At 37.2% G+C, this 288,358-nt stretch overlaps 3 protein-coding genes across 9 annotated transcripts in view; 1 reads left to right on the forward strand and 2 right to left on the reverse strand.

Annotated features, from left to right (window-relative positions):
• The window catches only part of LOC111142161 (protein tyrosine phosphatase, receptor type B), a 112,177-nt gene extending 102,428 nt beyond the window's left edge, over window positions 1–9,749 (forward strand). The window contains exons 33-34 of the mRNA XM_022495154.1: window positions 5,890–6,010; window positions 8,262–9,749. Coding sequence (XP_022350862.1) covers window positions 5,890–6,010; window positions 8,262–8,284 — 144 coding nt within the window. The 3' untranslated portion in view covers window positions 8,285–9,749. The remainder of the gene's footprint in view (window positions 1–5,889; window positions 6,011–8,261) is intronic.
• Window positions 9,750–36,169: 26,420 nt separating this feature from the next.
• Window positions 36,170–95,957, reverse strand: LOC111142114 (potassium calcium-activated channel subfamily M regulatory beta subunit 4). The gene is made up of 3 exons (XM_022495083.1): window positions 95,583–95,957; window positions 69,087–69,214; window positions 36,170–36,698 (listed from the first exon to the last, which is right to left on the reverse strand). Exons 1-3 carry the CDS (start codon window positions 95,916–95,918, stop codon window positions 36,530–36,532), a joined length of 633 nt encoding a protein of 210 aa, XP_022350791.1. The 5' UTR covers window positions 95,919–95,957; the 3' UTR covers window positions 36,170–36,529.
• Window positions 95,958–108,660: 12,703 nt separating this feature from the next.
• On the reverse strand, window positions 108,661–229,971 carry LOC111142051 (CCR4-NOT transcription complex subunit 2). Of its 7 annotated transcripts, none has more exons than XM_022494986.1 (16): window positions 229,761–229,971; window positions 181,761–181,833; window positions 154,492–154,614; window positions 143,227–143,251; window positions 132,910–133,057; window positions 131,986–132,168; window positions 129,559–129,638; window positions 126,601–126,726; window positions 124,689–124,813; window positions 123,636–123,756; window positions 123,388–123,544; window positions 120,509–120,570; window positions 120,370–120,419; window positions 117,944–118,044; window positions 115,998–116,142; window positions 108,661–109,808 (listed from the first exon to the last, which is right to left on the reverse strand). In XM_022494986.1, exons 1-16 carry the CDS (start codon window positions 229,763–229,765, stop codon window positions 109,722–109,724), a joined length of 1,611 nt encoding a protein of 536 aa, XP_022350694.1. In that variant the 5' UTR covers window positions 229,766–229,971; the 3' UTR covers window positions 108,661–109,721. The 7 variants fall into 7 exon arrangements, with proteins under 7 accessions (XP_022350694.1, XP_022350691.1, XP_022350693.1 ...); XM_022494983.1 differs by having other exon boundaries at window positions 143,185–143,251; window positions 229,761–229,969; XM_022494985.1 differs by having other exon boundaries at window positions 143,185–143,251; window positions 181,761–181,903; window positions 229,761–229,969.
• Window positions 229,972–288,358: the final 58,387 nt, after the last annotated feature.

Below are 288,358 nucleotides of genomic sequence, written 5' to 3' on the forward strand. Positions count from 1 at the left end.
AAAAAAAAAAAAAAGGCAGGCTGGTGTGAGCACACTACAGTGCACCTACCTGCGCACCCATCTCTGGAGACCCCAGGCAAGTGCACACAGGTCCCAAAGGATAAATGCTTCATTGGTCCTTTGACATTTGCAGGGCATTTTTAAACATGTTATTTCATTAAATTCGTAAAAACCAAAGAAGAGAGGTAACATTTTCCATTTCCGGGCTACAGAACTGAGGTACAGAGGCTAAAGACCTTTGCACAGCTCTGAAGTGGCCAAGCTGGGGCTTGAACCTGTTTGAGAGAATCCTAAGCCCTTAGCCCCAAAGCCTTAGGGTCGGGTCTGTGCCTCCACACAGGCCAAGCCTGTTGCTCCCCCACATAGTTGCCTTACAAGACTCAAGTTCTCTTACCCTTGTGTTTGCCAAGTAACTCTGCAAAGTCCTCTATGCATTGGGAAAAAAAAAAAAAAAATTCCCATGGTCAAAAGGTGAAAAACCCTACAGAAAAACCCATATCCTCTTACTGATGCAGTACACAGGAAAACTGGGGAGGTGGTGTGTTCCACAAAACAGGGACATCTGGCAGCAAAGGCTCCCTGTGAGCTTTGCTGAACCCACTATTCCCCAAACGACCTTGACCACTGGATTCTTTTCTTGTGCAGCACATATTAATATCCTGCCAATCTCATATTCTCTAATACGTTTGGAAAAATACTGGCATCATGGCTTCCTGTAGGCAGTGGCCACACCTGGGACCCTCCGTCACCACCATTGTCCTGGGCTGGGAGTACTTTCCTTATAACCATGACTACACTATACTTTTCATATTTTACTATGGAATTTTTTTAATACATAAAACTAGGGAAAGTGGTATAGTGAATTTCCATACACCTAAACACCAGCTCCTACAACTATCAGTATTCTGTGTTTTGTTTTGTTTTTTTCATCTAAATCCCATATACACTATTCCCCTACCTCATGACCTTATTGGAAAATTTTAAAGCAAATCCTCCTTATCAAACCATTTAATCCTTCAATGCTGTGTATGCAGAAATTTTACAGATAAGGACCCTTTAAAGATTGTGATCAGAATACCATTATCACACCTAACAGTTTTAACCATAATCCCTTAATATCCTCTCACATCCAGGCAGTGTTTAAATATCCCTAATTATTTCAAAATTACTTTTTACACTTAATTTCCATAGAATCCAAACAAAGTCCACACACTGCATTTGGTCGAAGTCTCTTTTAAATTTCTTTGAAATCTCTAGACACCCTCCCCTGTTTTCCAAGCTAGTTATTTGTTAAAGACACCAACTCATTTGTTCCATAGATTTTCCCACATCCTGGATTTGACTGCTTTTTCATGGTATTAATATCTTCCTCTATTCCCTGCAATTTTTGTCAGTAGGTCATTAGATCTAGAGGTTCCCTTAAACTCAAGTTTCTTTACGGTTCTAAGTACTTCCTGTTGCATCACGTCAGGGGAGCACTTCCTGTCTGTGTCTTTTAGCTGATGAAATTGACAATGACCATCCACTGTAAATTTCTCGTTAGCTTTTCCCTTAAACAGCTTCCCCAGCTGTTGACCCGAAGACAGCTGTCCAGCTCTGTCATTTCATATGGGGATGCAGAGTTATATCACGGTATCATAATTGTTATCCTTCATCATTCTCCACAAGGCTGCCAGTTCCAAGAGGGTGGGAATTTATTTTCCTTCTCTCCATTTGCAGTTTTTTTTCACCTGTTAAGTGAATGAACAAATAGCCTACAATTGTGTTGCTAAAAAGTCAAGATCAGTGTTTCATTATGTATTGTCATATTTACAAACTCAAACCATATTTAATTTGTAATTTGGGGAAGGGGAGATTATCACATTGTGGGTGGTCTTGCGGAATGTGTGCATCTGTGTGTGTGTGTGTGTGTGTGTGTGTGTGTGTGTGTGTGATGGTCGGGGGCATCTTGGGTCATGTGTTATTTGCATACATCTGCCCAGAACTCCGGAGATGCCCTGAAGCAAAGAGCAGGCACTCTTATTATAGATACCTCTGGCAGGTTTCTGGCGCAGGGGTACCCCAATGTGCCATAGCTCTTCCTCCTTCTTGGATATATCTCCTTCTTTCCACCATTCCCTTCTCCTCCTAACCTCTGAAGGATTCTATGCTGTTGTTCCTCAGCTTACGCTTTTAATGTTTGAGTTCCCCAAGGTTCTGTGCTCAAGATGCTACTCTTTCTTCCCTCGACCTTCATTCTTTCTCATGTCCCATGGCTTGAAGAACCACATACGTGCTCCTGTTTCCCAAATCTCATTCTCCTTTTCCAGCAATGACCTATAAGTACCTGCCTACCAAACAGTTGCACCTGGAAGCCTTACAGTTGTCTCAAACTCAAAAAAACTCAAAACTGAACTCATTATCGGTCTTTAAACAAACAATAACAAAGAAAGCCCCCCTCCCCCTCTTGCTCCTTCCAGTTTCAATAATGGGGTTGCCATCACCTTGCCCTCCATCTGTTTGCCCTAACTAGGATTCTGACTTCTCTTCCCAGGCTTCCCACAGTCCTGTCTGTTGTACCCGCCGTCTTTCTCTTCCTTCTAATCTCCCACGCAACCGCCATTGGCCTCGCTCAGCTGTTTGTCAGTTCTCACTGGGGCCTTCTGTGGTAACCTCCCCTGCTCCCAGCCCCTATCCTAACAAGTCTGTCACCACAGCCATCAACAGTGCTTTTGCTGGCTGTGTCAGCTCCTTGCATAAAACCCTTGGCAAGCTCTCCATTGCATTAAAATGAAGTTCAAACTGTCATCCTTGTAAACAGGTCTCTTCATAACCAGGTCCCCAACTTACTTCTCCAGTTTCATATCGTAACACCCACCGCCCATTGTTTTAGGGTCTGCCAAAATTAAGGAAGGTTTCCCTTCAGAGGTCAAAATCAATTTTGATTCTTTTGATCATAATGAAATAAATATTATGGGAAGAGATGTTTGGTCTCTTCTTTTTTTTTTTTTCCCCACTATCAAATGAAATCCCAGATAATATTCAGATATCATCTGTCCTGTTTTAACTCCTTGCCCACGGTGGGCTTCTTCTGGTCTTGGAAGCCCTGGCCCCAGCGCAGATCTGATTTGTTTGGTGCTGGGAGTGAGGGCATAAGGGTATGATCTACCCCTGAACCAAGGGAAGCAAAGAAGGAAAGAGATTCAGACCAACCTGTGTATTACATTTCTGAGTCTATAGGGATAGTCAACTTTAATTTTATTCCACCTTATTTGGGACACAAAGGGTCTTCACAAATTTTAATATATCCAAGAACAAGGATTTCTAAACAAAGAGGCATCAGACATGGGCTTTTGAAATGTGTCCCTCCTTCCTTTAGCCTGCCTTAGGGGAAATTTGCAGTCTGACTCCCAGGGAGACACTCAGATGAAGCAGTAAGATGTTAAAGAACAAGAGTTGACAGTCACAGTCTGTTCATCTCTTCTGCTTTCTGCAGGAGGAAACAGTGGGATGTGGTAGAAATAAGCTTCTTGGTGCCCGTTTGGGAGATTGTCCTTGGGGTTTCCCATGGCCCGTGCATCTTATATTTTAGCTATACTGGACTGCTCACAGTTTCCAGAATAGATGTGCACGTGCATGTTAGTTACATCACTTGGAGTGTCCCACTTCTGGACTCAAATTTTTACCTTTCTCCCTAGTTTGATACTTCTCTCCCCCAAAAATGAAGCTGATGATTTCTTTTTATGTGTGAAGCTTTATACACAATTCTGTCTTACAGTTATCACCTTGTAGATACTTGTTCACATATCTGCTCCTCTGCTAAACTGGGAACTCAGGGACCATGAAAAGCTAGAAGTATAATTTTATAAATACTAGTACTACAAGAGTTGGTGAAATTGAATGGAATTGAGGCTTCACAAGTCAGACAGATAGAGCAAAAAATTATCTTTAATAACCGAAGGTTCATATATAAGACTCTATTTTTCATTAAGAATAAAGTGGGAAGTACATTAACAGTCTGAAAGTTTTAATAGTAATTATTTTCAAAAGGACAGTCTATTGGGAGAAGAAGGATTTATATTTAAGGCTGCTGGAATTAATGAATATTAACTGGCTTCAAAGCCCATAGTGCATCATTGTTGATGAATTTATTAATGAGGCATAGTGTAGATGTAATAGAATTCATTCCCAGTTGAACTTTAAGGTCCCAGAGTAATTTAATGTCCCAGTACAATTGCAGATGTGAATCATGCTTGGGATGGAAGGAACCAGGAAATGTCTGTCTATAATTTGGTAGATTGTTTTCAAGATGGCAAAAAGAAACTGTCTATACTAACAACCATTTTCAGGACAGTATCCTCCTCAAATTTTCAAGATCAAGGTGGCATAAAACACACATTACACTCAGAAATGCATAGAATAGTTAATATTGAAGCAGGCCTCACTTATGATTGATTTATTTCTTAGAAATATCCTAATCTAATGAGTATACCGGGCCTACATTATGAAGTCCGTTTGGTAGATGACCAGACTACCTTCCCATCAGGGGCAATTCCTAGTGTCAACCCATGAAAATAAACACCGGACTACTTCTAAAGTTCATTGGTGAGGGAAGATCTTATAGTCTCACTTTCTATCTCAAACCTTTAAGATACTTTAAGGTAACACATTGATCACCTTGAACACGGGTCCAGGGATGATTTTCGATACCCATCTAACTGATAGCAACACAGAGTCTCATACCCTTTTGTGGTCAAAGGATGTTAGCTCTAGAAAAGACCTCAGATTTTTTTTCTAGATCTTTCTCGATAAGCCTTGGGATTCAGTTTAGACCAGCTGGAGGCAGATGAAGAGCCCAGTGTCTCTTGCATGTTGTTGTGTTTTCTTCCAGCCTCTTCTTTCCCTGGGCTCTGAGCAGTTGCTATGTCACTAAGGGAGGCCAAGCGGTGAGGTCACGTGGACGTTCTTTCCCTTACTAGACAGCTCTGTTGGTAGCAAGGAAGGAAGCTTTTGTCTAAACCTCTATTGTCAAGTGAAGGTTTTTGTGTGTCTTAATGGTCACCAAAACATTGACTCTTCTATCATTGTTTCTGTCTCAAAAGTAGTTAGTTCCCACATAGTTGACAGAGGTGAGTCTGTTCTCACTGCATAACCTTCTGTAGTCCTTTATCCTCAGCCAACCTCTTCGAGATTCTTCCTTGTGCCAGTCTCAGATGCTGAGGGAACCAAGAGAGAGAGACGCTGACCTTGCCCTCAAAAACCTGACAGTCCAGCTGGGTCTATTGTATACACCTTCTTTTTCTCACCATCCCCCCAAAGGAAAGGGAACAAAGCAGCAGAGTATGCAGCAAAATGATTTTCTCATTCAATATGCAATGAAATTAGGATTCATCTAAGAAATCTGGTATAGTGAAAAGAACATGAATATGCACCCTAGCATCAAATGCTAGGGTCCCATTTCTTGGCTATGTAAGAAGTTACTTAACTTCTCTGAGTCTTCGTTTCTATGGATGGTTATATCTACTTTATGAGATTGTCAAAATAATCAAATGAGATAATTTATGTCAAAGGCATAGTACAGAGTTTGGCATTCAGTCATCTATTTAATAAATATTTGTGGAGGAATGACTATGTGCCACATATAACTCTAGGCACTCATGAAATACACTCTATAAATATGCATGCACATAAAAAAGAATAAATAAACACCACCTCTCTCCTCATTACCATTATTCTCCTCTTGGTGCTAACAGAAATCACTCTTCTATGTACTAGAAACTGTTCATGAAATGATCAAGAGATTTGCTAACTATATAGAATCCCACCACTCTTGATGCTTTGTGAGAGTCTCCCATCTTTCTTGTGCTGAAGAATTTGCCTTCCTCTGACATGTTTTCTACTTTTTCATAGTGTCAGTACGTATACCTACATCAGTGCGTAAGAGATGTCCTCAGAGCAAGGAAGCTACGGAGTGAACAAGAAAACCCCCTGTTTCCGATCTACGAAAATGTGAATCCAGAGTATCACAGAGGTAGGAGCTTAGTCCACTGACTTACAAGTTCATGTATCAAGATATGATGCATCTAGAAACCACTGATATCCTAAAGTTCTTCCAAAATGCGCCAGCCCTTCCTTCTTCCACCCAAAGGCCCTTAGAGAGTGGCGATGTGGAGGAGAGGCAGAATGGGAAGGGAGCCCCACCACCAAGTACTGACTGCACGTGGAGGTTCTTCCTATCTGGCTGGGGGTGCCCCCTCTTCAGGATTCTGCTTCACATGTCTTTTCTAAGCAGCAAGGCTGTTTGCTGGGGAAGATGCTTTGAATTCACAACTGGGGATTCAGATTGTAAAATCCCTTTGAGAATTTGGCCATATGCATTGAATTCCTCATTATGTTCTTGTCTTGTCACCCAAGTGCTGAAAAAGCTTTATTCATGACAATTTTTATAGCTAAAAGTTGAAGTGAAAAAAACCCAAATGTTAACAGTGGAGGGCTAAATGTTTAACAGTGGAGGGCTAAAGTATACCATGGTGCATTCATTTAATACAATGCAGTCGTTAAAAATATTTTTGATGATATTATAACAAGGATATTCTTAGAAATATGTTGAGTTAAAAAAAAAAAAAAGCAGGGGCACATGGGTGGCTCAGTCAGTTAAGTGACCAACTCTTGGTTTTGGTTCAAGTTGTGATCCCCGGGGCGGGGAGATCTAGCCCTGCCTCGGGCTCTATGCTCAGTGCAGAGTCTGCTTGAGGTTCTCTCTCCCTCTCCCCCTCCTGCCTGTATTCTTTCTCTCTCTCTAAAATAAATAAATAAATCTTAAAAAAAAATGCTTGCTCACTCTCTCTCTCTCTCTCTGCCCCTCCCCCATCTCTCTCTCTAACAACAACAACAACAACAACAACAACAACAACAAAGAATGTAAAACAAACAGAAAGAACACATGGGGGTGGAGGGAAGGACCAGAGAGAAATAAACCACAATAGTAAAATAAAGTTCTCAGAGCAATGAAATAATACATGATTTTTCTTCTGTGTTATGTACTACATTTTCTAGAACAAGCATGTACCATTTTTTAAACAAAAAATTCAGTGAAATGAATGTATAAACTTTCAAAGGCACTACTTTGATCAGACAATAATTACTTGACAAGTGAAGGTTTTCATGCCTTTTCCCACTCCAAACCATCATTTAGACGTAATTTATCACAAAGGCTAACTGCAAATTTGAAGTTCCCTTGTGTTAGTTATCTATTACCACCCAACAAATTACCCTACAACTTAGCAGTTTAGCTCAGCATTTATTATCTCACAGTTTCTGTAGATCAGGTATTTGGCAGGAGCTTAGCTGGATGGTGTCGGCCAGGGTCACTCATGATGCTGTAGTCAAGATGCTGGCCAGGGCTGCAGTCATCTGAAGGCTTGACTGAGGCTGGGAGGTCCACTTCAAGAAGGCACACCCACACGACTCTTGGTTTAGGTCTCAGTTCCTTGCCACATGGACCCATGTCCATCTAAAAATCAAATAATTCTTGAAACATTATTTCAGTTATTTTATCTCCCTTTCTTTTTTTTTCTAATCTCCTTTTCTAACTGATCCTCGATTTTCTTTAGTTTCTCTGCACCCTCTGTACCTGCCCACCGAGTCAGTATGTTACATAGTTAATAATCTGTGAAGCACATATACATGAGAGAGCTTCCATTTAAAGGAGTCTTTGTCAAGCAATAATTCTCTTGTATTATAAATAATTACCCCCTAATGTATCTGTATAGTAAATTAAGGTTTTTTGCGTGTCACTTTCTTTAAGAAGCTCCAGGATGGAGGAAGCTCTGGGGGATCTGGGAGGTGTCTTTGTCTTGTTATGACTTGTGTGAGAGTTTTTTTTTTTTTTTTTTTTTTTTAGAGTCATCTTGTGTGCTCCCAAAAGAGCCAGCTATGCTATGGTTAGCTTCAGGTATCTAAAAGTTAGGATTCAGGTCCTAGCTCTGGAACTAACTAGCATTACCAAGCTGTATAACTTTAAGTGAGTTATTCTGCCTCTCTGGGCCCATGGGCTCATCTCTATAATCAGAGAAGATGAACTAGAATTACTAGTTCCTTCCAATTATAGGAATCTGTGGTTCTGAATGGAACAACATGGACCCCGCAGCAGTGGTCTCACCCTCAACCATATTGAACATTAGTTATTTCTGCTAGTCTTATCCATTTGTAATCTTCATAAATGGAACAAACAGCTGTGACACACTGAGCTCCATCTCTAACCACAGTGTCCTTCCTTTCAGACCCAGGCTATTCAAGGCATTGAGAATGAGTCTGAAGATCTCTCTCGGATAAAAACTATTCACTGTGTGATTTAAAAAGCAAAACAAAACAAAACAAAACAAAACAAAAAACATGCTTCATGCCCTACAGAGGTGCCAGCTATTTCTGTTGATACTATGTATAATTTATTAATCTGAAGAATTTTAAAGAATTTATGTAATTTAAAGGTAACAGATATTATTGTACATAGTTGTATTTTGTAGTTTATTCTGTAAATATGTATTTTTTCATAATGTTTAATATTAAGCTTTATATAATACTATTTTTCCACACTAAAGTGTTCATGGATTGTTCTACGTAAACTAATTCAACCTGTGTAACAGGACTACTGGTAAAATATATATAGAAGGGGTTACAGAGGCGATCCCATGGGCTGTGGTTTTGAGCTGTTTTGATATTCACCGGTCAGGATAAAGGCAGGGCTGGAGAAAGCATGTCATACAGCTGGCCTTCCTGCATTGCTCTTCTAGGAACCTAGGGATCCAAACATGATCCAAATGCTATTTGGACAAATCTAATTGTCAAGAAAGGATTGGGGGAAGGGGGTTAGGTGGCCCCAAAGCTGAAGTAGGTGGTTATTCCTAAACTACTTCATTTCTTCCCTTTGTCCTGCCAGAGGTTCAAGCCCAACTGGTCAGTTTAGGGACCATGTAACTTGCAGAGAAGTCCAGGCTTCAGGGTTGAGGAGTCTGATAGGGAACAATCCAGACAGAAGTGATGAATTGCTTATATCAAGAAGAATGCCCCCTGTACCCCTGACTGGAAACAAGATCAACGTGCGAAGTGCCATCCACAGGGACTGGAGATTATGTCACTGCTTTCGTAGTGTGGGAACGTGCATACCCACACCATAAGGAGTGTGTTGGTTGACGTACACACCCTCACCTTTGCCTCCTTTCTAGTGGGTTGCATTCCAGGAAAAGTTAAAATGATGTCACTCGTACTTGGTTTTTCCCAGTAAAAGAAGATTGTTGTGGCAGATTATATTTCTGATCAAAGGAGTTGGTATTAACTTCTTTTTAGAAGTGTCCACAAATATCAGATATAGCTCATTAAGCAAGCAAACAACAACAACCACCACCAAAAAAATCTTCATTCATGCTTAATATAGAATTCCCCAAAAGACTTTCTTAGTAAATCACAGAGTTCAAAATATCAGCCTTCCCCTGAAGGTGCCTTTACCATAAAAGCCACCAAGTTTGTCTTCAGTATTTGTGCCTATTTTGACTATAACAAATTGCAGTGGGTTAGAAAGTGGGCTTTGCCCTCCTCAAGCTCCAGTTCTGAGGACAATTTGAAATATGTCTGTAAGAAATCTTCGTGGCTACTTGAGAAATGAGGCAGGGTGTTCACCTTTTTCTCACTTACCATTCTCTCCACAAATAACCCTAAGAATTAGAGATGAAAGTCATTGACCTTACAGTTTCAACTGCAGAGAGAACACATTTCTTTTCAAAGTATGTATTTTTGCTACATACCATAAAGTCTCATAAGTAATATAATGGATGTAAATTAAAATCATTAAATATATCTAAAATAGTTGTCTGAATGGTTATGTAAATTTCCACACACACCAGAAAAATTTCCAGGGCTACTTGAAGTTTATAAAAACACGGGAAAACTTTCTAAGAATAAATGTGAAGGGTAATAAAAGAATTCCAAGTTTTCGCAGTCTCATTGTGCTCAATGCCCTTGTGAAATGGCAGTGGTAGGCTCTGCTTCTGTTTCAGGGAGCCAGGTGGATCTTCTAGAAATGAAACGGAACAATTCATACGTAAGGGTGACAGATGTACCACCAGGAAGAAAACGGAGGTCAGAGATTAATGAGATGTGGCAACCATTAGGAATAACTTCCCCTACGTTGAAAAGGAAAAGCAAGAAAAAAACAACAGATTTTTATTTTATTTTTATTTTTTTAGTTTTATTATGTTAGTCGCCATATAGTACATCATTAGTTTTTGATGTAGTGTTCCATGATTCATTGTTTGCGTATAACACCCAGTGCTCCATGCAATCCGTGCCCTCCTTAATACCCATCACCGGGCTCCCACATCCTCCTACCCCTCTCCCCTCTGAAACCCTCAGTCTAATTCCCGGAATCCATAGTCTCTCATGGTTTGTCTCCCACTCTGATTTCCTCCCCCCCTTCATTTTTCCCTTCCTTCTCCTAATGTCCTCCATGCTATTCCTTCTGTTCCAACAGATTTTTTAAAGTAATGTTGCTTGGCACAAAGCACATTACCATGTGGAAAGAGAAATTCATTTTTGGCTTTTCATTCATTCAGAAAAGTTTTACTCAGTGCCTATAAGCCGCTAGGCACTGTCTTAGAAACGACACGTTTCTACTCAATAAAGAAAGTGCATCCCAATAATAAAGGTAGGGTGGTTGTTACTATTCCAACTAAGTTTGAAAGAGGGCCTCGGGGAGCCAGTGAAAGAAGGAAGCAACCGAAGGCAGTGGTTGCCTTCCTCAGAGCACGCTGCCAGAAGCTGATGCTGCTTTACTGGCGAACCACTGGATCTAGAGGAGGAAGCAATTACTCGCACCAACCAGGAAGGAAAACTGTAAAAAACCTACATGCCTGTAACAGTAAACAGTATTCATGTACCCTAATGTGTCTGGGGTGACATCGTGGTTAGGGAAATGGACACGACAAGGGAAAACTATATGTTCTTTCCATCTAATCCAGGAAATATTTATTCCTACCCTCCACCTGTCTAATTTTAAATCTCCTTAGCAACAAATATTTCACTATCTTCCCTCCTGCCGCCACCAAAGACTAAATACATTATCTAGTTGATCTGTTTATTAAATTTAGGAGGGGGGAAAGTTTCCTTGACATTCCGCTCAATTGGATGTATTTTAATTGAATCCTGTCATGTGCTGTGTCTTGGTAAACACCCCGTTTCCTGTCGTGGGGGGCATCCTGTTTGCACCTGTGCACTCCACTTTAATCATCCAGCCTTCAAAGTGCTTTGGAGCCATCGAATCTTGGGAGAGTCCCATCTTGCATCTTAATCATTATTTATCCAAGTTCTTTATAATTAACTCCTTTAATCTCTACTCATTAAATCGATTTCGTATTATCATTCTGTTGCTCTCTGGATAGCAGCCAGGTTTTCAGCTCTTGGATCAGATTTTTCAAAGGCTCATTTCCCTGCCTGGGCCTGCACATATTTGTCCTAAGTAATTCACCATCCCTTCCTTAACACTTCCGAGTCCCTCTCTCTCCCTACTTGTTCCCTTCTTTTTTGAACATGTTTGCTTTCCCAGTTGAATGTGATTTTATTTTCTGTTCATCTTATCTCCTTAAACCCACTGGCATTTCATAGTCTTTTCAGGCTCCACATTATAGAAGAGATGACCAGAGTTTCACTTTTTAAATACGAAAATGGTCATGGCACACAGACATGTTGGGGGCAGTTTTATTTGGAAGGATCTTTAATTAATTTTGTTATTACCTCTTGGAGGAGAGCCGAAAGTGACATGGGAAAATAATATGAAACCACCAAGCAGATGTCCACCAATACAAAAATAGACCTCACATGCTATACTTCACACTCTGATTCTCTTGCCTTAGTGTCTCAGGATCCAGTTTCTTATATTAAACAGTCTCCTTACTTTTTTGCAAGAGAATTACCGGCCATATACTAAATTCCCAATTACTTACCTCTCTGAGTCTTGGAGGTTGTAATCCGGAAGTCATAAACTGGTAAATGAGAGGACCTGAGCCCCAACCCTGGGAGGTTCTAGAGTTTTAGTTCACCCACGTGAGTCATGCCCAACTTGAGCTGCTATTAAAAAGCAAAGGAAATAGCTGCTTGTTTGAGGTGGTAGTTCAAAGACTTTCCAGGTTCCATGAGGAAATGAAAGTAATTCACCAGCCAAGACAGTGTGGCAAGAAGGAATGGCTGATCCTCCCCCAGGTGGCTGTGAGCAACCTTCAACCCGCCTTCATTCCTAATGAGTTGAGTGAAAAGGCCATTACCCGCCCAAATGCCCTGTTAAGCTTCTGAGTATTCTTAACAGAGATTTCAAATCACATCAAGCATTCAAAAAAAAGTTTCATATCAGAGGAAAATCTGTAAATCATGACTGCAGAAAGCAAGTGAAATGACATAACTAGGAGGGGAAATATCTGAAAAAGGAAATTTAACCAGACGTCATCAGGAAGAGAAAATGGCATCATTTCTGTGTGTTCAGATTGTTCTTTGAAGACGTCATATTTCTATTAGGACATATTACCTTTGTCGGGGGGAGGCTCTCCTTGATGTCATCAGCCAGATGATTTAGCTGATTAAGCAATTGAATTGATTCATTTAGTTTTGTGACTTGACCACGTGTTTGACTAAACTGACTAAGCTTGAAATTCAAACACACTACCTTAGATTCTTGTAGTGGACGATGCCTTTGAAAGTGGCCATTTTAGTTAAAATACAGGGTAACATTTGATACAGCCATGGTAATAGCAAAAATCTGTTCTGTTCTAAAAATGTTTCTAGCAATGGAAATATTTCTGACTAAAAGAATACTCTTGACTTGTAGGGAGGCTCCCTAGGAATAAATGTATGCAACAAAAATAAGACATTTTATTTTTTTAAAGGTTGTCTATATAGATACATTCATGAAACAAGGAAATTGTTGGTGAATGCTCTTAAAAATAGAAGTTTATGTAATGGAAATCAAGAAATCTATTAACAGATTTACCAAAGATTATTTTTATAGCCTATATGCCAATGTACATGATCTTACATAAGTTACCAAAATAAGTTGTTCAACACTGTGAATAATGTCAGACAAATGTAATGTGCCCCTTCTAGTTATGGCTGTCTTCTGCCTTAAGTAATTCCTTTTAGGACATACCTTCTTCATAAGAGCAAGCTTTTGGTTATGTTCGAGATGTTGTATTTTAATTGTTGAGTGAGTGGAGAAGTATCCCAACAAGAAGCAGCCCATACAGATGTGGCTTTAGAGGTTCATAGTACGGTGGGCAGGTGTTCCCTCTGCAAGCTCTGGGGAGAGTTTGCAGCGGCAACTTTGTGAAGGGTCCTACTCTCAGCCACGTTGACGACTGGATGCACCAGAGTCCTGCCTGGAGAGCCCTGGGTCTCTGGTCTTGCAAGTGGGTCCACTGGGCTTACACGTTGTATAAAGGCAAGGATCAAGTCTCTAACATCGTCTCTATTGCCACCTTGCAGAAACTATTTCCCAGCTCATATATGTTCAGCATCTGCATCTTGAGCAGACACTGCTCCTGGCCCAATACTTTGGATGTTAGGTAGCCAGTGTCTAATAACACTGTCATCCACAGACGTGTGCAGCTGGCTATTCCTTGAGTTCTGTGCAGCTTAAATAAACACTGTAAATAAAGCCAGCAAATGAACATATTATGTTCTGTAATAGAGCACTTTAATGTTTTTAGTATCATGTATTCTTTCTCTGCAACTCTGGTTATTTAAAATGGCAGTGGATGATTTTGTTTTTTTCATACTATTGTATCTCCCCGCCATATTGTGTTTCTAACCAACTCTATTTGAACAACGAATTTCATTAGTCTCCCTATTTAAACTATGTATTTGCTTAATATATTTTCACCGTTGTAATGGTGGTCAAAAACGTCTACCTAGTATCTCACGTACCTTTTCCTAGTACAGGAATAAAACTGATGTTTGTCGAGGCAAAGTGTCCTGTCTTCTCTTCACCTGATTCTCATTTGTCAATTTCTGTCATCCTTCTGCTCAGGAGAAAGGTCAGATGTGACTGCTTTTAAATGAGAAAAACCTTCCAGGCCATTATCATAAGAATATGGTTGTCTTAACCTTCACTCCTACAAGTGCTGAGTTGGTTACCTAGGTTATCATGTACATTATAATAGACTTTCTAGTTGACTGTCTCCAATGAAATTCTTGTTTTCATCCTTTAGTTCATTAGTAGCCAAATTGTCCTCTGTTCCCAACAGTGTCAGTGTATTCTCAGAGGCGCTGCCCCAGCTGGCTCTCCGTGAGCCCTTCCGAAGCCATTCACACATTAGCAGGCAGGGTGACATTTGGTAAAGGGCTGCTGTGCCTAGTTCCAGAATTATTATTTTGCCCTTTGCCTTCTCGTATTTCAGTTGAAAGATCAGTGTCCGTCACAGCTCCAGTATTTCATTTTTCTACAACTTACTCACAGAAATCTCTATTTTTCAAAAATGGGCATGAATAGATTTACATATAAAAGCATTCAATCAAAGTAATGTTTATCTTTTAAAACGTTTCTCGATTCCAATAATCAAGTTAACAAAATAACTTGACTTATGAAGCTGGACTTTCTCTTTTTTTCCAAAGTAGCTATTTGTTCGATAGAATTTACTCTTAAAGTATTTGAACTGGGGCACCAGGGTGGGTTAAGTGTCTGCCATGGGCTCGGGTCATGATCCCAAGTTCCGGGGATCGAGTCCCACATTGGGCTCCTTACTCAGTGGGGAGTCAGCCCCTCCCTCTCCCTCTGCCCCTCCCCCGCCCCTGCTCCTGCTCTCTCTTGCTCTCAAATAAATAAATAAAATCTTAAAAAAAAAAAAAAATCTGAACTAGGGGCCCCCAGGTGGGTGGCTCAGTCAATTAAGCTTCCAACTCTTGATTTTGGCTCAGGTCATGATCTCAGGGTTGTGAGATTGGGCCCCACATGGGGCTGGCACTCAGTATGAAGTCTGCTCGAGATTCTCTCCCTTGCCCTCTGCCCCTTCCCACACTTGCACGCATGCATGTGTGCACGTACTCTGTCACTCTCAAATAAATACATTAATAAATAAAAATTTTTAAAAAAGAAGAATTTGAACTAATCACTTAGCAATTTTGTTGTTACGTCTTCCACCATCATAAAATGTTAGAACTGGAAGAGCCATCTTGGGGATGGACGATGAAAGAAACCAAGAGCCAAATTTAAAAGTGATACAGCAAAATCAGACTGTGCTAGAATTGAAGCTTGTCTTCCTCCTACTCTCAGGGGAGGATCCAACCCATCTACATGTAAATATACACAAATAGGAAATCGGCTCTGGGGCCAGTGGATGTGGCAGCCATCTCCCACGCTGAGACAGAAGCTTCAATGGAACTTTCAACATATTGTGTAATTATTCCTCTTATTTTTATATCTCATATGTCTGAAGACATCCATTTGTTAGACAAATCTCAGACCATATTTTAGAATCATGCCTTAGCAAAGCCATCACAACCTTAAAGCTGAAATATTGACTAGAAAAAGAAGAAACAGGATTTTTCCAACATAATACTATTATAAAACAGATTAAATCTAATTAAATCAAACCACCTAAAGCCAGAAGAGTTTCTACAGTTAGATCTTGAAAGGATTTGCAAGGTTTTGATGTTGGTAATAAAAGGAGCGTTCATAATAGAAGGGTAAAAATTAACCAGTAAAATTCAAGTTTGAGTAATAGAGAAAACCATGTAGGGATGGTTCTATAGGGGCGGTAACATTCACCTTCACCTTTTTACCAAAGGAGGTAACCAATCCCAAAGATCATGCTATCTTCTCAACCCAGTATCTCCAAAGGAAAATTGTACTATTACATTAGAAAACTGCTGATCTGAGCAAAGCTTGCCCCTTTTGGGGGAGGGGGGGGTGGTTACTACAATGATGCATGAAACTTTGTGTAAATTATCTTAAATTATTTTTCTCTTTGCTCTGAGTTCTTGACCCCAGGAAGAAATTTGGCATCCATTTTATTCTTTAAGACAGAACTTGCAATGAAATATGTTTCTTGTCTCTACTACCCAGCTGCAAGCCATTGGTGGCCAAGAAGTTTCTGTGTCTTAGGGCTTGCCAAAGAGCTAAGGTTAAAAAAAACAACAATAACAAAAATAAAAAACAAAAAGCTGACAGTACGACTATAAAAACAAAGGACAATCACTCTGGAAAACAGTAGTTAAAAACAGAGCTACCCTATGACCCAGCAACTGCACTACTGGGTATTTACCCCAAAGATACAAAGGTAGTGATCCGAAGGGGCACCTGCACCCCAATATTTATAGCAGCAATGTCCATAATAGCCAACTATGGAAAGAACCCAGATGTCCAAAAATTATATCCTAGGTAAATAGTAAAACAAAAGCTGGTTTAGAGGTAGTTGTGGGGGTGAGTGAAATGGAAGGAGGGGATCAATAGGTCTGAACTTCAAGTCATAGTAAATCATGGGAGTTTGATGTACAGCATGGTAACTATAGTTAATGATATTGTATTACATATTATGTAACTTTAAATGGTGATGCGGAAAACTACACTTATTGTGGTGATCACGTTTCAGTGTTTGCACATATTGGATCATTTTGTTGTACACCTGAAACTAATATGATATTATGTATCTATTATACCTCAATCAAGAAAAAAGGAGATATCCAATTCTTAATTTTACCTTTGAACTGGAGCTGTATGAAATTAAAGTAAAGTAAAGTAAACACTCTCTGCCTGCCTCTCTGCCTGCTTGTGATCTCTGTCTTTCAAATAAATAAATAAAATCTTTTTTAAAAAAACCCAACATATTCTTTAAAAAAAAAAAGAAAGAAAAAAGAAAAACAAAGGGCGTTAAAAGTCGAAAATTTCAGAAGCCAGGGAACATTCCCAAATCTAACCTTACCAAACAATACCATTTGTAAGACACATAAATTAAATTTTTAAGCCATATTCCATTCCTAAAGAACTTTCCAGTGACCCCCGGCCCAGTCTTCACCCAAGCAGATGTTCCTTCCCCACTTACGTCAGATGTTTAGGGAAGAAAACAACTGTCCTCCAGCAAAGAATAACACATGAGCAATAAATAAAGGCAAACAGGACAGAAGAGAAATAAAATGAATGATCCGTTTTGGTGGAAGACTGTAGGAAGAAGGCAACAAGAGAGTGAAATGAAAGGTGGGAGTATCTGAAGGAGCTATTGAGGGTCTCAGACCTTTGCGGTAGCAAAGGATTTTCTAATTTAACCTAAGAGAAAGACATTCCAAGTCCTATTTAAAGTCCTACAGAAGGGGACAGGTTTAATCTCTAGGACGGTCCCTCAAAGCTGTGACATTAAAGTTGTTACCTTACTGAATGCCTTCACCTGCCATATCCGGTAGGTTAGTCCATGTTCCCACTTTACAGATAGGGAAGTAGAGGCACAGAGAAGACCAAGATACTGCTCAAAATTAAGCAGAATAGGAACAATCACTAATGCGTATCATACAGTAACTCTGCTAAATGTTAAGTATGTATCATTCAACTCCTCACGCCCCCTAGCTCCTAGACTTAAACCGGAGACAAGGAATTGGAAGTCTAAAGAGATGAAGTAACTTGCTCAAGGCCGCACAATGCCAAAGCCCAGTTTCCAGTTTGAAACCTCCTGACTTCAAAATGTGATCTCTCCATCTCCACGCCAGCGTATGTCAAAGTTTGGTCCCCAGACCAGCAGCAATGGCACCACTTGAGACCTTGTTAGGAATGCAAATTCTCAGACTGACACCCCCCCAGTCTCATCGAATCTGAAACTGTGGGGGTGGGGCCGGGTAACCTGCGTTGGAATGAGCCCCTGGATGGCGGGGAGGCCCACTGTTCCGCGTGAAGTTTGGGCGGCCCCTCTGTTTTGCAGGTTCTCGTCAGTCAAATCTAGCTCTTTGAGAAGAAACTCATTCAAACCCCGTGTGACAAAGAGGAAGAGTAATGTGCGATATTTTTGAGCCTTAACACTTAGGAAGCACTTAACAAATGTTAGCGACTCTGACCATTATGTGCCAAGTAGAATTTCAAACTGCCCCGCCTGCATTATCTCAATTAAACCCTCTCAAAACTAAACAGGGGAAGGGCTACAAATTTCCCATTCGACACATGAAGAGACTGAGGCACAGAGAAAGTACCTGCGAGCTTCACAGAGCTAGCGAATGTCAGTCACAGAGCTAGCAAATGCCACAGAGCTAGCGCATGCCTTGTTTTAAACATGGACCAAGTAAATTCTGGAGCCTGGAATCTCACCCACTTTCTCCTGTATCAGGGGTTGGAAAAAAGGTTGATTAAGCTCCATAGCTTATATTAAATACCGTTTGAGGCCTCCAGTGTTCAATTCCGTTTTGCAGACTCCCATGCCTGCTCCAGATCTCTTCCCTCCAACCTCACCCTATCGACTCTTGTTAAAAGGCCCATTAGTCCATTAGCACCGATATTGATGTCTCTCCCAGCATTTTAGACTAAATGTGAGAGCAGTTACCTATTCGAAATGCAAACCCTTCTGTTCCCTCTGGGGCCTTGGAACATGTTGCTCAACAATTCTCCGGGTGACAGGAAATTCTTTGTGCAAAGGGACAATGATTGTCCCACGCAGAACCGGGGTGTCAGCTCTGAATGACAGCCATATAAAAAGAGAAGTAACCACAAAGACGAATCCGAAATAAGGCAGAAGAAACAGGCTCCAAAAAGCAGCTCTCAACTCACTGGATTCAAGAGGCCATAAAGGTCAGGCCAAAAGGACTGCTGAGCTGTCCCGGGAAAGGACAGAAACAGGAACACTATTCAGAGTCAGCAAGACAAAGCAAACAAGCGTGCCCTAGGCCCCGAAAAGTGAGACAGACAAAGGACAGGGAGGCCAGGACTTCCAAAGTGCCACTGCTACCATGTCCCCCAAACCCAGGCATGAACCCAAAAGGTGTGATAAAGGGTCCAGTCATGATGTCCATTGGGGAAAGTCAGCACGGACACACAAGTCAGGGGTCCAGCAGGAAACAGGGTGATGAGCAGAGTTCCACGAAGGGACTATTCGCCAAGAAGTAGGCAGTCTTCCCGGCTCCCCTGGGGTTTCCCTGTCTCCCAGTCTTCCCAGTCTCCCCCAGCAGCTTCCCAGGGCCTTGGCACCCAAGGCTGTGTACACTCTGCTGAGCAGTTCGACACAAGGATCGGAGGGAGAGCAGTAGAATCAAAGCTATGTGACTTTCTCGAGGCCGAAGGACCAGTTGTCTTTTCTACCCACACTCTTGGACAGGAAGTCATCAGTCCCTTGAAGTGTTCCTATTTCTACTAACCTAGAGAGCCAGCCCTTCTCTGCATCGCTGTCCTGTTGGAGTTCAGGTCTCCTCTGCTCCAAGCTCAGAAGTTCTGTGTATGGTCACTATACTTCCATCTGGCATGCCAGTCCTCCCTCCACACTGCCTCCAGAGTGATTTACCTAAAATACAGGACCAGAGTCCACCTGCAATTGACCGGTGGTGACTCCCCCCTGTCCATGACATGTAGTCTGGGCCCCTTGGTGGTTCTAGGAGGCCTGCCATGACAGCCTGTGCCTTCCTCCCCAGCTTCAGCGGCAGCCAGTCCTCTCCTGGCCATATATACGGGGTGGTCTCAAACTCTTTGTGCTTTCTAGAGTGCAGACTGCTGTTTTGTGCATTTTTGCTCATGTATTTTTTACTTCTCCCCGATAAAATAGTTCTCACCAATTCTCTGATGCCCGGAGCACATCACAGAGGGGACACAAAGGTCATGAGCTCAGGCACCCTCACAAAAAGGTGCAGACATCATCCTTTGATTTATCTACAAGTAAAGCTAAATGCAGACTCTCAGAGATGCAGGCAGGAGTGAGATGTGAAGACATGCTTCATATCACTTTAAATTCGGGCCCATTATTGGATCAGTCTACCTATAATGCATTGTATAGGCACTTTTAAAATAAATCTTTTCATTATGTGAATTAAACAACTTTCATGTCTCCTTAGACTTTTTTAAAATTTAAAGCTCATTTTTTACTATGCCAGAAACCTTCAAAAATGGCCACGACCTTTCCTTGACCTCTGAGACTGCTGCTGACCCATTCTCTAAACTGTGTCCTCAAACTCTCCTCTTTCCCACATCACTTTTATATCTATAGAGACATCTTTTACTGCCTATTGCACATTTTATGAAAATTATTTGCTCTGTTTTCTCTATTAGATGATTATCTGCTGGAGATCAGATTCTCCTAGGTACCAAGCAAACACATTTGAGACAAATTCCAGATTTTATGATACTAATAACACAATAATACAAAATACTAATATACATATTTCAACAAAGTGTCCTGCAGCATTCATTGGATTCTAACACATTTGAATGGATTCAATCTTCCCAGAAATCCTGAGAAAAGAAACTGAGACCCAAGACTCACAGTAAATAAATGGGAGAGCCAGGACTCAAACCCAGACTATCCAGCTTCAGAGCAAACACATTCAACCCCTCTGCCAGTGGTTCTCAAATTTCGGTGTGTGGTCTGGGTGGCTCAGTCATCAAGCGTCTGCCTTTGGCTCAGGTTATGATCCCAGGGTCCTGAAATCGAGCCCCAAATCGGGCTTCCTTCTTGGTGGGGAGCCTGCTTCTCCCTCTCCTACTCCCCCTGCTTGTGTTCCCTCTTTCACTGTATCTCTCTGTCAAATAAATATATAAAATCTTAAAAAAAAATTTTTTTTGGTGTATATCAGAATAACCTGGATGGCTTGTTCCTAAAACATAGGTTGCTGGGTCCCCCCATCCATCAAGATTTTAAATCAGTAGATTTCCACCATGCTGTTGTGCTTGGAAAAATTAATGAACCAAAATGTTTAAGTTATTTCATTTAAATTCTTCAGTGATGATTTACTCTGATTAAACAGATAAACTGTATTTCAGAAAATAAGTCTGTACCTTTTAAAAAAGGAATCAGCTTTATGGAGGATTTTGTGAAGACTAAGTTCTTAAATGTAATCGTCATTTCTCTGAAAGAGCACAGAATTTTGAGACCAGTAGGTCTGGGTTCAAAAACCCCCTGTGACAAGCTCTGTATCTGCACCTACTTTACGACAAGGGAATGGGTGCAGGAAAAGAAACAACCTGTTCAAGTTGCGAAGCCAACAGGCACCCCTCCGGAACGGCTCCCCTAAGACGAGGCTGAGCTCAAGGCAAAATCTTCCCTGTTGATCGATGATCTGATCAGACCAGCTCAGCCCACTTTCCACACCCTGTTCTTTCTAGCCTTGTTTATTCCTCCTTGTGAAAGTAAAACCCTTCTCTGCCTGACCTCTGAGATGCTTGCAGACCTCATGAATGGAGCCTTCTCCTCGTCAATATTCCTCTTACCCCATTACAATCATTCCTCCCCCATATACCCCCACACCCACTTGCAATAATTCTTGCAAATAAAGTCTCTCTTTACCTAAATCTGGACATATTTTGCTTCTGAGACCAGTTTGCATTTGCCTTGAAATACAAGTGATTTCTCAGCTATTATTCCAGCTCCAGGTAGGACCTGGAGTCCTACCTACCTGCTGAGGTATAATCTCCAAACTGTCTTCAAACAGTAACCGATCCCCCCCAAATTATAATTAACAGGAGCTTCAAAGTGCTCACTTCCAGCACTTCTGACCTACTGATGTGACTGCACCATGGTCTGTCATGAAAATCTGAGGTAAATTTTCCCAAGAATGTTCTAGATCCCCGCGGAGTGAGCTCCTCTGGGGGCGCACAGTAGACACGCTGGTTTAAGGAACTGAGCTCTCATGAAGGTCTGAAAAGTGATGCCATTTTCTGGAGGCAAATTTGCAAGAAGCCCATCCTCTCTGAGTTGAGAGGGCATTTTCAAGCTTTTGTTTTCTCAGCAGTTTTGGGATGCTCGAATCTGCCCTACCACGCCCTTGTCCTCACTAAGTGGTTGACAAATATTAGGAAACTCAGCACCCCATTCCACACTCAGACCTCTCAGGTAGAAAGCACTTCCTTTTCCTGAGGTAAATACACTGTCTACACCTGTCCATTAATTGATTCATAATAACCCACATCCTTCGGTTTGTGTTATCTGTTAAATTGTGTGCCCCCCTCCAAAAAAATTTGCTGCTGTTGTTGTTTTTTAAGATTTTATTTATTTATTTGACAGAGAGAGAAAGAGATCACAAGCAGACAGGCAGAGAGAGAGGGGGAAGCAGGCTCCCTGCCGAGCAGAAAGCCCGATGCAGGGCTCGATCCCAGGACCCTGAGATCATGACCTGAGCCAAAGGCTCTCACCCTCTGAGCCACCCAGGCGCACCGCCCCCCAAATTCTTATGTTGAAATCCTAGCCACCAGCCCCTCAGAACGTGATCTTATTTGGGAACTGGGTTGCTGCCGATGTAATCACTTAAGATGAGGTCATACTGGAGTATCACGGTCCCTAATCCAATATGACTACTGTCCTTATAAAAATGGGTTATTTTGGACAGACACACTCATGGGGAGAATGTCATTGGGAGAAAGACAGATCAGGGCGATGCTTTTACAAGCCAAGGAATCTCAAAGTTTGCTAGCGAACCACCAAAATCTAGGAGAGAGGCATTCTTCCTCACAGCCCTCAAAAGGAACCCACCCTGCCAATACCTTGATCTCAGACTTCTAGCCTCCAAGACTGCACAGCCATAAACTGTTGTGTAAGCCACCCAGTCTGTGGTACTTTGTATAGCAACCTAGCAAAATAATGCAGATTGTTATTAAAGATAATAATAATGATGAAAGATGCTAATATTTATTAAGTCCTTACTCTGTCCAAGAAATCTTCCTCAGTGCAATGCTATGAGGTAGGTACTTTTTAAAATCCTTATATGGTAGACAGAATAATGAGTCCCGAAAGATGTCCACATCCTCATCCTTGGAGCCTGTGAATGTAAATATGATAGATTGCATGGGAAAGGGGAATCAAGTTTGCAGATGGAATTAAGGCTGCTAATCAGCTGACTCTGAGATGGAGAGATTATCCTGGATTATTTGAGTGGGCCCAGTGTGATCATAACAGTTCTTAAATTGAACAGGGAAGAGAAAAGAAAACCGGAGAAATAACAATGTGGGAAGGACTTGGCCCAGCATTTCTGCTTTTGAAGATGGAAGAAAAGGGCCAGAACCTGGTATACAGGTGGCCTGTAGAGGGTAGAAAAAGAGAAAATGGATTTTTTCCTAGAGCTTCCAGAAATAATGCAATCCTATTGATATCTTGATTTTAGCCTGGTAAGACCCAGTTAGAGTCTGATCTCTGACTGTAAGATAATACATTTAGATTGCTTTTAAGCCACTGTATTCACTATAATTTGTTAAAAGAACAGTGAATATACCCCAATTCCACATAAGGGATCCATGGGCCAGAGAGTCTATATAATTGTGTCCAAGGTCATACAGGTAGACATGATGAAGCCAAAGTTGGAACACAAGTCTTTATAATACAGAGTCTCTATTTCTACTCACCATGATAGTTTTTAAGAAGATTTTATTTATTTATTTGAGAGAGAGAGAGAGAGAGAGCATAAGCAGAGGGAGCAGCAGGCAGAGGGAAAAGGAAGAAGCAGGCTCCCTGCTGAGCAGGGAGCTGGATGAGGGGTTCTATTCCAGGACCCTGTGATCAAGACCTGAGCCAAAGGCAGACGCTTAACCGACTGAGCCATCCAGGCGCCTCTACCATGATAATTTGTAAAACAAGTTCTAGTCCCTCTAGACATCTTTTCACATATTTGCAAGTAGATACCATATCCTCCTTTAGCTTTCCCTAGAAAAAGCATAGTTTCATTAGCCAGTCTTCAGATGACAATTTTAAGTCCCGCAACCATCCTGGAAAATATGGCAGCCAAGTTGCACAGTGCTAGTAATGCTCCAACACCACCTTCATGAGTTTCAATCTACCTTTGCCAAAATGGGATTTATAACGCATTAAATTCAAGCAATACTTTTTGAGGTTTTTTTTTAAATGAAGTGATAGTTTTCTTATATTGATAAATTGGCTGTGAACTTAATGTTCCTACAAAATGAGTCATTTGAGTTGGAACATTAATTTCTTTGAGCAGCCGGGTCCTCTTTAGTCTGAGAAAAGTGGCATTGCTCTGTCCCTGCACAGATCATCTCCAGAAAGTGCCTGCACTTGGCTGTAGTAGTGATAGATCAGGCTTCCTTCTTGCCCTCCCATCCCGGCTCTCAGATCCTGGAGGGGATCATGCCACTCAGAAAATGGGTATAGCGTGAGAGACACCCGGCCAGCCTTGCCCCACCTGGAAAGAAGAACACACTCAGCTCTCACAGTGTTTTGGTATTGGCCCTTGGAAGCCAAATGTTAACTTTTCCCAACCAGTTGTTAAAACTCAGCCATTATTATTATATAAACTTACAACTTGACTATTTATATATTTTTTAAAGGTATTAAATACTCAAAACCCATGACTTCCTGATTCTTTCACCACATTGGACTATTATCTCTGTTCTTGAGGTTATCTTTGGCTACTCTATCCGTAGGACTGGAATCCTGTGTAATGGTGCACTGCTGCGCATCTCTTCCCAATGCCAAGTTCAGTGATGTCACATTGATAGCTTGCCATGAGCCGAATGGGTAGAATTACACCCCAGAAATCAGCAAATGCTATGAATGAGAATACTCGCCCCTGGCTGGGTATCAAACATTTACCAGTGCACCACCTCCATCAGGAAACCTTCCCACCTCGAATCCCCAAAACACACACCAACACTCCACCCTGCTCCCCTTGTCTAGGACTGAAGTCACCGGCCTCATCATTTCATCCAATAATTATAAAGGGCAAAGTAAACATCTCTGTAGGGTTGGGTTTTTTTTTTTTCTTTTAAACTTTTTTTTTCCTGGCTTGGAAGATTTTATTCACACATTTATACTTCATCTGTTTCCTCTTTAAATCTCAGAGTAGATTTGAATTTTATAATAACACGGAGTTGGCATTTAGGATATGCTGTCTCAGAAAGGAGAATTTTAAGAACTAATGCAGATACTGCAGTGTTTTTTTGTCTTTTGGTCTCATGGATGGGACATTATGGGAAACCTCCCCGGGCACCACCCTTCCTAAGTGACCTTTTATGTTCATGGTCCTGAAGCTCTGTCCTTTCCAAGGTTTGCTCCAGATTCCTAATTTCATTAACCCTATAACCTAATCAACATTCCCCTCTTTAGCCACAACCCCATCCAAGCTTTTGAGAAGGCTTTTGAGAAGGCTCAACCTCCACAGGTAAGGTATTTTTCACTTTTCATTATTAAAATCAAATGTCACTGAACAGAAGCCCTCCACTCAGTCTGCCCCAAGAAAGAGTCACGTTAAGGGGGGAGGGCAAATGTAAAAAAATTGAATTCCTCCCTCACCTTGCTGCTGGCACAGAAGTGGAATGGAGTCAAGACGATGGAAGGAAGGAGGTGGGTGGTTCCCACTAATCACGCAAGATGAGAAACCTGTGAGGACCCGTGAATAGGAACTCTGAATTCAGAGACAATTAACTTGGAGATTGCAGTCTGCTCAGAGGTCCATATAAGGAAGGATTAGGGAGTTAGGGGGTTATAATGTAGCTAACATTTGTTGAACATCCATTTTGTGCCAGGAACTCTATTAGGCATTGAGCATTTTGCATGTATTATCTTTCCATACATTATCTTACCAATTACCTTCACTAAATGTCCCAGAAGAGTAAATACTCCTCAGAATGTCTTTACACACTTCCAGGAAAGAGATTTAAACAATCTGGCTAATAATGGCAAATAAGCTTTAAGTATTTGGTAATACTGCTTCATGGATCCAATGAGATGAATTTTGTGGAGATCCCAGGAAAAAGCTGTTGAGCAAACAATGTTGAGTTTATTAAACTTACACCAGCAAGGGAGATGACCTTGACAAAGCCTTGGGAGTTACTCCAAAAGAGAAAGGAAGGAAAGAGTATTTATATGATTTTATAATCTGAACCCAAATGGTTTAAGGCAGTTCTTTTAAGGCACAGAACTTATTGGGGCTGAGGCAAGTCCCTAAGGTAACAGTTGAGTATTGGTAAGGCAATGAGGTGAGTGTCATGAGACAAATCTTGATTATTGTCCTTCGCAAGTGAGCTTTTTTCTGATTTTGGAGGGACTCCCTCATTCTGTAGTAAATTCTCTGAACTTCTCAGAAGATTTGGCCCTCTAGGGCATTGTGGAAACAGATTCTTGGAAGGAGTTGCCTTTCTGTCCTAATGACCATGTAGGGCATTTCCATTAACCTTCATGTAACCCCCCCCCACTTTTTTTTTAATGGCATTCCACCTCCTTAAGAAACATTAGAACACTTAGGAGTTTCTTTTAAATTTTATTAACATATAATGTATTATTTGCTTCAGGGGTGCAGGTGTGTGATGCATCAGTCTTACACAATTCACAGGGCTCACCATAGCACATACCCTCCCCCGTGTCCATCCCCCAGGCACCCCATCCCTCCCACCCTTCTTCCCTCCAGAAACCCTCATTTTGTTTCCTGAGATTAAGAGTCTTTTGGGGTGCCTGGGTGGCTCAGTGGGTTAAAACCTCTGCCTTCGGCTCAGGTCATGGTCTCAGGGTCCTGGGATCGAGCCCCGCATCGGGCTCTCTGTTTAGAGGGGAGGCTGCTTCCCCCTCTCTTCCCCCTCTCTGCCTGTCTCTCTGCCTACTTGTGATCTCTGTCTGTCAAATAAATAAATAAAATCTTAAAAAAAAAAAAAGAGACTGTTATGGTTTGTCTCCCTCCCAGGTCCCCTCACTGAAGAGTTTATTAATCATTAGGCCATTTTCCTTTGCTTTTTTTCTTGCAGAGATCTAGATCTTCAGTGACTTCCAAAACATTCCCCACATCTTGCCTTCGGTATTAACCCGCTTTTATCTAGCGAGTTGACAAGTCCTGGTGAATACAGTGCATACTGCCTTATAGCTTACTTTGGCCCCAGTAAAGGGTCATTATTTTAGAAGTGAATCTGTAACCGAACTAATGTGAGTTCACTCCTTGCTGAGTCACAGATACAAACCACATCAGGTAGTGTTGTCGCATAAATAAACTTCATTTGTAGCAAACAAGGAGATTACCAGGAATACCTTCCAAAGCCATGACTCCAGGAGCAAGGGTGAATGGGTTCCTTTCTTCCAGAGTGAGGATGAATATTTAGGTAAGGAAGCGTTGTCACTGTAGGTAGAGGCAGGCATAAGGTTGAGATTGTATCTTAAGGAAACATATCTGTACATACATCATATGTGATGTAAATGAGGCTTTGTGCCCCTCCTTGGCAGAGATTTTAGTATTCTAATGAGGTAAAGCTAACTTGGTCACTCCGTGGTCCCCCTGTGCAGGGGTGAGTCAGGTGTTGAGTTCAAACTAGTCTGGGTGGTCTGGGCCGCTGGAGATATTGCTTGAGATGTAGTTTATGTTTCCACCACAGAACATTATGCCCATTGGGTCTTTTCTCAGAGTCAAGTGATAAACTGCAAAGCAGAGCTTAAGAAAAATGTGGGACGAAGATCAGTGAGCACAAGCAGGTAGGCAATAAAGGTTAGGTCTTGGGGTCTAGATGGTGACAAGTTGAGATTTTTTTTTTTGACATATCCTGCCTGTTAATTCCTTGTTTTTGTCTTTGTATGACCTGTTAACAAACAAGGTTAACTCTAGACTTTCTAGAGGAGTTTCTAATATATTTGTTCAGGACATGGACATTCCTGGACAGAGGTTAGGCAGTCATGAGTTATCCCTTTGCTAAAAAAGGAAGAAAGAAGAAAAGAAAGAAAGAAAGAAAGAAAGAAAGAAAGAAAGAAAGAAAGAAAGGAAGGAAGGAAGGAAGGAGGAAGGAAAGAAGGAGGAAGGAAAGAAGGAAGGAAGGGAGAGAAGGGAAGAAGGGAAGAAAGAAAGAAAAAAAGGAAAGTAGTAGGACTTAAAGTAGTATTACTAGGGAAGAAATGGGTAAGGTAAGGCTACCTGCTAAGAACTAATGTCTTTCTGTGGTGTCTAAATGCAGTGTCTCTCCCAGTCAGATAATGCCCCCAAATGTGGGGCAATGATTGGGTGGAAGCCAGTGGCTCTGGCGGTGACAGGATTCACCCACCTGCGGAGCAAAGGAGATAGAAGTGTGTTGAATACACCTCAAGGGAGCTGTGGGCAGGACGGCAGAGCAGAGGCTGTCCCCCACCAAGGAAGTGGGTGGGGACCTTTTTAAAGGGGGGAAGTGAGGAGGTAGAGTGACGTATGGAATCCTCCCTTTTTTGATAACTGTGCCTGTTTGTAAGCAGCCCGTTCACCAGTGAGGGCCTCTGGATATTCTGAGGTGGGTCGCCTGACGGGCCTGTGTGTCTTCAGTCAGGGGGGCGCTGTGGCCCTTTCTGCATTCCATCCCTCAAGCCTGTGTGTCTAAAAGCAGACTCTACCAATTACACATCACGAGAGTCCAGGAGTCTGAGGAAGACCCTCGTTAGCCGTCGTCTGCACTAATTTAGCTGTGGGCACTGTTACACTGAGACTAGGAAGGGGGGCTTTTGCCACTGGGTGAAAAGAAAAGCCGTAGCAAGCTTTTCTTTGACAAATACTGAAAGAGGACTTTAGCTCCCTCCATTTTGACCTCAGTTTGTACTTTCTAATTGACTAAGTGCTTTCCAGCTTATCTCTTAACTCGGGCAGAAGGTGGGGCAGGCAAACACCTTGTGACGGGAACCGAAAGCACCCCTTCACGCAACAGGGACTGCCCTGACGCCAGCAAGACCCTGCGTGATTGACCGCAAGACAATGACTGACCTGACTTTTATTGCCCGCCTGCATGTACCCACCGACCTCTGTCCCATATTTTCCTTACATGACCCGGAAGTATTTTGAGCGCTCTGGAGACAGTCTTTGAGAAGCTCCTTCGCTGTCTTCCTGGTTTTGGTGAATCCCTTTCTTGTTTCACCAGCCCTTGTCTCTCTGCCTCCGGGTTTTGTCAGAGACAAGAGGCAGAAGCTGGTCTGTTTGGGACCCCCAGGGCCAGGTGCTCTTGAACCTCTGGGCCCCAGTTACAACACCATGAAATGGAGTCAAAACAACAAAGGTTTGTCCAGATGGTTTATTTATGAATATGTAGAAAGGTTTGAGATACTTAAGTTGACACAGGGTAAGACGATGTTAAAAAAGCTAACTTTTAAATTACAAAATGTCAGCTCAAGTTTTAAGTTCCCAGGGAAGAATTTTGATTACCGATCACTTGGTTAAACCACAAAGCGGCATGGAAGTTTTAAAACAGTTGGAAACTAACTGTCTGCAGTGGTTATAAGACCCAGCAGCCTCTCAAACGGACTCTGAATGAAGTCTGAATGACTGGCACAGGAAAGTGTGGAATGCCTTTTAACCTGTCCAAAGTGAGAGATTTACCCGCTTGGGATAACTCTTGTCCTCAGTGATATAATTTGTTTTGACGAAATTATAACATTCCTTCTAACATAAAGTCTTTTCTGAGTTAAAGCTGTTAAGAAGGTAAGACAAGAATTGCAGGGAAACTTAAGGCCCGTAAGGTCTCCCTAAGAGGGGGGCACATGGCTGGCTCAGTCGGTAGAACATGTGACTCTTGATCGCAGGGATGTAAGTTCAAGCCCTGCATTAGGTGTAGAGAGTACTTAAAAATAAAATCTTAGGAAGGAAGTAAGGAAGTTAGGAAGGAAGGGAGGAGAGGAGAAGAAAGAAAGAAAAAATAGGAGGCCACATCATTAAATTACTTGAAGCATAATTGGTAAGGCATATTGTTGATTCCCAGGAAAGATCAAGCAGGTTTAACTATCTCAATCTAACATAAGGAACTACTAAAGAAAACACCAAACAAATGTAGGAGTCTAGAACATGTAACCACACAAAGAAATAGCATTTGGGTTTAGTGTCACGGGGAAGTAAGGGATGGCTATTTTATTTATGACCCTGAGGCCCTGAGCAAATCTAGTCTTCACCCATTGAGTTTCTTTCTTGACAGGGAGGACAGGTACAAATTGTACAAGGACCAGTATAATTTATGATGAGTCTTTTTAGTAGGTTTCAACTCCTTTGTTTACTGTTTTTAGAAGTTTTTACTCAAGCCTGGGTAAGGTTTGAATGTGTCAACATGAATCTTGATGGACTCAACCCTCAAAATTCCACCGATTTAGATATAATTTTTAGTCCACTGGAGTCCAGGATTTCACGAAGACCTTCAGTTTGGGTTTGATTTAGACACAGGGATACTGGTAAGTTAGTTTCCAAATTGGCTTTGGCTTGAGTCTGAATAGGGGAGTGCTGGGAATCCCAAGGAAGAGGTCTTCAAAAGAACACTTAATCCTGAAGACCCTTTTGCCTAATAGATTGTTCCAATTAGATTAGCAGGTTAGTGTTACAAAGGATAAAGGAATATTCCTTGGTTAAAGTCCAAGGGTAAAAATTACCCTCTGGGTAGGTGCCCAGCGAGTGCCCAGGATTATTTGAGCTCCCACTTCTGGAGAAGTTTGTTGATGCTGAGGGAGGGAAGATACAATAATGCCAGGGCTTAAGGTTGGTATTGAAGTACCGTTACAAAAAAAAAAAAAAAAAATTTGCAAAGTTGTCACTTAACATTTAAGTAAATTTCAACTTGTGAATTTGAATAGCTGACTATACGGCTTATCCTCCGAGCCCATTTATGGTTCATTCACTGTATTCTTTTCCCTTCCATTTTTCCACCAGCAACACTGTTATCCCGTGCCTTTTCAAAGCTAACAACATCTACAGTCATCTTTCTCCAGAGTTTCTCTCCCATGATGCTTTTAGTAGTTGTATCTACTAAAGACATTAGTTTATTCTCATTCTTGGGTCTCTAGAGCTCTATCAAAAATTACCCCGAGGTATTAAAGATCTGGCAATGGGACTACTCCCAATTTCGGTCTTTGTTTATATGTTAACATCCCTATTTCTGACTTAAGGTTATTCACAGAAAGTGAGGAAAGAACAAGAGTCACATACACTCCCTGGTCTACTCTTGGAAGTCATCCGCAGGCACTGGCGTATCTATTCCTGAAGTCTCCGATGACTTCTTTTAGAAGCCTCTTCATGTCAGCCGCAAAAATGCAGACAGTTGGACTTTGCTCACTTTTTATTTTAAATTGCCTAGCAAGTGAATAATGGCGTTCTTATCAAAAGTTCTCTACTGTAATTCTGCTGGACTCCCGTTTCTTATGTTTATTCCGTGTAATGCCTCTAACCCATGCACTTTCTAACTGGTAATATTTCACCAAGAATAATTTAGAATTACAGCAAAGCCACTTCCTGATTCCTGACTTTCAGAAACAGTATGACAGAATAAATATTTGCAGTTAACAAGTGTTACTTGGAGGTGATTATTATTGTTGTCATTATGGACAAAAAAAATTAATAAATTTTGTTTCTCGTCTCAAAAGGTGGGGAGGTAAGGAAAAACCAGCGAGTGAGTGTCATACAATACATGATGAAATCTTACAATACAAGCTAGATTTTTAGAACAATAGAGTTATGTACAAACTGCGATGGGATCACAGTGGGGGGAATGATTAATTTCGCAGGTAAGGATGCAGGGACTAGGTTGGGACTTGAAGGTAAGGTAGAATTTCCCCAAGACATATAAGGAACAACATGTACGAAGAACATGATGGATCCTGGGAACATTCATTCATTCATTTATCTATCCAATAAATATTTATTTAGCACCTTATTGTGTCAGGCACTGTGCCAATGATGGAAAAAAAAAATCCCACCACCATTCCACCTTCACGGAGCTTATCATCTAATGGGAGAGATAATAGACAAGAAAATACTTATGTAAGTAGAAGCAGCAATAAGTGCTACAAAGGAAGAAAGCAGGATAAAGAGGAAGAAGATGACAAGAGAAACCTGCTTACACTGGTTGGGTAAGGAGGGTTTCTAGGAAGAGTCAATGGATAGACTCTCAGGTCTCAACGCTCAGACCTAATGGATAAGAAGAAAAAGATATGCAAAAACAGTGAGGAGAGTCATCCATGGCACAGGACTACATACATACAGACCCTGAGAAGAGTGTGATGCATCTGGACTGTAGGGCATGGGATGTGAATGTTGAGCTATTAGGAAAAGGGTTTTATATGATTTGGTGTATTTCAGCTAATTTTTCAAAAGGATTAATTATCTGAGGCAGGTAAATGATTCCCTATCCATGTTGTCTGATCATATTTTGTCCCATTACTTATTCTGCCATCGCATCATCTGCCCGCCACTGAGCTTGAGACAAAGACCTGAGAAGGCATCAGAGCTCTTACAACATACATTCAGAGCATGGAATGGTAAGGGCAGGAGGTACTAGATCTGGGAATCACCAGATGAGACCATTTAGAGAAAGGCTATGTAAATTATCTCTCCATCATGACAAAAATCGAAAATATGACATTGTTGGCATTGTTGCCAAGCAGGTAATAGTGAGAAAACAGAGACTGCTGGATGGAAAACTAGAGACACTCGTTATGCTCTGATCAAACATTGGGCAAACCGGTCACCCACAGCAGCTCCGGAGGCAGGCCCGCAGCACTGGGGAAGGTAATAAGGAAAAAGCAGTGATGAGTGCATTGGCAGCTTCTGGCTGTCTTTTTTGGTAAAGTACCAAGGAAAATAGTTGAGTGAGACAAGAAGAACTAGTCTACGAGGAGGGCAACACAGCATTGTTATAGGAGTTGTGCCTACGTCCTGCAGCCCATGGTTTCTGGACCCCAAACAGCAGGAAATGATCATGCAGAACCTTTCTCAAGGGTCTCCATTAACTAACATTGGCCAGGCAATGGCAGTAGCTCAACAGAAGAGATCAGATACAGGGCGTGGCAGACCCACCTCAACTCATTCCAGAAAGCCTCAATGTGCCTGCCATTAAACTGAGGATTAGAAGTACAACCAGAGACTAAAATGCTGTTGACTTAAGAACTATTGACAAGAGCAGACTTTGCGTGTGGTTATTACACAGAACTAACTGGAAGCAAATAGAACAGAAACCTACTGTATTTGTGATGAAATTTCATCACTTATGTTGTTGGCACCCCTGAGATGGACCTGCTAATCCAAAATTTGGTTTGGATGTCAAGACTAATAATCACACACACATCGAGAGGGTACGAAAAGGTTTATTATTCATGTGTTTGTGGGGAGAGCAGGGCAGTCCCCTCCCAGGTCCAAAAAACGAATTGACTGGTTGGGCTTTTATTGTTCTTAGGGTGTGAGGCTGGAGAAAGGGTTCCTGCTTTCAGGCCAGGCTTGTGTGGTCTGAACTTCCCACTGGGCCAAAGAAGGAGGCCTCCAGCCTTTCTAAGCAGCTTGCCCAGAAGTGGAACATAGAGGGTAGGAGGTATAAGGAGGCACGAGAGCTGTTGGCAGTCACACATTAAAAAATGGAGTCAACCTCTTTATCACAGCCAAATAAATTATAATCCTGGTCAATATAAGCCTACGATTGTTCAATACCTAAGGAACCCTAGTATGCACCAGCAACAGGAGTCTGAAAAAGCTGTGATAAACCCCAAAAGTTTCAGATGTGGATGTGAGTTTGATGAGCAAGAATTTCCTAGAGGTAGAACTGGGACCCCAGAGGACAAAGGACAAGTTTTTCCAAGAGAGCAGATTCAAGGTTTAACCAAGGACCTTACTTCCTGCTAGGGCAAAGGATCTTTGTAAGCCCTGCTCAGGCTTTCATCATGGTGTGGGGCATTGACAACTAACCATCATTCCTGTCCTTTACTTTAGTAGTCTTGGGTGCCTGGGTGGCTCATTCAGTTAAGCATCTGCCTTTGGCTCAGGTCATGATCTCAGGGTCCTGGGATCGAGCCCTGCATCGGCCTCCTTGCTGGGCTGGGGAGTCTGTTTCTCCCTCAGCCCCTCCCCTTGGTTGTAGAATTGCTCTCTCTTTCAAATAAACAAACAAACAAACAAAATGTTTAGAGGTCTTTCTTCCCCTTTCCTTTTAGAAACAGAACTCTTCCCCTGGAGATTTAGTGGAACATATGCCCATCTAGCGCAAGAGAACATGTCCCCGTCTCCCTTGAAGCTAGGTATAGCTATGTGGTAAGTACTCACGAATAACTGAGTGAAAGCGATGGGTGAAATTTCCTTAAAAAGAAATAGCTTGCTCCCAACTTCCTCTCTTTCCCAGGCTGCAAAGTGGGTGTGATTCTTTGAGCCAATTTTGACCGTGGAATGAACACCAGCCTTGGTAATAAAAGAACAGCAAGATAGATGAATCCTGAGGCCCTCCATTACCATCTGAAATGGAGCTGCCCGGCCCACCCTGGACTTCCCTGCCCCCTCTGGACTGCTGTGTGGGGAAGAAAGAACGTCTTCCACGAGCCGCCATATTTTGGGGTTTCTGTGACAGCAGCTTCGACCATTTCCTCACTTGGGCAAAAAAAAGTGAATTAAAGCATTAAGAAGTCAGGATTCTTTACCTTTTTCTGATCTTAAAAATGGCCTTTCCTTATTCCTCTGGATTTTAGCTTTAAGGACAAGTATAAAGAGACTCAAACTTAACTAGCTAGAATCAAGTAAGACCTTAAAGCTACAGGTGACCTCAGGAATTCAGCGTGTTTCTCCTCTTTTCCAAAAGCCAACATACAGGATACAGGATACAGGTATGTATACTCCTTGAGTCAAAAGAGGCCTTCCTTAACATAAACCTATGAGTGTTCACATCGATACATGAAAACTCAGATCAGTAGACATCCATTTCCCTTTTTCCCAACACATCACATATATCCCTGCACTATTTTTATCTATTCTCTGTAATTAATTAATCAGAGGTTATTGGATTAAGATATAATGGCTAGAGTAGACTTCCTCTCCCACCATGTGGTGCAAAGATGATGATATTCTCAGGTTCCCATTCTCAAGTAACAGTGTTTCCTAAGGGCTCACAGTGTTGCTAAGACAACGGGGACGCTGCAAGAGAAAGCTGGCACTGAAGTAGAGGGACCGAAGCCACCTGAAAGGTCGTCATCGACAGCGTGCTCAAGGCCTTTTTCACAGGGCAGCTTGTAACACTAGGTTAGAAAAAAGGATCATACTCGTCCAGCACCCTTCCATAGGAGACTAGGGCGCTCTTAGTGACTTGTGTTCTAAAATTAAGGAAGCAGCAGGATGTGAATGAAAAGTCAGGAGATTGTCATCCCACTAATATGTCTTTCTTAGAGCCCTGAGCAAGTGCTGTCCTTAAGTTGCCTTTATTCTAACAGAAGCATGTTTGAAGACTAAGAGAAGAAATCGGGTTGTCAGTTGTTCCTTCACTAAAAGTGGACCTCTCCTCTAACAGAGGTTTGATTCTACCTGGTGAATACTTGGGTTGGTGTATTCATGGAGACCCGGGACTGATGTTTGGAATCTGAGTTTATGGACAGACAGAAAGCAGTATGGTTTCTTCCATGAACTTCTGAGAAAGGCGCAAGAAGCTCAGGGATGGCAGGGGCGGCCACTGGGGTAAGTCTCCGGGTCCGGCCAAGCCAACTGACCCTACTGCAGCGACGTTCTTGTTTTAATACTGACAACATCAAGGGCGAGAACAAAGAAAATAAAAACAAAATACTTAAACGGATTTTGAATATTTTTTTCTGGCCTCAAAGAAGAAAGGAACAAAAGCAGCAGCTGAAAAGTTAAGTGTCCTTCACATCATGTACATTCAGCTGCGCCGAGAGAAAAATCCATCAAACACAACAGGGACACGGGACTAAAGGGGCACAGAACTAGGGAAGACCTTGTTCACAATCATCTCTCTCTCTCTCTCTCTCTCTTAAGAAATAATCGGGTGACAAATAATGGGGAGCCAAAGGCAAGTGTTGGAGGAGAGGTTTTTCCCTATCTTTGAGGATCCCTTGATGAAGAGTCATGGAAATGACTGAAGACTGAGTTGGCAGTGCACTTCTCATTTTTCAAGCAGGAGTCAAAAGGTAGTCTTTAACAGTGGGAAGTGGGGATCATATTGTGAGGTCAAGACTTGTGCGGGGTTCCTTATCTCTAAGTACAAGCTGAATCTAGCAGAATCAAATGAAGCCCACGAGACCCTTTTTTTAAACCCTGGTGATCCAAGCATAAAAAAAGGAAATAAAAACAAAACAAAACAAAACAAAAAACCAAACCACGGACCACTCTATTTTAATATTTTTAGGCAGCATAAATCATAATGGTTTGTATACTACACTGTACAATTATATACTGTTACTTTTCAAAGAAAATTAACTTCTTATAGAGTTTTCTGAAATGGTTACTCCATTAGGTTAAGAGCTTGACCCCTTAGCCATCGCTACGACACATGGCATACAATCTATGCGGTCCCGAGTCTTCCAGCTGTGCCTGTTTCCGCTGCCATCGAGGCTGGAGCCTCTCGGAGACCTCGCATAGCCCCTTCCATCTCCTGCGCCAGGAAGCAGGCTCTGCAGGGAGATGTGTGCCGATGGGTGCAGCTTCTGGGCTTGGCTTCCCACGAGCCTTCTCCCCTCTATGAGAACTTGCGCTTCTTCATGGCTTCTGCTTTCACTGCCAGGCTCTTGGCACAGATGGTCAGGACCACAATGAGAACACCCACCACAAATGTCACCACGGGCCAGAGGAAGCAATGCAGGAGGACAATCTCATCATGCGTGCGATGCAGGAGCACATCATCTGGTCTGCAAGACAGTGGAGAATGGGAAAGAAAGAAAGAGGGGTCAACTGCCTTGGCACGGCATAACTCTGCAACCTGGAGCCCAACTTTCTTTCTAGCCCAAAGGGAACAATCATCACTGAAAGTGAAGACCTCGCTCTGGCTATAAATACTGTACTTTGAGGTTCAGATCCATGACGGAAAGTTCGGAGGTCTTGAATCAAGCCATGGGTGCAAATTCACATATTATTTTATAAGATAATTTACACGTTGTGAAAGGTCAAAAGTGTAGCAATCTTTTACATTATTATTTTCCTCCATTCTAAGTTGCTGAACATATTCCATTTTCTCACTCACCCTTTAATGTCTGCTGGTCAAAGTGGCGTGAATCAGTTACTTGTGGGTTGACACTCTCAAACCCAAATTAGACCTCGGCAGGACCCAAATGATTATAATTCACAAAAAGAGTCAGTGAAAGTCACTGTTTGAATCTCATCAGAAAGATCTATCGTGTAGCCTTCAGGTCAACTCAACTCCTTCATGGGAAGGTTTTTATTAATGAACAGACAAGTGAATGGTTAGATTTAATGCATTTTTCCATGCTTCTGTGGGGGGCGGGGAGGATTAGCCCTCATTTTAAACCACTGACCACTTTCTTAATAAAGTTTTGCAAAGTCTTAGCAATGTATTTCTATCTTATCAATGCAGGGCTCTATTTTCAATTCCAGCACTGGTCTCCTTCTCAGGAAGTGAAGATGAGATGCATTCCATAAGCCATGATCTCTCATCTTCAGCCATTAGAGAGAGCCTGGGAATTCAGCCTTCATACAAAAGGTTTACTTTTTGCAAGCCATTTCCATGTCATCCCCAGGAAGGTTTGTTCTATTATACCAGAGCAGCAGTGCTTCCTCCAGGCAAGGAAGAAGATGATGCGGAATGATTAGTTCAGTTGCCCTCAAGAACATCAGAAGCTTTAGAGTACAAGGGCAGTGCATTTAGCAAAGAAATGCATTCTTGAGGAGCTCTCACTAATCATCACTGTCATAATGCAAAACCTATTCTTCCAGAAGACTGACAAAGAATGTTGGATATTTCTCTTCTATCTATAATGCAGCCATCACATGGCGCTAACAAAAAGTTTTGCAGATTCACTTTGGAATTACAAAATCCTTGCCTTTTTTGTGCATCATTTCGGATTTTGCCCATATTTTTACTGATATTTTATTTCATATGATTTCTTGGTTTTTTTTTAAGATTTTATTTATTTATTTGACAGAGATCACAAGGAGGCAGAGAGGCAGGCAGAGAGAGGGGGGGTGGAAGCAGGCTCCCTGCTGAGCGGAGAGCCGGATGTGGGGCTCAATCTCAGGACCTGGGGATCATGACCTGAGCTGAAGGCAGAGGCTTTAACCCACTGAGCCACCCAGGCGCCCCTATTTCATATAATTTCAATTAAAATCCGTACTAAACGAATGCAGAGCCATTTTAACAGTTAAACCAAAAGCATCCCAGCTTGCAGAAGTTATTCTTTTTTCTGAATTCCTGTAGCAACCCACTGTCTTCAAGACTTGTACTATCATTCATTTGTGATATATTTTAATACAACTTCATTTTCTCTTGTAAGCCCCTTGACTTCATCATTGCCCATTATTCTACAGAGAGATGTTGCTAAATAACCACTTGCTCTTGATGATGGGAAACTGTCCCTATTGCAGCTTGTTATCTATGCAAAATTTCAAAAAACTTCAAGCTCTAGGTCCAAATATAGTTAGGGTACAATATAGTTGAGGTCATATTTTATAGTCTTTGAAATCCCAACCTCTGACCCTGCTGCAATTCTTTTCCTAGCTACAAGAACTCAAAACTGTCAGCTGCCTTAACCCAAGTGTGCAAAGGAGAGTAAAAGCTGTCTTGGTTTCAGATGTTACATTTGGGTCTTTAATCCATTTTGAGCTTATTTTATTTTTTTTTTAATATTTTTATTTATTCATTTGACAGACAGAGATTACAAGTAGACAGAGAGGCAGACAGAGAGAGAGAGGGAGGGGGAAGCAGGCTCTCTGCTGAGCAGAGAGCCCGATGCGGGGCTCGATCCCAGAACGCCGAGATCATGACCTGAGCCGAAGGCAGAGGCTTTAACCCACTGAGCCACCCAGGCGCCCCGCATTTTGAGTTTATTTTTATGTGTGGTGTAAAAAAAGGGTCCGGTTTCCTTCTTTGGCATGTAGTTGTCCAGGTTTCCCAGCACTATTTATTGAAGAGACTTTTGCTCATTGCATATTTCCTCTTTTGCCATAGATTAATTGACAATAAGATTATTTCTCGCCTCTCTCTTCTCTTTCATTGACCCTTGTGTCTATTATTGAGCCAGTACCATACGGTTTTGATTAGTATAGCTTTGTAGTATAGCACACATCCTGAAATCTGGAATCGCGATACTTCCAGCTTTATTCTGGATTTCTTTTTATTTTTTTTATTTTTAAAATTTTTTTTAAAAATGATTTTATTTGTTTTTGGACAGAGAGAGAATGATCACAAGTAGGCAGAGAGGCAGGCGGTGGTGGGGGTGGGGAGAAGTAGGCCCCTTGCTGAGGAGAGAGCCCAACATGGGGCTCGATCCCAGGACCCTGAGATCATGACCTGAGCTGAAGGCAGAGGCTTAACCCACTGAGCCACCCAGGCGCCCCTACTCTGGATTTATTAAGATTGCTTTGACTACATCAAAATAAAAAGCTTTTTGCAAAGGAAGCCATCAACAAAACAAAAAGGCAAAATACTGAATGGGAGAAGATATTTTTCAAATGGCATATTCACTAGGGCTTACTATACCAAATATATAAAGAACTTATACAAAATATGTGAAGAACTCAACACAATATTTTATATATATGTACACACACACACAAACACACACACACACACACACACAAATATTATACAGCCATAAAATATATGGGATCTTACCACTTGCAACAACGTGGATGGGTTTTATGTTAAGTGAAATAAGTGAAACAAAGACAAATACTCTATGATTTCACTTATATCTGGAATCTATAAAACAAAAAAAAGCATAAACAAAATCAGGCCTACAAACACAGAAAACAAATTGATGGTTGCCAGAGGGGAGGGGCAGGGAGGATGAGGAAAATGGGTAAAGGGGAGTAGGTGGTATAGACTTCCAGTTAGGGAATGAACAAAGGCACGGGAATGAAAGGCATAGCAGGGGGGATATATTCAATGGTATTGTAATAGTGTTGTATGGGGACAGATGGGAGCTACACTTGTGGTAAGCATAGCCTAATGTATAGAGTTTTGAATCACTGTGCTGTACATCTGAAACTAATGTAACAGCATATGTCAGCTATGCTCAAATAGAAAATAAACTGTACTATTACTAATTTTTTTAAAAAGTTGTCTTGGGATGGCCTTCCTGCCTCCCTTCCTGCCTACCCTCCATTCTCCTCCCCTTCATTCTTAAGGGCAACGGTGCACAATAATGTGAACGTACTTAATACAAGAGAACTGTACACTTACAAGTGGTTAAAATGGTAAAAAAAAAAAAAAAAAGAGGGGGGCTTGTATTCTTAACACTATTTTAATTAATTTGCATATAATTTCCATAAGTGTTTTGCAGTTAATTTTCCAGTGAAATACTTCAGTGAGTATCCTCTTTTGTGTTCCTTTTCTAGTGTTGATATTGAATCCTTTACCACAATATCATACAGTTGAGTCAGGAAAATAGATGAGCGTGGATGGATGAGGGTGGTTGAACCACTATGCATATTCTCTGAAACATTTAATTAAAAAAGGAAAGAAGGAGTGAAAATAACGGAAAATGCTGGACCCAGATATTTGTTTTATTTAGAAACTTCTTGGCATTCCACCTGCTTTAAAAGCACTTGAGGCAAAATTTTATTTTAATATTTCAAATGACAAAACATGATTCACTTGAGATAGCTATGTTGAATGTGTAATAGCTTCAAAAGCATTCTTTGAGGCAGAGATATTATATAAAAATGCTCACATTTCTTTCAAAATAATTAATGTCTGTTTCCAGTTCATACAGTTCTAAGATTTCCCCATTTTATCCTTCAATGGGAAGGAAGGGTGGCAGAATGTGCCCCCTGGCCATAAGGAATATTTTGAGCTGAAGGCAACTAAGAAGATACAAGAAAAGCTTTTAGGGCGACTGGACGGCTCACTCAGTTAAGTGGCTAACTCTTGCTTTTGGCTCATGTCATGATCTCACAGTCCTAAAATGGAGCCCTGCATTGGGCTCCGTGCTCAGCCAGGAGTCTGCTTATCTCCCTCTCTCTGCCCCTCCCCCAACTTTCACTCTCTCTCTAAAATAAATCTAAAAAGAAAGAAAGAGAGGAAGAGAAAGAAAAAAAGAAAAGAAAAAAGAAGAGGAAAAGAAAAAAGAAAAGGCAAGGCAAGGCAAGGCAAGGCAAGGCAAAGCTCTCCTATTTGCCTAAAAGCGGGACAGAAATTTTTAAAGGTTGTCCCTCTTCCTCTCTCTTCCAGGAAGGGCAAAAGTTAATCATTGGAGACAATTCTAGGCCTTAATCAGTCCAGGAATAGCATCAGATAAACTATATAACAAACTTTTCTAACTAGCTCTTACCTTCCATTAGTTCCCACCATATGTTTACCTTCCTACGATTTGCTGCCCTAGAAACTCAAAAGTCCTTTTCCTCTATCTTGTCATTTCTCTAGAAATGTACATCTTTTCCTTAAAGATGTTACATAAGCCCAGTTCCTTTTTTTTAAATTAATTTTTTTATTATTATGTTAACCGACAGAGTACATCATTAGTTTTTGATGTAGTGTTCAACAATTCATTAGTTGCATATAACACCCAGGGCTCATAACCACATGTGACCTTCTTAATGCCCATCACCCGAGTTCTAACGACCTCTCTGAGTTTCGCATCACTGAGAGCTTCCACGTGGACCCAAAATGCACTTGTTAATAAATGTCTGTTTTTCTCTTGTTAACCTGTCTTTTATCTGCCTAATTTACAGAGCCCCAGACTATGAATCTGAGAAGGGTGGAGGGAATAGTTTTTCCTCCCTGGCAGGAAAAATGGATTTCTCTGCACAGGAATGCTTCACTTCATTATTCAGCTAATAGGATTTATCGAGATTATCTCTAAATTGATCCTTGTGACACAATTAAAGTCTGGTTCATTCAAACTAGGACTTCAGTGTCTTAATTTAAAGCACTCCCCTACCTAAGTTTCCTCCAATTTGATCAGGCAGCTCTGCTTTTAGAATTCAGTTTTCTATAATTCTATAATGGTAGGACTAAAGGGGAACTTTAAAAAAAATTACTATTTTCAGGGTGTTTGGATGGCTCAGTTGGTTAAGCATCTGACTCCTGATTTCAGCTCAGGTCTTGATCTCAGGGTCTTGATATCGAGCCCTGTGTTGGGCTCCATGCTCAGCATGGAGCCTGCATAAGATTCTCTCTCCCTCTCCTTTTGCCCCTCCTCCAGTCTCTAAAAAAATTACTTTTGCAATATTTGGCAAACTGGATAAATGGCCTGATGAGATCTGCATATCATATGGAGTCTAATCAGGATGGTGATGAGGAGGTAGGCAGTATACAAAAAAAGAGTGTGATCACTCTGTATTTGAGGACTTCAAAAAAGTAAACATGGGATTTATTTTGGGATATGTAGAAACACTAATGGAAAGCACTTTTAAATCAGCGGGGGGTGGGGGGGTATAAGTATCATAAAACAACAGAAAGTGTTGTGAGTATCCTTAGAAATACTTTCCTAAGATTTGGCCCTGCCCTGAGTCGAGGTTTGAAAGTATGTTGTAGGTATATAATTAAATAGTTAACATTTATTAAGTCCTTAACTTAATTTATTAAGTCTTGTGTCTAGGTTATTTTCTTGGCCTCCACATACTTTTGGGAAGTTAAGGACTATCCTCCAGGTGATCTGGTAGGACATTTAATCTCACTTGATCCTTAAAATAACCCAATAATGGAAAAGTTTTAAATTGTCATGTTATAATCAAAGAAACTGAGGCAAAGAAAGATAGAGTTTACTCAAGATTACACAACATAAAATAATAACACAGTGTTTTGAAATCCTATCTGTGTGACTTCTTAAACCTGTACTATTTGCCCCTTGGCCAGCTTTTCTCAACTTTGAACCACTTCTGGTGTTTTTTGAAATGCAACTTCCTGAATTTCAAGTCCTAGTTGACTGCATCAGAAAATGAGGTTGTGGGATCCAGACAACTGCATTTTTGAGAAACTCCTGGGGAATTCCAATACATAATCAGGTTTAGGAGGCACTGTGTAAAGCTTGAATAGTCCAAAAAAAAAAAAAAAAAAAAAAACCCTGGTGTGAAACATAAAAAGCTACTTAGCTGGCTATTTCTGAAACTGTCTGATTAAGTCTTGTGTCCAGGTTATTTTCTTGGCCTTCACATACTTTAGGGAAGAAGATGCAATCATAAAGTTGTCCTGGGTTAAGACAGGAGGAGAGAAGGGGTGGGGAGTAAATAGGGTAGGGTAGGAAGTAGAAGGCACCCCACAGATTAACAGCAATGTACCAGATAAAAAAGACAAAGATTGGGTGTATATCATAATATAAATATAAAAAATACATTCCCTCTGACTTTGTCTCACCAAATAAGATTTCTTCCAACTCTCAATACATGTTCTGTTGGCTGACAGGGAGAGAAAATGGTGACCCCTTTTTTTAATGGGATGGAAAGTTTCTTAAATGTATCTCAAAGTTCATGTTAAAATCTGAACTGCATAATAAGTTACTAGTATCCCATAATGATAACTGTACCAGTGAAGAGAAAAGATGATCTACTTCCAAGTATTTTCTCAATAAGATCCTATAGAAAGTATAAATTTTTTTTTAAAGATTTATTTATTTTAGAGAGAGAGAGAGAGTCCACACACGTGCTGGATCTCATAACCCTAAGACCATGACCTGAGCCAAAACTAGGAGTCAGCCTCTTAACCAACTGAGTCACCAGTGTGTCCCAAAAGTAGAAATCTTTTTAGATTATCACAACAATTTTTTGCTTATTTGAGCAGAGAATTTTCCTTTTTATATAGGCTGCTAGAAAGTTCAAATTTTGGCTTGCCTTACCAAGATTATACAACTTTTTTGTGCTAGCCAGACCCCTTATTTTTTCACATTTCTAATTTATTTTATCTTGCTAAATTCTATCAATCTTTAGAGCACTCCTTAAGACCTTCTCAGAGTAGTAGCAATTATCTACATTTACATATCATGTATTCAATAAACTTCGTAAACTTTTTTAGTGGTCAGCTTCATCCATATTTCTATGAGAAAGAATATACTACATCATTACAGGACTTTGTGCTTGTGTATTTTGTGGAAATCTTAAAGTCTACAAAGGCTTCATCATATCCAGTCATAATACAATTCTGCAGGCATAATGTCAGTCCAACATGCCAGGCCTCTGGTAGAGCAGCATAGTCAGATGACATAAAAAAATGTCATGATTTCATCCTCCAAACCTTTTGAATAGGTCCTCTCTATTCCTGCTCTAAACATCGTCTATTATTTATAACACGACCTACTTTTAAAAAGAATCTTAAATAGATAATAAAAACAAAAGACTTAAGTAAAATAAAACTCTTCAACCAACAGTAAAGAGCTAATACAGTGTAATCAGGATGAGAAAACAAAACAAACCAGAAGTCCAAGGCTAAGAAGAGCTCCTACTTTATGTATAAGTAGAACTCACCTCTGAGCATCCCCGTCCCCAAGGGGAAAAGGACAGTGATGTCTTACACGGCTGCCATTATATAAAAAAAGGGAAGCATGCCAATTCATCAGAACAAACTTTTTACTAGGGCTCCCTTCCTAAATGAGATGGTGTGCATTTTTACATGAAGTAATTTGTGTAACACATCTGAAAGTCTAAGAGCAGCTTTACGAAGTAGGCTAATGAAATCATGTGAGGAGTTTTTATAATACTAATTCCAAAGTCTCGGGTCTACTGAATCAGACTGAGGTGGGGTTTTTTTGCTTTTAAGATTTTATTTATTTATTTGAGTGGGAGAAAACAAGTTGTGAGGTGGAGCAGAGGGAAAGGGACAAGCAGACTGCACACTGAGCATGGAGCCCAACCTGAGGCTTGATCCTAAGACCCTGAGATCACGACCTGAGCGGAAATCAAGAGTCAGTCTGTGCCCAGAGACTGAGATTTTAAACAGTTTTCCAGGCGATGCTAATAATTACTCACATCTGGGAATTGCTGACCTTAATGCTTCTTCTTTTTTTTTTTTTAAGATTTTATTTATTTATTTGACAGAGAGATCACAAGTAGGCAGAGAGGCAGGCAGAGAGAGAGAGAGGAGGAAGCAGGCTCCCCGCCGAGCAGGGAGCCAGATGCAGGGCTTGATCCCAGGACCCTGAGATCATGACCTGAGCTGAAGGCAGAGGCTTAACCCACTGAGCCACCCAGGCGCCCCGACCTTAATGCTTCCTGAATATCAAATGTATCAGCTTGGTTTTTGACTGAAGAGCTGATCGTTCAAGTGAAATCACTGACAAGCATTCGACTTTACTGGTTGAAAGGTTAGTCTATTGTCAGGTTAGATTCCTGACACGGAAGTGACAAAATGGAATTTTATAATGAAAACCAAAAACCTGACATGCACTCATTCCCAGATAATTTTGTCTCCTTGGAGCTAGGTTTCAGACAACCTTTGAAGGTTTTTCTCTGAAGTCTCAAATGTATCTCAACAGATATTTAATTGAAACACCACACGTAAGAGACAACCATGGCATAGAAGGTTTTCAGGCAGGAATTGCTGACACTGACTTCTGAACTAGAAAAACCTTGATGTGGGTATCACTGAATATTTTAATTTTCAGCAAGACTCTGTGGGCTTTCTGGAAGGGGACTGAATTATGACTTCATCTACTGATTGATGATTTTTAAAGGATTTCTACAGTTTCTTTTTTTTTTTTTTTTCCTACCAAAAGACACTAAAGATTGGCTGATAGAAACACTGAATTTTTGGTTTTGGCACAAAGCTAATCCTTATTGAGAGTAATTAGCCAATGTGTTTAGTTGTGTTTGAAGCAATTTTAAAACCTTGGCAAGAGAAAAGTATGCTTGTCTTCTTATATGACCACAGGAAGACTCATGAACAGCTAATCTGAAAGCTGTATCAAGTTATGCTATAAATTATAGTGGGTATACAGAGACCAGAACATAGAGATCCTTTGCAGTATCCTTTGTGATGATTAGTTCTATCATGAGACCATTTTTGCCCACTCGATTTCAGCAATGATATTGTGATAAGGGCTTCTAAAAGCTTGCAAAGTATTATATCAACATCATAGCTTTGCTCCACAGATGGTTCCTATCTATGGATGAAAGGCTGCTCCTAGATCTATAAAGGTTATTAATACCCTTATATTTTCTGAACTCTTTTCTCCAGTTAGGTGAACTTAGAGTTGTAATATTTAATTGTTTGAGTTGTTCCTCAAGCTTGCCTATTCTTCTCGGTGGGAATTAAATCAAGCCTCAGACCTGCAGTTTCTAGAGAGAAAAATGTGCATTTGGCTTTGGCAGGATACAGAGCAAACTGGCAGGTGTGTTATTTTGGAGCAATAAAGGGTTGAATTAATTACAAATAGGACATCTCCCCCCCACCATGCTAAGTCCTGAGTAGCCTTGCAAGTGTAGCGCAGGGTTTCAGAACATGAACTTGAGTTAGACAAACCTGGGTTTAAATATGGGATTTACAATTTGCTAACTGCATGATTTTAGGAAAAATACTTCAACCAAAAAGAAAAAGAGAAATACTTAATCCCATGTCTTAATTTTTTCAACTGTGAAGTGGTGCTAATAACCTCTACCTTACAGGGTGGTCCTGAGGAGTCAATGAGAGAAAGTATGCGGAGGGCTTAGGCAGATGACTGCTTCGTAGCAAGTATTTAATAATTCAGTAAGGGGTGGTAATAACGATTATCATTACAAATTGGGGGCTCATAACTGAGATGGAGCCCCAGGTCGGGCTCTGTGCTCAGTGGGGAGTCTGCTTGAGATTCTCTCTCTGCCTCTTCCCCTGCCCCTCCCCCCACTCATTCCTGTGTGCTCTCTCTCTCTAAAAATTAATAAGTAAATATTTTCCACCTGTCCTTTTCTCAAGAAAGAATATAGTTCCATGAAATTTTCATCACATCATCACTGCTTTCTCAATACAATGAGGTCCCCAGATAGAGATTCACAGGTCCAACAGGGAGCTATGGGCCCCAGAGAGAGCACTGGCTTTGGATTTTCACAAGACAGGCAGAGGGAGTTCTGACTGTCCACTGACTTTGGGCCATTGACTTATTTCACCAAGACTCAGCTTCCTCTTTTGTAAAATGGTTAATAAAACCCTTATTAGAAAGATCAGATGAGGGTATTAATGTGGAAAGCATTTTTCTATAAAACCATACACAACAAAGATGGCCTCTATGAGATAAGACACGTCTATAATTGGTCTCTGGCCCTGGCTCCTGACACAGGACTCCTAAAGCCCTTGAAAATTCTTAGTGATAAGAGCACTAAGAGCATCTTTTGTTCTAATGAAGAAACTCTAGGAAGGCACCTGGAGGGCTCCTGGGTGGGGGATGGTCACCAGAAAAATCAAGCCATGATTTGAAGCTTCAAACTTTCAGCCCCACCACCTCCCTCCACATCCCACTTCTCTAAAGAGGGGCTGGAGATGGAGTTAATAATTGGTCACATTTATGTGAGAAAGCCTCCGTAAAGATCCTAATAGTACAGGGTTCAGTGAGCTGGTGTGGGGAACACACACATCTACAGGTGGGTGACACACACCAACTCCCCAAGGACAGACGCTCCTGGGTCAAGACCCTTCCTATCTCTTTATCTGGCTGTCTATGTGTATCCTTTATCATTATCTTTTGATAAACCAGTAGACGTGTGTGCTTCCTGAGTTCTGTGAGCCCTTTTAGAAAATTAATCGAATGTGAGAAGAAAGTCGTGGGAAGTTCCACCTGGTAGCCATGTCAGACAAAAATCATGGGTAACCTGGGGACCTACTACTTGCAACTGGCATCTGAAGTGGGGGAGAGTTTTGTGAGACTGAACCCTTAACCTGTGGGATCTGGCACTATCCACCAGTGGATGGTGTCAGAATTGAATTACCTTGTAGGACACCAGGCTGGTATTGTGGAGAACCGCTTGGTGTAGGGGGGAAGAACCCCACACCTTCAGTGATGAGAAGTGCCAGAAGTGGAAGTGTTCTATATGAGGGGTAAAAATGCACAGCAGAGACTGAACTGAGTTTTTCATTACCGCCTCAAATCAAGTCCATATCCAAGTTTCCTAACGTTGGAAACTAAAATGAATTTGTCAACCCACAGAACATAACAAGACGGAACCAGAATTTTGGAAAATTTGTGGCATTTTCAAAGCTTAGAGTTGAAGGAAAGCTCACAGACATTCATTGTAAAAGTCAGTTACATTTGGATCTATCTCTAAATTACTACCTGTATGTTTTCACTGCTGCTATAACAAATTTAGTAGCTTAAATCAATGCAAATTTCTTCTCTTACAGTGCTGGAGGTCAGAAGTCTGAAATCTGATTCACTGGGCTAAAATTAAGGTGTTGGCAGGGCTATTCCTTCTGGATGCTCTAGGGGAGAATCTGTTTATTTCCTTGCCTTTTCCAGCTTCCAGAAGTTTCCTACATTCCTTGGTTCATGACGCTATTTGGCATCACTCCAACCTCTAGCTTCCAGAGCCAAATCTACTACTACTCCTGTGAGCCCCTACCTCCCTCTTAGAAAGACCCTGTGATTGAATTTAGGGTGTAACTTTCCATATCAAGATCCTTTATTTAATCTCATCTGCAAAGTCCCTTTTACCATATATGGTAACGTAAGGTAACAAGGTAAGGTGACACAAATCCATGGGGATTAGGATTCCGATATCTTTGGGAACTAGTATTTAGACAACCACACTACCATAAACTGCTATCCCATGTTATAAACAGTTCTTTACTAACACAAGCTTTCTACCACTTGCCCTAATTACTCATTGAGAATAAAGCATCAACAGAAGCATCCAAAACAAAACACTAGATGATGAAACTCCTGTCTAGTATCCCAACCTGAGTTATAAGAAATACTAAAAGGTACAAACTTGCAGTTATAAAATAAATAAGTCACAGGGATACAAAGCACAGCATGAGAAATATAGTCGATACTATTGTAATAGCTTTGCATGGCCACAAATGGTAACTGTACTTACTGCGCTGAGCATCTCATATTGTAAGAATTGTGGAATCACTATGTTGGACACCTGAAATTAACACAATCTTATATGCCAACTACACTTCAATTAAAAATAAAAATAAACGCTAAAAAAATTTTACTTTTTCATTGTTTTCTCAAGATTTGCCCTTTTATTACAACAAAGGCATTTACATACAAAACACACCTGCCCATGGGGCGCCTGGGTGGCTCAGTGGGTTAAAGCCTCTGCCTTCGGCTCAGGTCATGATCTCAGGGTCCTGGGATGGAGCCCCGAATCCGGCTCTCTGCTAAGCAGGGAGCCTGCTTCCACCTCTCTCTCTCTGCCTACTTGTGATTTCTGTCTGTCAAATAAATAAAATCTTAAAAAAAAAAGTTATAAAAAAAAAAGCTCTAAGAAAGAAAACCACACCTGCCCAAAGATGTTAACAACACTTCTCTTTTCTTCATCCACACCATTTTCCTGCCATTGCACCTTTGCCTACTTAGAGCTCCATTGTTTCCCTCACCACCTGCTGTTCCTAACCCCATCATCGAAGGACCTTCTTCACTGAAATTCTCCGTAAGGACACTTCATTTTCTTTCTTTCTTTCTTTCTTTTTTTTTTTTTTAAGATTTTATTTATTTACTTGACAGAGAGAGATCACAAGCAGGCAGAGAGGCAGGCAGAGAGAGAGGAGGAAGCAGGCTCCCTGCTGAGCAGAGAGCCTGATGCGGGGCTCGATCCCAGGACTCTGAGATCACGACCCGAGCCGAAGGCAGCGGCCCAACCCACTGAGCCACCCAGGCGCCCCCTTTCTTTCTTTTTTAAATAATTTTTAAATTTTTTATAAACATATAATGTATTATTAGCCCCAGGGGTACAGGTCTGTGAATCACCAGGTTTACACACTTCACAGCACTCACCATAGCACATACCCTCCCCAATAGAACACCTCATTTTCTATCAGATTTCCTTGTTGTCTTAATAGTACATCTTTACTATTTCCTTTTCAATCTTATTTCTTAGCCAGTGTCCAAAGATTCTTGATTCTTCTTTACTCAGATCTTTCAGGAAACAATATGTCATTAGTAATTCTCCATATTAATTTTAACCACAAACCTAGGCTACATTGTAAGTTTGACCTTCCTAACTTTATCTCCATTAACTATCCTTCAGATCTTTTTTCAAATTCTGAACTTAAAAACTGAGGTAGAATTTTCACATGTGGAAAGAGAGGTAGTAGGTGTACAGTTTCATCAGATCTTCATATCATTTTATTTATTTATTTTTTTAAAGATTTTATTTATTTGACAGACAGAGATCACAAGCAGACAGAGAGGCAGGCAGAGAGAGAGGAGGAAGCAGGCTCCCTGCAGAGCAGACAGCCCAATGCAGGGCCCGATCCCAGGACCCCGAGACCATGACCCAAGCCAAAGGCAGGGGCTTTAACCCACTGAGCCACCCAGGTGCCCCTTCATGTCATTTTAATACCATTGATTTCTGATCCCTATACTTCTATTTTATAAAAACAGTTTTGCAATTTCTGCTGCCTTCGGCTCAAGTCATGACCCCAGGGTCCTGGGATCGAGTCCCACATCAGACTCCTTGCTCGGCAGGGAGCCTGCTTCTCTCTCTGCCTCAGCCTGCCACTCTGCCTGCTTGTGCGCACGCACGCTCTCTCTCTCTAGGACAAATAAATAAATAAATAGATAAATAAATCTTAAAAAAAAAAAAAAACAACTCATCCTGTTCCATACAATTATTTTTCTCATATTTGAAGAAAATCAATAATGTATTAATTAAATCAGATTTTAGCAAGAAGTGGGGAAGTTTAAGGGTAGGCCATTGTGTTTCCCAAAGGAAATCTTTCAGAGCCCATTTTCCATTTCAACAATAACTATTCCTGGAGAAACATCCTCAGAAAATGGAAATGTTGATTTAGGACGTTAATGTTCAAAATACCCTTCTGTTTGTCAATTCCTTATTCAGAGAAACTCATTCTTAATTATCAATGATGCGCATTGTAAGCCAGCATGTTTGAGAATATGATGATACAGAAAGGACTTCCTAAACAAACCAGAGCTGGAAGAGCCTGGAAAAAATTGCACTAATTAAACCAGGACATCCCAATATTCCCCTCACTGATCAAAACAAAACAACAGGGCCTCTCACTCACTTTGGAAGCCAATGCCAAAGAAGAGAAACTCTCGCTATAGAAAAGGCTGCATACGCCGAAGGGAAAGTCTGTGAACAAAGCGATTAGGTGCTTTTTCCTCAATCCTCTAAAACAAGGTAGAGGCTCCCCTTTGAAATGAAATAAGGTGATATCCAAGGGCTTAAAAAGTTGAGCCAGTGTTGTACGTCCATCTAAAACCATGAACCGAAGAGCCTAGTGTTCAAACCAACTCCAGTGTTTAGAAAAAAGGAAGTCACGGGTTGCACTCAGCATAGGCACCACACATAGAAAAGACTTCTGAAAGATCACTTTAACAACCACGTTTTTTATCATTTCCCTAAGCTAAATCATGATCTCAGCCCTTGCTCCATGCACAGAGGACACTGAAAACTAGCAGAGGATATAATCACAGATCACACACTTGCAACGTGGGTGTGAGAAACCATTTCCAGGGAGAAATGACAAACATACTGATGCACCCAAAATACGCACACAAGCAAGGATTCCATTGGGTGTTTGTAAGGTTGGCAAGAGCTTCAGAGTTTGCTTCTCAAGGAAATAAGGCGGGTAAGGAATCCCCCCAAATGTCAACGTGTCTTCTTACCATCTGAACATCGTGTGCAGTTGAAATGTGGCATTTAAAAGGAGGTTGAGGAACATTTTCCCCATGGTTTTTGACATAAAATCAAGATGGCAGGGGGCTCCTTAACTAGTAGAATATCTGTAGGGCCAGAGCAATCAGGACTCATTCACCCACCCGTGACTCAAATGCAAATGCCCTGACAAAGCTTGGTGGTCTCAGTGGCTCTGCCCCATCCACAAAGCCTGGGTTTTTTCCAATGGTTCTCACACCCAGAAGAGCATCATGCTGTGCTAAGCTCAAAGTGAGAACACAGTAAATGTTAAGTGTAATAAGAAGGGAATGAAAATCCAGTGCCACAGAGTTTCAGTTCAGCAAATCGGAGGGGTGAAGGAGCTGGTAGGAAGCAAGATCTTAGACTTCATAGGAATTCTCTCAAAGGCCCGCTTGGATTGGCTTGCAATCCTAAATACCATAGATGGATCTGCATAAATAGTCATGCGTATCTGCCTGTACTTTTACAGACTGCGCCATTTTCAGAAAATTCTAAGAGGAATTGATCATGTTTACTATTCTTTTGTCATTACAGAATTTCTTTTCTTCCTGTTTATTTAAAAATCCATCTCTAGCACATCCAACCAACCCCCATGCTCATAACTACAGTCACTGGTGGTTCTTGCTCCTTCAACTCACTGGCTCCACCCCCACTCAGATGCTTTCCTCCTGCTCAAGAAGACATCCCTCACTCCACTCCTCCCACACAGTGCTGTCCCAGACCCATCATGCTAGCAAGGGGGCCAGCACCGAGTGCAACCAAAACCAAATAGCCCAAGTGGATTGAAGAGACACTATTCTCCCCAAACCTCTGAAGAAGATCCTGTATCTCAGTCCTCAAACTTACTCCTAGGAATCATTAATGTCTGATTCAGAGAAGTCCAATTCCCTGTAATTAGATCCTCAATGAAGAAAAATTCGCCAGCCACAATTGATTTTCTTTTATATACCTCTCCCAACAGCCTGGCTCCAACGGCTCTGAAGAGAAAAAAATGTACGCTGGGTGAAATGCGTATCTTCTTTATGATTATAAAAGTTCAAAGGAAACGGGGTTACCTCCTAGTACAATATTGTCTTTCTAGAAGCTTCCCAACTGTTAAGAACTCATTATACTAACATGTATTTTGCACCAAATTGTTGGGGTTTTTTAATTAGGTAATTAGCAGAGTAGATATACTTTGCTGCTGCATGTAGGAAGATAGAAATAGATTAGCATTTCTATCAAGGCTAGCAATGAAGCCTTTATCCTAACCGCTAAAATATATAGTAAAGAGTACATGAATAATAGCTTCATATTCATTTTTGCTATAATCTGTTAAGCAGTTATTTCTCTTGGAAAAGCGCACTGAACACACACGGAAATACTTCTACACAGTAAAATCAGTTAAATTAATGGCAAAGCTCTTTTCCTGATAAATTGCTATTTGAAAAACAGAAGTTGTAGAGAGAAATATGCATAACAAAGTGATGACTTACAACAGAATTTTTATAAATGTGAGTAATTAAAAAGGTCCTATCAGTCAATCTTAAAGTTTCTCTCGGATATGTCAGTAACTTGAATTTACCCAGGTAACATGTGATATTCAAAACTCAAGAAAACGCATGTAAATGGCCGCCATCATATTGTTGGGACTAAACAAGAGTTTGAAAATCACTAAAAATTATAGGCATGGGTATCCCTGGGGAAATCTGTTTCCTTTTCCTCTGCAATGAGACTGGTATTAGTGTCCCAGATGGGGGCTGATGTCTTCAGCCGGGGTCCAGAAGTGATAACACATGGAGCAAAGTCGTTTATAACCCAAGACAGGTACGGTAAACAGGAAATCATCTCATTGTTATGAGCTACACAGATTTTCAAGTTGTTAGCACAGCACAATTTAGCCTAAGCTGACCAAACACCCACATAAGGGCTGGGGACCCTACAATGCAGCTAAGTAAGCAGCCATGATGGTCAAAATTAGTCCTCTCTTAGTCTCAAGCACAAAAACGGTGTGCAGATGCACACTTGAGCATCTTAAAAGACTTTCTTGGTACTTGATTCTCTTCCAACTAGCCATTCCATAGCACTGGCACAACACCTACAACGGGGCAGGCCCCAGGGCTGGCCTCCATGGTGGCTCCCCCCATCAGTGGGGGGTGGGGGGGGGTGCCGAAGGCAGGAACGCTATCTGCCGGCATCTGTGTCCCCATTACGTGGCGCAATGCCCTCTGTGCCTGCTAGGCGCTCTGTAAATGTTTCTGGTTTGTCTCGCCAAAATACTAGCCAATAGGATTCAACAGTACATTAAAAGGATTATTCACCACGACCAAGTGGGATTTATTCCAGGGCTGCAAGGTTGGTTCAACATCCGCAAATCAATCAATGTGATACAACACATTAATAAAAGAAAGAACAAGAACCATATGATACTCTCCATAGATGCTGAAAAAGCATTTGACAAAGTACAGCATCCCTTCCTGATCAAAACTCTTCAAAGTGTAGGGATAGAGGGCACATACCTCAATATTATCAAAGCCATCTATGAAAAACCCACCGCAAATATCATTCTCAATGGAGAAAAACTGAAAGCTTTTCCGCTAAGGTCAGGAACACGGCAGGGATGTCCGTTATCACCACTGCTATTCAACATAGTACTAGAAGTCCTAGCCTCAGCAGTCAGACAACAAAAGGAAATTAAAGGCATCCAAATTGGCAAAGAAGAAGTCAAACTATCACTCTTCGCAGATGATATGATACTATATGTGGAAAACCCAAAAGACTCCACTCCAAAACTGCTAGAACTTGTACAGGAATTCAGTAAAGTGTCAGGATATAAAATCAATGCACAGAAATCAGTTGCATTTCTCTACACCAACAACAAGACAGAAGAAAGAGAAATTAAGGAGTCCATCCCATTTACAATTGCACCCAAAACTATAAGATACCTAGGAATAAATCTAACCAAAGAGACTAAGAATCTATACACAGAAAACTATAAAGTACTCATGAAAGAAATTGAGGAAGACACAAAGAAATGGAAAAATGTTCCATGCTCCTGGATTGGAAGAATAAATATTGTGAAAATGTCTATGCTACCTAAAGCAATCTACACATTTAATGCAATTCCTATCAAAGTACCATCCATTTTTTTCAAAGAAATGGAACAAATAATCCTCAAATTTATATGGAACCAGAAAAGACCTCGAATAGCCAAAGCAATATTGAAAAAGAAAGCCAAAGTTGGTGGCATCACAATTCCAGACTTCAAGCTCTATTACAAAGCTGTCATCATCAAGACAGCATGGTACTGGCACAAAAACAGACACATAGATCAATGGAACAGAATAGAGAGCCCAGAAATAGACCCTCAACTCTATGGTCAACTAATCTTCGACAAAGCAGGAAAGAATGTCCAATGGAAAAAAGACAGCCTCTTCAACAAATGGTGTTGGGAAAATTGGACAGCCACATGCAGAAAAATGAAATTGGATCATTTCCTTACACCACACACGAAAATAGACTCAAAATGGATGAAGGATCTCAATGTGAGAAAGGAATCCATCAAAATCCTTGAGGAGAACACAGGCAGCAACCTCTTCGACCTCAGCCGCAGCAACATCTTCCTAGGAACATCGCCAAAGGCAAGGGAAGCAAGGGCAAAAATGAACTATTGGGATTTCATCAAGATCAAAAGCTTTTGCACAGCAAAGGAAACAGTTAACAAAACCAAAAGACAACTGACAGAATGGGAGAAGATATTTGCAAATGACATATCAGATAAAGGGCTAGTGTCCAAAATCTATAAAGAACTTAGCAAACTCAACACCCAAAGAACAAAGAATCCAATCAAGAAATGGGCAGAGGACATGAACAGACATTTCTGCAAAGAAGACATCCAGATGGCCAACAGACACATGAAAAAGTGCTCCATATCACTCGGCATCAGGGAAATACAAATCAAAACCACAATGAGATACCACCTCACACCAGTCAGAATGGCTAAAATTAACAAGTCAGGAAATGACAGATGCTGGCGAGGATGCGGAGAAAGGGGAACCCTCCTACACTGTTGGTGGGAATGCAAGCTGGTGCAACCACTCTGGAAAACAGTATGGAGGTTCCTCAAAATGTTGAAAATAGAACTCCCCTATGACCCAGCAATTGCACTGCTGGGTATTTACCCTAAAGATACAAACGTAGTGATCCGAAGGGGCACGTGCACCCGAATGTTTATAGCAGCAATGTCTACAATAGCCAAACTATGGAAAGAACCTAGATGTCCATCAACAGATGAATGGATAAAGAAGATGTGGTATATATACACAATGGAATACTATGCAGCCATCAAAAGAAATGAAATCTTGCCATTTGCGACGACGTGGATGGAACTAGAGGGTATCATGCTTAGCGAAATAAGTCAATCGGAGAAAGACAACTATCATATGATCTCCCTGATATGAGGGGGAGGAGATGCAACACGGGGGGTTAAGGGTGTAGGAGAAGAATAAATGAAACAAGATGGGATTGGGAGGGAGACAAACCATAAGTGACTCTTAATCTCACAAAACAAACTGAGGGTTAATGGGGGGAGGGGGTTGGGGGGGTGGGATTATGGACATTGGGGAGGGTATGTGCTATGGTGAGTGCTGTGAAGTGTGTAAACCTGGCGATTCACAGACCTGTACCCCTGGGGATAAAAAGATATTATATGTTTAAAAAAATAAAATTAAAAAAAAAATGTTTCTGGTTTGTTTGTTGTTGAAATACAGTTCCAAATGCAACGAACATTTGTACAAAATGCAGAGGTAAGAATAGAGGAGGACTGAAGTGTGCCTGGGGAAGTAAAAAGAGGTATCTTTGGAGCAGAAATGAAAGAACAGGAGTTTAGAACCTAAGTTTCTTGGGAGAAGACCGAGCACACACAAAACACAGGTCCTTCGGTCTGGCATTTCATATTATTTTGCCATCAGTGGTACATTTAAAGAATGTTATGGCAGCGATCTCGTTGACCAGATTTCACTGAGGCTGGAATCCTGGCCCATACCAGTGGCAGGACAGCAGAGTTTCAGAACATGGACTCTGGAAGCAGAGAGACTATGGGTTTGAATCTTGCTTCTGCCACTTGGTGGCTGTGTGACTCAGACAAGCTGTTTATCTTCTCTGTGCTTCATTCTCTCATGTATGAAGTGACGATTGTGACAATATCACCTCGTAGGGTGTTCCACAGACTCAATGATATTCAACGTATGGAGCACTTAAACAGTTTCTGGAACAGAATAAACACTATATGAAGGGGCTCTTCATTCCTGGGGAAGGCCAGGCGAAGACCACCAGCTAACCAGTCAGGTGTCTGTGACCCAGTCCTTTCCAGCATTTTTATCGATAACTTAAACAAGGGAATTGAAGTCATTTTGATTTACTATTAGGGGGCATCTGGGTGGTTCAGTTGGTTACGCATCTGCCTTTGGCTCAGGTCATGATTCCAGGGTCTTGGGATCAAGCCCCACATCGGGCTCCCTGCTCAGTGGGGAGTCTGCTCCTCCCTCTCCCTGTGCCTCTCCCCCTGCTTATGCATGTGCTCTCTCTCTCTGTCAAATAAATAAATACATAAATCTAAAAAAAAAAGATTTACAATTAGGATTAACATGTTATGATGAAAGAAATAACAAATATGATGTGTGCCAGAATCAAGATTCAAAATAATCATAAGAGGATGAAAAAATCAGAAAAAGCAATGCCTATTTAAATAGGGATACATTTTAAATTCTTGCATTTAAATCCCAAATACCATCCTCATGGGTTTAGAAATGGGAGGGGGCTGTTGTAAGAGCAGCACGTATAAAGCAGATGTGGGAGGACGCAGTTTGATTAATAACAAGCTCTGTAGGAATCAACAGTGTGCTGTGGCTGCCCACACAAGCAGTGCTATGTCAGGCCCCATTAACTGAGTTTTAGTCTCTAGACTGAACGACAGTGGCAGGAACGTTCTGCCCTCCCCTATAGAGGCCAGCTCCCAGCATAGTGAGAAGAGCGTTACCAACAGTGACAACAGTGATGGCAGTGTGGACCCTAGGACACCTACGGTCTGAGGGTCAAGGTCTCAGGTTCGGATCCTTAGCCGGCTCTTCCATGGCTATGTGACCTGAAAGAGCATTTCCTCTGCTGTAAAACTCGAGATGCTCGACCTTCCCCCTGAAGCCACAGCGTTAACCAAGATGAAATGGCTTTTGATGTGGTGAAATGTGTATAATACAAAAGTGGCCATTTTAAGTACACAACTTAGTAGCATCAATTACATTCATGGTGTTGTGTAACCCTCACCAGTATCAGTATCTTCCAAAACTTCTTCAACAGCCCTGAAGGAAGCTCTGGAGCCATTAGGCAGTAAATCCCATTTCCCTCCTCCCCTGGTCCCTGCCCACCTCTGATCTACCTTCTGTAGCTACGGAGGGGCCTAGGCTAGATACTTCCCAGATGAGTTGCTAACAACTAAAAATGTTTGGAAATATTAATGGGCTTCCTCAGGGAAGGGGATGTGTCCATGGTCACCAGAGCTGTTCAAATAGAGAATGGAAAAATACTTTCCCAAAAAATGGGACTGGCTTTGGGTTGGAGTGAATGTGCTAGAGGCTGGATCTGGCCCTCTCTTATCTGAGACGAAACTGAGGCACGAGCTCCCCAGTAAGTAGCCCAAGGTCACACACCCGGTCGCAAAGAGAGCTATGGTTAGAACGGAAGTCTCCTGAGGCACAGCCCTGCCCTGCATTCCGCCCTCTGACGATGCTGCTGTGACCTACTTGTCCTCTGGTTCTTGTAGCTTTCCTTCCAAATTCCCCCAGAGCTTTGTATCACAAAGCTGCAACCACCATCTTAAATGAAAAGTGATTTAATAACGCCCAGTTCTTAGCTTTATTGCCACATGATCAAAGCTGTCAGATTAATCTGCAAGTGTAAAAACACTTTGAATCACCATCAGAAAACAAGCCCTCAGGTTTGTATCAAAAGCAACATACCACCGTTTGGATGTCAGACTTTGAAAAAACAGTGCAGTGAGTTCCACGCATAGTCCGTGGCCTACTTGGAGAAGCCACGGCAGTCACCACTTTTTTTTTTAAGTATAAATTTTGAGACTAGAGAGAGCTTTCAGTTCTGATGTAATCTCCCTTAATATGTAACCAGACACAAATGTATATGGAAAAGATTCAATTTGGGTAAGATTCCAGATTCACTGTTTTATTCTTTAGGGCTCAAGATTTATCACTGGATTCGATGCCTAAAGAGAAAGCCAATATGTTCTTTTAAAATTTTAGTACAGAACCAGTCTCTTCTTTAATGACACATTATAAGAAATATTTTTTTCAGAGTCAACAGAAACCAAAAGTAAAAAGCTCTATTAAAACTTGCATTTTGGGGGCACCTGGGTGACTCAGTGGGTTAAGCCTCTGCCTTCGGCTCGGGTCATGATCCCGGGGTCCTGGGATCGAGCCCTGCATCGGGCTCTCTGCTCAGCGGGAAGCCTGCTTCCTCCTCTCTCTCTCTCTGCCTGCCTCTCTGCCTACTTGTGATCTCTCTCTCTGTCAAGTAAATAAATAAAATCTTTAAAAAAAAAACAAAAAAAACCTTGTATTTTTATCACAGATCAAGTCTAGTGTTTAGTAATTCATTCAAAACTCAATAAAATTTCCCTGTGGAATTTGTTCAAAATATCAGCTTCTAACTTTATACATACATTTTTCCCCATCTATATCCCAAGAGGTCTGCCTGCAAAGATGAAGCTTTTTCTTTAGTAATTTGTCCTATAAAAAAACCAAAGGAAAACTTAGAAGCCAATGAAACAATTAAATTCACTGTATAAATATATTAAAAGAAATCCAGTTTTAGGGCTTCATAAGACAAAAACAAATGCAAAGACATTGTAAAACTCATCTACAATTGACCAACTGTTCTTCACCATATGGGTTATAAATGTACACAGAGGTATGTGTATGAGCATGTAAGTGGTCTTTGTTTCACATAATGAGAAACCCGGAGGTCGGCAGGCCAGGTGGGGGAGTCACTCAATGATGGTGCTGGGAGGTTGGCTCTTTTTTTTTTTAAAGATTTTATTTATTTATTTGACAGAGAGAGATCACAAGTAGACAGAGAGGCAGGCAGAGAGAGAGAGAGGGAAGCAGGCTCCCTGCTGAGCAGAGAGCCCGATGCGGGACTCGATCCCAGGACCCTGAGATCATGACCTGAGCCGAAGGCAGCGGCTTAACCCACTGAGCCACCCAGGCGCCCCTGGCTCTTTCTTTTTGCTCTACTCTTTTCAATGTATGGATGTCCTTCCTCGTGCATGCCATCTCAAGGCTGCCCAGTGGTTTCTGGACTCCTGGCCTCAAGCCACCTCTCTCCACTTTTCTGCCAGAACAAGGGGGTGAAAACAGGAAGCAGTGGTGCTTACAGCAGGAAAGCAGAAGCTTTCCCAGAACCCCCTGGCGGATGTTGCGTCCAATACACTCATCCAGGACAGAAAGCTAGAATCATCCAATTCCGTCCTCTTCTTAACCTGCCCCATCATGCATCACATGAATCTCCAAGTGGGTGGATTCCACTTCCTGGGAAGTCTCATGTCCATTCCCTCCCTTCCTTCCTCCACTAGTTCTGCCTCGGCCCAAGCTCTTCTCAGCCCTTGGGTAGGCTGCTGCAAAAGTCTATCCTCCACACAGCCACCAGACTGGTATTTCTAAAACATGAACATGACTGTCACTCCTCCGCCACACATAAAGTCTAGAACACTTAGCACGGCATAAGACACAGTAGTATTATCTGATTCAACCTCTTCAGGTTCATCTACGCTTTTCTCCTAAATGCACTTTCCAAGTATATGAAACTCCTTACATTTCTTCCAGTCGCCCATGACACTACAGATCGTACTGTCTGCTAACATTCTATCATTTTCCCTGATATGCCTTTCCCTGGCCTTGTCTGGAGAAGTCCTAGTCACTCTAAAACTCAACCCAAACTTTCCCTATATAGCTATATCTATACCTATACCTACATTCTATATTTATATCATTCTCATTATAGAACTTACTATACTGCATTCCAATTATTTATTTATTTATTTTTAAGATTTTATTTATTTGATATAGAGAGAGAGATCACAAGTAGATAGAGAGGAAGGTAGAGAGAGAGAGGAAGAAGCAGGCTCCCCGCTGAGCAGAGAGCCCGATGCGGGACTCAATCCCAGGACCCTGAGTTCATGACCTGAGCCGAAGGCAGAGGCTTAACCCACTGAGCCACCCAGGCGCCCCTCCAATTATTTATTTACATAAATGCCTTTCACACTAGTCAAAGAGTTCCTGAACATAGAGACAAAGTCTTATTATCTTATTATCTTTGTATCTGCTGCCTGGCACATAGCAGGTGATTAAGAAAGGCCTGTGGAATAAACAAAAGTGAGTGACTGAAATGGTGGTGAGGTTATGAATGAAATCAAGGACAAAGAAAAGGGTAAAACCATGAGAGAAGAGTGATGAACATTTTGTACTGGGAAGACCTTTGTAGCCCCTAAAATAAAAGTTCACTTCTAGAAGAGAAAGTAAATATTCAATAAGTGAATTTTCCAAACAACTGAAGTTTAACCTTTCCAGCTGAATAAAAACGAACATAAATACTAAAATATTATCCGTAAAAATCTTTCCAAAAATGCCTTACACATTCCCTTACCTTTTAAGGAGAGCACATTGAACCAAATTTAACCTTTTTGGATGACTCAGTGTCATCATCATGAAACTCAATTACTGTTGAGGTAGGAAGACTGCTCCCCCCATTAAACGGCTCCAGACCATTAACCACTTAGTGCTTTGCTAATTTTCTTTCTCTTTCACCATTCGGCTTTTATCTGGCATCTTACGCTGTTGCAATTGTGTGTACAAGCCTTCAGAATCACAGAATCACAAAACCATAGAATTCAAGAGCTTAAGGGAATCTTAAGAGATCTTTAATCTATCAGTCCATCAAATTTTATAGATAAGAAAACTAAGCCCAAGAAGGTGAGCAGTCTTCTAATTGGTTGCTTTTAATATTGTATTTTAATAGCTTTCAAGCTGTGTTCTAAAGAGCACTCTACCGTAATTTCAGGTCAGGCCCTAATGTTCACCTTCCTCTAAAATGCTAAGGGTAAATTAAATTTAAAAAGATATACTATTGGACAAACTACTTTTTTTTTAAAAAGATTTTATTTATTTATTTAACAGAGAAAGAGAGATCACAAATAGGCAGAGCAGCAGGCAGAGAGAGAGGGGGAAGCAGGCTCCCTGCTGAGCAGAGAGCCCAATGCGGGGCTTGATCCCAGGACCCTGAGATCGTGACCTGAGCAGAGGCTTAACCTACTGAGCCACCCAGGCGCCCCTGGACAAACATACCTTGAATGAACTTAAAACTCAAGATATATCTGTGCAGTATCACAAGTACAAGATAGTCCTTTTTTTTTTTTTTTTTTTTTTACAACGGAATCTCTTCTTTTTACTTATTTTGTGCTTGTGTTCTGTTTTGCTTTACTCATTTATAAAACCCTTATTGCTTATTCATTCAACACCTCATTCAGCCTCGTCAGTGAGTAACCAGGCTGCTCCCTGAATAGTTGTTTCTACCCTAAGAATTGGCACGGCAAGGGAAGAGACATACATTTACTAAGTACTCCCTGTTGGGCCACTATGATCCTTACCAAAAACAAAATAAAATAAAACCAAACCCTTAGGATGGATAATGTTATCCTCACTTCATAGATAAGGAAACCAAGATCAGAAAGTTGCCCAATCTACCCAAGGTCACAGAGTTAATAACCGGTAGAGGAGAAATGTAAACGCCAGTTGTCTGATGGTAGCTACTTCATTGCTGCCTGTATGGAGTTAATAATCTATAAAGGGGGAAGGGTATATACTCAACTAACTATCATCAGGTGACAAAAGCAACCATAGCAGCATGGAAGCACAGAGGTGGGAGTAATTAATTACACCTGAAAAGGTAAGAGAAGGTTACACAGTGACATTTGAGGAAAACCTTATTGATAACAGTAAAAATAATGAAGCAGGGATGCCTGGGTGGCTCAGTTGGTTAAGCCGCTGCCTTTGGCTCAGGTCATGATCCCAGGGTCCTGGGATTGAGTCCCACGTCAGGCTCCTTGCTCAGCGGGAAGCCTGCTTCTCTCTCTGCCTCTGCCTACTACTCTGCCTGCTTGTGCTCTCTCTCTCTCTATCCCTGGCAAATAAATAAATAAATAAAATCTTTAAAAAAAATAATGAAGCAAACACTTTTATAGGAAATACTCTGGGTAGGCCCATGGCATCTCCTTGATAACCTTGCAGTAACATTATTTCCCCCTTCTACAAAAGAAACTGAGACACGGTTAGGTTAAAGGAACACAGCCAAGATCACACACACTGAAAGAGGCTAGTTCCAGGGCTCCTCCTATAACCATGTGCTCTGCTAATTCCTAGAGGTGGAAAAAGGTGAGGGCATCCCCTGGTGAGGGAAGAGGAAAGGGACTAGGGCATAGGCATCAATGTGCAAGGGACACAAAGAGGACTCTGAGGTGACTGGAACAGTTCAACACAAGTGAAAACCTTTAACTCAGATCATGTCACCACTCCCCTACAAAACCCACCACTGGCTGCTCGATACATTTAAGAGAAACCTACACATACCCTGTCTAACTCTCTCTCCAGGGTCAACACTCACTACCCACCCCCTCACTCAGAGCTTCCCTGCCATGATGCCCTTTTGGGTCCTAAAACTCACCAACCTCTCTCTTCCCTAAGAACCTTTACCCATGGTGATGTCTCCTTCTGAAATATTGTTCCTCTCACTTTTCCCTATCTAACTCTTGGACACCCTCTGGTCTGCACCCAGTCAGGATTTACTCACATAGGCCTTTGAAACTCCCCACCTTGTGACAGTATCTCATAGCAGCACCCCCATTTTTCCTTCACAGCATTTACCCTACTTTGTAATTATCTGTCTGATGGTGTGGTCACAACCTCTATGCTCCATGAAGGCACGCAGTGTGGCTGGCTTCTCCTCCCCCTGCGGCTCTGTTTTTGTTGCCCCATGACTGGCACGTATTTAATGGCCAAGGTTGGAGCTGGAACTGAAAGGCGTGGGCTTTGTCCTCTGGACAACAAGAAGGCAGAAAAATTTAATGGAGGATTGTGACAAGACGGAATAGAGGTTTAAACAAAGTGAAATGAAACTTTGTGTAGTGCAGGACAGGACAAAAGGCCGAGGCTGAAAGACTCGTTGAAGATTACGGCAATAATTTAGATGAGAAATAGTGAGGGCCCGGACCAAGGGAATGAATTCAAGACTTTGCAGGTGGCATGGCTGGACTTGTTGGTTGGATGTGTGTGTGTGTGTGTGTGTGTGTGTGCGCGCCTACTATGTGCACTCTGTGAACTACTATCCACTTAGGAGGACAAAATAGTAAAAAATAGACCAGCATGGGGGAAAAACAAACAAACAAACAAACAAAAACCCATTGTGCTCTCCAGAAAAGGAAAATTCCGAAAAATGACCCATCGTTCCTCCCAGCCCTTTGACCAGGAGGGGATTGAGGAATGAGTAACCATTTTCCAAGGACATGCTCTCTTCAAGGCAAAGCCAGTCAGGCAAAGATGAAGTGGGAGAATTATATGACAAGCCTGGGACTGCAAAGAAATTTTCAGTCAATCGAATAAGGATTTCAAAGCATACTCAGTAAGAGGGCGTGAGGTGCGTTTCACAGAGAAAGGATAAGCCAAGGAAAGGCTAAGAGAAAACAAAATGGTATGAGCAGGGTAAACGTGACCTATAGAAAAAAAAAAAGCGTAAGAAGGAAATCCACACATTGGAGGGAGATTGTGAGCCCCAACACTGAGGGAAGCAAAGAGCTAAAAAATTATATGGGAAGATCACGAATGGAAGCAGCCAGTGTCAGCCACCAAGCATGGCTTCCTCCCTGCCTGCGGGTGGGAAGAGGGGTGAGCGCTGGGGCCTGGCCTCCCATGGCTGGTGGTGAGCATGGTTGTTGGTGGCTGCTCTGGCCACTGTGGATTCTACTCCTCAGTCTAGCTCTCTTTCAGAAAGACTTAAATTGTGAAAGCTGAGATTCCAATAATCTCTGCCTTAGATCTTTAAAATCCTATAACATTCTTTTCTTGAAAATGGAAACTTCTTGGTAACTCTTCTCCCCAATTTCCTGCAGTTGAGTGAAATCTAAAGGTTACTTTAAATATAAAGTTCATCTTACCGAGAGCATCTGGGCGTCTCTACAGTAAGCCTATTTTTATTGCATGTTTAGCAGTAGTAAAAAGTGTACTGAGAGTAGACGGCACCAGGGAGCTGCCATTTTCACACCTCCAACCAGTGATCGTTTCCTCTTGCATATGTCGTGGTACAAGAGCCAGGCTCCAAACTTCTGATTTCCCAGAGTCGTTTAAAATCATGTCTTGAGTGCTTCTGGGTGGTGACAGACTGCCCCCACTTCTACCTACACCTCCCCCCCCAGTTTGGGAGTGGGACAGGGAGATGACGGTAGGGAACGGGCATCATTCCGAAGGAGGTACGAAGGGCTGATCCTTCGTGTCGCTCAAGTGAACCCAAGTAGCATGGAGTGCAGGGCTAGGTCTTTCAGAGAGTTGTCGCTACTCTGCAGGAATAGTCCTTCTCATCGGGGACTTGGAGGTATGCAGAATAATTCATTCCCACAGGACGCATGTGTGTGTTTGGGGGAGGCAGCCTTCAGAGATGCCTGAGCAGGGAGTGAGGGGAAGTTGGTTAAGAGGACCACCAGCTGGTCCGGCTCCCAGTCCACGGCAGGAAGCGTAAAGGATCACTTGATTCATTCGAGTAGTGGCTTCAGAATCACTTGACCTCCGGTGCCTATTCTCCGTTACCGGGCTCCCACTTCACAGAACAAGGACCACGGCTGCTTTTGATTTCATCCGGGCTCATTTTCTTCAGAGCGTGTTTGTTCCACTCCACCTCATTTACTGTCTGTGTTCAACAAGAGAGTATCTCTCTTCCTCAGCAGTTTTAGTCTGTAGTGGGCTCATTTCTCTGAACCCATTCCTGCTTCCCTTGAATTACTTCCTTCCCAAACTCTTTTTCCTGATATGGCAAACTTCCTGAAAGGGTAGTCTGCACTTATTAATGCCTTCACAACCTCCCCTCGAGCTAATATACAATGATTTCTAACCCCATTGCTCTAAGATGGCACCTACATCATTTCCACAAAGACCACTAACATACCTCTGATTGCCAAAACCAATGACTTCCCAATTGTCCATTTTGATTATCCCTTTCTCCCCTTCCAAGACCTTACAAATTCACCACTCCTCATTATATAACCTGATGTATCTTACATGTTAAGCCTTCGTTTCTTTATTGCAGCCGTCCGTCTTCAATGTCTTCCCTCCTTTCATTTCTAGCTGATGAAGTCATACTTCCTTTGCGTAAGCACCTGTTCCTCCTAAAAAGTTCTAATCCCTTGGAAGCAAAGAACCTTCCTTATTAATCTGGCACATTGCTTTCATTTATTCATTCATTCACCAAACTTTTATTGACTAAGAAACAGGCATTGTGCTAAGTCCCAGGAATATAAAGCCAAAGAAGATAGGTCCCATACCAGTAACCCCTATACAGCCTCATGAGGAAGATGGGTACAGAAATTATTCCAGTAGAGAGTGATAAATGGAAGGATAAAGCTGTGGTTCTCACTCTGGTGGTGTATTAGAATCCCTAAAACCAATTTTTAAAAATGCTAATGCCTAGGTTGAATTACCAGAGATGCTAATTTAATTCGTCTGTGGTGCATTTTTTTTTAAAGCTTCTCTGACATAGTCCTGTGAAGTGAGAGTTACAGACCTCTGGGATACAGCTATATAAACAGAACATGGAAGACACATCTTGTAGCTGGCACTTTTGACTATTCTGTAACATCTAAGCCCCTTTCTTCTTCCTTCCTTTCTACTCAGGTGCGCACACTTTCTCCATCCAACTTAGGAGATACTGCCCTATCCCCAACTCAGTGGTATATTCTGATTATTCTTTTTGTGACTGGTTTAGGTGTAGGCAAAGGAACTCATTCTAAACAATACCTAAGAGGAGGTCAGTTATGGGAAGCTGAGAAAATATTCCCTAATTCCAAGAAAAACATACCGAGAAAGATAGTTTTATTTTTTGTAAAGATTTTATTTATTTGAGAGACAGAGAGAAAGAGGGAGAGAGAGAGAGAGAGAGATCAGCGGGGTGGGGGAGGGTAAACAGGGGCAGAGAGAGAAAGAGGGAGAAGAAGAAGAATCCTCTCTGAAAAGGGACCCCAACACAGGACTGGATCCCAGGACCCCAAGATCACAACCTGAGCTGAAGGCAGACGTTTAATCAACTGAGCCACCCGGGCTCCCTGAGAGATAGTTTTCTTTTTGCATTTGGACACTGCAATGCCTGGCTGTGACTTCTGGAGCCACAGCAACTCTACGGTAACCATGAGTGGATCTGAGGCAGAACTGAGATCCAGAAAGGGCCTGGCTTCTTAATGACACTGTTAGGCTACTGCATCAAACAACCCTAATGTTGGTCTACCTGTGCATTTCTTAATGTATGCAATAATAAATGTCCTAATTCCTCGTGATACTTTGAGTCAGTTTTCCGTTTACATGCAACAGATGGCATCCTAAATAATATACAACTAAACCAAACTTGGAGATCAAGAAAAACAGCAAAACAGCCCAGCAAAGGGGATGTCCATGAAGAGTCTTCATCAAGGCAGCCAAGAAGCAGGAGAAGCAAATAAAGAGGCATGGATACAAACACGTAAGATATTATAGAACCGCATATAGTTCAGAGTGGCTACTACAAAGAGTATGGGCATAAAGCTGAGGCTGGAAAAATGGGAGTCGGGGGGTGAGAACCCAAGGAGCCTTGTATGCTGTGGCAGGTTAAATATGGCCACAAGACCTTTGCCACTTCTTCTCTTAAGAAGCAGAGTTGGTTTTCACGCCGCATGAATCTGGCTGGCTTCGTGACTTGCTTTGACCAGGGGAATGTATCTAAAGTGATGTTATGTAAATTCCAGAGCCAAGGCCTGGCTCACTTGAAATGCTGCCCTGCAGCTACCATATTGTAAAGAAGGCGATCTAGCCTAATGAAGGATGAGAGGCTAGTGGAAAAGAACTGAGGCCCTTTGGCCACACTGGTACCAAGTGCTGAGCGGGAGAGGCCATCCTGGCCCACACAGCTAATCCCGCCATCCTCTGACTGCGCGTAAATCTCCAAGCCAACCCACAGAATTATAAGAAATAATGAATCACTGTTGTAGTAAGCCACTTGATTTGGGGTGGTTTGTTATGCAGCAAGAGGCACCTGATGGTTAGGCCATGCCAAGATGTGCGGACTCTACTCTGAAAACTGTGAGGAGTAACCTGATTAAATTCATATTTTAGGAGGATCAACTTGGCAGTAGCGTCAACCATGGGGTTGGCCTGGGGGCAGGTTGGAGGTAGAAGGACTGTTTGGAACACTTGTGTTCAGAGTCGAGAAATCATGTGGATGTGACTTAAGACAGGGGTAGGGGGAAGGCAGAGAAGAGTCATTATGGAGGTAAAATCAGCGTAAAATCAGCGTGATGGCAAATACAAGTTGCAGTGTGTAAAGGAGAAACGTGAACTAGTAGTTACGGTTCTCTGGACTAGGTAAACGAAGGGATGGTAGCGTGCTTCACTAAGAGGGGGCAGGGGAGGAAAAGAAGGTTTAATGGAACTGGAACATCTAAGCGGAGAGTACGGCAAGGAGTTGTGAATACTCAATAAATGCTTAATAAAGAAATTAGTATGAGGAACCTGGATGGGTACTGCAGTGTTCTAGTCCAGTGAGCCGTGGTTATAGGGCCTAACTTGAGCTCTCTCTAAGTCAAGTTAAGTTTTAACACTATGAACTCATTTTCTTGATAAATCATCAGAATAGAAAGGAAAAGGAAAGATAAGATTTCATGCAGTCCCAAATGCTCACAAATCAACACGTTGTTCCGTTTATGTGTATCCAATCTGTAATTCTCAGAGAGCAAGTGCTACTTGTATCTGATGTTCCCCTCTGAAAGCACTTTCTTAATCTCTCCAGAGGGTAGCACCATGATAGACGTTCTCTTTTTGTCCCCCTTATTCTTCACCTGCCTGCCAGCCTGTAAAATGGCTTCACTAACTCCACGCAAAGAAAGAGTTGAGTCTACCCCCATGTCAGATATTTTGTCAAGTGAGCACAATCTACGATTTATTTTGTAATTAACTACAAAGGCTACAAGCAACTTTAATATGCACAAGCAAATACTGGCTTACCTTTGAAATTGATTAAAGTAGCAAGTAAATGGCTGGGAACCAATCTCATCTTTCCAGTACTGTTGCCAATTCATGACACTTTCCAAGTTCTTCTGATTTTCTCTCTTACAGGGAGGAATATAGGAGCACTAGCAAAACAGAACACAGAAAATAAACCTATTATTTTGCAGAATATTGAAATATGGTCCTTTTTTATAGGGAGATGATATTATGCATATAATAAATGTAATTCTGACCTACCTAATCTTTAATAGAGCCAAACTGAAATCATTGAACTATATTTCAAATTTCCAATTTGGAGCAATTATAGAAAATATTCCAATTAAATGCTGCAAAAAATAATCTTTAGTCATTACAATAGGAGGATAGATTATAAACAGTTACAATCTAATGGCAAATTAAAAGCATGATATACTCTCTTTATTGTGGGCCTGTGAATCAATAGAGGGAAGGAAGGAAGGAAAGTAGGGAGGGAAGGAGGGAGGGAAGAAAGAGAGAGGAAGGAAGGAAGGAAAGAAGAAAAAAAAAGTTGGGTTTTATCTGCAGTTGCTAACTATGGACCTTGATATTTTCCTCTTCCAACTCTAACTACCAAATCAAGCACACAGCTCTCCTCAGATACTGCTCGCAACTGCTGAAACTCAAGTTTTCTTTTCTTACATTCTCTTGAACAATAAAATCAGCAGAAAATTTCCTCAGAAGTACATAATCAATGCATTTTGCTAACTGATGCCTTTTCCTGGCTCTGCCTCTAACAAAGTAGTTCTCTCTGAAGGGGTCCAATTACTGTAAGCAATACAGAATCAGGATATTTGGAAAATTATTCTCAACTCTAGATGTTAAATTTAACCCTTAACATTCTAATCCAATTTCTCCGATTCAGGTTTTTTTTTTTTTTAGATTTTTTTTTTTTTTTTTTTAAGTAATCTCCTCACCCAATGTGGGGCTCACACTCATGACCCTGAGATCAAGAGGCAGACACTCCATCAACCGAGCCAGCCAGGCGCCCCTCTGATTCAGTTTTTACAATGATGATCACAATAAAGATGGTGCCAATTTACCGTTATTGAATGTTTACAATATGCCCGACACTACAATAAACGCTTAATGGGCTTTACCTGTGTGCTTCTTACAACAACCTTAAAATGATCTCCAATTTACAGATGAGGAAACTGAGGTTTCTGTCAACTCTCCAACTAGATGCTGGTGATTTTATCCCATTCGACTCCCAGATGTTCTAGGAAAGTTTCCGATGTTAAGGAGTAGGGAAAAAAATAAAAAGAACTTTCACTTCATAGTATAATTTTTTAAAAAAGATTTTATTTGTTTATTTGACACAGAGAGAGAGAGAGAGCACAAGCAGTGGGAGTGGGAGGGAGAGGGAAAAGGAGGGAGCCTCAGCAGGAAGCCTGAGGCAGGATTCCATCCCAGGACCCTGGGACCAACTGAGCCGCCCAGGTGCCCCGTCACAGTATAATTTGATTTGCATTATTTTAGAGCATATAACTTGTCAACACCTTCCTATTATTTTCTGGTAAAACACTAACTTTTTAGTATGATGTACAGTCCTCTTCAGCATCTGCCCTCCCCTGCCTGGGACTTCGCCATTTAGAAGTACATAGTCCCAGGACACCTGGGTGGAACAGTCAGTTAAGCATCTGACTTTGGCTCAGGTCCTGACCCCGGGTCCTGAGATGGAGACTTGCATCTCTCCCTCTGCCTGCCGCTCCCCGTGCTGTGCTGTCTCTCTGATAAACAAACAAATAAAATCTTCAAAAAGAAGAAGTACATAGTTCCCAGATCTGCCACATGCCATCACAACTACTGGCTGGTTCATGCTTCTCTCTCTTCTTTTTTAAATTTTTTTTTTTTAAGATTTTATTTATTTGACAGAGAGAGAGAGAGAGAGCTCACAAGTAGGCAGAGAGGCAGGCAGGAGGCGAGGGGGAAGCAGGCTCCCCGCTGAGCAGAGAGCCCAGTGCAGGGCTCGATCCTAGGACCCTGAGATCATGACCAGAGCCGAAGGCTGAGGCTTAACCCACTGAGCCACCCAGGCACCCGTTCTCTCTCTTCTTTCAATGCATTTTCTTTTAGTTCCCTTTTTTCCAGATGCAGCTCTGGTGCATCTGTTTGGGGAAACCTTCTCTTTCCTTCTCCACAGTTAAGCCCCCCTTCCGTTGTCCAGCCATAGGCATCACACCCCATGCAGGCACAGCTGTAATCCCACTTCCCACTATCACACTGGTTAGTCTGTTTGACATCAGCCTCCTCAATTCATCGGCAAGTTGGAACAAGGTTCTTTCCTCTTTTCTTTTCTTTCTTTTTTCCCCACTGCATCTTCACACTTAGGACTATGTCTGGTAATAGTGAAATTTCAAAAATGTCGGTAGAATTAATAATATCACACTTATATACATTTTTAAATTCAAGATGATGAAGCTATTTTCACAGCAGGTAAACATTTCTCTTAACACAAAAATATTTTAACTTTTAGTAAATTTGGTTGTTTTCTATTATATGTAACAAATTTACAACACCTTACTCAAATCTTAGTTGGATGATTGGATCACTGCCTATTTGCCCTCTGCGTATCTAGTTAATGTTCTATTAATAACACTATAACATATATAAAGCTAAACTTTTCTGGGAGATTCTGAATTCTGAGATCTTCCAAAGCAGCAGCTGGGCTTAGAAGCAATAGAGGCCATTAGATCCAGCTCCAGTCCTACTATTTGTTGGGTGTTTGGACTTGAGTAAATTACTTCCTTTTTCTGGATTTCATTTCTTCTGATCTGTAAACTCTCCAAAATAATTTCTAGCTCTACATTTCTTTGATTCTCTTCTTGGAGGTACACCAAGAAAGGACCCAGCAGAAGGCAGGACTACAAACACTGTTGCAATATTTTTCCCAGAAAAGATCCTGCCCACCGGGGAAGAGGTTGGGCAGCCTGACAGAGCCACCGTTCCAGCCCCCAAAAAGGACAAGTGCGGTAGGCCCTTTCTTAGAGACCTATCCTTGGCATTAGCTTAGCGTTCATAAGGGGCGTCTGATTTTTTTTTCTTGTTTGTGTGCTATAATGTGCTGGACAGTTCCTTTCCTTCTATTAAAACATTCTTCCTCCGGCATCATGGTCAATTAGTTTATAAAGTGAGAGTAGGTACCCCCTGATTGTGTTCTTCGAAGGATGTGTGAAACCTTAAAAGTCCATCGGAGCCTTTTTTTTTTTTTTGCAACGGCTATACCCGACACGAGAGGTACACTGAACATTTGAGGGAATAACAACTGACAATCAAACGGAAGTAAGGCAGATTTTTAAATTTTGAGGTTAGCTCAGTTTGAATTCTTTGCTATTTAGTTTTTCTAAATAAAAGTGGGTTTAAACCCAGGGTATAGGTTTAAAAGAAGTATCTCCACCAAATGACAGCTCTATGATTTCACCAGGAGAGTCACGTCCACGTGTTTCTGGAAAGGTCAGACGAAAACCTTCACTGAGTGAGTAGAGTCTGTATTAAGTACGTTGTGGTTTCACGTGGGCAAAAAAGAAACGTTCCTCGCCTTTAGGATACTATGAGGTAGTGTGGATGGGTTTTTAGAAGCAAAGTCTTTTTACGTTAGGAAAAATTGCCTTTGATCCAAAATTCAACTGTTTTTTTCATGGACTGTATTCTTTCCAAGAGTATTATAGATTAAATGATGAGCTTATGATCCTCTAGTAACTTTTAAAGCTCACATCACCTTAGAAGGAAAATTGTTTAAAGGCTAAACCTTATGTTCTTAGAAATCATTGTTGTTCATTTTCTTGTATCTTGATTCTCCGATTAGTTTGTCTTTAAAATTTCTGTGGAGGCTAACTTAGATTCTCCCAAGATTCCTTCTCAACTCGGCAAAGCAGTATAGATTGTTAAGAATTTTAAAATAAGTAATAAATACCAATTCAAAGTAGTGTTCTAGGAAAAAGAAATGTTTCAGAAATTTAGTCAAAGACTCCTTTCCTCTCTCAGCTGTTCAAACCGGATGGGTTTCCAGGCTCTAGCATAGCATAGCTCTACCATAACTCTTTGGGGGAAGGGCACAAACGATAATATACACCGTATCAGCAGCATCCCGTATTGTCGTCGTGGCTAACATTTACTGATTATATGTGAAGCATCTCATGAATCCAAATCTCATTTAATCCAAATCAGCAAATGGTATAATCACCTATGTTTTACAGATGAGGAAATCGAGGGGCAGAGGTTTAAGAAAACTTTCCCTCCGTTACAATGGCAAATGGAAAAGTTGGGATTCAGACAGCAGGGTCTTCTTAACCACTGCCCCACACAGCCCCCAAGTCTCTATCTTTAGGGCTTCCCAGTTGTCTTTGAAGCTGCCTGCTTTAGGAGTAAGGGAGATGCCCTGATCTCTGCATCCCTCGCTTAGAGAACCAGAGTAATGATTCTTTGGGAATGGAGTTGGTGCAGCCCTCCCAGACGGACGCGCTGAGGCGTTCTGTGGTAATGCTTTGTTTTCCTCAGAGAAATGCATTGTGAGTCTTCATTTGTTCCCTCTTGTCTCAGTTTGGCTCCAGGCTTGGTGTCTGGTGCCATCGATGTAATTTCACTTAGATGAATTTATAGACACAATGTCTTTGGTCACAGAGGACAATGAGTGTTCCCTTGGAGAAACTTCTTAAGATTCTGACCTTTTTTGTTTTTCACTTGCAAAGGCAGCATTTCCCAATTTTTAATATCATTATCACCCAAATAACCTTCGCTACTGTCTGTGTCACTTGCTGCCTAAACTTTCATGAAATCACTTTCTTTAAAAAGTCAAGAGAACAAGAGGAATGTGATAAAAATATTTGCTTTCCTGGTAGAAAAAATTTTTTTGACTTTTGAATTCACGAACCAAGTTGGAAGAATAGAGTGGGCTAAGACTTCTGTGAGTTTCTAAGGGAAGATGCTATCATCGTTTGACGTGGAATATTTGATTATGTACTTATTATGACTTATTTTTCCATTATCTTATTTTAGGAATTATCAGGATTTATAATACCATTCTTTTCAGCCTATCACAATGGATTTATATTTTAATAGTACCCTCTTGAGTGTGTTCTTTTGTGTCTTGAGGATTGTATTTCAATCATGTGGGCAGAGTAGGCAGAAATCACTTTCTTCCTTTACTGAGTCATTTAAAAAACAACTGCACAAAACACGTGGCTCATTTAAACATTGGGGAGCAAGTTCTATGTTAGGCATTATCTAAGAAACAGGAATGGAAAAACTGCTTTTTTCCTCCAGTTTCTTTATTGACTTTATTTGGTTAGGGAGGATAGTATTGAAAGACTTAACACTAGAATGGGTTTAGCTGATTAAATAATTTCCAAAGTAAACTTAGTTAGAAAATGAATTCTTGGTGTGCCTGGCTGGCTTAGTCAGTAGAGCATGCGACTCTTGATCTCGGGATGGTAAGTTTGAGCTCCACATTGGGTGGAGAGATTACTTAAAAAATTTTTTAAAACCCAAAAATAACTAATGAAAACATTATGTATCACAACATAGGTCTAATTGTATTTTATACTATAATCCCCATTTTCTGTAATATCTGTAAGATATGTCAGCTATGATTTGTAACTTTAATGACATTTTTGACAATATAAACATATAATTAGGAAAACACTACAGAATAAAAACTGTAACTGAGCCATTAATAAACTCCATATTGTTTCATAGGCCTCAACTTCATTACTTGTGAATACACACGCACCTTATGAATGTAAGTTAATTTAACAAACACATATGAAATTATATGTCATCTAAAAAAAATTTAATTCTAGGGCGGAGCTCCAGAATGTGTATCTATATCTGAAAACTAAATTAAAATAATCTTGTGAAAGAACTTGAAGATCAAACAAATGGCTTAGAAAATATCAAAAGCAAGGCTAGCTAAGAACAGGAGAAGCTAAAATAAGCTCTTTGGACAGAATCGGCTGGGCATGTCCAGTGTGGTGCCCACCTTAGAACAGTGTTCGTCAAAGTCTGTCCCACTGACCACTTGGGTCGTTCATCAAAAAGATCTACCCTCCTGAGGGTCTGATTCAGTAAGACCAGGAATCTGTATTTTTAACAGCTTTCCTTTCCCTTGGAATAACAACTTTTTAGAACTGATAATTTATGCAACGAGCCATTCTTGATTGCTGAGTACTGGACAGAGTACAAAGATTAGATATTACTCACCCTTTTCTTGTCTCTCCCCTCCCTTCCCAGGAGCATGTAATGTATAGTAGTAGCTTATTCACAAATTGCTTTGTGATTACAGAAGAGGAAGTGAAGATTTGGGGCTTTGGGGGTATGAGAGAAGCTTCCCAGAAGAGATGATTTTTGATTTGTGTCTTTAAGTTTGACCAGGAGTTTGCTTCTCAGAGAATGTCTTGGGAAGGTGACATTCCAAAAAGAAGAAATGGAATGTGCAATGACTTTGTCTGTATAAATGTTCCAGAAAGACTGAGTCATCTAATGTGCTTGGAGGATAAGGGGCATGGGGGATGGTGTTGAAAAATGCCCAATTATCTGAACTACTACTCACTGAAGAATTGTTCCTCTCTCCTTAAATGCTTCAATGAAAAACTGCTCACTACCTTCTGCATAGTATTTCCACCCACCCACCAATGCTCTTTTAGTTAGAATTTATTGTCATGCGTTGATACTATCTGCATTCTGTAATTTAGTAATATTCGTTTAACTTCTGGATTCGAGCAGACTGTTCAGGTTGGTGATTCTATTAAAACTGAGAAAAGTTTCAAAAGACATTCTAATTTCAAGAGAAAATAGTTCATTCAGCATTAGCATTAGAAAATAAAAATACAGTGTCTTTACTAAAAAACAGAGAGCGAATCTAAATAGAAAAAGTTAAACCAAAACAAGAAGTTTAACCTGGAAAAAGCTCAATAGCTTTATTTATAACAAGAATGAAAGTACATGTAAAAATTGGTTCCATGGTGTGTGATCCTAATTCAAAATCTTTGAGGGGAGGACCAATCCTCACAACCATATAGAACACTGAAATAAAAGTTTCTTAAGTGTTCATGCACGCATTCAGATAATGCCTCATTGATGGCATTATTTGCATACTGTATTGTATACTGCACACAAATTTCAATGTGTGTATGTATATTTAATGAAATATTACAGCCATCACTTCTGCATGGAGACCAACAAGCCCTATCCATGCTAAGTCCCTGAGGACCAGGACTGAGAGATGATGGTGATAAAAACGTGATGTTTCCTACTTGTGGCAGGATGTGTTTTCCAAAGATGGCTGCACAAATATTTATCCCATTTCACAGGCTCTTACGATGTGACATTGACACCGTTCTATTCGGGGTGCAGCTTTATCTTTCCTTCCCTAGAACATGGATGAGCCTGTGATCCTGTGTGACAGCCACGGCTAAATCAGAAAAGGTGGCATAGCTTCTGCCTGCAACTGTCTCTTGGGAGTGCTCACCCCTGGAATCTGGACACTATTCCACGAGGAAGCCAAAACTGCCCCATGCAAAGCAATCACACAGAAAGGCCCATGTGGAGAGGATCCCAGACCCCCAGCCAAAAGACAGCATCAACAGGTAAGTAAGTGAGCCTTCAAATGATTCCAGCCTCAGGCCGGGGACCAGACACCATGGAGCAGAGATAAGCTGTCCCCTTTGTGCCCTGTCTGAATTTCTGGCCCACAGAATTTGTGAGCATAATAAAAATATTTAATCCACAGGCGTACTTGGCAGTGGCTAACAGATCATAGGGCACCTGGGACTAAAAAGATGAACACCTTTTAAGGTTCTCCTTGAACTACATACCTGAAAAAACCTGAGGTCTGATGAAATGTAGTCCAATGAGACACTGTGACATAAGAGAGGGCTCCTCATCCAGTCCCCAGGCCAAAAGCTCCTTGAACAAAGAGGAGGCTGGTCATCCTTGGGGACAGACCCCTTAGTAGTGCCTGAAGTAGCACCTACTCAAAATCTTCTAACCTTTCCCCAGAGAACATGCAGACATTTACCAGAGCAGCTGGGTAGGGGCAAAAGGGCAGACATTTATTTCACCTTTTTAAATTTTAACTCCATATAGTTAACATACAGTGTTAGAGGAGTTTCAGGTGTACAATACAGTGATGCAACAATTCTATACGTTACTCGTTCTCTTACTTTTCTTCACCTATTTCATCCACCCCACACTCACCTCTCCTCTGGCAACCATCGTTTGTCCTCTATAGTTAACAGTCTGTTTTTGGCTTGTCTAGAAAGGGCAGACATTTAGAGTATTACTGGACGCTGGCTCTGTGCTAACCTTTAACCCTGAGGGCCCGAGGTATGACTGTGCTCACAAAGGGGGCTCATAGCATCAGGAGAAAAATGGAGCTTTGGCCCAAGCTGGCATTATGATGGGCCCAGAGATTCCATGTGGTTGTTCCTATAGATCCCGAAGGTATAGATGCAACACATGGTACTTAACATCAGTCCTCAGTACCTCCCTTGACCCCCTTACTCACAGACAGAAGCTTTTTCGATGGATGAGTCTGACACTACCTGCTCGTTCCCAAACAGTAAACCAACAGACCAGTATGCCACCCTAGGAAGACACAGAGATTACAGGAGTGGGATTCCTAGCATGTCCCTAGTTAACTTGCCTATTCGGCTCCTGAAGAGGGTTGACAAGTCTTGGAGAATGGCTGTATGGTTAGATAAAACCATGGTGGCCATTTCAGATCGTCTGTTTATTGGAGCAAAGACACTTACCTCTGGAAACTATTCTATGGCAAATTTTTTTCTCTCCATCTTTGTGGAAAAAGTGAATCAGAGGCTGTTTTTACCTGGCTGAGAGGGTGCAAACTCTCCAGTCTTATTCAGGACTGTCTCACTCAGCACTACCTCAACTCTCTCTGGCTGTTACGCTCTACTCCACAGGGACCTAGACTCCCTCTATCCCACAGAACATTACAGTGTACATTGATGATATCATGCTGATTACTGCACCTGGAAGCAGGGAGTACAAAGTGCCCTAGATTCTTTGGTAAACACAGGTATGCCAGTGAGTGGGAAATTTGGGGGAATGGGGGTTACCACCTCAGTGATGCTTCTGGGAGTCTAGTGGTCTAGGGAATTTCTAAATATCTCTTCCAAAGTGAAAGACGAGTTTCTGCATCTTTCACTCCTTAATAATTAGAAAGAGTCACAATGCTTGAACTTCCTTATATTTTAGCAGAATTATAGACCCACTTTTGAGATTGCTACTCTGAGCCTTTATTGAGTGAACCATAACGCCACTGCTTTCCATGGCAGCCAGAGCAGGAAAACCTGCTCCAGCTGCTCCAGGCTCCAGCCCTCTCAATTCACCTCTTTGGCCCAGTGCCTCCAACCGTTATATGAGGTCTGTGCCAGACTGGGGGGGTACATGGAGCCCACCGAGAGCCCTAGTAACATACAGCAAACCCATGCTTTCTTTGGCAAATATTCTCTTTCTAAGAAACCATGGATTTGGTCCTGAGTGCCAGGAGGGTCAGGTTGTATAAGCATGGAACATCAATTTACCATGCCACTATTGTACTCCGGGCTTTTTGACCCACTAAAACAGAAGGGTGCCATTTACAGGACTGAAGCAAGTCATCCTGGGAAGTAAGTGTCACAAGCAAATGGTTCACACTCCCAGTTCACCTTCTCTTTTTATACTACCACCTTTCCCAACCTGTCCGCATAAACGGTTGTTAATCTAGGTCGGTTTTTCTAATACTGGGATATACATGCCCCCAGGAGTACCCTGAGGTGTACTAGTGGGTTCCTGACCAGTTTGGATGGATGGAAAAAATCTGAGCTCAGTGAGCCTCACTTTGAGCAGAACTTCCGGTTGTTTGTTTCTCTCTTAAGGAAAGATGTTGAAGGTACAGAGGTACACTAAGTTATGGATGCTGCCTAATAAAATTGAGTTTTGATTAAAGGGATGAGACAGGGTTAAATTCTCAGAAACAGAACTCTGATCAAAACGTAAAACCTAAAAGCTGTATTTCCCATGCATCCTTTCTCAGGAAGCTACTTGAGGATGTACTCCACCAAAACAAAGGTATAAACCAAGAAATAGGAAGGCACTGGGTCAAGGGAACACAGCACTCAACATGGGGAAGACACAGCAGGCCTAAGTTGTAACCAGTTCAATTCAGGGCAGTAGTGGGCTGAAGGAGTCTAGAAAGGGCATTCCAGGAGATTTCTTTAAAGAGAAAAAAGTGGAGCTAAATGGCTACCTGTTACGAATAGTCATATGAAAAATAGTGTACAAAGTAGTTTTATGACTCTGTGGGAAAATTTTGGAAAAGGAAGAGGAAGGTGCATAGGAAAGTAAGAATATATGAAAAGGGGATGACTTATCAGCTCAAGGAAAATAAACATTTATAGAAATGAACAATAAATTACATAGTTAAAATAAGTTAATGCTCAATACTAGTTTAGCCAAAAATTATGATAGAACCATATTTGAAGGATGAAGGACAGAAAAATGAGGTGGAATGGGATGGTGTAAGAAAGCTAAATCCTCATATTCCCTTATGTGTGGTCAATGATATCTTGAATAAACACATCAGAGAGCCTACTAGTTGGAAATACAGAGATAAATATTAGAGAAAAATAAACTAAAAACATTTACACTGACAATAAAATATTGTCTCTGCATTGCAAAACGGATTGAGACAGAGGAATCTCAATAAAGAAGTACCTCTTCCCAATAAAATTATTGCATTATATGATTTGTTAAACTACATTCATAATAACAATAATGAATATTCATCAAAGGTTTACTACATGTGAGACCGTTATTCAAGGTGTTTCACACATATTACTCTTTTAATCCTGATAACCCAATGAGATAGATACTATTACAATTCATTTTACAGATAAAAAAACTGAGGCAGAGAGGTTAAGTAACTTCCAAGGTCATACTACTACTTTGATTAAAAAATAAAGTAGGAGCACCTGGGTGGCTCAGTCAGTTAAGCGTCTGCCTTCAGCTCAGGTCATGATCTCAGGGTCCTGGTTTTGAGCTGCATCAACCCCCATCCTCCTTCCCTGCTCAGCAGAGAATCTGCTTCTTCCTCCGCATGGTCTTTCCCCTCTGTTTGTGCATGCTCTCTCTGTCACTCTCTAATAAATAAAATCTTTTAAACAAATTGCTAAAATAAAGCATAATAGATACACAAGGTAAAACCCCCAGGCAAACATGCTTAACAGTTATACATTCTTCCAGGTGTTTTCTACATTTGATTTTAACATGAATGTGAGTACACTCTTCTCTTTCTCTTTCATTTAACAATATACCTTGGTACTCTTATAACTGCATAGAAAGATCTAGCTCATCCTTTTTTCAATGCTACTATATGGATATGCAAGAATTATTAATTTGTCCTCTACTAAAAAACATTAAAGGTGTTTTCAGTCTTTTGAAGTTCCAAAGGAGCAACAAAATTCCTTTTACAAGCAACTGTATGTACATATGTGAGAACAGGAAAAATAAAAATATGTATACATTCAAAATTTATGACTATTGTGTCCCAAAGAGACTGTATCAACTGCACTTCTGCTAGAAGTTTACAAGAGTGCCTATCCTCATATCCTTAAAAAAATAAAAAGTAATCTGATAATTAAACTTTCTGATATTTGAAATATGGGACTTCTTGTTTTAATTTGCATTTTTTTTTAAGATTTTTATTTATTTGAGAGAGAGAGTGGGTGCGGGAGAGAGAGAATTAGGGAGTCAGAGGGGCTGAGGGAGGGGGAGAAGCAGACTCCCCACTAGCAGGAAGCCCAACTCCAGGCTCCAACCAAGGACCCTGGGATCATGACCTGAGCCAAAGGTAGATGCTTAACCACCCAGGTGCCCCTAATTTGCATTGTAAAATAGAGGTAATTTTTTTTTTTATATTTGAAAAACTATTTGTATTTCTTTCCTGCAAACTGACTATCCACAAACTCTTCCTGTTATGGTCATTTTCTTGCTAACGTTTAAGAGTCTTTACATAGCAAAAAAGCTAATCTTTATCACATATCACCAATTTTCCTTCTCATTTTGTCTCTTTTGACTTAATTTGTGGTATGTTTGGGATATAGACATATGTAATTTGTATCAACTCAATCTGTGAAAATCTGTGCAATTAGACCCACATCAATGACAGAACCATTATCTATAACCGCAGAAACAAGACCTCATCACTTTTGTGCTGTCTTAGACTTACAAAATAAGGTATGTGACACTGTTCAAAAAAATATTTTAGAAAATATAAATAAGCAAAAATAAAAATTTAAGCCTCTGGTGCTTCCATCATTATGATTACCATTGTTATCTCACTTAGGATTTTGTGTAAATATTAAGTAAAGTCCCATAATTTTCATCTGAACATGTGTTCTATCACAGGTGTTTGTTTCAACGCATTCCTGAATTTATAAAAAAAAATTCAGAAGTTTTCCTTGTTTCTCATGCTCTGGCACACTTTAAAATAGAATTAAAGGGGAGGAGGTAGGGGATGGGGTTACTGGGTGATGGGCATTAAGCAGGTCATGTGATGTAATGAGCACTGGGCATTCTATACAACTGATGAAATCACTGAACTCTACCTCTAAAACTAATCCACTATATGTTAATTAATTGAATTTAAATTAAAAATTTTTAAAAATAAAATAAAATAGGATTAAAGTTATCTATTTTCATAGAATTGACCTGGAAACATTTACAATTGGAGTTTCTTTGCATATTAGTGAGATTATACACATTTTCCATGTGTCTGCTTAGTTGTAATTCTTCACCAAACTGCCTGTTCACGCTCTGACCCTGTGTATCAGTCGGGGTTCCCCAGAAAAATAGAACCAACGGTATACATGTATACATATAAGAGATTGATTATGAGGAATTGGCTCACACAATAAGGGAAATCCTACAATTTGCTGCTCACAGGATGGAGACCCAGAAAAGCGGGTGGTATAATTCAGTTCAATTGTAAAGGCCCCCAGTCAGAGGGACACCAATATTGTGTTCCAGCTCAGCAGAGGGCAAGTTTGCCCTTTCTCTGCCTTTTTGTTCTATTTAATCCCTCAACAATTTGGATCATGTCCACTAGCATTGGTGAGGATGGTTCTTCCTTACTGAGATTACTGATTCAAATCCTAACCTCTTCCAGAAACACCTCACAGATGCACCTAGAAATCATATTTTACTAGTTCTCTGGGCATTTGTTAACCCAGTCAAGTTGGCACACAGAATTAATCATCAAGCCTAGTGTGCTACTGAAGAGATGGCCATTTATGGCTAAGAGCTCTTCATATGTTGGGTTTTGAATCATTTCTCTACCACAGCGCAAGTATTCTCTCAAGTTTGTCATCTTTCTTTAGATTTTAATTTTTTAAACATATATAAGCCTTTCTCATTGTCATTAAACAAATCAGTGCATTCCTTTATGATTTGTGCCTTTGGTGTCATGTTTAGAAAGGCTTGCATACCCCTAAAAATTATGTAAATATTTACCTATATTTTATCTATTACTTCCCCAGTTTATTTTTATACATCAAAATTTTTATTCCATCAAAATTGTAGTTTTATTTTAATTAAATTTGTATCTTATTTTTATCACACCTTTTTTTAAATAATTTCTGAGTATTTTCCATTTGGAAAATTAATATTTTAAAATATATATATTTCCAAATAATAGGGAAGTTTTAACATCATTTACTGAGTAAGACCCGTCTTTATGAATGACTTGAAATGTCAAAATTTGCAAAGCAAATCTCCTTTCAGCGTTTTTTTCTGATAACAGCTTTACTGTAATATAATTCACACACCATTTCATTCATCCATTTAAAATGTACAATTCAGGGGCGCCTGGGTGGCTCAGTGGGTTAAGCCTCTGCTTTCGGCTCGGGTCATGATCTCGGGATCCTGGGATCGAGCCCCGCATCGGGCTCTCTGCTCAGCAGTGAGCCTGCTTCCCCCTCTCTCTGCCTGCCTCTCTGCCTACTTGTGATCTCTCTCTCTCTCAATAAAAAAAAAAAAAAAAAAGTACAATTCAGGGGCACCTGGGTGGCTCAGTAGGTTAAGCATCTGCCTTTGGCTGAAGTCATAGTCACAGTGTCCTGGGATTGAGCCCCGTTCTGGGCTTTCCACTCAGCAGGGAGTCAGCTTCTTCCTCTCCTTCTGCCCCTCCCCACCAACTCATGCTCTCTTTCTCTCTCTCTTGCTCACTTTCTCTCTCTCAAGTAAATAAAACCTTCAAAAATTTGAATTTTACAATTAAAAAATGTAAAAAAATAGAATGTACAATTTAATGGTTTTTAGTAGATTCACAGAAGTGTGCAATCACCGCCACAAGTTTTAGAAGTTTTTCATCACCCCAAGAAGACACCCTGTACACATCTGAACACATTTTTATGTGCTGATTGGCTACTTGTATACCTTCTTTGGAAAAATATCTATTCATATCTTTTGCCTATCTTTCAGTTGGTTTATCCACCTTTTTAATTGCTGAGTTGTAAAAGTTCTTTATTCTGGATATTTAATCTTTATCAGATAAATGATTTGCAAATGTTTTTCCTCATTCTGTGGCTGTCTTTTCACTTTTTTGATGCTATCTTCTGAAACACAAGTTTTTAATTGTATTTAAGTCCAGTCATCAATTTTTCCTTTGGTTGCTTGTGCTTTTCATGCCATAGTTAAGAAACTGCCTAATTCAAAGTCATAAAGATTTATACTTCTGTTTTCCTCTAAGAGCTTTATAGTTTAAGCTGTTACATTTGGGTTTATGATCCATTTTAACTTAATTTTTGTATATGGTGTGAGGTAGGAGTCCAATGTCATTCTTCTGCATGCATACAGTTGTTCCAGCACTATTGGTTGAAAGACAGTTCTTTCTCTTTTGAATGCTTTTGACAGAACTGCCAAAAATCAATTACCCACAAATGTGCTCATTTACTCTGGACTCTCAATTCTGTTTCATAGATTGGTATGCCTTGTACCGCACAGTCTTGATTACTGTAGTTTTCCAGTAAGTTTTAAAATTATAAAGTGTGACACTTCCACCATTGTTCTCTTTTTTCAAGATAATTTTGGCTATCCTGAGTCCCTTAAATCTCCATATGAATTTTAAGATCGGTTTGTCAATTTCCGCAAACAAAAACCCAACTAATAGGGATATTAATGGATCTGCAGACCAATTTGGGAAGTGTGCCATCTTTACAATATTAAGTTTTCCAACACACAAAGGATACATTTTCATTTATTTAGGTCTTCTTTAATTTCTCTTGATAGTGTTTTGTAGCTTTCAGGGCACAAATCTTTTACTCTTTTGTTAAAAATACTCTTTTGTGAAGTACATTCCTAAGTATTTTACTATTTTGATAATAGTATAGAATGTTTATTTCATTTTTTGATTGTTCATTGTTAGTATATAAAAATACAATTGATTTTTGTACCTTGACCTTGTGTTCTGTAGTCTTGCTGAATTTATTATATTTAATAGATAGGTTTTTGTTTTTGGTAGATTCTTTAGGAGTTACTTTATGCAAGATCAAGTGATTTGTAAATAGAGGTAGTTTATTTCTTCCTTTCCAATCTGGCTATCTTTTCATTTCTTGCTTAACTGTCCTGGGTAGAAGCTCCAACATCAAACAGGAGTGGCAAGAGTAAACATCCTTGTCTTATTTCTGATCTTAGGGGGAAAGATTTCAGTCTTTCACCATTAAGTATATTAGCTATTTGTAGTTGCTCTTTATCAGGCTGAGGAAGTTCTCTGTTATTCCTAGTTTTATTGATTTTTTTTAATCATAAGAGGATTTTGTGAAATGTTTTTTCTGCATATACTTATATAATCAGATTTTTGTCCTTTGTTTTATTAATATGGTGTATTACATTGATTGATTTTAGTACATTGAACAAACATTGCATTCTTGGAATAAATCCTGCTTGATCATGTCATATAATCACAAACTCTTCCAAACAATAGAAAAAGGAACACTTCCCAACTAATTCTATTACCACACCAAAATCAGACAAAGACATCACAAAAAAACTACAGACCAATATACCTGATAACTACAGAAGCAAAAATCCTTAAAAAAATGCTAGCAAACCAAATCTAGGAACATAGAAAAAGGTTTATATATCATGACCAAGTTAGGAGAATGGGGAATGAGTTACTAATGTGTATGGGATTCCTTTGGGGAGCGATGACAATATTTTGAAATTAGACAGTGACAATGATTGCATGATTTTGGGACTATACTAAAAATTGTACCTAGTAAAAGGGCAAATATAATTTTATGTGAATTACATGTTATTCTTAAAAAAAAAAAAAAAGCTGCCTGTCCTCTATTTTCTCTTTTCCCCTGTCCTACTGCCTGAAAGGCAGATATGATCATATTAGTAAAAAACATGTTAAGCAATGGTAGAGCAACAAGATGGTAGGAACCTGGGTCTTTGGAAAACCTTCCACATTAAACTGGCACAGCCCCATGAATTGCCTACAAGCTCAGATATTCACAAAAGCAAAAAAACAAAAAACAAAAACCAAAAAACTAGTCCCTGCTTTGTTTAGATCATTGCGATTAGGTTCCTGTTAAAGCATTCCAACCAATATCTTAATTAATTCAATTAGGTTGTTTCTACTTTTCACTACTACACACAATTTTGCAATGAAGTTCCTCATGTATATATAAATATATATATACATATATTTATCATTAAGATAACACATGTCCATATATAAATATATATATACATATATATATATATATAATATGTGTTGTCTTAATGATTTGTAGACATTTTCATTTTTGTTTATTGTTTATTATTTGTTTTGCCATTATTTTCTACTAGAGTTTGGCTTTTATTTACACTTCGTTTATAATAATTTTAGTCATATAGAAATTGTTACTTTAATGTGTTCAAATGTATCAATCTTTTCCTCTTATAATTTGTTTTAGTCTCATTTCAGAAAATATTTCTCAAATGTACATCAAAGATATTTTCCCATGCACCTCCTGACAATTTTAGTTTTCTTCTTCATATTTAGTTTTTCTTCCACTTGAAACTGGTTTTTATGAGTGTGAAGTATGTGTCACATTTTCCTTTTTATGTAGAGCTAATTGTTCAAGCATCATTTATTCATAATTTCATTCTTTCCCTGGTGAACTTGCTACATTTTCTATGTCTTTCAGTAAAACTTAACAATTGCTAGTTTAATTTCACTGAGGATATAATCTTTATTATCTCACTCTTGTTGAGGCTTACTTTATGACCCAGGGTATGATCAGTTTTGATAAATATTACAGGAGCCCTTAAAATAATGTGCACCTTGGGGCACATGGGTGGCTCAGTGGGTTAAAGCCTGCCTTCGGCTGGGGTCATGATCCCGGGGTCCTGGGATCAAGCCCCATGTCAGGCTCTTTGCTCGGAGGGGAACCTGCTTCCTCCTCTCTGCCTGTCTCTCTGACTACTTGTGATCTCTATCTGTCAAATAAATAAATAAAATCTTAAAAAAAATAATGTGCACCTTGCTACAACTGGATACACTACTCTATATGTTAGCCAAGTCTGTTGTTAAACATTATTTAAATCTATTATATATGTATTGATATTACTTTTGCCTGACTGTTTATTAGTCACAAACAGAGATGTGTTATAATCTCTATCATGATAGATTCATGTATTTCTCCTTTGAGTTATTTTATTTTTTTAAAGTATTTTGAGGCTATATTTTTAGGTATATCCCAGTATTTAATTGTTCAATTATGTTGAATTAAAATTTTTTATAATTACAAAAGTCCCTTTTTACCTAGCAACAAATTTTTGCCTCAAAGTCAACTGTATATAATGCAGATACTCCAGCTTTTCTTTCTTTCCTTCCTTCCTTATTTCCTTCCTTCCTTATTTCTTTCTGATTGATGTTTATATGCATATTTCCCCATCTTTTAATTTTCAACTGTTCTGTGTCCTTATACTTTATGTGTGATTCTTAAAAACAGCACATTGGGCACCTGGGTGGCTCAGTTGGTTAAGCGACTGCCTTTGGCTCAGGTCATGATCCTGGAGTCCCGGGATCAAGCCTGGCATGGGGCTCCCACCTCCCTGGGGAGTCTGCTTCTACCTCTGACCTTTCCCTTCTCATGCTCTCTCTCTCTCTCTCTCTCAAAGGGACAATAAAATCTTTAAAATAAATAAATAAAACAGCATATATTTGCGTTTGTTTGCTTTTCTTTTTTCCAGTCTACAGCCTCTTTTAAATGGAAGTCAGTCACTTATATTTAATATAATTACTTATAAATTGGGGTTTAAAGGTACTATCTTATCTTTTGTCCACATTCCTTTCTCTCTTTTTCCTTGCCTTCTTTTGGACTGTTGGCTTTATAGCATTTCCCCCAACTATATACTTTTTCACTGCACAAATTCTTGAATTTCAACCCAGAACTACTAAGTCAGAAACTGGTGTAGCGTTCATCATTCAGTGGACCTATAATGAGACTTGAGAATGTGAGTTTCTAGCAAATTCACAGATGATACTGATGCTACTGGTCTACTGACCGCACTTTGAGAACCTTTGGTTTGCAGGATAAAATGGACCAGCTATACAGAGATCAGCAAAGAGATACTGAAATAATCAAAGCAAATGATCATGGTCTTGACTAGGACACTGGCAGTGAAAATTTTTACGAGTATTAATAACAGAGAATAATGGTACCACTGAAAGAAATAAAGGGTTCCAGAATAGAACCAGGTTTTAGAGTGATAAAGATGAATTTTGCTGACATTTTTACCTTTGAAGTAGAGAAAACAGAAAGCAATTATAATCATCAGAATTGAGGATTTCGTTTTCACAAGTTAATATCATTTTCTGGTTTTCTGTTCTTTAGAACTATTTTAAAATAAAGTTCTCCTAATAAAAATAATTATGTAAATATATTTATCATGAAGGAAAAACTGGGTTAAGCTTATAACATTTAAGATTTTTAAGTTTCTAGGATTTAATTTTCTCTAATGAGATGCATCATCAATGCGTTTTGCTGTGATCTAGTTAGATTACAACTAGCGGACTGGACACTGGGTAAGGTTTGAAAGTGCATTTAGTCTGCTGTATCAACCAGATGAGGGACACAGAAGAATTAGATCAACGGATATTCCTTCACACGTGCTTCAGTATACAGACAGACCTTCCAGTGACCCAATCAGCTGGATTCTGCTACAAAACAAAGCAAATGCATGAAGTAAATTAATTAAATGAGTTCATTTACAAAAAATAGTCACCAATTAAATAATATATCTGACACATGAATTTCAATTTATAACACTAATTATTCTTAAATAAAAGGAGAGGATATGACTACAACTCAAAAGCATACATTTTCCCTTTATTTTTACATGTATACATCCTAGAGAGTATCTAAGTCACAGCATGAGGGACACTGAGAAACATATGTAATATTAAAAACCATTCTATTCAGTATTTTGCTTGTGTAATTATGGTTTATTTATTTACTTAGATTTTATTTATTTATTTGACAGAGAGGTAGAGAGAAGTACAAGTAGGCAGAGCAGCAGGCAGAGGGAGAAGCAGGCTCTCCACTGAGCAGGAAGCCCGAAGTGGGGCTCGATCCCAGGACCCTGGGATCACAACCTGAGCTGAAGGTAGACACTGAGCCACCCAGATGCCCCAGTAATTATTGTAATTTTAATATAAATGTATATACTATTTATCTAGGAACCCAACTGAATATGAAACTCTGCTAGAGACTGAAAAAAAAATTGAACCCACAGTAAATAAAACATGACATCTTCATTCATAGATGAGTGCCCAAAAATGATTTACATAAACAAAATGTGTCAACAACCTGTAGAAAGCTTTATAACTGAGGTAAGCTTGTGATAAAATAAAGGCATGTTTCCCAAAATGTAACCAAAATGTATTGTAACATAACAAATATCTTTTGTAAAAGTAAAAAAGTTTCTGATTAGTGTTTTAGATACATAATTTTAGGGGATCCTAGAAATAATTGAAATCTTCATAAACAGCAAATGGATTTCAGAGATGGATCATGATAAGTAATCTCAAGACAGGAAGATCCTAGTAGTCTGCAGATGAGATTGTTTCTAAAGAGCTGTAATACAGGTGGGTTTTTAGTGTTCTGACCATAGCTTTAAGTATCAAGTCATTATTACTCATCTACTTAAAAACCTTCCTTGGCTTCTGTATTAAGACTCCTATTGTTGCTATAACACAAAATTAGTGGCTTAAACAACACAAATAAATTTATTATCTTAAAATTGTAGTGGTTAGAGTTCTCAAATGGGTTTCCCTGAATTAATATCAAGACGCCAGCAGGGCTGTATTCTTTCCTGGATTCTTTAAGGGAGAATCTATTTTCTTGCCTTTCCCTGCTTCCTTGGAAAGGGAGGCTGCCTACATTCCTTGGCTCCTGGCCCCCTTCCGTATTCAAAGCTAGCAGTGGCTGGTTGAGTCTTTCTCCGATTACATCACTCTGACCTCCTCCTTCCACATTAAAGGACCCTTGTGACTACCGGGATAATCTCCCTATTTTAACATCAACTGATTAGCCACCTTAACTCCATCTGTAACTTTAATTCCCCATTGCCATGGAATGTAAGATATTCACAGGTTCTGGGGATTAGGATGTGTACATCTTGGTAGGGAGGAGCATTATTCTTCCTATCAGGATTTCCCAATGTCACCAAAACCATGCTGGCTGTCAAAGACTTTGACATTATTGATCCCAATTTACTCTCCTGCCTGGGCCATAAGACTCCATTCTTTGAACCCGCTGTTCCAACCACATGGTCTATCTGATGTTCCCCCCCAAACAGCCTGTACTCACACAGCTCTACAGCTTTGCTCTTGGCATTTTCTCTTCCTTGATGTTCTCTTCATTCCTCCCTACGTTTCCTCCCCAGATGAAAATCCCTTTCGTTCTCAAAATTTCATAGCAAATGTTTCATTTGCCATGAAGCTTTTCTCCTAATCTTTCCTCTGTAGACGTATCATGGTGTTTGTACTTCCCTATAGAACTTAACAATGCATTTCCTTCGATAGTTATTCCTGTTCTTTGCTGGAGAATGCTCTCATTAAAGGCAGAATCGCATGGATTCATCCTCACTTTTGTGTCTCTTCTCTACATTACCATCTAGTAAAATCACCCCCCTTCACCCAGTCGTGCTTCACAAACTGGGGAGTCTTCTCTGACCAGGCCGTCGGTGAACTTCACCAGTGCTCCCTCCTGATCGAAGTTACCTTCATCTCTTGCCTTCTCTACTGGACTCCTTGTTTTCAATCTTGCCCCTGTATCTCTCACCTTGCACATGTGAGCCTGTGCGTATGCATGGGTGCGTGCACGCACGTGCACACACACACACACACACATATACACATAAATTCTATTCTCAACTCAGCATCCACAGGGATTATTTACATTGTGTTGAAGTCAAGTCTGATTATAACTTAGTCCTGCTTAATGTCAGACAGCTTCCCAACACATGTAAAATAGAATCCAAAGTCCATATCATGATCTATAAGGCATAACCTCACCTCCCGCTGTCTTCCATCTTGCTTCCTAGAGTCCTGCCTCACTGTCATCCTCCCTGTTCCTCAGGGAGCCTTGCAGCCACTTGCCCCAAAGCCTGTGCACTTGCTGTGTCCCCAGCCTATTTTTCCAGGTAGCCACATGATTGACTCTTTTATGTCCTTTATGCCTCTCCTCAGGCCCTCATGTTCTTTGGGTCTCTGTACAAACGTCACTTAATCGACCATCTCATGCAAAATGTAGTCCTTCATCTCTTCCACCACTGTCTGTATCCTTATGCTGCTTGCATTTTCTTACACCTATCATTACATGACATCACATTATAAATCTACTTCTTGTCTGTCACCGTCCACGAAAATATAAGCTTGATGATGGCATAAACTTGATCTCTCTTCTAGGCTCAGAACCTGCAAGCGTGCATAGCACAGAATAGGCCTTTAACAAAGTTAAATGAATAAACTTAATTTTGTATGTCCTCCTATTTCCTGCTCCATTCTTTGATCACAAATGCTAAGCAAGTATTGCAGAAGTGAATTTTACCCATTTGCCAAAAGTTATTTAATAGACTCACCAGAGGAAAAACCACAGCAAGCCACTTTTATCATAGAGAAATAAAGACAGTAGAGAAATTGTCACCATTCAGCTTAGTCTTTTATTATTTCATTTTCATATGCTGGACCTCCCTTGGTCACAAAGTGTATCACACTGAATATTTATTTCAAGGATGGAGTTCAGAAATTAATCCCAGCAGACCACCTTTCCTACTCAGGATGTGTGGCTGGGGGCAGGGGATGGGGCTTTGGGACACGCTAGTATGGATGTGAAGGACACCAAGAAGATGACTGTAAGCTGCAAAGGCTCAGTTAGGAACATCCAGTCTGGGGGGATACACTCAAAACTTAAAGTGTTTCTTCTCTTCCGTGAATTTCTCTTTCACAACACGGGTTTCTTAGAAACAGACTTTTTTCCCTTTGTGTCTGGGTTTTTCAGACCAGAGAAAGCAATTAAAAAAAAAAAAAAAAAAAACCTCAGAGCAAAAATAAAACACATAGCTTCTAATCACCCACTCCCTTGTTACACATACAAGAGGTAGTTTTAAAAATTCATCTTTTCTTTGTCACCCATTGTCTATATTGATGCAAAATCAAATGTCTGGAACTGTGTAAGTTCATTCCATTTATACTTCACCCATTTTATTTTATCTTTATTTTTAAAGATGTTATTTATTTATCTGAGAGAGAGAAGGCAGGAGAGCACAGATGGAGAGGGAGAAACAGGCTCCCCGCTGAGCAGAGAGCCCTCTATGGGGCTCGATCCTAGGACCCTGAGATCATGACCTGAACTGAAGGAAGGCACTTAACTGACTGAGCCACCCAGGCACCCCTACACTAAATCAATTTTAAATGATCATTTCTACGCTACTGTTAAATGCTTCTCTTCCTTTCCTTCAGAATTTCCTTGAGTCCTTCCTTTTATACCAACTCCCGAAACTCAGTAGCATCAGTCACGTCTTTTAACCTAAAAACACAAGTTTTAATCACAATGAATCCTTTTGGTTCTTATTTTACTTTTCTTGCACAATTGAAGAGTATGTTTTCTAAGCCAATGGTTTTTGACTCTGTGTTCAGATTAGAATCACCTGCAAAACTTAAAAAAAAAAAAAGGAAAAACAAAACACCAAGGCTCAGGACTCTCCCAAGACGTAAGTGGGGGACCCAAGCATCAGAATCTCTTTTTAAAGATACCCAGTGAGTCTAATATGCAGCCATGGTTAAGAACCAAAGCTCTTAGCCCACACAACTGTAAGCCACTCAGAAATAATGCAGTGATGAGAATAGTAGCAAGAGGAAGCTGATCCCACATTTAGACTTCCCTATGGCTAAATCCCAGAGCAGGCCATTGTCCCATGTATAACTAGTTAACTTGTATACTGTATTACATGACTGGATGGATATAGTGATTACCCTTGACAATATGGATATGATTCAAAACCTAAATAAGCTGAATAGTACTTAAAGATATTTTAAAAAGAGTATAGTCAAAGGTCACATTAATTCACACTATCTTCCTTAGTAGTCTGTGGCTTAAGAATTATACATTTGCGGGGTGCCTGGGTGGCTCGGTGGGTTAACCTCTGCTTCCGGCTCAGGTCATGATCCCAGGGTCCTGGGACAGAGCCCCGCATCGCATCGCATCGCATCGGGATCTCTGCTCAGCAGGGAGCCTGCTTCCCTTCCTCTCTCTCTGCCTGCCTCTCTGCCTGCTTGTGATCTCTGTCTGTCAAATAAATAAATAAAATCTAAAAAAAAAAAAAGAATTATACACTTGCAATAGTCTTTCCCTTTCCCTGCCTTTTACTATAATTAATGCAGCAAGCTCAAGGGAGGGGTGGAGGAAAGTCCTTGTTCTCTTTCTTTTCTTTCTTTCTTTTTCCCTAAGAAGTGATTTCCTAAATGGTTTTTCCTGTAGTGGGTCAAGAAAAAGACAAGGCTGAAGGTGATTAGGATCCGTGGCACTGAAGGGAACCCAGACATTCTATAAAGAGCCTTCAATAAATAGGCAACATTAAGGCAAAGAAAAGATCCTGGCACCCAAGAGGCAATAGAAGAGGGTAATGGGTATTGCCTAATTACAAGAGCACTGTGGACACATTCTGCTTCTGTACCAAACTCTGGCACAATATTTTGGTTATATTGAATTTTCCCATCACTAATTGCTTAGAATTTCCAAATTGAGCATTTAATTGTCCAAAGTGGAAAGGTGACTGTGAAAGAACAGACTTATGCTCTATAAATGCTATACTGTAATCATAATTTGGATAAAGAGATTTTTACTGACTGGTTTGGCTCGGGAAACCTTGACTAAATTGACTGGGACATCGTTCATCACTTTTTGGTAGCATAAGTATCTTTCTCCAGCTCTGTCATTTCTTGACTACTTTACTTTGTAAAATGTCATTTTGTTCAGATACTTCTTCAAAACAATTGTTGCCAGGATCTGAACTGGCACTGGAAGAAAACAGGTTGTTTGTAACAAAAAGAGATAAAATTGTAGCATTACATAAAGCATTATGACTGCTTCCAGGTGATTTAAAAATCTATGTCCTAATGATCTCAATTTACTTTTTCTGCCAGATCCTTCAAAATTGCCTGGAAATTACAAAGCAGGCTTTTTGCAGTAAATACTGACTCCTCAATATCTTAATTGGATATTAGCCATTTACTGGTATATGTGTATGTAATATATTATTAGTGTCTGAACTATCTTAAACTAATTAGCAGTGTTTCACCAATTAAAACAATGCCTCTTAAATAATGAACTACCATATAATTTCTAAATCATTACTACTGCTTGGCACCTTCTTTTATATTACTGGCTTAATCCTGAAAAAAATGTGATATTTCTAAAACCTAAGGTTTCTTCTAAAATTTCTGAGTTTTAACAGATTAATTTACAATATTTGTTTTTGAGACATGGCTTCTTCAAGACATTGAACTTTATACCATATCTAAATACGTATTTTTATATTTCCTTCTTATATGTTATTATCATTTTTAAGGTAAAGGAATATTATTTGTCAGCAGGAACACATCTTTTTTTTTTTTTTTAAAGAGGAGTCATATTTTTAAAAAGGAATTCTTTTTTAAAAATTTTCCAAATTCAAGAATTTACTGTTTGCTTAGGAAATAAGACCTAGAGTTCTACTGCAGAGAAATATTAAGTTTAAGTTATCTTAAAATGCTAATATAGAAATGTTTACTTTTGTATTAATACATCTTGTCACATTTAACAGAAAGTTCTCCTGTGTACTCAAGATTCATTCCCTTTTGGATTTTTTTTTTTCTGCTTGATCTCCGAGCAGAGTCCTCAAAAAGAGGGAAAATGACAGTAACTTTAAAGAAGAAACACACCTTTACTCAATAGTTAAACTAGAATAGTAAAAACAGACCAAGAGAAGATAAAAAAAAACAAAGAAAAGGCCTTCTTGCAGAAGCAGGTGCACTACAAAGCTCAATTAGTTCACAGACTGAGGACACTGCTTTTCCTAAGTCCCTCCCCCCACCCCGCACTGGGAACAGTTTTCTGAGTCTCCCTCTCTCGACTCTCCATCCCCCGAGTCCTAACCAGGTTTTTTCTTTTTTGCTTGAGAGAACGAAAAAAAGTTGACAGGGAAGGAATATCCGGTTCATCTCACGAAGGGGTTTCTATTTTCAGTAAGTTTTACTGTTCTCCAGATGGCTCCCGATAGTCCCTAGACACACAGACTCACTAGGCTTCCTCGCGACCCTTTTGAGAATCTATTTCATAAAACCAGGAGCTCTCTATACCCCCCCAAAACAGACCTACCCAGAATTTCGCATGTGATTTCCACGTCGTTTGTCGACCCTCATCTCTGCATCCCAAGTTATAAATGTCTGTTTCGAGTTAAAAGGCAAAGAACCCTCTAACGCCTTCCCAGGGGCCTAAAAGACCCCCTCGACCCAAAGTGAGTGCCTGACGCGGCCAGTGGGAGCTCAGACCGTGACCGCGCGCCCGAGGAGGTGGATCCCTGCTACCCACTGGCTTTAACCTGAGGAAAAGTTAACTTTCGGCTCCTTGCAGGTCTCCAAAGTCCGTCTTGCACGCGCCGGACGGAGCTGGGCCAAGGTCTCGAAATGTGAGACCAGGCAAGAGAGACGTGTGGACAAAGCTTCAGGGCACCACCGGCCGCCGCACGCAAACCCACCCGAAGGACGGGGCCCGGGGATTGCGGGCCGCGCCCGCTGCGGGTCTGAGTTCAGCCTCCAACGCCCCCGTCTCCCCCGAGGAACGAGAGCCTACCGCGAGCCCGCCCCGCGCGGCGTCCGACGCCGAGGCTCCCCCAAACCTCGAGAACCTCGGCTGCAGCCCGGCGTCCCTAGCGGGGCGTCCTTACCTTGGGGTTGGTCAGGAGTTGGTGCTCGTCGTTGTGCAGCAGCGCTCTGGAGTTGGACTCCGAGTTGTTCACGTAGACCTGGACGCAGGGGTACTGCGAGGTGCCCCTGCAGTCGGCGCCACAGGTGAAGGTGCACTCGAAGACCTCGCCGATCTGCTGCACCGACAGCACCGTGCAGTTGGCCGCCGTGGCTTGCAGATCCTGCAGCGCGGGACTGAGCCAGCAGAAGCCGAAGATAAAGAGCGACACGACGCCGGAGATGATGAGAAACAAGCCGAGCCGGATGCTCTTGTCCTCGGCTTCCGTGTACTCGTAAGCCACCCGGAGCTTCGCCATCGCCCCCCACTCCGGGCGGCTGGCGCGCTCCCCCCGCCCCCTCCCGCCCCCGGCGCCGAGCCCGACTGCCTCGGGCGGGAGGAGCCGCCGCCGCCGCCGCGCGACAGCAGGGGAGTGGGCGGCGAGGGGGAGCGCGCGAGAACAAAGGGGCCGAGGCCGGCGACGCCCCCGGCGGCGGCAGCGCCCCCCCCGCCGCCCCCAGCCCCGCCGCCAGCCGGGCCCCGGAGGCTCGCGGTGCGACCGCTGCTTCAGAGCCTCCTGCACCCTCGGGCGCGAGGAGCGCACGGGCGGCTCCTGCCTCCAGCGCCCCCTGCCAGCCTCCGCCCCCGCGCTCTCCCCGCCTCCCTCACCCCGCCTCCTCTCGCCCGGTGTCTCCCCGTCTCCATCGCCCGCCGGCAGCTTCTCCGGCTCTTCGGGCAGCTGCCCCGAGGGCAGGCGCGGCTGAGCTGGGCCGAGCCCGGGGGCTCCCCCGTGCGGGAGGCGGCTCCGCCCGGCCCCACCCGCCGCCGACCCGGGCCTTTCCGCCCCGCCCGCCCCAGGGACGTCTCCCGTGGGCGAGGGGCGGGCGAGCACCGGGGAGAGCGGCGGCTGGCGCTTGAGATCCTCCTTAAATCTCCCTTGGAGAAGCGTCTGAGATGAAAGCTTAGGATGGGTAGAGCCGAACCCGAGTGAAAGTTAAAACAAAAACAGAAAACAGGCAGAGGGCGTAGTGCCAGCGGAGCGGCGGGAATCTTGAACTCTAAACCGGGATTGGTCAGCCAGCCGCGAGAGCGAGCCAGCCGCCAGGCAGCGGGCGCTCGGGGGAGACGGGCTGCCGGGCCGGACCGGGCAGGTGGTGAGGGAGTTCCGGGCGAGCGGCGGGGAGAGTCCGCCACACGTTCTCGGGCCTGGGCGGGCGCGCGGACCTGCACGCCGCGGGGCGGGAGGCGTGACCCGCCGCGCGCCGCCCTTCCACGCCCAGCGAGCGAAGTAACGGTCTGGCGGCGGGGTCCTAGCCCTCCCAACCGCCTTGGCGAGGGCCGCGCTCCCCGACCCCCAGCCCGCCCCGAGGGCGCCAGCATAGGAGTGAAACAGGCTGATTCAGGCGGAGTTTGCTGTGGGAACATCGCGCGTGGGGCAGGAGCCTGCGACTGGCAAGACCAAGGAAACCCGCTGCCTGGGTGCTCGCTGGACCTATGGGAAACTTAGGTCTCCCGCAGCCGGGTGGACCGCAACTCTATTTGCTCCAAGGCTGGGACGGACTGAATAGGGACCGAAGGAAACAGGCGGAGAGGTTTGCAGCCCTGGAAAGAGACACCACTTTCCCCATCAGGATGGTCCCCCCTGGCTCCCTGGACTCCCGAGAACAGAATCATTTCTGTTCTCTTTCCTTCCTTAGGAGCCCTGCCACCCCTGGCCCACCACGGAATTTGTAGATGAGCTTTCCAGGAGCGCTGTGCAAGGCGACAGCGGCGTGCAGACCCACTTTGGGACAGGTATCGTTTCTAGAGCTGCGTCCTGTTCTCTTAATTCTTCCAGTTTCTCCTTCCACCCCCACCTCCTCTGTGCATACCTTCAGCCTCTGTCCTTTTCATGATTTTTTAAAAGATTATCTTTTTCGGAAGCCACCCTTCTATCACAATATCAAAGTTGAGAACTATCTCGACCTACATTTTGAAGAATCAGAATATTCACTTCTTTGCAAAATATGTGAACATATCTTTTTCTTGGCTTGCAAGCCCCAAATGGATATATTCATTTAAGAGTATTTATGAATATGGAAACACCGTGTCATGGAATTCTTGACTTCTTTCTTGGATTTCAAAATGTTACTTAACTGGCACTGAGTATCTTTCAACTGCAGTTCTGATATTTTACTTTGAAGTACTCCATTCCTTTATGTGGAAGGTAACAGTATTTCTAAGGAAGGGGCAAAGCAAGTTTAATTATAGGAAGACCCTAAGTGTTTTTCTGAAAAAAATTAAGATATGGGGTTTGGAAAACTTCCACATCAGGAGGAGACTTTTGTACTCACGTACTTTTCAAGCTTTGACAGAATAGATTTCCTTCTTTCTTAAGAGTTACATTATTTTTTCCCCTTTCTGTTGGCATTTGTTAGTGGTTGTTAGTGTTAGACACTTAGACAATTGTTAGTGATTACATGACGTGAAAGGGAAATGAGTTCAGTAGTTGAGACAGCTTAACCTGAGATCACAGATCTTCAGCCTGAATCTTTTTCCTACTGCAGGTTATAATCATCTTCCTTTTCACGAAGGCTCAAGCCAGTCTAAGATCTGAGGCAGTGGTGAGCAGATAACAAGATCCAATTACTCCTCCTTGGTGTGCTGAGTGACAATCTTGAGGCAGAGCTAACTCCTGTTAGTGCTCAAAAAACACAGGGATGAGGTGCCTAAAGATAATTTAATAAGCATGATTAATTTTCAATGATTCCAGAGCTTCAGGAGTTCTGTGAATGAACCCTCTGCCTCCAAACTGAAGCAAGATGGTCTTCAAGTACCAGAAAATTCTGTTTTAATTTAACCTAAATTCTTGAGGGCTTTTAAATACATTTTCCCTGTAGTTCTGCATTTACTCACTCCCTCCTTATAATTAAAGTATTTGAAGAAACTGTTGCCATCTAGCCTTCTGTTCTTTAAATATTTACTTTTCTCCCTTACTTCCTATTTTTAAATTAGCTTTGCTACTCTTCTGAACCTTTTATCTTCATGTCTTTTTTATTGAAAGTCAAACCTATCAAAAGACTTACCACATTAAATAAATTTCTATTTTATCCTTAATGGAACACTGTGTTTGTTATTAGTTTCGTTTACTTGAGGTGGAGCTGCCATATCCCATTTCTAACATTTAATAAGCCCCTCGGTTTCTGAAAACCAGTCACCATGGACTTTCTAAGTTAGGATAGTGATAGGAACCCTTGGAAATCTCAGAGATGCTAGGCTCTGAAGTCACTTAGCGTCTTGTTTCCTGTGGAGGGCAGAGGCAGTACAGAAATAAAAGCTAGTTCCTTCTTTGCATGTTTGCCACCAATCAGAATTAAGATTAAAAATGTGATACACAGAACCAGACCAACTTATTTGGTGTACATTATTATCTGCAGCAATGTTTTCAGGACAATCATAGCCAAGCCTTGATGTTCTTTTTAAAAGAAGACTAAAACCCATCTAAGCAAGAACATTAAAATCATTGTTATTTATAATTTGTTTTCATGATCAGTATTCTTCAAGAAGCCTTGTGACTAATGCTAAAGTTGCAATATACAGTTTCATATGTATATATACTTCTGTTAAAAGATTCCAAAAAGAATTATCATAAGGTGAGCTTTGGTATCCTAGGAGTAGAGAGGAATTTAGAGTATGTTGGGAAAATGTTTATATACTGTTTTAAAAATTAGTGCATTGTGAAGTTTCTCAACCACTATACATTCAAATAAAATACATAGGAGAGAAAAATTAATATTTTTATCACCTTTTCTCATTAAAATTCACCTTCTGGATAGGTTTTAGACATTTGTAACCAGAATAATTAGATAAAAATAAACATGAATGAAAACATGAGTGACCCAACAAAGAAAACTACATAGAAAATTTTATCTTTTCATTCAGCTTAGGCAATTGACAATTTTGTTGTCATAGAAAACTTTCTACTTTAGTCTTGACTTAAAAATGTTTACAATTGAACTAAATCATTTCCAGCTTGAGGATATAAAAAAACTAACTTTCTTGCCATGCTTCATGGTGAATGTTACATAATAGTTTCAGAATTTCAAATTCAAAAGAAATTTTCTGTGTAGCCACTATTTTTCTATTTTTTTCCTGCATAATCTTTACCTATTATAGTGAGCATATAATTATTACTGAGAACACTACTTTACTTTCTATAATTATATTAAAACAGTAAGGGCTCTTAAGTATCACCTAATTTAACATTAAGCAGGAAAGGAAGCTCTCAAAGACTGCACTTTGTTTGAAATAGTAAAGAATGACTATTAAAAATATTTTTTCAAGTTCAGATTTGTTGGCATGTAGCCTGTGTTTGCAGTTGAGAAAGGGAAGCACAAGGCACTATCAATTCATTATTAGTAATTCATAATATGGTAGTGGAAGTATGGCTAGAGTTCCTAAATTCTTACCACCTGTTATCTCTCATGTTAATGGAAGCGATCTTCTGTGGGAGGTAATACATACACATATGTAGTAAAAGGGAAATCAGCTTTGGAATTAGAAAGCAAGAAGCTAAAAGGTTTTAGTCCCAACATTTAATACTAAATAATTTGACATAAATAATTGGTGTTCTTACATTGTTTCCTCCTCCTCATATGAAAGAGTTGGACTAGATTTTTTTTTAAGATGTATTTATTTTGGAGAGCCCAGAGCATGGAGGGGCAAAGGAGAGGTGACCTGAGGCAGGGCTTGATCTAATGACCCTGAGATCATGACTTGAGCCCAAACCAAGAGTTGGACGCTTAACTGACTGCATCACCCACGCGCCCTTGGACTAAAAGATTCTTGATTCTATGATTTTTATTCCAAGTTGACTTTGTACTTGCCCTGTTCTTCAGAAACTTAGCTACTATTGTCGACTAGTACATAGTCAAAAGATCTTTTAAGGATTCCAAAATATGGAGAGTACCTCCTAGCCCAGTGGGTGAGAGTATGTGTCTTTAGAAAAATGGGCTTACATCTATTGAGCACCTAATATAAACAAATGCCCTAATTTCATCATCTCATGAGATGAAGAGGGAACAAGAGATGAGAGTTACATACATGTTGACAGTGCCAAATTTCAAGGGCCATTTTCCACTATATTGTACCGTCTCTAAGAAATTTCTGTAGTTAGTGAAAAAAAAAGTATAGGTAATACAAATGGATTTAAAATGTGCATACTAAAATTCAGGTAGAGTTAGGCTTGATCAAAATCCCTGCTGTTAAACCTATGAAGGCGGATGTGGGTAGAGGATGAGGATCTAGTGATTTAACCAGTTCCTCCAGTTTAATTTTACACTGAATCACTTGTGTTGAAAAATAGCTCTTTTTTTAGATGCATAGCAAATGTAAGTAGTATGGTTTTATGTGGAAGAGAAAGATTAAGTTTAATATTTAGGTTTCAGATAAGCTTGTTAGAAATTCAAGCTAGATTCAAGGTAGAAGTAAACATAGGAACAAGTGGATGTTGAAACAATAGTTCTAGGGTAGAAGAGCCTATCCTCCTCTTAATGCAGGACGTTCCATAATATTTCTAATAGTTTTCTTGCCTTTGCTTGGACATTTCCAGTGATGAAAAATCCATTGACTCCTAAGACTGGCCATTTGATCTTTGGATTTTTTTTAAAAAAACTCATGAAGTAGTACTTTCTTGTAAATTGAAATCTGCCTTGCCATAATGTCCATGTAAAGGTTTTTAATTTGCACTCTGGTGTTTATGTAGGATAATCTGCTTTACAAAAAATTCCACTTCAGGAGCACCTGGCTGGCTCAGTTGACAGAGTATATGACTCCTGATCTCAGGGTCCTGAATTCAGGCCGCACGTTCGATGTAGAGCTTGCTTAAACAAACAAAAACAAACGATTCCACTTCAGATGTGGGACTACTATCTTGTTCCTTCTGTTCCTTCTAGAATTTCTTCTCATGCTAATCTTCAGTTTCCTCAATATTCCCCCCCCCTTTTTTAAAGATTTTATTTATTTATTTGACAGACAGAGATCACAAGTAGGCAGAGAAAGGAAGGGAAGCAGGCTCCCTGCAGAGAACCTGTCGCAGGGCTTGATCCCAGGACCCTGAGATCATGACCTGAGCCTAAGGCAGAGGTTTTAACCCACTGAGCCACCCAGGCACCCCTAATATTCCCTTTTTTAATGGTTTAGAAAACTATTCTTACCCCAAAATGCTTAAAAAAAAAAAGAAAGGTAATTCAAAGTTGGAAAGGATACCCAGTTTTAATATTCTCTAAAACAAGATTCTACACCTTTCTTTTCCATGCTATCCAACCTACAAACACTTCTAGGATGATGGATTTTGTTGTTCATTAATTAACAGTGTCATTGCCAATGCAGAGAGAACCTGGGGAAATAATTTTGGCTCAAGCAGGCAGAATTTGGATTCCAAATAGTGATGTGCAGCTTAACTAATTTAATATTCAAATATTAAATCATTTAGAGTGAAATGAAAAAAATATATATGTAAGTTTAGATTAAAAAAAGGAAATCTGGAAATAACTTTTTGAGCAGAGTAGTAACATAGGACTTGCATTTTAAAGATTTAATTTATTTGACAGAGAGATCACAAATAGGCAGAGAGGTTGAGGTGGGCGGTGGGAAGCAGGCTCCCTGCTGAGCAGAGAGCCTGATGCGGAACTCGATCCCAGGATCCTGAGACCATGACCTGAGCCGAAGGCAGAGGCTTAACCCACTGAGCCACCCAGGTGCCCCAGGACTTGCACTTTAAAAACAGGTATGTTTTCATTCAACTTGTTTTATATTTGAAGGATATTAACCATTTGAATGAATTACTTAAAACATTACTTAAAACATGTCTGACTCTTCAGAAGGAAAATAGTTAACAGCTCACATTTTCTTTTAAGACAGCCCAGTTTTGGGGTGCCTGGCTGGCTGAGTCAGTAGAGCATGTAACTCTTGATCTTGGGGTTGTATTTGATCCCCACATTGGTGTAGAGATTACTTAAAAATAACATCTTTAAAAAAGACAGCCCAGTTTTCATGCAACTGCTACATATGATAATTAAAGCTGCATCTTAAAATAAATGTTCAGTATGTAACAGATTTAAAGGTAGCTTCCAAACATTCTGGCTGCCCCAAATCTTTATTTTTATATAAAAGATGAAACTATTTATGGCATTCCCACATGTAATTTCTTCTCATTGAGCCGCATATTTTTGAAGGATAATCAGTATTTACTCTTTAAAATATTTTTTTCATTATAAATGAGTATCAATAGGACTAATCCTAAGCAGCAGAATCAACCATTTGTTGACACGCCACCCTTGAAATTTGTACATTTCTTCCAAAACATTTGAAGGAACATGTATTATAACTAAAATTACTTTCGGTACATACCGGAGAATTGATGGCTTGGAAGAAAAACATCACTTCTTCAGTCTTAAAAATTATGTAGTCAAAATATTACAAATGCAAATTCCTGGAATATTACTTTTCAGCAGGACATGCTTATGAAAACTAGAGTGAAAAATTCTGTTTTCTATACCTGGTATTCTCTACTACTGCTTGAAGGAACTACCTCTTTTGGCATAAACAGGGCTAGTTTTATTTCACCTTCCCTAACAATACGTCAAAACATATTTGTAGGTAAATGCCTATCAGGCCTTGGAAGTGAAAATAAAGATAAATCACACGATGACTGAAAAACTAGTTTTGCTACATAGAAGTAGTTTTAGGGATGCCTGGCTGGCTCAGTCCTTACAGCATGTGACTCCTGATCTTGGGGTCATGAGTTCAAGCCCTACGCTGAGCATAAAGATTACTTAAAAACAAAACGTTTTATTAAAAAAGTAGTCTGGGTGGCTCTGTGGATTAAGCCTCTGCCTTCAGCTTAGGTCACGGGTCTCTGGGTCCTGGGATCAAGCAGCATCGGGCTCTCTACTCAGCAGGGAGCCTGCTTCCCACTCTCCCTCTGCCTGCCTCTCTGCCTTCCTGTGATCTCTCTCTGTCAAATAAATAATTTTATTTAAAAAATAAAAATAAAAAAAGTAGTCTAATTAAGCTAAACTATTTTGGCATGTGTCAGTTGGTGAGCACAAGCTATGAGACTTGCAATTTGTGTTTTCAACAGAGAAAGGAAATTATTACAACAAAGACAACTTACTGTGAATTTTATGGCATTTTCAAGAAGTCATTTAAGTGATTGAGGAAAAACTGTACGGCAAACATCTGGAAATAATTAGCTTTTTAAACTGAATACTGAACTCTTACAATAAAGAAATAGATCATTAAATTTTTGTCAGGTCATAGTATTTATACAACGGATGACCGTAGTACGGATGACCGTACTAAAGAAAAAACTTTCAGTTGATGGACACAGAATGGCTAATGCATATAACTGCCCTTAGCAGTTCTCATGCACGCAAACTGAAGCAGAAACTTAAGGTCTGGCATAATGTCCCAGGAAATAGCAAAGATTTAAAAGGAAAAAAAAAAAGAATCCTTGCTTTTTTATAATGAGGAATGAATTTAGCCTTCCTTGTATTCTGCTCTAATAAGTACTACTGTAATAATGTGGTTTCTGCACTAGAACATTGGATGATACAAGAAAAAGCAAATGAATGCCTGCGATAAATAGGAATGCATTATTCCAGTATTAACTTAGTTGGATTTCACCCAAACTTTAAGATTTTATTCTAGTTAGTACTTGCACAGTAGGTATAGTTTAAGTGTAAACTGTAGTTAATTAACTTCATAAATGACCTGCATTTACTAGAGTACTGTATTCCTGGCCTCTCCCTAGACATTTGAGTCAGAATATCTAAATATGAGGCTTTAAACAGGAACTTTTAACATGCTCCTCAGGTGATTCTTATGCACATTAAGTTTGAGAATTACCTAACTAGAGAGTTAACTTTGACTCTCTGAGCTCCTGCAGCTATCTCAACCCAAACTGAGATTTTTATACATCAAATTTAAAGATCAGTTTTCTTTTTACATAAGAAATCAGATTACTGCTTCATCTAGTGTGATCACTACTGCAGCAGAAAACAGGAGACTAAACACTAAGGCAATGCATAATTTCAGGTTAAACATTTACCTTGAAACTTAATCAAAAACAGTCTCTTCCCTCCTTTTAATGTACCACTAGAATACATAAATAAATCTGGTGAATATACACACGACTATTTGTTGTACTTTACTACACTTTCATATTCTTACTCCTAAAGTAACAACAAAAAAGGCTAAATAAAGTTGCCTTTTGTAACTCTTTTTTTTGATTATTTGAATCTCTCCAAAGATGTGGCAGTAATTACAAGTAAACACACCCATGACTCAGGAAGAGCACATTTTAGAAGGGTCAATGCTTTATAAGTATTTAAGTACTGAGCATTTAACTTTCAGCCCTGAGGACATCATATTCCTCAACTTCAGACCAAAAAAAACCAGTATCAACATCTCAGAGCTGAAAAGAGGCCCAAGAGTTAGCAAATCCAACTCTTTACTCAAAAAGGCAGTCCTCTCAATAGCAATTGATAATCATCCAGTTTCTGCTTGAACATTTTTGTTGATGGAATCCTTCCTTATGAAACAGTACTGTGGGACTGCACCTTGATAAAAAGAACCAAAATATGTCTCATCCAACTTCCGCCCGCTGGTTTGAGACTTGCCCTCTTCATTTAAGTCCTTCCTATTATTTGAGACAGCTGTCATGTCTCCCTTTAGTAGTCCATTGTCTCTTCTCCAAGGTCTACATCTCATCAACTCTAATATGCACATTCTTTCCATGCAGGACATCTTGGAAATTGGTATGCATTTCTGTAATTCATGGTTTGTCATAGTTCAGTCGAGCTCTTTTCTTCCTTAGCGGTACAGTGAAGTCGTACCTAATAGTTCACAACTAGGTTTGCTAAAATACAGTAACTACCCTATTTTAGCACTTTTCCAATGAACAGAAACATTCAAGGTCATCCAGTTCAACTCCTTACCTTATGCACAAAACCCTGCCCAGTCGGTCTCTCCTTAGTTATGTTCTGAGGTTGAATGGAATGCCTTACAAAACAACTCATTTCAAAATCTTAACTACCTCAGTTTTAATAGTACACTGAAATCTTTTTCTCTCTTTGGTCCTAGTTCTGTTCTTCAGACCCGCAAATGAATGACAACTCTTGAATTTGATACCTGAAGAAAGATACCATGTTCCTAGAGTTTATTCTCTAACGCTAAACTTTCCTACCACCTGTTGGGTTGTTTGTTGTTGTTTTTGGTATATTTAAAATGTAACGTAAAACGGGGATATTAAAAACCTACCTTAATGATGCTATGCTAAAGACAGGATAAAATAATGCATGTAAAACACTTAGTATATTGCTTGGCAGCTAGAAGGCATGCTACATCCTTTTCTCCTAATGCCTTCCCCAGTCGTAGCAGTTCTTAAAATACAGCAGACTTCCTACCTTGTTCTGAGCACTATACTTTTAATGTAGCTGAAAAATCACCATCAGTATTTTTGGAAATAGTTATAGTTACATTGATCTACATATGAACCACTCTTCAGACAGGTCACATTCCACTATCCTTTATTCTTTTAGCAACTGAAGTGGGAAAGTAATCATCTTGACTCAGCGTATCCTATTTGATGCGGCTCAACACACAAACTACTGGGTTAGATTTAGATCCTGATTTTGACGTGCACTGTGTTTATTTGCCTCCTCTCCTAGATCTAATATGTATTTATGATATGATCTACTTCACTGGCAATGCTAGTGGCAAGGAAAGAGCTTTCTGGCATGCTGTTAGGACCTAGCTTTTAAAAAGGCATTGAGATAAGTCTGGCTTATTATCCAGAGACTGTCTTAATGGAACCAATTAATAGGTATTCCTAGGTCTCTTTTAACTACACAAGCTATGATTAAGAGAACATTAAATATGAACATCCCTCTTATGCATGTGCACATTTAGATTTTTAGTAACTTTCTGCGAAACTGATGCTACTAAGCAAATCTAAGTTAAATAAATGTGCCCTTCTTTGCAGGGATGCTCAGATGACCCATATTTTATAAGCACTGGGTGTTAACAGAATGGAAGATCTGTTTTTGAAGAAGAATTCAGAGGAAGAATCAACTAGGAAGGGTAGAGTTGGAAAAATTTGAAATAATTGAAAATGCCTTAAAAAAGAATTTTGAAAATGAAATTACAGCAAAAAATTGTAAATTATTTCAAAGCCCAATGCTTTAATTTGTACATTTTATTTTCAAATTGAAATATCAATTTATACCATTCAATCAACATGTATTTATCAAGCACCTACGGTGTACCAAGTTCAGTGGCAAAAAGGAAAAGACCAGTTAAGTGGTTGGCTTTATATTATACTGTAAGAATTCAAATAAACTTTTCAGTTCTTAAAAATTTTTTATATCTAAGGAAAACTTTGTGCAGTGAAAAAAATCCCTGAAAATGGAGTTTTATCATATAAATTATAGTATCACCACAAGAAGCATAGAATATATATTTGAAACTGAATAGGTGAAAGGACTTTCTTTTGCAACTGAATAGCTTTTTACCCCTAGAGCCAATTATAGTATAATCACAAAGTTAACAACGTACACATCTATGTCACTAGTTATATAGGGAAAATTTAACAGAATTAAAGCTAAGAAAGAAAATGTGAAATATTAGTTCAGGTCAACTTCTGTACATGTATAACCACAAGTTATAAAACCAAAGAATATAACAGTGTGTTATATTAAAGAGTTTAATATAGTACTTTAAAGATTTCAAATAGACTTTTTAAACTTGGATTTGAAGTCAAGAGCATGGTGATTTCGGATATTAACAAGTTATAAAAAATTGGTTTACATGCAAGAGTTTTCTCATTTTGATGATTCAGGGTAAAAAGAACTTAGAAACTGGAAAAGTGTGCACTTAAAACTTTCTAATGGCCGTTAAAACAAACAATTAGAGTCAAACAACAAACGACTTTGATATGAGCTATCTTGCTTTTCTGAGTCATTCACAAAAGTACCAATCATGATCATGGTGACACTTTATACTGTTAGGTTTGTACTCATAAAAATAAAGATCCCTTCCCTTTTCTAAGTGTTTCTCATGATTATGTTGGAAAAGTTACGCTTTACAAAGTCTATTGTGAAAAAATGTAATGCTTTTTTTTTTTTTAAAGGAAACAATTTCTAGGATTTGATTCTGGTTTATGTCAAATATGTGAGAGGGGTTTGTGCACAACAATTAAAACTATAATTACATAAGTGCCATCTTTCCTACAGAGGAGATGCTTTGGTTTAAATCTGAAAGGTTAAAAAATCCTGATATTTTTATGTCAGTTTCTCCATATCTCAAAATACATAGAAAAAGGTAAATCTTAATTCATTTCATATTCCTGATACACAAACACAGCAATGTCATAAATGTTTCATTTTCAAACATGATTTGGTAAATGTCAACAAACTTTCACTCTTCATAGAAAAATAGGTTAAAAATGAAAATTTAGAAAATCAAAACTCACTGCTTTTTTTACTCTCTATCTCTAGTGTTTGTAGCTTCAGTCTTCAGACATTTTTAAATACAGTATTTGCCTTTAGATGGAAACGAATCCATCAACTTGTAAATGTGAAATATCCAGGCCAGCACACTGAAGGTAAAGTCTCTTATCCCTGCTTTTGGCTTACCTTAATTTGTGTATTAATTCTTAAAGCTAAATATCAAAGGTCTATCAAGAAATGTCTCACCGATTTCTCACGGAAGTATTTTGATTGGGTCCCATAAGTGTTCAGGAAGTTTTATTTCTAATGCAGCCATAATTATTAAAAAAAAAAAAAAATAGTTTGTTTTGACTTGGTTAATAACGAAAAATGCATCTGCATTTTTAACCTACAAGTAAAATGATGTATGGTTCCATCAAATTACTTGTCAAAAGCTGAAAAAAAGACTGCATTTTAAATTGTTTAGTCATACCATTCAGTTAGATATTTGTAAAACTTGAGGGTTTGGAGGGTCTACTTTTCATGTTGAAGAAATAATTTCACAATTTCAAATCAAAGTCAACACTGCAGTGAGGAGAGCTTTTCTACTTTATTACAAAGAGAAGAAGCCTTTATGTGGTCAGAAAATACAAGATTGATCTTTTTTTCTCTTCCTATGAAACGCTGCTGTTCAAACAGCCAGAGTGAATTGTCTCAGTTCACTTCTTTAAGTCCCATCACATTCACTTGGGTATGGATGTCCTTGGCTGCTGAAAATCTGGCCCTTTAGTGCACAGGGCGACAAAGTCCCCTGACCAGCAGTTCCAGAATGTCCCATTTTCATATATTGCATCCATGCACACCTCCTAAAAATGAGGTACAGCAGGGCAAACATTTTCCAAAATAGATGTCATATATATAATATATACACATTCGTACATACATACCTTTATTCATGTGATGTCCAAAAATTTAAAAAAAATGTACACATTTATTACAAAATCGTAACAAAGACTGGACAGTGTTTTGCTCATTCTGGAAAGATGAAGCTCAGTAATAACACAACCCTGGAGACCATCCAGAGATTGTGGCAATATCTTTCTTCTAAACAGTCAGATATTCTTGCGTTAAGCTTGGCGAAACTGCCTTTCAAAAACAGAAGGGGAAGTAAAATGAAGGAAGCAGACCTTGCTCATCTTTCCAAATGAAATACGAGAAGGATCTTCACATAAAAATGCACAAACATTTGTTATTTTATTACCAATAGTGCTACAATGAACAATGCAAATTTTGTGGTCTAATTTTGTTGAGTCTTTTGTGGGTTTTCTTTTTTTACATTTTAGAAACTAAATGGTAAACTTCTGTCAGTGTACTTGCTTGTCTTTACAGACTCAAGTCTGTCTGCTGGCAAAAAGAGAAAATAAATGAAAAAAAATTCAGACCCTGCTCAAACTAGAGAAAAACAAATTACAAATTTAGTTGTTGGGCAGCACATAATTAGTAAGGCAGGACCTCAAATGGTGACCCTTTGCATAAGCCAATTGCCAGATCCTCAAGGAATTAAAACCAGGGTGCCTGAGCCACATCAGTTCTGCAGTTATGTTGAGTATTGTGCTGAGACAGCCATACCCCAAGAAAAGGGAAGTCTTTTTTTAGAAGGCTTGCTGAGCAGGGTTGTAGTTGAAGGTGGATGGCAGGTGAGGCCGTTCTTCTAATTTGTCATATTCCAGATGAAACTCCTATAAAACCAAATTTAAGAATTTAGATGATTTCCTCTCCCTCTGATCTCAGATTTTTGTCAAAATATATTTTACTAGGTAAACAAAATACCTACATGTATGAGAATGAACAGACACAGATGTACCAACTCTTTTTTACCCCTCTAAAATACAGCTTGAAGAAAAGTAATGTGCTGCCATTTCTGCTAAGTGACTTTCTGTGTAGAAGTCAGAGACTACTCATGAACATCTATTTTATAACCACTGAAACCATGCATTTTTTTTGCTCAAAAGTAGAAGTCAGAGCAGCAATTACTGTATCGTCACTAAAAAGTACTGAACATTGCAGGATATTTAAAATAAAGGCAACCTTCAATGATGTAAAAAAAAAAAATTTACTTTTTCCTCAAAAAAAAATTTTTTCCAACTTGTAATTATTACACCTACTTTTATAAAAAAGCAAACACATAAAGTTATTCTAACCTTACAATTCACATATCTCTAGACTTCGCACTTCAAACCCAAACACTGAAAAGATGTAAATGCCACTCAAAACTAAATAGTGGTTTTGTTGTATGCACATCTGAACACAAACTATTTAGCTCATTTTAATTGAACTTTCAAAATACATTAACTTCATGAGAGTTTTAAAGTTTGAGAATGAAGTAATCTCTTTATACTTCCTATGATCAAGACAGAGAAGATAATTTTGTATATGTTAAAAAAACAAAAAAACGTACCTTTGCAAATCCAAAAAGCAAGAGGTTCTAAAATCACTAATTCTACAATATGAATTCAGTAACAGCACAAACTAAATCAATTCCATTTAAAACATTATGAACCTTAATTTATACTATGTATTAAAGAAAGCCAACAAGTAGTTAGCACTATGGGTTAACATATCTTACCATACCTATCTTGTTTCAAATTGATCCTAAAAATGGATGTTCCCATTATTAAATTAAAATGAAAACCTATGTCATAATGATTGAACTTTGAGATATAAAACCAATTATTTAAATTTAAGAATATTACATTAACAACTGAAAACCTAGCATGTGCCCAAACTAGAGAAACAGCTAATTTTAATCTTTCTGATTGTATATTTCTGTAAATATCATTATCTTCATTGTGCACCTGAAGAAATGAGGTTTCCAAGTAACCTGCCCAAATCATACAGTAAGTGGCAGATCTAGGATTAGGATTCAGACCTATGTAGCACCAAAGCCCATAACCACATAGTGTTAACAAGTTATTTTTAATAGTTTTAGCACAAGATCTAAATAAATTTACTTCATTACACACCTTATGCAGAAATGTTGAAAAAATTCAGTTCACTGACAAATGTTCTTAAAGAAGGGACAGTGTAATGTCTTTAATCTACAAAGGGCACATAGGTTATTTGCTTATCATTAAAACTAGCAAACTCCAGAATCACCATCGTTCCCTCCCAACCCCCAATGCATTGTGTAGACACCACTCTCTTTCTCCCTACCCCTAAGTTTTAAGAGCAATTTATTGCCTGGCTTAAGAAGAATATCAATATGAGTAAAGAAAGAATCTTCTTGTTCTATCACTCTTTAGAAATTAAAACTGGCAAGTTAGTTCCAAAAGATGTATAGCTGCAGGGTAAAAAATCTGTAACTGTAACAAATCACAGGCTCCAATAAATTACATAAATCAAATTTTGTTCAGTTATCCTGTCCTTGTCATTGTACAAAGGTGAACTACACAGTATTATTAGAAATTAAACTAGATTAACTTCATCAGTGCACATATTTTTCTCCCTACATATTAAAAGAAAAAGATCAGTTTTAAACCTAGGGAACATAATACATTTTTTAATGTAATTAAAAAACTCATACATCAGAGATTCAGAAATTAAATAAGTCAAAATTCTGTCTTCCTTCTTCTTTTACCTTTGTTTTAGTCTTCTGTTTATTTTTATTTTTCTTAAAATACATAAATTTACAGTATATACTGGTATCTCTGTTCCCTTTGACTGTTGGCAATATCTCTTTTACACATCTGTTTTATGTACACACACAACACACATGCACACCTCTTTATATAACCAGTAGAGACAAAAATAGGCCTGTTTTTGTATGCCACTACATGCTGCCTATAATATAGTGCCATGCCCCTAGCAGGCATGTAATTAATGGCTGATGAATAAACACCAGTTTCTTTCATTTAAGAACAAAACATTAAAATTTAATGATTTAAAAGGTTATAAAGTATTTTAGACACTTTTTATAAACAACTTTTAAAGTTATTTTTCTGTTACTCAAACTAGGCTACATATTCTCAAAAGGTCACTGTAAGCAGAACTAAAATAGATGTACTGGATTCAGATAATCAAATGAAATTACTACAAAAGCATTAATGTAATCACTGATCAAATGACACAGAGAAACATATACTGCAGGAATATTTTCTCTAATTCTCAAAAAATGTCAGCTTTGTCTTACCTAAGATAAATCCTCCAATTTTAGGAAGTTTCAAACTATCTTACATATACTTATTAGAAATAATTTTTTGCTACTTTGACGAAAAGTACGTATTACTGATTTAAGTATAGACATACTAATAGTTATGTGTACCAGTGAAATTAATGAAAAAAATCACATTTATATCAGCCTCTGTTATTATAAAAAATTCTAAGCATTAGAAATCCTAGTCAGTGTTGGATCTACAAGGTGAAGTCAGGCTAAAAGAATTCAATTTTTAAGTCTTTAGTTTGAGAAAGCTATTGATCATATGGCATTCCTCCATCACCTGAAAATTCTATGGATGAAATTATTTTAAAAATTCTACTCATTAAGAATATATACAATCTGGGGGTGCCTGGGTGGCACAGACATTGGGTATCTGTCTGCTTTCAGCTTGGGTCATGATTCTGGGGTCCTGGGACCGAGTCCCACATCAGGCTCTCCGATCAGCAGGAGGCCTGCTTCTCCCTCTCCCACTCCCTTCTGCTTGTTGTGTTCCCTCTCTCACACACTCTCTCTCTGTGAAATAAGTTAAAAAAAAAAAATACACACACACACACACACACACATACAATCTGAATGACCACTATTTTTAAATTAGTGAGATACTGAGTAATTCTAGTTAAAATTACAAAGGCTAGATCACATAGCCTGCTGACAAGTCCAGATTATTTAAAAGGGGAGAAAAAAACAAAGTTCAAAATTTTTATGTATACATTATTGACATACAAAAAATACTTTAATGGGCTGGATCCTAGAACTCAGTTACAGAATTTTCAGGGCTAAAAAATACTTCTGATTTAAATCATCAAATTTCTTAATAACGATTCTTCAAATCTCTGAAAATATTAAGTAATCTGCAAAAAAGAAAGAACCTCATAGAAGACATTGTGAGATGGAGATCTGACAATAGTCTAGATCAGGTCAATACTTTCCGAAGATAACATGATAACATCAAGCTATTACTTGTAATACTAATTCAGACTGCAGGCTTCTTACAATGAGTTGAAGTTATTTAATAATGCATGCTCTTTACCTGTGAGTAAGAAACCACACCCACTTTATAGGTGGGGACATTGAGGTTAACTTGGGACATGGCATTTTTAGGGCTTTTCTGTAGTTTGATCAACTGTTAATACATTTTAAATGGAACTAAAGGTCTTAATTCCTAAACAATTTAAGAAAACACTGAGAACATCTTTAAAACAAACAAAAACCAGAAGCCATTGTGAAAAGTTTATTCTGAGGATACAACTTAAAAGTTTTAAGTTCATGAATCTATTTTAATATAACAAAAGTGAGCTATGTGTAATTCTTAGTAGAAACCAGTAATTCTGCTTGCTTTCATCATTGTGAAAATAATTTTGATGAAAAGTGTCAGTGCCAGTGGCCAGCAATTACCTCAAAAGATATTTCTTAAAGAAACAGTCTAATGATATTTCTCAAATTTTATTTTCCAACTTCAGAGCTAAAAATTATAAAGGTAAAGGTTAAGACAAAGCTCAACTGTACAGGATATCAGATAAATTTGGGTAAAATTACTTTATATATGCACACTACATATTTCTACACACATACACACTTTTCTTTAAAATGACATGTGTGTGAGTGGGAAATTGCTTTTTATGGGAAAGTAAAGGGGCCTATTAATGTTTAAGTTGCTTCTGAATATTTAACTTTGTGGAAAGAAAGTAGTACTGGAAGCTGACTTTTTTCACATAAGAAAATCTGTCATTTATACTGAACTTAACTAAAACGATACATCAATCTACTACAAACATCCATTCTTTTTGCATATAGAAGTTTGGAATAACACAATGATATTGAGCAAAAAGCTTCTAATCGAATGGAGAAAACTTCATTTATTTACTAAAAGACTCTTTTCCCCCTCCAAAGATCATTTTTCTCTCCTGTACAATCAACTGTTCTTAAAGTATGGCTCAAAGACCAGAAAAATCATTGGCATCACTTAGGAAATTGTCAGAAATGCAAACCTTCAGGCCCCATGCATAGACTTCTTAAATCAAAAAATGGAGGTATGGCTCAGCAACTTATGTTTTTAATAAGGCTGCCAGGTAATTCTGGTGCAAGTTAAGTTTGAGAACCACTGACCTGACCTAACAACAGTTATAGTTTTTCCATCTTTAAAGAAGAGTAGTAGTAAGCTGTAAGAATGCGGAAACAGCAACAAACTACAACTACTCCCATGTATCAAATACCCAATATATGAGAAACATTGTACTCAGTGTGTGCGTGTGTGTGTGTGTGTGTGTGTGTAAAATCTCATTTAATCCTCATGACAATCTAAAAGCAAATATGATTTCGATTTAAAAGATAAGGAAGCAGGCATGGAAAAGAAACTTGCACAAGGGCAAAGCATAAATTGCTGAAACAGCAGTTAAATTCAAATCTATGATGTAAGGGCTATCGCTTTCTACCACACTATACTTCTTAACAGGTAATATACACAATGTCTCTTGTACTACTTGAAATGGATGTAATTATTTCTACTTAAAAGGTCAAATCATGGATCTGCCTTCTGAAATTAAGATATGCATATTAATTATAACGGTTATAAAATAACTCAAATACAGTATGGTGGTCTATGGACTTGGTCTGAGAAGTAATGACATTTACCATTGACAAACACCCAAAAGTAATAATAAAAAAAAAGATTTAACCTCTTCTATGTGTCTTGTCTGGTGTTTTTTACTTGGGCACAACTTTTCCTATTTCCTTCTTCAAGTTTTGTATTAAATTTTCTTGTGATGTAAAACATTTTTGTGATAAAGATCTGGTAAGCATTTTACGTTATCTTGTTAAAATGTTTTACCTTCTTATTAATTTGGTAAAGTTGACTCAAAAGGTTAAAAAAGTCCAAACCAACAACTAAAGAATCATCCAATGGACTGTCAAGAAATATTTTTCTTCTGTTTAAATTTTTTGAGAACAAACAAACTCTTTAGTTTTTAATCCTAAGAATCCTCAAGGGAAACAAGAAATTTGGGGAGTTATGAAATCAGATGTTGGTTATACTCTCTAGTAGGTAGACTAAATTTATACATAAGATACTACATACAAATGTGAAATACGCTATGACACTAATGAAAATTTTGCACATGGGACAGTTAAATAGGTGTTTTTGTGAGGAAAAGTTGCAAAACAAGACGTAACGACCAACTTTTTCCACAGCCCTCTTCCGTCCGATATTCAGCATACTAGTCATAGGAACAATCATGGTTAAATGCTTACAATTTTCTTTCTTTGTATCATTCGCAAACAAAAACTCAAGCATCTTTCCTGCAATGAGTGCAAGTGTTTTAAAAAGCCTATTATCTGTTTATATACCAGTTTTAGGAAAATCTTCTACTTGCTTAAAGTAATAAGAATACATGACTGGGATTGCAAGAGGGTGATCTTTATTTTACAACTGAGTAGACATAAAAATATTTCAAATGTTACCAAGGCTTGTGAAAAATTACAAAATTTCTTACCAAGTTCAATCATTTTCCTAACTATGGGTGAAATGAGATGTTTCCGGATACTCTCCCAGAATTTAAATCAAGCCAAGGAGGTGAAGACAAAAAAACTTATTTAGCAAGTATCTGGCACATTATTGGAATGGATGTATTGGTACATATAAACAGATAAAAGAGGATACTTCTTTTTAAAATCTAGATTTATACATTTACACATTTGCACATGGAAAAAAATATACCTTAGCTACTTTCCTCCAGTTAAGACAGTCAAAGAAGTAATATGTTCCCCTCTCATATGTATTGGTTTTCATTGTTGGCTCCATGCCTGGTGCCCTGGTAATCCATACTCGTTCTTCTTTGTGGTATCTCCAATCACGGTTAAAACTTCAATTTTTAAGAGAAAAAGACAATTAATTTTTTCCTGTGGCTCACATCAAACATTTTCTACATTTTGTAAAGATTTTTCTCAGAAAATAATTATACAGAAAATACATAAATATGGATGCTTCTTTACCCTTTGTTATTAAATATAACCTTAGTGAAATAAATATAGGAAAAGAATTCCTTAATTTGTCCAGAAACCACACTCATTAATTAATATATACATCTTTATTTAACTGAAGAGACTTTTTTATGCAAACATTAATGAGATCTTAAAAGCTCTATGAGCAGTGTGTTAAAAACTTAGGCAGACCAAATATACATTGTGTTCCAGAAACTTCACTCCTTTTTCGTTCTTCTTAACATTCAATAGAAATTGAGATATCTATTAAAACAAACAAAAACCCCAGCTATTTGTATTATTTTATAAGGAACAAAATACAGTATTTTTATCTATTTAAATTCACATAATTTTAAAACTATGTTGAAAATAGAATATCCATTTAAAAAATTCTTAATGAATGTATTACTTTTTTAATTCAAATCTCACTGATCTTAAATTTTCAAAAGCCAAAATGATATCCATTAGAATTCATGCAAGAATCAATAAGGATTTAATATCACTTGTAAACTGGGAAAGTAACATCCAAAGGAGGTAAAAGTATACCAGAAAAAACATCTCTGGTAGAACAAACCTCCATGTAAACAAATACCTTCCTACTAATAAGTGAGATAATTTTTAGACATAAGATATGAGACACAACTGCCAGTAATGGATAGATGAATGACTAAATGAATTTATTTACTTATGAATAAATTAAAAAGAACAGGTGACAGTTGCTATGTTACAAAAAATGAGGGGAAAACATGGGAGAAAACAAATTCTCAATAGAGAAATAAAAAGCAATTTATTATCAACATAGTGAATTTTACATTTTTAAGTATCTGATCCAAGGCCATTTATAGAAATGTTATTAGGAGTATTATAAAATACTTACATCTGTAAAAATTAGGTCTCTATATCATAATTTTCTTTTTGTAAGCTCTAGGCCCAACATAGGGCTTAAACTCACAACCCCAAAAGAGTCACATGCTCTACCAACTGAGCCAGCCGGGAGTCCCACAATATTATAAAATTTTAATAACAATTTATTCTAGTAAACATGATTAATAGAATAATCTATTGGTAACAAAATATACTACCAATTATATATGAGAAAGGACACAAAAATTTTTATTCTTAGAGCATCAGGTAAAAACAGAAATGCTCAAGAAAAAACATTCCATGGACCAACTTCTTAACACTAATTTATTTAAGTTGGCCAACAGACTTCTGATAATGAATGTGGACTTCATCAATACTTCAAAACACACAAGATGTATGCAGTGCTTTGCCCATATAATACTCAATAGATGTTCATTAATGATGAAATTCACTAACATTAATATATGTGTTTCCACAAAAAGATGAGCCACAGTTATGAACCATATCTTATACTTCACATATTTATAAAAAATATTCATAAAAATTAGATTCACCAAATTCATGAATCAATTCTGTCTTCTTACAAATTTAGGATTATTTAAATCTGAAATAACTCTTTATACAGTGACCATTAACCATGATAACAAACTTTCAATCTAAATTGATTTTATTAAATGTAAAAACAAATTATTTCTTGATGGAAATATTTTCACTTTAAGAACAAAAGACAGAAACCATAACTATCATTTAAAAGAAAAGCTTTCAGAATAAACAAGATCCACTATAATACAAAAGTGTTTAAAAATACTTTGAACATACAGCTCTACTGCAGCTAAAAGTTGTAATACGTCTCCTCCATTCATGTAATAGAGATAAAAGAGCAGGTCTTCTCCATATCGGCCAAGTTTTATTGCAGCCAGCTGGAAAAGAGAAATCAATTATTCTGAAGTGTAAAATAAGTTTGAAAATCCCAACACATTGCTACCACTGAAGTAAAAATAAAAAGATAAACAGAAACTCTTTTCTTTATAGCAGATAACCGTCATTACATGATTTTGCAGGTAGTTACAATTTTAAGGGAGAGTTTTACCATTTAACTAAAGTAATTTAACAATTATTTCTGGTACATCTACTTCATGTACTAATAGGATAAAAAGCTATATAAAAACTTCTAACCAAGACCAAATGCTGTTTTACTAGAGGGCTTATTAATACCCAACATGGTAATAATAGTGGAAACAGTGCTCAGAAATGTAGGACTTATATTCAAGACCCAGTTCCATTATTTACAAATATAATCATATCCAAGTTATTTAATGCTATGACCTTCCATACAAAATGCAGAAATGAGACCTACAAGATTATTAAGAATGTAAATGAAATGGATAAAGTGTCTATATATGAATGTACCTTAAAGAATGCCTATCACAGAGAAAACTTGTATGAAATGTTAGCTGAATCTACACTGGACAGCAATTCACAAATCAGTAGGTTATGCATTTTTAGCAAATCACAGATGGTAAACACAAAAATCATAAAGGGATTCTCTTTATTTTGTTTAAATGGATGACTAAAAGATGACTGCCTTACGTCCTTCCACAAAGCAGAAACATTAACCACCAATCAAAATAGAAAACATCAAGTTTAACAGTATCGAAATCTTGTATTAGGATAAACCTTTATTTAAAAGCTAATCAAGGGAAGCCTGGGTGGCTCAGTGGGTTAAAGCCTCTGACTTCAGCTCAGGTCATGGTCCCAGGCTCCTGGGATCGAGCCCCACATGGGGCTCTCACTCAGTGGGGAGCCTGCTTCTTCCTCTGTCTCTGCCTGCCTCTCTATCTACTTGTGATCTCTGTCTGTCAGGTGAATGGATAGAATCTTAAAAAAAAAAAAAAAAAAAAAAAAAGGCTAACCAAAATGAACACTTTAATCTCTTCACCTAATTCTGTATCTAAATGTTTATTTAACTGTTACACAATCGTGGAATGTAATTTTTGTCTCCATTCATATCATCCCCATTCAAGCAGCACTTCTGAAGGTGACAAATTCTCCTAAATCAGTATTTCTTAAATTGCCCTAAGAAAAGGTTCTGGAACCCTTAGGTGTTTGGAGCAAAAAAGCCTTATCTATGGTAGAGGTGGCAGAAAAATCACATAGTCCACAAACAGGAAAAATTAGTTCTTTTTTTTTTTTTTTTAAGATTTTATTTATTTATTTGACAGAGATTACAAGTAGGCAGAGAGGCAGGCAGAGAGAGAGGAGGAAGCAGGCTCCCTGCTGAGCAGAGAGCCCAATGTGGGGCTTGATCCCAGGACTCTGAGATCATGACCTGAGCCGAAGGCAGAGGCTTTAACCCACTGAGCCACCCAGGCACCCCGAAAAAATTAGTTCTATATCATACTTCTTGTCTTCCATTTACTCAAGTACCAAAAGACATATTGAGAAGTATCTCTTTAACTTGCCTGTCCAAAAAATCAACATCCATTTGACCATGCAACTTGAAGGCACAGACACAGAACACTGTCATTTTAATATGTATTTTATATATTTATGAAATATTTTAGACTTCTACTTAAATATATAATAAATTAGACACATATGTGTAACATGTAATTTTTAATAAATTATGTCCTTCCTCAAGGCCAAAATCTAGGTACACAATTTCTAACAGAAGTGAACACTTAGTTCTTTCCCCTAAACAAAATATTTACCATTTTCTTCTTTTAAGAGTAAGAAAAAGATTAAAACTGTAATCTGCTAATAGTTACTTTAGAACTAGAATTTTAGGTAAGACGTTTTAAAAAGTCAAATGTCATAGTTTTAAAGTATGTATTTATATACTGTTCCATTGAAAACACTATATAACATTTGTAAAAAGTGTATTTTATTGATAAGAGTGTAAAATGAGAATATCAGAAGGAAATTTATCAAATTTTCTAAGACAGTTTATTCTCATCAACCACGGTTACACCGTTATTAATAATAGCTACAAGAAATATTTTACCAGTCCTACCACTGTTTTTAAAACATACTCTTTAAATGTAACCCAGGATCTCATCAAAACAATAAGATAAACAAAAATAGAAATAAAATTGTTTTACATAATTGAATGGACACACATGAAAGCATACCCCTGAAACCACTGCTAATTATTTCAAAAAATTTTATGCCGTCTGAACTGAATAACAGTACCTGACAAATGGATACATTCATGCTGACTGAGGAGAATAATAAACTACACTCACCTTATCCCTAATGTGAATGTTCGTTAAGTACTCAGATGGAACATGGAAGTCTGGATAATAAAATGAAAAAAGCCTTATTAACTGATTCTCAGTTAAAAAAATATTTTTAAAAGGTCTGAACGCAAATGGATTCTCCTACCTATGTCTTGAGGTCGACAAGGTGAAGATGCCCAGGGTGATGCAAATTTGGGGTAGAGATTTCTGAATAAGAGGGGAAAAAAAACAAACACTCTGAAGTCCGAAGCAGAAAAAGATTTCAGTTTTTATTTCAGAAAAACAGTGACTTCAAAAGTGAGACGAGCATCTTTACTTCTAATTTCTTTTCACGTGTTTACTATGACTTACACAGAAAAATGAAACAAGTTAACTAGGGGTGTGTGTGTGTGTATACATATATATACACAAAGTGTATATATTAAGTTATGTATATATGTGTGTATGTGTATATATATATATATATATATATATATATATATATATATATTCATTCATTCACATTTACACGTTAACTTCAACTCAGAATGCTTTAAACTGATTAACAGCATGCCCCCAAGTAAAATTACTTTCCCCCCAAAAATCAGTAATTATTAAAAGCTAAAGATCAAATTCACCGAATATTTACTGAGTGTCTGCTGTATGCCTGGCACTGTTCTAGGTGATTTGGATACATTAGTGAACAAAAGAAAGGTAACTGACAACATGAAACTTACTTTCTGATTGAGGATGATAGATGAGAGGGAGGCAGACAAAAATAATTTGCATAATAAATAATATTCCATGTTTGTGGAGAGGTAGGGATGGGAGATTAGTTGCATTAAATAAAGCAGTGATGTTAGGTCTCATTTAGAAGATCAGATTTGAACAAGACTTTAAAGACATGAGGGAGTTAGCCCTATTAATTATCTGGCAGAAGACTATTCTAGTCAGAGGGAACTGCTAGAATAACTAAGGTGGGGATATGACTGACATGTCTGAGGTACAGCAAGAAGGCCACGAAAGCTGGGAACAGAGTGAACAAAGGGACAAGCTATTAAGGTGGGGGAAGGAGAAGATGCCTATAAAGATAAATAGCCCTATAAAGATTTTGGTTTTTTGTTTTTGTTTTTTAAGATTTATTTATTTGTCAGAGAGAAAGCACAAGCATGAAAAAGGGGAGCAGCAGGGAGAGGGAGAGAGCAGCAGGGAGAGGGAGAAGCAGGCTGCCAATGGGCTGAGCAGGAAGCCCAATGAGGGACTCAATCCCAGGAATCATAACCTGAGCCAAAGACAGATGCTTAAGAGACTGAGCCACCCAGGCATCCCAAGATTTTAAGTTTTTATTCATAATGAAACCACAAACCCTCACTGAGCAGTGCGCAGAAGATTAACCTATTCAAAAAGGATGGTCCTGGCTCCTAAATAAAGAAGAGACTGCGAGGGACACAGAGAGAATCAGGGATACCTGATGACTGGCTAATGGAGTAATCCAGGCAAGAGAGGAGGGCGATTCAAACCAGGGTGGCAGCAGTTAAAAGCAGTGAGAAACATATAGCAATGAATCTACTATGTCAAACGGTGACAGGTCAAGGAGGATAAATTCCTACAAGCAACCACTGAATTTAATAACATACGCGTCCATTTGATGACCTCCATGAGAGTAGTTTTAGTGAAGTGGTGAGGGAAAACTCTAAATGAAATGGGTTTAACTGAGAATGGGAGAACACAAATGGGAGATGCAAAGATGGCTTTTTGAAGAGTTTTGCTCTCCAAGAAATAAGGGCAGTTAACTCATAGAAGTTAGATAAAAAGAAGGCATTTTATTAACATAAAGAAAGTAATAGAATATTTGTATGCTGATGGAAATGACCCAACGAAAGCACAAAAAATTGTTAGAGCCACGTCTTTTGAGTTTTCAAGAGACATTTTAAGTAGAAAGCATGGATCAACTATATCAACAGGGTGGAAAATAAGAATAAGGTCTTGGGATACAGACAGTAAACAGATTTGGTGGTAGGACTGCTGACATTTTCTTCTGATTATTTCCATCTTTCTTAGTAAAGTAGAAATAAAAAACAAGGTCTTAATTCTACATCTGAAACTAGTATTACGCTGTTTGTTAACTAACTGGAATTTAAATAAAAACTTGGGGCGGGGTGGGGGAAGCAAGGTCTTCATCTGAGAATAAGGACAAGGAAAAAGATAATCAGATGTCTGAAGAGACAAATGTGAAACAGTTGCATAGGAGAACAAAAGAATGAATGGACCAAGCACGCCAGGTATGAATGGCAGAATTAAGCGCCTACTTTTGAAGTTCCTGGCCATGAATGAGAAATGAGACCAGGCACTGAAGCTGTGTGGTTTTCTTTAGCCAGGCTCAGTAGCAGAGGTCAAGAATGGAAAACAGAGTATAACCAGGGTTGTAGTTTCTGCCACACAATCATGACAAAAAGCAAGAGAGGGGCAAAGTAGCCAAGGGTATATATAAACAATTATGAGTGACCACAGAATTTAACTGGGTAAGAAGGAAGTGAGTCCTTCTCAGGGGAAGAGAAGTGTGTTGTGGAACAGTGAAAAGATAAGAGTAATCAATGGATTGAAGATCCCAAGGAGTCAAATGATCATAGGAGCCAGAACCAGAGGGAGAAAGATGGAAAACAGGAAGTGGCATGGGAGCACAGATAAAATTATAGAGAAACTGAAGTTACAGATAATGGCAAAGTCAAAGGGATGACTAAATATGTAAGTAGCTAAGATACGGCAGAGAGTAAGATTTTTGAAGGTGAGAAACTCAATGAGCCAAGATGTCAGGATTTTGGAATGATCATGTATGTGTATTCTGAAACTGCCAAAGAGGAATGATATTATCAAGTGATAGTAATCCAGAAGCTAACATGAGAGGGAATGACCCAAAGAGTCAAGACATAACAGCAACAATGAGTGGCTACAAGTGATACAATCTGATCACATGAAATTAAAACCTAGAAATCTGCAAATAGGTATTACATACAAATGTAGAAGAAAAGAAAAAGGAAAACTTACTCAGGAGAGTTCAGATTGAGGCCTAATGTTGTTAAGTCACTTCCTAATGCAAGATGTACCATTCCTGGGTCCGTCTCTGCTGCCCTGATAAACGTTAACAGGCCGATCATTCCAAATTGATCCGTCACCATCCCTTGAGGAATGTTAGTAACCCGACCTGGACAAGAACAACACAGTAATTTTATCTTTAAGAAAAAAGCAAAGAAATGAATTCTATAATATCTTTGAGGTATTTTATAGAGTCCCACCATCAGGTAACACCTGGATCCCTTTTTTCTGCTGGTTATTATTTTGTGTTGTTGAACTTTTATCTCCAGGGAATTTGGGTCCATCTGTACTTGAAGTTGTCTTGCCAGATGTATTCAAATTCTAACGTGAAAAAAATTAAATGTGACATTAAAATTTGTTAAGTGTAAAAATTTCAAGTTCACATATTAGTTATCTTTCTATTCATTCTTTATTATATTTAAATTGGTAGTAAATTATTACCTGTTTTTCAAGTTCTACATGAAATTTTTTGTTTCCACAACCGTCCCATGGTTTATGAATAAATCCTGTATTTTACACATTTCAGTATTAAAAGGACAAGAAATATATGGAAAATATTCTTATTTAATCTCAGATCTTCGGTCACAGAAAAAAAAAATCTCAGAACTTTGCTTCAAGTTTCCCTCTTCAGTACTTTAATTTAGAAGAGAATACTATAGTATGTTGCCTATAATATCAGCATAAAAACCTCCAGGATAAGTTAGAATATATAAACTTTAAGAATTCATATTTAATTCTTACCCAATAATCTTCTTTATCAATTATTTTAACAATACATACAAACTCCCATCACACACAAAAAAGCTATTTTCAGTGAAATGTGGAAGAAATAAACACATTCGTTAAGTCAGAAAGAGGAAGCTGAGTTGGCTGAATCAACACAGGAATAAAAATGTGTATAAAGATTCTTCAAGGAGAAAACTTACTCAAGAAAAACACAGCTCCTTAGAAGGCTATAATATCAAACTTCATGGGATCCAGCTGACAGGGACTACAATAAAAGTCTAAATTAACTCTGAGAAGTTCAACAGAAATTTGCAAACCTATATGAAATAGGAAAAAAATAGGCTATCTTCTAAGTTATAAAGGTTTTCCACATTCTTCAGAAGTTAGATTATTACAGATATTCAAGATAAACAATTTTGTAATAGTATTTAGTAAGTCCTTAATATAGTCTATAAAACTGTTAATACAAGAGAAATCTGAAGGGAAAAAAACTACATCACTCACATACATAATTCTCAGTTACTTACAGATTTACTGTCATCATTACTTGATGTTGGATCTTTATAGCTGGAACCAGGTAATGCTGGAAAATCTTCGTTGTGTATTGAGAAGTCCTGGGATTGCTCATTTGCTGGTTTTGTTACCATTCCAACTATGTAATGAAAATAATCCAGAGAATTGCAATTCATATTTATGGTATTTTTCTACAAATTATAAAAAATTAACTTTCCTCATGATACTGTACCAAAATGATTTTTTAAAATTACACTATGAAAACACACTTCAAAAAATTAGTATTCAGGATAATAATGAAGAACTAAACTTTTATATACTGATTAATAACTCAATATACAAAGCAGTACAAGGGAAGTTAAGTGGTAATCCTATAATTCTAAATCTAAGGTCATATATAGATGCTTAAAAACATAATTTGATATTGGTAATAGTTATCAAAAGTTTTGGTTTAAAGCTTGATTTAAATATTTGACTAGCTATTATAAATACCAGTTAACTGTCAAATACAAATGAACAAAATAAATTTTAAAAGAACATGTCAGTATTCTACTTGAAAGTGACTTACAGAGTGAGCAAATTGCAATCAATTATAAAACAACTCCATATTATTTCAGATTTTCTTGGACTCCATGTAATAGATGTAAAACATGCAAGAACTGGGAAGTAATCCTCCCACTATACTTGGCATTAGTCAGGCCCTTATTGGAGAACAATATCCAGTTTGGGGCTCCACAATTCAAGAACGATATGGAGAAACTAGAGTTGGTCCAAGGAGAGCAACGGGAATGATTAAAGGGATGAAAAAATGGACCTATGAGGAAAGGTTAAAAACATTAGAGTCTGAACTGAGAATCAAGTAGCTAGGTACTCAACTTCCAGGGCAGATCATTTTTTGGTTATTTTTGGAAGACTAATTTGGAAACTTTAGAATATTAACAATATATTTTTCCCTTCTTCACATATTGTTATTTGTATTCATATTCTGAAAGGCAAAGAAATCCTTCTTGGATGAAAATAGGAAAAACAGTTATCTTAGAAAAGTTATGAACTGATCCCTCTAAGTTCATTGTTGCTAGTACTGTTATCTACCAAATTCTCCCAAAAGGAAACAACTATGTGCAATGCATAAGAAGAATATGGCTGCACTGCAGTTATATATAATTTTCCTGTCTAAATTGTTACTGCACACATTTCACGCCCCCCTCTTTCCATTTAGCCAAATCTCTTATTTATTAGAGACAGTGAGAAAGGGTTTTAATTGTGACCAAGAGTCTACATAAATGATCCATGACCCAGGAGTCAGTGGTTTTCAACAGAAGACAATATTTTCTCCCATTGGACATTTGTCACTGTCTGGAGACACCTACGATTATCACAATGATGGGGAGGGGGTTACTACTGGCAACAAGTAGGCAGAGGCCAGGGAAATTGCTAAACATTCTACATCGCACACAACAGCCCCCTATTTACAAGGACTTATCTGACCCAAATGTCAGTAGTGTGGAGGTTAAGAAACTGGCTTAGAAAAAATCTTCCATGTGTGGTTGGTCATCATTAATCAATAAGAATGCAGGATTTAAATGAGTGACTTAAAAAAACGTGTGATGAATTAAGAAAAGGCAGACCACAAATAATCACTAAGGTGTAGTAAGACAGAAATGTCACAAGAAAATAACCTCTGAGTACCAATTAGGATTTCCTTTTGGGGTTTCTATACAAACTGTTTGCCCATTTAACTTTTCTATCATGGTATTCTGGGAGGAAAATGCACTGTGCATGTATCAGCTCTGACAAAACTATACTACCCTGATTAGAAAACATATATGTGTGTGTGTACACACGTGCACATGCATATAAATGTATAAATGCATGTGTGTGTGCAATGGAAAGTTTCCATTAGCCATCATTAAAAAGTTTAATTACCATAAGGAGCTCTTCCAGCCAAGGGGTTTATTAATGGAGTTGGGTTACCACTTCCTTCCCTTCTGTTTCGATCTGCTAATGCTGGAAAATCTGAAAGGTCCAATCCTGTCACATTTTCACTTCCATCTAAATAATGAGAAAGAACATTAGTTACTGATTCTACAAGCATTTTATTTTAAGTAAGCTCTATGCCCAATATGGGGCTTGAACTCACGACCCAGAGATCAAGCGTCATATGCTCTACTAAGTCAGCCTGGCACCCAGATTCTACAAACATTTTAAAGAGATTACTGAAGACCAACCATAATGTAATTTGAAAAGACAGTATCTTCTTCCTAAATAATACCCAGTACTGTACTAGATATGTGTAGGTGATCAGGTGAACTGATCTCACACAAAAGAATTTCATGAATCATTCAGTAAAGCAGTATGTAGCTAGCATAAAAAAAATCTCAAATCCTAGTGACTTAAGACAGACAATAAGGAGTAAGGTGGGACATTATTTCCCCGAGAAGGGTGGCCTTCTAAAGTTACAGCTTGTCAGCTAACAAAAAAAAGACTGTTGTGATGTAATCGCTCTTTTCATTATATCCAGAGACAGAGGTAGTACCTGGACGCTTGGAGCTTTAGTCATACACAGGTATGATAGTGACAGTGCCTCTTGCAAATGACCAGAATTTTATCTGAAACACAGGCAGTGGAAGCAGAAACTCTAAGGATTTCTGTCCTGTGACCTACCTGTCCCATACACAAATGTGTGTGTGCATGTATATGTGTGTTTTACAGTTGGGAAATATAAGTAGGATTGTATGGACCAGGTTATAAGCAGGGTTCCCATGTCTGGCAGGTGTGTGGAAAGCATGGGAATATGATACAAAGTCCAGAAGTTTATATTACTTATTACATAGTAGGCGCTCAATAAATAGATAGTAAATGAATAAAATTATTGTTCATTTTAATTGAAAAAAATATTGGCTCACTTCCATTTAAAAATTAAAATTTAACCCAACATTTCTACTTTGCCTGTTTTATTTTTTAAAGATTTTATTTTTTAGTAATCTCTACACCCAATGTGGGGCTCAAACTCACAACCCCAAGGTTGAGTCACATGCTCTACCACCTGAGCCAGCCAGGCGGCCCCTCTATTTTGCCTATTTTAATTATCTCCTTGATTTCTTCTCAACTTTTATTATTCTATTATTCTTACAATCTTACATTCTTAATTTTTGAAGAATTTAATTTCCTTAGTTCTAGCCTATATTATAGCTTTTCTTTAATCTTTGTTTTGTCTAATGTTTTAATGTTTTATAGCATTTTCAATTTATTTGGCCTTTCAGTTAATTTTTAACTTTTCTCCAAGTTCCATACTTAGAAGAATCTCAGAAACTAATTATCTCAAGATTACTTTGTTGATAGAAAAACAGAACACTCTATTAACATTCCAAATCAAGTTTCAATTTAAAAATATGAAAAGTAAAATATAAAATCATGCCCACTATTTCTAAACCAATTGTAGTTTATGAACTTTTAAAAAGATACTACTACATAAAAAGACAACAGAAATTTATACAGTGTTTCAAGTTATAAAAGTAATCTTACTTGAATTATTATAGTTACACAGTTATAAATTAACTAGAAACGCTGAATATATATTAACTTTTAACACACATCTTCAGGTCCTGTAAAATGGAATTTAAAATGGTCATATTATCGGAGAATAATTTTAACCTAAAAATTAGTTAGTAAACCCCCAAGTTATATTTTTAGGTAAAGACTTGGAAACAATTTCTCTAAAAATAGTTAAAATTTACTTAAAACTGAATTTTAGAAATAATTTAAAAATTTATGGAAGTGTATGAAACCATAATTCAGAATATAAGATGGCATTGTCAGACACATTGTTACTTTATGATCCATTCAGGAAAAAAAGAATAACTTGTCAATTAAACTATAATACATAGCCTGATTTCAGAGATGATATGAAAAAAGTGCGCATTTCAGAAACAACAGGAACATGGTACTTCATAGCATTTTAACACCTTGAACACAAAACTGTAATTTTTAAATGCTAAAATTTGGAATTTTAAAGTTTCATTTGATCAATCTATGCTGCTAAACATATAATAACACTTAAAAATTAAAAGCTCATAGTCACAAATGACATTTCATTACTAAATCCTGTCTCCTGCTTCCACATATGCTACATTCCACTGATCATTCTTTCCCTTCCATTTCCTTTATGTATAGATCTCTCTGAATGATCACATTCATTATTTTTGCTCCTATGGCCATACAACATCCTTTATATCTTTTCTCAGGAAAGGGTCTGGAGGCAAGGGTGGAAGAGGGTGAAACCTGAAGCAGAATAGAAATAAAGCCTCTTGTTCTCTTTCTCTGAAGCAGTTGATAAAAGAAATAAACCAACAGACCACAGGAATTCAAAATCAGAATTCTATGTAATTAAAATTTACACATAAAACTGGATTAAAAAAACCCCCAAGGGTTAAATGCCAATTATTAAAATTATTAAGAAAAAATTGTTAAGTGCTCCAATATAATTTTAGAGATTTCTTCAGTCTAGGTCTCTATAGCCAGAATACCATACCACTCAATCTAATTTAGACTGCAGTGACAGGACTGAAGCTAGAAAATGCTCTTGAAGCAAAAGATATTCTGAGGCAATAGACTAAATTAATGTTTAGGCTTTCTCTAGGTGTTAAGGAAATAGTCCTAAAGTTATAATATTATGCTATTACCATATCAAGTGAAAAAATATATTTAAATATCTCTCAACTATTCACTGAATTAAATCCTATTCCTGTCAAATCCTCACTAAATTAAATTCTACCAGTTTAACACAAAAATCCTATAATATTTTAAGACCAGTATGTTGAATTGCTTTATATTTCAAAGATCTACCATATTTTTTATAGGTTACTACCTCCAGAATAAGCTTACCTGTTCCATTAAAAATGTTACTTGATAAGGAGTTATTCATTCCAAATGCCTGATTCCTGTTCATTCCAAATCCAGACATACTGGGTACATAGAAAATAATTTTAGATATACAGTAAGAACACTAACTTTTAGATGAAGAAAAACAAAAGTGTATACTTTTGATCTCCTCATATAAAACAACAGTATGTTTTTAAAAACAAATACTAATTTTATTTTTCTGAGTTTAACCTTTATTTAAAAACCCTCCTGAAGTCCTTCCATGAATAACTGAGAACCAAAATGTCTTAAACAGATGATTTTAAAAACAAAACAAAACAAAAAAAAACAAAGAATTTGCACATAAGCCTTGAGGAAAACAGAGATTAATAGTACTATTTTAGGTACTTGGAGAGCCAACTTACTGGATACACTGGCAGACGTAACTAACCTTAAAAACATGCAGTTTAGAGCATAACTATTTTTCCTGAATATTTGTTTTCCTTCCACTACTGGTAAGTATACCATTTACCATTATCACTTTCCATAAAAGATCATCTTTCATACAGAGTTTTCCCCATCTAGAATCTAAACGCCTCATGGACAGGATCTATGTCATGGTCATCTCTGCATCTTCTGCCTTCATTGTTCAGGAGGATAAAACAGGCACTCAATAAATGTTTCATTTACCTGAATTAAATGGTGCTTTTCTTTAACTAAGTTTAGTGTTCTAAAAAAAAAAAAAATGTCATTCTAATCTAAATATAGTTTATCTTTCAGCTACCTAAAAGAAAAAAGCAAATCTCTCCATAGAACCCTCCATTCTAAATTAATGCACAACTGGTACTTGATAAGTTACAAATGCCTCCTTTTTCTGCAAAAGGCTAAACATGAGAGAACAGAAAGAAGTCTGAACTTAAAGCAAAGCCAGAAGTAATTAAGAATGTCAAAAACAGCTATTAATGCAAATTCTACAATGAAAGTATGCAACTTTAACATTAAATAATCTGACAAAAGACAGTGTTATCAGTGTTATGAGTAGGGTTAAACTGTTTGTGGAAATGATGGGGTTTTTTGGTTTTGTTTTTTTGTGTGTGTGTATAACTTTGTAAAACTATGGCCAAACAATATTTTCACAAAACATGGAGCTGGTGAAACAACAATACTCTGGAGAAGAGTAGGAAAGCCATTAGAAACACTTGTTTAATTAATAGCATGTTAGAATTGTTGATATAGGTACCTTCAAACACTGAAGGGATGAAAACATACTATAACAAATACAACTTATCAATAGTAATAAGCAGGGTTATAGAGACCCATGTTTCATTGACAATTTATAAATAACGTGTTTTTTGGAAACAAAATGTGAAAAAATATGGTAAGGCAAAAATTTAAATACACATTCAATAAACAATACTACAAGAAAAGATGTGATAAAGTCCAAGAAGTATATGATTAGGAAGCTATTAAGTAGATAAGAATTTTGATGACCCTTTACAAATAGTAGTTATTTTAAAATTAAGAGTAGTAAATTATTAAGAGAAATACTCATAAATCTAAATAAAAGAACTAGAGCCCATGGGATAAATTTCAAACAGGAAATGTGCTAATAACCTATTTTCAATCCACATTTTACAAGCAGTAGATGAAAGAAAGTGAATTAAATGGGTGAGATGATAGCAAATAGATCAAGATCCTTTATTCTCATACAGTTCCCCATTTTAAAAAAGGAGGTGAAAAAAACTGGCAAAATTAAACACAATTTTTTCAAGATACAAAGCCTTACACTGCATTACTCTCATATAAATTACCCGAACAGCTTAAAAATCCTAATAAAATGGACAACTGGTCTTCGTATTGTCATTATCACTTGCACAGTAAACGTATGCAAATGGAAGTGCAAAAAGGAGTGAAAAAACACAACAGCTTATCTTCTTATTTTAAATCCCAGAACATGACACTATTTTCGAATATTGTAAATGTAGTCTTAAAAAGTCTTTGGTCATTAAGTCTCCAAAGCACAAAACTGAATTTCAGTTGAAAGAGTACTAAACCAAAGCATAAGGAAAGCAAGGCAGTAATAGTCAAACATATCCCCACTACTGTTCATAAGTCTGGAACTCTTACATATAAGTGGCCAGCCTTTTAACCGACAAAAGACATAAGCACAAAAATTTGCCTAGTGGCAACTTAAGAACAATTCTTTTCTAACAATAACAAAAACCTCTAATGTGCTTTCCAAAATCAAACTAACTTTCAAAGGAGTGTCTTTAAGTTTGGGGAGACTGAAGTTGTAACATGTAACAGAAAGAGAATCTTTGGTCATAAAAATATGATGAAACAAACTTATGAGACAGAAGCCAAGACTCAAGAACAGAATGTTGAGTATGAGAAGGCAAATTTGAAAATATCCAGAAAAACAATGACACACAGTATCAATAAACATCTTACCTGTTCACAGTAAAAGGCTGTCGAGAAGGCTGCTGCTTTGGCATACATATTATGCTTGGCGAGCTTCTGTTGGGGCTACCTAACCCTGAACTGCTCATGCTATTTGTCCTGCTAGGAATTCCAATGCCCTGACCAACCTGGGAGTGGTTCATCATATTCCTAGGATTCATAGGCAAAATACCCCTGAAAAAGAAGTCCATTATACTAAATAAGCTCTCTACAATCACTCATTAAAATTCTCTGTAAATAATCAATTGGCCTAACCCCAGAACCTCAAATATACTTTCAAATTACACCACTAATTTTCATTAATTTAATTCTTTTGTCTGGTCATTCTAGCTCTTTGAAAAGTCAAACAAACCAACAAGAAATCGGGTAAATTATAGCAGAACTAGTATAAGGTGATATTTAAGATGAGAAAACTATTGGTGTGACTAGGACATAAAATAATACAAATGTATTTCATGCATTTATTTAAAATAAGTTCATTCCAAATGTATGTCATTCTATCTTCTTCAAACTAATATGCATCATCTCTGTAATCAATCTTGTTTTATTTTACTCACTAGAGCAATGTATGTGTGTTGAGGGAGCAATAATCATAATTATCTGAAGAATGATTTTAAATTGCATATCCTCTTTTGAGGAAGAGCTGACTTCTGAAAAAGCTCCCCAGGTGGTGATTAACCCTTGATACCCACCCCGCTGACAACCAGTATGCTCGAAGCATGATAAAAACATCTTACACTAACCTTATCAATTTGCAGTGAAATAAAATGAGCATAGGGTATTAACTTTCTTTTCCTCAGTGAAAGGCACTGAGCCAGAAAAATGAAATAATTAGTTATCTTATTAAAAAACTAAAATGCTTGCTTACTCTACAAAGATACATTTTGAGAAATATTCTGGTCCATCAATAAATACCTGCTTGGAGATGGAGGCGTGTGAAGTGACATTGTTGGTACCCCTGTTGTTGGCGTGACGTGGCTCGGTAACTGAGTGCCTTGTGATAAGCTGCGATTTAACTGAGGGGTATTGTTGCTCATCCCCCTCATTGGAAGGCCTAGTGCACCTATTAAAAAAATTCAGAAGAAGGAAATTCATTGCCATCAGGAATGAAATTGTTATCCATCTTCTGGAGTTGGCAATTTAAAACATTTTTAAATGACCTAACATGTAATATAGTATGCAAATTTTTAATGGATATATTCAATTCACTCCAAATGGACTCTGATTTTAACAAAAATGTTCTAATCTGAAATTTAATATTATGAGTGGATACTGCCTTCATATTTCTATCTTCTGTTCATATTTCTATTTTACAATAAACTATGTCTGCCATTGGTTTTAACAAATTAGATGACTTGTTTCAATGAAAACATTTTGTACAAATATGGCTTTAAGAAATTTGCAATCTTGTGTTTTTATGTTTTAAAATCATAACTGAGATACACAGATATTTAACCCCACTTTGCTGAAGTAGCTTTAATTTTTATATGATCCTTTTAAAATGCATTTAAGAAATCTCTACTACTATTTATACATACATATTTCTCAACATTATAATTTTTTACAAACCCAACATAAAATGTCAGCAACTGCTAAAAATCTCAAGCTGATACTATGAGAGACAGGAATTTAAAACATTTAAGTTTTCAAAGTATAGCAACCTTCCATTTATCTAGTACTCCTGGGGAGAGATGCAAAAGAATGGATGTGTTCCAATAGGTATATTTTACAGACTATTTAAGTTTCACCATTCAGATATAAAACATAAAAAAAAAATATTGGGATAAATATTTCAAAAATGTATGACATATTTCCTTTTATTAATATGAAATATAAATGACTGATTTCTCAATGATTCAAAAATGCCATGGATATCTAATATTCTAGATCTTTAGATATTGTTCCTACCCCTTTCATCCCTCAGAGTAAGGATGTCCAGCTGTCACCAGTTATCATATCTGCCTATGGATGCCTCCACTTCCTGACCCACCTTTTCAGTGCTTTCTGTTTCTAGTCAGTTGTGAAACAGCCTATCAATCAACAAAACTTACTCCTAACCGGAAGTTAAATAAAAGTGATAAGATGAAAAGCAAATGAATACATAGTTACTTTAGTGCTAGGGATTTAAAGTGACTTTTTTCTTCCGTTTCTGATCTAATTCCAAAAGCAAGAATTTCAAGGACCTGAGTATTTTGAAACTGTGACCTCCAAAGACTGGTGTGTATATATATGTTCTGAATGGTTTACTTCAAGTACTTTTGTAACATTTACCTTTGGCATAACAATGTCATACCTAACCTAAGGACAGCAGTGGGCCACAAAAATTCCACTGGAATCTGCCAGCCACGGTACGCAAATTATAGCCTAACTTTGCTTCTCAACTGAATGAACCCAATAAATCCAACTCAATGTAGCTACTATGTTCTGTGTACTAGGTGTACTCCTTTCAGTCAGGTTCCATTAGGACAAGAGGTGATTTCTACCTTTCTTTCAATGACAGGAAGGGAATGAACTGGCCTACTAGATTATATGCTGGTTTAGTTCATCATATGTATGTCTGGTCCCTATAAGTTTCGTGACCGTGAATGTACCACTATGTGCAAATGCGTTCTCCGAATCTGGGACACAATAAGGAAAAATGAGATGAAAAATTAGCCATATAAGAGTCTTCAGAAGAAATCAGTCTTTCTCTTAAGCCACTCTAGTTTTCCTGATTGCCCTCTAGATGCTCCCACAGTGAACCACCAAAGTGATACTTTTCATATGCATTCAATAAACATTTATTGAGTGCCTACTATGTGCCAAGCACTGTGCTAGCTGCTGGGGATACAGCAGTGAACAAGACAGAAAAGCTCCTACCCTCGGGGAGTTTATATCCTTCTCCCCAAATAATGCTGTCCTAAAATCAGCAACAGCTGCGAATTAACCACAGGAATGTGTTTCACACAATTACTAACCACACCAAGAAATATACAATTTTAGAGCCAGAAGGGACCTTAAAGATCACCTAGTCCAATGTTCGCATTTTACAGATGAGGAATCTGAGCCTCAGATGAGTTAACTGCCTTCTCCAAGGTGACACAAAGAACCAAGACTAGAATTTAGATCTCTTAACTCCTAGTGTTCTTCACAGCAGCCTTATGGGAGCCTCACAGAACACTAAGTGATCACCCTTTGTGTCTACCAATTTGTAACACCTCTTGCCTATTTTATGTTTTCTCTTGCTTTCTTTTTCTTTTTTAAAATATTTACTTCAAATTTTTTTCTAAACCCCCATTTCCTGGTCTCTTCCCTCCATTTTCCTTCTCCCTTTCTTGTTTATACCTGTTCAAGTTTTCTTTCTCCTAATTTTACTTTCCCTTTCCTTTTCACTCTCGTAACTTTATCATTTTAAATAAACATACACTTCCCAAAAATCTAGTACCCTCTGGCTGTTTTCTAATAATCAATGCCTTACAAAACTCACTGAGATCTGTTTACTTTAATCCTTCATATACATATTATTCTATGTTGTATTATGAAAATCTAGAACTTCAGAGTAACTAGAGATTATCCGTAGCAAAAAACTTTTGGAGATGAAAACAAGAATGTATGATTATTTATTTAATCAATTAGGGACTGGCACATGAGCTAATTTATAGTGCTGAGAATGGAGGAAGACAATATGAAATAAACTCAAAGATTAGTGTCTACTTTTATTTTTCCTTCAACACTCGATTTCATAAAACAGCTAATAATAAATTCAAACAGTCTGAACTGCATTTTGTTGAACTAGGGAGGTATGAAAAAAAGGAGTACCTCAATTTCAAATAGGATCATCAAGCTTTAAATACCTTAAAAAGCTAGTTCAAATTCAATTAAAAACCGAATTCTTTTAAAGCGAGAAGAGTATCACTGATAGGAACATACAAAGATTTATTTTTAGGAAACAAAATACCCTAAATCTTTAAATTTGAGTTACTTCAGTCTAACAATTATAACTGGGTAAGGTCAAAGACAGAACTTTACTCTTTTAGTAATATATTTAGAAACAATCACAGAAAATCATCTCCAAAATATTTTACCAAGAAGACGACATGCAAGCCAAAAGAGAATACCAGGGGAAAAAGACTCATTAAAAAATCTGGCATAAAATAATCACAATAGGTAAAAAATATAAATGAGGAATAAATGAACAAAAAAAGCTAAAAAGTAGCTAAAAAGGTTATAGTTCTGAATCAAATTTTTCCTTCAACCTGACAAACGGCTAATGAAGAATAATACAATATTAGGAGAAATATATGAACATACTCAAAGTAGATTCCTACCTCTAATTTGGCAGGGTGCTAAACAGAGAATGAACTGAATTGACCATTTTTCAGAAATCCAAAGGAATATGATCTAAGAAATGCTTCCATGAATTATTCCCACCGTACAAACTGATTAACAGCACATCCCTTAAATATCTTATGCCTCCTTTATTCAATCTTTTGCTAAAAACAAACAATATTAATAAGTTATAAGAAAAAATCCAATCACAGCAACCAAATCCTTGAATACTCATACTTAAATCAAGTCTCCTGAAGGAGAAGGATACAAAGTCCCTAACTGCTGCCCAAGGGCTTAAAGCACACACTCCCCCTTCTATTTATTTCCAAAGCAACTAGTTTATCCTAGGAACCCACTGTCCTGTCCACACTGATGAACAACTAAACCTTCTAACCTCCAACCTGTCCTCACATCTTACTCCAATCTGCCCCATACTCAGCTGCTTAATCTTCTCTGTAACATTAAGTATTTTCCTTCATTAAAATCAAAGGATTTTAGAGATAGAAAAGTCTCCAGAGATCATCCAACTAAGTTACAGATAAAGAACATCAAGAATTAAGTTACTTGCCAAAAATCACAATGAAGAATAAAAGTAACAATCCAATTTCTTAACTCTTATTTTCATCCTTTTTCCGACCAACTACTTTCCACTTCTTATAGTAGTTGCTAACTTTTACATCACCTGTGGAACACTAATGTCTGGGTCCCATGACTAGAAATTGTCACTCAGTCTGAACGCTGGCAATTCATGACTAGAGAGATTAAAAAAAAAAACTCTCCAGGTGTTTTTAGGAGTATAGCCAGAGTTGAGAACCATTGCCCATTAATATTATATTTAATCACAGTTTAGTCTTTTAAATTTCTCTGTCAGGACTGAAAAGATTCTTCTAATCTCTGGGGTTTCTGTTTGTTTGTTTGTTTGGATCCCAGCTTTACTGAGATAGAACTGACATATCTCTTCCTAATTAATATTTTACTCACTCCAATATAAGCTCTTTTTATATACCACATATTTTACTTACTATCTTCCTCCTTTCCCTGGTCCTCTCTCCAAATCTGTCCCTGCACTTTTATTCATATCTGTCTCTTCACCTGGAATACATCCCCTTCTCTCATCCTATAGAAATACAGAAGAGTATCTTTAAAAAAAAAAAAAAAATCATGATGCAGCTGTTTACACACAGCACATGTTTAGTGTGCTCTGATGAATATGGGAGAGACCACTAACTCAGATGTGAAAGTAAAATGGATTCAGAATCAGAAAATGTTTCCTGGAGGACACAGTATATGAATTAAATAATGAAAGAGACCTAGTCAGGTACTTGGTGGTGGTGATGAGGAGGGATCAGGAAGGTAAAAATGTTGAAACAGCTGAGCCTGAAAATGGCAAGATAAAAGAAGAGAAGGACAAGTGATATGCCTGGGGGAGGAGTGGGTTTGCTTTTGAGTACTAAGGGATGTATGTGACAAGATACATGGATGGAGTTAACTGGCTTCAACATCCTCAACTAGGAAAAGCTGATGTTATGGTAGAACTGGGAGAGAGTACCTGCAAACGCTTGGGTAGATCTTTACAGCAACTGGCACTCTACCTATGGAACATCCATGCGAAGCTCCTAAGTATAGTTTGTACTCCTCAACCTAAGTTGCCATTACAGATTCATGTCACCCATTCACCAAGTAATGCAGATCTCAAACCTAAGCAATCCTAAGTCTCTCTCTTTCACATCCTCTACCACCAAATAATATTAGCTCTATCTCTGAAATATCCCAAATCTGACCACTTCTTAACATCTCTACCCGCAGTCCACATCATCCTATTTTCTTGCCTGGACTACTGAAGCATTAGCCTAGTCTTGCTCTCTCTTATTATTTGTCCTAGTCCATTTGCTACAGAGCAAAGTGGTCTTTTTAAAATGAAACTGTATCTTAAAATCCTTCCCGTTAAACTTAGAATAAACCCAAATCATTACAAGACTCCATGATCTGACACCTGGTACTCCATTAACCGTATGCTTTCTTTGTTCACTACACTAGCCTTCTCACTCTTCCTGTTAATACATTCAGTTCTTTCTTGCTTTCTCATGAGTAAGCACTTTCCCATTTGCTGTTGTCTGTACCTAAAAACCTCTCTATCAGATCTTTCCAAAGATTTCCCTTTCTCAACATTGAGGTTTTCATTCAAATACCACCTCCTCAGAAAACAGCCTCTTTGTCTGCTCAATCCCTTAATCTGACTTGATTTTTATAGTATTTACTAGAATCATCTTATTTACTTAGTTGTCTGCATGATTATTCTTTCTTCATTAAAATGTAAGCTCCACGAAAACAAGATCTTTGATATTTGCCATTCTCTGAGCTCTTGGAATAGTATTTCACTCATGGTAGAGGTAGCTAACTAAATACTACCCTAATGCTCTGGTCAGTAGACCCTTGAAATCTGTGGATTTAAACATTTGTTGTTTCTACTATGTGCTAATGGCCCTCTAGGGTCATGACATTCAGTAAGCAGTATAGGATCCAGGTTTCAAAGAAACTTCTGTTCTCATGTTAACACAGTTACACTTACTAGGTAATGTAATCCTGGCTCTACTACTTACTGCCTGTAAAACCTTGTGCAAATCCCTTAACCTCTTTCAGATAGATGTGAAGATTAAATGAACTGATTCACATAAAATATTTAAAATAGCACCTGACACGCAGTAAATACATAATTAATTATTAGTCTTGGGGAAGTGGCTGGGGTGGAATGTGAAACATGCCTATGAAAAAAAAAAAAAAAAAATAGAGTGAGTCAACAGGTGGTCCTAAAGGTGAAGGTGAAGATTACAGTCTAATGAACTAATGGTTTTCACCAGAAAATCATTGTTTTCTGTGGGAAAACTGTATGCTATAGCTCTGTTCTTGACCTTGGAAAGTGGTAAAGATCTTGAGAAATGTCCCACAGTATTGTAAAGACTGTACTTCTTGAATGAAATCAATCAACAGCCTAGTTAAGTTTCCCTTGCCTTAATAAACCAGACCACTCCCAAATCTACCCCATGCTGGGGGTGTTGTTCCCACTACTAGAACAACCTTAACCAGTCTCTTCAAGGCCAACGACAAACATGACTTCATCTGTAAATCCCTTCCTGATTATTCTCCAAGATACATGATTACTCCCACCTCTGAAATGTCCAGAAAACTCTACTACTTCCTTTGCTCTGTAGGAAAATAACTTGTGTACTTATCTACATTACACGTAGGAACCATATCTTGCTCATCATGCATTCAATAAACATTTCTGAGCGCCTGTCATGTACAGAATACTAAGGATACAAAAGCAAAGGAAGACCTGCAATGAACAAATGTGGCAACAGAACAGCAATATGTATTCTGTACAGGGATGGCAGGAAAGAGCCTCTACCACTATGCAGCATAATGCCATTAAATGGTAGGCACTCAGTAAGTATCTATTAAACTCCTTCTTGAAGCTTTTCCTTACCACTGTAGCTCACTGTGCTCTTCTCTCTAAACCCTAAGTCTGTCCAACCAATTCAGTATGATACCTTTCAACCTATGTATCAACACTGTAGGCTGTTATAAACATTTTATATATAAATGTCTTGACCTCCCAAACTAATACCGTGTGCTTGAGAGCAAGAACTCCCAGAATATTAATTCAAGTATCTGTTAAATGTTCCTATAATTTCTTGAAGCTACTAAAATCTGTCACTGGCCTAACCACACTATCAGTAGCATCACTTCTGAATCACCCCACCTGTGCTCTGGTTCTCCACAAAACTCATTTCAGTGTTGTTAAAACAGGAGGCCAAATAAATGTTGCTAAGCATGAGAATATGCCACTGCTCTCAAGCTGGGAGTCCAGATCCCAGAAAGACAAGTTTCTTTCTTTCCCCAGCTAGATGACTGGGTCCTCTGAGAGTTCAGGTACAAGTGCGTTATCATGGATTCATCCTGACGGTTAGTTAACCTATGTGCCTATAAGACAGTAGGCATGCAGGAAGCACTCAGTAAATAATAGTTGCCCTTTTCTCCAAAACTCTAAGGCTCTAAATCTTGTTGGTAAAAAAGTAAAAGTGACCCCAACTTTATTACCACTTAATTTTAATGCACTGAATATCAAGGAGAGATTAAATTCCTGGTTCCCAATTAATTCCGATCTAGTACAAGCTTTGGGGAGCCAAGGGGGTCTTTAAATTTATAAGGTACACCTAAAATCTTATGCACACTTGCAAAGAAAACAAGTAGAAAACATCATGTAACTTGAATATAAGATTTTGTTCAATGGCTTCTATAGTTATCATTTGGTGCACTGTATTCACATGAATGTCTAGATGAAAAATCAGTTACATACTTGGATACAATCGGACTATACGGGGATCTGTAATCATACAAGCCCCTAGTGCAGCACTTTCTAGGCACCCTTATATATCACACAATTACTTCCACCCAAATCTGGCAAAATGTAGGTTTCAGCAGCTCTGTATCCATTCCAAGAGGAACGTCCTCCCTTGTTTAATCTCAAGAACACAAAACAGATAGTAGACCCCTATTTTAATGGTAAAAATTCCTACTGAACTTTGCCAATCTGAATACAGAGTTAATGGTAGTATTCAATACACTCGTGAAGCAAAAGAACATTCAGTTGTATCAAACCTAATGTACAATTACAATTTGTTGCCATAAGAATAACATCACTAACCTCTCCCACCTGCTATTCCTTCTACCTCTCCATCCTTTATGACAGTTAGCTCCTCAAGTTTTATCATTCTGACTAATTTATACTACTGAAACCCAGACCCTCAAGTCCCACAGGGTAGCTGGTGTTCTCTCTGACAAGGTGTATGTTCAGAGTACTCATCAGCTAACAGCTATTTGGCCCTAGGGTGTGTCCTAACAGATAGGAGAGACTGGGAATCCAGCCTCTGTCTTTTTTCATTAGTTGCAGTTTTCTACATCTGAACCCTGGAAAGGAGTAACTGCACCCTGACTTGACACATTTCAGTTCCAACTGACCTAAGGTTCAATTTTTCTGTAGACTAATACCTACACTGTCAGTTAAAAAAGACTAAACTGTACATTGAAAATGCTGATTACAACTGCTACAGGAATACAGTCATTTAATATACTAAATTCCAAAAGGAAATATCTGTTATATGTGATTTCTTTTTAACCTGAATACCTTAAAATACTTTTTCTAATGAAAATAACTTTGCTCATTTACTAATCTTTGTATATCCCTAATAATCAGCACAATCATTTTACACAAATTAAGAAGCTATATCTAATACCAATAAAATAACTATATTTCAAACTTAACCCATTCTGTATCTTAGCCCAATTACAATTTCACATTTGCAGGTTAAAAAATGACATCAGATTCTAGAAGTCCATATGGCTGATTATATTGTAAAATAATTGTCATCCTCCTTCACAAAATAACCTTAGCTTCTCAAATATAATTTTTCTCCATTCCATATCTATTTTCTGTTGCGATAAATTGTGGGCTTTAAAAAGAAAACAAAGGAAGTTCTTTGCAGTTACTCTATAGAAATAAAGGGTAGCTTTAAAATTACTAGGTATTTTCATAATAAGGGTTGCCCAGGAAGGTGAAAGTAGTAGGTTTCGTACTAAAACACAGGCTAAATGAAGCAAATAACTAGCTAATAATATCCCCTCAACAATTAGGAAAAACATTTGTGAATAAATGAAGCAACACCTCTTTAATGCAATATAAAGCTTTTAAAAAATGTTTTCCACTTAATTAGAGGAAAACTGCTAATATTTGTAACCAATTAATGATTTTATTTACTAATGTGTTAACAAAATTGCACACCACAGCAAAATGAGGAGGAAGAAAAAAGTAGATGGAAGCTATATTTGTCTAACATAGTAAGTTTCTTCCCCCTATTAAACTTCAAAATAAATCTAAAGAATAAAGTGGTCTGACAAACTATTCTGATACCTATCAAAACTTTATTTTATTATACTAGAAAAGGGTTCCAAATCAAATAACTTGATTTTTATTTGAAGCTGGTTAAGATACTCAGTCATCAGACTGTTTTTTCCAGTTACTCTATGTCCTATAATCTTGGATGGGAATTTATATCCCTTTAATACTCCCCTTCTGTTAACAGATGAGAGATCAGCAGTCTCTGACATTAACAGAGATAATAAAATCTTATTAATATTTAACAGTTTGGAAAATTAATGGAAAAAACAGGAAGATTTTATAACTTAGTTTTATAAAAATTTTATGTGATAATAATAGCAAACATTTATTGAGCGCTTACTATGCGCCAGGCACTGTGCTAAGCGCTATAAAAGCATTATAGTACTTAAAAAGAAATAAAATCTTATATGTAGAAAAAGCATTAAACTGTGAGTCAAAAACATATATTCTATATCCAGATGAGCGAAACTAAAAGAAATATTTGCTAAACAAAGAGCATTTTGCAGACTGTTAAGTAATGGTCCTTCATTAATAAAAAGGCCAAAACCCACAAACAAAACCACCCATTTAACTGACCAAACAAAAAAGTTTAACTTCCTCTAACTGAAAACATAGAGGAGGTCTATTTTTTTATTTGTTTAGCAAATTCTTCAAAAACATTGTACTGCAAAGGAACATACAGATACAAACGATGTAAAAATAACTTCCAGTCTTTCCTATACCCAAATAATAACAAATTTTGAATTAGAAAAGGTCTGAAATAATGAGGTTTTCCTATATTAAGTGAAATAAGGAAAACTGAAAATTAAAAATCTTTCCTTTTAAATCCTAGAATTGACCCAGAAGGGCAGCACTGGTTGTTCTTTATTTTGTAGCTATTTTTTTTCCTTAAATAAAGCATCCCAGAATAAATACAAAATTCTTACTTTGTTGCCCGTATAAACTTGCCCCAAACTGAGACAGCTGACCTGATGTAGATGGTGATGCCAGCATCTAGAAACAAATTAATTATATTAGAGCATAAAGAAAGTACACAAAGCAATACATTTACACGTTATGAATCTGTACAACACATAGTATGTGAGAGCCAAACCACATTTCCCATTCTTCAAAAAAACATAAAATAAACATTACATAATAAATTCTATGTTTCTTAAGAAAATATTACAATTGGATAAAATAAAAATGTACAAACAAAACTAATTTCTGATTACAAGGTTTCTTCTTTCAAGTTACTCTAAAGGAAACTATAGCAGCATCATTACTTCACTTAAAAAACAAAAAAAACAGGCTAACAAAAACATGAAGACAGTATCTCAAAAAGTTAGCCTCTATAAATTTAAATAAGTCTAATTATTGATCTTTAGATAATATATTAAGCTAAATTCTAAATTCAGTTTATGAAAAGTTGAAAATAAAATTACCTGAACAGACAAGTTTTGTTTTGTAAAAATATTACCCAACATTTATATATGCAAATAGTTTATGTATAAAATGGGTAGAAAAATCTAACAAACATACAATCATATAGTAAATGGAGAGATGACAAAATACCAAAGGACAAGTCAAAATTACTTACAAAAATATATATATATGGTATATAATGTATACTGTTAGTGAGTGATGTGACTTTCATGGACTTTTTAAATAAATGTTTTATTTTATTTTTTATTTTTAAATATTTATTTATTTGACAGACAGAGATCCAAGTAGGCAAAGAGGCAGGCAGGGCGGGGGGGCAGGTTCCCTGCTAAGCGGAGAGCCCAATGCGGGGTTCGACCCAAGGACCCTAAGATCATGACCTGAGCCAAAGGCAGGGGCTTAACCCACTGAGCCACCCAGGTGCCCCTTTCATGGACTTTTTTTTTTTTTTTTTAAAAAGAACGAGAGGAGAGAGCACGAGAGGGGAGAGGTCAAAGGGAGAAGCAGACCCCCTGCCGAGCAGGGAGCCCGATGTGGTACTAGATCCTGGGACTCTAGATCATGACCTCTAGATCATGACTGAAGGCAGCTGCTTAATCAACTGAGCCACCCAGGTGCCCCCCTTTCATGGACTTCTTAACAGTGCCTTTCAATTTATTGCATCAGCACCTTTTTTCCTAATAGAATACATATCTTCTTTGAGGGCATGTTATATTCATGGAACACGTTACCTCTATTTTTTATTTCCTCAAAGAGACTGGCATTGCATGTGCAGTGCTATACACAAAGTAGATACTTAAACTGAGTTAAATTAAAGCACATACATGCAAATACATGTTTAAGTACTCTCTTATATTAAGTAACCACCAAGACAATTTAACTAAAGACTTGGGCCATGTCATCAAAATTTTCATACCCAGTAGAAGAAAAGAATGAATTATGCACCCAATTATACTCTAAGGCACAATGTGGTAAATCATCTGAAGTATCACAAAAGGAAAATAATTCTAAACCAGGGTGAGGTAACTGAAATATTTTACAGAGCAGTAACATCTGATAAGGAATCTTCCAGGCTGAGACTATGCAGTGAGTATAAGTATGATAAAAAGTTAGTGACATGATTGAATACAAACAAAATAAGAAAAATTACTGAGAGGAGATGAGGCATACACCCCTATGCACATGTGGACATAACACAGAAGAATGGGAGAGAAAAAAGAGTATGCTGGGGCCAGATGTAAAGGGCAGATGACTACCAACTATGGCAATAAAAAGAAAAAACCAGTATTAAGGAAAGAAGTGACCTGATCAGGCTGTGCTTTAGGGAGTTAATTCCAAAGCAAAACTGGTTGGAAACGGGAAGATACTAAACCAGAACAGCAGAGGTGGAACTACAAAAGAGGGGCCTTCTGGGGGTAGAAGCAACAGTATTTCAAGACCTGCTGAAATGGCTAAAGTTTAGGGAAAAGGAGGAGGGTAAGAATCACCAGACAGGGAACTCTCAGGGGCCACTTTGGTTTCCAGTGAAGAATTGTGCTGACATTGACCATTGGGAAAACAGAAGGAGAAATATTCAAATGAGAGGTTTTACAATACAAACTTCATGCTGTTTTCATGTCAAAATTCTAAGTTGTTGTTTTAAAAAACAGTGGTTTTAACAAATGATAGAAATCACTCTTCTGAGGTAGGGCCAAGTAACACACTACTTTAAAACTAAGTAACAAACTTTCTAAAGAAGCATCAAACCTTATAAATACTCCTTTTCAAATACAGAGGGTACACAATCTAAACAATTAAACTGAAAGAATACACATTTAATGCCTGATCAAGTTCTTTTGTTAGATACAATCATCATTACTGTTAACCACGTAACTGGAAATATCTCAAGCACCTTAAAGACTCCTTTCCAAATTGCAAAAACAAGATCAAAGAAAATGTACAATATACAGTAAAGCTTTAGTTGGTAACAGAAGGCAAAAGGTTTATATAAAACACTTAAAATCATGATATTCTGTTATCATTGTTAAGTTACAAAGAAAGTAAAAGAGCAGGTTCCAAAAGAGACTAGCAAATGATTGTATGTTTTAGAATGATCCACAATGTGCACATTTTAGAATGGACCACTTAAAATTTTAATTTTCTCAGAAATTTATGTTTACTGAATATGTAAGTCCAAAGAACAGACATTTTAGTCGACTTTCTCACAAAGGTTATATATCCACAAGGAGTTACAGGTGTGCCAAGATAACAACCCTCTCAGCACTAGGAAGCGAAGAGAGGGAGGCACAACATGAGGGTAGAGAGGGCATGGCTCCCTGGGCCAAGTACTGGTGATCAGGAGGAGCAGAGTGACCCATTTACCAGTGTGACATAATAACTACTATCATTTTCTCTATGTGTGAGAGTACATGAGAAGGTTAGTGAACAATACTTTATAGGCGTATGAAAGTAGTTTGTTAAACTTCAGAGTTTATAGCCTTCAAAGCATCCATGTAAAATAAGCATTAATCACTTTTGCAAACAGATGTTAAAATGACTGCCTCAAAACATGTAAAAAATGCAAATATATAATTTATTAAACCAGTTCCTAATGGTATATATTTTTAAACACTGAAAGCATGCTTCATGAAATATGTCAGTGCTAAAAATATATTTAACACACAATGAAGGAATGTGAATGGGATATAAATGCTATTTGAGAGGTCAAAGAAAATGCACAAGAAATGTACCATGGCACAGCAATAACTACAGTGAACAGACAACAGAAAACTTACATATTTACATACTAAAAGTTAATATAAAGATTAATTTCTTAGAGAAATATCAAAGCCTTAGATCAAGAGACACATTACAGTAGGAATGCAATATAAGCTCAGTTTTGGAGTTAAAAAAAAAAAAAAAATCTAGGTCTGAATCCTGGTTCTGATACTTACCTATGGGAGAGCCAGGCCTCTGTTTCTTTCCTGTAAGATGGAAATAATACTACCTACCAAATAGAGTTGAAGTGAAGATTAAATGAGATAAGCTATGGCACATAGTATGTGCTCACTATATGGTAGCAGCTGCACTAATTTTCCTCCCAAAGGAGGACTTCTTTTAACAGCAGTCAAAGGGTCATTCAACCTCTGGGGAATTTACTGCCTAGTACCCTACATTTATACTAATTTTTGTCTAAGAAACTAAAGAAAGAAGTTCATCATCACAAATTTCAGGTAAAATAAGCAGAGCTTGTGATCGTTCGTAGATGGGGGAAATGGCAGAAAAGAATTAAATGTTATATAATTAGTAGAACGCTGAAGCCACCAAGGATACTATGTTCCCAGTCCAAAACCATCATTTCAATTACACTCTTCCTCAGTTCTCAAACAGTCTATAAAATAAACTGCAGTCAGACAACAACAAAAACCAAGAAGCAACTAGAAGAAACAGTAATGTGATTCATGATTCATGAGGATTCCATGATGACCCAACAAAAAGCCCACTTACCCTTGGTTTACTATACAGAATGTTAAGAAAAATTACTAAGTTAGAAACTATTTAAAAAAGTATTTCCACTGTTACTAGATACAACTCTGAAATCCATAACCAAAAAAAGTTTAAAATGTTTTTGTTTTATAAATATATATATATATATTTGAAAACTTAATAAGCAAATCTGGGTCCTGCCCTCAAACCATTAACAACACAAAGGTATCAATTATTCTGTGCTTTCCAATAGTGACCACTTCTCAATTATTCCCTCCAATAAATGTACCTTCAATCCTAAAACAGATTTTGGAAACATTAAAATCAGTCTAGTCAAGAAAGTATTTTCTCAATAACAAATTACTTCAAAATACAAGAAAGTTTGGTTAAATAAAAGTTCCCTGACCACAAAAGCAATTAAAAAATGAAGTTTTTAAATAACCTTTAAACAATTCATTGTATCATATTACTTAAAGGTGTGGTAATAACATAATTCTAAATTCTGTTGTTAATCCAGAACAAAAATAACAAAGTATGACTTTGCTATAACATATATATAAACAGGGAGAAAAAAAAAAGAACCCACAAAGGAAAAGAAGTTCTAAACCTAGGACAGAATCTGAAGAACATTTTAAAATTAAAAACAGTACTGTTTAAAAAATGAAACCACTCATCACAGTGACATCTAACTGACACAAAAAGAAAGACTATAAGAAGACAATACATTAAAAAGAACAAAAGAAGAAAGGAGAAAAGAAGGGCAGGAACAGTCAGAAGAACAGTCAATAAGTCATAGGACCTTGTACCTTATGAATCAGATAAAAATAAATTATGGGTTTAACTCAGTATTTCAAATAATTCTGATTAAAACATTAAGTTTTAAAAAGAGCATTTTAAAAAAGTGTACTACAAGCTGAAATAGTCAATGTAATTAATTCCTATTGGGCATTTAACATTCAAATTCAAAGTATGACAATGAACATCTTTATATTATATTGTCTAAATTTTAGGTTAGAGCCCAATATATAGGAAGGCATATGGCTCAAGAAATGTTCACATTTTTAAAAGGCTTTCAGTACTCATTTCTAAACTGTTTTAGAAAGTCTGCATTAATTATAGTTCCCCAGCAACTGCTTCAATGACCCCTCAGAGAGCGGCTATTCTTCCATGAAAAAAGCGCCTCCTGGGGCACCTGGGTGGCTCAGTGGGTTAAAGCCTCTGCCTTCGGCTCAGGTCATGATCCCAGGATCCTGGGATCAAGCCCCGCATCGGGCTCTCTGCTCGGCAAGGAGCCTGCTTCCCTTCCTCTCTCTCTGCCTGCCTGTCTGCCTACTTGTGATCTCTGTCAAATAAATAAATAAAATCTTAAAAAAAAAAAAAAAAGGCGCCTTTCTAGTATAACAGAATCATTTTCTAACTATGAATTTTTAGTTATTATTGAGATGAAACATTTTATTATTCTTTTTGTACATATATCACAATCTGATAGATCTTTTAAGTATATTGTTTTTTATAAATAGGCTTTTGTCTTTAAAATACTGAGCTTGAAGATTTTGTGAATGTCAATGAATTTCAAAGGTTTTTAGAACATTCCCTTCAAATGATTTGACATTTAATTCCAGTTTCTTTAGAGTATAGTCTGATTTACTTACATTTAACTCTATTAGGTTATCACGGTCATAAAAATCTCCACATTTATATACATTCATTTTTTAAAGAAGATTTATTTATTTGACACAGAGAGAGAGCACAGCAGGTGGAGTGGCAGGCAGAGAGGGAGAGGGAGAAAGAAGCAGGATCCCTCTAAGCAGAGAGCCTAATGCGCGAACCCTGAGCCAAAGGCAGACGCTTAACCAACTGAGCCACCCAAGTGCCCCCATATTTTCTATTTTTAAAGGTGATTTTTGAGTTTTTTAGGGAAATAATATCATCTGCAAATAATCTGAACTATTATATTTCAGAATCAACTCCCTTCCCTCCCTTTAACAGACTCCCTATCTCCTGCACATTATTATATATAGGTTCTAAGAACATATCAGTAAACCAGACAGGCAAAGTCCTTGCCCTTGTTAAACTTAAATTGTAGTGGAGTAGAAAGGATAATAAACAACTGATGAATACATACTTTTAGGTGAAGAGGTGTTATGACTGTAAAAATGCAAGAAAGAATCTAGAAGGATACAGGGGAAGTGGTATTCATAGTATATACGAGGCTACTTAGGAAAAAAGAGGTTTCTTAGGGAAGGTATTTTAGCAGGTACATGGATAAAATGAGAGAGAACCATGTGAAGATCTGAAAAACAAACAGGAAAATTGTGCCAAGGTCTTCATGCAGAAAGGAATGTGAATGCAATGAACTGGAGAGTCAGCCAAGCGTTGACTCCAAAATGCAGTTAAATACTAATCATGCCAATGACAATAATGGTGAAAAAAAGTATCCTTATTTTATAACAGATTTGCATTATAAAATATTGGTTATTAATTGGCCTGCAAGAAATCCTAGCAGTCATAACTGTTATAGGCTAACAAGTACAAAAGCTAGGTATGTGGGGCACCTCAGTGGCTCAGCGAGTTAAACCTCTGCCTTAGGCACAGGTCATGATCTCAGGGTCCTGGGATCAAGCCCCGCATAGGGCTCTCTGCTCAGTGGGGAGCCTGCTCCCTCCCCCCTTTCCTGCCTCTCTGCCTACTTGTGATCTTTGTCAAATTAAAAAAAAAAAAAAAAAAAAAAAGCTAGGTATGCATTCAGAATGTTGCTATTTGTCAAAACAAGGAAGTGGTCTACTCTTACCAGTTTAATGAGTTTTTTTGAACGTAAGGAAAAGGTGTCACATTTTATGCCTTTACAGCATATATAAAAACAAGGGAAAAGTTTGTGCCTTTAAAATGATTACGCCTAAGAATCAAGTGAGTGCACAGACTCACAGGACTTTAAAGTGTTAGCAATTAAAATACAAATATATTTAAAACAACAACTCTACGCTGCTTAAATTATATAATCCCCCCTAAGAGTTGTCTATTAACACCTTATATGAATGCTTTTAATTTTCTATAATGTCCCCCAAAAGAAAGTAATTATGAGAAAAAGGAAATCAAGTCTGTATCTGCCTATGATTTATTTAATCTTGAAAAACATTTAAATAACATATTTGTAGTATTTATAAAACTAACTGTATACTTCAAATAGCAAATTCAGCATTCTATAGAAAGATACAAAGATATACAGTATCTCTTGATATAAAAGGCCTTGGAAAGGGAAGTAGTCCTGAATAACTATTTCATAATTTAATTAATAGAGTCACATAAAGAACAGCTTCCCAAATACTTTTACAACCATGCATATGACAGAGTTATATTTTATACTTTATGGATAAGGTAAATCAGGATTTTGTTTGTAAGTGGCTTAAAGACCGAATCACTGGCCAGTTTTTCTTTATCATAAATTAGAATTTGAAATTATTTTCTCACTGTTCCCAGAGAGAAAAAAATTACAAAATCACCTGTCATTTATGTTTAAAAACTTTCTCTTCAATAGTTTTTATAATAAAATAATAAAATAACTGCTATCTGCAGATGATATATATAACTACGTTAAAAAACACAAAAGAGTCAAATGGAATAATATGATTATTGTTCATATATTAGTAGCAAAATTTACTTAATATTTACTATCTGGTCTTCTAAAAGTTTTGCATACAGTTATAACCAGACATGAGTCATATACTATTATTCCTATTTTATAAATGAAAAAACTGAAACACAGAGACTGAGTAACTTCCCCAAGGACAACTAGCTAGTACATCATGTGAATGAGATATAAAATCAAATAGCAGGCCCTGCTGAGCCCATGTTCCTGTTCCCATTCAACAAAAACTAGTTAAGAGTTTTGTTAGGTAGTTGGTTATAAAATAAACACACACACAAAGTATTCTCTATATCAATAAAAAACAAATCAGAAAAAAGTAACAAAAATAAAACCCTACTTATTAAAAAAGCATAAAGAACAGAAATAGGAGACCTAGACTTCTGAAAAAAGGTAATCAGCAATATAAATGTTTATAAAGGATGTGAAAGACCTTACCTAAGATGCGAACAGTCTATAAAGCAACAGCAATTCAACTATGTTGTAGTTCTGCCATAGAATCAGTATGAGAAACAGAACAAAAGAGTTGAGAAACAGGCCCCAGAATACACCAGACATTAAAATATATTAAGGGAGGATTTCAATTAGCCTTAAATGAATGCTCTAACTCAACGGTGAGCAAATTACTTCCTACAGGCCAAACCTAGCACACTGCTTGTATTTGTAGGTACATGTAGGTCTTTTTTTTTTACTTTTTAAATGGTTATATAAATACCCGCATAATATACTATTATCTGGTCCGTTATGGAAAAGTTTTCTAACCTGTGATCTAAATTATAACTGATGTTGGGACAATTAGATATTGGACATGCTCACCGAGAAACTGGGGGAAGAATACAGGGAAGAGAACTGGGCACCATTATATTCACACCTTAAACCAAAATAACTTTTTTTTTTTTTTTTAAGAGAAGAGAGAGACAGAGAGAGATTGTTGGTGGTGGAGGGGCAGAGGGAGAGAATCTTAAGCAGGTTCCACACCCAAAACAGCCCCACACAGGGCTCAATTTCACAACCCTAAGATCATGACCTAAGCCAAAATCAAGAGTCAGATGCTTAACCGAATGAGCCACCCAGGCACCCCAACCAAAATACTTTACTAAGGCAGCTAAGTTATATCTGAAGAATGAGGCACAAAAATGCTAGAAGAAAGTAGATGGAAAAAGTCTAAGTATGATCTCAAAAACAGAAACCACAAATATAAAAAGACTGATGAGTCAAATTTAGTAAGAAGGATAAATATTTTTATATTAAAGAACCACTCACTAAACTGTAGGCAGAAAAACCTGGGAAAATATTTGTAACAAAGTACAAGAGACCATTAATTTATAGAAAACACTAACAAATAAACAAGACTTACCATATCAAGAGAAAACAAAATGGCACAAAAAATAGGTAATCCACAAAGGAAGAAATACAAATGGCCAGTAACTACATACAAACAAACATACATACAAACTACATACATACAAACTACATACAAAAGATACATTATTGAGTGTGCGTAAATTTAGCAACATCTTTATGTACTTTTTAAGGTGGAGGGGGGCAGAGGGAAAAGGAGAGAGAGACTCTCTAAGCAGGTTCCATGCCTAGCATGGAACCCCATGAAGGGCTCCATCTCATGACCCCAAGATCATGACCTGAGCCAAAATTAAGGATGGATGCTTAACCCACTGACTATCCAGGGACCCGTCTTAATGTATTTTAAAACGATAAGCCTTTTTTTGTATATTGCAAAGACTTAAAGGTAATAGCTGATGAAAGTAGAAACTGGTATAAACTTTCTAGTGGAAAATATGCAGACATGTCCCAGAGATTTACATAACATTTTAAAATAAAAATATTTAAAGTATTAAGTTAAAATTTTAGCAGTAAATTATAAGGGTAATTTTTCTTCTCCTTTCTCATGCATGTTTTCTAAAATTTGCAATACTGTCCCTATACTATTTTGTTACAAAAAAGCTATCAGCAGCATCAGAAATTTTTAAGTAGCTATTATATTATTATTCCCAGCTTAAAGAAGAAAAGGCTGAGGCTTGGAGTTCTTGCCAACAGGCCCAGCGAAGGTCCATACACATAAGGGTAAGGCTTTAGACCCTAAATTCTTAATCTCTATGTCTTACTACCTTCTTAATTTAAAAAGTTTAGTAAAGAAAATCATCCTGTGTTATTTTTGTGACAACTAAACAGAAATGATAACCAACATATATAAGTGTATTTAATCATTCTGATTAAAAACCTCTGATATAGAGTATTTCTGCTCTCTAGAAGACAGACATCTCTGTCATTCTCTGTACATACTTTATTCCAGATTTCAGTTTGAATGCTTTGTATCTTCCTAATCAGAATAAGTACTTTTCACCAATAAGTAATATTCCACTACCATTTTTTCCATCAAACTTAACTTGTATTATACAATCACAGTAATACACGCATGGATTAGCTTTATAGGTTTTACAAGCAACATGACATTCTTTAACTACAATATCAACACGGGAACACATAAACATAGAAATTTCAGTAAAAACAAATTCAATTATAATTTACATCCAAGAACAAATAGCTATATGGTTAGTAAAGCAACAGAAAATTAATTAGATGACATTATTCAAGGAGCTATTAAACTGCACACTAATTATAAAATTGCCACATATTTTGAAAAGAGCCCTAATAACACAACTGATACATCACTGACAAAATGAAATAATTTTCAAATAAAAATAAAGGGGAGCAACAGCACAACAGAAGGAGAAAAAAATTCACCAAAATCCTAAATCTAAATTAAGCCAATCTGTGAATTCTAAGACATAGGAAGTGATTTACTAATGATCAACTTCAATGAAAAATGAGAGCATTTTTTACATATTTTAGAATTTTATAAATGCTTTAAACATAAGTAAGAATCTCAATAGCTTAATAACTAGAATAGATTGTTATATAGGTAGGGAAATTAGGAATAGCAAGTTCATAAAAAGGGTTGAAAGGAGAAAAAAGGTGTGTGGATACAAAGTACAAAAATGTAACTGGTTTGACTACTACAGTATATTATGTATACTGTTTTTAAAAGGTTTACAAGAATTTGAAAATAACAATTTATTTAAAAATATTTTATCAATTTGCTAATTATGACTTGGCTGTGTTAAATCCTTTCATTCCAAATGGGATTACAGAACTACTAGCCTTCCAAGGCACTTAATCCACACCTCTATAATGTAACAGCTTCAATGTTCTGAATATAGTTCTTCAAAAATGTTTCTATAGTAGCATTCCTACAGCTGAACAGGAGATGCTCTTACTAACTAAAGTTTATGATTACAGCTTGAAGGTTCGATAGCAACGGTAAAGTTTCATTTAATTCTGCCATTATATCTTTAAATCTTGCAAATCTGCTTTCTACTCTATGTGCCTACTTAATATAAAAATAACAAGTTAAGAAAAACAACTGATGACCTAGATGTAATACAATGTTTACCTCTTGTCTTTTAGGGCTTCCAGTTTTACCATATCCCAACTTCAGAATCACAGGACATTTTATCTCCCATTAAAATGTAAGCTCATCATTTTTGTATCCCCAGGGCCTAGCACTGTGCCTAAAACATAGTCACTCAACCAAACATGGTATTCTGCAATTCATATACTGCTTTTCCAGAACCACAAAGAAACATTCATTGCTGAGTAAACACAATATAACTGATTAACTTACATCTTTCTCTGACCGATGTGGAAACATAGAAGACTGGCTGTAGTACATGTTTTCGTCATGGTAGTCACTGTCGACCCCCTCTACAAACTTCTTTCTTGAAGCACCAAACATGCTGTTTGTCACCTAAACAAAAATATTGCTTTTATCAAGAGTAATATTTCGGAAAATGTCAAGCTTTACAAAACTCCTATGTGGAAAACAGAAAATGAAGGAAACAATACTAAGATAAAGAAACAGACCAACTAAGGAAGGGCTAATGGGTCATGTGAAAAAGTCATAAATCTAACTAACTATAAGAATATAACATTAAATTTTTGCTTCCAGGCTCTAAAAGCAAGAGAAGAAACTTAATAAAGCCTATCATATGCAACAATTCCACTTACTTTAAAGAAATATATACCACTTAATCTTGAGAATTTGCAACCTCAAATAAAATTTTCCCACAGAAAATTTTAAAAATTAATTTTGGGTTTAATTATTCAAAATCTTCACATGTATCTTTGATATCACTATGTCTTTTGTAAATAATCTGTTTTTCAGAGCGTATCATCTTCACTGACAATCTAAGTTTATTGAGATACAGCACTTTTTGAGTCAACATATAATGGCAGACTAGAAACTTTATCTCAAGCCACAAGTACCCACTAGTAACAGTGATGTTTATCATCTTGGTGTAAATTTATGATTTCTTTATGTAACCTGCTTATTACTCTTTTGCTTTTCAATCTTTCCCACATCTGACACTAATAATTTTGAGCCCACACCAATGCAAATAATTACTAAATCTATACTAATTTTTTTTAAGGCAATACTAGAAAATGGTCTTAATGCTTCTTTTATTTAGGCAATCTCTCCACCCAATGTGAGGCTCAAACTCACGACCCTGAGATCAAAAATGCATGTTCTACTAATTCAGCCAGGGAGGCAGCCCACGCTAATTTTCTTCCTTAGGATGACCTCTTAATAAAGTTTCCAAAACTATCAACTGACTATGTTATTTATGGTCAATGTGTCTCCCAACAATGGCACTTTGTAGTCCAAAGTAAAGTGAAATGTCATGATGGAAGACATCTGTAAAGACTTGAATACATGGTGACTATATCTTTGCACAAAAATTTGGGGGAAAAACATCAAATTTGACATCTGTCTTATACACTCATTGTGAATAAGGGTATTTTCTTCAATTATCACTAAGAAATTAACAATTCCTTTTATTTCTCATTTCAAAATAAGACAGTGTAGTTACTACTGTTTATCGGTAGACATGGTGAACTGATAAGCTACAGTCTTTAATGACCAAATTTGACATGCAAGTTTGTTGAAAGCATCAGGCTATTTAATAACTGCTGTTATATCTTAAGGTCCCTATTAAGTTCTTAAGAACAAATATTTAACCATTCATCCTTTTGAGGTCTGAGAGAAAGTTTTTAAGTTAAATATCAGCAATGGTCTGATGACAGCTTAGACACTGTTTTGCTGTACGCTTTGGGGCTATTAATCTCATTAGGTCTGAAATAAAGTTATTTTTAAAGGGTTTATTATTTTGTTAGAATATACTTAATCTTTTTTAGTAGTAGACTCCCTGGTAAATCTCATAAAAATTCTTCTGTAATTCTGAATGTAATTTCAGAGAGTAGAATCCTATATGCCTATCCACCAAACCCATAAGTATCCCTTAACAGGAAAAAGAAGTGTTTTTTTAGGGAGTTTTATTGCAGAAAAGTAATAGTGAAAAAAAGCACCTTAGTCTACAAATTAAGACTCTTCACAGATGAGATTTTAAAAGTTTATTTTGAAAAGTTAAGGATACATTTAATTCTCTTTAAAGGACCATTATTACTGAATTCTAAGAAAGGATAAACATGGGGAAACGGCATGTTACCTAGAAAATTCAGTAAAATTTCAAGAGAATCTCATGGTTACCTCTCTTCAAATCATACACACATAAATCAACTCAATGCATACAAAGCAAACTCTTCGTTTGACAATTTTGGTATAACATTTATCATCAAAACCAATTACTGACTCCTAGAATTCCAAAATTGAAATTAAGTATATTGAATAAAAAATTTCATGCTAATATTTATAAGAGGCTTCACTGTTTGAAAGTAAAACTAAACATAAGTAATGTCTCAAAGGAAGGCAGAAATGTTTGTTCATTAATACAAGATTTTCCTACACTCACTGCTCTGTGTATGTCTGTGAGAGAGTGAGAGAGAGAGAGAGGGAGAACGAGAGGGAGGGAGGAAAGGGGGGAGGAGGGGAGAGAAGGAGAAAACACAAATATTCAGAATTTCATTTTTGTTTTGTGCACTTCAACACAGAAATTACATATCAGCGAAAATACTAATTATTCTTATGTGACTTCAGCAAAAAAAAAAAAAAAAAAAGTTAAAAGTGTTAATATTCTATGCTCCAAATGCAACACAAGTCCAGGAATGGGTTCTAAGATGAAACAAAGAATTATCTGATCCAGGGCAAAAAAGGAATAAAAAGGAAAACAGGAAAAAAGAAAAGGAAAGGAAGGAAAGAGAAAAGGAAAGGACAGAACAACATAGGAAGTTTCTTACAAAAGCTAGTTTATTCCATTTTTAAGGGCCTGTGCTTTATTCCACACAGAATGATGCAATGGGGTAAGAAAAGCATTTTAGACTAGCCATGAAAGATGAAACTATGAAGATAACAATCAGGCAGAGAAGTTAAGGGAACCAACTAGGCAAAGACCCGTGGGAAGAGCATTCGACAGACAGGCAACATCAAGATCCTTAGTGCTGTGACTCAAGCAGTAGGAACTTAAGAGAGAATGGGAGAAACTGAAGTCAGAGATACTGGTGGTCCCAAACCATGTTGTGCCTTGCAGGCCCTAAGGAACTTTGGATTTTATTCTATGTGAGCTAGAAGTCAAAAGGGCTTGGGGATAGTTTCAGGAGCATAATTTGGCAGCTATCTTATTTTTTAACCATTGCAGTTATTCTATAACTAATGGACAAAAGAGGAAGCAAGAGTGAAGGGAAAAGCAGGTGGTGAGAAAGGACAGTCGCTTAGACTACAGTGGTAGTGGCAGAAGTGGTGAGACATGGTTAGAAAAGGATCTATTTTGAGAAAGGCCTCACACTAATGGATGGATGAATGGATTATACCAAAGGGTAAGGCCTTCACATTATCTCCTAGAAGAGAGTAAGTAGGAATCAAAGGAATCTAGAAATCAATTTTTATCAATGTCTAAGAGGATATATCAACAGTATATTGAAATTACTGGTAATACCAAATATAGTGAAGTCAACTTGGTAAACGAAAATTTTTTAAAAATTTCAAATAAAATCATACTACATTTTATATTATATATACCATAGAATCTTCGGTATATGGAATTTGTCAGCTTTTTTCAAGCAAACACAGCAAGGGCTTACATCTATTTTGTTAACTGACACCTCCTCTCTTGACTTTTATACCTGATGTTATAACAATGGAGAAGTAAAAAGTGAGATTTTACCAAGAAAGAATATGATATGACATATGTATACACAAAAGCAGATTCTTAAGCTTTTTTTGAACACAGATCTAAAACATTTAATAAAGACATTTTATCTTTCCTTTGATTCTACAAACTCTAATCAGAAAGCATATACATAGGTTAGCTTACATTAGTCCTTTCTATCAGTCTAAACCCCCCAAAAGCCACCCCTCAATCCCACAAAAGACTTGGTCTCAAAATGTAGTAGTAGAGAGAGGGGGATTAAAGTGATAGGCAGAATGGAAGCACCAAGTTGGATGGATTTTCCAATATACTTCTTCATAATTTAATTTGGACTAGCAATGAATTCCTAAGGTACAGTACTTCAAGCTCAAATGCAGTAAATCAGAATAATCACCAAAAAAGAATTTGCAAAACCCCAAATTTATGATGATCTAAACGAGTAACTTCAAAGATTAGTAAAGAGGCTCCAGGTGGGACGGATGACAATTAAAGAACAGAAGGAATGAAAAGCAAAGCCTGGAGCTTTATAAAAAGTCAGGGAAACAAAAGTAGGACACTTTATAAATGAAAACTTGAAAATATATGTGTATATACATATACAGAAAAAAAACACATAGGAAAGGGTAAAAAATAGATTCATATCATATCCAAGGCAGGATGATATTTAATCTTACACATTATTTCCTTCAGCAAGGCCTCTAGAGAGGAACTTACTCTGAAATCATTTATTGTCTATACTGCTGGCAAATGCTGGCCCAGGCATGGAATCCTATTCCCAGGGACAGAAACACATCCATGGCAGAGTGGTCCTTTTCCTGATAGCAAACAAATGTAGGTTGGTTTCAAAATCTATCTCCAGGTGTAACTCAAGGTTCTAGCAGCCAATTTTAAAGTACCCCTAAACATTTCTACCTGAGAAGTACAATTAATAAACTAAATCAGTTAATATTTAAAACTGATTTTCCAAGTTACTTTCTCTTGCTTTGTTCTGTACATCCAAGTTCTATCCTTTCTTCAAAATGGCTTTCACATCTGTTTTTGCCATTCTTCCTACCATCATCTTAGTTTAATATCTGAACTAGTTTGTTTTAGTCTCCTGACTGGTCTGCTTTCACATTTCAATGAACATGCTAAGGAAATACTATATGAATTATGCCAAAAATTGTGATAATGTGGGGCATGTCAGCTCAGTCAATTAAGCATCTGCCTTCAACTCAGGTCGTGGTCCCAGGGTCCTGGGATAGAGCCCCATGTTGGGCGGTGGCGGGGGGAGGATAGTGGGGTGAGGGTAGTGTGTCCTGCTCAGTGGGGAGCCTGCTTCTCCCTCTCCCCCTACATCCCCCCATGCTCTTTCTCTTTCCCAAATAAATAAATAAAATCTTTAAAAAAAAATATGGTAGTGAATACAAAAGCTGAATAAGTAACAGTTCCAAGTCTTGAACAACGTCACAGTCTAGCTGAGAAACGTATCTGCAAATAAACAATTACAATATGAAAATCTGCACAGGTACTTTAGGAACACAAATAAGGGAATATCTGTGTCTGAGGGAAATTGACTATAAGATGGTATTATAAAAAAACTAATGTCTGAACAAAGACTTGATTAAAAAAGATTTAAAAAATTTTAAAGTTGAAGTACGTGGGGTGGGAGATGGAAGCAAACTTGTGGAATAAGTGACAGCATGCACAAGTTCTTAGAAGTGAGAAAAAGCCCAAGTAACAAGACTAGGAAGTCTAGAAGAATGGTGATAGGTGATAAGGAAAAGTAGGCCTAGACTTCAATGCCAGATTAAGAGGGAAACAGTATAGGCAGGAAAAGCTGGTACAAAAACCTAGGTGATGAACTAAGTTAGACTTCCCTTGACTAACTAGTTATTATGGTGCCATGCTAATAACCGCTACACTGACTCACTCTCTTGTTCTCATCTCTTGTTAATTTCTCCTACCTAGAGGATACAGACGAAGATTTCTGAGATCATGACCTTAATGTGACTGTTTGGCAGTAATTATCTCAAAATCCCAAACAAAACTTATGCCTCAGCTTAATTTGAGTTATTCAGAGTTACTCCTATTCATGTTAATCTCTGCAAAATGCCATCTGTACCTTCTATGATCTTCAACAATTAAACCTCAAGCTGACTAGACTGACTTTAAATATTTATCAACATTATCCATCTTTCCTAGCACAAGCATCTCCAATATCCTTCAAACAGATCTTTATTTATTAACCCAATTCTTATTCCCTTCAAATCGACTCTACCACATTAGCCAAAGTGAGTTTTTAAAGTAAAAATTTAATTGCTGTAGTGCTACTGACTGAAATGCCTCAACACCTTCCTATAATAATATTAAGGCTTACGAGGTCCTGTGTAAATTCTCTGACCTTAACTCTCTCCACAGGTCCCACTAAACTGCTGCCACACCAACATAAGATCTTTCCCACCTCAGGGCTTTTGTACATGCTGATACCTCTATTTAGAATGTCCTTTCTCCCATTTGAAACTTTCACACTAAGTTAGGGCTCCTGATTCACAGTCACTGAAAATGCTTTACCAAAACTACAATCATACAATGACAAAAAATAACTTTCATTGACCACTTACTATGTGCCAGGCAATATACCCTAAATTCTTCAAAATGTATTGATTTAGGTAATCCTCAAGTATTTATTTGTGTAGTCCTCATTTTCAGATGAGAAATGGGGAAGTTGGATAACACGCCTAAGGTCATATATCTGATGTGCCCAAGGTTCCATTATCTGATAAGTGACAGAGATGGATATGAATCCAGGCAATCTGCTACAGCTCCCCCTTTGTAACTACTACAGTACACTCCCACACATTCAACTAATAGTTTAATGTGTATATTCTCCCCAAACTGTAAGCTTCACAAGGCAAAAAGGAGTAAGGGTAAAAAGGGGAAGGGTGCTTATTTTGCAGTGAACAACAAATAGAGAGGATGTTACAATCAAATATTTGTGCAAGTCAAAACAATCTCTTTAGCAGGAAAATGAAAATGAACTGACTAGAGGTACAGGAAACAAAAGCCACTCACTACCAAACTGACTGTACCTATTTTAGAGAAAGTTCCATTAATTTTAAGATAAAATTATGCTTAAAAGAATACTATTACAACGATTAAAAAGTAATTAGTTTCCATATTCCAAATCAACTAATATTTTTAAGTACTTTCTAAATACAGTGAACAAAATTTAATCCTTCAAGGAATTAGGATTATAAAATCTCTAAGTTTCCTTATAAACCACTAAAATAGACATTATAGCTTTGAATGTGTAGAATACATCTATTAGAGTTCAAATAAGAACAAATTCCTACTGGCAACAACTTCTTGTGGATTCTCTTCTCTAATGCAGCCAGGGGTTTTACTGTTAACACACTGATACATGTGCCCCACCATAAAATCAACTATTTCACAACTTTAAAGTATGAAGACATTTTCTAGCAACAGAATTTGCTCCTACCTTGTATTATAAAGGATAAAATGTGCCAAATATAAGTCATATGGTGCCCTAGACGGGAGGTGAACAGACTGTTCCTTTCTTACAGTTTCCCTAATGGAGATTTTTACTAACTCACTCTGATAGCTGAATAAAGAATTTGACTTCTTCCTTGCCTTTCCCTCCCAATTCCACATTCACTATCAGCAAACACTTCACATACACACAAGTTCTCTGCTGTCTACAAAGTAAGCAGAAACTAATAAAAATCACAGTCAATTACCATTAATATTTACCAGCTTCATCAAGATGCAATCATCCAACATTTGAAACCAATCATGCAAAGCCATAATATCTGAAGATAATCTGGTATTTTTATTACTACCCATTACAGAGAAAAGTGGCGGTCAAATCTCACTGAGATACTGCTCAAACTTTGTGAAACCAGAACATTCGTTTATCAAATATTATAGATGACAGCCTAGAAGTATTTATAACCCAAGGAATTTTTGTTTTAGAAGTATTTTTTGGTAACGGGATTCTAAGCTACCAAACCCATTTCACAACTACCATAAATAATCCTTATTTTACTTCATTCCTGCAAAACAATAAAAAAAAAAAAAAAAGAAATGGGCCTAACTAAAGGAGGAAAGGATACATACACTGGAAAAAAAAAAAATCTAGCTTCTCAAAAAACAAAGAACTCAGTATCTGAATATCTTTAGAAAAAGAACAAATAATGTTTCTCTTCTCATCTAAGAAACATATTTCTTATGAAGTCCCACCAGTTCCAGAATACTGTGGCTTGATATTTATAATATGGCAAATACATAATGAAGTTTATGAATCTGCTTACGGTGGATCTAAGAAAAGTGGAGGTTTATATAAAATTTTAGAGGTAGAATTTCTAAATTCATCAACTTGAACCAAGAGCATATAAATAAATAAAAACAATTCACTTCACTTCACTTCAAACGCAGAATGCCCAATAAACAAATAATGAAAGCATTAATGAATACTGAAAAGGCAGTTAACAGGTAGAAGCACAGAGAACACATGTCTCTGGATTCAGCAAAAAACTAGGGGCTTATATGAACATATCCATAATCATTATTTTGCCAGGTAAATATTCTGGCACAGAGTTCTTTCCAGGGATTACAGAGATATTTTATAAGAGGTCTCATTCAACAACAAGAAGACCAGGGTAGCACATATTCAAGAAAAAAATGGAGAGGGCAAGCAAAGAAGAAAAAAATAACACATCACTCTTCGTAATTCAAAAACCATCTACTAAAATCTGTTGTCTGAAGCTGCTTAACTCAGATATTCCCCCAAACCACGCACACCATCTCTTAAAATGCACCCCAAAATAAAAAAAATTCTCTAAAAAGTGTTACTAAGAGTCTATAAATGCCCCTATCAGTTTGACTTTGATCTAGGGAGAATATGTTCTGTATGCCTCAACTTGAAGAAACAGATTTTGTGATTTTCCAGAATCTTAACATCACCTGTATCCATATGCCTTATACAGATTCAAAATTGAACCACCAACATGTAAGCTTTAAAAAATACATTATCCTAAAACAAAACTCTAATAACTCAAAATGTGCTAATCCACAGAAGAAAATACACAATTATATACCAACTAAAGAACCAATTATAATTGGTATGCCTTATGGGCACTAAGTTATTAGAGTTGAGAAATCACATAATAGTTCATAAAAATTTAAAAAACAGTACTTCATCCTTAAATATTAGAATACAAATCTATCATGTACAAGTAAAAGGACATACAACAATAGAAGATCTGCATGTTTAGGATACGAAACAAATCCTGTAAGCATAAGGGAAACTCTTAAATGAGAATGAATATAGTATCTTAAACCAATCTTAAACCTTAAGAGAAAGGATCAGTCTAATAAGGAGGAAGGGAGAAAGGGAAATCCAGAAGAAACTGGATGTAGGGTCTGCTTTGTCAAGGGACTATGTATTTCTACAAGGCTCTTAGTAAATTTAAAACAAAAACAACAAAACAAAATAAGCAATTCTAGAATTTAAGGGAAGAACAAGGGGGGTAAATTGCTGAGGATTCTCTATTTTTAGGACCTAAAGTGCCAAACAGTCAGTGTTCCAATCTCTTTGAGTGTGACACACTTTCTCTGAAGAAATGTTAGCAATCATAGGCCGTATTAAGTCTCCTTTCCCTGGATATAATTTTAAATGTCTTGTTATGTGCAAAAGAATGTAGAAATTATTTGAATAAGAATTATACAGGATCAGTCTGGGAGAATGAAAGAAACAATTTTGAAGACTTTCTGAGAAGCAAGAGCCTAAAAGAACAGTATTAATTAGTAAGCAAAGTAGTACAGACCTAGGGCTACATTGCTACAAAATTATTTCAAATAACCATATATTAAGACGGAAAAATCTGTAATGCTAGATCATGACTTCCAGTACAATCCAGACAAAGAGAAAAATGCCTGGAGTGTTAGAATTTCACACACTCACTCACACACACACACACACACACACACACACACTCTGGTGACCTTATTCATCTAACAAATCTTTGCTGAACTTCTGCAGCAGACATAATGCCTTCACTGCTCCTGCACTCATTTTTGTTAATCTCAAAACCCCAAGATGGTAGAAATGTTCCAGTCTTCCTGTCTAGACCACACAGAAAAAGACACCTGAAGTTTCTATTCCTGCAGATTTTAAAAATACAGCCATTTGCCTAAAATCTTGAGAAACAGAAGAACAGCATGTCTAAAGCTAGTGGAAGGAAACTAAAATTTGCCCCATTCTGAGACCAAGTTATATGTAGCAAAATTTTAAGTCCATGAATTTACACATTCCCCAACATTTTTTCTTAGCTTCTTTTCTGAAAACAAATTTTCTGGTCCTGCCACACACTGTGGAAAAATATGAAGTTGGTAAAAAAAAAAAAAAAAAAATCTAATAACCTTCCTTTGTATTATCATATTAATGGCTTATTCAGTTTAAGGGTTTCTGTTTCACGTCTAATAAAAAAAGTAAAATTATTTCTTAGGACACTAGACTCTTATATTTAATAATTTATGATAGTTATATGAGAAAAATAATTTACAAAAACATTGTATTTTTAAGCTAACAAAATGACTCACTGGTAAATGGCCCAACATCCACCCTCAAAATACTGATGACAGTACCATTTCCCCCCCACCCACATACTTACCTGTGCAACTTCTTTCAACATTTGCTACTCTGGGGATTGGAAAGCTCAGAGCTGGAGGCTGAAGTGAAGAAGGAAAGGTTGGAGGGTGAGCCATGACACCAGCCCCACACTAGGAGCTCCCCTGAGATACTACAGCAGGGTTGACACCATAGCTCTGAAGTTCAAACTCCAGCAAACGATAAGAAAGGAGTCCAACCAGAACATGATAAACGATGGGATTCTTCTGCTCTTTGAAAAATAAGGAAATCATGCTATAAAGATCGGAACATCCAGTTTCAACATTATGACTCCCTGTTCACATCTTCATTATTCCCAACCCCAGAATCATCTCTCAGACTGATTGAAAGCATGAATCAAAAAAAGGACGGGGGCAAAGTTTTCTATAAACTTGAACAGTTTTTCAGAAAATGAAAGGATAGGGCTTACCTGGCGATCATGAAACCATCTAAGACAGTATGTTAAAATACTTTGCCTATCCACTCCTTGTATACTTTTTCTTGTTCTCCTAAGCACTCGACATTAAATCTTAGACTCTCATATTTATTAACACCATCAACCAGCAGAATGACAGCTAAACTACATAGATGTATTTAAATTCTTAAAAGTGGACCAGTGAACTTTTTGAAAACCAGGGATACCTTCTGCTGTAAGTATATTCCTTGGGAGGAAATGACCGAGATCATTCCATCCTAAAACAGCAGAGTACACATTCTTTTCAAGAGCACATGGAACATTCTCCAGAATAGATTACATACATTAGGCCACAAAACAAGTCTCAATAAATTAAAAAAAAAAAGAATTTCTTAAACATGTTCCACTCTGATAAAAACAAATAAGGACCCCCCCTCAATTAAAATAACTTGAAACAAACTAAATGATAAAGAGAAAAATGTAAACACTTTTAAAGAAATCAACCTAAACCCAGGACTTAAGTATGATTTATTCACTTTTATAAAAATGTGAATCTTTGTTGTATAATATAAGTGAATTACTGATTCAGAGAAAACCAGATCCTATTATGAACACTAGGGTTAATAAAAATAGATGCTTAAGTTATTTAAAGATAACATCTATTCAATAACAAATATTACTGAAGGTAGCAAATACTCTGAAATTGTAAACTAAATATAGAGGAGTATCAGAAAAATTATGTTATATGAAGCAGTTAAAAATGCAAAGTATTCCTTTAGCTAGGGAACACAGGACCTTTAAAATATTTCTAAACATCTTGCCATATAAATTAATTCAATAAACATTCAGTAGGCATCTACTATGTGTTAGATAATCACTTTTCTACTCTTACATACTTTATCCACTTGATGCTCAGAAATAAAAGAACATTACAGATCAAAGGGAACAGAGGTGAAAACACAAAAGCATTAATTCATTTACCCTTATCTTAAATCTCCTACCATTTCCCTTTCTCTTACTGTCTTCCTGCCACACTACTTTCCCAATTCTATCCCAGGCCTTTGTACTTCTTTCCTCCAGAAATGCTATTCCCCTAGGTATGTATCTGAGCTTCTTAACCCACCCAAGTTCTGTTACTTAGTCATCTCAGTGAGGACTACCCTTCTTTCCTATTGAAAATTATGCTACCCTTTTCCCCAACTCCTTAGACACTTTCTATCTCCTTTTTCAATTGTTTCTCCACAATATTATCAACATATAATTTATAGTGTATTTTATTTATTCTATTTAGTTAATTTTATTCATTTCTATGCTCTAACATATCAGCTCCATAAAAACAGAAAATTGTGTCTCTTTGTCTCCTTAGGACCTGGAACACTCACTGCCTTACACAGCAGGCCCATAACATGAATGTGTACTCATTTTACTGCCATTATTTGAGTGATACTTGACACGAACTGACCAATGAATTGCTTACAGCACAGGGTAAAAATTTTATGACACAACAGTTATTTTTAAAACTAATGGAATTATGTTGAAAGTTAATGTTAAACTTTACATTTCTGAAACATATGAATAAAATTGTTTTATGCCTTTTCTGACAACCACTGACAACAGACAACCACTTCCAAAATACCTAGAAGACTGCCAGAAACCTTCAGTGGTTAGAATGCTGTGAGAAGTAGCAGATAAGAACTGGGATTTTAAAAAATGTTTTTTCCATTTCCCTAATTTTTTTTTCAAGTTAGACTGCCTTTTTTTAAAAAAGCTGTTTTGAGAGCATTTCAGACTTATGGTTTAATACGAAGAGACAAGACATGTCTCTTTTGTATCACAAAATCCCACTAGCAGAATTATACTACTTAGAGCCACTGGGTTGCACTGTAGTCCAGGGGAATACGTACTCCTTGGGAGTTAGCCAAAACAGTGCACTGCCTGAATAGTCTAATACAGTGAGCCTGCTACAACTAAGCACGAGTAAGTACAGTTCAAAGCACTGTGTAGGTGTATGTATGTGTATACATGCATGTGTACATGTTACACAGGTACATATATACATATGCACACATATATAAAACCTCACTTAATCACAACAAAACCTCTGTAAGATGATTACTTCTACCTCAAATTGAGGCATGGAAGAGTAGAGTCTACAGGCTCCAGACAGATCAAAGATGTTTTCCTATCACAGTTATCATGGAGAATACCCTGCCCTTGTGCCTCCAAAAAGATACCAGAAAAAATCCAAGTGGATAGGCTCTAAATCTTGGTACTTAGCCAAAGTGCAGGTAAAGGGTGAGGCATGGACCTGAAAACTGAAGGATGAAGACATGTACTTTTAACTGTAAGTTCAATCCTCCTCTTTCTTTCCTTAACATGCTTACAGAATGCTACCACTGAAAAATATTAAGAACCACCTCTCTGTCCTCTCCTTGAAACTATGTATTTTTTGTGAAAAACTGAAACTGCTCAAGAGAAATGAACTTCACACACTATCAAAAGGAGGTACTTAGCCAACAGAAAGACTAATTTAATTACATGGTAATAAGCTCTGTCCCCAAACACTGTCACCATGTTTTAAAAACTTTTTATTTGGAAATTATTTTAGACTTGAAAAATAGTACCAAGTTCCCATATGCTCCACTTTCCCCTAGTGGCAACATCTTATATCACATAGTACAAGTACCAAAACTAAGAAATTAGCTGTTAACTAAACAACTTTATACAGATTTCATCAGTTTTTCCATGAATGTCTTTTTTATTTTTTTTATTCTAGGATCCACATTACTTTTAGTTTTATGTTTCCTCGGTCTTCTCCAACCTGGGACTTTACCTGTTTTTCCTTGCTTTTCACAACATGATGTCATTAGTTATACCGATGCAACCATACCATAGTGTCCTGCCACGTGAGTGGGTCTTATGTTTTCTCATGACTAGAGAGAGGTTATGCACTTTGAAAGCCACTTCACTACAGAGGTAATACGTCCTTCTCAAGTGCATTCTACATGATGGACATATCCAGGAGTGCATATCATCATAGTATGTTTTATTACAGGTGATATTAACCTTGATCTTCATTAAGCTGGTACATCCACCAGTTTTTCCACTATGAACTCCTACTTTCCCATTAAAACAATTAATGCTTTGAAATATGTTCTTTGAGAGCATGCACATGTTTGTTTGACCTTAAAGTTTTGCCTTCTATTATGGCAGTCATCCATGGATACTGCTTGCAGCATCGATTACTATGATGCTCTAAGGATGATTTGCTATTTTCATCCTTCTATACTGTATTTGTTAACTGAAATGCTTCTACAAGGAAACCAGTCATTTTTTAAAGATCTCACTTTTAAATATGAAGAGTGTCAAAGACTTTAACTAACAAAGACTCCAAAGTAATATAGGTAGAAACTGAAGTATAGTATCTCAAAATTGTTACTCTAACAATCATTCTTTCAGGTTTATTACATTGCCTTTACCCCACTAGAGGAAAAAGAGGTTTAAAACTTCCTTATGTCCCAAGAAATCTCTCTTGACATTTCTGGCCCTAAATAAGAAAGATCTTCATTTTCTTTTTATTCTTGAAAAAATATCCCCCCTCCCCTTTTTTTTTAGCATTATGTACTATGCTGTCTAATTTACTGAGCCAGGTTAAACATAAAAGAGATGACTTAGTATTTTATGCTACAGGACACATATTTTACAGGAATACTAGTAAAATTACTACCTCAGCTGAGAAGATAAATGACTACTTTATTTACAGGTCTATTAGATTCTAGGAAAACTTGGGGAAGGAATTCAAGGGAAATCATGTAATTGTTTGCTTTAGGTTAAAGAGAATCACAGCTATGAAGACTACATATATGAATTGTAATATACTTGCTGACCTGTACTCTTATGTGTCTTTTCAAATGACTAAGTGTTAAGAAGTCTAATAATATTTCTGTGTATTACACACCACACAGCATCTTCCGCAACAGTAAGTATTCAAGCCTTAACTGAATATTGACACAAAAGCTTGTTCTCTTTATCAGAAATGATTTCTCATCTATCTTCTCAACTAAAATATAATTTTTTAAAAAATGAATTGTGATTTGTACTTCCAACGAAGATGGAGTAGTAGGAGCAACTTTCCCTCCTGCCTCACCTGAAACAACTATAAGAAAGGACACAATACATGAACCAACAGTTTTCAGACATAGGACATAAGGCAGGTCAAGACAGTAATCCCTGAGAGAGAGAGAATTGATGCAAGCCCGCAAGTGCCCTTGCTTACACACTAGGGGAGTTTCTGGGCTGCATTGCAGGGAGAGGAAGCCCTGGTGGAACCCAGAAATCTCTGCGAATCGAGGAAGTGCAGTTCAGATCTAGGTAGGCCAAGGCAGCTAGAGTAAAAAGTCTAAAATACCAGACAGAAGAGCACTGCAAAGAGAAAGAGTTACGGAGATCTGAACAATGTCCCTATTGAGTCTTCAGCTAAGTAATGATCCACATATGCACAAAGCAAATCACCACGGATGCCTGGGTGGCTCAGTCAGGTAATCATCTGCCTTCCACTCAGGTCATGATCCCAGGGTCCTGGGATGGAGTTCCACATAGGGCTCCTTGCTCAGCAAGGAACTTGCTTCTCCCTCTGCCTGCCGCTCCCCCTGCTTGTGCTCTCTTTCTCTCTCCCTCTGACAAATAAATAAAATCTTTAAAAAATAAAAACAAAAACAAAAAAACAAAGCAAACTACCAGAGGATGGGAAAAGACAGTGGAAATAATCTCCAGGATTCACACAGGGCTGTTCCCACAAGTCAGAGTATTAAAATGTAATTCACTGTGTAGAGTACTCAGAAGAGTACAGTCTCAGTAGTTGGGAAAAATTAGCCCTAGACTAAAGGCTACTGGGGTTCTGTGCAGAAGAAATTTGAAAGGAAAAAAAGAAGGCTCAAAGGGTTCAAACGCTTCTAAATAACTAAATTTTGTTCCCAAGAAAGCTCAAGAATATTAACCAAAAAACAAATACATAGCACTGAAAAGATAAAATTTCCAAGGACTGGCATCCAAACAAGTTACTAGTAAAATAAAACATATAATGGCAAAGGAAAAAACCCAACAATCAACATAAACCAGAAAAGACAGATGGTAGAACTGATAGGCAGTAACACTAAAACAGTTATTATAACTATATTTTGTTTGTAAGTTATAATAAAACTGCCATGATAAAGAAAAAATTACGAAACTTGAAAACAGCAATAAAAACTATTCAAAATAAAACACAGAGGAAAGAAAAGAATTTAAGACATCAGTAAGCTGTGGGACAACTTGAAGTGAATCCACAAAGGAGAACAGGGATAGAATAAATATTTCAAGAAATAATGGATTAAAAAATCCCCAAATTTGATAAAAACTCTGAACACAAATTCAAGGGGCTCACTAAATCAAACACAAGAGTCATGAAGAAAATTATACCAAGATACGTCATTATCAAGATGTGTAAAAACCAGGGCGCTTGGGTGGCTTAGCAGGTTAAGCGTCTGCCTTCAGCTCAGGTCAAGATGTCAGGGTCTCTCTCTGTATCAAGCCCTGCAGTGGGAGCCTCGCCTTTGCCCCTCCCTGCCATTCCTGCTCTTGCTCTCAAATAAACAAATCTTAAAGAAAAAAAAAGTGTGTGTAAAATCGGTAAGAAAATCTTAATAGTAGCCAGAGAGAAAAAGTTACATTATGTGAAGAGGATTAAAGATAAGAATGACATATTTTAGGTCAGAAATTATCTAAGTTGGAAGATAGTAAAGCAAAACCTTTAAAACACTAAAAACAAAAATCCTATCAATCTTGAATTCCACACCCAGCAAAAACAACTTTCAAAATTGAAGATGAAATAAACTTTTTCAGACATACATAAGAGAATTCATAACCATCAGAAATGCAATACAAAAATGTTTTTTAATTAAAAGTGTGTCCTGATGAGTCTTTATCCTGTAGACCCATATTCTTAAAAATGCTTCATGGAGTAAATATGAGGTTTGCTTTATGCATAGAACTATTTGTTAAATCTGTAGGAAAGAATTACTTGACAGAGATACTACACAAGATCTAACTAGTCATTTTTTTTTTTCATATTAGGAATTGGTCTATCCCAAAGATCTGTACGATTCTAGGGTGTGAGATAGTTTAGGAGTGAATACAATCTGAACATCCAGACACATATATTCAGGGTGTCTGAAATGGACAGAACTCTGACCATAAAAGTGGCCCTAAAACAAACTGCTTGATAAAACTGGATCCCAAAGATTACAAGTTGGAAATTTCTGAAGTACGTCATCAATATGTCCATATTCAAATAGAGATCAAAGAAGCCCAACTAAAAGAACTGTGGACAAATGGGCATGACAATTTTGGGTTAAGCAAAAGTTCTTTTTGAAAGGGCTATATCAAAGTTTATGACTCAAACTTTGGAAGAAACAAGGTGACAGGCTGTGCTGTGGAAGGAACCACAACATGTGAAATTCCTTAAATAAAAATTTAATGACTTTAAATAATTCTGCCTAGATTACACATAACAAAAGACTTAAAAAGCTCTGCAAGTAGAAAAAAATGACACTGAAGAAAGGGAAGGGAAGAAAAGGAAAGGGAAGTGAAGGAGGCAGAAAGAAAAGGAGGGAAGGAAAAACAGAGGTATAAGAAAAGGAAGGGTAGTGAAGGGATAGAAAAAAACTATCAAAGTTTTTCTGTTATGGATGATGATAAAAAGCAGAAATAACATTAGATTCCCCCTCCAAATTACAATGAACAATAAGAATATGTAAGAGAAGCAGAAAATGCTTCCTTAAAAAGTGAAATTTTAGCTGAGACCTACAAAATGATCAAGATATGTGTTTCTGGTACTAGGGTATACTATAAACAAAAACCAAAATGCTCCACTCAAAACCAACTGAAAAATGCTCCCTGAAATCCTTATTCAGCCAATCAACATTTACTACGCATACCAGGCATTATTCTTAAATGCAGATACACTATGAACAAAATATCACTGAAAATTAACACAGTAATTACATTTTTATTTTTAAATGAATTGTTGAGCCTGGGAGGTTGGAAAGGAGGGAGAGAAGGAAATTCAGCACCCCAAAACAAAGCAAAAGCTGGAGTACAGAGAAGCCACAAGTTTAAATCCCCAAAGGGGAATTTGTCCAAGGTAGAAAAGCTGTTAAAAGACCATCTCATAAACCATTTTAAAAAAAGATTTTATTTATTTATTTGACAGAGATCACAAGTAGGTAGAGAGGCAGGCAGAGAGAGAGGAGGAAGCAGGCTCCCCGCTGAGCAGAGAACCCAATGCGGGGCTTGATCCCAGGACCCCAGGATCATGACCTGAGCTGAAGGCAGAGGCTTTAACTCACTGAGCCACACAGGCGCCCCTCTCATAAAGCTTTTATCTTTTTTTTTAAAGATTTTATTTATTTATTTGACAGACGGAGATCACAAGTAGGCAGAGAGGCAGGCAGAGAGAGAGGAGGAGGAGGAAGCAGACTCCCCGCTGAGCAGAGAGCCCGATGCGGGGCTCGATCCCAGGACTCTGGGATCATGACCTGAGCTGAAGGCAGAGGCTTTAACCCACTGAGCCACCCAGGTACCCCTCATAAAGCTTTTAAAAGCATACATCATAACTGTAACAACCCCTTAGTAAGGAAGGCTCTTGAATGTCATGATTTTGACGTTACACAGAAAGAGCTACAGGAAAGCTCTTCTGAGAATCTATAGCTATAAACCAGTCTGAATTCATAATACCTATTGTGGACTGCAACCTAAGCTAACATTTTATTTTTAAGTGGTCCTGGACTGATAGTTCCTTAGGCATCAGCAAAAGCAAATGCAAATCAACTCCCCTTGGGAAAAATGTCCTTCCACCTAGTCTTCAAAAATTCCCAAATAGTTCTAAGAAACATAAAATGGTAACTTAACACACACACAAGGAAACAAGATACCATAAGGGAAAAATCAGCAGAAACAAAAGACATTAGAATGATCTATAGCAACTTCCAGTTGTTTGATTTATAGCACATTAAACATAAGAATGTATAAGATAATTAAAGAAATAGAGCATACGATGGAATATAGATCTAAAGGAAGGAATAAATGATAATATGTGAATAATAATGGGTAAATATGTGGGTAAAGAAGATAACAGACTCCAAGATTAACAAATACGATCTAATGAAGAGAAATACAGCAAATACACCTGCCAATTAATTGGTCAATATGCATTTTGTTCAAGTTCGTAACAAGGAAGTGGTATACTGAATCACATTCTCTAGCTACAGTGGAATTACATGAGAAATCAGCAACAGAAAGACAACTGAACAAAAATAAAATGATGAATACAAAACAAAAAATAAAATGAAAATAACTAAAGCTAAAAATTCCTAGTAAAACTGACAAATCTCCAGCAAGACTGACAAATAAGGAGAAAAGGGACACAGACAACAAACATAAAAATGAAAAAAGTGCTACAGAGGAAAAAAAAATTCTTTATCCTGATAAAGCATATATATAAAAAAGATACTGCATCAAGTATCATATTTATTGGTGACAACATAAAGCTTTTAGGACAAGTAACAAGAGAAAGATTTCTACTATTAACACTTCTATTTGACAATGTATGAGAAGTATTAAGTGAGATCAGAAAAGAAATTCAAGTTGTAAAAATTATAAAAGAGGTATCAAAACTGTAATTTCCAGATATGTTTATTCATATGAAAACCCCAAAGTACCTACAGATAAATTATAAGATTAAAAAAATTTAGCAATACTGACACAATCATCAATTTATAATGTTGACTATATGTCAATATAATAGTAACAGCTATAAAATGTAATTTTTAAAATGCCATTTACCAAAAAAATCCCAAAACTGTATGCATAAATCTGGGTCTATTATTAAAAATATAACAAAACTTTACTGAGAGAAAATACAGAAGACCTGAATATATGACTTCAGGAGAGGAAGACCATCATAAACATATGTTGTAATTCTTTCCCAAATAAAAATGAAGTCAATAAAATTCCCCTTATAAACTCAATACTTTTAATATATATTGTAAATCTGTCATTGAACAAAAGGCCAAGAAAGTCAAGACACTCAGAAAGACTTATAACATAACAGTATAGCAACTGAAATTCAGTACTGGTGCAGGTGTAGGCAAACACATCAAAGTAAAAGAACAGAGATTTTAAAAACAGACCCATGAATATAAAGTGACTTGATTTATTTATTTATTTATTTATTTATTTTTTAAAAGATTTTATTTATTTATTGGACAGAGAGAGATCACAAGTAGGCAGAGAGGCAGGCAGAGAGAGAGAGGAGGAAGCAGGCTCCCCACCAAGGAAAGAGCCCGATGTGGGGCTCGATCCCAGGACCCTGGGATCATGACCTGAGCTGAAGGCAGAGGCTTTAACACTCTGAGCCACCCAGGCGCCCCAAGTGACTTGATTTATAATACAGTAGTCCCATTAATTAGTTGAGGAAGGAAGAAAAAAAATCACTACATGATCCAAATATAATCACCTATATGCCAAGGAATGGAAATTGGACTCCTAACACTGTATATCAATTTCAGATAAATTTAAATAAGAAAAATAAAATAAATCTTTCAAAAGACATAGACTATTTTCACTTACTTGATTTCAATAGCTCAGAAAAGTTTCACACAACCTCCATAAATTCTTTAAAAAATTAAAACTTTGGCACCAAATGTCAGATCAATATGAACACTAATGAGAACTCAAAATTAGTAAAAATATTCCTGAAAGACCTTTTCTGAATTTAATTTTCCTGAAGTTTGAGAATATAAAGAATATAACTTCGTTCAAAAAAACTTTCCTAACTTCATAAAGCTCCTTCCTTCTGTTGTTTTCTTGTAACATTTAAAAAATACAGTGACTTGTTTTCTAGGACTTTCTGGCTCTGTTCTCCTCTATCCTTTTTATCTGGAGGTTCTCTTTCCTCTGTCTCTGTTGCCTCTATCCTGCTCAACTGTGATTCCATTCCCAGAAACTTCTCGGCAGGGTCCTGGGAAGGAACACTGGTAGGCCAGTCTTGAGAGTTTATTCATAGAGCAATCCAGCTCAAGTCCCTTTAGCCCACAGGTCCTCTATGAAGATCTAATGCAGTGGGAAAAATTTCTCCCAGCTTCAAATTGGATAATTACACTTAATCACTTTCAAACTGGGAGTTCACCACCTTTGAAGTACTTGAGGTGTCTATTCTCAAGCCAGGCATCCCAATGCTTCTTTCTACTTTCTTACGCACTAAAAGTGATATATGTAGGTTTTCTGGTTAGTTTTCATCTGTTTATATTTGGGGATTCATGGAGATACCTCATGCACAAGTTTTATTACAAATGTTTTCATGGGTCTGGGTTTTGCTACGTAGTTGTTCTATTTTTATGTGGAAATTCAGAAAGATCTAAAAAACTAAGCTGCCACCATTGATACAATCATTTCAGAATCTAAGCCAGGCCTAGGAGTGCATTTTAAAAAATAACTTTGCTTACTTCTGTATTTTTTCTGGTTCACAGAAATATCAGCACTAATGTTTTAGCTTTCTGTTTAACGATGAACATATTCCGTATTTATGACTGAGGCAAACTACTTAAATGAAAACATTCTTCTGAAAGAGAAAACAGCATATCATGTGTAAACCTATGGCCCAAAAGGAATAATACCACAGTGAATACAGGAATGTATTAAAATATCTGGTATTTTAAATCTTGCGGAAACACAGCAGGATCTGTCAGTTACCATGCTAGCTACCACTGTAAGTGACTTAGAACTAATTATTGAACAGAGCTGTTAGTTACCTCTTGTGGCATAGGGGCACTGTGAAAAAGTTACCAAGACACTCAGGGTATCATATACCATGAATCTTGGTTAAACTTGCTTTTTGGAAAAAAATCATCTCATTTGATGATTTCAGAAGATGAGGAAAAGTAGTATCAGAAAATATAATGCAATCAAAGAAAGACTAACACTGTTGGTGTCCTGTAATAATGAGCCAACTAATGAAGAGTACCTTGGGAATTCATTGAACTTTATGTTCTTGGTTGGCCAGAGGAAGAAAAAAAAAGACGCCAAAAGTAACAAATAAATGTCAATTTTTAAGAAAATATTTAGGTCATGGAGTCAAAATGTTGTTGATAATGTGATTGTGACATAAGCAGAAGCATCGCATTCAAAAGTGTAATTGTGGGGTGCCTGGGTGACTCAGTGGGTTAAGCCGCTGCCTTCGGCTCAGGTCATGGTCTCAGGGTCCTGGGATAGAGTCCCGCATCGGGCTCTCTGCTCAGCGGGGAGCCTGCTTCCTCCTCTCTCTCTCTCTCTCTGCCTGCCTCTCTGTCTACTTGTGATCTCTCTCTGTCAGATAAGTGAATAAAATCTTAAAAAAAAAAAAAAGAAAGAAAGAAAGAAAAAGAAAAAGATTTAAAAAAGTGTAATTGTAAGAGCAACCTCATTGTGTAACTGCAAGTGAACAGTCATCCATTTTCAGTTTTTTCTATCCTCTTGCTTCATCTCTAGCTACAGACAATAGGTTACAGCCATTTGTTCGCAAGAGTTGCAAGAGAAAAGAAGAGTAAGCTGTGAGCCAGTTCACTGGTTTCAGACATATTTTTGAACTAATTCCTTCCTCAGTTAACTCTTCACCTTAACCCAACACCAAAGAGCAACAATAATGAAAGCCTCCATCTTTTTGCTCTGGGCACCGGATCCACTCCAACAAATATTAAATTACTAAGTACCCATTTTCTAAAAATTCTTGTTCATTTTATTAAGTATTTTTATTTTATGTATCTTTAACATACTTGAACCTATTACAGATTCTAAGATGCTTTGATGTTGGTGCTGTTTTCAATCATACTAGATGGTAACCATCCAATAATGGTTACAAGCTACAACTATGACTCCAATATACCACAGTGTAAGATGTATCCTGACAGCAGAAAGACATAAATTTTCAATGAAGTGTAACTTAGAATAAAAGAAATGGGCATTTTGGGGCGCCTGGGTGGCTCAGTGGGTTAAAGCCTCTGCCTTCGGCTCGGGTCGTGATCCCAGGGTCCTGGGATCGAGCCCCGCGTCGGACTCTCTGCTCGGCAGGGAGCCTGCTTCCTCCTCTCTCTCTCTGCCTGCCTCTCTGCTTACTTGTGATCTCTGTCTGTCAAATAAATAAATAAAATCTTTAAAAAAAAAAAAAAAAGAAATGGGCATTTCATTCCTTATTTACATTACATTTTTACTACAGTGCAAAATATAAAAATATAATTAGTATATAGTACTTTGTAACTGTCTTGCAAACCAAATGGAAACACACCTACTGATGCATTTGTATGTGTTAAAATAACTAGGCAGCTTGTTTTTTAAATGCTTTATATTATGCAAAAATACTTGGGTGAATAGTCAGGTATTGAGTTATTTGGCAATATCTGGGAATTTGGTCCGGGTGGGCTAGAAATTCATTATTTTTCTTCCTATATGAAAAAACAAAATATATAGTACCACTTTCCCCAAAATCACCACACAACACACAAAGAAAAGATGCACCTGTATATACTGAAACACACACATGTAACAAAATTATAAAAATAAAAATGAAACACAAAATTCAAGCTAGTGGTTACTTCTGGGAAGGAAGCAGGGGAAGAAGGATGGCACATAGAAACTTCCCCATTAAGTACAACATGCAAGCTGCAGAAAAATGTCTATTTGTTAAAAACAAAGACAACAAATTACATTTGCCCCTATACAGTCACTAGAAAAGATCTGAAAAGATACACAAACTAAAGAGTTAATGTAAACTTTCACATTCTATTTCCATTATTCTTCAAAACTTTTGCAATGCACCTCTATAACTTCTGTGATTAAAAAAATTAATAAAAAAGAAATAAAGTATTTAACAGCAGGGGTAGGGAGGAGGAAATGGCAATACAATCACTGTCACAGTCATGTGACATGTTATATTCCACAAAGTTAAATCAGCGACTGGGATGCATTAGATCCACACAGATAACACTGAACTGACATGATCAATGACATGATCAATGTCATGTAATCATGACGTGACATGATCAATGACCTCATATTATAAAAAGTTCCATTTGGAATAATACCTAAAAATTTTGGAAATATTAGTAATATGTTACCCAGCATATGCTACAATTTCTTTCTTTCACTTATTTCCTTGTTTTAATTTTATTGAAACAATGTGCATTAAACCCCTGTTATTTACCCAAAATCATGGTAGGTATTAATAGGCAGTATGAAAATTAAAAAAAAAAAAAAGTGGCTCCAGTTTTCAAGAAGCTTATAACATACAGTAACACTGCAATGACAGAAAAGTTCTACGTCTGCACTGTCTGACATGGTAGCCATTATCAGCAGGCAGCTGTTAAGCATCTGAAATGTGGCTAATGCAACTGAGAAACTAAATTTTTAAATTTTAATTTAAATGAATTTAAATTTAAATATCCACTATGGCTAGTGCATATAGTATTAGACAGCACAGGTCTACAGGAAGACAAGGACAAATAAACACAACTACAATCTATTACGGTCAGCACCAAACTAGAAGTATTACAAAGGCTATGAGAGCAAGGAAAAGGAGCACTAAGCTCGTCAAAAAAGGGTTTCTGGAAGTATTAAACCTAATTCTTGAATCATGTAAACAAAGGTGAAGCATTACATGAAGAGAACTAAAACGAATAAAGGCTTAAAACTGTAAAAGTGTATGGGAGGTAGATTAAAATCAGCTTTATATTCCTAATTGAAAAAAATTCATAGTAGGGAGTAAAAGGAGAGATTGGAATGGTGAAAGCATGTTGGGGTCAAAAAGTGGAAACACTGTATAATGTTTAGGAGCTTGGTTTTATTATATAAGAGAGGGAAAGCCACTGATGAGTTAGATTAGTAATTAACATAATTAACATGGCTAGATTTGTACATACTTATAGCTGAAGTAAATTAGTATAAATTAAAGGAAGATAAGAAAATACTAGCAAAAAACATTCAATGGAAAAAGCTTAACAATCCTTCCAAAGAAGAATGAGCTATGAATCATTTAAATAATTAAATTCTCATCTGACCTAATATAGCAGTCTAAGCAAATAAAACTCAACTACTCTATACAAACTCCAAAAACTTAATTGGGCCTAAATTTACAGAAAGAAACGCAACAAAATAATTACCAGTATAAAAATCAATACTTCAACCAACACCCATGTGAAAGTCATAGGTTTTAGCACAAACGTGATGGAATGCATATTCTTAAACTAAGTTCCTAAGGCTTCAATCAGGTCTATAAAGAAATGAGAATTAGAGAAATATTATTCTTCTTGTTAAACTCTGGAATATTAGCATATAATTATCAGGCTCCTTAAATATCACTATACGACATCAAGTACCCTTCAAAAACAGAAGCCCTCAAGAATAAATTGAGTGCAAACATCAGTGCAAAGAAATCCTACTTTACCCATGAAAAACAACAGAATTCCTCAAAATGGAATTTTTAAAAATCCAAATCCTTCCATCTCAGCATATACAAACTTTCAGTGTTACCTATAAAAATACAAGTGATTTCCTTAATATTCCTTTGAATTTCCCATATGCTTTTAATATATGCATCATGATCAGATGGGAAATTATATTTTTATACATGTACTTTGCAGGAGATGCTTCAAAAATAAAATTATTTTACAGGAGAAATTTAAATAATTGTTTCCAAGGGTATTTCAACAGGCATTAAGTGTCACTAAGTAACAATAAAAGAAAAAAGGGGAAAATATTTTCAGCCAGAAAAACACTAACCAAGAATTTTTTCAGGTACGTTAAGGAACCTGGATTAGTTATAAATAATGTAACTTGAACAACAGATTATTTTTAGAGTAGAATGAGCAGGAATTAGGAAATCTCTTTATGTATAAAACAATTTCATTTTATTCCTTTCTTAAATGTAAATTTTGGAATTCTGTATTAAAATGATTCTATGAAGTAAATTAACACTGTGCAGTCATACAAAAAAGTTTTATACTTACACTTTACAAACTTGATTATGAGCACAAAAAAGCTACATAGCCTAGAACCACAATATTCTTAAAATAATTTAGCAAAACCCATAAAAAGATGCAACAGCCCAAGTAGTACGACCAATTAAAACCTTATGAGTCAAGGTAGTTGGAAGTGGTTGTGAGGAAGGAGCTATTGCAAGTATGAAAATTAGCAAAGGCCGTTGTTAGTCAAGTCTATGAGAACTCTGAGTAGAAAAGGTTACAGGGAGGAACTGATTCTGCATTGCCGCAGCTATGGCTTATTAAAATCGTAACATTCTGGCAAGAAACTTCAGACAAGAAGTTAAGTGAAAGGAAGGATAATTTGACACTATTGTTATTAGGCACAGTGCTCAATCTTATAATCAAAGACTCTTTGCTATTAACACCATGAAGACCCATTCACAACTTTTTCCACTATCTACCTTTCCAATCTGAGGGAAAAAAAGATTAACTGGGCTTAAATAAATAATTAGCAGATAAATGGTTAGTGAATCAAAGCTGTTACCACACTAGTTGCCTTCAATAGTCTAGAGGGAATGAAACTGGTAGGTTAAAGGGTCTGAGGGACACTTGAGTCTGTATCAGTGCAGAAAGCCTAAAGCTTATTCATACTTGAGTGGTGAACTGTTCTCTATTGTGAATTGTTGCATAATTTGGTAATAAGTTATTATCAAATTTTAAAAAGGAGATTTTCTTTGAAAATATTAAATTGAAAAAATGTTTTTTAAATCACTACTTCATACCACTATCTTTCACCTTCTTTTAAAATCTAAGAAAGAGGGCGCCTGGGTGGCTCAGTGGGTTGAGCCGCTGCCTTCGGCTCAGGTCATGGTCTCAGGGTCCTGGGATCGAGTCCCGCATCGGGCTCTCTGCTCAGCCAAGAGCCTGCTTCCCTCTCTCTCTCTCTCTCTCTCTCTCTGTCTGCCTCTCTGCCTACTTGTGATCTCTGTCAAATAAATAAATAAAATATTAAAAAAAATAAAATAAAATCTAAGAAAGAAAAAGGAGTATTATACTTAAACCATCCTTTCAGCATCCTTAAATGCTACATAGGGAATGGATATTATTAACCAACTTAATAAATGACAAAACAAGAATCCAGCATTGTATGGATAGCAAGCTAATGAGAAATTCAATAGAATTTGGGTCTCTGAGCACCCCGGGATTTGCATTTCTATTTCTTTTATACTCTAACCAATTTTATCTACATTTCTGTGATGCTCTATTACTCTACATATAGCCTAAGAATTCAGGTTTAGTCTTCCAGGAATAATACATATGAAAGTAATCAGTACTTTATTTTACAGAATACTATCTCGAAACCCAGCCATGGAGTCATAAATTATGTATCAGATAATCTAAGTTTTGACATATACATAAAGCACCAGAAAAATGTTTTGATATTAAAAGAATATACATTTATCATAGCATCATTTATTTTGAAAAATGTCCCCACCTATTTCAACTGTCAAAGCCAACACATGTATTTTAAATTATAAACCAAATTTTTCAAACTGAAGTGCATCTAATCTGCTGGTGTCAATTAAATATAATACATTAAACAGTTCAATGCAGCTATATGAACAACAGAGAAAAAAGAAAAAAAAAAACTGATCTTACCTGGTAGTTTCTTTTCTCAGATAATGTATGTCCATCAGTCCTCACCATAGAGTCGTGTCCTTTCCTCACAGTACTGGAGGCAATCAAATAGAACTGTCACTCAAGGGTCGTGTCACAGGAAGGACCGCCCACCAGTTCTCCCTCTAGAGTGGAATTATCCAAAAGCCGTCAAAATTACTAACATGTAAATATATGAACAGTAGCAAAAATATCCAATATGATACACAGAAAACAAAAACTACTTTTTAAAAATTAATACAACCTCTTAACCACCTACGGAGGGCTAGAGTGGGCAGATACTTTGAGAATTTATTAACTATAAAGAACTCTTCCCTCCCACTTCTACTCACCCATTAAAACTGTCCACCAGACCTCACACACAAGGAAGACACATAAAAAAGTGGACAAAAAAATTCAGCCCTCAGCTGACATATTTTTTCTTTTAAGTACTCTCCTCTTAGTCTCAGAAATAACCAATTAATTCAGATTCAGTCATGTAATTTCAAATCATTGTCCTCCAAGTACTTGTTTAATACAGCTGTTATTCTTTCAGTTTATGAGGTTTATTCCTATGCCATAAGACTAGAATACATCATATATTCCCAGGATGATTAGTAGATATGAAGTTAATTCAATTTTCTATTAAACTGAATTATAATATAACTTTATTTTATGTTATATATAAATATATTTTATAAAAATATGATTTTCTATTAAAATTTACTCCAAGGAAGAAAAGCAACATATGTCAACTTTCTGGATGCCTTTATCCTTCAATCCACCAATTTTGTACACGCTCTAATAGAATTTATTTTTTCACATTAAAGCAGAAAAATAATGGAGCTCATTTCTTAACCTGGACAGATACCTAATTCCAAAATGATGAAGCACTGTACACCTCAGTTACCAAAATAAATAAACAAACCATTGAAGTAGAGGTGATAGTCCCTAGAGATGCTAGTTCAAAAATACAGATTTAAAACAAAAGATCAAAAATTCAAAAGTGGTATCTACAAAGAATTTGTAAATACATCTTACCAAGACCAATGTACCTCCTCTAAGTTTTAGTAAAATGTTTACCCTAGGGAAGTAGTAAGTATACCTATTAAAATAATATAATAAATAGTTGCTAACCACTAGAAATTATATTCAAATTTAGAGCAATTATTTAACATCATATGAAATTTACGAAGATAATAAAAACCTCTAATTTAAATTCATAGTAAGTGAGAATCAACTGGATTAAAACCAACCAACACACACACACACACACACACACACACACACACACACACACACACGGATTACCTCTAAAAAGTAATCTAATAAGAGAAAATGTTTTCAAGGAAAATAAATCACTGAAAATTAGTATGATTACATTTAAGTTTTAAAAAGAGTCCACATAATGAAAGCCTATATTGAAAACTGATATTCCATCTCTGGTTTTATATCTGATCACAAGTACAAAGTTAGTGAGTGCTATATTTTTACTTAATTTTAACCATCTTAGATTGTATGTTTGGCTGAAATATTTTAATATGCCTGGCTCAAGGTCAAAAATGCTAATTGTTCATTACCAATTTATATGTACTACTGATATTAAGTATGTCTCCTCAAAAATAACAGAGAAAGACTTTTTAAACCATAAGTATATTTATTACCATAAATGTAAACCTTATCATCTCTCAAGGAATTAGGTTATTCATAAAATAAAATTATCAAGTGAATTGATGTCCAAGAATAGTTAAGTGACACACATTCAGCTCCAACTTAAATTTTCATGACTGTTACAAAATGAGAGCAAAACTATTTTATTATGCATCCCATGAAAAAACATTAACCCCATTTTAATGTTAGTGCTTTATAAAAGTAGTAATTTAAAGCACTACTTGCCTTAACTATTAATCTAATCATGGCAACTCTGAATTCAGTGGATAATAATGTAAAGCTTCAGTTTTTTCTTACAGAGTAAAAATGCTTCCCTTGTTAAATTAGTTATGTTTATATTAAAGTACATGCATACCTTCACATTATGCATTTCATCAAAAGATGTTAGAAATCTAGTATCAGGCAAGATAATTTGAATGTAATTTAATATATTTTAGCATAACCTAACTATATAGGTTATAAAAAGACAACTAGGACTTTATATGCTAAATAAGACTTTAACTAAATATAAAAGTTATTATTTAATCTGTAAACTTACCAGCTAAAAGAAAAGTATTAATTTTGGAACACTATGAATTTTAGTACAAAGGAAAAACTTGTTTTTGTTCATTTCTTTTGTTTCTCCCTCTTGAGATAACTTCAAGTATTTCATGGCTTTGGGTTTCAGTCAACAGCCACTAAATGCTCTAAGGACTATATGAATCAATATTCTATTGATCAATAACTAAGACTCATCATCTCCTTTTGATAAAGGGAAAAAGGAATGGAGGCACTCTATTTTCTTTTAGGTAACCATAAAGAGCTAACATTTGTCACATTATCTTGTATTAAATAAAAATCTTCAGTAATAGATTGCGTTGATAATGGGAATGAAAGAATGCATAATATTAAAGAGAAGGTAACTATACATGTTAAGAGTATGTGAAAAGGAGCAAGTATGAGAAAACATGCCCTCTAACTGCCTACATTCACTGAAGTTTATAAACTGGTTTTCCTAAGTCCTGAATACTCAAAAGTAAGAAAAGACAAGTATTTATAAAACTACGGTGAAAATTTCCTATAAGGCAGGAGGCCTTCCAAGATGGAAAAACAGACTATATTTATCCTCCTGCCTTAAATAACTAGAAGATTAAATAAAATATTTAAAATAATGATTTTCAGACAACAGACATCATCTCAGGATGTGTCCTGAGACAGAAGAGAAAAAAGAACAACCGAACTAATGAAGCTCTACTGCTTGTGGAAGTATGCAGCTAAAACAGGGAGGGGGAAGGCAGAACCCAATCAAAGCCTAATGGTTTCAATGAGTTAAAGGAAAAGAACCCAGACCTAGGGGAGACACCAAGACAGCTAGAATTTGCAGTGCAAATGAAGAGAAGGAAGCTGCAGAGAAAGAGTTTCAAAGATCTGAAGACAACCAGATTGCCCTCAAGGTTTTAGTTGAGTACTTATCTGTGTACACATGTGAAAAAACTATTGAATCTGGAGAAAAAGCCTCTGAAAAGTAGTCAGACCAATCCTCAGAACTCAGGTTTCCATCATCTGGAGTAGGGCAGTTTTAACACATGAAATACTGACTAGAGTTCAGAAGCTAATAAATGCATGAACAATGAAACTGAGTAAGCTTTAGAATAAGGATGCTCTGGAGCAGCAGTTACAAAGATAAAACAAGCCTCAAAAGGATAAAGCTACTTCACTTTTTTTTTTTTTTTAAAGATTTTATTTATTTATTTATTAGAGATAGAGTGAGAGTGCACATGCCAGAGAGCAAGCAAGAGTGAGTGAGCACACATTGTGGGGGTTGGAGGGGAGGGGTAGAGGGAGAAGCAGACTCCTGCTGAGCAAGGATCCTGATGTGGAGCTCGATCCCACCACCCTGGGATCATGACCTGAGCTGAAGGCAGATGCTTAACTGACTGAGCCACCCAGGTGCCCCAGATGAAGCTACTTCTAAGTACCATAACTGTAACCCAAAACAAAACCCAACAATATTAAAAACAATACAACACACTCCCACAATTAAATAATATAAAATTAAATGTCTGGCATCCAATAAGAAATTACCAGTCATGTATAGAAACAGGAAATACACCCCAAACAAGGTGAATTATAATAAGGAGAAAGACCAGCAATGATACAGGTGATAGACTTAGTAGACAAGGAGACTAAAACAGATACTATAAATATATCCCATACATTCAAGAAGATAAAGAAACTATGAATATGGTAAGAGAAATGCAAGGTCATGGAAAAGACCTAAGTTAGCAACACAGGAATTTATGGTGACAGAAAAGTTCTGTATCATGCTTGTGGTGGTGGGTGTAATAGGATTCTACATGTTTGATAAAATACCACCAGAATGATAAAGACATACAAAAAAAGAGAGATCTGGTGAAAAGTATACTGTGTCAATTTCTGGTTTCAATAATGCACTATAGTTATAGAAGACATCACTGGAGGAAGATGGGTGATGGGCATATGGGGCTTCTCTGTGCTATTTTTGCATCTTCTTATGAGTTTATAATTATTTGAAAGTTAAAAAGATTTTTAAAAGGCTCAAACTGATCTTCTAGAAATAAAAATTCAGTATCTATAATTAAACATGCATTGGGTAAGATTAGCAGTCTTTTCTAAACTTTAAAGAAATGTTTAATGAACTGAAGACACAACTAGCAATAAAAAAAATACACACACATACATACATACATATATATATATATATATATATATATATATATATATATATATCCAGGGTACCTGGGTGGCTCAGTCCTTATAAGCATCTGCCTTTGTCTTGCGTCGTGATCCCAGGGTTCTGGGGTCAAGCCCCACGTCAGGCTCCCTGCTCAGTGGGAAGCCTGCTTCTCCCTCTCCTACCCCCCTGCTTGTATTCCCTCTCTTGCTGTCTCTCTCTGTCAAATAAATAAAATCTTTTAAAAAGCAAAAAAATTTTTTAAAAATCCAAAATTAAACACAGTGAAAATAAAAGGAACTGTGGGACAATGAAATGTGAGAGAATAACAAGTGAGACAGAGAACTACTGGGCAATATCAAGCAACTTAACATTAACATAACCAGTGCCTCAGAGCAAAAGAGTGGGAAGCAGAGAAAACAATGGCATTTTCCCTAAATCTGATGAAAACTATATTCATAGATTAAAGAACTTCAACAACCTTCAAAGAGAATGAGAGCAGCAACACCACCCTCATAACTTTAAAGTCAAGTTGCTGAAAAACAGTGAAGGAGAAATCTTAAAAAGCAGACATTAAGAGACAAACTATATACACAGAGAAAAATAACTCAGGAATGACAGCAGACTTCTCATTAAAAACAATGCAAAGCAGGGGAGAGTGGATCAACATTTTTAAACTACAGAAAGAAAAATATCAACTAAGATTTCTAAATTCAGGGGTGCCTGGGTGGCTCAGTCAGTTAAACGTCTGCCTTAGGCTCAGGTCATGATCCCAGAGTCCTGGGATCACGCTGGGCTCTGTGCACAGCTCTGTGCACAGCCCTCCCTCTGCCTCTTCCCCTGGCTTGTGCTCATCAAATAAATAAATAAAATCTTAAAAAAAAAAAAAATTCTAAATCCAGCTAAAATACCTTTCGAAAAATGAAGGCAAATACAGCCACTTTGGAAGAGCTTGGCAATTTCTTATAAAGTTAAACAGACTTACCACACACACACACAACCCAGCAACTGTGCCCTTGGGTATTTACCAGAGTGAACTAAAAACTTTTGTTCATTTGAAAACCTGTTCACAAATGTCTGTAACAATGAAGATGTCCTTTCAACAGCTGAATGAACAAAATGGTATATCTATACAATGAAATTCCACTCAACAATAAAAAAAAATTAGCTATTAATTCATGCAACACAAATTTTCAATGTATTTTGCTAACCAAAAAGGCTGTATATTACTTGTTTCCATTCATATGACATTTTGGAAAGGCAAAACTACAGGGACAGAAAATAAATCAGCGGCTGGCAGAAGACTAGAAAGGGGTGGGAGAAGTGACTGACTGCAAAGACAGACACACAGGGAAACTTTTAAAGAAATGGAACTATTCCATACAGCACTGATACGGTAGATAGATAATGCTATGCGTGTGTTAAAATCCACAGAACTTCACAACATAAAGAATGAACTTGAATGTGTGCAAATTTTAAAAGTCAACCAGGAGTTAGAAATGTAGACCTCAAAAAAGACTAACAGTATCATAAATGTATGAGTATGCAAAATGCAGTGACCTAAGTAACTTTAGAGAATGATGTTTTGACTGCTCGCTGTTAAGAGGGAAAAAGAAAACTCTACATAAATAGTGTATTTTAGTTGGTAAAGTGATCCATCACAGAGCTATGGGTTAATAATTCTGAAACTGCTATGCATGTCTACTAGAGATAAATATGAAGTAAAATAGACAGTGGTTGGTGGGAACCAGGTTTCTCACTATCAGAATTATTAGCAGTGCATTAGAGTCAGAAACATCTCTATTGGTATCAGTCTGTTCTCAATTATAAAACACTTCAAATAAAGTAACTGTTCAGATCATTACAGAAGAGATCATTTCACTAGTATATGTCACTTAAAAGTAGATTAAAAGTTGATAAAATGCTAGGTGATTAACAGGTATGTCAAAACTATATTTTAAAAGATAAGCATGATAAAAGGGTATTTAAAAGATTTTTTAACAATGTAAACAAACCCATTTTTAAAAGGCTCCAAATTTTATTGAATATTTGCAACCAAGTTAAGTAAGTTTATCTCTAATCTTTTTAAGAAAATGGTCACAGAATTAAATGTCAGGAATGCACAGTACTCTGTTTAACCATGTTATCACTAATGTCTACTCATGTGCAAAAATTTCTCTCAAACTCAGGATACTTTTAGAATAAATTAATGAATATACCAGTATAAATGGCAAAGGTTGAACATTTTACACCTCCCTTTTCTGTGCCGAAAAGCCTTAAAATAGATTTAGTCATGTTATCAGCTTAAAATCTGACAAGAAGCCACTAAGGGGGAAAATATAAACCATATCTTAAAATGAGAAAAACAACAAGTAGGCTATTCATTCTAGGTGTTTCCCTAAATCAGAGCTTAATTTAAAAAAAAAAAGCATGTATTATCTAGTATAGATGATAACTGAACCCCAATTTTACTTTCAGAAAAAAATTTCTCAGAATAAGATATTAGTGATGAGTAAAATCCCTAAAATATACTTGATTGGAGACTGAAAATAGTTATTAGTTTTATTCCCTGTGTTAAATTAAAATTTAGATGTGACATCATCATATAAAAATGTATACCTTGAATGGCACAAGAACCAGAAAATCTGAATTCTAGGATTAGCTTAATCAATTTCTCCTCTCTGACCGCAGTTTCCTAAGGAATTCACGAATTGTTTCTACAACATCTGTAATCTGGCAGTCTTTACCAACTCAACTTTTAAACTACAGTGTGAATATGGTCAGGTTAAGATGGTTAAACCAGTTGGACAGGCTTTATTTTTTTTTTAAGGGGACATTATAGTCCAAGTTGGCTATTAATTAAAATAGACTACCAGATGGGATCAATTTCACTGGAGTTCAATAAAAGCTGAAGCACACTCAGCCATTATCTTGAAACTATTAGGGTTTCTCAATTCCAGAACTATGTCAAGAGACTTCTTGTATATAAGGAAGACTGTAGTTATAAAATGTTATGAACTTATTTTCTGAACTAATTTTTTGTTCAATCACATGGATAAATGTTTTTAATATTCTGAGTTGATGACTTGTGGTACATACAAGAAACGTGGGAGGATGAAACAGAAATAAGTAAAACTCAAGAATATCAGTTTCATACCAAACTGAGTCTGGGAAAACTGCCGCATTAACTAAAAATAGTTTATCTGAATGTTTTAATAATACAGGTTTCATGGGTCTGTAATTATCATGTAAAATGAAAAGTTGCCTATATTTACAAAGAAAAATAAAAGTAAACTGACAGTATTCTCTTGAAATCAATTTACTCTCTGGTTGTCATAATTTCATATTTTGTAACTCAATTTGGTGTGTCTTCTATTTTCTGTAGTGGTAGCCTCCCTGATGCACTACTTCTAAATTTCTGTGTAGGTCTCTCACATATATGCCAAGGAGGATTCTAGCCACCAGATACACAGAATTTAGTATGAGTAGAAAAATCAGTAAATCATCTAAAACACCCAGCATCTCAAGACAGAAATTTTCTACTACCAAGTCTTAAAAGTTCCAAATAAAATGAAAGACAATTAAGACAGGCCCTGAACCTAAATGACAAAAGTTCAACTATTTTTTGAACCACAAGCTTGGGAATCAAAAGCTCCTTCTTTATTTTAGTCTTAAATGAAATTAAAGTCCAAACTTAAGACAACCAAGAGCCTTCTAATCTTCCTGCTACCTGAAAACTTACATATGTTTACACAAGTTGTTTAACCTGAGTGATTCAATTTCTTCACAGGAAATTAAGATCTACGAAATCTAGCTCATGACTATGACCAAATAAATTTGTAAACCAGATATATGATACATAAAACTTCACTTAAGTAACTGTTGTTTGAATTAATTGACTAATTGAATGTGTAAATGGTGTAAATTATTAGTACTTAGCTAATTTCCTGCCAGTTTAGAGCTAAAGAAAGTATTAAAATTAATGAATGTTTTAGAGCCTTTCATTACAATTGGCTAAAAATCCACAAAGATTTCCAAGGATTGAAGTAGCTATTGCCAAAGCAGTCCCTCTAAAATAAAACCACGTCATATTAGCTTCACAGTCTACTGTGGAATGGACTAATTCTATTAATTCAACAGGGGAACCTGCTGAAGTTATAATCTATAATTACAACTCCTTAAAATATATAACAACTCCCCTGTTACTCTGCCTTGCAGAATGGCTGTAAAGTCATTAAGTATAGTTATTTCATATCAGCAATTAAAAATACCGCATGTGAAGGAGAAATCTGAAAACTGCAATTCTAATGTACTAAAAATTTTTATAGGTAATATATATTTTTCTCATAATTTACAAGCTGTTGATACTAGTGATAATGTGATTATCAGAACTGCCTAGTTCATATCCACCGCTTAGGCTTACCAAATTATCTCTGAAAAAAATGGTGACAAAGGGAAATTAAATGGCTTCTTATAAAAAGTAATTAAAAAGTTGCTCTCCACCAAGGAGCACTTGGGTGGCACAGTTGGGGGAGCAGCCGGCTCTTGATTTCAGCTCAGGTTATGATCTCAAGGTCCTGGGATACAGCCCCACACTGGGCTTCAGCACGAGTCTGCTTGAATTCTCTCTCCCTCTGCCCCTCCGCCCCTGAGCATGAACATGTGCAGTCTCTCTCAAGTGTTTTTTTAAAAAGTTGTTCTTGAAATAAATCTAACAAATTAATTATATATTTTTAACTCTCAAAACTAATTATTTTTCCAGTTTTCATAACAGAGTATTAAATAAAGCTTAAGTAAAAGAGCAGAAAATAATTACAACTGCCCATTAAAGAAAATAACCTAATAACTGGTGAACACCAACTATATGAACACTTCTTAAACACCTCAAAGTTTAGTCTTTATACAGAAGAGGCAAACTGTACACAGTTTTTTATGTTATGGGCAAGGGAATGGCCAAAGGCACTCTGCAGAGACCTGGTACACGACTGTCTAGGGCACTAACAAAGTAAGAGAAATGGGTATATTTATAGAAGACGGAAACAGGCTAAAGGATTTATACTGTTTTTTCATCACCAGATGCAAATAAAATCACCTAGGGAATTAAAAAAAAGTACTGATGTCTCCTCCCTTGCCCCTACTTTCATTACTTGGGACAAGGATGGAACCTGGTCATTAAGGTGCTTTTTTTTTTTTTTTTTTACTTATTTGACAGAGATCACAAGTAGGCAGAGAGGCAGGCAGAGAGAGAGAGAGGGGGAAGCAGGCTCCCCGCCAAGCAGAGAGCCCGATGTGGGGCTCGATCTCAGGACCCTGAGATCATGACGTGGGCTGAAGGCAGAGGCTTAATCCACTGAGCCACCCGGGCGCCCCCATTAAGGTGCTTTTTAAAGAACTCCAGATGATTCTAACGTACAGCCAAGGTTAAGGCTATCAGGGCTAAGAATGAACAGGAAAGTTTTCATCTCAGCATTAAGTATTTACCAAAAATAAACACTATAAATTAAAGGTAGTTTAAGAGTATTATTCATTTCCTTTGCATGCCAATGTGCCCTTGCCCTGCCTCTTATTCCTACCTCCGAGAGATAATGCTAAGCCTTAAACATTTAAATTTTTAAAATGTTTTTTTTTTAAAGATTTTATTTTTATTTATTTGACAGATAGAGATCACAGGTAGGCAGCCAGACAGGCAGAGAGAGAGGAGGAAGCAGGCTCCCTGCTGAGCAGAGAGCCCGATGTGGGGCTCGATCCCAGGACCCTGGGATCATGACCTGAGCCAAAGGCAGAGGCTTTAACCCACTGAGCCACCCAGGCGCTCCCTAATTTTTAAAATGTTTTAAAAAGATTTCTTCAGTTGAAATACACTCATTACTAAGTTCAGAAGTGGCTAATACAAAAAAGTAGATGCAAACATTACAAAAAACTTCTTTGTTAGAAGAAATTCCTAACATAGTATGGGTTTCCCTCACTATCTGGAAGTTTGCACTACGCTACTTCACTTTTATAAAAAACCTATATTAGTATCTGCTTTTGCTAACTGAAAGAAATCCAAAGAGGATTTTCATTTCTAGGAAAAGGTAATTGTTTCTTTGCTTTACGTTGTTTCACTTAGGTTAAGGTTTCACAGGAATGCTCTACTTTCAGATAGCAGGGAAACCTCTACTGAGGTTTTATTAATTTTTTTTATCATTTTATTTATTTGAGAGAAAGCACACAAGCAGGGGGGAGGGGCAGAGGAACAAGCAACTCTCCACCCCCACCCCTCCAATGCTGAGCAGGGAGCTGGACTCGGGGCTCCATCCCAAGACCTTGAGATCATGACCTGAGCTGAAGTCAGACACTTAACCAACTGAGCCACCCAGGGACCTCTGTTCTTAAGGTGGTTTTTTGGTTTTTGTTTGTTTGTTTTAAATATTTTATTTATTTATTTGACAGAGAGAGAGACAGCGAGAGCAGGAACACAAGCAGGGGGAGCGGGAGAGGGAAGGAAGGAAGCCTGATATAGGGCTAAATGCCAGGGTTCTGGGATGATGACTTGAGCCGAAGGCAGATGCTTAACGACTGAGACACCCAGTTGCCCCTGTACTTAGGTTTTAAAAATATGTCCACATCTTAACATTCCTTCCTAGAAACGTAATATTACCTATTATTTGCCAAGTATTAGGCACTGTGCACTAAATACCTTACCTGTGTAATTTCCTTCAATCCTCAGAATAATTCAGTAAACATACCATCCCTTTTGTACAGATGAGAAAACAAACTAAGAATAAGATCAAGAACTAGTAGTGAGTTAATTAGAAGTAACAAAACCAGAATTTGAGTTCATACCTACTTGACTTGAATCCAAGTCTTAACCACTAGCTTTACTACTTCCCACACATTTTTCATGAAAAAGTTATTTTTTGTTATGAAACCATTTCAAGAATTTCTAGCTATCAAATAATACTTCTCCTCGAAAGTCTCATTCTTCTGCTACAATGAAGAAATTAGCAATGGGGAGCAAAGTGACGGACATTACTCACTCAGCTGGAGAGTCAAAGTTCAGAAAGAAGGTGATCAGGAAGTACCCACAATACTGTTTCAGACAAAACATCAGAAGCTAAGCAGAGAAAAAATAGACACTAACAGCTAAACTGTTTTATTTAATTTTAAAGCTGGCAGATTATTCTGGTCAACCAAGGTCTTGCTATCTGTTCCAGCCACAGAAATGAATAAATTCAATGTATGTTATCTTTACACAATTCTTCATAAAGAATTCATAAATTCCTTTACAAATCCACTTTCTACATCTCTATCACCACCAGCACAGTTCAAGCCACAATTATTTCTTACCTAATTGGTCTCCCTCTATTGTTTCCTCTAAGAACCATCTACCAACCAATTTGGTCTAGGTATCAGTGCATTTTGGTATCTAGGAGTCAGATGAGATGAAACAAGCAAAGGAAATTGAAGGAGCATCAGTGATGGAGATGAAAACCAAGGAGGGTATGTAAGTATGTTCAAAGTTTACCTGGAAAAGTGGTTCAAGGAAGAGCATAATGAATTGTTTCAAACACCGTTGAGTAAAAAAAATACATTAAGATGGAAATTAATCTTTGGATTTAACAGCATGAAAGTCAATCGTAATCCTGAAATAAATAATTTTGGTGGAATGGGAAATAACAACACTGACTCGATCAGATTCATAAAAGAATAGAAGGAAAAAACTGGAAACAAACTATAGACATCCTTTTCAAGAAGTTTTGCCATAAATGTGAGGAGGAAATGGGAAATGTCTGAAGGAAAATCTGCTTCTGTTTTCCATTTTCTTAATAAAATAAGAAATTAGGTCATCAACTCAGAGTGAAGATATAAAAAGAAGTATTAGAAATTTGAAGAGGGAGAAAAAGGTGTGAAACAGTGTTCTAAGAAAGTAGGAGAGACAAGAGATCAGAGGAAATGCCTCTGCCATGCAGAACTGCCAACTCTAAGTTGGTATTCATCGTTCTACTTTTCTCCAGCCACATGCAGCTGCAGTGGTTTGATTAACCAAAGCTAGTGAGTACAGTGAAACATGAGAAAGGAAAGGAGACGAAGGGTATAGGCAAAATGGTAATCACAATGATAGGTAAGAAAAGAAGTGAGGGTATATCTTACCATTTGCTTAAATTACAGCCATATTGGCTTTCTTTGTGACTCTCAAACACACCATGTCAGTTCTCATCTTAGGACCTTTACCTCAGTTGCTCCTTTTCAGTGATCTTCCTGCAAATTTTCACATGCCAGTTTCTTGACACTCACATCTCTACTTAACTATATTTTTCTTCAAAGAGGCCTTCCCTGAACATTCACTATCTGAATTTTGTTCTCATGTGTTTACTACAGTTCACCCCCTTAGAATGCAAGCTCCTTAAACAGAGAAATCTTATTTTGCTTACCATTTAAAATACCTAAAATAGTTACAAAATAGAAGCTTTTCAACTAATTCATTGAATAAATGAGCCATAAAAATATGCTAAACCCCTTACTAAGGTTAATATGAAAACACCATTTTCCTTAAAAGGACTGCGATAAAAGCATCTTGTCTGATAAGAACAAGATCAGTAATCACAGGTTAATTTTAAAGTTGGCTGCCACAAATATCATCCAAAAAAATTAAATACATTGCAAATATAATGCACATTTATTACCCTTGATATTTTCATGCAGGACTAGGCCTTTGCTTTAAGTTTAGGATTATTAAGTAAGTTATCACATGATCTTTCTGTATAAACCACATCTATAATGCATGTCTTAATATTTCCAGTTTTAATCTAGTTCAAAGTTGAACAAGATCTTAGAAATACTTAAGTAACAGAATCTTTCTGAATTTTTATAAATATTTTCTAGTGTTTTTAGTAATTGCCTCTGATACAGCACTACTGGTTGACTTCATTAATGGTCCTTCTCCCTTGTGAATGCTACGGTTGTTCACGTATTCAACCATTTCCATATGTGTTAGGGGAATATACTAATTAGTCTAAGTCAATAGGACAATGCTACCCATTTCTCAATAAATGATTTATGGAAGGGTATTTGAACCAATTCTGGCCACTGCAACATGCAGGGAAATCTAATGGTAGAATACTAAGAAAGGGGGAGAAAAAAGTCTTTCTTTTTCCCCTGGATGTTGTCATATCAGAATACCCCATCTAGAACTACTTACTGAAGCCATCTTATAACCATAATGAGAGCTAGCTCAAAGGGAATAAGACATTCTAACAACTGGAAACAGAAAGATGGAAAGAAGACTGGCCCTGGTGTTGATCACACAGCTGCTGCATTCACCAATACAAAAACATTCCTCCAAATATGTGAAAAAGTTAATTTCCTTTACTGTTTAGTTAGTTGAACCAAAAGCTTCCTAAACCTTTAGGCTTATCTACACCTATAACACATTAATAATTTTCAAAGCACTTTTTTCAAAGTCTTCCCAAAGCATCCACCTTGTTTTTTATTAAAACAATTCTTTCTACACTTCTATTTCAGTAGCTTAGGTCATATTTGGAGTAAAAACTACATTAACATGGCCATAAAAACTAATTCGAATACATGTAACTAAGATGGCAAGAGACAGATACAAGAGTAAGCTAGAGTAGTTCACAAGCTGTTGAGTGCTCAGAATACCATGGACCAAAGGAATTCGAAACAATGGTTGAAAAGAGCATGCCAGTTAAGTAGAAGTTTGTTAAGGACATCAGTCACAAACACATTTCTGTTGGTCTCTGAGGGGACAATAGCTAAAAAAAACCTATAAAAACTTAGGACATATGTTTCCAGGAGAGAAATTAAAAGTAGAGAAAACCTAGAGTCAAAGAAGAATATGAGCCTATTTAGTCTTAACTCTAGCCAAGCAGCACAGAAGTAAAAGAACACAGAATCTATAAAGAATCTTTACCCCAATATGTATTGTTTTACTGCTAGTGAATTAAGAATACGGACAAAATTCTGCAATTCAAAACTTTCAGGCAATAAAGACAAGCTTTATTTGCTTAAGAGCCAAGTTCATTTTATCATGTGTCATATTAAGGATAACTATAGCTGTTGTCATTTATAAGGAATATTTGTATCCCCACTTAAGAAATAGAAATTTATCACTTGAAACAACTATTCACTATTAAAACAGTTAAAGATCCTTGATACTAATTAATAATCATGCTCTTCTAACTTCCTTCCAAAAATAATTACTAAGCTGTACCACATGGTAGGTAATAAACAAATAGTAATAGTAAAAAAGAGAACTCAATGAGAAACAGAAGTAAGAAACACAAAACTAGAGAATTTATTTCTGTAATAAGAACTCCACTTGTAAATATCCTGGGGTCAGAAACCATGTTTTCAAATTATTCTCCATGGAGTTATAATGCAGTGAGTAACACAAAGTTACAAATGGCAGTAATATTCACATCTTAATGATAACATTCCTTCACTAAGAAATGTAATTAATATGTATTAAACATAATTTGATGTTTACCTAACATAATTAACAATAGCTTAAATGTCTTGGTGCCGAAGTTCTTAACCTGGGTTCTACAAATTCTCGGTCTGTTGATGAAATACAGAAGGTACATGAACTTGAGTAAGAAATAACATCTTTATTGTTATGAACCTCTGATTGGAATTTAGTATTTCCTTAATTATAAATGTAAGCAACAACCTATAGCAGTATTAGTTATACCATTAGAAACCACAGATATCTATCACTTTAGTTGCTTCAAATCTCAAATTTCCATTTATGCATTACTAGATTAAGAACTGTACACTACTAGACTTTGAGATGTGCATTACTAAATACATTCTAGGGGCTCCTGGGTGGCTCAGTGGTTAAAGCCTCGGCCTTCGGCTCAGGTCATGATCCCAGGGTCCTGGGACAGAGCCCCGCATCATCATCGCATCATCATCGGGCTCTCTGCTCAGCAGGGAGCCTGCTTCCCTTCCTCTCTCTCTGCCTGCCTCTCTGCCTACTTGTGATCTCTCTCTGTGAAATAAATAAAATATTTAAAAAAACATTCTAATACATAATTAGATGCCTCATATGCATATACATTTAATTTTGCATGATTAAGATATTACTTCAGACAGGGATCCACATGCATCACCACAGACCAAACAGGTTCAAGGCCCAAAAAGGAATAAGAACACCTAGATTAGAGTATCAGAACATGGATTAGATTGTTTGCAGTGGTAACGCCAAAGAACTTAAGGACTGAAAAAAGCCTCAGGAGCATATTTAATTAAAATTCAAAGATAAATTGTGGCCTGGTAGAACTTAAGTGCCTTCTTCAAGGTCACATACCCAGCTATTTAGTGACAGGGCCAGAGAAAACAGAATCTAGGTTTTCTGACTCACAAACTAAACGAACTTTGATGTGACTGGGATATAAGAAAGCAAGACAGGGCAAAGATAACTCTGCAAATACATGCCAAAAAGTTATCAGGAAAGAAATGAATTATACAGGAAGAAGAGCTAGTTTGAAAAAGAAAATGGTTGGTTGAGGTGTTAAAGTGTTTTAAAATATATTATAGGGGCTTCTGGCCAGCTCAGTCAGAAAAGCATGTGACTCTTGATCTCGGGGTTGTAAGTTGGAGCCCTGTGTTAAGTGTAGAGATTATGTAAAAATAAGATCTTAAATAAATAAAAATAAAAACAAATTCCACATCACATGCCAACACAAATACTGGAAAAAACAGTCAGAAAACAAATAGGTGAGATACTTTTTGCATATTGAATGCAAAGAAATGTTCTGAACACCTGAATATTCTAAATTGTCTATAATACACTGTCTCCCCCACTTTCCTGAAACAGGAACTTCTCAATCTGTTTTCCCACTTTATAAAAAGAAATGGATAGAATGAAAATTTTACTTCCTTCCTGACCTATAAGAATTAGAACAGCATAAGCACAACAGTAAATATCAAATAACAGTTGGAATCAGTCAGAGAAAAGAAAGCAGAAACTGTGGCAAGTGAGTCTGAACTCTGGACCACCTAAAGAAGGTAGTTGCTACTGCTCATCTCTAGTTAAATGCCACAAGAAATGTCAACCCAGAATTCTAGATGGAATAAAAGTAGCCTTCAAAAATGAAAAGGAAATAAGTACATTTTCAGATGAAAGAAAACGAAGATAATTAATCATAAGCAGACCTGCCTGAAGAAAGGAATTTTATTTGGACAAAGAGAAACAACACCAGAATTTCATGAACAAAAAAAATAGCAAATATGTGGATATGTATAATAGACGAAGTTGGCAAAGTTTTCCTGTAAAGGGCCAGCCAGAGAGTACGTATTTAAGGCTTTGCAGGCCAAATGGTCTCTGTTGTAACTAATCAATTCCAAATTGCAGAGCAATAAAAACCATAGACAATACATAAACTAACAGGTCTGGCTGTATTCCAATAAAATTTACAGAAGCAGGTGGCAAGCTGGATTTGGCCTACAGTAACAGTCTGCCAATCCCTGTGATAGACTATGCTTTTCTTCTTAAATTCTTTAAAGTATGCAAAATAATTGAAAGCAAAATTTACATCACTGTCTAAAGAGATATTCAAACCATGTGGATGAAATGCAACAACTACAACACAGAGGAGGGTGAAGAAAGGAAACTACATGGTGACAAGATTTCCACATTTTAATTCAAGTAGTAAAACATAAATTTTAAGTGCAATAGGTTAACTGTATACCTAATTAAAATATATTCAACATCTAATGCCGGGTACCTCTGAGTATAACCTTATTTGACATAAAGCCTCTGTAGATGCAATCAAGTTTAAAAGAGATCATACTAGATTTGGGTGGGCCCAAATCTGATGGCTGGTATTTTTACAACAAAGGGAGGGAGACAGAGAGACATACACAGAACAAAAAAACCCTAAGTGAAGATGAGGCAGAAATTGGAGTGATACAGTTATATAAGCTAAAGAATACCAACAACTAGTGACAACCATCAGAAGCTAGAAGAGACAACAAAGGATTCTTCTCTAAAGCCTTCAAAAGGAACATGACCCTGCTCATGCCTCCATTTCAAACTTTTAACCTCCAAAATCAACACACAATATGAATTATGTATACTGGGAAAAAAAGTGAATTCACAATTAAAATCCTCCAGGCCCAAACAGTTTCACCAGTGACTTCTACCAACATTTAAAGAATAACAATTCAAGACATTTTCCAAAAAAGAGAACATGATGGATTACTTCCAAAGACATTTTTATGAGACTAACATTATAATGATACCAAAACCAAAGATAATTCAGGAAAAGAAAAAGCTTAAAAACCAATATTCCTCCTGAACATAGGTGCAAAAATTCCCAATAAAACATCAGCAAATTAAATTCAACAAAATACCTAAACACTAATAAACAATGTACAAATAAAGCTTACTCTGGGAATACATTTGGTCTCCTTTCTTCTCTCAGTTTCTTTAAATAACATGAAATCATATGAAGGAATAATAACAATATACTGTTGGGTTTATAAAATAATACCTGTAATATGTATAACAGCAGCACAAAAAAAAGAAAATAAAGCTACGCAGAAATAAAATTTCTACATTTCACTGCCATTAGTGTTAAGTCTGAAACAGACTCTGACACAGTAAGTTGCATATGATAAGCTCTCATGCAACAACTAAAAAAATACAAAAGAACATAGTGAAAATACCATTAAAAGAATTAAAAGGTTACGATGACGGGGGGGGGACGACACTTGATGCAAAAGAACACAGTAAAGGAAAAATTAAAAAAAAACAAGAAAACAAATAAAAATGGCAGACAGGTTATACTACATCAATATTAAATAAACAATCCAACAAAAGGCAGTGTCAGACTGTAACAAGTCAGAACCAATAAATTACATGTTGTCTGTAAGAGACACACTTTACACTCATGGTCACCTGGGTGACTCAGTTAAGTATCTGACTCTTGGTTTTGGCTCAAGTAGTGATCGCCCCATGGAGAGATTAAGCCCCATGTCGGGACTCCCTACTAAGCGGGGCGTCTTCTTCCCCTCTGCTCCTCCCCCTACTCACCTGCGTGTGTGTGCACTCTAATAAATAAATTTTTAAAAATTAAATTAAAAATGCAAATAAACTGAAAGTAAAAGTGAGGGGAAAATATATCATGAAATACTTCTACAGCCAATACCAAATAAATGGCTGCATATGTTCTTCCAGGACTTTTGTCGTTTTAGATCTCATATTAAGACCTTTAATACATTGGGTTTATTTTTGTATATGGTATAAGAAAGTCCTGTTTCTTTCTTTTGCACATAGCTGTCCAGTTTCCCTAACACATCTGCTGAAGAAACTGCCTTTTCCCCATTGCACATTCTTGCCTCTTTTGTTGTACATCACTTGATCACATAAGTCTGGGTCTATTTCTGGGCTTTCTATTCTGTTCCATTCATCTAGGTGTCTATTTTGTGCCAACACCATACTGTTTTGATTACTACATATTTGTAGTATGTCTTGAAATCTGGGATTATGATACTTCCAGCTTTGTTCTTCTTTCTCAAGATTGCTTTAGCTATGTAGATCTTTTGTGGTTCCATACAAATTTTAGAATTATTTGTTCCAGTTCTGTGAAAAATGTTAGCACTTTCAGAGATTGCATTAAATCTATACATTGCTTTGAGTTGTACAGACATTTTAACAATATCAGTTTATCTAATCCATGAGCATGAAATATCTTTCCATTTGTTTGTGTCATCTTCAATTTCTTTCACCAATGGTTTTTATAGTTTTCAGAACACAAGTCATTCACATCTTTGGTTAAGTTTATTCATAGATACTTCATTATTTTTGGTATAACTGTAAATGAGATTATTTTCATAATTTCTTTTTGCTACTTCATTATTAGTATATAGAATTTCAACAGATTTCTGTATATTAATTTTGTGTCCTGCAACTTTACTGAAATCATATATCAGTCCTAGCAGTTTTCTGGTGGAGTTTTTAAGGTTTTCCATTTATAACATCATGTCATCTGCAGATTAAGGTTTTACCTTTCTTACCAATTTAGATGCCTTTTATCCCTTTTCCTTGTCTGACTGCTGTGGCTAGGAGTTTCAGTACTATGTTGAATAAAAGTGGTGAGAGTGGACATCCTCATCTCTATTTCACTTATTTCTGCTCCAATCTTCACAATTTCCTTCCTTCTGCTGGCTTTGGGCTTGTTCTACTTACAGCTCTCTTAAGGGTAAGATTAAGTGGTTTATTTGAGATTTTTCTTATTTCTTCAGGTAGGCCTGTATTACTATAATCTTTGCTTAGTAGCTTTTGCTGCATCCCAAAGATTTTGGGCCATTTTGTTTTCATTTTCATTTGTCTCCATTTATTTTTTGATCTCCTTTTTGATTTTTTGGTCTACCCATTCATTCTTCAGTAACACGTTAACTGGCCCCCATGTATCTGCATTCTTTCCAGACTTTGTTGTGTGATTGATTTCTCGTTTCCTACCATCGTGGTTGTTAAGGATGCATGTTATGATTTCAATCTTATTTAACTCACTGAGATGTGTTTTGTGGCCTAACGTGATCTATTCTGGAGAATGTTCCCTGTGTACTTGAAAAGAATGTATATTCCACTGTTTTGGATGGAATGCACTGACTATATCTGCTGGATCCATCTGGTCTAAGGTGTCATTCAAAGCCATTGTTTTTTTGTTGACTTTCTGGAATATCTATCCACTGATGTAACTAGGGTGTTAAAGTCCCCTAGTATTATAATTATATTACTATCAATGTCTTCCTTTATGTCTCTTAATAGTTGCTTTATGTATTTAGGTGTTGCCATGTTAGGTACACAGATCTTTACAACTGGTATATCCTCCTGTTTGACTGTTCTTTTTATCATTTTGTACTATCCTTTTCTGTCTCTTGTTACAACCTTTGTTTTAAAGTCTATTTTGTCTGATACAAATATTGCCACCCCAGCTTTCCTTTCACTTCCATTTGCACAGTAAATGATTTTCCATCCCTTTCCTTTCAATCTGCATGTTCCTTTATGTCTGAACTGAGCATCCTATAGGCAGTATATGGACAGGTCTTGCTTTTTTATCCATTCAATCATCCAATGTTTTTTATTGAAACATTTAGTCCTTTTACATTTAAAGTAATTACTGATAGATAACTACTTATTGCCATGTTGTTACTTGTTTTACAATTATTCTGTAGCTCTTCTCTGTTCCTTTCTTTTGTTCTCTTTCCTTGTGATTAAAAACATTTTTCTAGATAATTCTCCTCAGGCAAGTAAAGTAAAAATAGAATTATACTACTGGGACTATACCAAAGCTTTCACAGAGCAAAGGAAATCATCAACAAAACATCTTCTCCCACCAAATGAGAGAAGATATTTGCAAATAATATATCTGATAAGGGGGTTAATATCTAAAACATGTAAGAAACTTATACAACACCAAAAAACCCCACAAATAATCTGATGAAAAAATGGGCAGAGAACCTGAATGATCACTTTTTCCAAAGACATACATACACAATGGAATATTACTCAGCTATAAAAAAGAACATCTTGCCATTTGCAACAACATGGATGGATCTAGAGGGTGTAATGCTAAGTGAAATAAGTCAGTCACAGAAAGACAAATACCGTATGATTTCATTTGTAGAATTCAAGAAACAAAACCAATGACCAAAGAAAAAAAGAAACAAAAAACCCCAGACTCTTAAATACGGTAGAGGAATGAAACAGCTAAAAGGGATTAAGAGTACATTTAACTTGATGAGCACTGAATAATGTATAAGAAAAATAAAAGTTACTTATTTGTGTCTTCAAAAATTTTTAAACTCCTTTTCTATCATTGTAGGCCAACAAAATCTGCAGAGTTTTAAAGGATTTTAAAAAGACTTCTAGCTCAATCTCTTACACATCTGCAAGAAATGAGTCCACAAAAATGACTCTTCATTAAGCTATCATGGAAAAAATGTTCTAGAGTTCCCCAATTAACCAATCTAGGACAACATAGTTACTGTCAACAAATTCTTACTCTTATGTAGCTAAAAGAAACCCTTTCCTAGTATTGAGTGAAAAGAAATATTACTATTATTACATTTTAGAACTCTAAAGTTACTTTAACTGTATTCATCAGCTATTGCCCAAAACTCAGAGACAACAGAAGTATTAGTTCTTTATTTTGACATTTGTGGGTTGTTAAACGAACCTCAGCTAGGCTGGCATCAAGCTGCTGGGCTGAACTAGGGCTACTCCATTTTCTCTCATTTTCACATCAGTGGTTTCGTGATGGTCTTCTGGTGGGGAGAAGCAAGAGCACAAAGAAAAAGCCCACCTCCAGTGCATTGAAAGTCAAAGCTCAGTCTGAGGGTGAACTGTTTTTTGTTTTTGGTTTAAATAAACGAATTTTTTTTTTGAGATAGAGAGATAGAGAGGGAAAAAGAGAAAGAGGGAGAAAGAGAGAGAGCACACACACACACAGGGTCAGGTAAGGGGGAAAGGGAGAGAAAGAATCTCAAGCAGACTTCATGTTGAGCATGGAGCCTGATACAGGGCTCAATCTCACAACCCTGAGATCATGACCAGAGCCAAAATCAAGAGTTGGACCCTTAACCAACTGAGCCACCCAGGTACCCTGAAACTTATTTTAAATGAAAAAATAAAATAAGGCCAATGCTAGCTTGTAATCCACTAACATTCCTTTGGACAAAGCAAATCACATCCAAACATCAATGGAGCCAAAAAATAAATTCTACCTCTCATGGTAGGAACCGCAATCATAAGGCAAAAGGTGTGGAATGGAGGACAAGTGGAAGAATAATGTGATCTATCAACCTATTCTTTTCTTTTTGAAACTAAAGCAGCAGTCAGTAACCTTCTTAGGAACCCTAGAAGACCCTACAGAATCTGATAAACCTTCTGGATTGAATGTGGGCTTTTCCACTGACTAGCTGGGAAAATTCTGGGAGATTATTCATCTTTTTCAGGTCCCAGTTCCTAAATCTGTAGAAGGGGAGAGTAAAAAACACATATAAAGCTTAGCATAATGCGCTACCCACAGTAAAATGTGCTCAGTAAATACAGGCTTTTAATACTGGGTCATTCAATAGACTTTTTTTTAGAAAAATCTATTATGAAACAGCAATCACATGAATTCTGGAGTAGCTCAACTAATATATAAAATAGACATAAGAATATTTTTGTAGATAAAAAAAATACTTTCCTATCATAAATGGGTCAATCATCAAGAAAATATAAACATTAGACTCTAACAGAAACCCCAAATAAATGAAGTAAAAACTGAAAGAACAAAAGAAAAGTAGTCAATTCAACAACAGTCAGTGGGAGACTTTAATACCCCATTTCCAATAATAGATGAAGCAAGATCAACAAGCCAATAAGAGTCCTGAATACTAATATAAAAACTAGATCTAACAAATATATCCAGAACACCTTAAAACAGCAAAATATGTGTTCTTCTCAAGTACTAATGGAAGAGTCTCCAGGATAACCATATGCCAGATATAAAACAAACCTCAAAAGATTCAAAAAGACTGAAATTATGCATATAAAAGGTTCTCCAACCAAAATGTAACAACGTGAGAAATAACAACAAAACAAAACTGGGGAAATTTACGAACATGGGGAAATTAAACAATACTTCTAAATAAACAGTGGGTATAGAATCACAAAGGACTAGAAAATATTTTTGGAGGAATGAAAACAAAACCGAAAAAAGAGATATCAAAATGTATGGAGTGTGGTGAAAGCAATAAAGGGAAATTTATAGTTGTGTTGTAAAACTTCTACACTTAAAGAGAGATTAAATCAGGGATGCCTGGGTGGCTCCATGGGTTAAAGCCTCTGCCTTTGGCTCAGGTCATGATCCCAGGGTTCTGGGATCGAGCCCCACATCGGGCTCTCTGCTCAGCAGGGAGCCTGCTTCCTCCTCTCTCTCTCTCTGCCTGCCTCTTTGCCTACTTGTGATCTCTGTCAGTCAAATAAATAAATAAAACCTTTAAAAAAAAGAGAGAGAGAGAGGTTAAATCAGTAACTTAAACCTACTGTAACAATTTTTTTTAAGTTTTATTTATTTGAGAGAGACAGAGTTAGAACACAAGAGTGAGAATGAGAGAAAGAGCGCCTAAGCAGGAAGGTGAGAGACAAGCAGGCTCCCCTCCCCACTGGGCAGGGAGCCTGACTCAGGGCTCAGTCCCGGGCCTCTAGGATCATGACCTGAACTGAAGGGAAAGGCTTAACAGACTGAGCCACCCAGGCACCCCCACTTTAACAAGTTTTTAGAAAATAAACTAAACCAAAAGCAAACAAAAGAAAGAAAATAATACAGATGGGTTGAGAAATAAGTGAAACACAGGAAAGACAAAAGAGAAAAATCGAAAGAACCAAAGCTGATTTTCTAAAAAGATAAAAAGATAAAATAAAAATTGACAAACTCTGAGCTAAAATGACCAAGAAAATAATTCAAAGTACCAAAATCAGGAACGAAAAAGGCAGAGTAATAGAACCCTTACAGAAAAAGTATCGTCAAGGAATAGTATGAACTGTGTGCTGACAAATTAAATAACTAAATGAAATGGACATATTCCTAGAAAGTCACAAACAATCAAAACTGTCTCAAAAAACAGACAATCCGAATAAGCCTATAAGAAGTGAAGAGACTGAATTAGTAGTTTAAAAACTTCCCACAGAAAAAAAAGTAATAAAAATAAAATAAATCTTCGCACAAAGAAAAACCCAGGCCCAGGTGGCTTCATTGGTAAATTCTATGCCAAACATTCCAAGAAAAATTAACAATGTTTCACAAAATCTTCCAAAGCATAAAATAAAAACACCTGGAAGACTTCACAATTCATCTTACCAGACTACTATTTCTCCTGGTAACACCAAAACATCACAGGAAATGAAAACTACACATTAATACCTCTTATGAAAAAGATACACCAAAAAAATGCACTAACAGAATACTAGAAAATCAAACCCAGCCAATACATAAAAGGAATTATACACCATGACCAAGGAGGATTTATCCTAGGAATTCAAGACTTGTCAACATCCAAGCATCAAATGATGAAATATACTAAGTTATTAAAAGACAAAAATCACATGATCATCTTAATATGCAGAAAAATTATTTGAAAAAAATCCAACAGTCTTTCATGATAGTAACATTAACAAACTAAAAATAGAAAGGAACTTCCTCAAACTGATAAAGGGTATCTAGGAAAAAACTACAATAAGTCTGTCTACTCTTGCTACTTCTATTCAACATTGTACTTACTGAATGTTCTAGCTGGAATAATTGGGCAAGATAATAAAATAAAAAGCACACAGATCAGAAAGAAGTAAAACTATCACTGTTTCCAGATGTTATGATCTTGTACACAAAAAATGCTAAAAAAGTTACTTAAAAACCTTAAATTTTATGCAAGTTTAATAATAGTTTAAATTCTAGTAACAATTTTATAATAGTTTAATAAGAGAGTTCAGCAAAGAGGCGCCTGCGTGGCTTGGTGGGTTGAAGCCCCTGCCTTCGGCTCGGGTCGTGATCCCAGGATCCTGGGATCGAGCCCCAAGTCAGGCTCTCTACTCAGCAGGGAGCTTGCTTCCTCCGCTCTCTCTGCCTGCCTCTCTGCCTACTTGTGATCTCTCTCTCTGTCAAATAAATAAAATCTTAAAAAAAGATAAAAAAAAAAAAAAGAGAGAGAGAGAGTTCAGCAAAGTTGCAGGGTACAAATGTGCAAAAAAACAATTGCATTTCTATATACTAACAATAGGCAATCAAAAAGTGAAATTAAGAAAACAACTCAGGGCACCTGGCTAGTTCAGTGGAGCATGCTACTCTTGATCTTGGGGTCTTAATTCAAGACCCATGTTGGGCCTGGAGCTTACTTTAAAAAAAAAGAGAGAGAGAGTGAAAAGAATTCCATTTTTGAAGCATCAAAGAGAAAGGAATACTTAGTTACAAGTTTAACCAAAAAACTACAAAATTAATGTTCTGAAAACTACAAAACACCCCTAAAAGAAATTAGAAGATGAACTATATAAATGGGAAAACACTGTGTTCACAGATCTAAAGGCAGGCAGTACTCCCCAAACTGATGTACTGATTCAACACAAACACTACCAAAGTTCCACCTGGCTTCTCCGAATAGACAAATTAATCCTAAAATTCACACTGAAATGGAAGGGACTCAGACTAATAAAAATTATCTTAATAAAGAACAGCAAAGTTGGAGGAGTCACACTTACCGGTTTGAAAATTTCACATTGTAATCAAGACATACTGGCATAACAATAAACATACAGATCAACAAAACAGAATCGAGGGTCTAGGGGAAAAGAGAAAAAAAAAAAACTTAAAAAACAAAGGAGTGTATCTTCAGGACCTTAGGTTAGGCAGTGCCTTCTTCCACACAACAGCAAAGACAAAATAGTAAGCTGAATGTTATCAAAACTATAAAAATTTAAAAATCAAATATCCAGGGTCCACTGGGTGGCTAGTCAGTTAAGCGTCTACCTTCAGCTCTGGTCATGATCCCCAGAGTCTTATCAAGCCCCACACTGGGCTCCCTGTTCAGTGGAGAGTCTGCTCCTCTCTGAGTGCCCTTTCCCTCCCAGCTCGTGCTCTCTCGCTCGCTCTCAAACAAAATTAAAGGGGAAAAAAAGGCATATCCAATTAGGAATCTGTATATACAATCTGAATATACAAGAACTCTTACAACTCATTAATAAAAAGATGAACTAAAAATAGATACAGGATCTGGATCTGACTAGATAGTTCTCCAAAGAAGATATACAAGTGACTAAATATATACACTCAAAAATATTAACGTCGGGGCGCCTGGGTGGCTCAGTGGGTTAAAGCCTCTGCCTTCAGCTCAGATTCTGGGGTTCTGGGATCGAGACACTCATCAGGCTCTCTGCTCAGCGGGGAGCCTGCTTCCCCCTCTCTCTCTGCCTGCCTCTGTGCCTACTTGTGATCTCTGTCAAATAAATAAATAAAATCTTTTAAAAAAATATTAATGTCACTAATCATCAGGATAATATAAATGAAAACCACAAAGAGATTATACACAGTAACATAGCTATAATAAAAATAATACATAATAAAAAAGATAAAACAGTAACAAAGTTGGCCAGGATCTGGAGAAATTAAAACTCTCATATTCTGCTTGCGAGATGTAAAATAGTAGGGCTACTCTGGACAACAGTGGGCAATTCAAGAGGTTTAATAATATTACTACATGACCAAACAATTCCACTATGTATGTAAGCAAGGGAAATGTAAATACCACACGAACACTTATACAGAAATGTTCTCAGCAGCATATTCAAAATAACCAAAGTGTACAGACAAAACAAATGTCCATCAACTGATAAATGCATAAATAAAATGTGGTATATCCACACAATGGAATATTCTTCAGCAATAAAAGGAATAAAATACAGATAAATGCTTCCATTTGTACAATCTTTGAAAACATTATGCCAAGTGAAAGATGCCAGTCATGAGTATTCCATTTACATAAAATGTTCAGGACAGGCAAATGTATAGAGACAGAAAGTAGATCTATGGTTGCTTAAGGGTGGGTTAGGGTGGGGGTTGGAAGGAAATAGGGCCTGCTAAAGTGTGTAAGATTTCTTTCTGGGGTGAAAAAAATGTTCTAAAATAAATTGTGGTAATGGTTGTAAGACTTTGTGAATAAACTAAGAACCACTGAATTTGACATCTTAGACACGTGAATTAATACGTGGTATGTGAATGATAAGAAAACTGCTCTAATCAGGAGTGTCAATCAATACAATCCACCATATTAATAGGCAAAAAAGACAAGTTACCGTATTAACTAACACGGAAAAATTATTTGGCAAAATTCAACATTCATTCATCATGAAAACTTTCTGTGAACCAGGAATAAAATAGAATTTCCTTAATTTGACAAACTTACATCTGTCATTATACTTAATGGTGAAAGACTGAATTCTTTCATGTTTTAAGACTGCAAATCAGGGAAGGATGACCTAGGTAGTGTGATAATGCAAGAAAAGAGAAACAAAAGGCATAGATTGTAAAGACAAACTAATCTTCCCTACTTGAAGATGATATGGATTGCCTGAGTAACATACAGAAAAGTCTACAAAACAAGTTCCTACTATGTGAGCTTTGCAAGGTCACAAAAAAGATCAATATGTGAAAAAAAAATTCCATTTCCATATGCTAATAACAGTTAGTATAGCTCCAAATAATTTTTCCAAAATGTGATATTTAAGTATAAATAAGATACATAGTTGTATCTATGTATCTTACAAAATATCTCCAGGATCTGTATACTAAAAACAAATTCATTGACAAGTAAAATCAAAGAACTAAATAAATGGGGAGATATATATACCAGGTCTAAGGTTTGGAAAACCCAATATAATTAAAAATGTCAACTTTTCCCAAAATTATTGATCAATTATTACAATGCCAATCAAAATCCCAATCGGATTTTTTTTTTACAATGAGAAACATTTCCACTAGTCATTAGGGAAATCCAAATTAAAATCACAAGATCAAACTCAGTATAACAGCTGTATTCACAAAAACACAATAACAACTGTTGGAGAGAAGTGGAAAAACTAGATCCCTAATACCTTGCAGGTGGGAATGTAACACTATTCTAGGTGGATACACAGGCAAGATACTAAGTAAAAAATAAGGCAGGCAGAGTACCTGCCCTCATGGATTTTCATCTACCTAACAAATAATAAACACAAATGATTTCTGATAGTGATAGGGATAAATGCTAAGCCAGACAGAGAGTAATATGCTACTACAGTGAAGAATGGCAAAGGTATAGTACCAGATAAAAGTAATCAGACATGAACTTTCTGAGATTACAACTGATATATCAGTGGAAGGATGAGATGATGATTTCCATTATATATTTATATATATAAAGGGCTCAAATGTTCAACAAGGACTCAAAACTATTTTTCTCCTATTTATGATTTTATTAGATATTATGGGTTTTCTATCTTTATTAAACCCGTGTAACTACCAACAAGGGATTCTAATCTCCAGAAGATGGTTGTGGTTACCATAAATTGATAGATCTTTTATGAAAAGCCAAAAACAGTACCTTTAATTAGCCTGTTCAGTCTCAAAGTAAATTAAAATTTTTCATTAGGTTTGCATTTCTGAAATACTGAAATAACAAATGTATCCCTATTTTCAATGACCCTTTGGATTCTAAGGCACACAGGATTAAAAACAAGTCCAAATGAGAATGTTTCCAGTCTATCTGAATGCCTAAAAACTGAGTGCTAGTTTTTAAGAATCTTATTTTAATATATTTTATATCTTTAAAAGCACAATTTATTATCTATCCCACATTATCACTTACAATTTAATCCCCATTGTATTTTTACCTACTAAATTCTATCTTATCTTCTACATTACACATTTTCAGACTGAGCCACCTTTCTTCTGATAACTGTTTCATCTAATAGCTTTTCCTAATGAATATGTGCTTACAAAAGCATGTTTGATTTAGCCAGTTATCAATAAGACAGTAAATCAACTAAACTTAAACCATAAAATTTAAGAAAAAATGTTAACATACTGGCAAACAGTAAAATTTTGTAGTGAAAGAAACTACCAAAAGATACCCTTCAAAATTCAGTACCCCTGTTCTAAATTTTTTTTTAAGTTTTTATTTATTTATGTAATCTCTACACCCAACTTGGGACTCGAACTCACAACCCCAAGATCAAAGTCACATGCTTTCCAACTGAGTTCGTCAGGCACCCGTCCTTCTTCTAAATTTGCTATATATACCAAACACAAGCACAAAGCCCACTACTGTACCCCCAACATTTTAATTTTTTCTTCCCAAAGGTCAAATCTTTTGATACAAGCATAATCAGAAGTCACTTAAACCATATCAACGTTTACAGTCAAAATACAAACTTTAATAACCTTTTAATTATTTAGGTAAATTATAAACTATCTTCTGGTCACAAAAAGATTTAATATGCTAAAAAACACATTAAGTCACCTCTGCTCCAAAGCCAAATAATAAGTTGAATGCATTCAACAAATACACATTTATATAGTACTTAAATACCCAGCAATAGCGTAAGTGGGGGATTAAAAAGAAAAACGCATTAATTTCAAAAGCCCACCAACAGTGAGGCATGTCCTAGATACCTAGTAGGTACTAAATTAAAATTTGCTGAATGAACAAATGGTATGTAAAAAAACTACTACAAAGCCTGACTCAAATATATGTTAATTTCCTGGTTCCTTTCTCCCCATTAGTATTTTACTCTTTGAAATAATTATCTGCCAATAATGAAGAGCTAGAATTACCGCTATTTTTTCCATCTTTTTATTTCACTAAGCCTTTCAACCTGTGAAAAAAAAGTTTATGAATTATCTTTATCATTTTAATTAGCAAACCTACAATTTTGTGACCTAAAAGTAAACTAATCAAGACCTAAAAGTAATCGATTTCACTAGATAAAACTTCTAGTAAGCATAAACATGTGTTTCTTCAAACCATTAATGAATACTAATAAAAAATCTAAAACTGCAACTCTATGGGTAGACACAATTTTGTTAGTAGATAAAAAGCAGACACTAAACACCTCTGTCCAAAAATCACCATTAAATTACATTACTATTTTTACAAAAGGCCTAATATATTTGTTTTACATAGAATGTTTACATGTAATTTCTTTAATATATCAACAACTGTAATTACCTTCATCTTAGAAAAGAGGAAGCTAAGCTTAAAAAAAGTTAATTAACGGGACACCTGGGTGGCTCAGTTGGTTAAGCAGCTGCCTTCGGCTCAGGTCATGATCCCAGCGTCCTGGGATGGAGTCCCACATCGGGCTCCTTGCTCAGCAGGGAGCCTGCTTCTCCCTCTGCCTCTGCCTGCCATTCTGTCTGCCTGTGCTTGCTCTCTCTCCCTCTCTCTCTGACAAATAAATAAATAAAATCTTAAAAAAAAAAAAAAAGTTAATTAACTTGCCTTATGAGGTATAGGGTGGCAAAAAAAAGGATTCATACAAAGGTCATTTAGCTCTAAATCTTGAATATCTTTTACTATTAAATCATTCCATTACATAATGTATACACAACTTAAGTCTAGCAACATGTATACACAATCTAGAAGAGATTTTAGCATCCTCATGATAGAAAAAAATGCAGCAAAATTGTGGAGGGAGGGGTATTACTGTGCTAAATATGCATTCATTCAACAAAGTTGTAGACACCTGTTAGAATAGCACAACAAAATACTAACCAAAAGAAATGAACGATTGATACATGAAACAACACTGAATTAAAAATGTCACATTGAGCAAAAGATGTCAGACACAAAAGAATGCATACTGTACAATTCCATTTGTTCAAACCTCTAAAAAAGTAAACTCTCATCTATAGAGACAAAAAGCAGATTGGTGGGTGCCTGTGACCACAAATAAGGACTGCCTGGACAGTAAACTTTGGATGTGATGAGAATGTTTTTATTTGGATTGTGGTGATGGTTACGGGTATATAAATTTGTCAAAACTCATTGTAAGGGACACTTAATCGGGTGTCTTGTATTATATGTGTGTAGTTGACTTAAAAATAAGAATGGTAATAAAGTGCTTTAAAAAAATGGTACTCATTCCTATAGATATCAAACTGAACATAGGTTCTGCCCTGAGAGATTTATAATAGGAGATATATGTATTTTTAAAACTTCTTAGAATATTTAAGTAACATACTAAATTGCTTTAAAAAAAACTTAGTATAATAAATGTTTGACAGAAATCAGTAGTAGTGGTAATAGCAGCATTAACTTGTTGTTCTTAATTGTCCTGTCCTCTTGCCACAAGACTTAATTCCGCCATCTAAGTTTCTTTCCTAAGTTGTTGTTTTTCTGGAAGGAAAATTAAAATCATATATGAACTTTCAAATGTTATATTTTTTATAATCTGATTGCATAACACCTTGCTTCCCAACAGAAGAGCTAATTCTATAGATATAAGGATTTTTCTTAAGTAAACAAAGCAGTCACTCTTACAATTAATTCAAAGCCACAGATAAATTTGGAACTTCTGGCATTGTAAAGAAAACAGTGTAGTGATTTTCAAACTATGGGCTCCCAACACCGGGCCATGGAATCAATACAGTGTATTAAAACTAGCATGTTTAAAAACTCGTTTTATAATGTTATAGAAGGTATCTGAATATATTTTACACTAAGAGAACGGTTTTCTGAGCCTTTTAGTCCCCACACATGCATGGGGACACTCATCCTGGATCCACACTATAAATCCTGGTTTGGCTTTGGCCGGTGGTGGGGGAGGGGTTGTTGTAGAAAGCCTCTGGAAGTATGCTAGGGCAAGAATGACTGTGTAATGAAAAAGCCATAAACTTTGAAGTCAAAGACCTAAGTTCATATCTTGGTTCTGCCACTCATTAGCTATTAAGACTTTGAAAAAATTAACTACAAGCTACCCTACAGAACCTTTATTAACTAAAAAATGGAAATAATTCAACCAACTATGTAACAATTGTGCAGAGTATATATAAGATTATTTTACTCAGAGTTAAAACCAAAGTCCTTTTAATGGCTTATAAAATCTTTCCTAACTTGCCTCTGGTTTCCTACCTTTTCTGTACCAACCTACCATCCTCCCTGCTTCCCACCACATTCCAGTCACATAGGCTTCCTCACAATTTTTCAATCATAAGTCATCAAATCGTTAGACATCCTTTCTCAGGGCATTTGTTCTTGGTTTTTGTTCCTTCCTGAAATCATTCTCCTGGAGATGCAGAGGACTGTTCCTTCACCACAGGCTCACTCAATCACCTTCTAAGGAGAGGACTTCCAAGACCAAACAATTTAAATCTGCATCCCATACATATTTCATACTCCCCTAGTCTCTTTTTCTCCGTACCCCTACCACCCTTTGCCACAGTATGTCTTGTTTTTTATGTTACTTATTTTATTTTTTCATTTTATTATATTCTCTCAGAACAGTGCCTGGCACACAACGGGACTCAAATAAATATTTGCCAGATGAATAAATAAAAGAAATGAACAACATACAGAAAATATCTGACAAGTGTTACTTTGTCTAACCCCCACCATCAAACCACTAGCTCTTTTCAAATTCACATCTGGGTATCAAACTGAAGCCCTCCAGACAACATAAGCTTAAGAAGATAGTAAAAATACAACCTTATTTTGGCATTTAACATAACAGCTGCATTTTTACTGTTAATTAGCAAGTTAAATTAGGGAAAAATCTCTTAAACTTTTACATCATTTGTTTATTCAGTTTAAACCACTTTTGTGCAGAATTTTGGTATTGACCCTCTATATGTTAACCTCACTCCATATTTGTGTGGTATTAAATATGATTTGCTTTTCCCCCAGGATATATAAAATGATGCTTGGGAGAGGACCCGAGTTGGCATTATAACACTTTATTATTTTATTCTTAGTAGTATTATTGAGAATGAAAGATATGAACAGAAAACATGTTAAACACAAATTATACAATAAAAAAGATCCACTCTTCAAAAAACAAAACAAAAAAAACATCAGTTTTTAATATTCTAAGTTTATACCTTCAAATTTTAGGACTTTTTTTTTTTTTTTTTTTTACACAACTGTACTCCACCTCATTAACAATAAAGTGAAAAAGAAAATTCATTCACACATAGCTGGTGAGAATGTAAATTGGCAAAGCCTTGCTATAAGAAAAAAGGTAAACTCTAAAAGCTTTAGAAAATAACCTTTCATATACTCAACAATTATTTGTCAGGCCCTACATAAGGTTTCAAATACACATTAGTGAACAGAGCTGACTCAATCCTTACTCATGATCTAGTGGTAGAATGAGAGACAAAATTGTTAAAAGTAATGACTATACGATAAATGTTACAGGAAAAGGAGCTTATTTATGAAAGGGCAGCTGAGGAATGCTGTAGGCTGTGCTGTTATACATAGACTATCACTCATTGCTAACAATCCTAGGAGGTTAAGTGTCAATATTAAGTCTCTTTTACAGAAGACATTGAAGCTTGAAAGGTTATTTGACTAAAAACACAGCAATTACTTAATAAGCACTGGAGTTACCTCCAATACTTTAAAATAATAATTACACTTATAGAAGCTTTTTTTTTTAAGTTGGCATCCCTCATGGAGACCAATAAGGTGCCTGAACTCAGGACCCTGAGATCAAGACCTGAGCTGAGATCAAGAGTCAGACGCCTAACCAGCTGAGCCACCCAAGTGCCCCTAGAAACACTTTCTAAAGAAATAATCAAATGCACAAATAAGAATGCACATACAAAAATATTCACAATACCACTTATAAAAATGAAACATCAAAATGAAATTAGATGTTCAATAATAAAGAATTAAGTCAGTTATGTTCTGCCCATTAGGGGTCGTGTTTTGGATAAATACTGAATGACACTGGAAAATGCTTATGATCTAAGGGTGTTTGTTTTTAAAGATACAGGTTGCAAATCACTAAGTACAGCTCAATTTCTCTATTACAAAAATCGGAACGGTGGTTGTTTCTGGATGTTCTCCCTTTCTTTTTAAACTTTCTAGCATTTTTTGGATATTCCACATCACCCTGTGTTACTTTAGTAATCAAGGAGAAATACAAGAGACCACAGTGTTTTACACACACAGACACACACACAATACAATAATTTCTGCCCAGGTTAACAGTTCTCTACTATGCAAAACTGCCAACCAATTTTTATTTTCTTCTTTTTCTCATCTTTATTTTCCACTTTTCTATAATAAGTATTTGCTTTTATTACTTTTTACCAGACTCCTTTAGCATAACCTCACATTTTATTTGCATCATATAAAGATGTAAAACTAGAAAATACTAGTATTATTTCCTCAGTATACTGTAACAACGTCTATCTATATTCAAGAATCCAAAGTTGTAAAATAATAAGTTACAAGGAAATCATTTCTATTACAAGTTTTCTCTTTTAAAAAAGTTCAACTTCTCAATACATTAATGTGAGTAATTTTAGAAATCAAAAGAATTTAGCTGTTCTTTTTCTGAGCCAATTAATAAATCAGAAATAAAGATAAACGGTTTTTGAAGTAGTGTTAAAACTGAATCTAATTTTGTAAAATCAAAACTTGGGGCACCTGGGTAGCTCAGTTTGGTTAAACGGCTGCCTTCAGCTCAGTCATGATCTCAGGGTACTGGGATAGAGTCCCATGTAGGACTCCCTGTTCAGAGGGAGTCTGTTTCTCCCTCTCCCTCTGCCTCTGCCTCTCCCCCCAGCTTGTGCGCTCTGCTCTCTCTCACACTCGGTCTCTCTCTCAAATAAATAAAATCTTAAAAAGAAAAAAAAAAAAAAAAACATTATCTTTGCCATGTCTTAAAATTTCAGCACACTACTGACCCAAGGCTGGCATATACAATTAAAAATAAAAGCCCTCTGAGGCGCCTGAGTGGCTCAGTGGGTTAAAGACCCTGCCTTCGGCTCAGGTCATGATCCTAGGGTCCTGGGATCAAGCCCCGAATCCGGCTCCCTGCTTAGCAGGGAGCCTGCTTCCCTTCCTCTCTCTCTGACTGCCCCTCTGCCCACTTGTGATCTCTATCAAATAAATAAAAATCTTTTAAAAAATTTTTAAAACTAAATAAAAGTCCTCTAACCATACAATTTAGAATGTAAACTATTCTGAAAAAATGAATTCTCTAGCTACTCCTAGTCAATTCCAATTTTACAAGGGTGACAGTAAAAGCAAAGCCTTTCCCTTCAATGAACAATCAGTTTCCAAATTTCATTACTCTCTGATTCACTTTCTTTACTCTGCTACTGTAACTACTTAGTACTGCTTTCCTTATATGGTATTCAATGCTTCAAAGGACTCAGCACCCAAGAGAGCTTACAGATTTAAGGGAAGAAGAAAAAAAAAAATTAAGAAATTATTCATACACATTACATAAACAAAGAATATACAACAGTTTCAAACTACTACATTGATACTCTCAAAGCGCTAATTGTAAATTACAAATGAATTTCACTTGTAGGAAAAACAGGCATGATGTTCACAAAAATATGTCTGACTGGGGCACCTGGGTGGCTCAGTGGGTTAAAGCCTCTGCCTTCAGCTCAGGTCATGATCCCAGAGTCCTGGGATCGAGCCCCGCATTGGGCTCTCTGCTGGGCAGGGAGCCTGCTTCTTCCTCTCTCTCTGCCTACTTGTGATCTCTGTCAAATAAATAAATAAATAAATAAATAAAATCTTTAAGAAAAAAAAAATATGCCTGACTAACAATAATAAAGAGAAAGCACACCAGTACAAACAATGGGAATAACCCAAAGAACATTTACCATCTTTTATCCTTAATGAAGAGGAAATGAAGATGAGGTAAACTTCCTGCCATATTTACTTACAGAAAGAATCAGGACTTCAGCATGCAAAAGTATCCAAGTATTAACGGGCCTACTATGATGAACTCCCCACACTCCCTCCTCCCAAAAGTCCAGTAAGCCAATTACTTAACTACATAAAAATAAAGGGAAAACCCAGTGGACACAGCAGTACCACAAGGTAAAATAAAATGAAAGAATGAACACACAACTTACAACTATTAGTTGTATCACAACCATTAATAACCAGGAATCATTACCATTAACACTTTCACACTGCCTTACAATTAAGCAAATGCTCTTGCTTTCATTATCTCAACTCTCATCAGGAACATTAAAAGATACAAATGACTAAAATGCTGAGGCTCTTCAATAGTAATCGATTTGCCCAAACACATAGCTGGTAAATTCCCGGAACCCAGACTAGAACCCATTTTCTGAATCCAAGTGTGGTAGTCTTCCCAAAACAATGTATTATCTCTCTGTTAAAGATAAGCATATACTCAAAGATAAACAACCTGAGTTTCTCAACTTTCAAAAAATAAATAATAACTTCTATGCTAATTTTTCCCTCTGAACTTCCTCCAGTATTCTGGAATATTTACTCTGCATAAAGGAAAAGTGACATTGGGGCGCCTGGGTGGCTCAGTGGGTTAAAGCCTCTGCCTTTGGCTCAGGTTAGGATCCCAGGGTCCTGGGGTTGAGCCCCGCATTGGGCTCTCTGCTCAGCAGGGAGCCTGCTTTCCTTCCTCTCTCTCTGCCTGCCTCTCTGCCTACTACTTGTGATCTCTGTCTGTCAAATAAATAAATAAAATCTTAAAAAAAAAAAAAAGAAAAGTGACATAAACCCACACTGCTACAAATCTATTGTCAGATGATCTACATGCTCCTAAGAAGATATTTTATTCATTTTAAGGATATGGAAACTGAGGCAAAGAAAAGAAACTTGCTATAGACAGCTTGACATAACTCAGGTTGTAAGTGGTAAACACCTAAACTAAGGCTCTCTCCATTAGGTTTACCCATTTACCAAAGTAATTACTAAACGCCTATTATACCATACACCATACCAAGAGCTTCAGATAGAGCAACATATTTATGTTATTCAAAGAACCACCAAAGTACTTAACACAATATGATCTAAAGAAAATTTCTGGTAGGAAAAACGTGTAGATTCTTTTTTTTTTTTTTTTAAAGATTGATTTATTTATTTGGCAGAAGAGATCACAAGTAGGCAGAGAGGCAGGCAGAGAGAGGAGGAAGCAGGCTCTCCAGGGAGCAAAGAGCCCGACACGGGCTTGATCCCAGGACCCTGAGATCATGACCTGAGCTGAAGGCAGAGGCTTTAACCCACTGAGACACCCAGGGGCCCCCAAAACGTGCAGATTCTTAAGAGCAAAACTGCATTCTCCTTGTTTACATTTATAAATCTGACACAAAAAAGAGCGTATTGCACTCTGAAAAACTTTGGCTAATTCTCTTTTGCTTCAGAATTTCATTTTTAAGTAGCAATCCCACTCTAAAAACAAAACAAAAACCTGACACGAGCCTTTATTCCTTACATCAAATCTATTTATCCACATTTTTCAAATGAGAAAACTGAAGTTTAGGAAGAATAAGTCAGAGAGCTAATTAAAAGTGGTAGAATGGTTATTCCCATTCAGACTAGCTAGTACCAGAGAATTTAATGACATCATGTAAAATCGCAGCACAATTTAATAACTCTCTTTAACAGGAGTCATAATCAGTTCCATCTTATTCAGCCAAAAATGAACTAAACAGACAATCAGGTAACTTGGGCAGCTCCAAGTCATAATGGTAAATTCATTAACTTTTGCTATGAAAACTGGTATATAATACGTACTATCAAAGTACTAATTTGCTCAAACTGCATTCCTATGGAATCAAGTCTATTTAAAAACATACATTTGAGGGGCGCCTGGGTGGCTCAGTGGGTTAAAGCCTCTGCCTTTGGCTCAGGTCATGATCCTAGGGTCCTGGGATCGAGCCCCACATCCAGCTCTTTGCTTGGCAGGGAGCCTGCTTCTGCCTCTCTCTCTCTGCCTGCCTACTTGTGATCTCTGTCTGTCAAATAAATAAATAAAATCTTTTAAAAAAAATAAATAAAAATAAAAAATAAAATAAAAACATACATTTGAGGTTTTTAGGGTTTTTTTTTTTTTTTTTTTTTGCATTTTGGAATTAACAAATAATGCCGATAACCTAAAGTAAGTGTGTAACTGTTATATAGTATTCTGAATAACACACGTACGCACATATCTAAACACTGTAAAATAAGCACTTATAGTAACATAAATATAGGTTTCTCCACTATCTAAAAATAAAGCATTCCTATGAAACCTTAAAAAGAAGCAATTACCATTAATTTGTATGGAAAATTTTTTGAGCATTCCCAAAGCCCCCCAAAACTTTTCTCTGGCTTTGCTGATATCTTAGGATACTTGTTGCTAACAAATGCACAAAATAAATCAAGATAAAGCACAGGTGCCCACAGACACAGTTCAAAGCTATGGCAGCTTGATACTGAGATGCTGAGTGTGGTTCCTAGAGAAGTGCCCCTCTTGTTCACTCCAAATGTGCACTGAAGATACTCACTATAAAACACTAAACACTACTTTCATTTCTACCTTTTCTCATAAGGCAAAAATTCTCTTCTTTCGGTTAGGGAAAACAGATAATAATGTAGATATTTCATAAAAACAAAGTGGCACAATGGGAACTTTTGAAAAGGAGGGAACACCTGTAAAGGTTGGTATCATTTTCTATGAAAGAATCTATGACTAACTCATATTGCTGGGGTTATTCTAATTTATCTAAGTAATGTTAAATCTCATGCCTGCAAATAATGTCAAATAACAACATCTAAATTTTGCCTGCCCTAAAACATATGTAACAAATCTCATCCATTGATGTAAAACTTCTAACTACCAGTATTGGCGTAAACAGTTCTCTGGAAGATAGAAACTTAAGAGTTTCAGTCATACAGTTCTTAATAAATAAATCCTGCAGTATGAATAAAAAACACTCAATTTTTCTAATGAAGAAAATATATTCCTTCAAGAATTTCACACCATCAAGCTCGTGATTTTAATTATAATGTGACTGTGGAATCCAAAAATCCCCCCCCCACAAACATAAATCTGATTATCACTAACATTTGCTTAAAAAAAAAAAATTGATTAATTATTCCTCATCATGTAAAAAAGCGTCCCACATTATGGTAAGTTCATTCCTTCAGACAACTTCTCATTAACGTCCCAGAACTCCATTAAGAACTATAGCAGATTACTTTGCAATTCTTCAAATCCTGCACACTCTCCCAGGCTCGGTGTATCTGCAATGCTGATCAGGTGCCCTCCGCCACGTAGTGAACTCTCAATCACCCTTCGGAGCCCAATGCAACTATCTCCTCCTTAAAAACTCATTAACTACCTCAAACAAGGTTGCTCTACTCTAACATGTATCCACAGCATGCACCACAAAAAGTGAACCTCAAGAATTATTCAGTCGCACCTTTAAGAGTGCATGGCAGTGTACTGAACTGTACAAAGATATAATTAAACATGAAAATTATTACTAATTAATTTCTAAGGAAAACCTATGAACAGCTCTGCAAAACCCAAAACTCTTGAAGCATTTGATTATTCTATGCCAATATAAAAAGTTTAAAATCTACTCTTTTATAATTTTCCACTAATGCAGGAAGATTCCCAATTCCACCTGATATAGAAAACATCATGCCTCTTAGTAAAAAATAATGCCTGCTGCCTATAGCTGTCTGTAAAAGTTACTGTAAATTACTGGATCCAACACAGTATTTTCAACAGCTGAAAGACACAAACTGTCTTAATTATCTTTTTTTCTTTAGAATTTACCCCTATTTATGCCAAAAGCACTAAGTAACTGCTGATGAAATTTCTTGTTACCACGTGCAAAACTTGACCCCATCTCAGGGCCCTCTGTTCTTCCTGTCTGGGAAACCACTCACCCAGACTTTTGCATGGCTTTCTCTTTTTTTCAGTTTCTGCCCAAATGCTACCTCCAGAGAAAGGCTTTCCCTCACCACTATACTTAAAGTGGTTTCCTTCTTTTATCTGTGATCAACTGCTATACCCTTAACCCTCTTTATTCTCTTCATCACAATTACTACCTGAAATTATTTACTTGTTTATTTTGTCTCCCTAAGATGTACGCTCCATGAAGGCAGAGACTTGTCTTGTTCACCATCACATACACCCAGCACTACAGCAATGTCTAGAAGAGCATAAACACTCAAATTATTAAAGAATTTATGTGAAAATACTTGTAACGCTAACACTGAATCACTTGAGCCTGAAATTTAAACTTAAACAATTTCTACCCAAATGTTACTCAAAAACAAGTAAATCCTATGAATCCTGTATCTACAAAGAGTCGAAACAGCCTTGACTTTCTAAAACCACAGAATTTCAGGGTGGAAGTGACCTTAGCGATCAAGTCCAGTGGTTTTCAAACTATGCTCCGAAACACCTAAAAAGCAGAGTCAGATTCCCTGAAGCACTAGACTACAACTGTTTAATACATACACATCTATTTTAGGATGTGTGATATACACACACACAGAATACAGAAGTACATCTCACATCAAATTTAAACACTCTGGAGGCTGCTCATTGCTGCCAGGTTAAATAGTTCCGCCATGCATCTCAAAGTTTGGCTTGACAGGTCTATGAATTCATCCACAATTTCTCATAAGTGGGCATAGATTAGAATGGTTATAGCTTTACTTTTTTTCTAATCTAAGGCCAAACACACTCACTCAAATTATAAAAACTACACCCCTAAAGCACTATTTTGTACACTAGTAAATCAAGGCAAAGCTCAAGGCATATCTGCTCCACACAAGTTGTCCTTCCAAAATAACTGTGCAGTAAGTTTATAAAATGTTGCATCGATGTGATATAATATTACTATCTATTCTTATATAACACAATATAAAGTTCTGGCATTTCTTGACAGTTTACAATATTTTAAAATGTGAACTGTTGTATTTTACCAAAGTCAAGCTTGAAGCAAAAAATTTCCTCCCACCTCTCTTTCAAAAGTCTGTATTAATTATCCTGAATCAGCAAGATGACCAATTAAAAACAAAACCCTTCCACTTATACCTATTTAATCTGATAAATCAGGATAGAGTAGTATTAGTGTAGCATTAAACTGAGAAATATATTAGATGCTGAATCCAGTCTAAGAATAAAATGGTTCTTATAATTCCCAATTATTAATGTTATTTATGTATTTTTTGAAAATTTATTTATGTATTTATTTGTCAGAGAGAGCGTGCACCCGAGTGTGAGCCCACATGCCAGCACAGGTGAGCACAAGCAGAGGGAGCAGCAGGAAGGAGGAGAAGCAGGCTTCTCACTCAGGACTCTATCCCATGACCCAGGGATCAAGACCTAAGGTGATGGCAGACATTTACCCAAATGAGCCACCCAGGCATCCCACCAATTACTAATTTCAGTAAAAGTCAAAGCAGCTTGCTTGTTCTAGCTCTATGTTAATGTTAACATACAGACTTATTTAAAAAGTAACCATCAAAATGACAACCATGTAAAGTTGAGATACTGGGGGCACATGGCTGGCTCAATAGAAAGAACATGCAACTCTTGATCTCCAGGTTGTGAGTTCGAGCCCCACTTGGGTATAGAGATTATTTTACATAAACAAACAAACTTGAAATTGAAATAATGCATATGAAAGTGCTTTGCAACCTATAAACTATTTTTTAAAATATTAAGTAGTAAAATTAAGCCAAAAGGAAATCAGGTCTTTTGAATGACATTAATTATTGAATACTGTTATGATACCACTCTCTAAAAACTCTTACAACAGAAAATTAAATATAAAAATTATATGAATAAGCATAATTTACAATATAAAAAAGAACACAAGAACACATTCCTGCCAAATATGACACAAAACCAAATGTTCCTCTCCCAAACACACTATATTACATAATCAATCATTACATTTTGTCAAGATGCTGACACAAAATGGAGTTCTGTTTCAATATCCAAACGTACAAATGGTAAGAGGGCATATCAATATGTTTAAAAAAAAAAATCAAGTCTATTCATTGTTACCTAAATTGCCAGGACACACAATTTTCTCTTGCTTATTTTACCATTCCTTGGCTAAATAAAAAAATTACTAAGTGTGGCACTCATCTACTTTCATGTAAGGAAAAACATTTCAACTCAGTAAAAGCAGAGAAAGGACTGGTGTCCTGAGTACTAGATCCAATTATCTTTTTTTCCCCCAATTATCTTTTTATTTTTATTTTTTAAAGACTTTATTTATTTCAGAGAACAGAACGAGAATACATAAGCGGGGTGGGGGGGGAGGCAAAGGAGAGGGAGAAGCAGACTCCCTACTGAGCGGGAGCCCAACGTGGTGCTCAATCTCTGGACCCTGAGATCATGACCTGAGCCAAAGGCAGACGCTTAACCAACTGAGCCACCCAGGAGCCCCTCAAATTATCTTTTTTAAAAAAACCCTCTCTATCTTTATTTTTCAATTATTAAAAAGTCTCTGACAAATATATAAGCAAATGAAGCATTTAGAAGATTTCTAAAAACTTAAGTGAAGTATTAGCCTCTCCACTAAATGCAATTCAGTGAGTGTTATTTAATTTCTACCTCTCAAAAAATGGACACAAAATTGGTGCACAATCTCTAATTCAAACCTTTAAAGGCCAGATGGTTCTCAAAACTGAAATTCTTCAGGTTTTAAAAAGACAAAATAGTGTATATATCATTTATAACCTAATAAATTCCAGAGTGGCCTTGACAATACCAATAATCAAATACATTAATACTTCTCCAGCAGAAAGTTGGAAAACTAGATGGACCAATGAAGCCTATGGTTAGGTTTACCAATTTCAGTTGGAATTCGCCACCATGCTTGCAAAACAAAAACAAAAACAAAAACAAAAACAAAAAACATCACTTTCAGGGCTTTTTAGGTTTTAAACTACCAATAAAAATACATTAAGTCATCTCTACCTAGTCTTCATAAGGATAATGGTATTTGAACTGGAGCGCTCCTAGGCACTCAATTATTAGAAGTAAAAATGTGAAAACAAAACAATAACTTCAAAAGACAAAATCTAATAGGAGCTCATGGTTAAACAATGACAAATATATATTACTGGGTAATAAACCCATTGTAAATTAAAATTATCATTATACTGAAAATGCATATAATATTCCTAACCGACTGAAGACTGTTCCTTAGCGTACCTACTACATTAAATGTGCTCAAAAAACTTATATTAGCCTACAACTGGACAAAATGCCACAAAGCATCTTTTATAATAAAGTTCTGAAAATCTAATGTAATTTATTGAATATTATACTGAAAGTGTAAAACAGAATGGTTATAGGTGTACTGGTTGTTTACCCTTGCAACAGGCTGTCTGAGACTCTGAGTGGCTGCCTCTGTCCAGTACCAGAAGAGTATTGTATAGCACACTGCTAGCCCCGGGGGTGGGTGGGAATCAAAATCTGAAGTATAAAGTTTCTATTCCTTCAGTAGTTTTGAACCATTCTGAAACATCATAATGTCAAAAAAAATCATCAAATTAACCATCCTAAGTCTGGGACTGTCTGTACTAAATATCTCCTTCAACCAGTGACCTTAGCCATACAAAATACAGCAATACAGACTTAAACACTCTGCCAGAGGCACTTTATTACTAATATCCTTCCCTTTCCTACACTTACTCTACATACAGTTCTCTAAGAAGCTGGTTATCTAGTTTCCCCTAGGTAGTTAATTAGATACAAATCTGTAAGAAAAAATTCAAGGAAGCAAAAGAATACAAGGTGGACCTTCCTCCCATCCCCTTCTCCAGTCTGTTCAGCTCTCTCAAAGCACAGAGTCAAAAGATGATACCGCACCAGTTCAGTTTACCACATATTTATTGATAACCTACTGAGTCCTATGCACTACAGAAGATACTAGAAATGTAAACATAAAAAAACAAAGTCCTACCTTTTAGGTAGGAAGGTACTTACAGTCCACTGGATGTTATTATGGTAGATAGAGTGGACAGTAAATTACAATACAAGACACATTTAATTATTGAGGTTTGAAGACTAAAAGAAGTTCAACAGAAGGATTTGGGGACTCAGGAAAGATTTCATTTAAAAAGTGACACCAGAGGGGCACCTGGGTGGCTCAGTGGGTTAAAGCCTCTGCCTTCGGCTCAGGTCATGGTCCCAGAGTCCTGGAATGGAGCCCCGCATCCCCCCCCACCCCCCCGCATCAGGCTCTCTGCTCATCAGGGAGCCTGCTTCTCCCTCTCTCTCTGCCTGCCTCTCTGCCTACTTGTGATCTCTGTCTGTCAAATAAATAAATAAAATCTTTAAAAAGTGACACCAAAGTTCTGAAGAATAAGAAGTTTGTCAAACAACAGAGAAGTGACAGTAAAAGTACTCCCACCCACCCACACAAAAACATATACATGAAAGCAAAAAAAAAAAAAAAAAGGAAAAGGTGGCAAATATGTCCAAAATATCTAGCTATATATAACTAGACTTAGACCCCAAGTAAGCCTATACAAAATATTTAAGAGTATCCAGAAATGGGAAATTTTTTTCTCCTATATAACTTATATTTCCATATTCTATAAGCTATGAAATGTTACCAAAAAACAAACACTATAAACCGTCTTATTATTTCATAATGCAGCATACCCCCAAATGATATGCCAAGAGATGTGCATCTGCATCTCAGAGAACAAGCTGTTAGAAAAACATAATAGGGAATTCTTTTTCCAGGTCATCCCTAAAGTATAGACAAGGTAAATAAATGAACGAGCCATATCAGCATGGCCCGTCATAGAGAGGAGTTTTAAGAATTAAAAATAAAGGATGCCAAACAGAAAAACTAAACCAAGAGGAAAAATATATATACAGTATTTAAGCTGAAGATGAAAAGACTCCAAAACCAAGGTCAAGATTTTAATTTTAAAGCCTAAAAACCCTAATGTCCATTCTATTTCTTTTCAAAGACAGGCTTTCTGTAACAGACATCAATTTTACAGCTCTTTGAAAATATCTAGTGAAAGTCACAATGTTAAGTATCACAGGTAGAAATTATCCTTAGTAAAGCAGAATGATCACCTATATCATCAATCAGAATGATTCCTATATCACAGCACTAGATCCCTTGATAATGTATGTACATACATTGGATGTAATTATATTAAAAAATTACAGTGCAACTCAGATTGACTCTGTCTGTAAAACTGCCCTACCTGGTACCCTGGTTTTCTTTTGCTTCTTTGTATTACAAAATCTACTAGAGGTCTAGGTAACAAACAAAATCTTATTTAGTAGTATCTTTTCCTAAGACTGTATCACTATTTGCATAAGCTGTCCTCACTGCCTATTAAGTAACCACATGGAAATAAATATATAATAATAGAACATTTGTACAGCTAAAAATTTCAGCATAACTTAAAAATATTATTTATCACTGCTTTTAAAGAGCAAGAAAAAACCTTATTTTTACTAGTCTATTAATGTCTACTCGTTATTTTATAAATATAGAAGTGAAGCATGCCTCTACTTTTCTATAGTGTCAGAAAATCTCATGAAGCAAATCTGTCACTGAACAGGGCAAAATTATAACTTCCCATGGGTTGTGAAAAATTCTCTAAGAGTCTTTTAAGATACAAGTACCCTCAATACCATTACCTACCAGAGATAAGAACCAAAACAACTAGGTTAGAAGCACTTCTAATGAAATCTACTCATATATCTGAAGTACTTATTTTCTTATGAACAAAAAGAGATTTCAGGTTATAACTAAGTATCTCTGAAAAATCAAAAAGTAAATTAAACATTGAAAATCATTAAGTAACAATACAGATAATTAGATCTCTTGAGGAGGAATATAATTTTGTGTTTTATCTTCAAGATCAAGTACCTCTCAAACGAAGGGATATAAATACACTCTTACATTTTGCCCCAATTTTTCCACAACATAAATTTACTTTAAAACCGAAGTATTACAGAAACTGAAAAAATTTTTAAAGGCTGTATCTGTTGCCTGGTTAAGCATACAGGCAATTCTCATTCCCCAAGAGTATCAGATTAGGTTACAGATATCTCTATATAGTATACTTGGAATAAAAGGGTTCTGCTTAAGATAATCTATTTTTATTGATACATTAATTAGGATGCAAAAAATGTGAAAGTTTCTCAATTCCTGTCTAAATTACAAAGTATGCACAGAAGTCACTGCAATTCACTGTCTTTAGAAAATAAGAAATGTACCTTTTTAAAAGTAAATGAGACTTACAAAGTCAAGAAAGTGGAACAGTTTTGTCTTTTGTTTTATATATAGTTACTTTTCCTTTAGATTTATTATCACAAAAGAACTACAAACTAAAGAGGAGTTCAACATACAAAGCTTACTAAAGATCCTGGTCCATTAAGCAATATTTCAATGAAAATATCTGAATGTAGACCTCTAACCATTTCAATGTAGACATTTTAACCATTTCAGTCCAGTGCAATTCTGAATCAACCCTTTTTAATCCGGGATAAAGTTATCTTCCAAAATTGCAAAAGATATGTGCTCACTGATGTTTAAGAAATAACTGCTGTCAAATATACTAAGTATTCCCAAACAATTCAACTTAAACCCATTATGTAAATAGGTACTTTGAAATTTCTATCCAACAACCAATACTTTATTTCCACTAATGTTATTTCAAAAGGCGAATCAAAAGCTACACTTAACGATTCCTTAAGTCTAGAAATTCCTAGTATCAAGCATGACAGGAAATGTGTTAACTTTGAACGGAATAAAGTACAGCCTCCCTCGTGAAAAGATTTTAACTCAGTACTCCCACCATTTCTCCAAGAACGTAAGGGTTGGTATTAATGTACTTAATTGTTAGAATAGGTCCAGAAGATTAAGAAAGGAGTAAGATTCTTTGACCAAAAGTTCTATGAAAATGAAACAGAATGTGTTGCATTCGGTCTTCTGGATGTTGAAAAGTGAAGGAAGGCCTCTCCTAGGAGTCAAAGGAAGTTGATGTTTAGGTTCCTTCCGAGAGAGTGGTACCCGTATGTAAGACTTTTGTGGTGGTAATACCATACCTACAGGGGCAGGAATAAATGCAAATTCTAAAACACTGGAAGAGCTTTTATAAAAGAAAACTAGAATCCTCATTCGCCGAGGACTAACAGTTAACCAGAGTCAGATGCTCTCTCTCCCAGCTGGACTACAGCCTCAACTAAAAACTAGGAAGGCCTCCTTCAACCCCACTCATTTCTTCCGTGAAACTTTTAAGTTAGACCCAAGACAGTACAAGGTGGAGAGGCCCCGGCGGAAGTAGAAAGCTAGGACTAGCAACTTCACAAACAGAAGCGTCTCGGGTTCCTCCGCCGCCCCAGGACTATCCCGTCTCAGTCTCTATCTCTCCACGCAAGCTTCACCCTCCGGGTGCGGTGGCAGAGAAAGCATTACAGTTGCACTCCTCCTCATTCTACCAACCATACTCTTTAGTATCCTAGGGCCTGGGGGCTTCTGAGGCCCGTTAGCCAGTCCCGTGTTCGTCTCCCCCAACCCCATCTATTACACACACACACACACACACACACAAGTTGCAGGTGATGTAGGTGTACTGAGAAAATATTAACAGCCAGAGACCGCGGCAGCTGCTGGGAACGCGGCAGCCCGTCTAAAGCGGACCCGGGCTCCTCGGCCACCGCTGCTGCCACCTTCTCTTCTTCCCCAGGAAGCAGCGCGGCGGTGGCGGCTCCTCCGCGCTGGCGGGAGCCGGGCGGAGCGGAGTCTAGGGGAAGCCTCAGCTCCCGCGAAAGGGACCAGGCCTAGAATCCAGGGCTGCCGCTGCAGCCACCCAAGTACAGCGACGCTTTACGTCCCGTCCACCACCCTCCTCATACACACCCCCTCCCTCCTCCACCGCCGCCACCCCCCCTCCCCGCCCGCTCCGCTCTCCCTCTCTCGATTGGAGCCGAGACAAAAGCAACGGGAAGCGGCGGGCCAGGACGCTGCCCGCGGACCCCGGGCGCGGCCGGGCCGGCCCCGAGGCATTCCCCAGCCTTGAGGGGGCCCCGAATCCGCCGCCCCCGCCGCGCGCCCCGCTGCCAGACTTCCGAAAATTTGCCAAAAACTCACCGCATGAATTTTCTTGTCCCGCGGATCCAAGATGGCGACGTATCCACCGCGGAGGCTGCTGGGAGCAAGACCTTTACCCTCTGACCCCCGCCGTGACCCCCGTCGTTCCGGCTTCACTGAAGGCGGCGGCGGAAGGTGGGAACAGCGATTGCCGACCGGACAGGGTTGGGGGTGGGCAGACTGCTTCCCGCGCGTTCAACAAGGGGTGGGGAGAGGCGCTTCACTCCCTCACCTTTTCTCCGCGGCTTCCAGCCTGTTTCCCACCGATTCGTTGGGAGGCGCGCAGCCTCTTCGCAGCCGTTGTAACGATCAGGGCCTCTGCGGCCGCTACAGTCCGCCTGGGGCCGGGTTGCTCTGCACTGAGCACTGGCCCTCGGTCCGTGGCGGGCCGCGGGGTCCAGGGGCGGGGAATGGTGAGGTGGCGTCGGCCCGCCCTCTCTGGGGACGCGGAACGTGTTTGTGTTTGTGTTCGTGTCGGACACCACGCCCCTCCCACGTCCGCCTGGAAGGGCCCCCACACGCACCCCACTCCCGACTCCCACCACCTGAAGCAAAACTGATTGCTGTCCCCTTTTCTTCCCTCAGCCCCCGCGATCTCCGGTGCTTGTGCACGCACTTCCAGGGACTGGCAGCATGTCACCATCACCTCCTGAGAAGTGAGTTTCCCTCTGCTGAAACCGTTGGTATTTTCTACTCACCACCCTTCCTTTTTTTTTTTTTTTTTTTTTAAACTTGGTGGGAGGGAACTTACAGGGGAGCCAGTTTTTAAAGCACTGTTGCATGAGCTTGCGCTCGCCGAGTTAGATTTATAGCACTTTACCTCGCTCCTACTCCTCAGTCCCCACCTCAGCTTGAGTGATTTGCTGGGCTGTGAGCAAGACCCTTTGAAATTATGGTGCCTTTGGTGGAAACTTTGCGAGAGTGAAGTCTCTATTTTTCAGAAAAACAACTGTCACTCAAAATTAAATTTATGTTCTTTGAAATAATCTCTTTTTATTCCTTTGTATATCGCTAAACGCTTTCCTTTGTGTTACTATTCGACATTTTTAGACTTAAGAAGTCTCTGCAAGTGTATTTGGATTTGTGTAGTTTCATAAAGTGAATGGTTATTTTTTTCTATTTGAATGATAGAACGTATTAATGTAACGTACAAACCGTTTGAAGTAAATAAAATTTCTACTTCCTTTGTTGGTTTCTTTTATACAATCACCTTTTCCTTCCTAAAAGAATCACTGTTATAGAATTTAAAATTTATGATTGAAGGGCAGAGGGCATCTGTCAGTCTTAAATAGCAAGGAAAATAAGCATACCATAAATGAAAGGCGACTTTGTTATGTTTACAGAATGGAAGGTATTTTTATGTATTAGTAAATGTTGTGTGAATTAATTTAAACTGCTAATGGTGCTGATGTCGCCAGGAGAAAATGTTTTGCCTGGTTGTTCAGTCCATTAAGCATTCTGCTTCACTGTTTTTTACTTCAGGAAAATTCAAAGAGGAGCAGCTCTTTATGTCGCTCCCTTCCCTGACCCTAACTGTTCCTTCCTGCCTCTTAAACATTCTCTTCTACTCTGGAAGATGGTGTGTTAAAAGACTGAATATATATCTCTAAGTAAATGTAATCCAGCTTCATCCTGTTCTCACCCTTCTTGCTTCCTATTTCTGTCATGCACCACCGAGCTCTTTCCGGTCTGCAGCAGTTAGTTGTTAGGTGTCCCTAAAATTTCTCCATTTTTTTTTTAATACTAATAGACATGGACACATGGCTGTCCAGAATAAAGACTATTTTCTAGCCTCTCTGTAGCCATGTGGTAGTTTTAGCCAGTGGTATATAAGCAGATACATCATGTGGCTCCCCTTAGAAGACAGATGGTATGTATCTTAGTCCTTTGTTTCTTTTCCTCTTAATATCTTGCACCCTGGAATAAGGATGTGATGGCCTGGAACTCAAGTCAGTTTGGGCTCTAGGCAAAATCTTAAGCTGGTAGAAACCTGAGTCTTTGAGACCCTTGTGGAGTGCCATACCAGCCCTACACTCTTTACATTCAGATTTTGATGTGAGGGGAAAGTAAACTTCTATCTTATTAAAGCCACTATTTGGGGTCTCTTGTTCTCAGTTGAATTTAATCTTAACTGGTACTCCATCTCAGGACCTCTGCACTTGCTGTTTTTTTGTTTGTTTGTTTTTTCTGCCTGGGATGTGCTTTCTCTATGTCTGTATGGCTAACTTACTCTCATCCTTCAGGTCTTACCTCCAAAATCATCTCTGACAGGCCTTCCCTGGCCACCGTATTTAAAGTAGTTCCTTTCACCATTTATTCTGTTTTTTAATAGCATTTGTAATTTATCATTATCTTTATTATCTGGTTCCCTTCATCCTGCTAAAAATTTAAGTTACATGAGAGCAGGGACTACATTTGTTTTGCTCACTGCATTCTCCACGTGAAGTAGACATGAGGTAAGCCATGTTAAATGAATGAGACAATGAATAAATAAATCAATGAATGAACGAAGTAGATTCTTATCTAAGATTAGGTAATTTTTTTTTCTTTTTAAATATCTCAAAGGCTTCCTTCACATGATATGTAAAATCCAAGCTATGAAGGAGTTAGGAAAAGTAGTGCTAACCTAATGGAATATGCTAGCTTCCAACCCTGGATAATGAAGATGTATACCTTTTTCTGGGAAACTGATAAGGCTATTATACAAAAAAACAGCTCAATTGGGAAGGCATACTGACAAATCAGAAGAGTAGTCAGCATCACAACTGGGGCAGAAATTCCTACTACGTAGTGGTCTGATTTATGTAAGTTAATGGACCTCAGATTCTTCATCTAGAATGTAGGTAAGAGGAGTGCCTGGGTGGCTTGGTTGGACATCCAGTTCTTTTTTTCTTTTTTTTTTTTTTTAAGTTTTTTTGTTGTTGTTGTTTTTGTTTTTGTTTTTGTTTTAATTTGACAGAGATCGCAAGCAAGCAGAGAGAGGAGGAAGCAGGCTCCCCGCTGAGCAGAGAACCCAATGCGGGGATCGATCCCAGAACCCTGGGATCATGACCTGAGCCGAAGGCAGAGGCTTTAACCCACTGAGCCATCCAAATGCCCCTGGACATCCAATTCTTGATTTAGGTTCAGGTCATGATCTCAGGGTTGTGAGATCAAGCCCTGTGTCCAGATCCATGCTCAGTGAGAAGTCAGCATGAATTTTTCTTCCTCTGCCCATCCCCCCACTTGCACACACACTCTCTCTCTAAAATAAGTAAATGAATCTTAAAAAAATAAAAATAAAATGTAGGTAAGAATCTTACACTTTCAGAGTAATAAAAAGGTTTAGTAGTCCAACTTATGAGTGACATGTTATACATTAATTTGGATTTCAGGTATTATTTTAATAGGTGATTTATGTCTTGATAATACTGGCAAGGATTCAGAGAAACAGGGCTTCTTAAATGTCTGAGAATATAAATCCCCACACTTCCAGAGTGCTATTCAACAGTATGTATCAGAAGCCAGGAGCATGTGCATTTGACCCTGAAATTCCTCTTCTAGAAATGTATCATAAAGAAATAAGACTATATGTAGCAATTTGATTATAAGAGTATTCATTATTACATGGTTTATGAGGATATTGGTTAAGTAGGTTAAGCTATATATAATAGAACAGTATTCAGCCATTAAAAATGATGTGGAGGAGGGGCAACTGGCTGGCTCAGTCCTGAGAGCATATGACTTTTGATCTCAGGGTCGTAAGTTCAAATTCCACATTGGATATAGAGATTACTTAAATAAAACTTCAAAAAAATGATGTGGAGAAAATTTTATTGGCATGATACATTAAGTGTGAAGAGACATTTTAAAATGTAGACTTAACCCTTGAATAATGCAAGACGTCTAACTTCCCTCCCCTGCGTGCATAGTCAAAGAAAACTCAAAGTGTACTATTGACCAGAAGCCTTATTGATAATATAGTTAACATATTTTGTATGTTATATGCTTCACATATTGCATTATAACAAATCAAACTAGAGGAAAAATATTAAGAAAATCATAAGGAATAATAAATACAAAATATTGTACTATATTTGTTGAAAAAATTTGTGTTTAAGTGGACCCGTGTAATTCAAACCTTTGTTCTTCAAGGAGCAACTGTAATTCCAGTTTTGTGAAAATTTTAAGTCTCCCAAAGATCCAACATGATATGGACAAAGGGTTAATCCAGCCTTGCAGAAGTATTATTTACAGCTATTTATATTTTATTATTTCTGTTTAATGGTTTTTTGATTTCCATTGAATAAAGATTGTGTATAATACTATTTAAAAGGCTACTTCTCTCTTTATAAAAATAAGTGGATAATTTGGGGCAATAGTACCACATACTTATTTGCCAAGCCTAATATCTTTTATTCTTTCTTCTGCCCTAAGCCCCACAAATAATTACCAATTCTTGTGTGTTTTACCTTCTAATTAAGACATAGTAATAGCAGCAACAGATGTAGCAGACACTTAAGATTCACTACATGCCAGGCACCATTGTAAGCATTTTACCTATATTAACACCTGAAATCCTTGCACCTACTCTATGTGCTAGGAACTGCTAAAATCTATAGTACAGTAGTATAGTATAGTAAAATCTATAGCAGGAAAAAAAAAAAAAAGATTGGTGTGTCTGGGATAATTTCACCAAGTGGCTGTTTAAATTCCATGTTGAATGACTGATTAGATGTGGATGAAAGGAAGGGACATTTTCAGTGAGGGTACTAACATGAGCAAAGGCAGATTGTATTTGCAAGGGCCACTATACAAAGTACCACAGACTGGGTAACTTAAACAAATTCATTTCCTCACTGTTATGGAAGCTAGAAGTCTGAGACATAGTTGGTTTCTCCCCAAGGGCCTCTGTCCTTGGTTTGTAGATGGGTCTGTTCGTAAATTTACATGTATTCTCCCCACATTTGAGTTTGTTTCCAAATTTCCCCTTCTTACAAGAACACCAGTCATATTGGATTAGGGTATACCCATATGACTTCATGTAACATTAATTACCTTTTTTAAAGCTACTGTCTCCAAATAATCACATTCTGAGGTACTGCAAATTAGTACCTCATAAATTTGGGGGGGACACAACACAATTCAGGCCAGCTCAGAAGCAGAAATGAGCATGGGCCAAGAACTAGAACCAGAGTAAGATAAGCAGAAGGAGGCTAGTGGAATTTATATAGAATAAGGTGGCAGATTTTGGAGTGCTTTAAAATGCAGAATGTAGAAATGTTGATAGATGGTTTTTAATAAGTCACTGCAATCAATCCTTTCTCAAGGTTTAGTCAGCACCAAAAAGGGAAAAAAAAAAAATAATAATAAGTTAAATAGGGGCACCTGGGTGGCGCAGTCGGTTTGGCATCTGACTCTTGGTTTTGGCTCAGGTTGTGATCTCAGGGAATAGGATCGTGGGATCCAGCCCCATGTTCTGCTCTGTGCTCAACGCAGTCTGTTTAGCAGACTCTGCCCCTTCCCATTGTGTGTACAAGCAGGTGCACACTCGCGCACTCTCGCTCTCTTTCTCTTTCTCTCTCTCTCTCTCTCTCTCGAATAAATCTTAAAAAAAAAAAAGAGTCATTTGTAGTATATCTTTTATAATACTCACTTTTATCACCTAACGTCACTACGGTCATCTTGCAAAGGTAAATTATCTGTGAATCAAAAAAGAATATATATATATAGCTATGTATCATCTCTAAATTAATGTGATGTAGGGGTGCATGGGTGGCTCAGTTAAGCATCTGCCTCCCTGGGATTGAACCTCAAGTCGAGCTCTCTATTCAGCAGGGAGCTGGCTTCTCTTTCTCTGCCTGCTGCTCCCCCTGCTTGTGCTTTCCCTCTTTCTTTCCCTCTCTGTCAAATAAATAAAGTCTTTTTAAAAAAACGACGTAATTTTTCCCCATTCAAATCACATAGAATAAAAGTTTTTTTCTCCACATCGTGCAAAAGAATCAACAAAATACTTTTTAGTTTGCTTACTCAATTATATCAGCTATTAAATGTTCAAGTGCATGGTTGAGCTGTTTTTTTAAATAATGCCAATTACTCTATATATGAATTAAAAAGTATCTTTCACCTAAAAAAGTAAAATAAATACCCCAAAAGTTTCAAGATTCAATGAATATATAATAGTAAATCAATTTAAAACACATGTAATCAGCCAATACATTTTTTCTGGCAATAAAAAAATTAACTGAAACCTGGTTTAAAAGAGAAACAGGGATTAAGTACTGAAATGATAGTAGGAATGAAATTAATGTATATATACACAATTGATGAAAGAATTATCTGTGCTTTTTAAATAGTAATGGATTTAGTGATAGCCATTCAATGCTGAATGTTAATCTGTTTTATAACTGAGGAACTTGAAGTGAAAATACATTCAGTATAAAAGAAAGTGAAGATTATAAAATATATAGATCCCAAGAAAACCTTGGTCCTAGAAGAAGCAATCTAAATCTAAAGCAATGTAAATCCCCCTCCCTCCAACTTCAACTTATTTCATCCTATTCAGTAATCTTGCTCTCAGGAACTATTTTATATTTAACCTAAAATTTTTACATTGCCTTTTTGTTTTTGGATTTTATTTTTATTCCTTGAAAATGCCCACACTGCAAATTGTTCATGGATGAAATATAGACTTTAGCAGGTTTTTTTTTCTATAAAATTATGGTATAAACTTGCTCAGTTTTCTATCTTGCTAATAAATGTTATACCCACAGAGTTTGTAAAAGAAACCCCTTCAGGACTAAATGTGTGAAGTATGCTGCAAAAGTACGAGAAGTGAACAAAAGAGTATATAAACCTACATTTGGACCACCACAGTACTGAGTGCTGACAAAATCATAACATGGGGAAAATTTTTTTAGAGAGGTGTGGTTCAGGGGCACCTGGCCAGCTCAGTCAGTGGAGCATGTGACACTTGATCTCCGGGTTGTAAGTTCAAGCCCCATGTTGGCTGTAGAGATTACTTTAAAATATATATATATTTTAGTCCTGAAAGGGTTAAGTAGAAACCTTTATATATTATTGTTTCTAACCATCCATCACACATTACAGTGCTTGAAAACAGTCAAGTCTGGCACAAAAATCACACAATTTCTGTCTACATCAGAAACAGTAGTTTTTTTAATCAAAAGTAACTTGGTTAATAATTGAGAAACATTGTTTTATAAAGGAACTCAGTTACCTCGTTAAACGTGAGGAGTTAATTTAGTTCTCAAAAACTGTATTGGATATTTTTCAGTGAGTACCCATGATACCAGTTATATTTAAAAATTGATTTATCTTAGAGGATGAGTAGGAGAGGGAGAGAGAATCTCAAGCAAACTACCTGCTGAGAGCAGACCCTAATGCCAGGCCTCATATCATGGCCCTGAGATCACGACCTGAGCCAAAACCCAAGAGTCAGTTGCTCAACCGACTGGGCCTCCCAGGGTACCCCCATACCAATTTCATTTAAACAAAATGGTTGTCACAAGTCTGTTCAGTAAGAGGAACAAATATTTCACTAACTAATATATATACCAGCATGCCTTAAGTTGCCAAGGTTTAGGAAAACTCAGCAACAAGTTAAATATACTAGTGTTCAACTCTGAAACCTTTCAAAATATGAAGGGAATAAGCCTTTAGCTCACCTTCCCAGTCTCTGATAAATTCAGTAGAACTAATGAAAACTGTTACAGGATCATTAACTCAGCTTCTATGCTTATTTTTAAAAATTGCATAAAATAAGAGTATAAGATCTAAAAATCTACCAAAAAAAGGGGGGGTGGATAACTAGAACAGGGGCACCTGGGTGGGTCAGTCAGTTAAGCACCTGCCTTTGGCTCGGGTCATGATCTCAGGGTCCAGCGATCAAGCCACATGTCAGGCTCCTCAGGAAGGAGTCTACTTCTCCCTCTCTCCCTCCCCCTCACTCCTGTTTTCTCCCTCTCTCTCTCAAATAAATAAAATATTTTAATAAAAAAAAATTAAGAGGGATGGCTCATCCCTCTAGAGAACCTGGGTGGCTCAGTTGGTTAAATGTCTATCTCAGGTCATGGTCCCAGGGTCTTGGGATCGAGTCCCTCATCAGGCTCCCAGCTCAGTGGGGAACCTGCTTCTCCCTCTGCCTCTGCTGTTCCCCCCTGCCTGTACTCGCTCACTCTCTCTCTCTCTGACAAATAAATAAAATCTTTTTTAAAAATTAGAACATACTGTACTTGAAGCACTCACAATTCTAAAATGAGTCATTGTGAGGGGTGCCTGGGTGGTTCAGTCAGTTAAGTGTCTGACTCTTGGTTAAGCATCTGACTCTTGGTTTCCACTCAAGTGATTGTCTTAGAGTCATGAGATAGAGCCCTACATGGGGTTCTGCACTCAGTGTGGAGTCTCCTTGTCCCTCTTCCACCTCCTCTGACCCCTTCTCCATGAGTGCACACATGCAGGTGTGTGCTCTCTCTCTCATAAATAAATAAAATCTTTAAAATGAGTCATTGTGTTGATAAATAACCAGCATCTCTAATAATGCCATAATTTGGGGAGGGGGATATGTTCCATTGTACATATTCTTTTGAAGATACTCTGTACAGTCTGAGGTTACTGTTTAGTTATAAAAACATTTTCTACTATTTGAGGATCAAAATTAAGCATTCTGTGAAACCTCATAGTGATGTCCACAGTGACTATCTCAAACACAAAAAAATTTATCTTCCACTGGTTACCTGTACATTTCATGAAATATTTGATGCTTAAAAATACCAAAATGACAATGAAAATAAAAGAATTTGGATAGTCCCTTAGGGTTTATTATATAAGAATTTCTCCCATAATTTTGTTTTCAAAGTTTTGCATTATTTTCATGGCACTTTCTGAACTCCATAAATTTTTTGTATCCTTGTAGAATTGTTCCAGATATAAACATAAAAGGATGCTTTTAATATGACCGGTTTTGAGGAAAATAGAATAAATGCTTTCTCATCAGAATATATTGTTCTGTTCTGACTTGGTATCCATTTATTATTCATTCTTCGAATGTGATTGATTCTCAGTTATATGCCACACACTGCGTTTTATTATCATGTAATTTTCAAACTATGTGATATAGGTATAATAGTACCATTTCCTCCGTTTTCTTGTATGCCATATGTATGTAGCAGATCTTATCCAATTTAAATTTGTGAGCCATATTTTGACCTTCAAATATCCTTGTCCTTATATTGAATTACCGTTTATTATTCATCACCTTTGGAATGGATCACAATGATGTTAAAGTTGCTTAGTATTTTGACCCAAACATTAAAGATGTTATTACCCTCCAGTGCTTTTGTGGATCACTATCTGTAAAAATAGATAGCCTAAAAGGAAAAACCAAATAAATAAGATAACCAATGGGAAGAATATAAGATCCTTAGAAACTAGAAAATAGCTGCAACAAACCAATCAGCACAAGAAAACCTCAAACAGTAGTTAGAGATAAAATAGGAGGTCAATATTGTCTTGTTCAGTATAGCTACCACTTAATTTGGCATCTACTAAACTGCAAGCATCGTAATTACATTATTTCCCTAAGCTGCATAACATGGGATAGGTGGTATTCACACTGTACAGATGAAGAATGGAGATTCTAAGAAAGGTTACCTTCAATTATACAGATTATTTCCACCTTCACAACCTGTTCTGTCTTTAAAAAAAAAACGTAGTTTATAATATTGTGTATTTTATATACACACACACACACACACATATGTATGTGTGTATATATAATATATAGGTAATATATGTGTGTTAGTATATATATTTTTTTTAATTTATTTTATTTTATTTTTTTGGTGGGGAAAGAGCCCATAGATTTCATAAGATTCTCTAAGTCCTCCCTAGTGAAAAAGACTTAAGAACCATTGAAATTCACTGGTGGGTGGGCATCTGGGTGGCTTAGTCAGTTGAGCCTTCAACTCTTGATTGAACCTCCAACTCTTGATCTTTTGAGATCAAGACCTCGTTGGGCTCCACGCTGAACCTGCCAGATAGGGAGAGAGAGAGATGGAAAGATAGAGATAGATAGGTAAAACCATCAAAAATTAAAGTTGGACTTTAAAAAAACCTCTCTGTGGGTTCAGAGCACTTATTATGAGAAAAAGTCTAAGATATCTTGGCTGAATCAGTCAAATGAATGAATATGGAGAACCTACATAGATAATTAAAATTCTGGTTCAACTAACAATTGTGAGTCCTATTATGCACCAGCCGTACAGATTGTATAGTACTGTTGCTCAATCTTGAATAATAGAGGAACACATAAGAATTTTTGTGTAATCCCAATATGATAAATTATTTTTATTACAAAGTTACCCTAATATGTGCTATGTGAACATAGAAAGAAAACCTGGTGTAAATCTGTGCTGATGGCTCTTTTTTAACTTTTAAACCAGAAATAATAGAAATTAAACTAAAATATTTGAAATTAATAACATTAATTTTAGTGTAACAAAGAAAAGAAACAGTATTGTTTTGCTGAGCCTAAATCATCATTGTAAGTCATTACAAAGTAATACTACCTATATTACTAAGTGATGATTCAAGTTTCCCACCAGTTTTCTCTGTTAAACGATTTTTTTTTTTAAATCTTTGTTCCAGAACCAAGCAGTCACAATATTTGACCCTTACCTGGCATGTATGCTTCATTCATTTGTTTGTTTTTATTCTTTATTATATCCCAGGGCAATTTAAGTTTTATAGCTTGGCTCTAATTCAGTTATAAACATAGAAACCTGGCATTCAAATCAGGTGAAAGTATGTATTTATATAATGGTCTTCCCTGCGATCCAAAGTCTAATTATATTTTTAAGTTATTTTTGAAATGAGATTTCAAAACTAAAGGTTTTTGATAAGAAATCATAAATATTCAAGAAAATATTGCTGAATCACCAGAGATTTGAAAAGCAAAGTGTAAGAGCTTGGGGTTTTAGAATAGTTCAGAGCTGGAATTTTATCCAACTAAAATACATGCAAGCTGAGGTCCCTTGGGCAAGATGTTTAACCTCTCCAAGCCTCAGTTTTGTTACCTGAAAATTCTATGTGAAACTATTACCATGCCTTTCAGGGTTGTTAAATTTTTTTATGAGATGATCTTTGTAAATCTTAGTATAATGTAGAAAGAGGCAGACAATCACAAAATAGAAGTTGCTGTAATCATATTTTTATGTGAAATACTACATGTAATCTAAGAATTTTAAATAGAGAAGCTAATTATTAAGGCAGTATCTGAAAGGGGAAAAATGCAAGAAAATGATAGATAATATAAAGAGCTATTTTAATAAAGGACAGCAGGGGCACCTGGGTGGCTCAGTGAGTTAAGCCTCTGCCTTTGGCTTAAGTCGTGATCTCAGGGTCCTGAGATCAAGCCCCGCATAGGGCTCTCTGCTCAGCAGAGAACCTGCTTCTCCCTCTCCCTCTGCCTACTTGTGATCTCTCTCTCTCTCTGCCAAATAAATAAATAAAATCTTTAAAAAGATAAAAAATTTTAAAAAGACAACTAAATCTTAAATGTGCTAGCTGGCTGTTAATATGTTTTCTGTTGAGAAATAAAAATAGGTGAAGTAGGAAAATGAAGCATTCTTAAATTATTACATTTCATAGCATCAAGTGGTGATTATGTTATACTTTGCTACTGTAAGACAATTTTTTAAAATAGCGGGGTTTTTTAAATAAACATATTAGCTAATCTTTCAGTTTCTGTGATGTCATCTCTTCTACAATTACTAACAGGATTTTAAAAGGCCCATGACTTTTTAAAGACATTGTTTACAAGAAGGTAGTTACTAAGTATTTACAATAATTTTCAAGTAACTTTGTATGAAGTTACTTCTTACAGTTCTATATGAAGCAGCTAGAACTTATAATCAGCCAATTAAGGTGTTTTTAAAAGACTGCTGGAGGGGGAGTGCTTGGCTGGCTCAGTTGGTGAAACATGCAACTCTTCATCTCCAGGTTGTGTAAGTTTGCTCTCATTTAAGAGATTACTTAAAAATAAAAATCTTTAAAAAATTAAAAACTGCCTAGAATATAAGCATACACCGTATTTCATAAAACACTTGTATTTCATCAATGTAAATAAATGTAGTTCCTATTACCTTCTAGATTTTAAAAGTTGTGCTATCTGCTAAACTTTGGTGATGTTGGTGATCTTAGAAAAATATTATCTCCATACCTTCTCTTTTCCTTTTAGTGAAACAGCCTACAATTAGGAAATCAGTCTTCCTAAGCATAACCTACATAAGTAGGCATAGAACAGTTAAATGGCAGAACTCAGAGAAACAGCCAGTTATTCACTTACAAGTTTAGCCACTACTACTGAGGAGATAATTTGGTAGTGTAGCATCAAAAGAAATATTAACGTATAAGACTTCTAAATAGGAGAGAAGACCTTTTCTGGCAGCCTCAACCCAAAAGCTAGCTTTTCCTGCTAAAAGCCACGGAATCTTTTTTCTCTTTTTCTTTCTTTCTTTTTTTTAACTCTTACTATAGTAGCAGAGGAAGGAAAAAGCCTCTATTTTGAATGAACCAACAACAGACATACATATTATACTTCTTTAAGTTGAAGAACTTTGTAGATATGTGTAGTTCCTTGTGGACACAAAAATTACAAAAAGGAAAAAGAAGAGAGGGAAGAAGGATCCAAACTGGGTTCCTCAGATTAGTTTCATGAGATATTGGGAGGTACTCTGTGGGGACAAAAAAAAAAAAAAAAAAAAGGATTCCACTGTAAATTAAGCACAGGGAATGCTGAGTTAAACCAAGTAAAAGAAGTTTCATTATTGCAACATTTGCTAGAATTTTTAATATGCTAATACATGTGTCTCAAAGTGCCTAAGTTGATTTTAAGACTTAATGCCTCACAAAACCATGAACTATCTAACTACATTTAAAAAATACTTGAACGGCTTGAATTTTAGATTCCTGTAGACTGAGACTGAGGATTCTCCACCATCAATTTTGTTGTAAGGAACTGGCATGGGATGTGAACTGGGTATCACAGTTGTTTTGAGGAGGACCAAATAAGAACTATTTCTCTTACCACTTAAGTGTAAGGTTTACCAATATTTTAAGCAAGGACTGGCTGACATTTGATAATCACAACAATTCTATAGTTATATAGTATATATAGCTGAATTTTTATATAGCTACATCATAGAATATATAACTGAGTATTTATATAGATACATTATAACAATGTTCCACATTGTAGGTTAAAATAACTTTTAAAAACCCCACAGTATTAACTGAGTGTCACAACCAGCCCAGCACCACGACCACCACTACCACTCTTATCCAGTCTTAGTCAAAAAACAAAAAGACAGAGAGAGAAAGGAGGCTGTTGGAGAAAGCAATGTTTATGGACAAGCTATTTCTAATATAGAGTTGGGGTGAAGAGTGCTTGAAGAGAATCACTTCTAAGGATTGGATTTCTAAAATGGGGAGACACATATCTTGTCTCTGTTGGACATTTGCTTAGCCGCAGGACTTGCTCATCTCCTAGAATGCAGGAGGAGAAAGAGGATTTAAACAGTGATAGACTGAGAGGCCACCAGGATAGCAGTGAAGTAACCCTATACCCATCATTTAGTGTGGCAAGAAAATAAAGTTTCCTGTGGGTGGTACAAATCCCAGGAAAGGCTTGAGCCATTTTGTCAGTATGAGGGCCAACTACAGCAAGAGGGAACATTGTAGCAAGGAGAATGAAAGCTGTCCAGTAAGCTGGAACACAGCTTTTGGACCCTGTCACATAGAAGTTATCAATATCCAGTCAATGAAGATTGCATTCTTACCCAGTCAAGGAAGAAAACATTTGCCCTTTTCTCTTTCAAGTAAGGAAGTTTTTTTTGCCTTTTCTTTGTCCTTCTCTTTGCCATAAACAAGGGCACCAAATCTAGAGGAGAGAGGAAAAACAGGCGTCTGAGAGCCAGATATTTCCCTACTCCCTCCAAGTCTCTAGAGCTTTACCTGTATTGGGGTTGGTGGGTTGGTGGAAGAAGGGGAGAAGAGGTTCAAATTGAGTTAAAGGTTGAAGCTTTCACATTAGCAAGACTGATTCTTTTATCTTAGATTGTTATGTTTTAATAAAGTGGCTGAAAATCATAGATATATATGTATGGTATCATGAAAGGAGACATCCCTTTGAAAAAAAGAAGTTCTACCTGGTATTATTGGGGATAGTTACTGAAAATAATAAGGACACTTCTTATTTATTGTCCCAAGAGTTTAAAGCATTTTAAGTATTTGAAAGCAAATACTTAAAAACGTTTACGCTTGGGGCACCTGGATGACTCAGTCCGCCGGCATCTGCCTTCAGCTTAGGTCATGATCCTCTGATGGAGCCCTGCCTCCTTGGGCTCCCTGCTCAGTAGGGAGTCTGTGTCTCCCTCATTCCCTCCCTCTCCCCCTGTTCTGTCTCTCAAATAAATAAATAAAATCTTTAAAAAAATTATCCTTAAGTTTTTGTTTTGTTTTGTTTTGTTTTTTTAAGATTTTATTTATTTATTTAACAGAGAGAGAGAGAGATCGCAAGTAGGCAGAGAGGCAGGCAGAGAGAGAGGGGGAAGCAGGCTCCCCGCTGAGCAGAGAACCCGATGCAGAGCTTGATCCCAGGACCCTGAGATCATGACCTGAGCCGAAGGCAGAGGCTTAGCCCACTGAGCCACCCAGGCGCCCCTATCCTTAAGTTTTATAAAAATTGTGATTTTTCTAATTTTTCATCAATCTCTTTTGTGAACTTACACATTTTTGAAATTTAAAACATCCTTACAAGTGTTTTAGAGGTGTGTCCACAACTGACAGTTTTGCTGAAGACTTTGGGGTCCAGACAACAAAGGAAGCAACACCCTATACAGAATATAATTTTTAAAGTCCTGCTCCTTTTTATATTTGTCATCCATTACAGAGACAGGCAGCTATGTCATTCAATCCTGCTATTGTCACCCAGCCCAGATTTTAAACCAAAAAGTAGGATTAAAGAGCAAAGGGGTCTAAACTACCTCTTTTTTTGCACTGGCCTTGTTTTTTTGTTTTTGCTTTTTTTTAAGATTTTATTTATTTATTTGACAGAGACACAGCAAGAGAGGGAGCACAAGCACGGGGAGTGGGAGAGGGAGAGGGAGAAGCAGGCTTCCCACTGAGCAGGGAGCCTAATATGGGGCCCGATCCCAGGACCTCAGGATCATGACCTCAGCTGAAGGCAGCTCTTAACAGCTGAGCCACCCAAGCACCCCCTTGTTTAAGTTTTTAAGTCGAATGAAATTTCACAGAATTTTAGATCAGTGTGTTCACTTCAAATTCAATAAAATTAATACTTTCACCCAGAAAAGAGCAAGGAGTAAATCTAAAACTTTTATTTAATATGATTTAAGATTAGGGGCACCTGGGTGACTCAGTCCGTTACGCATCCGCCTTCAGTTCAGGTCATGATCCTGGGGTCCTGGGATTGAACCCTGCATCGGGCTTCCTGCTCAGTGGAGAGTCTGCTTCTGTCCCTCCTCCTGTTCCTGCTCTTTCTCTCTCTCTCTCAAATAAAGAAATAAATAAAATCTTTTTTTTTTAAAGATTTTATTTATTTGTCAGCGAGAGAGAAAGAACGAGCACAGGCAGACAGAGAGGCAGGCAGAGACAGAGAGAGAAGCAGGCTCCCTGCCGAGCAAGGAGCCTGATGTGGGACTCCATCCCAGGATGCTGGGATCATGACCTGAGCCGAAGGCAGCTGCTTAACCAACTCAGCCACTCAGGCGTCCCAAGAAATAAATAAAATCTTTAATATGATTTAAGATTTAATATTCCAGATCAGTAGTGAATTTCACTGATACTTGATGGAATAATATCTAGCATATACCTGTTCAAACATTTTTAACCATCTCACTCATTATGGTATGAAGCATGAAGAATTATTTTTTGTTTGTTTGTTTATTAGTGAGAGAATAATACAATACAAATGATTGCTTAACAACTTCAGATCTGGGGACAAACAATTGGATCATTCTCATGAAGAACAACATGAGGGCATGCAAATTCCCAGTGCATTCATAATGACAAATATTTACTGTGTGCCAGGCACTGATCCAAACACAGGGAAATAAAGCAGTAAGGAAGGCAGATAAGTTCCCTGTTTTCCTGGAGGAGATAGACAATAAACAAATATTTGTCATAATATTATGCAATAATAAGAATTATGGAGGAAATGAAGCAAGATAAGGGCTAGAGAGTGACAACGGGGTAGGGTGCTCTTTTAGATAAGGTGGTCAGTGCAGAGTTCCCTAAGGAGGTAACATTTGAACAAGTGTTCTGCAGGAAATGAGGTTGCACAAGTTCATTTGATAGACACGTGATTTTGGTGTCACCTATATTAGCTATCAATTTAATATCCCTTAAAGACTCTCTCTGTATAGATAGGTAGGTAGGTAGGTAGATAGATATAGACATACCTATAATATAAAATCAACAGGCCCATCCAAGAAACACAGTTAACTGGTCTTTACAAAAAGTAGCATATGGCTATGTATAGTTATATCTTCATAGAAACTGATTTTTTGTTGCTTCTGGCCTCATTCCCTTCATTCCATTTTAATTCAACAGATCTTTATTGAGTAATTGCTATGTTTCAGGCTTTATTATAGGCTCTTGCCACATACCACTAAGTAAAACAGGTGAAGATTCCTGACTATGTGGAGATTACATTCTAGCAGGAAAAGATAATAAACACAATATATATACCTTATTAGGAAATGATTTATGCTATACAAGAACAAGTACACCAGAGAAAGGGAGATTATAAATATGAAGAAGAGGATAGTTTTCATTAGTAAATAAGCTAATGAGGGGGAGTCTCAATGAGATTAGACCCGTGCAAACACCTGAAGAAGTGAGGAAGTTAGCCCAGTGCCTATCGAAGGGAACAGCTCTCATTGACACATACCTGCAAACACGCACATATACCTGTGCTTTTGTTGTCAAGGAAGTTACTGTCTTTTTTTCAAAACTCATTATTTCTTTTCTGCTTCACACCCCACATGGAACCTGGTGTGGGGCTTGATCTCAAGACTGTAAGATTGTGACCTGAGCTGAAAATCAAGAGTCAGAAGCTTAACCAACTGAGCCACCCAGGAGCCCTTCAAGAGTGGTTATTATATAAGCTTATAAAAAAATAGAGTGGATATGATATACCTTCACTATATCACACAGAAAATATACTATATCCTTTCTTTCTTGTTCATAGGTGTTAAAAGTTATGTTAGAAATCCAAAATTAAAATAAATTGGAAAACACGATAGATTACTGACTTCATGCTATAAATTGAGTGAAGGCTTAAAAAGCATCATGATTTGTTAGTATGAGTAGTTAGAAAATTAGAATTTTATGAGTTCATTCAATAAAGTTAAAATAGTTTAGATTCTTTCATCTTATTTTTCCTTCATTCCATCTGTTTTCCAGGTATCAATAACTTTATTATAAATTTGTTTAAAGTCAACCCTCATCAGTTTACATGCAATGTCTGTTATTCTACAAAGTAAAATCTTCTAATCTTTTTGTTCCTAAGACATGACTTTTTAAAAAAAGTAACTAAATAATTATGACTAGCCATTAAGATATAGTAACAATATTTCTCTTCCATTTTCTTTTTTCTTTTTTTCAAATAGCTTTCTGTTTTAAATTTTTAAGGACAAAATTACACTTCACTGATTTGTACTTTTGAATCAGTATTGAGTAACAGGCAACTTATCGTAACTTTAATTTTTTTTTTTTTTTTAAGTAGGCTCCACACCCAGTGTGGGGTTTGAACTCACAATCCTGAGATTAAGAATCTCATGCTCTGTTGCCTGAAACAGATAGGTGCCCCAACTTTTTGTAACGTTAAATACCATATCTTTCACTGAAAGATCACAAATGTTTCCAAAACTTAAACATTGTATATACTTCTTTTACTAAGATGAAAAAAATATGTTTGATTTTGATTTTCTAAAAAAATTTAACTGTTTTTTTTCGTAAAACTCTTTCAATCCCAGGCTACAGTGTTCCCCTTCCTATTCTGAACTTATTTTCTTAGCATTTATTTAACACTTACTTAGTAGATGCTGACTTCTGTCTGTTTTAATTCCCCAAAACAGACTATACATTTTCCAAGGACAAAGATCCAGGTCTTATCTGTCAACATAATGATTTTTCACAAAGTAACTGTTTCACTGGCACTTTTTGTTTGATTGATACAAGTATAACTTGTATAACTCAAAATTATACTATTGAGATATTGTGATTTTTAATAACATGTATTTGGTTTCTATCCCCATTTCTGATAGAGTTCCCAAAAGCCTTAGGCGTTTCCTAAATGATAAGAAAGACAACGATGGGGCGCCTGGGTGGCTCAGTTGGTTAGGCAGCTGCCTTCGCCTCCTGGAGTCACTGGATTGAGTCCCGGGATCAAGTCTTGAGTCCCGATTCCTGAGTCGGGCTCCCAGCTCCAAGGGGAGTTTGCTTTTCCCTCTGACCTTCTCCCCTCTCATGCTCTCTCTCACTGCCTCTCTCTCAAATAAATAAATAAAATCTTAAAAAAATAAAAAAGATAAAGATGCCTTGTTATTCTTAAGGATCCCCTGTAAACCACACCTGAGACTATGTTTATGAGGTGACTTTTGGAATCCCCCTAGGATGGGGGCTGGCTGCCCGGGGAACTGTGAATAGAACTTTCAGCACCACCCCACCCCCAGCCTCCAGGGAGAGGGGAGGGACTGGAGCTTGGCTCAATTTCCAATGACCAGTGAGTTAGTCAATCCTGTCTACTGCAATGAAGCCTTCACAAAAACTCAAAAGGATGGGGTTCAGAGGGCTTTCAGGTTGCTAAACATATGGAAGTGCTGGGAGGGTGGTACATACCCTTCACCCATACCTTGTTCTATGCGTCTCTATCTGGCTGTTCCTGAGTTGTATATCCTTTTATAAGGATATACAAGGATTAAGGATCTTAAGTAAACTGTTTTCCTGAGTTCTGTGAGCCATTCTAGCAAATTAATTGAACCCAAGTAAGGGATTATGGGAACCTCCAATTTATACTGAGTTGTTCAAAGCATAAGTAACAACCTGGACTTGGAATTGGCATATGGGGGCACTTTTGTGAGACTGAGCCTTTAACCTGTGGAATCTGATATTGTCTCTAGGTTGATATTGTCGGAATTAAACTGAATTGTAGGACACCTGCTGCTGTCCACAGAGAATTGGAGAATTGCTTAGTGTGGGGGAAAGAACCCAAACATTTGGTGACTAGAAGTGTCAGAAGTGAAGTGTGAGTGTTTGTGTGTGTGTGTGTGTGTGTGTGTGTATACACACATATATATATGCACATACTATAAAGTACAAAGTTATAGTATACTCTGAGTTTGAAAAGTGTTTACATAGTATACCTTCCTCAGCTAGGAAAGGAAAAAAGTCAAGCTTTCCACAATTTCTCCTTCCTCTGTGGCATTTGGGGTTCTATTACCTGAAAAATTATGTAGCCAAACTGGTAATCATCAGCTTTTAGATATAAAAAGTTGGTCATGAAAAGTATTAAGTTGAGCTCCCCAATTTTTTTTTTATTTTGACACCAAAACGTTTTTTCTTTTTCTTTTTTTTTTCTTTTTTAAGTAATTTCTAAGCCCAACATGGGACTCAAACCCATGATCCTGAGATCAAGAATCTCATGCTTTATGGACTAAGCCAGCCAGGCACCCTGTTTTTGCTTTTATATCAACAGTCTGAAGATTCAAAAGGTAAACAAATAAAAGGGCAGCATTCTAATTTTCCCCCCCTAATCTGTATAAATGTTAAACATAGCAGTAGAAACATTCTGGCTATTAAAATAGGAGTATTGTATTTTAAAAGCAGCCATGAGAACTCTGCTGTCTGATGGACTTAATCTTTGAGTAACTAAGGTAACACATTCCCTAGTTCTACCCAACTACGCATGCCCTTAGCTACTGATGCTAAATTAGATCATATGTCAGAATCAGTTGTGTCTAAGATGTCCTTAGGAAAACAAGTTCATCTTTGACTCCTACCCCTTAATCACTTTAGGTCCTTGTCACTGGTAAGTACTTCCTTTCCTGCAGGAGCACTCCAATTCTGTGGGAGATTGGGGATGGGAGAAGAGAAACCCCAGTCTTGGAAAAATCAGGTACTACACAAGTTATCAAGGCCCAGGAACCCAACTACTTTAACTAGAAATACTGTAGGAAGTTGAAAAAGGATTATTAGCCAATTAACCTGATGCAGAATAATGTGATCTATAGACACTGTGCTCCTTCAGTTTTTCTTGACCAAGGACAACATTGACCCATTAGCTCTGGGTACAGTTGGAGGTTCGTGTGAAATTTTAAGTTTAGAACCATAGGTAGTGGAAACAGATTGAGCAATTCATACTGACTTCCAGTTCCCCAGAATTTTTGCTGCCATGTTTCTCCTCCCTCTGCCTTTATTCTACCTACACGCATTCTCCATGGAAATTTACTTGTTATATATATATGATCTTCTCAAAGCCTAACAACCCTTACTTTAAAAAGGGTATCAAATAGTTAGTTAGTTAGTCTGATTATACAACCAAACGCAAGAGGCCTACACTCCTGCACAGGTTGCATGCCCATGAAACTGGCCCTCTACATAAGTGCAGGATATATAATGAAAATCCTAGAAGTCTACTGCAACAAACACAACTTCTCATCCTGTCTTCTTCAAGAACTCTTAAGAATCCTTATGCTTATTAAGGTTTTATTTGGAAAGTTATTTGATGATATAACTGTAAAAGTTGTCATTATTTTATCATAGTCCAAATTGAAATGTACAACTATGTTAAAAATTCAGGAATCAGTATTAGTTAAATCATAATCATTGTTATTTTTCTTAACAACAATTAAGAATTAGACTAAGAGAAGTTATTTTTCAGATTGAATAAGAGGATGCAATTTTAATAGGGGGTACGATGTCTTCAGTAGGATATTCTTTTGACCTCATTAATAAAAAATTTCACTTTAACAAAGGAACCCTAGTGTTATGCCAAATAACTGCTTCATTGGCCTGATTATTAATAATCACTAGACAAGGGGCGCCTGGGTGGCTCAGTGGGTTAAAGCTTCTGCTTTCGACTCAGGTCATGATCCCAGGACCCTGGGATCAAGCCCCGAGTTGGGCTCTCCGCTCAGCAGGGAGCCTGCTTCCTCCTCTCTCTCTGCCTGCCTCTCTGCCTACTTGTGATCTCTGTCTGTCAAATAAATAAAATCTTTAAAAAAAAAATCACTAGACAAATAACTAGGAGGAAAAAAACACACACACATTTCACATTTGTCAGACAAGCTTATGACTATAGAACCTAAAAAGTACAGCAGGTAAATCCCAATGTGCTTAACCAAGTTTTTGTAGTTTACATATTCTTATAATGTGGAAACAGGAATTTGACCAAGAACCTTTAAACTTAATCTGTTACAACAGATTTACTCGCCCTTCTCTCCTTAAAAACTTTTGCAACAGTTAAGAAAGCCAAACTCACTTGATTTTTTAAATTATTTTTATTATTTTTTAAGGATTTTATTTGTTTATGTATTTTTGTATTTGTCAGAGAAAAAGAGAGACAGAGAGGGAGGGCACAAGCAAAGGGAGAGGCAAGCAGAGGGAGAAGCAGGCTCTCCTCTGAGAACGGAGACTGAGGCGGGACTCGATCCCGGGACCCTGGGATCATGACCTGAGCCAAAGGCAGACACTTAGCTTACTGATTCACCCAGGTGCCCTAACTTGATTTTTTGTAGACTTCTAATTAGTGGATGAGATTGATAAACAGATAAATTCTCATTATGACAGTTCTTTGTAAATAATAATAATAATAATAATAATGGCTATCTAAATACAGAACTTAAGTTTCAAGCCTCCTAAATTGCTCTCTTGAATTTTACAACTTACTCTTAGCCTTGAGAAACTGGATCACTGAATGAAATGTCTTCTCATATTACCCTGTCTCTAGAAATCTACTATGTGCCAGATGGAGCTACCTCAGTTAGCACAACTCAGACAGCAAAGCTGCTTTATGGAATCAACTCTGTAAGAGAGTGAGGCAGGCCATAGACACTAATACATAAGCAAAATTTTGTTATGTTAGATGTGGTTAGTACTAGGAAGAAAGAGAAAGCAGTGAAGGAACATGGGGAGTTCAGGGCATGGGTGTGTGTGCAGGGGGAGTCTTATAATAATAAATAGAATAAAAGGATGTCCTCTCTGAAAAGTTGACTAAATGGAAATGTGGAGAAAGAAATACTATGAGCCATTAATGATCTGGGAGAAGAACATTCCAGGCAATAGAAAACTGTAAATGCCAAGTCCTAGGGTATTCAAGGTCCAGCAAGAAATCCAATAAGACTGGAAAAGAATGAGCAAGTGGTAGCGCAGTAGGAGACAAGCTAAGAGAGGTCATGAGGTAAGAGTAGAGAGTCTTGTGGAGAAAGGTACAGATTTCAATGACATAGTCTTTGCAAGTTATTTTGGTAATTTTGACTTTTACTTTAACTGAAATAATAAGCCATTGGAGGATTTAGAGCAGAGAGGGAACATGATTTACTTTGTTCAGGTCTGACTGAGCGGGTCAAGAAGCGGAAGCCAGGAGGCCAGTCAGGATGCCAATAGTCCAGGTTAACGGAGGTAATGACTTGGACCAGAGCAATAGTAGAGAAGGTGATGAGAAATAGATTCTGAATACAGAATAAAGTAGAATAAAGAGCTCCCAAATCTATTTAGTTTATCATTGATTGAAACATTAATTTGTGTAATTATTTCTGTTATGCATTTTCATGGTAAAGGATGATGATTATTTCCCATTTAAATATTTTCTACCACATAATATTAGTGGCTGCATACTGTAGCGTAGATATAGCATAATTTAGCCATTGTATAGATAGAACAATTTATTTAATCAGTCTTCTGTTGTTGACCATTTAAGTATTTTCCATTTTTTCTCCATTATAAATACCATTACAATGAACATCCTCATTGTTCTATCTTTGCAAATATAATTGCTATATCATTTAGGAATCTCTGCCTGTTGATTTTAATAATTACTCTGCTGAATTTGAACTAGAAAGGAGAAACTAGAAAAGCCAGACTATTTATAAACCAACAACTTAAGTTGATATATTTTTTTAAGAAATCTCTGTACCCAATATGGGGTTCAAACTCATGACCTCAAGATCAAGAATCACATGCTTTCCAGACTGAGCCAGCCAGGCACCCCTTATGTTGGTATTTTTTCAGCTACAACCACGGAAAGAAGATTGTCTACATCAGATGTGCATTGATAGAGCTTAAAATATTAAAAAATATTTGAATATGAAATATATATAAATTCCTGCTCAAGTTTGAATGAACATTCTGTATTTCAGAATTTGTTTTCTATTTCTGATAGACTTAGTTATTACTAGGAACAGATGACCAGTTACAAGAATTGTCACCATTTTAACATTCTACATGAACTGTAGCCAGGCTGGGTTTTTGGCACCTGAGCATTCACATCCATCTGTTTATAGAGCATTACACCCACTCATGGTGTTTATGCCAGTTTCAAAAAGTCATGTGTAAATCAAGATAGACAATGTATATTCTTTGAGCTATAAATCATCTATTATTTAATCTCTTTGAATTATGTTTTTAAAAAAGACCTTTAACCACTTACTGATTTAAGATAACTTTTAATTAGACATATATAGGAAGAAAAATATAAGCAAAATTTTAACTTTATTGAATAATAAATAGGATACCAACTTTTTTCAACATGAGAAAGTTGAAATTAGGAAAAGAGTAATGACAAGTCCTTTTAAAAAGTTCTGAATATACTATTTGAGGGAAAGAAACTAACATTTATTTGTTACCTGCTATGTGCAAGGTGCTTTTACATAATTTGTTTCTGTAATTTTCTTAATAATCTTACGAAGTAGGTATCATTAACCCTATTTTGCAGATAAGAAAACTAAAAGAAATGACTTGCCTAGGATCGCACATAGGAAATAACTAAGATAATTTCAAACCCAGTTTAATTCTGACTCCTAAACTCATGCTCTTTTAGCTATACAACACTACGTAAGTGGTTGGGATTCAAAAACCAGAGTGAATTTACATATCGTTGGTGTGGATTGAAAGTGGGTTTTGTGAGTTAAAAAAAAAAAAAATCAATCAAAAGATTGCTTTACTCTTAACTCAACTAAACTTTCCAAGGTTAAGTGTGAAGATATACATTAGCTCTCATTATCAAGAAGGCAATACCAAATAGCAATTAATTATTTTTACTGTAAGAATATCTACTCCCTGAAACAAATAATACATTTTATGTTAATTAAAATTGTTTTAAATGTAAATAATAATAATAAAGAGAATATCTACTTATACGAAATAAGAGGAGAACCCAATCTGATGAACTGTTTGCTTCCCTATAGATCAGTGATTTTTACACTTAAAAAAAAAGACAACAAAAAAAAACTATTTCTTTTCCCCAAACAAAACTACATAAAATAAATGAGAATGGTTGAAGCAAGGGTGCAAGTGGGAGGTAGAGGCTGTTTGTTCCCTGTCCAATTTCCTTTCCCAATATCGCCATGACCTCTGAGGGAATGCTTATAAATCCCAGGACTCGGGATGTCATTTAAATCCCCCATGTTGTGGCTGGAAGACTTGGTTGATCAGCTTACCTCTTGAGTACTCAACTGATTTATTTCGGTTATCTATCAATCACGGTAAAAATATGACTTGGAAGTGGTAAGAAAGTTCCTGGGGCAATAGCAAAGAACTTTTTTGTTTTATACTGAATTGTCTTTCCTTATTTCTCCCAGTCAAAATCAACTAATTAATTTATCTCAAATATTTTTGAACCTCAACTGAATGCCAGGCACTACCTTGATTCCCACCTTGATGAAGCTTAGATTCTGGCTGGTAGAGGCAGATAATAAAGAAGTGAAAAAATCAAATTATGCTATAAAGAAAGTAAGTTTTTAGTAAAGGATGGTTATTGTGTATTGGGCTGCTTTATTGTTGTCTTATTAGTAAAAGTTACTTGTATTAGATTAAATGTGTTCCTCAAAAGTTCATGTCCACCCAGAATCTCAAAGTGTGATTTTATTGGAAATAGGGTCTTTGCAGATATGATTAGTGAAGATGAAATCACATTGGATTAGGGTGGATCCTAATCCAATGTCTCCTGTCTTTATGAAAGAGAAAATGAAGACACAGATAAACGGAAGCAAACTATATAAAGGAGATAGATTGGAGTGATGATCTAAAAGTCAAAGAACATCAAAAATTGCCAGCAACCACTAGAAGCTAGAAGAAGCAAGGAAAGATTCTTTTCTAGAGCCCTGGGAGAGAACAAGGGCCTTGATTTCAGATTTCTAGACTCCAGAACTGTGAGAGCCAATTTCCATTTGTTGTTGTTGTTGTTGTTGTTGTTTAATTCAGTTAGCCAACCTATATTACACCATTCATTTCAGATGTAGAGTTCAATAATTCATCATATAGTACATATAACACCCAGTGCTCACATGGCCTCCCCAATGCCCATCACCCAATTACCCCATCCCTCCACCTACCTCCCCAAATTTCTCTTGTTTTAAGTCACCCAATTTGTGTTCATTTTTAATGGCAACCCTAGGAAACTTAAACGCTACTTTAGATAGAATAGTTAGGAAGACTTCTTAGTATATGATATTTATTTATTTTTTACTTACTTATTTATTTTTAAGATTTTATTTTTAAGTAATCTCTACACCCAACATGGGGCTCAAACTCACAACCCTGAGATCAGGAGTCACATGCTCCATCAGCTGAGCCAGCCAAGTGTCCCATCTTAGTATATGATTTTTAAACCGAGACATAAATACATAAATGTTAAGAATGACCCAGCCAAGATGAAAGACTTACTGGTGTCATTTTATTTTAGTGGTAAATATTCTACAGGTATTTATTTATTTATTTATTTATTTATTTATTTTTAAAGATTTTTTACTCATTTATTTGACAGATAGAGATCACAAGTAGAGAGGCAGGCAGAGGGAGAAGGGGAAGCAGGCTCCCCACTGGGCAGAGGGCCCGGTGCAGGGCTCAATCCCAGGATCCTTGGATCATGACCTGAGCCGAAAGCAGAGGCTTTAACTCACTGAGCCACCCAGGCGCCCCTCTACAGGTATTTAAATTACTAGTTCTAAAACAAAGTTACTATTTTTCCCCTCTCTCCATATATCTTTCCCTTGCAAAAATTATATAAAGTAGATAATAATATCCCCATTTTTCATATAGAGGCGAAGGAATTTGGACAGTGTCACACACCTAGGAAGTGGTAGAGTCTAGATTCAAACTCAGGTAATCTGGCTTCAAGAGCCTAAATTTACCAGATTATTCTGGCACTATATCTCAAGTTTTAGGCAACATGTATTAATTCTGTCTACAAGCTTTCAGGGTTGCCCTTTTGTGATAGTCCACTTAATCTAGTGTTATGTGTGGAAGGCAGCGCCTCTCTTTTGTCTCCTATTTATATCAGTAATAAGAACAATGATAATCTTGACTGATAAAGTTATTGAATACTAAGTGTGCCAGCTCTCTTAATCCAAGCAACAACCCATAAAGTAGCTATTATGATCACCCAGTTTTCTGGATGAGGTTTCTGTGGCTCAAAGAAGTTAAGTAACATGTAGAATCTTAAAACTAATAAATGGCAGACCGTTGGTTGATCAGATCTGTCCGACTTCAGAACTCTGGCTTTTTAAAAAACTTATTTTTTAAAACAAGATGTAACTTACATATAGAGAAATACACACACTTAAATATATCGTTCTGTGACTTCTGATAAACTGTGTAAAAATCATCAGAATATTCTGAGCTCAGAAGGCTCCCTTATGCTTCCTCCTAGAGATAATCTTCCAAAGGTAAAGTCCACTCTGATACCTCTCCCCATAGACTAACTTTGCCTATTCTTGAATTTTCCAAAAGTGGAATCATTCAGTATATACTCTTTGGTGTCTTGTTTCTTTCCAGAGTCTTCTAATGACCATGTTCTACTCTCTCCAACAAAATTGCCAAGTCTTCTGCCTTATTTACCTAGGCTTTTGCTAAGTAATTAATGTTGATAATGGAATAAACTAATTCTTGCTGAAATATTGGGTGAAAATGGTTTATGTTACTCCCCCCCCCTCAAATTTGTTAGTATCATAACTGACCTTCAGCCTGGAAGAATGGCTGTTATGGAAATTCTAAGCAGAGTCTGAGAGACTTTTTGGAGGGGGAATAGAGAGATTTTGTTTTTCCTTAAATCTGAATGCATAATTTTTTTTTAAAGATTTTATTTATTTATTTGTCAGAGAGAGAGAGAGGGAGAGAGAGCAAGCACAGGCAGACAGAATGGCAGGCAGAGGGAGAAGCAGGCTCCCTGATGAGCAAGGAGCCCGATGTAGGACTCGATCCCAGGATGCTGGGATCATGACCTGAGCCGAAGGCAGCTGCTTAACCAACTGAGCCACCCAGGCGTCCCTGAATGCATACTTTTTTAAAACTAGTATACTAATTATGTATCTGTAAAATTTCTTTCCGAAATGTAAAAGCCAAATCTGTGACTGCAATTTAAATATAGAAGAAATCTTAGATGCATAAAAGGAAAGGTTAATATGATACCAGTTGCCAAAAGTTTTGTGTTCTATCTCCTGTTGTGCAACTTAGTAGCTAATTACCTCACTTAAATCACCTAATCTCTCTGAGTCAGCTTTAATATGATCATAAAAAAATTTGCCATGCTTGACAGGATTGATGTGAAGATCAAATATGAAATAAGCTAACATATATTAGAGTGCTTCATAAAGTCTCATATACGATACTTTCCATATGCATACATACAAAACTTTACAATCACACTTCTATAAAACAGCTAATATATATATTAGTGAATATGTGTGAAATTGCGTATTCTGACCATTTGATGTAATAGGGAGGTCTTAGTGAAATTGTTTTTGGAGAACTTTTTAATTTGATAACCTAGACTGCCAGTCACTTAATTCAAGTTTGTCAGATCTCTAAACGAGTTGAGACAATTTTCTTTCTCCTTTCCTTTGATCTTGCTTTTATATTTCACCTCTCTTCAGTTCTAAATTTTGCTGGAATGCAACATGAAAGTTTTTACTTTTAACTCTTAGAATTTTTTGTATGGCACATCTGAGTTTGTCTAGGGATTCTCCTGCAACAAGAATTATCTAGGGGCACCTGGGTGGCTCAGTCAGTTAAAGTGACTGCCTTTAGCTCGAGTCATGATCCCAGAGTCCTGGGATCAAGCCCCACATTGTGCTCCCTGCTTAATGGAGAGCCTGCTTCTCCCTCTCCCTCTGCCTGCCGCTCTGCCTACTTGTGCTATCTCTCTGTCAAATAAATAAACAAAAATCTTAGAAAAAAAAAAAGAATTATCTAAATGCCACGTAAGAGTGTGAAGAATTTATTAGAAAGAAAAATATGGAAGACTTTTCTCATCGATAACCTCTTACCAATTAATCTATAACGAATTAAGGAAAGTCTTGGGTGGAGGGTTTGAGTTAGAGAGGGTGGGTAATAGCAGTATGTTCAGCTTTACTCTGGAGCGCCACCTGCTGGTAAATCAAATCTAACAGTATTTGGCAAACAAAAATAAGAATTATATTGGGAGATTAGGATAATTGTTTTATATAAAGCACATACTAGTTATTAGAGTTATTGTGGAAAATGATGACTTGATTTACTAACTAAATGGTTCAATTATTTTTTTTAAAGATTTTATTTATTTGACAGACAGAGATCACTAGCATGCAGAGAGGTAGGCAGAGAGAGGGAGGTAAACAGACTCCCCACTGAGCAGAAAGCCCAATGCAGGGCTCCATCCAAAGACCCTGGGATCATGACCTGAGCCAAAGGCAGAGGCTTTAGCCCACTGAGCCACCCAGGTGCCCCTAAATGATTCAATTATTAAAGAGATTTTTCTCAAAGCTTTTTTTTTTTTTTTTCTTTTGGAGGAATTTATTTTGAATTCTGAACCCTGATCAGAAAACCATCAATATAAATTCAGGGTCCATTACGTTAGTCAAATATTTAATGGTTTATGTAACACACTGCTAGACACTGGGGATACAATGGTGAAAGGAATAGATGGGATATTCTGGTCCTCATGGAACATAGAGTTAAGACTAAAAAGAAAAAGTGACAAATAGGTTGCTGAAAGTTGATATGAATAAAACAAAAGGCAGAGGGAGAGAATACAGGGTGGTTGAGGGAAACTACTTTGGATGGAATTTTCAGGAAAGGCATTTCTGGTATGACCTTTGAGAACTTGTTCTTTGCTATACTCCTAGCACTGAGCACAGTGCCTAGTACATCGTCAGTGCTCAGTGAATATTTGTTGAATGAAAGGACAAATGACACTGAATGATAACCTTAAGTAGGAGTGTTGAACAGAGCTGAAGCATCATTAGCTTTTCTTTTTGGTCTGATCATATCTTTTTCTTCAGAACCTGAGCCAGTTTATAAAATCCAATCCAAGATCAAAGAATGATGAGATGATGACTCAGTTTAAACTACTTTCATTTTAGTTTACCATTAAACTATGAAACAAACAGTGCTAGGGGTACAAATAACTGGTTGCAGCTCCCTACTGCCTTTCTCATACTTCACAAATGTCCAAGTTCAATAATTGAGGCAGCTTATGAGGAATCAGATCAAATAGTTTGAGAACGGTACACCTCTGTAACATTAGGCTGGGTGAAGGGTGGTACTTGATCTAACCCACTACCATATAAAAAGTTTATTGTTGCACTCCAGTACTGCCTGGATACAGTTTGTTTCTTGATGCCCTATGCTGGACCTATAGGCCTACCAAAACTTCAGTGAAACCAAATATAATTGGAGAGCTAAGAGTAAGATACAAACTTACATGGAATAATTGTTAGCTTAGAACTGAAATAAAAATTGAATTAAAAGAAAGGGAAACAACTTTTTTAATGACCTGACTCTTATGAAACTGGCTCCCGTTGATAGCCTTTTATTTTGCGCTGGAGAGACCCACCTCTCATGCACGTCTTTTTTTTCCACACATAAACATATGCAAATAGCATACCTATCAATACAATCTATAAGCATTGATAAATTCCCTTCTTCAGTAAGAGAACTCTGAATTTTAGTTGGGCATTTTGTTGGTGCAGCTAACAGACTATGCTTCCTAACCTAAATCTCTACTAGGCGTGGCTATGTGATGAGTTTTTGACCACTGAGTTTTAAGAGGAAGTATGGTGTGGTATTTCTAGAAAATCTTGAAAGAGAAAGAGTGAATACCCATTCTTTCCCTTCTTTGATACTGCTGCTTGGAATATAGTTGTTGTGACCGATGCTCCAAAGTTCACGTTGGATCAAGAGGTCAAGGGCTGTACCTAAGGCAAAACAACAGAAAACTGAAGGCATCTTGGTATGGTGTAGAGCTATTATACCAGCCCTGAACCATCTCTTGTCTCCTTTTATGTGAGAAAGAAACATCTGTCTTGTTTATGACATTGCTCTCTGGAGTTTCTATTACTCTGCTGAATTTTATCCTAACCAATCTGGTGAGTAACATAGATTTTGCGGATGTTTTCATGACAAATGGAGGAGAAGGCATCATTTCACAGCACAAAGTAAACAATCTTTTCATTATACAAATTCTCTCTCTAGTCTCTCTCCAGATCCAAATTCTCTTTTACCCACCTCCCTCAACCCTAACCATCTGTAACATTTTTTTTCCTCTCTTGGATCCCACTGTCATGTCTCTGATCCTGTAATAACACTTGGGGTGAGGGGTGGATTCTGTTCGCTTCAGCACTTCTTCAGGGATTCCTTTCCCTGTGAAGAGGGCCTATTTTACCTGAGCCTTTCCTCAGTGAATATTTCCTCAGTGAATCCTTGTACAATCTGCCACAAGAGGAAAATAACAGTAGCATCAACATAAACCACATGATTAAATGCTTACTAGAGGCAGTCATTTTTTTTTTTAAAGATTTCATTTATTTATTTGACAGAGAGAGACACAGCGAGAGAGGGGACACAGTGAGTATACCATACCAGGGAAAATATATATGCTAGTTGATCAGGGCCTTCCAAAGATTATATCTCTTATTCCTTGGCTATCCCACATGGTGACAGCTCTTTGGATGAAATTTAAAACTAGGTGAGAGAGAAGACAGAGATCTGCAGATGCTTTTGCCAGATGAGCCTTTCAAAGGCTTGTAAGGCAAGTTGCATTGTCAGCCTCTGTTCAGTCTTCTTCCAGGAGCAGTCCAAAGGAAGGAATTCTTAAATACACACACACACAAAGTCAGAGATTCAGAATATGGAGGGACTTAATAAATTGAAATTTAACCCCTTTGTAATTTAACCCCGTTGTACAAATAAGAAAGATTCAAGTCTTGACATTTGATTAACTTAACCAAGACTGTGCATAATAACAGCAGAGTCAGGATTAGAACTCAGATCTTTTAGCTGCTAATCTAATGGGTTTCCACAATAACACATTGCCCCAAGTCCAGTTGTTAGGTATATACCTTCAAAGCCCATTAAAAACATCAAACAAAGCAAGGCAAAAAGCCAAAAGCAAGATCCTGCAGGTCTGACATCAAACACCGGGAAAAAAATGTGTAAACAATAGGTGAATTAGAATCTTAAGTCATGCTTGCTTTTGTAAAAAGTGGATTATGTCAACTCTACTAAATATTTTTTTCCTCCTAAAATAGCTAAATAAAAGAAGGGAATATAGGTTGCTGCTTCGTTGGGCCCTGAAACATTTTTTTATATCAAATGCTGTATATCGTATGAAATCTTGCTCAAGTGATTTGGGCAGTACTTTTGGCAGACAAAGAGTAAGATGAGCCTGTTGTGTCAAGATGCCTGGCTGAGTGCCACAGGAGTCAAAATAAGGTCATGTTTATTCTATTGGACATTTTATTCTTTATCCAGACTCTAAGAAGGCAAAGAACATGATAATGAAGTCCATTTGGTGACCTGAATTGGGAGGCACTGTCAATGTGAATGAGGGCTAAGAACTAAAATAAACTAAATACGAGTTTAGACATGTATGCCAGGGAAGATGCAGCGGGACTTCATTTCGGAAAAAACCTAAGAGCTTGGAACGGAAATGAGTCCCAGAAATTCTAGGGATAGGAAAGTCACTGAAAATGATAATGACTAAAAAAGAAAAGGGGAATTATAATAGTTTACACAATGATATAGGATTATAATATGGTGTAGAGAAAAAGAAGACCCCAAACAAAAAGGTACAAATATGCACTTATGTACATTTTATATTACATTACATACGTCTTCCATTTTGAAACCTATAAGTAGGAAGATTTCCATTATTATATTGGGAATATAAATATTCTTTTAAAAGATTTTATTTATTTATTTGACAGATAGAGATCTCAAGTAGGCAGAGAGGCAGGCAGAGAGGGAGAGAGGAGGAAACAGGCTCGCCGCCGAGCAGAGAGCCCAATGCGGGGCTCGATCCCAGGACCCTGAGATCATGACCTGAGCTGAAGGCAGAGGCTTTAACCCACTAGGCCACCTAGGCACCCCGGGAATATAAATATTTTTGGTGTGGAATTGGCAGTGGTAGCAGAATAACCAAGTAAAGAGATGAATTGTGTATAAAAGGGACTGTGAGTACAATGTGAGGGTGTTGGTAGTATCCTCAGGATCCCATTTAAATTAAAGACAAAAGAGGAAGTATTGAAAAAGAGAGAGTAAGAGAAGAAAATTGCCATTTCTGTCTTCTGTTGTCTATTATGCTTTTCTCTCTGCTGCTTCATCTAGAAAAAACAGATATTTTTCTTAATAAATTCTTGCTAATTTCTAGGTCTAGGAAAGAGCATCAAGGTCACAGCTATAACTCATGGCCAGGTGGTCAAGATGAGGCTTCTTTTATAATCCTGTGAGTGTTCTTATGTCTAAGGGGACCAGAGCCAGGGCTGTTCAATTTTTCATCGTTCTCCCATATTTTTGGAATTTGAAGGGTTAGAATTCTTCCCCGTCTTTATCATTGCATATAGTAGTCAATTCCCCAATATTTAAGTAGTGTCATGATAAAATTCAGCACTTGTGATTGCTATGTAGTGAGATTCTTTCAGAAGTCATATGCCATTAGACCAGAGATATACTCTCCCTGCACAGTTGGGTGGAGTAACTGAGGTTCCCTTTTCAGCAGATACTTTTAAAGAAGCCTCCCCTAATCTACAGGAAATGTGTTTCAACCCCCACCCCCACCCCCCGTGGGTGCCTGAAACCACAAATAGTACCAAACTCTCTATATACTATGATTTTTCCTATACATACATATGATAATTTAATTTATAAATTAGGCCCAGTAAGAGATTAACAAAGACTTATAATAAGATAGAACAATTATAAAATATACTGTAATAAATGTTATGTGAATTTGGTCTCCCGGTCAAAATATCTTATTGTACTGTACTCACCCTTCTTCTTGTGATGATGTGAGATGATAAAATGCCTACATGATGAAACGAAGTGAGGTGAATGATGTAGGTATTGTGATGTAGCATTAGGCTACTAGGGACCTTCTGACGATCAATGAGAATATATCTGGATGTGTGAGGTTCGTCTGCTTTTGGACTGCAGTTGACTGCATGTGACTAAACCTTGGAAAGCAAAATAAGCAAACAAGTGGGAACTGCCTTACTTCATGATAGTCGGAATCCATTAAAGATTGCAAGAGATACTTATTTTTTTAAAGATTTCATGTATTTATTTGACAGAGAGAGAGAGAGAGATCCCAAGTAGGAAGAGAGGCAGGCAAAGAGAGAGGGGGAAGCAGGCTCCCTGCCGAGCAGAGAGCCCGATGCGGGGCTTGATCCCAGGACCTCGGGATCATGATCTGAGCTGAAGGCAGAGGCTTAACCTACTGAGCCACCCAGGTGCCCCTGCAAGAGATATTTAAATTAAAGGTTGACTTACCCCAAAATGTTAAAAGATCTAACTATACACATTCTCATCGAGTCATAGCTAAGTAGCAGTTTGATTATTCTGCAGAAGTATAATAGAAATATTAAGTGATGTATAAGTAAAAGGGAACAGAATTATAAGAAAAAGAAGCATGGTTTTTAGGAAACATCCATCTAGCCTCCAGTTTTAAGAAGGTGATACACCTTATAATGAAGTAGTAGTCTTTTTAACCAGCCAGGTCTCCTGGGATCTTAAAAGCAACAACTTTAGATTATCTCCCAGAAGAAGATTTTCCACTTCTGTATTCTGAAAGTCGGGCTGTTTAAAAATGTCAGATGTACCACGGCCATCTAGAGTGCTCTGCACTTCTCCAAATGGCACATGTGCTGTTCGTGATTGTTTTCCTGAGAAAACCAGCATGCTATTTTGACAGAGGGCACTGTGTCAGCATTAATTTACTCACTATATCCTTTTTTGAACCAATCCGGAGAATCCTAAACCACATCTTTCCTTTGCCTACTCAGTTCTGTGTATCTGAAAGATTTAACTCATAAAGAAATTCAGTGAAAGGCCACAACTCTTCAGATTTATAGAACAACAATATTATATGTGCTGTAAGACAGTAAAAGGAGCATTGATGTCTGTGAAGGTACAGTCGTGATTATGAGGAATTTATTAGATGCATCAGATAAAGTCCTTATTGAAAGAATTGTTTTTATGTTCATAGACCTTCAAACAAGGGCTTTATTGTTGAGGGAAACCTGCTTCTGATTCAAGTGATATTCATGGGATTTATTAATGGGTACCTGCTAGGTGGGCCAGGCATTATTTATTTCAGTTTAGTCTTACTCAATGCCAAGTATTGTGCTTATGCTAGGGATACAAAGACAAATAAAAACATAATCACCGCCTTCAAGAGGTTGACAGTCTAATAGGGGAGAGAGATTCACAAGTAGTTGAATTCAGTAACGATATGGTAAGTGTATTGAAAGAGGCAAGCATGGGGGGCCATGGAAGTACACAGAAGGGGTTAGGCAAAGCCTTCTTTAAGACTTCGAAACAAGTCCTAAAGAAGGATAGAAGGAAGAAGAAACAGCTTGAGCTAGGGCCAAAGGCTAAGAAACAATCCTTCAATGGTACTGGAGAACAGAGAAGGGTGTGGGGAATGGGGGGGTAATGATGGCCAAAGAGTCAGGCAGACTCCAGATCATTCAAGGCCTCATGTGACATTTTAAGGAGCTTCCCTAGAAGATGAAATATTTTGTTCCTAGGGAGAATTCTGTGGGGAAAGCGGTTTGGAAAATATTGGATTGAAAACGCTTCTTTAACATAGAGTCTGTGAGAAGCTTAAATATGCTAATATACAGTGTGACTCTCCAGGGACATAATATACAGTTTTCTGACTATGAAACACTTATGAAATATCATCTTTTGGGACTAGAGTTCTGAGAAACACACTTTGGGAAGTAATGCACAAATCTTTGGGGGAGCCGCTGAGGGTTTTAAATAGATCGGTGATGGGACAAGTTTGCATTTTAGAACACACTGGTAGCATTCCAGAACTCTCTGGCAGGAGTGTAGGAAACATTTTAGAGGGACAAAGTTGATGTCAGAGAGGCTAGTTAGGAGAGGACCTGTGCTTAGTAGCAGGAGGAAGGTAAGAATTAAAAAAATGTTTAGGAGATTGACAAAACTTGATCATTGATTGAATGTAGGGAGAGTGAGGGGTAGGAAAGATTCAAACTTTCTAACATTGGTAATCAGGTGGATTGGGTACCAACACTTGAATAATGAGAAGAGGAGGCATAGGTTTAAGAAAGATACCATGAGTTTAATTTAGGACAAGTTGAGATTGAGGAAATCTATATCATATCTAGAGGAAGTTTTAGGAGATAGTTGCATGAGATTGTGTGATAATTGGATGTTTCTGTTAAACACCCAGATTTGTTAGTCAGCAGCATTTAGGTATAGTTAAAATTATGACAATATTAAAAATCACTCAGGAAGAACAGATAGAATTAGAAGAAATATGGACCATATGGATACATGGATAATTGTTAAACTAGATTAAAAGTGTGTATGTACATACATATGGTTTTAGGATTATAGGTGCATGTAATGTATATTTCACATTATATAACAGAATCATAATAAATAAATAATAGCACCCCACTAAAGTTATAAATAAGACATGGTATACATGATCTTAATAAATATTATCCTAGATTCAGAAGAAAAAAGGAAATATGATCCAAGTACAGAAACTGGGGGAATTCCAACAAAAGTGTTTACATACATAACAATTTCAAAACCTGAGACAACTCAAACCATAAACACAGGCTGCTACTTAAAAACACCAAAACACAATATTAGATCTATTTTAGTGGTGATTTTATATCTATATTAATTTCATGTCTTTCTTTACTTAGACTTTATATTTGTCTATTTCAATTATTTTATTTTATTTATTATTTATTTTTTAATAATTTTTAAATCTTTTTTATAAACATATAATGTATTATTAGCCCCAGGGGTACGTCTGTGAATCACCAGGTTTACACACTTCACAGCACTCACCATAGCACATAATCTCTCAAATGTCCATAACCCCACCACCCTCTCCCTACCTATTTATTTTTTAAAGAATTTATTTATTTATTTGACAGACAGAGATCACAAGTAGGCAGAGAGGCAGGCAGAGGAAGAGGAGGAAGCAGGCTCCCTGCTGAGCAGAGAGCCTGATTTGGGGCTGGATCCCAGGACCCTGGGATCATGACCTGAGCTGAAGGCAGAGGCTTTAACACACTGAGCCACCCAGGCACCCCACCTATTTCAATTATTTTAATAAGCATCTCCACTCTCACTTCAATTTTTAAATTACCAGATTTTTTTTTTTAACTTTGAAGTGCTTTCCTTCTTTCATTGCTCTTTGAAAACAGATCTGGCGGCAAATAGCGATTTGAACTGAGGCCATCATATTTAAACCTATGATTTTGCAGATTGCTAGTGGTGGCTCCAAAATTTCTGCATAAGAAGGGCTTGGGCTTGGCTGAAAGAAGGTGCTAAAGCGAGGTTTAAATAAATGTTTTTACTAGGATTGAATATTTTTGGGGGGAGGATAAGGGATGGTGAAATTTATGCATGGGATAGAAAGAGTTAAATTTTCAGTAGAGTCTCCACTTGGCTCCATGATGCTGATTCACATAATTAAATATATAGCAATGAATGTTTTTATTTATTTATTTGTTTGTTTGTTTATGAGAGACAGAAAGAGAGCATGAAGGAGGGAGAGGGAGAGAGAAAATTTTAAGCAGGCTCCGCACCCAGCGCAGCACAGGGCCCAACGCAGGGTTCCATCTTACAACCCTGAGATCATGGCCTGAGTCAAAATCAAGAGTCAGATGTTAACGGACTGAGCCACCCAGTTGCCCCTGTAGCAATTAATATTTCCAGCTGATATTAAGACTAACCTTCTAAGTAGCTAATAATTTGTCAATCTGAAAAATATAGATATATTGTGCTAAGCCACATCTTCATTGTATATCTAATACCTAATGTAGATTGTTGACTAAATTACCTATTAACATTCTATTCTTTAGTACATTGAGGTTGCTTTTTTTTTTTTTAAGCAATATGGTAGAAACTTTCAAATAAAATCACCTGTGGCAAAACATAGCTTTGTTAGTATCTATCATTGTTGGATCTCAGTCTTTATATTGTACATACCAAAATTTTTATGTAATCATCTAAATTCTTTGTGGAAAGAGAGTATAAATAAAAATGAGTAAATAAGTATATGCAGCATTATACCTATTATGATAAACTATATACAAGATAAATTATATATCTCATTCACTCTTATGTTATAAATGACATTTTGGTGTTTGTGTTGCAAATTTAATGTTATATAAATGTGCAAGAGTATTAAAGAAACAGAACAAGCTTTAAAAATTTGTGAAATATTCTGTGTGTATATTAATTAACAGTAATTTAATAGATTATACCTCATTGATTTGAAGAATTAAAGCAATTAGTTTCCTTGGCACAGAGTTTTCTTCCCAGGAGTAGGCATTACAAAATCTGTCATGTAGTTGTAACACTGGAAAAAGCAGAGGCAATGTCTCTGCTGTATTTGCCCTCTCTAAATACAGCTTTATAGTAGGCAGTTTAGCCTGGAATCCTTACAATGGGTCCAATTAAATGAAACTTACTAAAATCAAGGTGGTTTTCAATGCCCAGTTTCATGGTCAAACCAATATTTATTGTGCTGTTCTGGGAATGTCAATGCATGGCTACTTCTTTAGCACAAGAGATAACATTTAGTTAAAGAATAAAACTATGACAACAATTACTTTTCCCAAAGTCTCGTTTATTTCAAAGAATGCCAAAGAAAGGGCATTTTATAGCAACAGAATCTACAAATTTCGAGGAGAAATAGTAAATTGCATCTCTTAGGACTTTAAAGGTGGTGCTTTAAAATTTTTTTTTATTTATGAAGAATAAAGCATATAATAAGAACAGGAAGTACAGCTTTTTTTTTAAAGATTTTATTTATTTATTTGACAGAGAGAGAGAGAGAGATCACAAGCAGGCAGAGATGCAAGCAGAAGGAGAGGGAGAAGCAGGCTCCCTGCTGAGCAGAGAGCCAAATGTGGGGCTCGATCCCAGGACCCTGAGACCATGACCTGAGCCGAAGGCAGAGGCTTTAACCCACTGAGCCACCCAGGCACCCCCAGGAAGTACAGCTTTGAAGAAGAGATATTCTGTAGCTTATTCCTTGTCAGAAGAAGCTAGAAGTTAGGCACTGAAGGTGAGATTTTTAGTTAATGAGATAGATGATTATATTAACTAGTATTTCTTAGGAAATTTAGCTTTGGATGTCTTTTTTTTCCCCTCATACCTGGTATGACTTAGGAATTTCCTAGTTAATTCTCATAAAGTCTGCTTGTACATATGCATAATGGTAATGTTTATGGGAACATATCTCCCTTGCAGAAAGATGTCAAATACTTCTTTGAATTTTCTGGTTTCAAATTGAAAAGGAACCTCAGAACATAGGAATCTGGAGTTTAAGGATGACTAAAAAGGAAAAGTCTGCATAGAAAGGCTGAAGAGAATTTCAAGATCCCAAGGTGGTTAGAGGTACCATTTCCACACCCACATCTCCCCTGCCGCATTCCCAGAACATGAACAATCCAAAAAGAGAAGGGAAAATATGCTTGAGAGTCAAAGAATAATGAAATATTCTTAGTAGAGAAAGAACTAAAAAAAGAATCATTCAGATATATGTAATAATTTTCTTATCCATCTTCATTCATCAGAGACAGGTTTTATTTATGTCATGAAAACCAGATCACATGAATGACCAAGAAATCTAGGCAGATGTTTCTGAAGCAATTTTGATAGATTTTCTGTGTTTAAATATGTCTTTTACTTAATCCACTTTCTAGTAATATATAATTAATCCACAGTAAATCATAGATTCAGTATTGGTTGATTTGGGGATAACATTTATATACCTGCGTTCTTTCTTTTTTTTTTTTTTTAAGATTTTTATTTTTATTTTATTTGACAGATCACAAGTAGACAGAGAGGCAGGCAGAAAGAGACAGAGAGAGAGAGGAGGAAGCAGGCTCCCCGCTGAGCAGAGAGCCCGATGCAGGGCTTGATCCGAGGACCCTGAGATTATGACCTGAGCCGAAGGCAGAGGCTTTAACCCACTGAGCCACCCAGGCGCCCCTACCTGCGTTTTTTCTAATAATATTTTCGATTTTAAGAAATGGCTGTTTTTGGTCATAGTGTGGTTTACCTTCTACTTTTTATATGATTATAGGTACATATCCAATTTGTTTATACTCATAATTACTGTTCTTATTATAGAAAGGATTCTAACCTGTTATGTTTCAAAATGTTAATTATTTTACATATCAACACAGATTACTTAGGTAATATCTGAATGCCTATGAATGTTCTTCCATCCCTTTGATCTTCTCCAGTTCTCTCTGTAGCCATCACTTTCAGCCACTATTCTCACTCCATACTCTATCTTCCTATTCCTGCTAAATCGTGTTGAAATGGCCTTCTCTAGGAAATTGAGCATATGTAATTTTTCTTTTTTTATTGTTAGGTGTGTAAGATCAAAGAAATTAAGAAATCAGAAGTGTAAAGATTAAAAACATTTGGAAAAAAAGCAACATTTGCTTAGCAGTCTCATAGACTTAGATTTGTTTTTTGTTTTTTAAAGATTTTGTTTATTTTTTGACAGAGAGAGACACAGTGAGAGAGGGAACATGAGCAGGGGGAGTGGGAGAGGGAGAAGCAGGCTTTCCGCTGAGCAGGGAACCTGATGTGGGGCTCAATCCCAGGACCCTGGGATCATGACCTGAGCCAAAGGCAGACTCTTAACAACTGAGCCACCCAGGCACCCCTAGCCTTAGATTTGATCATTATTTCTAACATTTGCTAGCTATGTGATCCTAGGCAGGTTCCAACACCCCTCTATGCCTCAGTGTCCTCATCTGTGGAATAGTAATGATCATATAATATATAATACTTACCTTGTAAATGTTATAATAATATAATGCTCTCTTGAAGAGCAAATTAAATGATGACTGTAAAGCACTTAGTGCTTAGTATATATGCAAAAATGTTAGGTATTTTTATGACTGGAAAAGGTCATGTGGAAATCTATGGAATAATAGACCCAAACTCAAGGTTTCCTTTCACTGAGACATGGATTAGAATTTTATTACAGCCTGAGAAGTTTCAATTATCACATATTATTCAGACAGATCTGCTCATATTTTAAAGAACAGACTACAGAATCACTTCTGAAACCAATGATCTAGCTAGCACATGATGGCCTGAGTTATATACAGTGTTAATTTTAGTCCCATTTAAAAAATCTTTATTCACTCAATACAGATAGAGATTGAATACCTAAATACATAATTCTTGGATCCCTGAAGGCGACAGGGCTCCTTCTGTATTTTTCATATATGAAGTTTGCTGATTTTCAATGTTATTGCAAAACTCATCCCATTAGAGAGATTTTGTTTTAAGTAATCTCTAGGTCCAATGTGGAGCTTGAACTCAAGGCCCCCAAATCAAGAGTCCCATGTTTGACCAATTCAATCAGTCAGGTGCCCCGAGAGAATTTTTGATTTTTGTAAAGAGGTAAAATAAAGTAACTGACAACCATTACCCACTCAAAAATTATTGTGCATCAAATTTGTGTGTGTTATTAATGAGAAAAACTAATTAATAATAAATATGGGAATCCTGCAAATCATCCTAAAAAAACTTATCTATCGATAACTTGCTCCAGAATTACAGAATAAACAACAGAATTTTTAGAATCAGTGAGAAAATAAATTTTTATTCTCAGGAAGGTAGTTTTACCTCACTGAGATTTGGGAGTCTTCTTCACTCTTATAGTAGAACAGGGTTTCTCCCCCTAAAACTTTGATAAAGATCAAAATATATTTTAAAAGGTTTGTTTTGTTTTGTTTTTCTGTTTAGGCTGTGTTGACCCAATTAGTCACTCAATTCAGAGAAATCTCATGAAACCTGAGTGTCAAGATGCTTGGATAATAGTTTTATTATGTGCTTACTGTGGAATTCTAAGAGGAAAGGATGAAAAGAAAAGTAAAGCAGAGGGGCACCTGAATGGCTCAGCTGGTTAAGCCATGGACTCTTGATTTTGGCTCAGGTCATGATCTCAGGGTTGTGAGATTGAGTGCCCTTATTGGCCCCCACCCATGCTGTGCTGGGCATGGAGCCTGCCTAAGATTCTGTTTTCCCGGGGCACCTGGGTGGCTCAGTGGGTTAAGCCTCTGTCTTCGGCTCAGGTTATGATTTCAGGATCCTGGGATTGAGCCCTACATTGAGCCCTACATCGGGCTCTCTGCTCCGAGGGAAGCCTGCTTCCCCTGTCTCTCTGCCTACTTGTGGTATCTCTCTGTGTGTCAAATAAATAAATAAAATCTTAAAAAAAGAAAAGGACTCTATCTTTCCCTCTCCTTCAGCGCCTATCCCCCCACCCCCCCCCACTCTCCTCTCTAAAAACAAAAGCAAAAACTCTTTTTTTTTTTTTAAAGTAAAGGCACAAAATGGAGTCTAAATATTTATGGCAATTGACCTGACATAAGGCTTTCATCTAAGTCAATATATGACCTTAGCAGAAATTTATCTTAAATAAATATACAATGAAAAAGCATATTCAATAATACATTGATAAAAGGCTCAACATGCTCAAAAAATGTATGAAGCACCTATTACATACAAAACATTGCAAAATTCTGGGAGTGAGGGTGGGAGAGATGAAAAATATTAAGATAGGGGAGCCTGGGTAGCTCAGTTGTTAAGTCTCTGCCTTCGGCTCAGGTCATCATTCCAGAGTCCTGTTATCAAGCCCCTCATCGGGCTCCCTGCTCAGCAGGAAGCTTGCTTCTCCCTCTCCCACTTCCCCTGCTTGTGTTCCCTCTCTCGATGGGTCTCTCTCCATCAAATAAATAAATAAAATCTTCTAAAAAAATAATAAGATATACAGATAAATAAGACATGGCCTTTCCCCACAAGGAACTTCTACTCTAGTGAAGGAGATACACTCGTACAAGGTAGGCATAGGAAATATATTTTTAAAAGAACTGTAGGGTAATAGAAAGAAGGCTGCTGGGGTTGGATCTTAAGCTTGGACTCAAAGTAAGTTTTTCTTACTGGTCTAGACTAAGTTGCCACATAAAAGACAGGACAGTAATTTAAATTTGAATTTTAAGTGAACAACAAATAAATTTTTAATCATAAGTATATCCTATTACATGGGACAAACACTAAAAAATTACTTTTAAAAAACCTGAAATTCAAATTTAACAGGGCATTCTGTGTTTCTGTTTGTTAAATTGGGCAACCCTATCTTGGGCAACGTGCTGGTTATTTTTGGTTTGCCAAGTCCATCCATCCTTTTCTGCTCTGTGTCCCTCCTGGGGGCTGATTCCTGTGATATCTATTTCCTGTACTCCCTTACCAGGTGGTTTTGTGTTGAATTCAGTCAGTGGAAGGACCTGGAAGGAGGGTAGACAGGATGAGGGGAGAGAGGTTAGGTTTTCTTCCTTGCCTCTTCCATGCCTCAGCAAAGCATTGTCGGTGGTGGCAGTATTCCTCTGTAACTACAAGTCATTCCTGACAGTTCCTTCTATATGACTTCAGTGTTCCTGAGATTCTGGTCACACTTTTTCCTCCCATTGCTCCTTCAGTGTTAAAAGAGCAACAGCTTTCCTTTGCTGCTAACTTCTGGGTGCTTCAGCAACCTTTTTGGTTTCCCTAACTTTGCCCATTTCTTTGTAGGTAGTCCATTATTTAGAACCACTGAGTTAAATTCTGTTTTCTTCCTGCCTGATAAAACAAGTATCTTTAACTTCTTGGAGCTTCATCTTTTTATTTTTTAAAATGAGAGGGAAAATACCTCCCTCAAACATTTTTTGTACAGAGATTATATATATGGATAATCTGGTGGGGGTCTCCAAAATTTGAATTTATATTTAGCACAATATATTAATGACTCTTTCCAGCTCTGGTATGGCTGAGTAATACCTGTTGAATCAAATCTCCTATAGATAACAGCTCTAAACTCATGACCAAATATTAAAATCAACTCTCTGAAGGAATTGCATAATGAGCCAAAGCAGGCAGATAGTGGAGTAGAGTTAATAACTGGATGAAGAGAACAGCACTGGGTAATCTCATTTTTGTAGCTTTTGGTCTGAGGACATACTTTGGTTTGCATCAAATGGGGAGGCTAAAAATCCTATAGTCTTACTGGCTGAAGAACCATAGGACACAGTTTAGGACAACTATAGCCACTAGAAAGTGAAGGAGGAAATCCAAGAAAGGAGAGTTCTAGAAAGGGGAAGTTCCAAATTATATGTGTAAACTCTTCCCAAATTTCTGGCTGGCCCTTGAATCATGCCTACATGGGGCAGACTCAAACAGGCCAACTAAAACTAAAGAACAGTACTGAGATTTAAGCTGGAGAGTTGGTAGCTTGAGTCCCTCTATTTTAAGTGTGTATTAAAACAATGGACACTTTTCAAAGAACTCTACAAGAATCTAGAGTCTCTACAACATATCACTCACAGTGTCTAAAATATAATCCACAATTGCTTGATGAAGAAACAGAAAACATGAAAAGTTTAAAGAGAAAAGACAATTATCAGAGGTTGACTTCTAAGAAAACACAGATGTTGGAATTATCAGACACAGATTTTAAAACAGCTGTTATAGCTATGCTTAAGGATATAAAGAAAAACACACTCACAACATATGAAAAGATAAGAAATTGCTGTAGGGAAAAAGAAACTATAAAAAATAAAAATTCTAGAACTGAAAACCACAATACATGACAAAAATATCCACTGATTGGGATGGGCACAGAATGCATATGACAGAAGAAAAAGTTAATGAACTCAAAAGGCAATAGAAATCATACAAATTAAAGAACAGAAAGGAAAGATTAGAAAAAATGTACAGTATCAAAAGGTATAACACTGTATAATTGGAATCCCAGAAGAAGAGAAGAGAGAAAAATGGAGAGAACAAGATATTTGAAGAAATAACGGCTGAATTTTTCTCAATTTGGTAAAAGAAAGAAACTTATAGCTTCAAGAATCTCAGAAAGCCCCAATCAGGGTAAGTCTGTAGAAAAGCTGCACCCAGTCATATCATAGTGAAACCCAAGATGAACAGAAAATCTTGAGAAAGAGGGCTGAGAAAATGACACATGGTGTAAAGAGGAACAATTCAAATGTTCGGATGAATTCAAACAATTTAAACAAACTCATCAGTAATAAGGAGGCTAGAAAACAGAAGAACAATACCTTTGTTGCTAAAGGAAAAAACAGAAACTAGAATTCTGTAGTCAACCAAACATATCTTTCAATAATGAAGTCAGAATAAGCACATTTTCAGATTAAAAACAAAAATGAAAACAAAAACCAAGAGAATGCATTGCTAACAAACCTGAGCTACAAGAAATACAAAAGCAAGTTCTTCAGGTAGATGGAAAATGGTAATTTTCCAGACAGAAATTCAGATCTTTAGGAAAGAATGAAAAACATTTCAAATGGTAAATATGTAGGTAAATAAGTATTTCCTAGCAATTGACATGAAAATATTTTTTTCTCAATTTGGTGTTACTTTATAATAATGTATATAAATATATGTGAAAGACTAATAGATGAAAACTTTCACTGGAGACACCAAGATACAATAGAGGCTACATTCCAAAGGGTATGGTAATCTAGATGCAGATTTTCAAAGGAAATAGCTGAGATTATGTTAGATGACTCACCCATATTAAAAATAAGCTGAGGGTTTTGGAGGGGAGGGGGGTGGGGGGTTGGGTGAGCCTGGTGGTGGGTATTGTGAAGGGCACGTATTGCATGGAGCACTGGGTGTGGTGCATACACAATGAATGCTGGAACACTGAAAAGAAATAAAATAAAATAGAAAAATTTTTTAAAAAGCACTGTGTTCTCAAATTTTTTAAAAAAGTATAAAAGGTTTGGAGTTTTGGAAGGTTGAAAGATTTTTAACAATGATTAATTTAGAGATAGCTATGTTGTGCTGTAATTACCAAGTTTTACCATACAAAGAGATTGGAGTAGGGGACCTGACACTTAAGTCCAATGAAAGGAGCCTCAATAGGACCATTTGGCTAGCTTGATATGGGTTTCCCATTATTGAAGGCCACAAGAAGTTTTATTTAATCTTTTTTATTTGCTAATTCAGCTTTATTGAGATATACATACAGTAAAACACACCTTTCTTTTTTAGGTATACAGTTCTATGAGCTCTGACAATATATATAGTCATGTAATTAACACCGCATCATTACCTCCCAAAAGTGCTCCCTTGTAGATTTTTGTCCCTATAGTTTTGTCTTTTGGAGAATATCATATAAATAGAATCATATAGAATGTAGCTTTTTGTATCTGCCATCTTTCAGTTATCATACTGCTTTTGAGATTCATTTGTGTTATTGCATATATCAGTAGTTTTATTGATGTTGTTTTAAGTTTTATTGATGATGTCCTCATCACAAGTTGATTATTTTGGGGTTGTTCCCCAGTCTTTGGCAATTATAAATAAAGCTGTTTTAAGAATTTGCATATAGATAAATTTGTGTGAACATGTCTTCATTTCTCTTGGGCTAGAAGTGGGTTTTCTGGGGGCAATATGTTAAGTGTATGTTTAACTTTACTAAATTGCTGTTTGACTCTACTTGGGAAATCTGCAAGGTGGGTTCCTCAATAGCTTTAACAGGAGAATGAAGGAGTGCTATCTATTCTACCAGAGTATGCTGGGTTAAGGAATACATGAGTACTTACTGTAAATCAGATAACCTTTGTATCAGTTATTTATTACTGCTAAAACAAGATCAAATGCACACACCAGCCCAAAATATAGGAGCTTTAAAAGAAGAAGCAGTAATATATTTGCTTATAATTGTGCCATTTGGACAAGACTCAGGGCTGGCTTGTCTCTGTTGTGTTGGCTGGAGTGTTTCCCCTCTGTGTTGCTGGAGAATCTAAAATGTCTTCACTCCTGTATCTGGTGCCTCAGCTGGCATGGCTGGATTACCTGGGGTCTGGCAGAGCCTCTCTCTCCAGCAGAGTAATTGGACTAATTTACATGATGACTCAGACTTCAAAAGTGTAAAAATGGAAACTGTAAGGTCTCTTAAATTCTAGGCCTGGAAGTCACACAGCATCACTTTTGCTTCATTTTATTAGGATCATCCCAGTTTCAAAAGGAAGAAAGATAGACTCCATTTTTTCATGGGAGGAGTGGAAAAGTGACATTGCAAAAGGGAAATGGGATGAGGAGTGAATGTTAACGCTAGCTTTAAAAGCAATTGCCTTAGCCGGCACTGCATCCGTACTAGATTCTATTCAATACTGCTACTTGGAAGGGTAATAAGGACCTCAGAAGAAGGGAGTGGAGATGTGCTGTGGGATTCTAGGAGCTGGGAGAGAGTAATTCACTGCCAGAATAAAATCCATTCACCCAGATCAAGAGCACTAAAGTTGAGAAGCCTTTAACAGGGTCAGAGATTTCCAAATAGCCAATAAAAATGTCCCATGGGAAAAAAAGTCAGTTACACATCTTCCAGGCCCAGAGAACACAAAGCTACGTCACAACAGTATTAGTCATATATGCTCTTTGTCATTCTTTTCATATCTTCTCCCCCTTCCCATCCCACCTCCAACTCTGTTGGACACAGAAAATCAGAAACCATTGTTAATACACCAGGGAAAGAGGAGCAGGGAAAAAAAGGAGGACTTCTCTCACTCTCCACTTTTTTTTTTTTTTTTTTTTTTTTATGTCCTGCCTGTAGCAGGCCCTTGTTGGGAGAGGTGGAAAGATTTTTATGTTAATACAAATCTGGTCATTTATAATAATGGACTTGGACTTATTTGTGACCTAACATGATTATAGGACTTTACTTAAGGGTTGTCAGAAAATATATGGGGCCTGCCTGAGCTTTAAGCCAAGGATAGGAGAAAAACAGTTCACGTTGAAAGCTTAAAAAGAGTGGCAGGAAACAAGTAATTTGTTTAAAATACCAGTTATCTTGTTAGCTCTACAATAGGTGAGGTTTCATGATAGTTAAAGAATCATTTAAAGAGTGAAAAATTCTATTAAACAGGTATCTGGCATCCCATGACATATACTAGAATGTTCCATCATTTAACCAATTGTGTAATCGTAGACAAGTCAATCTCTCTGTGCCTTATATTTTTTCACATATAAATGAGAAAAATTACATCTGTCTCGTTGGGTAGATTAAGTACTTAGAACAGTGTCTGGCAAATACTAGCTGTTCAGCAAATGATAGTTACCACCACCACCACCACCATCATCATCATCATCGTCTGCCTAAACCTTTTTCCTGAATTAAGTTTTTTTTAGCAAGTCAGTTTTTCATTTTCCTTTTGTTAGTAGATACTCATCTTTGGGCTTTAAAAAATAATAATATTTTTAATAATGCAATAATATCCTTAAAATGATTGAACATAGTAAGTGTTCAATAAATGGTAGTTGTAATTGTGGTCTCTTCAAAGCAAACACTTTCACCTTTCTTTCTTCTGAACTAGCTATATACCATACTAGCGCTCCATTTAATCTCTTTGAATTTCAGTTTCTTCGTGTAAAATAGGGCTTTTACTTACTTTACCTACCTCACAGTGTTGTTACTGAGGAATAAGATCGTTTTTGTGGAAATACTTATGAAACACTCTACAAATAGGAGTTAGCATTCTTGTTTATTGTACAGATTACTTTTTTTATATTATTTGCAAAATTCTTTCAAATGCTTTTGAATGATATTCAATATTTTTCTGTAAGAAAACAGAGCTGAAATCTCCATTCACATATAAGCTGCTTTGTAAAAGCAGGTGTGTATTTTCTAGCCCTTACACATAGATGCCGTGATTGCCGGAGAGGTACAAGATCCCACTAGCCTCCCAGTTTTTCTTCTTGGTGCCGAGCTACTTTCTTATCTCACCTGAAATTTCTTGATTAGTGTTTCTAGAAGGATGGGGAAGAAAGGTCTAATATCCGATAACACATTCAGATTTTACCTGGAAAGTTAAGGCAAACTTAGGCGTTCAGAGAGCGTACTGTCTCCTAAAACTTCCCAGAAAGAATTAATTGACTAACTAGCCCAAAGTTAGCTAAAAGCATCCATCCTGCAAGTGTGTAATTGTAAGATGGGTACATTTCAGCAGAAGAGCAAAACATGATCACAACCATTTAAGAATAAATAGCTCAACAAGCTTTTATTCTATTTATGTCCAACAGAAGGTGGCTGCTTCCCTAAGATGCCTCCCACCAGATGGTGACTTCTCAGTTCATTTTTAACTACCTGCAAAATCATGGCACATGGCTCTGACCTCATTTCATTTTAGAATTCACCTTTTGTTTCAACACTACATCACTATAGCTTCTGATTTCCATCTGGTCAAAAAAGTTCCTCAAAAGGCAGGAGGTCAAAGTCATGGGCAAACACATAAGCACATGAATATATTTCCTTTTATAAACAACTTACTCTTCATAATCCATCGGTAATAATGGGCAACTGATTTTTTTTTCAGACCAGGTTCTCCTCTCTACACATAATAACAGCTACCTCTACTGACTTACTGACTGAAGGAATGAAAACTGATTTTAAATTATTCTAAAGAAAACCTCATTATGAAGACATTGGAAGTTATCTCTATATAATGCATTGTAAAGTCAATCCAATAGATTGGATTACCTGTATCAATCCTCATTTTCCAAATTTCCCTTTGTTAGTATTCTTGACTGATTGTTGACAGCAATTATATACTAAGCCTCTAGGATAATCAGGATAAGGAGTCACTAGGGAGCTTAGCCATCACTCTAATCAATTACTTTGTTTTGCCTGGATTTATGACCACACATTGCCCCCTTAAAATTAGCCTGGAGAAGATACCTATTTTTCTTTTTTTAAAATAAGCTCTACTCCCAACATGGAGTTTGAACTTAAGGCTCTGAAATCAAGATTTGCCTACTCCACTGACTAAGCCAGCCAGGCACCTGAGGAACAAAGATATCTTAGAAGTCGATGCTGCTTGTAGGAAAAGGTATACAGCCTGTAGAAGAATCAGGATCTGCTTATCACTACTATTGAGAATATAACTCACAATAAGCAAAAGATGGACTATTTTGCTATTTTCTTGAATGCAATTTAGTGAATGATGTTTTGAAGAAATGGCAGTGACATACTGCTCTGCCATCAAATATAAATTCATCTCAATTGTTTTCATTTTTCTTTTCCGGGGCGAATTGATTATTGTACTGAGTATAAAAAGTAGGTAACTGGGGGAAAGTGATATATATATATATGTGATATATATATATATATATATGAAAAGTGATATATATATATATGTGATATATATATATATATATATATGAAAGTGATATATATATATATATGAAAAGCAATATTAGTTAAAAAGAAATAATGAAAGGATTAATGATATAGTTTCATAACTAACAATAATTACTCTCAGCATCATATGGAGAACATTTGTTGCTGTGTACTTTTTTAAAATTTCAGATTTTATAGCATAGAACATTATAGCTATAACTCTAAAAAGTGTGAAGTTGAAAAGAACATTTGAGAATAACTAGTCCAACATCCTAATTTTACATATGGGGAAACTAAAGACCTTAAAGATTAGGTGACTTTTCCAAGAACACACAGCTAACTTATGGCAGAAGATCATACCAAATGTGATCCCACAATCTAACTCTTAGTTTTATATTCTTCCCATTCCCATACACAACAAGCGGATAATTGCTTTTATATTAAAAATTAATTCATGCGCATAGTTAAAATTATACTTAAAAAGTAGTCCTCCATCTTAGACATGCATTAAAGTTATTTGGAGAGGGGTGCCTGGGTAGCTCATTCAATTGAGTATCAGACTCTTGATTTCAGCTCAGGTCATGATCTCAGGGTTGTGAGATCAAGCCCCGAGGTTGGGCTCCAGGCTCAAACTGGAGCCTGCTTGAGATTCTCTCTCTCTCCCTTTGCCCTTCCCCCCGGCTCACTCTCTCTCTAAAGTAAATAAATCAATAAAATCTTAAAAAAAAATTAGCTGGAGAGCTATTAAAACTCCCAACATCAGACTGTATCCAGATCAGTTGTATCACAATGTCTGCCAGGGGGATCTAGGCAGCACTAGTTTTCAAGTTTCCCCAGGTGATTGCAATGAGCAGCCAAGTTTGAGAATCTCTGTACAAAAATAATTATAATAATTATAATGAAAAACGGCTGTCTTTTGCCTAACTCCTTCTAATTCCCTAGTCCTCTTCCTATAGTAGTTCTCAAAATTTGGGCCTAGGACGAGAAACATCGTTAAGAGCTTCTTAGAAAGGCATATCCAGGGACGCCTGGGTGGCTCAATTGTTTGGACGACTGCTTTCGGCTCAGGTCATGATCCCGGAGTCCTGGGATCGAGTCCCACATCGGGCTCCCAGCTCCATGGGGAGTCTGCTTCTCCCTCTGACCTTCTCCTCGCTCATGCTCTCTCTCACTGTCTCTCTCTCAAATAAATAAATAAAAGAAAAGAAAAAAAAAAAAAAAAAGAAAGGCATATCCATGGAGCCCACCCCAACCTACTGAATCAGAATCTTTGAGGATGGGACCCAGTAAGCTATGATTCTTACTCATGTTAAAATTTGGAAATCCCGGGGCGCCTGGGTGGCTCAGTGGGTTAAGCCGCTGCCTTCGGCTCGGGTCATGATCTCAGAGTCCTGGGATCGAGCCCTGCATCGGGCTCTCTGCTCTCTAGGGGAGCCTGCTTCCTCCTCTCTCTCTACCTGCCTCTCTGCCTGCTTGTGATCTCTCTGTCAAAAAAAAAAAAAAAAAAAAAAAAAAAAAAAAAATTTGGAAATCCCTACCCTATAGACTTCCATTTTCAACTACTTTTAGTGAATTCCTCTGTATTTATCTCCATCTCTGAAAATGCTTATAATCCTCTTTCTTGTTTTGACAATTTTCTACTTCACCTATTGACTTCCTGTTATGGCAAATCAGAATTTATTTAGTTCTATGTATTTTTTCTCCTGCCCTCATCCTTAGTAGAGTTATGTCATATTTTTTTGCTGAACCAATCAGTCTGTATTTACATTATTAATAGTATAAAATGTTTCCTGGAAAGCCTGGATAAATCTATGCTTGTATGCCTTTTCTTACGTAGTTATTGTTTTTCCTGAGATTAATAATTGCCTGGTTGTTTATTGGTTTGTTTTCTATGTATCTATTCTTACTTTTGTACATACTCCTCTATATCTGTTATGCTTATTAATACAATTTTCAAAATATCCAACTATGAGATTTTGTGTCCAGCCCATTTGGAATCCTATGCCCCTCACCTCTCCATCATCCTGTTCTGATCTGAACTGCTTATTCTCTGAAGTCTGTGATACAGCTGATACTCGAGAACTTGGCATCATCCTTGACCTGTTTCTCTCACACTATCTTCAGTCTGTAGGCAAAGCTGCTTCTACCTTAAAAATGGATCTGGAATCTGATACCTTCTCTTGATCTCCTCTGCTTCCATCCTGTCCTAATCACCATCATCTCTCACCAGGCTGACTGAAATTGTTTCCTTAATTCTTCCATCCATCATCCCTCCTTCAAACTGTATTCCACATTGTGGCCTTTAAAAACATAGTTCAGATCATGTTTCATGTATCTATAGTTAAGTGTAAATAAATAAAGGAGCTATGTGCTATTTGTAAAATGTTTGTTACTTCATGTGTATGGGGTGGATGGAGATGGGTTGGGGGAGAGGATAGGTGAACAGATTATGGGTGTGACAATTCCGTCTATCTTCTGATTGCCCTGTAGTAGATCTATGGTATGGGGGAAAACAAACAAAAAAAAAATGGAACATTTATACAGTGAATACTTACTGTGCACTTTTAGGATACAGAAACAGAACACGTGATGCTAGCCTGTGAAATGTACCAATTTTTATAGGAGATAAAGCATGTACATACATTACACTAGACAAAACAAGGTTGGATTATATGTAAAAACTAGTATTATAAGGCATCCTTAGAAATTCAGAGAGGGGCGCCTGGGTGGCTCAGTGGGTTAAAGCCTCTACCTTCGGCTCAGGTCATGATCCCAGGGTCCTGGGATCGAGCTCCACATCGGGCTCTCTGCTCAGTGGGGAGCCTGCTCCTCTCTCTCTTGTGTTCTCTGTCAAATAAATAAATAAAATCTTAAAAAAAAAAAGAAATTCAGAGAGAATGAATCATTTTGGCTGACTTATCAGGAACACTGTAGAGAAGGCAGGATTTGTGTTGGGCTTAAAATATGGTTAATATTTTCATGTTAAGAGACTAGATAGAGAAATTTTAGAGTGAGGTAACAGTGGCATAAAGTGCGGAGCAAATATAAGAAATATCGATAGGACAATTTGACTGATATATTGAAACTGTGCCAGGAAATAGCTGAAAATAAAATGCAGAGGGTAGATGGGTTTTTATTGATGTTGAGCATTTAGTGGATTGGTTGCCCTTTTTAAAAATTGATTTAATTAATCCTTTATATATTATGGGCAATAATAATAGCTCTCAGCTAACCCAAGAAAGTAGATTTTATTATCTCCATTTTATAGACAAAGAAACTTGAGGTACAAAAGGGTCAAGTAACTTGCTAAGGTCAGAACACTAGAATGTGGTGTAGCTATTATTTAAACTCACACAATCTCGTTCCTGAGCCTGTGTTCTTAAATACCACCTATACTGGCTTTATTTGCCTATGATGTATGTTGCAAATACTTTCTCCATTTTTCACGTATCCTCTTAACTTTGTGTATGGTATCTTTCACTGTGTAGACATTTAACATTTTTATGTAGTCATATTTTCAATATTAAAAAAAATTTTACTCAGTGTTGTTCCATATCAAGAAAGACTTAGTATGGAAAGTAATAAAAATATTCTACTGAGCACACTTCTCATGGTGAACACTGGGTTATGTGTGGTATTATTGAATCAATATATTGTATACCTGAAACTAATATAATACTATATGTTGGGCATCTGGGTGGCTCAGTCAGTTAAGCATCTCCCTTTAGCTCAGGTCATGATCTCAGGGCCCTGCAATTGAGTGCCATATCGGGCTGCCTGCTCAGGGGGTCGTCTGCTTCTCCATTTGCCTGCCGCTCCCCCTGTTTGCATGCTCTCTCTCTCTCTCAAATAAATAAATAAAATCTTTTTTTAAAAAAGAAAGAAAAATACACTATATGTTAACTACACTGAAATTAAAATTAAAAAATAAAAAATATTCTCCTACTGTATTTTATTCTGAAGTTTTAGCTTTCATTTTTAACTTTATGATAATTAATCTTGAGTCTTTTACTGTGTGTGTCTATGGTCCAAGGTAGGGATCTAACTTTATATTTCCTCCTAATGGCTAGCCAGTTATTTCAAAAATATGTTCTTTCATTAGTGAGTTGACTTGCCACCTTGATATAGTTGCTGTTCAGAAATTAGCCATGTTGCTACACAGCATACCAATTAGTGTTTCATTCTGAATAAGAATTCTTTTAAAAATCCAACCCTGGAAGGAATACCAATTAGAAACACTACAGTGTAAATTAGTTAGTTAATGTTGGGTTCTTAATACCCAGCTGCCACAAATGTATCCAAGAACAGAAACTCTGGCTCTGGAGGTCAGATCTTCTGAAGGAAGAAGATGATGAAAGAAAAAGTTGATTTTTAAGTTAGGGTATGGTAGAAGAAACTATTGCCTTCTTTACAATTTGGTCTTTTATAGGCAAAATTCTCACATTTTAGATGATGATAATTGGAGACCATCTGACACCAACTGAAGTAATGAGTACTTATAACCTGACTTTTTAGTAAGCAAATCTTTTCAAATTTTTCTAATATTCACCAGCTTTGGACCAAAGGAAAAAAACCATCAAACAAAACAACCATAAGGGTAAATAGTCCAATGAAGGCAATTCCCTGGAAATGTGAAATTTAAGATGGGTTCTGGGGGGAAATGCCAAATCTTTTCATTTCCTCCAGGACAACATCATACATGTATATCATTGGTCCTTCTATATAGTGTAGCAGGCAATCTATATGCACATATTGAATAATTTCCCATTTCACTACATGCATGCTCTGAACAATTCATGTCCTTACTTGCCTTCACAATGGTTCAGTGTGATCTAACACGTATTCAACCATCTGTCTGTGTTTTCTTCCATTTGCACCATTTGTTCTTCCTGCTGATCTGACTGCTTCTTTTCTCTGCTTTCTGATTCAGACAGAGCAATCTGTTCCAGAAATGTACTTGGTAGCCAAAAGTGAGTACCTTGGACTACAGAAATATAAAATTCACCCTAGCTAACAACATTTAAGAAAACCACTGCTTTGTTTTTTAAGTATATAGCCTGGCAAGCATTCCAAGTTCTTAACAACAGACACTTTTTAACCTGTTGACAAAACCAAATATATATAAATCCAAAACCATACTTGGAAGACATAAGCAGTTTTCCTTGGACATGGCCCTGAGGATCACTAGTGTCCTGTTTCAGTAAAGTGGTAAATCCTCTCAGTTTTTTTTTTAATATAGTATATTTCATTTTCATTCTCATGTCATTTCAATTACATATTATTTCACTATCTTCTAGCTCCCATTATCATTATTAAGACATTAGCTGCCAGGGTAACTTCCTTGTGGGGAATCTATCTTTTCTTTCTAGTTGTTTTTAAGATCTTCTTCCTGTCTTTGTTGTTCTGCAGCTTCACACTATGTGTCTGCATGGGTTGTGTGTGTGTGTGTGTGTGTGTGTGTGTGTGTGTGTGTTTTAATTTTTATTTTTTACTGCTTGGGATTTATTGGGCTTCCTGAAAGTGACAACTGATGTCATTCATCAATTTTAGAAAATTCTTAGCCTTTATTTTTTTTGCATGTTGCTTTTCCTTATTTGAATTACCGCTTCCAGGAATTCTAATTAGCCCTTCTCACTCTATATTTTATGTTTACAAAACTCTCCTTAGTGTTTTACAACTATTTGTCTCTCTGAGCTGGCAATCTGAATATTTTTTTCAGTTCTATAACCCCATTATTTATTCTAATCAGCTGCATCTAATCTGCTTTTTAAGCCTCTGGTTGAGTTTTAAATTTTATTCATTACATTTTCACTTTTAGAAGTTCAGTAGGGTTAGTTTTCAAGTCTTCCTGATTAGTTCCTGTTGTCTTTTTCTCATTGCTCATGTATTTCGATCTCTGTGTTTTTCAATCTCATTTATATTTCTATAAACATATTAAGCATCGTTATCTTATATTTTCGTCTGATAATTCCAATACAAGAAGTTTGTCAGGGTCTGGTTCTCTGGTATGTTATTTGCTTTCATTTCTGGTGGATTGCCTCTTTTTGTGTTTGTGATTTTTAAGATATTATTAAATAATAGAATTCGATCATAGAAATTTGGGCTAGCATAAAGAGCCTGTTCCTCCAGGGAGGGTTTTCTTTTCCAGGGGCCTAGAAACACAACACACCAATTCCACTTAAATTTCAACATTCCATTAGAATAAATTTAGGCTCCAAACCCTTGTGAAGGGCCACAATATCATGGAGAGACTTTTTTTTTTTTTTTTTTTTTAACTTCTACCCAGAGCCCATTCTGAGACCAATCGTCTATTTTACTATCAGCAGGGTCAGGTTTCTTTTCATTTTTAAAAATTTCATTCTGGGACGCCTGGGTGGCTCAGTTGGTTAAGCAGCTGCCTTCGGCTCAGGTCATGATCCCAGTGTCCTGGGATCGAGTCCCACATCGGGCTCCTTGCTCATCAGGGAGCCTGCTTCTCCCTCTGCCTCTGCCTGCCATTCTGTCTGCCTGTGCTTGCTCTCTCTCCCTCTCTCTATCTCTGACAAATAAATAAATAAAATCTTAAAAAAAAAAAAATTTTTTTTTAATTTCATTCTTACCCTGAAAGTGTAGGCCTTCCAGGGTTCCATCTTTATACAGTATGATCTCTGATCTACTCAAGACTGTTCCTACAAACTCTTCTGCATAGTAGTTCTAAAATATCATGACTCATATTATTGGCTAAAAATTTGATGACTTCAGGGTTCCCATATCTTTCTAATCTTGTGTTCCTTGCTTAAACCTGTCCTCAGTAGATTTCCATTACTTTGTTGCAGACTCATTCAATAATGTTAAATGAATTATCTTTAATTTTAGAGAACAGTTTTAGCTGTTCTGTGGCAGGAAGGTTTTAAGATCTCTAATCTACCATATTGCCATACTACTGACATTTTTATTTCTCTTACACTTTTGAAGGATTATTTCACTAGATATATAATTGCTTCTAGGTTGATTTTTTTTCTTTCAACATTTTAAATATTTCACTCCACCCTCTTCTTGCTTGCATAATTTCTAATAAGTCTGGTAAAATTCCTCTGTAAGGAAGGTTTATCCTGCCTTGGTTTCTTTCAAGATTTTCTCTTTGTCTGGTATTCTGAAATTAAATTATGAAATGCCTAAGTATGGGTTGGTTGGTTGGTTGGTTTGTTTCTTGTATCACTACTGTTTAGTGTTCTAGGAGCTTACTGGATCTGTTGTTTAGTATCTGTCATTAATTTAGGAAGGCTATCGGTTATTATTGCTTCAAATATTTCTCTCACTCTGTTTTCTCTTTCTTCTCCTTCTGGTGTTAAAATTATACATATGTTAGACCTTTTGCTATTGTCCTCAGTCCTTAGATTGTTCTGTTCTGTTTCTTTTATTCTTTTTACTCTTTGCTTTTCAGTTTGGAAAGTTTCTATGGACCTATCTTCAATTTCACTGATTCCTTCCCCAGCCATGTTGAGTCCACTGAAGGCATTCTTCATTTCTATAACTTTATTTTTTTTTATTTTTTATTTTTTGATTTTTATCACTTCTTTTGGTTCTTTCTGAAAGTTCCCATTTTTCTGCTTATGTTACTCATCTGTTCTTGCATGTTGTCTACTTCTTCTGTTAGCATCCCTAACATATATTTTAAATTCCCTATCTTATAATTCAAACATCTATGACCTATCTGAGTCTGGTTCTAGTGGGTGCTTTGTCTTTTCAGACTGTGCTTTTTCTTGCCTTTTAGCATGCCTTATAATTTTATGTTGTATTGGGTAATTGCAACTGAGGCAGACAGATCTTTAGAGAGAGATTGTATGTTACTCTGGCTAGGAGATGGTGCTGCTTAATGTTCAAATTTCTCTAGTGTTCTTATATGTTGGTCTCTCTTCTGAGGAGGTATCAGTCTATGAAGACTTTTTTCAACTGTAATCCATAATTATTATACTAGAGCTTTACTGGTATGGTGATAGAGTGTGTGGGAGGAGGAGCATTTTATAATCATCTGAGTCTCATCTAATTGAATCTTTTAGTGAGCGTATGCCTTAGGAATTTTGGCCTTCACAATTTTGGCCTTCTATCCCTTCTTCAGCTGAATAGCTTTTACCGCATATTCCCTCCTCTCTGGCTATAACGTTTTCAGTCTGTCTCTTTAAAGCCTTGTCCCTTATTGAGTAGGGTGTTTATTTGTTTGTTTGTTTCCTTAAGACAGAAAAAAAAGGGGCCTGGAGAGAGGAAGAATTCCCTTTCCATTCCTGGGATAAATGTGTAAAATTGTGCTTTGGCAGCAACTTTTCCCCTAGAGAGTAGCCCTTTTTATGGAGAAGACTCTGGCTGTGATTTGCAATTGTTGCTTTCCCCACCCCTCACTCACCCATTGCCAAAACCAAGGATGAATTTTTGTGGGATCCTTACCATGAGCACTTGGTGGTGTTCCTGAATAGATAACCCATGAAAGTGTGGGAGCCCCTCAAGACTGCAGTCCCTAAGGGTTTTTCACTCTCATACTAGTCCAAACTTGACCCTCAGCAATTTGTCAGAATTGCCATTTAAGTGTTCCTACCAGTTTATATCTCCAGTGGTTTCTGCTTTAGGTAGGCAG

The sequence above is a fragment of the Enhydra lutris genome, unplaced genomic scaffold (assembly GCF_002288905.1).
Source record: "Enhydra lutris kenyoni isolate GAN:26980312 unplaced genomic scaffold, ASM228890v2 scaffoldscaffold7, whole genome shotgun sequence".
Lineage (NCBI taxonomy): Eukaryota > Metazoa > Chordata > Mammalia > Carnivora > Mustelidae > Enhydra > Enhydra lutris.

Coding starts and splice junctions, on each gene's coding strand:
- LOC111142114 (XM_022495083.1), bottom strand. CDS start 95,918: ATGGCGAAGCTCCGGGTGGCTTACGAGTACACGGAAGCCGAGGACAAG. Junction 69,215..95,582: donor AACTCCTGACCAACCCCAAG/GTAAGGACGCCC, acceptor CTGTTTTGCTAG/TGCTCCTATATTCCTCCCTG. Junction 36,699..69,086: donor TACTTTAATCAATTTCAAAG/GTAAGCCAGTAT, acceptor ACTGTCTTGCAG/ACCAGATGATGTGCTCCTGC.
- LOC111142051 (XM_022494983.1), bottom strand. Junction 154,615..181,760: donor CTGAGAAAAGAAACTACCAG/GTAAGATCAGTT, acceptor ATTTTTGTTTAG/GTGACAAACAGCATGTTTGG. Junction 132,169..132,909: donor ACGCCTCCATCTCCAAGCAG/GTATTTATTGAT, acceptor CTTCTTTTTCAG/GGGTATTTTGCCTATGAATC.